The sequence below is a fragment of the Bos mutus genome, chromosome 6 (assembly GCF_027580195.1).
Source record: "Bos mutus isolate GX-2022 chromosome 6, NWIPB_WYAK_1.1, whole genome shotgun sequence".
Classification (NCBI taxonomy): Eukaryota; Metazoa; Chordata; class Mammalia; order Artiodactyla; family Bovidae; genus Bos; species Bos mutus.
Window position 1 is genome coordinate 85,886,901 of NC_091622.1, and position 238,110 is coordinate 86,125,010.

Genomic DNA, 238,110 nt, shown 5'->3' on the forward strand with positions numbered 1-238,110 from the left:
TCGCTGACCACAAGCTTTAGTTTCTGAAAAATTCCCTCAGTTGATGATGCGTTTATATCTTTTAAATGTCAGTACTACCTCAACCATCTACAGATTCAGTGTAACCCCTATCAAAAATCCCAATATCTTTTGCAGAAATAGAAGCATTTATATGGAACCTCAAGAGGTGCCTCAACAGCCAAAACAATCTTGAAAAAATGTTAAAATGTCTCACACTTCCTGATTTCAAAACTTACAGAGCTACAGTGCTGAAGGCAGTATGGTAATGGCATACAGACATAATGAGCCATCAGAGTAGAGGGCACAGGAATAGACCTTCACATCTACACTCAAATGATTTCTGACAAGGGTGCCAAGACTATTCAATGGAAAAAGGATAGAATTTTCAAACCTGATACTGGGAAAACTAGATATGCACATGCCAAAAAAACTAAGATGGACTTTTATACCATATACAAAAGTAACTTGAAATGGATCAAAGATCTGAACATAGACCTAGAACTATTAAATTCTTAGAACAAAGAGGAGGAAGATTCATAACACTGGGTCTGGCAGTGACTTTTTGGATAAGACCAAAAACGCAAGCAACATAAGAAAATAGGTTAGCTTCGTCAAAATAAAACTTATACCCACGTTCATAGCAGCATCATTCACAATAGCCAGAAGGTGAAGCCACCCAAGTGTTCATTTATCAGTGAATGGATAAACAAAATATGGTAGATACATTCAGCCTTAAAAAGCAAGGAAATTCTGACACATACTACAACAGGGATGGACCCTGACATGAGATAAGCCAGTCACAAAAGAACAAATAGGATTCCACCTATGTGAAGTATCTAGTTAAATTCACCAACAGTAGAAAGACAGACAAACACAAGTTACCAAGGACTTGGGGAAGTGGGAAATGGATAGAGTTTCAATTGGTTGGGAGGTGGGGCAGGGATGAAAAGTTCTGGTGATGGATGGTGGTGGTGGTGGTGTTCGTACAATATGAATGTACTTAATGCCACAGAAATGTACACTTAAAAATGATTAAAATGGTAAAATGTTTGTATATTTTACAACTTTTAAAATACCACGCTTTCCAATTGGATACAGAAAATAGATATGTATGTGTATATGGGTGGGTACACAAACATATATCCCCATGTGCTCTGAGGGTCTGGAAGCTGACACCCCAGTAACAATGGGCACATCCAATGCCCGGTCTTTAATCAGAAACCAAAGCTTGGTTTATAATACCATTCTTCAATAAAAGGAACCAGGATTCGTTGGAGAAATGGCTGATTCTAGGTCTGGGGCATCTTGCAACATCAAAAATTAAGGAAGTGCTATTGAAAAAAAAAAAAAAGGAAGGCATAGCAAAGGTATACAGGAGAAAACTAGAAGCTTCCAGTGGGTAAAGCTGAAAAAATGCGAGCAAAATAATGCAGAAGTATTACCCAGAGAATAAATGAGTCCATATTAATATGAGATTACATAAATGACAGAGAAGTATCATGTCTCCTACAAAGAAAAATTCCAAGAAATTTATGTAGCTACTATTCCTTCAAGAAGTGGAGCTTACCTCCCCACCTTTTGAATATGGGCTGTGCTTAGTAATTTGCTTCAAAAAAGTAGAATATAGAAAGAGAAATAAAGCGGTTTTATAGTAACCAAGGAAACACTGTTTCAAAATTCACATGGTCAGTGATGTCATGTTGATAACAAGAATCCTTGATAAGGTGAAAGCAGTGAGAATAATTCCTTTGTATTCTTCCTCCCAAAACCAATAAACCTAGTCTAACCATGAGAAAACCTTAGAAAACTCTGAAGGACATTCAACGAAATATCTGACCAGTACTCTAAAAGTATCAGGTCATTCAAAACAAGACTGAGGTTAAGGAGACACAAAGACTAACATAATGTGGGATCCTGGAATGAAAGATACTAGGGAAAAGCTAATAAAATCTGAACAAAGTGTGGAATTCAGTCAATGGTTATGTATTAACATTAACCGTGACAAATGTAGCAATATAAAATGTAAACAGGGAAATCAGGCCAGTGTTTACAAGAATTCTATTGCTTTTGCAACGTTTTTGTGTATCTTAAACTATTCCAAAATAAAGTTTATTTAAATTTAAAAATTTGTGCTTTCATATTCCAAGCAACTATAGGTCAGACTTTACAGAACTTGATTGAACTCCCTTAAATGCAGTTTATTTACAAATAGAATCTGAGGATTTTCCTCAGCATGAGAATTTTAAATTAGATCTGTAGTTCAGCACATGGCTCTTTCATTGTTTACAGTCAAGTTATAAAAATGATAATTTGAAAAGATACATGCACCCCTATATTCACTGCAGCACTATTTACAATGACCAAGACATGGAAGTAACCTAAATGTTCCATTGACAGATGCAAGGATAAAGAAGATGTGGTATATATACACAATGAAAAATTACTCAGCTATAAAAAAGAATGAAATAATGCCATTTTGCAGCCATGTGGATGGACCTAGAGATCATCATACTCAGGAAGTAAGCTAGACAGATACAAGACAAATACATGATACCGCTTATTTGTGGAATCTAAAAAAAAAAAGGATAAAAATTAATTTACAGGGACTTAGCTGGTGGCACAGGGGTTAAGAATCTACCTTGCAATGCAAGGGGCTATAAACGAGATCCCACATGCCACAGAGCAACTAAGCCTGCACTCCACAGCTGGAGATCCCACATGGAGCAACAAAGACCCCGAGGGCCACAACCAAGACCTGATGCAGCCAAATAAATACTTTAAAAAATATATACAAAATAGAATACAAATAGACCCACAGACATAGAAAACAATGATTATCAAAGGGGAAAGCAGCGGGGAGAGAGAAATTAGGAGTTTGGGATTAACATATATATACTACTACATATACAATAGATAACCAACAAGGGCCTACTGTATAGCACAGGGAACTATCCTCAATACCTGGTGATAATCTATAAGGAAAAAAAGGATATATGTCTATAATATTTATCCATACAGATATACATGCATAACTGAATCACTTTACTGTATACCTGAAACAAGCACTTTTAAATCAAGTACACTTTTATAAAAACTTAATGAAAAAAAACTGCAAACTTGTTAATAAAAAAGTGAAAGTTGGAAAAAAATGTATGAAACTCTTAAAGGGAATTTTAACCATTCTGTGAAAGGACTCCAGGTATAGCCTACTGATTTTGAAGTAACTCTCAGGGCTACTGTCTATATTACAGCCTCATTTCAGCTTTGCCCAGCAGAAAATGTAGGCCTTTCTAAAGAACTGTATTTCAGAAGTAGCACGTTTTGATTTAAAGTAAAGCATCTTGCTAATAACTTAGCCTGCTGCTGCTAAGTCGCTTCAGTCGTGTCTGACTCTGTGCAACCCCATAGACAGCAGCCCACCAGGCTCCCCTGTCCTTGGGATTCTCCAGGCAAGAACACTGGAGTGGGTTGCCATTTCCTTCTCCAATGCATGAAAGTGAAAAGTGAAAGTGAAGTCGCTCAGTCGTCCTAATAACCCCCAAATGTTCTCCTGGGTCAAATCTTAATGAGTCTTAGACTTTTGTTAGCTTGGGGATTGTCCATTATTAAGGTCTTCTATTTTATTCTCACCATTCCTGAGGACAGCTGATTTTGTTAACACATTAATTACTTTTGTATATAAGATTTGTGCAAGCATGTCAATCTACCAAATCAAAAATTAAGTATCTGATAAGGAGTTCTACACCTATAATACAAGACAAACTTTATTCAAAGAGTGTATCACCTTGAAATGTAAACTTAGTTAAAAACAGAACCAGTGACCAGCTGTAAGCATTGCTGAGCATGTAAGCAAGCTTGGTAAAGATAACTCGGGCCTCCAATGGGCAGGTAGAGTGGAAAAACCTGCTCAAGTCTCCAGATAGCCATAGTGCCATGCCATCCTGGGATGCTACTTCTCAGCACAATGCTGCTGTGCTGCTAAGTCGCTTCAGTCGTGTCCGACTCTGTGCGACCCTATGGACAGCAGCCCACCAGGCTCTTCTGTCCATGAAATTCTCTAGCAAGAATACTGGAGTGGGTTGCCATTTCCTTCTCCATCTCAGCACAATAGTATCATTCATATTCAGTTGTAAGGTCTGTCACCAATAGGTTTGTTCTTGTAAATTAGAGGTTAAAAATTAGCCAATATTACCACCTGTATTCCCCTATTTGCTCTCTTGAGGGGGCAAGAAACGGATGGAATTATAGCCAGCCTACTAGAAATTCCAAGTAACTCAGCTTCTTATTAGTTCTGGTCTACATTTCCAAACGTCATCAAGTGACAGAAAGGTTGAGGGCCTCTCTGTTTCAGTTAGAACGAAGTGAGTTTTCAAATCACAAGTCTTTGAATATATTTGTGAAATTTCACAGGCTTCAGATTTAGTCTGGAACATTTGAAAAGCTTATTCTTAAATGTACTATAGTGATGTTTCTTGAGTTTCTTGGAGTAGTCCATATCCTAGAGTCAATTTGGCTACACACCTTCATGCTTTATCACCAGGTGCTTTCAAAATCACTTCACTGGAACCTCCTAGTTCTGACACAGAACCCAGAGGCCATAAAAAAGGGAGATTTAAAAACCTACCACGTAATTTCTGCCACGAAAAGCCAATAAAGTGACAAACTGGGGGGCGGGGGAGGGTGTGTTTAAAGCCAGCTCATTGTGAGAAGGGCTCTTGCCACTTAACTAAGAAAAAGACCACACACAGTAGAAAAGTGGTCACTTGACATCACTGAAAGGCGATCAGTGAAACTCAAACTCAGCCTGTAGAAACCACTAAAGGTTCACAGCATTTCTCCAATAAATAAAATGGAAGGGGAAACATAAAAGAAACAAAAAACAGAAACTTCAATTTCACTTAAGATATTTGGTCAATAAGCTTACAAAAATATGCTTAACATCACTGATTGGGACAGTAAATTAAAACCTTTTGTGTGTCTTATTTTACACAGAGAATGGCTAAAATTACAGGCTGGAAATATCAAATAGTGAGGATGTGGACCAACTGGAACTGTCATATTGTTTGGGATATCTAAAATAGAATGATCACTTTGGAAAAGGGTACGTCAATTTCTAGTAAAATTAAATATATATCAACCTTGGGACTTCCTCAGAAGTCCAGTGGTTAGGATTCCACACTTCCACTATAGGAGGCACAGGTTGAATCCCTTACTGAGGAACTAAGACTCCATATGCTGTGTGGCATGGCTAGGAAAAAAAAAAAAAAAAAAAAAAAAATATATATATATATCTATCTCCTTGCAATTCAGGATATTCCACTATGTACTTACCCAAAAGAAATTAAAACGTAGGTCCACAAGAAGCCTTGCACATGATATTCATAGCAACTTTATTCATGATAGCCAAAAAATAAACAGCCCTTCACCAGACCAGTGAAAAATTAAACTATAGCATATTCATACAGTGAAATACTACTCAGCAATGAAAAGGAACAAAGGGCTGACACACAAAGATGAATGTCAACAAATGCAGAGTGGGAGAAATTTACATAAGAATATATAATGATTCTATTTACAGACGAAACTATGGTGAAAACAAAATCCTAACCTTAAAGGACGGAGGAGGAACAGGAACCGACTGCAGAAATATTCTGATGTGATGGAAATGCTCCACAGCTTGTAAGGGGTTTGGGTTACAGCGTCATGTATCAACACTCATCAAAGTAACATTTGTTCACATCACTGTACATTTTACCCCAAGAATAAGAAGTCTACTTAATAATACGGATGCTACAAAGCTTAAGATTCAAGTATAGATGTCTACAACTTGGACACACATAAACAAAATGCATTGATGGAAGCATAAATACATGAAGAAAATATGGTAAAATGTTACTTCCAAAATCTAGGTGGTAGTATGTATAGGCATTCAATTTTTCCAAATATTTGAAGTTTTTATTAAAATGTTATTAAAACATGTTGCAGAGGAAAAAGAGACATAATAACCACTGCAGGGTATGGACTGTTGCTTAGATCCTGATTCAAATGTACTTTTTGAGAAATTATTTGATAAGAAATTAGTATTTTTAGGAGTAATGGTTATTTTTAAATTTGGGGGGGTTGAGCAGCATGTGGGATCTTAGTTCCCTGACCAGAGCTTGAACCCACCCCCCCTGAATTGGAAGCACAAGTCTTAAGCCAAGAAAGTCCCTAAAGTCCTATTTTTAAAAAGAAATATAGGATATACATATATTCAGAAAAAATGATGGTTATCTTGAATCTGTTTTAAAATTAATGAGGATAAGTAGATGGGGATTATAAGAGAAAAAGAAATATGGGGACAGGCTATGAAGACAAGTTCATACAAAAGAAAATCCAAAAGCCTTTAAATATGAAGAAATTGTGTATTTTTAACCTTGGCAGATTGGCAAGGGTAGATTGCTAATACACTGTTTGAGGGGGTTGTGGAGAAATGGGGACTTGCATTGCTGGTGCAAACTAAGAAAAAACAAGCTACAGATAGAAACTGAATTTTAGATATAAGTTTACAAGTGCACATGCTCTGACCATTTATCCTATAGAGAAATTTATGCAGGTACAAAATGATCTAAATTTATACAAGGTAATTCACTCCAGCATTAAAATAGCAAATGACTATAAACAATTTATATGTTCATCAGTAATGACAGGTTAAATTATAAATTACATCCATACTGTATAACCATTTTAAAAAATGAGAAAGGATTTTATGTACCAATATAAAATATTTAGGATGTATTAAATGGGAAAAAAAGGTAAAGAATAGTATATTTTTAAAATAAATGAAAATGCCAATATTCACCTATTATATAGTAAAATCACTGGAAGTTTACATTAGAAAATATAACCATGATGACATGGTTGCCTGAGAAGAGGAACTAGGTGGCTGAAGTACAGGATGGAAGGAGACTGTTCACTATATACCCTTTCATATCTCTTGAATTTTATTTCCTTCAAAAAGTAAAAACACAAAAACTTTAAATTATCCTGTTTATTCTTGTATTATCAAGGCTTTAGAACCAAATCAAATCTCCCTATCCTCTTCCTAAAATTCAGTAAGGAAACTACCCAACTAAAAAACTGGGCAAAAGATCTGAACAGACAATTCACCAAAGACAACATGCCCATGCAAATGTATATAAGGATGTCAATATCTTATACAATTTATGGACCTTCAAATTAAAACTAAATACCACTACACACCTATTAGAATAGCTAAAATTCAAAACACTGACACCACCAAATGCTGGCAAAGATGAGTTGCTACAGGAATTCTTATTCATTCCTGGTGGAAATGCAAAATGGTACAACCATCTTGGAAGACATTTTGGCAGGTTTTCACAAAACTAAACATAGTGTTACCATATGATCCAGCAATCGCACTCCTTGGTATTTACCCAAATGAGCTGAAATCTCATGTATACACAAAAAACCTACACACAAATGTTTATAGCAGCTTTATTCCCTTAGTACAAACTTCAGAGATTTATTTTTTAATCTGCTGAATTCAGGCAAGGAAAATGTATTCCTACTACATTAGAGCAATTTTTTTTTTCCTAAACTGCTGAAACTTAGGCACTTTACTGCTGAAATATGCCATTCTACTAATTCAGGTCCTATTAATTCAATGTCAACCCTTTCACTTAATTTAGGGAAAATTCTCAAAGTAACAGTATGTTTTAAATTATAAGATAAATAGGATGTAACCCAGAGAAAAATCTCTCAAATGAGAACCTGCTAAGGCAGGGGGTCTCCAACCCCTGGGCCATGGAGCACTCCAGTTAGGAACTGAGCCACAGAGCAGGAGGTGAGCAGAAGGCGGGCAAGCAAAGAAAAGCTTCATCTGCATTTACAGCCATTCCTCATTGCTCACAGTACCACCTGAGCTCCCCCTCCTATCAGATCAGCTGCAGCATAATAAATGCAATGCCCCTGAATCATTATGAAACCATCTGTGGAAAAATTGTTCCACAAAACCAGTCCCTGGTGCCAAAAAGGTTGCAGACCATTGTGCTAAGGGACTGTAGGGCAGAGGATGCCAATAGAGTATGTTAACTAATAATTAGCAGGGTCACTTCCTCAGAATGTCACATAATAGCAGTGGCTTTCTCCTGGTTCTTCCTGGCCACACTGCAGAAATACTGAGGAGGATTCAGAGCCTTTCGCTCCATAGTGGGTTCAGTCTCCCCCCGCACCTGGCAGAAGCCTCTCACCCAGACACAGAGGGACAAACAAAACGGTTCTGCTTCACTCTCTGCTAACAGTATGTCAGATCAGAACACAGTCTTCAGCAATTTTCCCCTTGGTATCTATATGCTCCTTATCAGTATCCCTTCCTTGTAATTCTTTTGAGCAGCCCAAAGGAGGATACAGGTAAACTTTGACACATCCAATCCCACTATTTTTGACAGCTTTACCACAGAGGAGATTATAAAGACACAAAGGACCCAAAGACAAGAGCAAATTCACTGCCACTATTCTTTCAATAGAAAATGATGATGCACAAACTAGTTTTGTCACATTTTGAGGGGCGGGGGGGAGTATGTCTTTAGATTGGATAAAAATAAAAATTACTTTTATTCTATTATGTGCTGCTTTTCTTCTCTTTCCTGCACTACATTTGCCTTGTCAGCTATTACTAACATAAATTATGAGCAATAACCTATTAAAGGGAGTATTGGAAAGTATTACATGAATTCATAAGATGACTTCCCAAGAATGCACGCCGGGTTTTGTTTTTTTTTTTTAAGAACTTGGCCACTAGTATGGTAAGAAGATATATCCCTTCAAGCTTACCCACCACAGAACATCTTGCTCTCATTCTTTTCTAAGAGTTGTACAGAGAGAGAGAGAGAAAAGATCATATTCTAATAGCTCATACAGCGACAGACACCAGTTTACATAGCTCAGTACACTCAACCACGTATGGAAATACATTTCTATCTAGGTAGTAACATGGAAGATGTTAAGCTGGTTGATTGAATCACATTCTTATAGGATGATAAAAACAAACACAACTAAAAATTAACCATTTCTTCTTATATTAATAGACCAGGACTTGACGTAACAAAAATATATTAGGTTGATTCACACACTCCAAAATAAATACTCTTAGGTAATCTTCAGCCTGAAATAAGTCTTCATTTATTGACTACTTATAGTACAGCGATTTCATCTTAGCTGGTATTCAAAGATGGTTATGATTTAAGTGAGAGAAGGCATAATCTCTCTTTCAGATACCACCTCTCAGAAATCTGGGCTAATTCAACTTTAAGAACTAGAATTGCATCTCCTGGTAACCACGTGACAGTTGTCACCCTGAGAAGGGGAACAAGGCAAAGAAACTATACAGAACTTTGATTCTCCTACACAGGTTCACATAAAGTTAGTTTATTAATGACTACAATTTGAAGCCAGCCATTTTGATCCAGTATTTAAATAACAAGCTGTTTAATATTAAAGCAGAAGATACTGCCACAATGTGACAGAAATACAGCTTTACCCATAAACCTTTCACACAATTATACATTAAATGCTATTTTTATTTAAGCAAGGCACCCCTACTTGTTCTAAAATATGGGATGTGCTACCCCACTGAAAAAAAGCAAATGAGGAGACTAGATTTTTTTCCTACCTAGAGCTGGTTTAAATTCAAGTGAAGCCATTAATGTCCTTACAAGTCAGGACTGTTATGACATGTCACTTCACAGTTCTTAGACTAACACACACCTTAAGGTTTACCCCAAAATCAAAACAAGATGATTGAGCGGGGGGGCGGGAGGGGGGGGCTCACTGGGATGAGGAGGGGATGGGTTAGACAACTTTTAAGTTGAGACTATAATTCCCTCCTTAATTATACAGGCACCAATATTAAATGCCTTTAGCACAAGGCTGAAAAAGGCAAAACATTTCTAAGACATAAAACTGCCAAATTATTGTCATTTACACTCACTAACATGTGGTATTTATTTTGTTTTGTTTTTTTAATTCCTACCCCATCTAAGTAATCAAATACATCTAAAATTAAAATAGCTCTGCAAAACTATAATGGTTCAAGGGCCTGAAACTTTTCCTTGCTTTGGTGAGTATTTGGCTAAAATAAATCAGTATTTTATTCCATGAAAAGTTTTACATTGTATCTCTTAATTTATAGGCAAAATCCAAAACCTCAAATGGATAACTTTTAAAATGGGAGAAATATTTTAAAGGACAGTGCTGAATAAAAATATGTAGCCTTCTGGGTCACAAATCATCTATGAAAACAAACTTTAATTATATAAAATAAAGACCAGATTTTTAAACCAGATCCTGGACAATTTAAACAAAAAAACTAAATTTGAGGTTTGTATCATAATCCTAAACTGAATCTTTTTTTCTGAACAGTCCACTATGGAATTTTTCTTTTAAGCAATTAACCCAAAATCTTGAAATCGCTTCTCTAGCAGTTGCTGCTAAAAAACTGGAACTTTAGATCCCAAGTCCAAGAAAGACGTGCAAATGAAATGCTTCTTGCTTCATCCTGAAAATGAAACAAAAAAGTTGCACATTTTTACTCAAACTAAAAAAGTGCTGCACACATTCCCATATCATTTAAAACTACAAATTCAATACTTTTTTTCTTTCTGATTTACTGCAAGTTATCTAACAAACAACTAAGATAAAGAAAGTTAGTTAGGCATGAGTGTTTGCAGCCTGGTAGAAAGACAGCAGATTTTCAAGGTTGAACACAAAATATATTTTACACAGATTTTAGCTAACATAAATATATTTAAGGCCCACAACTGTGGGATTTTATATCCAAAAATGGCCTGACTACAGTAAAGAAATGCCCCATGTGTTTTCAAGAAATCATTACAGTTAAATGTTTTAAAGTAATGCACCACTACATGTAGAAATACGATCACAATATATTAATTACGGGGAAAAAGATACAACATAGCACTGAGTCAGGGAAGCAACATCAAAATATATCTACTTGATTTGTCACAGATAAAACTCTATGAAATCTATGTACTTCCTAGGAAAACAGTTTTCATGACACCGTTTTCGGAAAAGAAGCAGTAGTATATTAAACGTATATAAATCCATGATACACCCTGGTTTCAAATGTATTGTTTTAAACACCTTAAAAATACCTTCAGTTCAGTTCAGTTGCTCAGTCCTGTCCAACTCTTTGCGATCCCATGGACTGCAGCACGCCAGGCTTCCCTGTCCTTCAACAACTCCCAAAGCTTGCTCAAACACATTCCCATCAAGTTGCTAATACCATCCAATCATCTCATCCTCTGTTGTCCCTTGCTCCTCCTGCCTTCAATCTTTCCCAACATCAAGGTCTATCCCAATGAGTCAGTTCTTCGCATCAGGTGGCCAAAGTATTGGAGTTTCAGCTTCAACATCAGTCCTTCCAATGAATATTCAGTAGTGATTTCCTTTAGGATTGACTGGTTGGATCTCCTTGCAGTCCAAGGGACTCTCAAGTCTTCTCCAACACCACAGCTCAAAAGCACAATCTTCAGTGCTCAGCTTTCTTTATGGTCCAACTCTCACATCCATACAAGACCACTGGAAAAACCACAGCTTTGACTGTATGGACCTTTGTTAGCAAAGTAGTATCTCTGCCTTTGAATACGCTGTCTAGGTTGGTGATAGCTTTTCTTGCAAGGAGCAAGCGTCTTGTAATTTCATAGCTGCAGTCACCATCTGCAGTGATTTTGGAGCCCAAGAAAATAAAGCCTGTCACTGTTTCCACTGTTTCCCCATCTATTTGCCATGAAGTGATGGGACCAGATGCCATGATCTGTTTTCTGAATGTTGAGTTTTAAGCCAGCTTTTTTCACTCTTCTCTTTCACTTTTTATCAAAAGGCTCTTTAGTTCTTCATTTGTTTGCCATAAGGGTGGTGTCATCTGCATATCTGAGGTTATTGATATTTCTTCTAGTAATCCTGATTCCAGCTTGTGCTTCATCCAGCCCAGCATTTCACATGATGTACTCTGTATGTAAGTTAAATAAGCAGGATGACAATATACAGCCTTGACATACTCCTTTTCCTATTTGGAACCAGTCTGTCGTTCCATGTCCAGTTCTAACTGTTGCTTCCTGACCTGCGTAGAGATTTCTCAAGAGGCAGGTAAGGTGGTATGGTATTCCCGTCTCTTAAGAATTTTCCATAGTTTGGTGTGATCCACACAGTCAAAGGCTTTGGTGTAGTCAATAAAGCGGAAGTAGATGTTTTTCTGGAACTCTTACTTTCTTGATGACCCAACGGATGTTGGCAATTTGATCTTTGGTTCCTCTGCCTTTTCTAAATCCAGCTTGGACATGTGCAAGTTCATGGTTCACATACTGTTGAAGCCTTGCTTGAAGAATTTTGAGCTTTACTTTACTAGCATTTGAGTTAAGTGCAATTGTGTGGTAATGAGAACATTCTTTGGGATTGCCTTTCTTAGGGATTTGAATGAAAACTGACTTTGTCCAGTCCTGTGGCTACTGCTAAGTTCTCCACATTTGCTTCCATATTTGACATGGATATGCTGACATATCCCCTTGAGTTCAGCACTTTAACAGCATCATCTTTCAGGATTTGAAATAGCTCAACTGAAATTCCATCACCTCCACTAGTCACCTCCACTAGCTTTCTTTGTAGTGACACTTCCTAAGGCCCACCTGACTTCACATTCTAGGATGTCTGGCTCTAGGTGAGTGATCACACCACCGTGGTTATCTGGGTCATGAAGATATTTTTTGTACAGTTCTTCCATGTATTCTTGCCACCTCTTCTTAATATCTTCTGCTTCTGTTAGGTCCAGCTCGTTTCTGTCCTTTATTGTGCCCTTCTTTGCAGGAAATGTTCCCTTGGTATCTCTAATTTTCTTGAAGCGATCTCTAGTCTTTCCCATTCTGTTGTCTTCCTCTATTTCTTTGCACTGATCACTTAGGAAGGCTTTCTTACCTCTCCTTGCTATTCTGTGGAACTCTGCATTCTAATGGGTATATCTTTCCTTTTCTCCTTTGCCTTTTGCTTCTCTTCTTAGCTATTTGTAAGACCTCCTCAGACAACCATTTTGTCTTTTGGCATTTCTTTTTCTTGGGGATGGTCTTGATCATTGCCTCCTGTGCAACGTTATGAACCTCTGTCCATAGTTCTTCAGGCACTCTGTCTTATCAGATCTAAACCCTTGAATCTATTTGCCTCTTCCCCTGCATAATCATAAGGGATTTAAGTCATACCTGAATGGTCTAGTAGTTTTCCCTTCTTTCTTCAATTTAAGTCTGAATTTGGCAATAAGGAGTTCATGATCTGAGCCACAGTAAGCTTCTGATCTTGTTTTCAATGACTGTATAGAGCTTCTCCATCTTGGCTGCAAAGAATCAATCTGATTTCAGTATTGACCATCTGGTGATGTCCACGTGTAGAGTTTTCTTGTATGTTGTTCAAAGAGGGTGTTTGCTATGACCAATGCGTTCTCTTGGTAAAACTGTTAGCCTTTGTCCTGCTTCATTTTGTACTCCAAGGCCAAATTTGCCTGTTACTCTAGGTATCTCAACTTCCTACTTTTGCATTCCATTCCCCTATGAAAAGAACATCTTTTTTGGGTATTAGTTCCAGAAGGTCTTGTAGGTCTTCACAGAACCATTCAACTTCAGCTTCTTCAGTATTACTGGTTGGGGCACAGACTTGGATTACTGTGATACTGAATGGCTTGCCTTGGAAACAAACAAGAGATCCTTCTGTTGTTTTTGAAATTGCACCCCAGAATTGCATTTCAGACTCTTTTGTTGACTATGAGGGCTAGTCCATTTCTTCTAAGGGATTCTTGCCCACAGTAGTAGATATAATGGTTCAGTTCAGTTCAATTGCTCAGTCGTGCCCGACTCTTTGTCACCCCATGGACCGCAGCACGCCCGGCCTCCCTGTCCATCACCAACTCCCTGTCCATTACCCAAACTCCGGTCCATTGAGTCGGTGATGCCATCCAACCATCTCATCCTCTGTCGTCCCCTTCTCCTCCTGCCTTCAATCTTTCCCAGCATCAGGGTCTTTTCAAATGAGTCAGCTCTTCGCTTCAGGTGGCCAAAGTACTGGAGTTTCAGCTTCCACATCAGTCCTTCCAACGAACACTCAGGACAGATCTCCTTTAGGATGGACTGGTTGGATCTTCTTGCAGTCCAAGGGACCCTCAAGAGTGTTCTCCAACACCACAGTTTAAAAGCATCAATTCTTTGGTGCTCAGCTTTCTTGATAGTCCAGCTCTCACATCCATACATGACTACTAGAGTTAAATTCACCCATCCCAGTCCACTTTTAGCTCACTGATTCCTAAAATGTCGATGTTCACTCTTGCCATCTCCTGTCTGACCACTTCCAATTTACCTAACATTGACCTATCATTGATTCATTGACCTAACATTCCAGGTTCTTATGCTATATAGTTCTTTACAGCATCGGACTTTACTTCCACCACCAGTCACATCAACCACTGGGTGTTGTTTTTACTTTGGGTCTGGTCTCTTCATTCTTTCTCAAGTTATTTCTTCACTCTTCTCCAGCAGCATACCAGGCACCTACAGACCTGGGGAATTCATCTTTCAGTGTTATATCTTTTTGCCTTTTCATACTGTTCATGGGGTTCTCAAGGCAATACTGAAGTGGTTTGCCATTTCCTTCTCCATTAGACCACATTTTGTTAGAACTCTCTACCATGACCTGTCCATTTTGCGTGGCCCTACAAGGCATGGCTCATAGTTTCACTGAGTTAGACAAGGCTGTATCTTAGAACTAAGAAATGTGAGTTAATTTTTTAGGAAGACAAGCTAATATGAGGCACATTTTCAGTGTATTATAATATACAGTTACTAAAGGTGAAAAATTATTTTTAGGCACACAGAATGATGAATGCTGGGAACGATGCAAAGGGATTCTAATAGGAAAATCAAGCCATTGTACGATCATAATGAATTCTATTTCCCAGGAGAATTTCATTTCTTATAGTGAGGCTTCAATCATGATTAGTTTGATCTTTATTAAAAAGAGAATGGTTTTACATATTACAAATTAGTGAGTTAATGATTAATTTATCAACTGAAAATAATTTCCACAATTCTACCTCTTAAATTTACCTTATTATCTGGAATCCTTTGAAGTTTTATTTTCCTTTCGGACATGAATTCAGGAACAATTCAATATACCTATGATCTGAGAATAACATAAAAGGGTCCATTTTTAAAAAGTTACAAAGGCAGAAGTAATACTGTAGCCATTTTTTTGAGTTTAGCCAGTAACTCAAACCCTCTGTCCCATCCTTTCCTTAGTTAAAAACGAAAACAAAACAAAACCTAACTCTGGATAGAAATATTCAGAATAGTAAATAGACAAATAAATGTTTCTCATTATAAGGTAGAGTTTTGTCTTCTTTACATTTATTTAATAGTATTAGCAGAATACAGTTCCCCCATGAAAGACTTCTGGGTAAACTCTACAACAGTAAAAGGGATTTGTTGTCAAGACTGATAACAAAAATCATGGGCAGCACTTACGAACATGGGACCGATCCTTGAGCATAGCTGCAACAGCATCCTCATGGGTATCGAAGTGCACATCAGCTTCTCCAGTGGCCTTCCCACTGGAACTGTATTCCATGGTGATTCTAACAGGCTTCAATGGAGCAAAAAACTAAACAAAGAGAGCCAAAAGGAACATAATGTTACTAGGTCCAATTTCTACAAGTCTGGTGGCCCTGCACTTTTCTTTCAGACTCTAATTCATACATCTAATAAATTTATTTTTAGGAAATCTCTTTAAGCAACTATGTAATTACACATCTACCATTTCATTTGGCTCTTCTGATCTTCTTAGAACTCAAGGTTATATTTCAAATATCTGTTCATAGAGAACTTACACTATAAATACAATAATATACAAATAGTTTTCAAACTTTCCTTTATACCAACAAAGACTACATTTATTATTCCTCCCATATACATCCTTCTGTGTTTCTAAAAAATCACCCAACAAAAATACTTCATTTCTTAATAATCATTCATTTTTACCATGTTTTAATCAGACATGCAGCTAATAATCATTTTCTTACCAGCACCACCTAAACAGAGCTACCACATTGAGTGGTTAATATTCCAAACCAAAGCAACAGAAAGCAATTCTTTAAAGAGACTGTGCAACCTTCATTTGGGTAAAGATATGATTTTTATTAGGCTCTTTGAAATAATGACAATTCTGATGACCCCCTGCTAACTGAAGGCTCCAGCTTTGGATCTACCTTAAGTATACATCCTCAAGTTCAGAAAATCAGTAAGTACTTTGTTGTTTCGTATCTTTTCATTTCACATAATATCTATCATAAAATATTTTTAAAATTTCTTTTCTCAAAAATCAGGGAAGCTGGATGCAAGAAGGTTATATGGTCAACTGAAAGCTCCAGGCATTTAGGATAAGTAGATTCATGTCTATTAGATAATTACAATGTGAGAAAAGCTGAGTCTTTTTTTAAACTCAAAAATTAACTGAACTAATTTAGAGAAAACCAAGCTTTTTTACTTTGAATACTAAACCTATACCATATAATTCTGCATCTGTAAAATCGTTTTATGCCATTATAGATGACTTGAAAATGTAATAAAACCCACACTTCTCAGCTAACAAAAATAAAACAAGCTTCCAGAGTCATGGAGATGCCATCTTGCTCTACCTTCCCCAAATAGAAATTCAAAACTTCAGAACTATTATTCAAAGCTATTGAGATTGGATATCTTACTGCCACACACATTTATAATGTCTTGGGCATTGGCTTGGAAAGGCAATCCTCTCATATGGACAAAATGTAGTGAAGACGTAGTTCCAAAATCAACAGCCTCTGGTATCTTTTCTGACATCTCCTTAGGCAATTCTGAGAAGTGGAACAAAAAGCACTGTCAGGAACATCAAAGCTTCAGAGTTATTCGCAGACTGCAATTATGAATGATTTTAATTTCTTTTTTTTTTTTGATTTTAATTTCAAAATCCTCAATTCCTCTTCAAATAGTAAGGAAGAGGGCTTCCATTTAAAAGCCAATCATCTGAAATTTCCCCCACCTAACAGATATCACCTGAACACTTATAAGGATTTAGTGTCTCAAACCATTACCAGATTATAAAGAACGTATCTTTTTCTAACAACAAAGAGAAGGAAAAACAATTATGAATGAAAAATAAAGGCAAGAAATTTCCTGGGTTACAATCACTTAAAAAAAATTAATATGGTAATGGGATATTTCTAGGGCACAAACTTAGAACGTATTTATCAAACTTTCAAGATTCTAAACACTGTTTTAGGATTAAGAATCAAAGGAATAATTAAACACGGAGGCAGACAACATTCCTTCCTTTGTCAACAATCCTGCTCTCTTACACACATCTTTTCCCAGCTTAAGTTTAAAATGCTGACAAACTTACTTCTTTTTGTTATATATGTGAAAACTGGCTTTTGACACAGAATCTACAAAAAAATAAGTAAAGTTTTTAAAAACCTGTATCTTCGGCCTGTACAGTCAACCCTTCATACCCTGGGAACTCTGGATACAGAGGGCTGACTATCAGACTTGAGCATTCATGGATTCTGGTATCTATGACGAGTCCTGGACCCAATCCCCTGTGAATACTGAGGGAAGACTGTGTATTCACAGTACACACTATACTCAAAGACATGTTAAATATTTACCTCAATACCCTTTATGCTATACTATTACAATGTCATACAACATGGTCATAAAACAGTTTTTTTTTAAACAAATATCAAAACATACAACGCAGACCCAATGAATTTCAATAAGAGGCAAGTCCTTACCTATTTCCTTCTCACTTTCAAAAGCTGTCATGGGTCGGATATCCTCATTTACTTCATGCTCTTCAAAGACCATTTCTGGCTCAGTTATATATTTAGCAGTGGGAGAAGATGCTATTTTTTTTCCCTTATGAGAACCAACATGTGTTCGAACTTCATTCCTTCTGCTTGAAATATCTCTATATATCTGTGTCAAAACAAAAGTGAATATGTGCAAATGGTACAAATTAACTTCATAGTGAACTCTTTTAAAATAAAATATGCATATATATTTCCAAAGGTCAACAAACATGGGTGTCCAAAGATAACAGGTGGGGAGAAAAGTAAGAATGGACACAGACATCAGCCCATGAAAAAGTACTCTCAACAGACCAGGTCAACGATTTAATCCTCCATAAGGTAACAGTTTCCTTTTACCAATGTTTTCACCCCATTTCACTCCACAAGGACAAATATGCAAAGGTCAACTGTATATATAAAAAGAATCTGTTAAGAAAGGTTTTGTTATTTTTTAATACAGTTGATTAATAATCTCTTGAGGCCTTACAAATCATTTCTGTGAAAATTCATCGTATCTGCCAAGACATTAAAAGTCACTGTATACGAGGAGCTAACTTGCCTCAGGTCTTAACTAGAGGCTAAGGAGAATTCATGAACTAAATGTCTGTTCTAACTTGCTTTCTGTATGGCTGTGGAACTATTAAATTCAGGCTTCTGGAACCAGTTTCCTTCTTCTGAACAATGCTTTTCCAAATTAGGTTATCAAGCTCAAATTATAGGAGTCATCTGCATTTACAGACCTAGATGGGCAACATTTCTTAAATTTACTAAGGAGATTTATTGTGCTCGTGCTTCAGTTCAGTTCAGTCGCTCAGTCGTGTCTGACTCTTTGCAACCCCATGAATTGCAGCACGCCAGGCCTCCCTGTCTATCACCAACTCCCAGAGTTCACTCAGACTCACGTCCATCAAGTCAGTGATGCCATCCAGCCATCTCATCCTCTGTCATCCCCTTCTCCTCCTGCCCCCAATCCCGCCCAGCATCAGAGTCTTTTCCAATGAGTCAACTCTGCGTGAGGTGGCCAAAGTACTGGAGTTTCAGCTTTAGCATCATTCTTTCCAAAGAAATCCCAGGGCTGATCTTCAGAATGGACTGATTGGATTTCCTTGCAGTCCAAGGGACTCTCAAGAGTCTTCTCCAACACCACAGTTCTAAAGCATCAATTCTTTGGCGCTCAGCTTTCTTCACAGTCCAACTCTCACATCCATACATGACCACAGGAAAAACCACAGCCTTGACTACATGGACCTTTGTTGGCAAAGTAATGTCTCTGCTTTTCAATATGCTATTTAGGTTGGTCATAACTTTCCTTCCAAGGAGTAAGTGTCTTTTAATTTCATGGCTGCAGTGATTTTGGAGCCCCCAAAAATAAAGTCTGACACTGTTTCCACTGTTTCCCCATCTATTTCCCATGAAGTGATGGGACCGGATGCCATGATCTTCGTTTTCTGAATGTTGAGCTTTAAGCCAACTTTTTCACTCTCCTCTTTCACTTTCATCAAGAGGCTTTTTACTTCTTCTTCACTTTCTGCCATAAGGGTGGTGTCATTTGCATATCTGAGGTTATTGATATTTCTCCTGGCAATCTTGATTCCAGCTTGTGCTTCTTCCAGCCCAGCATTTCGCATGATGTACTCTGCATATAAGTTAAATAAACAGGGTGACAATATACAGCCTTGATGTACTCCTTTTCCTATTTGGAGCCAATCTGTTGTTCCATGTCCAGTTCTAACTCGTGCTTAGTTGTGTCCAACTCTTTGTGACCGCATGGACTCTAGCCCACCAGGTTCCTGTCCATGGAATTTTCCAGGCAAGAATATTGGAGTGGGTTGTCATTTCCTCCTCTAGCATGGATCTTCCCAACCCAGGGATCAAACCCGCATCTCTTGCATTGGTAGGCAGATTCTTTACCACTGAGCACCTGGTAAGCCTCTATAGAGTATTCATATCAAAATGTTAACCTGAATAAATCCAAGATTTTAACATCTAGTTACCAGGAAATAACACAGGATACAAAGGAGTAAGTTAAAGGACACCATGAGGAAGCAAAAATATAAATACAGAATGTGAGACACTATACAGAACCACTGATTCAATTTCTTCAAAAGCCAACTGGATATTAAAAGCGGGGGGCGGTGAATTCCCTGGTGGTCAAGTGGCTAGGACTCAGTGTTTTATTGCTGTAGGCGTGGGTTCAATCCCTAATTGGGGAATGTAGATCCCACAAGCTACATGGCATGGCCTAATGGGGGAAAAAAATAATAAAAAGGAGAAGGGAATAAAAAGGGAAAGGGGATTTGCTCAAACTTAATAGAACTGCAAGCATAATAATCAAATGTAACGTATGGACCATGTCTAGATTTTGGTGGGGAAAAAGAAGGCAACTAGAAAAGGTATAAATAGGTATAACCTATTGGGTTATACCTTTGGGTATAAACAGGAAAATGTGATTATGGACTGGCATTAGATAATAAATATTGAGATGTTAAAAAAAAAGACATAAACTGAAAAAACAGATGCAGCAAATGTAACAAATGTTAACAATTTATTCATCTAAGTGATGGACATCTGACAACTCATGTCTGTACTGAAATAATTTAACAGTCATGTTACACTGTGTTTATGAAAATGACCCAATGTTTGATCTTTTTACATCATTACTATCTGCTTCACTCACCGGTTGCCAATTTCTTCCCTGTGTTTCAAAAGGGCTTGGCTGGCCATTTCTGGTTCTTCAAACTGCACATAGGCTTCTCCTGTTTTTCTTCTCCCTCTATAATCCATGACAAAAGTAATGTCTACTATATTCAGTCCTAGGTGTCCAAAAATTATTACAAATTAGTGCTGCTAACAAGAGCTGTTTTAGTCTTACAACTTAATACATTCAATCACATTCTAAAAATTTCTTTTTTATTAGTAAAACTGAACAGCTAGTTTGCCAGTCTCAAAGTCTATACCCACCTAATGGGAAGAAAATTATTATGCAGTAAAAAGCCAATAACACTCACCTATTCCCAGGATGTTTAGGGTCCAAGCAGTCCATCTAAAACACATAACTCTCTCTCTCTTTGTTTTTTGCCATTAATTACACATTAGGTGAAATAGAAATTTAGACTAACATCACTGCTGATGCATATCTTACTGCTAAGAATTAGATAATAATGCCTTTAAATCATATAAATTGCTGTCTTAGACAAATACAGCCACTTTTATGAAAGAATGTTTTCCTCATAGAAAAAAATAAAAACTTCATGTGAAATCACTTTTAAATGTGACACCCTCAAAGATTAGCATGATAGGTCAAAATACTTATATAATCTACAAATATTGGAACTTCAAATGAAGACTTCTCCTGTAAACAAGTGAGCCTTAGGAAACATCACTATGAACAAAGCCTGTGGAGGTGATGGAATTCCAGTTGAGCTATTTCAAATCCTAAAAGATGATGTTGTGAAAGTGCTGCATTCAATATGCCAGCAAATTTGGAAAACTCAGCAGTGGCCACAGGACTGGTATAGGTCAGTTTTCATTCCAATTCCAAAGAAAGGCAATACCAAAGAAAGCTCAAACCACTGCACAATTGCATTCATCTCAAACACTAGTAAAGTAATACTCAAAATTCTCCAAGCCAGTTTCTACAGTACATGAACTGTGAACTTCCAGATGTTCAAGCTACTTTGAGAAAAGGCAGAGGAAGCAGAGATCAAATTGCCAACATCCACTGGATCATCGAAAAAGCAAGTGTTCCAGAAAAACATCTATTTCTGCTTTATTGACTATGCCAAAGCCTTTGACTGTGTGGATCACAATAAACTGTGGAAAATTCTTAAGAGATGGGAATACCAGACCAGCTGACCTGTCTCTTGAGAAATCTGTATGCAGGTCAGGAAGCAACAGTTAGAACCGGACATGGAAAAATGGACTGGTTCCAAATAGGAAAAGGAGTACGTCAAGGCTGTGTATTGTCACCCTGCTTATTTAACTTATATGCAAAGTGTACATCATGAGAAACACTGGGCTGGATGAAGCACAAGCTGGAATCAAGATTGCCAGGAGAAATATCAATAACCTCAGATATGCAAATGACACCACCCATATGGCATAAAGAGAAGAACTGAAAAGCCTCTTGATAAAAGTGAAAGAGGAGAGTGAAAAAGTTAGCAGCTTAAAACTCAACATTCAGAAAACAGATCTTGGCATCCGGTCCCATCACTTCATGGCAAATAGATGGGGAAACAGAGAAAACAGTGGCAGACTTTATTTTTTTGGGCTCCAAAATCACTGCAGATGGTGACTGCAGCCATGAAATTAAGACGCTTACTCCTTGGAAGAAAAGCTATGACCAACCTAGACAGCATATTCAAAAGCAGAGACATTACTTTGCCAACAAAGGTCCGTCCAGTCAAAGCTATCGTTTTTTCAGTGGTCATGTATGGATGTGAGAATTGGACTGTGAAGAAAGCTGAGCGCCAAAGAATTGATGCTTTTGAACTGTGGTGTTGGAGAAGACTCTTAAGAGTCCCTTGGACTGCAAGGAGATCCAACCAGTCCATTCTAAAGGAAATCAACCCTGAATATTCTTTGGAAGGACTCATGCTGAAGCTCAAACTCCAATACTTTGGCCACCTGATGTGAAGGACTGACTCAATTGAGAAGACTGTGATGCTGAGAAAGACTAAAGGCGGGAGGAGAAGGGAAAGACAGAGGATGAGATGGTTGGATGGCATCACCGACTCAATGGACATGATTTTGAGTAAACTCCAGGAGTTGGCGATGGTCAGAGAGGCCTGGCGTTGCTGCAGTCCATGGCGTTGCAAAGAGTCAGACACGACTTAGCAACTGAATACCACTGAACTGACTGACTAGGAAAATGTTCACCTAAGATAAAAGGAAACAACGGAGGGAGAAGACTGTTGCTGTTCTTTAGTGACTTAGTCGTGTCTGACTCTTTGTGACTCCATGGGCTCTAGCCTGCCAGTCTCCCAATTATGGGATTTCCCAGGCAAGAATAGTGAAGTGGATTGTCACTTCCTTCTCCAAAGCATCTTCCTGACCCAGGGACTGAACTGAAGTCTCCTGCACTGGCAGGCAGATTCTTTACCACTAAGCCACTAGGGGAGCTGGGAGGAAGATGATATGAGGGCCCAAACATGATATAACTGAAAAGCACCTGCAAAAAAATCTACGATGTCTTTCTCGTTGCAACTATAAGGAAGTCCTCTCAAGCGAACCACTCCATCATTTACCATAGGTGCAGATTTGACATGCAGGCTCTTCATTAAGGCATCCACATCTTCATTGTTTATCTCATAGACTAAGCAAAAAAAAAAAGGTATGCAAAATTTATATAACAAAGAATCCATTTAAAAAATAATCACACTGGGTAGATTATATAAGAATCTAAAAACATACGTAATAATACTTCTCTGGTGAAAATAATAAAGGACATTTTCAGATGTTTACCATGAGCCAGCTGTAACATCACAACATCAGAGGTAAACTTTGTCAACATCCTCGTTTTACAGACAAGAAACAGGTTATTTTTAGCTTCATTTTCCCACCTTGGAAAAGGGTTATTCATAGTATCTAACTACTTCACTATTCATAATATTTAACATAGGATCAAATGAAACTGCTTTGTAAAGTACAGTTTAATGTAATGATTCCAAAAAGCAATAATATGACTCCACGTACCTTCCACATACCGCTGCCCCATGTACATGCGGTGTTTTTCTAAGGCTTTTTGCACATCCTGCTCGGACTCCATTTCAATTAAGGCATCACCCCTTCGTTTCCCATCTCTATTTAAGAGGAAGTGAATTCCATTCTCACCATTGCGAATTCTGCAGTCTGAAAGTTTGTGAGTAAAATCAATCAAAACCAGAAATCAAAGTTTTAGCTCAATCATATCAATACAAGTAATCAGAGTTGCAATCTTCCAACAACAAAATGAAGCAGGATCCAAACTGCCTGCCATTTTCCTTACACAAACCCTCAGCACCAAAGGCATCCAAATGCTAATGATGGTAGTGGCCTCTTTAAATGTTTCGTGTGGAAAAGATAAGCAAACTTTAGCACATAAGTTTATGACCTCATGATCAGTAAATGGCAAATCAGGCTAGGCTCAACACAAAATGTGATTAATATGTCCTTCCAAATGTTTCTACGATTGGTTTGACATCATTCAAGGAATTAAAATATGGTTAGGTTTATGCATAAGTGTCTTCTTTGTTATGACCATATCCATAAGAACTCTAAAATATCTATCAGAATAACTCTGCAACATAATTTAACTTTTCCTCTTTTTCATTACCAAAGAAAAGACATCCCCAAACTGTGCACTCCTTATATTGGGAGCAAGTTGAAGATGTAAATACAATGCACATCAGGTACTTAATATAGTATTACATGTTTGTTTAACATGTAACATTTAAGCCAGCATCTTCTAGAAGCCTCTTAAGGAGCAGGAAAATTAAAAATCAGAGGAAGATACAAAAGCTTAAAATCAACCATAAATACATAAACCTTCAAACATGTTATTAAGGGAACAACAACAACAATATATGTGTTACAAAGAACTACTGAAGTATATTCTCACTAACATATTTCCACTAACAGGTTATGCACACATTAAAACTTCTGAAAAAACTGGTTTCACACCATATAGTTTTAACATTAAAATTTTTGCTATATTTAAGGTCTTTAAATCTGGTATATATGACAAATAATACATATGATGTCCTCAGAATGAGACAATTTCCATCCATCAAATAAGATGTCTACAGCATAGTCTAACTTGGATTTTATGGGAGTACCTTTTACGCAAATGAAATTACAACTTTTTTTCTGGCCACACCATGTGGCACATGGGATCTTAGTCCCCCCTCCATTAAAGATCAAACCTGTGCCCCTGCAGTGGAAGCAGAGTCAAAACCACTGGATTGCAGTGGAGTCCCAAAGTTACATATTTAAAACATACATAAAATATACCTGAGAAAAAGCTAAGCACATCTTCTACAGTGCAAGACCATGGCAATCCTTGAGCTCGAATGAGATAAACATCATCCACTTCCTCTCCCAACTTGGACGGAGGCAATTCATACTCAGGGAGAGGTGGAAGATCCTCCAGGTAGGTAGTTTTGGATTCCTTCCAAGAGAAATGAAGAATTGCAGAAATATATCTTGAACACGTACTTAGCAAATGTTTATTTCTACAAAAAGACTCTGAATGTTATTCTTTAGGGACAATTAGTTATTTCAGAGGCCAGGAAAATTCACAAATCTAACTCATCCTGTTCTGGCTTACATTGCACATCCTAAAGCAAGAAGCATACACAGCATAATGGCTTGGCAGAATATAAATTTTATTCCAGGCTTGTTTTTAAATTTATCAATCTTAAATTACACCTAATAGTGTTTTAGTTAAGGCGGGACAAGAGAGGTCCCTTCAATTTGACAAATATTTAAACACCTCCTAACCACAGTAGGCCATAACTGGGCCTCCATCTCAAAAAGCTTACCATGTAGCACAGGACAAGGACACGGACAAGATGTTTTAAGTTTATAGTTACGATAAAAGATATTATAGAAATTGAAAACAGAGCACAAACAAAAGAATCAAGACAAGATATGAGATGAACACTGAACGCAGGCTAGAATTCTGAGAGCAATATATAAGGGCTAGACAGTCCAGTCTGAGAAGGGGAACAAACAGTAGGAACAGAAGCCCATTTGCAAAACAGCAATAATTGCATTTAGCTAAACTGCAGGGTGCAATTAGGAGCCAAAGAAGATGAGCTGGCAAAAGGAACTGGGTACCACACAGCAGAGGACTTGAGTGTTAAGCTCAGTGTGTGTCCTTAAACTGGTAGGCAAAGGGGAGCTAATAAAAGACATTTAGGAGTGTATAAATCAACAAGTCAGCAGGATACTTGCAAAGATTAACCTGTCAACTGGTATGTCAGGTCAACTGTCAAGGAAAAGATCATTAATCACAAAAGCAGTAGTGTGAGGTAACTGGAGCTTGAGACACATGCAAAAAACTCTATTTTACGAAACTAAACAAAAAGTGGAACATAACAAGGTTCTAACGAGCACCACAACCATAACCAGGGAAGACAACTCAGGTTTTAAGACTTGCACTCTACTAGGCTAAGGAAACAGATTCCTTTGTACCATCCTACCATTTACATGAAAACTTGTCTAATTTTAAGGAGTCAATGATAAATGTGAACGTGTAGCAAAGGCCTGATACATATTTAATAAGAATGCAACAAGCACTACGATTATCAACACGGGAAGACAGGCTCTAAGTCAAGTGACTTGCACTCTACTGAAGAGAGATACTTCATGCTTTTTTATGTTCCTGTCATTTTCACGAAGATTTACACATAATTTTAAGGAATCAATAATGCAAGCACAGTATAATACTAGTAAAGGCTCAACACATATCATTATATTAGCTAAATTCACAGAAAAAAATATCAGAAAAAAAGAGCAGCCAGGTCACAAAGGCATACTATTTTCTTTTAATCAAAACAACATTCCCCATTTTCCCAGAATTCCATAAGCATCACAAGCTTTTACAAAAAAGGGCAGCAAAAACTATTGGGCCCAGATTCAAATCCATTAGCTCAGCCACTGGCAGACAGCAGCCATGCTGATCAGCTTCCCAGTTTCCCGAAGTTCAAGGAGAAGCAAAAACTGAATTAAGATAAATACGACCCAAGGCATCAGGAACATGTTAGTCAAAAAAAGTGTGCTGACATTTCCCAGACGCCACGTTAACAAGCAGAAGGAAAGCTTCCTATGAGGCACAAAATATTTGCAATCTGTACACACTTACTAAAAAATCAAGTAAATTACTGTAGACTCACTCCTGGGTCCCCAGGTCATCCTCAGCCCCAGACACCTCCTCTCCTCGGCCCCCCTCCCCCCATATCGGTCTCCAAGCTGTCCTTCCCACCGGCGGTGACCCACGGTCCTAAAGGACCTTCCGTCAGAAGAGGCGGAGGTGACCTTCAGTAACTGGGGCAACCCGCCTTTCCCCCGGGACTCGAGAGCGAGGACAGCGCCGGGGACCAGCCTGCTTGTGCCCCCAACCCCCCACCAACCCAGCCCACGCGAGTGCGGGAAGCTTCTCAGCAGCAGACGGCGAGGTGCGCCGAGGGCCGCCCAGGCCTAGTGCTCGTGCGACACATAAAGTCCCGACCCTCCGGGGGTCCAGCCTCCCAACTTCACGACCGGGGGGCGGGGAGCGACAGGGATGCGCGGCGGGGACGGAGACCGCCTCACAAAACCTACCATAGGCCGGCGGGAAACAAGGCCTCAACATTCACCCCCAGTCACACTTACACTGCCCAACCGACCACAGACTCGAGAGGAGAACAAAAACAAGGAGAAAACCCGAGGCCTGGGAAAGCGTCCCTTGTTCTGGGGCCCAATAGGAGGACTGGGCGGGCGGGGGTGGGAGCGGAGGGGGTGCGGCGCGTGCCGCGGAACCCCGCGCGCGCCGGCGAGACGCACGCCGAGGGGCGCGGGCGCGCGGCCGGGGGAGGGTCCGGCGCGCGGCCCTTCTCGGCACCCACGTACCTGGCTGTAACCCCGCGCCGGGCCCGCCGCAGCCGCCGCCAGTGACTGCGGCAGCAAAGGGGCGCGCAGGGCCGGGTACGAGGCAGCGGCCGCGGCGGCGGCGGCGGACGCGGCCGCTGTGGGAGGGCCCGCCAGCCTCCCGGCGGTCACAGGCCCGCTCTGGAAGCCCCGCGTCTGAGAGGCGGCGGCCGCGGCGGCCCCGAGCAGCAGCAGCAGGCGGCGGCGACCCGAGACTCCCGAGGGAAAGGAGCCGGCGGTCGAGTAGAAGGGCAGGCAGGCGGCGCCGGTGCGCCGGCAGCTGCTGCAGTTGCAGCCGCAGCCTCGGAGCAGCGCCCCGAGCACCCAGCGCGTCCCGGCCATGGACTCCGGAGGCGGCGCGGGGCCTGAAGGCGGCTGCGGCGGCAGCGCCAGCGGAGAGGAAGTGGAATCCAGGGCCGGGGAGGGGTGGCCAGGCACATGCGCCGCCGGCACCGGGGGCAGCGGCGAGTCGGGAGGAGGCGGAGGAGAGCTCGCGGCTCCGCCCGGTCTCCGCCCTCGGGGCGTGGCTGCCCGCGAGTAGGGAGGGGCCGGGGACCGGTACGACCCGCCGGCGGTTCTTTCACTTTGTGGAAACTGAGGCGAGAAGAGGACTTCCGGTTCTGAGAGGATTGCCCGCTGGAGACGTCCGACGCCGGGCGGTTTCTCCCGCCTTGTGAGGTGAAGTGCCAAAGCGCCGCTTCTGGAGGAAATTGTGATACTCTGGTTATAATTGAGATGCCGGCGGAGATTTAATAACGCTCCCCCCACCCCCGGCCCAGCTTGGGTTATGTGCGGAAAGCCAACTTTATTAGTTGTAAAATGAAATCTGTAGATAGTTATATGCTAATAACGTATATAGATATTCTTCCGGTGTTGGAAAATTCACTCCAGGTCACTTAGCTTTTATGGAAGACCCACATTAGTACCTATTTTTGTTAGTAGATAGCTGTGATTTTTTTTTATGTGAAAAGACGAAAATTGAAAATAACAGCGTTTTGCAGCAGCCTTGATACAGGCTGAGGTGGCATCACCACGCTTTCTCTTGGGAAACTACTCAACATCTCCCTGCCATAGCTTTGAACTGCGTCTTTGAGCGTCTGTGCTTTATCGCGTTAGCAAGATGTGTGCTGGGGTAATTGTTTGCTCCCTTTATGCCATTTTGGCTTCCAACAGGTTTCATAGGAACGCTCTGCTTTCAAGTGAAACGTGTGTAACAGATCAGAGGGTCCCCTGAGCATTCAGTGTATTCACGAATAGACAAGCAGAGGTTTGCGAAGCACTGCTTGTGCTGTTTTCTTCCTGTGGCCAGAACCCCCTCAGGTTTTGTGTGTTGTTTTTTTTAATCACAAATAATGCTTTTAATTATTTAGCCTCTTACAGTACTCACATAACAGAAACTGACAAGTCCATGATGTTTAGTTGCTAAGGCCTGTCCGACTCTTGACATGGCATGGACTGTAGCCCACCGGGCTCCTCTGTCCATAGGCAAGCATCTCAAGTTTTAGTAGGGGGAAAAAAAAAAAGAGTGAAAAATAGAAAAAAACTAAAATTTTAAAACTTTGTTGTGGAAAATCTCTAAAGGGTGATAAATTTCTAGACTTTCAGAAATTATCAACATTTTTCATTCTTGTTGCATCTGCCTTCACCACCACTCCCAACCTTTTTTTTCATCCTTAATTGGAATATTTTAAAGCAAACTCCAAAGATCATGTCAATCACACTTTCATTATTCATCTTAAACTGATGACTTAGGAAAAAATGACATTCAGATTAGTTGCATTAAAAAACAAAATTCAACAGAGTATAATTTAAAGATCTTCCTGGTTTTAACAATTCATGAATTGGGCAGCATCCCATCTAGCAGGTAAAAAGGAGCTCCCTTTTGTACAGGAGCTGTACAAAATGAAAGACTTTTCTAGGCAGAAGAGGGCAGGACAAAGAAATTATGCTAGCAAAAAGTGGATTGGTTGTGCCAAGGTCTCTTTCCTGTAGGGGGTTGAGGTCTATCAGGGGTTGGTTGGGGTCTATCAGGAAGATTATATCCCTAGTGGGGAAAAGGTAATTCCTGACTGACTCATTGAAGATTCTGTTTCTGGGAAAGCAGAAAATGTGAGGCTTAGCATAACTGACTCCATTTTGGCCCTGTTGTCTTGTTTTTAATAGTAGAGGTAAAGTTTCAAGATTATTGCATTTAAAGTTTGAGTTGTTTACTCTGGCCTACTTTTAGAGGGAAGTTCAGTATTTCCTGGAAAACCTTTCCTCACCAAAAACAAAAGTGAACAGAAAAATGTCTGACTGGCTTGGCTCTATGGACCTGGAGTATCAAAGAGAAGAGAACGTCTTCTACAACATTTAGGAATCCTAGAGATTGTTTTTTCTTAGATCTCCCATTCAAGAAGGAAAATGGGTTAGCTCTTCTTGACAGATTATCACTACTACAAATCACAATATGTGGACATGTTAGGAATTCTGCTCATATTTAGTCTTGCCTTCATCTTTTTATTTATTTTTGGCTGTGCTGAGTCTTCATTGCTTCATGGCTTTATCTCACAGCAAGCAAGGGCACTCTCTAGTTGCAGTGTGCTGGCTTCTCATTGCCATGGCTTCTCTTGTTGCTTAGCCCGGGCTCTAGGGCACGCAGGCTTCAGTAGTTGTGGCACGTGGCCTCAGTAGTTGTGGCTCCCAGGCTCCAGAGCACAGGCTCGATAGTTGTGGTGCATAGGCTTAGTTACTCTGTAGCATGTGGGATCTTCCCAGTTCAGGGATCGAACCTGTGTCCCCTGCATTGGCAGGCAGATTCTTTATTGTTTGAACCACTAGGGAAGCTCAAGGCAGTAAAGGAAATATAGGTCAAAAGTGGGCTATGTTTTGCTTTGTTTGGATTAAGTTGAGTGAGAGTAATATTGAAATATTGGGAAAGGAGTCTGGTGATAAAAATTTAGTTGTGTAACTAGAAGAAAGTAGGCATAATTGGTGTGTGGGGTCCTAGAAAGGTGAAAGAGGAGAGGCATCCAAGCTCAGATACAGAGATTAAATAGGAGAGAGCTCCAGCACCTTGTCTATGATAATTTAATCATAAACCATATAAACGTATTCTTCTAGTATGGTTATTTAGCACTTACTACAGTACTAAATGGGCTTCCCTTGTGGCTCAGCTGGTAAAGAATCTGTCTGCAGTGCGGGAGACCTAGGTTCAATCCCTGGGTTGGGAATATCCCTTGGAGAAGGGAAAGGCTACCCACTCCAGTATTCTGACCTGGAGAATTCCATGGACTATGTAGTCCATGGGGTTGTAAAGAGTCAGACACGACTGAGCGACTTTCACTTTCACTTTTCACTTTGACAGTACTAAATGGGCTTCCCTGGTGGCTCAGATGGTAAAGAATCTGCCTGCAATGCAGGAAACCCAGGTTCTATCCCTGGATCAGGAAGATCCCCTGGAGAAGGGAATGGTCACCCACTCCATTATTCTTGCCTGGAGAATCCCAGGGACAAAGGAGCCTGGTGGGCTATAGTCCATGGGGTTGCAAAGAGTCAGACACAACTGAGTGACTAAGCATGGCACAGCACAGCACTGACAGGGTGTCAGCCTGCTTCTCTGACAAGAATTTCAGAGGTAGAACTAGTCTAAATTGGTAGAAAGATACACTCTGGATTTGGGGGAAAGTAAGGAAAAAGAATGAGAAAAACAACCGCCTCCCATCAGTAGGAATGTCTTCAAAAGAAGCCCTCTTGGCTCTAAAGAGCACATTATTAGGAGCTGGGAAAGGAGCTGGAAGGGGACAATTGTTCTGATTACTAACAAATAAATGAAGGGACTCATTTTATTGTCTGTGCCCTTCAGTTGCAAAAGGTGAACATACCTTTCTTCTGATATGCAATGAAGTTGAGTTAATCTCAAAGGATCCCACCCCACAGCTGCCTTTGCATTTGAAAGAAACAAAAAATCATGAACCATGGATGTCAATAAGCCTAGGGTGGCAAAAGGAAAAGGAACTGAAGTCAAGTACCATAAAGAAACAGTGCCCATTTGTGTAACCTGTGATTAAGGTGCTATTCATCATCCAAGATTAAAGGAAGTTTATTACATTGAGTAGATACAAAAGAACTTCAGGAATTGAAGCTACCAGTTACTTCCAAGGAAAGACAAAGGTGCATTTTATCACCACTATCACTGCTTCATTCTTTTATCTGACAGGAAAAATTGATCCACTAGATCCACAAGTTCAAAGATTTGTTTTTGATGCAATGATATGTTTCTTAGGTTAGCTTTGTCCTTTGGTTTATATTCACATTAATAACACCATCAGTTCAGTTTGGTTGCTCAGTTGTGTCCAACTGTTTGTGACCCCGTGGACTGCAGCATGCCAGGCTTCCCTGTCCATCACCAATAAGACCATGGTAACTGATTTTTATCTTTTCCATAGATTGCATTTGGATAATCATTCTGTGACAGAGTAAAAGTAATAATAATGATTGACACATGACCAACCAATAAACCTCCAAATACTGCAGCTTCTTCACTTATTAAAATTAGTCTGTTAAAATTTAAGTATCTGGGAAAGAGAATAGCTGATTCATTGTTTAAATGAAATATACAGTCAAGAAATATTAATTTTTTTAAAAAAGGATTATTTTATGTTAGTAGTCCATTTTTTCCCATGGCAAATATTCTTAAATTAACAAGCTGGAAGCCAGAATCAGGATGTAGTGAGGACCAGAGTCAGGCCATAGAGAGGAAAAGAGACAGGATGTAGTGAGGTAAAGGGTCAGGCCATAGAGAGGTGAAGAGTCAGGATGTAGTGAGGACCAGAGTCAGGCTCTAGAGAGGAAAAGAATTAGGATGTAGTTCAGTAAAGAGTCAGGACATTTGTGCTCTGAGACAACTGAGGAATAGGGTGAGGAGGGAGGTGGGAGGGGTTTCAGGACACATGTATAACTGTGGCTGATTCATGTTGATGTATGGCAAAAACCATCACAATATTATACGGTAATTATCCTCCAATTAAAATAATTAATTTTTTAAAAGTCAGGACATACAGCACAGTAGAGTTAAAATATAATGTCTACACAGTTATCACAAAGAATTGATTTACTGAAATGCTGGACTGGAAGAAGCACAAGCTGGAATCAAGATTGCTGGGAGAAATATCAATAACCTCAGATATGCAGATGACACCACCCTTATGGCAGAAAGTGAAGAGGAACTAAAAAGCCTCTTGATGAAAGTGAAAGTGGAGAGTGAAAAAGTTGGCTTAAAACTCAACATTCAGAAAACGAAGATCATGGCATCCGGTCCCATCACTTCAAGGGAAATAGATGGGGAAACAGTGGAAACAGTGTCAGACTTTATTTTGGGGGGCTCCAAAATCACTACAGATGGTGACTGCAGCCAGGAAATTAAAAGACGCTTACTCCTTGGAAGGAAAGTTATGACCAACCTAGATAGCATATTCAAAAGCAGAGACATTACTTTGCCAACAAAGTTTCATCTAGTCAAGGCTATGGTTTTTCCTGTGGTCATGTATGGATGTGAGAATTGGACTGTGAAGAAGGCTGAGCGCTGAAGAATTGATGCTTTTGAACTGTGGTGTTGGAGAAGACTCTTGAGAGTCCCTTGGACTGCAAGGAGATCCAACCAGTCCATTCTGAAGGAGATCAGCCCTGGGATTTCTTTGGAAGGAATGATGCTAAAGCTGAAACTCCAGTACTTTGGCCACCTCATGCAAAGAGTTGACTCATTGGAAAAGACTCTGATGCTGGGAGGGATTGAGGGCAGGAGGAGAAGGGGACGACAAAGGATGAGATGGCTGGATGGCGTCACTGACTCGATGGATGTGAGTCTGGGTGAACTCCGGGAGTTGGTAATGGACAGGGAGGCCTGACGTGCTGCGGTGCTGTGATTCATGGGGTCGCAAAGAGTTGGACACGACTGAGTGACTAACTGAACTGAACTGAACTGAAGATATATAAGGGTGTCAAAAAGCTGAATTCTCTATGGATGCTGAGTTGGTGCTACTGTGTAAAATTCACACTGACCAACCTAGACAGCATATTAAAAAGCAGAGACATTACTTTGTCAACAAAGGTCCATGTAGTCAAGGCTATGGTTCTTCCAGTAGTCATGTATGGATGTGAGAGTTGGACTATAAAGAAAGCTGAGCACCGAAGAATTGATGCTTTTGAACTGTGGTGTTGGAGAAGACTCTTCAGAGACTCTTGGACTGCAAGGAGAGCCAACCAGTCCATCCTAAAGCAGATCAGTCCTGAGTGTTCATTGGAAGGACTGATGTTGAAGCTGAAACTCCAAATACTTTGGCCACCTGATGCAGAGCTGACTCATTTGAAAAGACCCTGATGTTGGGAAAGATTGAAGGCAGGAGGAGAAGGGGACGACAGAGGATGAGATGATTGGATGGCATCACTAACTCAATGGACATGAGTTTGGGTAAACTCTGGGAGTTGGTGATATACGGGGAGGCCTGGCGTGCTGCAGTTCATGGGGTCGCAAAGAGTTGGACAAGCTGAGCGACTGAACTGAACTGAACTGAGGATATTTAGAAAGTGGAATGATGGGCTATGGCATCCTCTGGCCATATTTACAAAGATCAGGTGGTAGTGCTTTGGATTGGTCAGGAACTGCGTAGTAGTTACATCAACCAGCTTTTCCTAGGAGGGCAAAAGCTAGGGTGCAAACAGGGTCAAAGCTCTGAACATCAACCACAGGATGCAAAATACCTGAGAAGCATTTGTTAATAGCTCTCATTCTGAATAATCATCTCTTTAAAATAGGTAATTAAGGAACTTAGCGTTTAAATAAAATTCAAGCCATACAAGATGATATAAACACACATATACAAGCATGTTTATAGAACCCACACACACACATACACACACACAAACACACAGAAAGTAAGGTTTGCCTCTAACCACTATCCTCCAGTCATCCAGTTCTCCTCAAATGTGTTCGCAATTTCTTGTGTACCCTTGCTGTGATGGTCTATGCAGTGTTTCATCACTTTTAAATTTGGTAATTCTGCTATACTTGGGATTTTTGACAAGTTTTCCACCTGCTGTGAAATGATGTCTGAAGACTGTGTTTCTAAACTGAGAGCAAAAGGAAAAGGAAGCACAATAGACAAATGAGCTCTAGTGTCACAAGGATCAAAGGACACTGGGGAAAAGAGGCATGAAAGAAAGGTGAATCTACTATGCTATTTGGAAGAATAATGTTTTTCCCTCTTTAACAATAATTTAATTAGGAAAAACAAGACTAAGAGTCAGAGAGTCTGATAAAGTTCTGGCTATATCACTGTCTAGCAGTGTAACGTTGGTCATTACTTAATCTCTCTGAGCTTTGTTTTCCTAAATTAAAAGATGCTGCTGCTAAGCTGCTAAGTCACTTCAATCATGTCCAACTCTGTGCAACCCCATAGACGGCAGCCCACCAGGCTCCCCCGTCCCTGGGATTCTCCAGGCAAGAACACTGGAGTGGATTGCCATTTCCTTCTCCAATGCATGAAAGTGAAAAAAACTGATGTCGCTCAGTCGTGTCTGACTCTTCGAGACCCCATGGACTGCAGCCTACCAGGCTCCTCCGTCCGTGGGATTTTCCAGGCAAGGGTACTGGAGTGGGGTGCCAAAGATGCAGATAATGTTAACTAACTCCTGCACAGAGTTGTGAGTTACTTGGCACTTTAGAAAAAAATAAGTGGCAACTATTATTATTTTCTTAGATGTTATTTAAAGGAAATGTATTTTAATTCTGCTTCTTTCCTCTGATCCCACCTCAGTATTTACTTATAGGTTAACTGACGTATAATTGGCATATAGTCACCTCAATATTTGTTAATAATGTATCTAAGGATTTAAAACAGCTTCCTTCCCAGGAAAATAAAATTTTCTTCTAGATAAATTCTATTGAATTAGAAAATACCAAGCTGAAGGCTAAGCTCTAAGATAACTACTGCCCAAGCATATTCTAGGGTCTGTGGCATATATATATATATACCCTGCTGGTCTGAAGGACATCAGAGGATTGAGACTCATCACTGTAAAGAGGTCTTTTTTCATCAGTCGCTCAGTCGTGTCCAACTCTGTGACCTGATGGACTGCAGGACACCAGCTTCACTGTCTTTCACCATCTCCCGGTGTTTGCTCAAACTCATGTCTGTTGAGTTGGTGATGCCATCCAACCATCTCATTCCCTGTTGTCCCTTCTCCTCCTGCCTTCTATCTTTACCAGCATCAGGGTCTTTTCCAGTGAGTCAGCTCTTCACATCAGGTGGCCAAAGTATTGGAGCTTCAGCTTCAGCATCAGTCTTTCCAATGAATATTCAGGATTGACTTCCTTTAGGATTGACTGGTTTGATCTCCTCCAGTCCAGGGGACTTGGAAGTACCTATTTCTTTTTTTTTCCTTTTGACCGCACCACGGAGATTATGGAATCTGAGTTCCTCGACCAGGGATCAAACACAGGCCCTTGACAGTGAAAGTGCGGAGTCCTAACCACTGGACCTCCAGAGAATTCCATAAGTATGGGTTTCTTATATGTTACATTTAGTCTGCTTTCCCCTCTACACTTAAAACAAAAGTCTGTGTCATAAAATCCTGATAGTCTATCTCTCTACCTACATGCCCACCTGTATCTGTATGATATATGTGTGTGTATGTGTATGTGTGTATACGTTTGTGGGTTAAGAGATATAATGCTGCTTTTATAAGTAACATTTATATTTGACAAAAAAGTAACAAAAATGAAAAAGTCAACAGTAAATTGGACATTGGATAGGGTATTTTTCTATTAAAAATATAAACCTGTACTTTAATCTTTAAGCCAAGATATGTGCAGAAATATTCACTGAAGCATTGTCTATCATAAAAATGGGAGAATAAAAGTTAACCATCAATTTAAATAAATGATTTAGGAAATTAGGTCTAGTCATTAAAATGGAATACTATACAACCATTAAAGAGAATGAAGTGGATCTATATGTGCTGATATGGCATGATCTCTAACATATACTGAAGAATAAAAACCATGTTCAGAAGAGTATATTACCATTTCTACTTAGAATATGTATATTTATATTTATATGCACTCACATATATTTGTAAACAAACACACACATGTCTGAGCTTGTACTTGGAAAGAAAATCTTGAGTGCATTTCTGGAAATTGTTAACAATAGCAACATCTGGAGAGAAATTGTGGGTCTAGGATGAGAGGAAGAAGTTTTTTATTGTATATATGTGATTAACTTGTTTACCATATGTATATATTTTTCCATTTAAAAACCAAAGTACTGAAAGGATATTTTTAGAAGTTGTATATCTTTATCTGAAGCATTATTTACTATTACAAATAAAATATTCCAAAATCTAAAAAATAAAATAATCTTCATATATATTTCAAATTTAATTCTACTTGTAGGCTCCATTTATAACAAACACTAGAGTCTGCCATACTAACTTATATTGTATATAATAGTATACATAGTGTAATAGTGCAATAGTGTATAATAGTACTAATTTATATTGAAGTCATTTGAGCAAATACACTACTGTTATTTGCAAGGTTGCATGTGAAATAATTCACCTGGCATATAATTATATAATGATCACTTGTTATACTTCATTTACACAAAATTATTCCATTTAACATAATCAAATTAATCTCAAGATTTCAAGGAGGAAAAAGGATTAACTAATCCATGGCACCTGCTTTCTGTGTATTTTTCTTCAAATAAAACTTGGGATAGAAGTCTAAGCTATCACAAGAACTATCCCTGGAAAAACTCAATAAAGTAGTTTTACTTCCACCAACTCCATTCTTGTTCCATTCTTACAACTTCCAGACATCTTTGTGAGCTCCTAGGCCTACTCTCCATTCAGAATTTATACATTGGACTGTATTTTCTTCTTTTTTTTTTAGTTGGTGGAAAATTTATTTATGATTTTATATTGGTTTCTGCTATACAACAATGCGAATCAGTCATAATTCAGTCAGTCATACATATATATGTATGTCCCTTTCCTCTTGAGCCTCCCTCCCCTGCCTGAACCATATTTCAATAGCACCCCCCACAATCTTTTCTACTCGTTACAATTTCTATTGGTGACAGTTATCTTGAATTTTGACCATGAATCTGACCTCATATCTTAGTAAGGAGTGAGTGATCTGTTCTGACAGTCATTAATTTCAGAGATATTTATTAATGCACTTTTTGTACTAGACCTGAGAAATGTATAATGAAAGTAGTTCCTTCTTTCCAGGTTCTCACAATCTGGTAGGAAGATGGATAAGAAATTAATCGCAGCATATTATATCTACTGTGATAATGAGGTATTAATATTAACATATCATGATACCATTGGACTTGAAAAGAGGGACACTTTCACGCTCTTATGGGGTTAAAGACCATGTCAAGAGAGTTGACAACAAAGTTGGATCTTGAAGGAACCAATAAACATTAGCAAAATGAAGGGAATACTGTCCTTGGTCGAGGAAGGAATTTTTACACAATCTCAGAAACATGAGATTTAGAGAATTTAAGGAATTGCAATGGTTTGTGGCAAGAATGCTAATAGTGGGGATGATGAAAAGTCCAGATCATTAAAAAGGCTTATACGTGCATTGTGAGGAACTTGAACTTATCTGAAAGATATGAGGGTGCCCATTTAAAGTGATATAAGCAGATTTACATTTTGAAACTGGGCTCTGGCAGTGGTTTGGAAGATGAATTATAGGAGGACAAATAATTTACAGGAGAAATAGGAGTGTCTAGACTGTGAGAGTAACTTCAAGAGCTGTTTAGACTGTCTATAGAAATCTTGCTATTTTGAAATCATCTTCTGAGCCTTATGGCAGCCCTGGGCAGAGGCATCTAGGGAAAGGTCAAACTAAAGGAGCTGAAAGACATATATCAAAAGTAAAGGCTTGACTTCCCTGGTGTTCAAGTGGATAAGGATCCGCCTGCCAATGCAGGGGACACAAGTTCAATCCCTCGTCCGGGAAGATGCTAACCCCAGTATCACAACTACTGAGCCCTCACTCTAGGGTTCTTGAGCCACAACTACTGAGCCCACACCTAGAGCCTGTGCTCCACAACAAGAGAAGCCACCACAATGAGAAGCCAGTGCAGTGCGACAAAGAATAGCCCTCACTTGCTGCAACTAGAGAAAGCCTGTGTGCAGCAATGAAGACCTAGTGCAACCAAAAACTTGAAAAAGTAAAAGCTTTAGAGACTTCCCTGGGGATCCAGTGGTTAAGACTCTGAGCTTCCAGTGCAGAGGGCTCAGGTTCAATCCTTGGTGGTAAGGGAAACTAAGATCCTGCATGTAGCAGAGCAGCCAAAAAAAAAAAAAAAAACAGTAAAGGCTTTAATCCTACTTGTCACTAACTGGGGAAATACCAAACCAAAAGAGTAATTGTTGCTATGTTATTGAGAGATTCTAACCTAATGTTTGAATACCCTTACAACATCCTTGCTCAGTATGGATCCAGCCCATGTTAAGTAACTCCAATGAGAACAATTCACTAGTCCGTAAGAAAGGTCATATACATTCACTTTCATTTAAAAAAAAAAAAAAACCAGCAAGCTTTGTAGGGACTTCCTAGTCAATATTCCAGGAGTTCTCCAGATTTTCCATGGATTTTGCCTACATTTTCTTTTCCTGAAATTCAACTCTGTTTAGTGATGCATAATTTATATGTAGGGCTGATTTTATGGGAAGGTAATAAAAGGAAGCTTTCCCTAGGTAATGTCATTTGGGGGAGCCAGGAAGCACAGTTTCTCCTCCATCAACCACCCCCACCCCAAGCTATAATAGAGGCCCAAATTCCACCATTAGCATTTCTGAAGAAATGGCACATTAAATTAAGTCACACTAGGATGTTTATTCGGAGAAGGCAATGGCACCCCACTCCAGTACTCTTGCCTGGAAAATCCCATGGAAAATCCCATGGATGGAGGAGTCTGGTGGGCTACAATCCATGGGGTCGCTAAGAGTCGGACACGACTGAGAGACTTCACTTTCACTTTTCACTTTCATGCATTGGAGAAGGAAATGGCAACCCACTCCAGTGTTCTTGCCTGGAGAATCCCAGGGACGGGGAAGCCTGGTGGGCTTCGGTCTATGGGGTCGCACAGAGTCGGACATGATTGAAGCGACAGCAGCAGCAACAGCAGCAGCAGGATATTTATGACATATCAGATAGATTTCGTCCTGACACTGAGAACCCTGAGAAGTACAGAACCACTAGCAAAGGGAAGAGCACTAAAAGTGGAAAGTTTGTTCAAAATACTGTTTCTAGGACTCACAATTTTGTCACAATAGATCTGGGGTGGATTTCTTGGTGATTCTGATATGCAGCTAAATTTAGGAACTATTAGCTGTGAACCCACATTAAAAACCCCAAATAACAGACTCACCTCATAAACACACAAAGTCAATGTTCCTATAAAGCTCATGTCCTAAATTTCTAAGGTAAAGGCTAATAGAGTCAATGGCACATTCGGTGCCTGATGAAATATGCCACTGACTTTTTTAAGTTTCTACGTTTTCTTCAATTTCTGCTTTCAGTGAGCAGAACTATGGTGAGAATAGAACAATTCATAACACTTTGCCTTTAAAACTTCTTTTGGCTATTTCAATATCTATGTCTCTTGCTGCTGCTACTGCTAAGTTGCTTCAGTCGTGTCCGACTCTGGGCAACCCCATAGACGGCAGCCCACCAGGCTCCCTGGTCCCTGGGATTCTCCAGGCAAGAACACTGGAGTGGGTTGCCATTTCCTTCTCCAATGCATGAAAGTGAAAAGTGAAAGTGAAGTCGCTCAGTCCTGTCCGACTCTTAGCGATCCCATGGACTGCAGCCCACCAAGCTCCTCTGTCCGTGGGATTTTCCAGACAAGAGTACTGGAGTGGGGTGCCATTGCCTTCTCCGTTCTATGTCTCTTAGGATGAGAATTTTATGAATCTGTAGCAAATATTAGGCCACTGGGCTCATGATATCTTTTTAAGTAAGTGGCAAGTTTTAGCTTTGATTTTTCTTAAGAAAAGAGACAAATTTCTCCAAGGACATAAAAATGCATTTTTAAATCATGCAATGACAAAAAAAAGTAAAAATGATAGCCGAAGCACTTAGATGGAAGATATAAAAATAAAAATTAGCAATTTGTTTAACATTTCCAGTTTACAACCTTCACTTGTATATTAGATTCATCTAAGAATTCTGTAACATGGGTAGGATACATGTTGCTGCTAAGTCACTTCTGTTGTGTCCAACTCTGTGCGACTGCATAGACGGAAGCCCACCAGACTCCCCCGTCCCTGGGATTCTCCAGGCAAGAACACTGGAGTGGGTTGCCATTTCCTTCTCCAACTTGTGAAAGTGAAAAGTGAAAGGGAAGTCTCTCAGTCGTATCCGACTCGTAGCGACCCCATGGACTGCAGCCCACCAGGCTCCTCTGTCCATGGGATTTTCCAGGCAAGAGTACTGGAGTGGGGTGCCATTGCCTTCTCCGAGGTACGTGTTGGGGTACCAATTTTATCTTATTTGTTTTTTGGCTGTGCTGGATCTTTGAGCTCACACAACTAGAGAAAGTGGTAAAGACCCTGTAAAGGGAGAATGTCATACATTGTTTTCTGTTTTCTGAATAGTTCTAGTAAACTCAATATGTTAATTCAGAAATTTTAATGATTTATACAAAGACTTGTTTAATTACTCCTGGACATATACAGTAAATAATAATAGAACTACCTTTTATTGGGAACCTACTCTGAGCTAAACGCTGTGTCAGGTGTGTAAATTATTGATAAGAATAAGCTACATTCCTGAGTACAGTCCTGACTGCAGTAGAAGCCGTGAGTCATTGCCACATCAGTAAGCCACTGGAGAGCTTTATCTAGTCTGCTAAGAGCTAGCACTACCAAAGGAAGAAGCACACTGTACTTCCAATCTGGGATTCCGAACGAACCTGTGTTGTTAGGTTGCTGGCAGCGCTTCCATCCATAAAGTTTGGGGCACAGCTACGACAAGGACTCCCTTTTGGGACTCTGGTCCTGTACGGAAGAAGCCAAGAGAGATGCTGCTGAAGCTAGAGTTCCACCTCATTCCCAAATGTGCTCCTAGCAAGTCTAGGTTCCCTGTGACTACCAAGCTAGGGGTCTAAGTAAAAGTACACAGTAACGGCATGGATTACAAGTCCCCTGAAAGTCTATAATATGACAGATTAGGTTCAGTTCAGTTTAGTTCACTTCAGTCACTCAGTCATGTCCGACTCTTTGCAACCCCATGAATCGCAGCACGCCAGGCCTCCCTGTCCATCACCGACTCCCGGAGTTCACTCAAACTCACGTCCATCAAGTCAGTGATGCCATCCAGCCATCTCATCCTCTGTCGTCCCCTTCTCCTCCTGCCCCCAATCCCTCCCAGCATCAGAGTCTTTTCCAATGAGTCAACTCTTCGCATGAGGTGGCCAAAGTACTGGAGTTTCAGCTTTAGCATCATTCCTTCCAAAGAAATCCCAGGGCTGATCTCCTTCAGAATGGACTGGTTGGATCTCCTTGCAATCCAAGGGACTCTCAAGAGTCTTCTCCAACACCACAGTTCAAAAGCATCAATTCTTCGGCGCTCAGCCTTCTTCACAGTCCAACTCTCACATCCATGCATGACCACAGGAAAAACCATAGCCTTGACCAGACGAACCTTTGTTGGCAAAGTAATGTCTCTGCTTTTGAATATGCTATCTAGGTTGGTCATAACTTTCCTTCCAAGGAGTAAGCCTCTTTCATGGCTGCAGTCACCATCTGCAGTGATTTTGGAGCCCAAAAAAATAAAGTCTGCCAGTTTTCACTGTTTCCCCATCTATTTCCCATGAAGTGATGGGACGGGATGCCATGATCTGTTTTCTGAATGTTGAGCTTTAAGCCAACTTTTTCACTCTCTACGTTCACTTTCATCAAGAGGCTTTTTAGTTCTTCTTCACTTTCTGCCATAAGGGTGGTGTCATCTGCATATCTGAGGTTACTGATATTTCTCCCAGCAATCTTGATTCCAGCTTGTGCTTCTTCTAGCCCAGCGTTTCTCATGATATACTCTGCATAGAAGTTAAATAAGCAGGGTGACAATATACAGCCTTGATGTACTCCTTTTCCTATTTGGAACCAGTCTGTTGTTCCATGTCCAGTTCTAACTGTTGCTTCCTGACCTGCATACAGATTTCTCAAGAGGCAGGTCAGGTGGTCTGGAATTCCCATCTCTTTCAGAATTTTCCACAGTTTATTGTGATCCACACAGTCAAAGGCTTTGTCATAGTCAATAAAGCAGAAATAGATGTTTTTCTGGAACTCTCTTGCTTTTTCCATGATCCAGCGGATGTTGGCAATTTGATCTCTGGTTCCTCTGCCTTTTCTAAAACCAGCTTGAACATCAGGAAGTTCATGGTTCACGTATTGCTGAAGCCTGGCTTGGAGAATTTTGAACATTACTTTACTAGCATGTGAGATGAATGCAATTGTGCGGTAGTTTGAGCATTCTTTGGCATTGCCTTTCTTTGGGATTGGAATGAAAACTGACCTTTTCCAGTCCTGTGGCCACTGCTGAGTTTTCCAAATTTGCTGGCCTACTGAGTGCAGCACTTTCACAGCATCATCTTTCAGGATTTGAAATAGCTCAACTGGAATTCCATCACCTCCACTAGCTTTGTTCATAGTGATGCTTCCTAAGGCCCACTTGACTTCACATTCCAGGATGTCTGGCTCTAGGTCAGTGATCACACCATCGTGATTATCTGGATCGTGAAGATATTTTTTGTACAGTTCTTCTGTGTATTCTTGCCACCTCTTCTTAATATCTTCTGCTTCTGTTAGGTCCATACCATTTCTATCCATTCTCGAGCCCATCTTTGCATGAAATATTCACTTGGTATCTCTAATTTTCTTGAAGAGATCTCTAGTCTTTCCCATTCTGTTGTTTTCCTCTATTTCTTTGCATTGATCGTTGAGGAAGGCTTTCTTATCTCTTCTTGCTATTCTTTGGAACTCTGCATTCAGATGCTTATAACTTTCCTTTTCTCCTTTGCTTTTCATTTCTCTTCTTTTCACAGCTATTTGTAAGGCCTCCTCAGATAGCCATTTTGCTTTTTTGCATTTCTTTTCCATGGGGAGAGTCTTGATCCCTGTCTCCTGTACAATGTCACGAACTTCATTCCATAGTTCCTCAGGTACTCTATCTATCAGATCTAGGCCCTTAAATCTATTTCTCACTTCCACTGTATAATCATAAGGGATTTGATTTAGGTCATACCTGAATGGTCTAGTAGTTTTCCCTACTTTCTTCAATTTAAGTCTGAATTTGGCAATAAGGAGTTCATGGTCTCAGCCACAGTCAGCTCCCGGTCTTGTTTTTGTTGATGGTATAGAGCTTCTCCATCTTTGGCTGCAAAGAACATAATCAATCTGATTTCGGTGCTGACCATCTGATGATCTCCATGTGTAGAGTCTTCTCTTCTGTTGTTGGAAGAGGGTGTTTGCTATGACCAGTGCATTTTCTTGGCAAAACTCTATTAGTCTTTGCCCTGCTTCATTCCGTATTCCAAGGCCAAATTTGCCTGTTACTCCAGGTGTTTTTCGACTTCCTACTTTGCATTCCAGTCCCCTATAATGAAAAGGACATCTTTTTTGGGTGTTAGATCTAAAAGGTCTTGTAGGTCTTCATAGAACAGTTCAACTTCAGCTTCTTCAGCGTTACTGGTTGGGGCATAGACTTGGATTACTGTGATATTGAATGGTTTGCCTTGGAAACAAACAGAGATAATTCTGTCATTTTTGAGATTGCATCCAAGTACTGCATTAGGTTAGTAGTTCTAATTCTCCAGGCATTTATGGAATGATCAAAGAGACCGGGAAAAGCGACCAAGAAACCAAAGTTCGGTCCACACGTTTCGCCCATAGGCTTTCAATCACTCACACACACAGGTACACCATAGAGTTAGTAAAATAAAGCAGAAAACCTGTATACTGAGAAAGCAGAGAGGCTACAACTCTGAGTGTTCTTACCTTGTCCTGAAGATCCTGGATGAGCTCCCAAGATGATAATTTACGGTGAATGATGTCGAATTTGTAATCTCCGAAGATTTAGCTTCGGGACCAGGGACCAGGCTCGATCATTCAAGAGGTTTTGTGTAGCAAAAAAGGGACAGGGAAAGCTTCTGACACACACATCAGAAAGGGGATGGAGTGTGCCCCCCTTACTAGTCTTATCAAGGCCTTATATACTTTTACCAGACCCACTGCCACAACAGACTTCTGAAATTAACAAGAATAGAACAGTAGAAAGGTCTTACCAGACACACTCCTACAAGATACATCTTAAGATAACAAGGTCAGTCAAAAGGTTCTTGTTAAGGAGAAACATGTCCTTGAGCAAGATACATTGTTATAGTGTATCTTGACAAAGCCATGCAGGAAAAAAAAAATTTGTCCTTTTCTCCTCCTTGAGGGCCCTGGACTCCTACCTAAGACTTAGCTCTCTCATGACAATGCTGCAAGATGTTAAGACGTTATCTCATTTTGCAAAAGAGGAAACTGAGACTCAGGTTAAATGCTGTGCTTAATAATTAACATGTTGCAAAGTTGGCAAACTCCCATCTTTCTGATCCCAAACTTCTTTTCATTACGTCTTTCTTAAATGATTATAAGGATGTTTATTAACAGTCATTAATTTTTAGTCACTTAAAAATTACTAATTTCCACACATGCCATGTTCACTCTCATTTGAACAGCCACATATACATATTTTCCCAGGTAAAGTATTTCTAGGACCTGGACATTAGCTGGGCACTGGACATACAAACAAAAAATAAAATGCTTGTATAGAGATTGTAGGCTAGCCTGGGAACTGTATCAGTGAATAAATACCTAGAGTATAAAGTATGAATACCGCTTAGGAATATCCACAAAGCACCTTAGTGACTAATAGTAAGCTGACACTGCCTCTGCTGTGATTTAGTGTGCTAATTTTGAAGATGGTAAACTATTAAATCAAACCTTCAGTGGAAAACATTTAGTTGGTTTATTTAATATTATGGTGTGATCACTCATCTAGAGCCAGACATCCTGGAATGTGAAGTCAAGTGGGCCTTAGGAAGCATCACTATGAACAAAGCTAATGGAGGTGATGGAATTCCAGTTGAGCTATTTCAAATCCTGAAGGATGATGCTGTGAAAGTGCTGCACTCAATATGCCAGCAAATTTGGAAAACTCAGCAGTGGCCACAGGACTGGAAAAGGTCAGTTTTCATTCCAATCCCAAAGAAAGGCAATGCCAAAGAATGCTCAAACCACCACACAATTGCACTCATCTCACACGTTAGTAAAGTAATGTTCAAAATTCTCCAAGCCAGGCTTTAGCAATACGTGAACCCTGAACTTCCAGATGTTTTAGAAAAGGCAGAGGAAAAAAAAAAAAAAAAAAAAAGAAAAGGCAGAGGAACCAGAGATCAAATTGCCAACATCCGCTGGATCATGGAAAAAGCAAGAGAGTTCCAGAAAAACATCTATTTCTGCTTTATTGACTATGACAAAGCCTTTGACTGTGTGGATCACAATAAACTGTGGAAAATTCTGAAAGAGATGGGAATACCAGATTACCTGACCTGCCTCTTGAGAAACCTATATGCAGGTCAGGAAGCAACAGTTAGAACTGGACATGGAACAACAGACTGGTTCCAAAGAGGAAAAGGAGTACATCAAGGCTGTATATTGTCACCCTGCTTATTTAACTTCTATGCAGAGTACATCATGAGAAATGCTGGGCTAGAAGAAGCACAAGCTGGAATCAAGATTGCTGGGAGAAATATCAATAACTTCAGATATGCAGATGACACCACCCTTATGGCAGAAAGTGAAGAGGAACTAAAGAGCCTTTTGATGAAAGTGAACATGGAGAGTGAAAAAGTTGGCTTAAAGCTTAACATTCAGAAAATGAAGATCATGGCATCCGGTCCCATCACTTCATGGGAAATAGATGGGGAAACAGTGAAAACAGTGTCAGGCTTTATTTTTCTGGGCTCCAAAATCACTGCAGATGGTGATTGCAGCCAGGAAGTTAAAAGACGTTTACTCCTTGGAAGGAAAGTTATGACCAACCTAGATAGCATATTCAAAAGCAGAGACATTACTTTGCCAACAAAGGTTCGTCTAGTCAAGGCTATGGTTTTTCCTGTGGTCATGTATGGATGTGAGAGTTGGACTGTGAAGAAAGCTGAGCACTGAAGAATTGATGCTTTTGAACTGTGGTGCTGGAGAAGACTCTTGAGAATCACTTGGACTGCAAGGTGATCCAATCAGTCCATCCTAAAGGAAATCAGTCCTGGATGTTCATTGGAAGGACTGATGCTGAAACTGAAACTCCAGTACTTTGGCCACCTCATGTGAAGAGTTGACTCATTGGAAAAGCCTCTGATGCTGGGAGGGGTTGGGGGCAGGAGGAGAAGGGGACAACAGAGGATGAGATGGCTGAATGGCATCACCGACTCAGAGTGAACTCTGGGAGTTGGTGATGGACAGGAAGGCCTGGCGTGCTGTGATTCATGGGGTCACAAAGAGTCGGACATGACTGAGCGACTGAACTGAACTGACCTGAATGTGCTTAAGGTTAACTTTAAAAAGTTCTTTTCATTCTGAAATGGAAATTCCAGAATAGACTCAAATAGATGCTGAATACTCTGAAGCATTGGGGAGGTTTATGTAATCACTGATGTGGCTAGAGCAGTTGTCTCAGTTTCACGCTTGTAACTGTTACACACCTCACTTTTACTCCTGGTCACATGGTTGTAGCTGATATTTATAATTAGCATTAATTCCAGAGTCCCGCTACCCTGGTTCCTTTTCTGGTAGGGTGACCCAAGCCTTCATTTCTGCTGCCCACTCTGAGTGGTAGGTTTTTCCTTGCCATAAATCTCAGGACATGGGAGTTGTAAGAGCACTTTGGGAGACCTCCCACAATTCAGACATATTCTCCCTTATCCCCATTATGCAGTAGAAATCTGATTTCCCCTTGGTAGTCAGGATCGATCACCACAATAGGTACAGTAATCACCTGTTTTGCCTGTTGATTCTTTGATATGAGGAGCCCAAGGTGGCCAGATGGCAGTCCCAATTTCCAGCTTCACAGAACCATGGTTGTGACCTCTAGTGGAAGCAAGCATTCCTTCCTTTGGAACTAAGACCTCTGTGCGCTAAGTTGCTTCAGTTGTGTCCGACTGTGCAACCCTATGGACTGTGGTCTGCCAGGCTTCTCTGTCCAAGGGATTCTCCAGGTAGGAATACTGGAGTGGGTTGCCATTTCCTACTCCAAGGCCTCTATACTAAACCTAAAGTCACAGGGACAGAAAGAAAAGTTTGCTAGTGAATCATGAAGGATAATAATGAAAAAAGCAACTCCCATTTTCACCTCCTAAATCCCCAGACCTGTAAATCCTGGCTATAGGAGAAAGACCACCACCTACATTATTATCTAATTTAGGGCATATACACTGCACCCAGGGAGAAGGCAATGGCACCCCGCTCCAGTACTCCTGCCTGGGAAATCCCATGGATGGAGGAGCCTGGAAGGCTGCAGTCCATGGGGTCGCTGAGGGTCAGACATGACTGAGCGACTTCACTTTCACTTTTCACTTTCACGCATTGGAGAAGGAAATGGCAACTCACTCCAGTGTTCTGGCCTGGAGAATCCCAGGGACGGGGCATCCTGGTGGGCTGCCATCTATGGGGTTGCACAGAGTCGGACACTACTGACGCAACTCAGCAGCAGCAACAGCATACTGCACCTTGGAGGACACTGCCTCGGCTGCACAAACTATGCCATATGCCACTTGACTAGTGCCATACGTGATTTTTCAAAAAGACAGTCCACCATTCTGTCAAACCAGTGGTTTTAGGAAGGGAGCAGGGCAGGGTAAGACGGGTGAATTTGATGAGTATAGTCCCAGCGCCACACTTCATTTCTACACAAAGACCTCCTTCATCAGAAGTGACGGTGTATGGAATACCGTGAAAGAGGATAAGCCCCTCCATGAATCCATAGATGGTTGTTTGGGCATAAACTTGATGTACAGAGAAGGACGATCTACATACTATATAGAGGGCCTATCCCATTGAGAACAAAGTGCTGCTCTTCCCATGATGGAAGTGATCCAACAAAAGAAACCTGCACATGGTAGCTGACAAGCCCTGCTCAGGGAATGGCTCTCTAAAAATGGCTCAGTTTTGATTTGGCTCCAGCAACAGAACCACACGCATACAGCAGCTGTAATAGGAATCATGATCTGATTCAGTTCATCATAATTCACAGTTATCCTCCCAAATTCATCTGTCTTCCACAGGCTCTCCCTAACCCTTATTTTACTGCCCAACAGATAACGCTTTTACAGATGGACTTTTTCTTCCTAATGTTGATACAGGCAACTTTTTAGATGTAAACACATCAAGACCAGAAGGAAAATGGAAAAAAAAAATGGAGATCATTTTTCTTTAAAGCACTACACTGGGAACCTCAGCCATAAAGGAGAAAAAAAAAACAAGCACTTCTATGTTTTTATAATGACAGTTACATTTCTACTGTGCATTTATCCTCACAATCTACAAGATACATAGTAATCTCATTTATTAAACTGGGAAACTAAGATATAGTGAAATTAAGTGATATGACCCAGTCCCATAGCTAGTAGCGTAGAGCAAGATCTTAAGTCCAAGGGTCTGGGGTGGATTTCTCACCCCAAAGCTAATTCTCTTTACACTATACCACATTCTAACAAACAAGATTATTATGTTCTTCATTTTCTTCCCAGAAGATAAGTTACTCTAGTATTGCACTATATAATTTTATTCTTAAAAGAGATATAAGTAGGAGGGTAATGAAAACAGTTAAAATATGTTTGCTGGGACTTTGGTGGCAGTCCGGTGGTTAAGACTGTGTTTCCACTGCTGGGGGCACAAGTTCGATCCCTGGTTGCGGAGCTATGATCGCACATGCTTCTCTGCCAAAAAACCAAAACATAAAACAGAAGCAATATTGTAAAAAAAAAAAAAAAGTCAATAAAAACTTAAAAAACTCCACATTGAAAAAATATTTTTTAAAAAAGCAGGGAATAGGGCCGTGGGGGAAGGCAAGGGTACCCCTGATTGGGAGGGAGGGGTACAAGAATTCTGGATGAAGGATGTTGTCCAGGTAGTTCCTGGGTATGTCTGTAGAGGGAGGTTTTCGGTGATACTCTGTAAAAGAAACTAGAAGAAAAGGAGATCAAAGAAAAATAAAGATGAATTTCATGTACTCACTAGTTCAGCCCCTTCTAAGTTGTTTGAATACTTTTAGCTTTGATAGAAAACTTAGATCATAGTCATAAAACTTGCAAATAGAAATAGTAATTTCTGATTTTTAGAATTAAATTCAAATAGCACTGTCTTAGATCAGTGTTTTTCAATTCATTTTTTCCCACTCCATACTTAGATATTTGTTATATCTAAGTCTGGTTTTCACCTAATATTTTATCTTAAATCAGTGATTCTCAACCAGGGGTGATTTTGCCCCCCGGGGAACACTTGGCAATGTCTGGAGACATCTTTGTTTGTCCTAACTGGGTGCTACTGGCACCTAGTGGCTAGAGGGCAGGGGTACTACTAAACACTTCACAAAACACAGCACAGCCTCTCACCAGGTCAGCAGTACCAAAGATGAGAAATCCTGATTTAAATCAGCTCATGTTTGTTTAAACTCCATCATAACTAACATTTATTGAGCAACAGGATAGATTTTTTATTGAAGTATAGTTGATTTACAATGTTGTGCGAGTTGCTGCTGCTGCTGCTAAGCTGATAAGTCACTTCAGTCGTGTCCGACTCTCTGTGACCCCAGAGACGGCAGCCCACCAGGCTCCCCCGTCCCTGGGATTCTCCAGGCAAGAACACTGGAGTGGGTTGCCATTTCCTTCTCCAATGCATGAAAGTGAAAAAGTGAAAGTGAAGTCGCTCAGTTGTGTCCGACTCTTAGCGACCCCATGGACTGCAGCGCACCAGGCTCCTCCGTCTATGGGATTTTCCAGGCAAGAGGACTGGAGTAGGGTGTCATCGCCTTCTCTGTGCTCGTTGCAGGTGTACAGCAAAGTGATTCAGTTATACATAAATATATCTATTTTTTCAGGCTCTTTTCCCTTATAGGTTTTTATGAAATACTGAGTATTATTCCCTGTGCTATACAGTAGGATATTTTAAATACTGTTCAAGTGAATGACATGCAATACTTCTTTGAATTCACAATCTTATGTGGTAGATGACACCATTAAACTTATTTTACAAGTAAGGAAACTGAGGGCTAATTAATTTGTCCAAAGTCAAACAGCCAGAAAGTAGCTGAATCTGGATGGCATGATGCTAGGGATCCTCAGCTTAACCAATATGCCCTATTTTATATCACTACTATAAATGAAAATGAGTATCACATGTCATGTACTAGAAAAACATATAAATAAATCTAATTAGAGCAAAATATTATTAAGCTCTAGCTAGATATTGTTGCCTGCTGAAGCCTCTGGGTCTAAAGAGTGGGGTCTTCTCATGGAAAGGGAGACTTCAGTGTTAGAGAAGTGTTAAAGACATGCTAGAATCAAACCATCGGAGAAGTTGGAGGCACCCACTCCACTGCTCTTCCCTGGAAAATCCCATGGATGGAGGGGCTTGGTAGGCTGCAGTCCATGGGGTCATGAAGAGTCGGACACGACTGAGCGACTTCACTTTCACTTTTCACTTTCCTGCATTGGAGAAGGAAATGGCAACCCACTCCAGTGTTCTTGCCTGGAGAATCCCAGGGACGGGGAAGCCTGGTAGGCTGCCGTCTATGGGGTCACACAGAGTCGGACACGACTGAAGTGACTTAGCAGCAGCAGCATCAAACCATGCTAGCATCAAATTCAGCTGACTGCTCCAATACTTTGGCCACCTGATGCAAAGAGCCAACTCATTGGAAAAGACCATGATGCTGGGAAAGACTGAAGGCAAAAGGAGAAGGGGATGGCAGAGGATGAGATGGTTAGATAGCATCATGGACTCAATGGACATGAATTCAAGCAAACTCCAGGAGATAGTGGAGGACAGAGGGGCCCAGTGTGCTGCAGTCCATGGGGTTGCAGAGTCAGACGTGACTCAGTGACTGAACAACAAACAACAAGCATCAAACCAAGATTTCCTTCTTGACATAATCAGAAGAAATGAAAATGAATTTAAATGGGACAATTTTCCTATTACATAATTCAATATTACACAACACTGTGTGTCTGACTCTGTGCAATCCTATGGACTGTAGCTTCCCAGGCTCCTTTGTACACAGGATTCTCCAGGCAAGAATAATGGAGTGGGTTGCCATTTAATTAAATGAGTTATAAAAAATCTTGCAAGAAACTGGCAGAGAATTACACAACAGAATTTGTGTAAATTTCATTTCCTGAAGCTCCTGTGGTCTCTTTCCGGCACCAACTTAGATTCTTATATACTTCTGTGATTTGTTATTCAGTTGCTCAGTTGTGTCCAACTCTTTTGCAGCCCCACAGACTGTGGGCTCCTCTGTCCATGGGATTTTCCTGGCAAGAATAATGGAGTGGGTTGCCATTTCCTCCTCCAGGGGATCTTCCATATATAAGCTCTCTAAGAGCCAAGGAAGGACAGGCAGCCACAGTTGGCTCCAGAGTGCCACAGGGAACAAAGAGCTGCTCTATCCAGGGTAACCACTGCGCCCTCCTGGGAGGAAGTGGCCTTTTGAGCCGTGCTGTGTACCACCTCCCTTCTCCTCAATACATCCTGTGAGGGTTGTTGATCGTCCAGGGACAACTTACGGGATTTGCAAGCATGACCCTGAGACAGTAACTCTGCTAGATGACACAGGTCCCTGGAGGTTACCAGAGGGAGGAAAGAGGAAGGAGAGAAAGGGGAGGTTTTCATCTTAGGAACAGAGTAGTGGGTCCATCTTAATTTCTAAACACACACACATTGAATCCAATTTTAGGTCTGCCATATGACCACACAATCATTGAGTTTATGGCAAAAATTTGTACTTTAAATATTCACAGCACCTCCTAGAGGATTGTATTAGTGGTTCTGTGGTATCAGCTGAAGCCAAGTTCAAATAAGCATCGGAAATACTGTTGGCTTTTTAAAAACTTTTTATTTTGTATTGGGGTGTAGCCAATTAACAATGTTGTGATAGTTTCAGATGAACAGAAAAGGGACTCAGCCATACATATACATGTATCCATTCTCCCCCAACCTCCCTTCCTAGCCAGGCTGCCACATAACATTGAGCAGAGTTCCATGAGCTATACACTAGGTAATATTGTTTGCTTTTGTCTTTAGAATTTTGATTCTAGAATCTCTTCCTTACTTGATTATGGATATCTTTCTTCTCTTAAAATATTCCTTTAATAAGTCTTGAGATTTCATGCCATAATCATGGATAATTAAAATTCAAATACACCTAGAGAGTAAAAACACTGACAAATTCAGAATATCTCTTGCCCACTAGAATGTAAACTTCTTGGGGGTAGGGACTTAAGTTTTGTACCCTACTAAATCCCCAAAGCCTACATAAGTAACTAGCATATAGTTAGTGCTTAATAAATATTGTCAAATGAACAAGAGCTCATGCTAAGGTGTAAATGGTTATAGCAGTCAACATTTCTTTTGCTGTACATGTATTTTTTCATGCCTCTTGGCTTTACATGTGCTGCGTCACCTTTCTGCAGTGCTTTTGTCTGCCTTTTACTCCTCTATCACCTGCCCCTCTTCCTTACTGGGAGAAAGTCTACCAACCCTTTAAGACTTGCTTTTTGGGTAAAACTCTCTTTGACCCCATCTTCTTCCTCACGTTAACACTCTTTCACTAGCTGGGCTCCTGTAGTCCTTGGTATATAATCCTGTTATGAGGGATGGCTTTGTGCTGTAATTACTTGTTTACAAGTTAGTCTCTGCCACTAGAAATGAGCCCCTTGACAGTTGTAATGTGGTACATTTCTTTTGTATCCTCACCCTTAACAGTGGTAACTGGTTTACCCTTAACATGGGTAACCGATCTTCAAAAAATTTTATTGACTGACTGAATCTTGTAAGTGGTCCTTTATCCTTCAGGACTCCAGGAAGATCTCAGATCCCTTTTAAGGAGTGTACTATCAGATTACTTCCTTTAAAAGCTCTATTTTGGAGAGGAAATCTTCCTGCCCACTATGGCTTTATTTTACTAAATCTCTTTGTCCTGTACTCAAATAGAATGATTGGTGTGGAAACACAGAGACAGCCTATAAATAAGGGATTTGGATATACTTGTTCAAATTTCAAGGTAGGACTGATTATCTTGGTTGTCTTCTCTATAGATGCTTCCTGGTTGCCCTGATGCCATACAGACCTTAAGGACAGTAATATTCTGGGAGGGTTGGGATACTTCTGCCAAGGAAAAAAACAACACTTCGATTATCTGGGACACGATTATTGTTGGTGCAGGACAGGAGAATTATATCTTGTTTTAAAGTAGTAGCTCATGTCTCCAGCTATAAGAGGATTGTGGCCTGCTCAGGTTGCTGTGGTTGTAACTATGGCAACTATGGAAAATATGAGAGAGATGCCAAGAAGATAGTGTGGTAGCAACCAAGGGCAGGAGAGAACAAACAGCCAAGACTAGGGACTGCCCAGGGTCCCTGGAGTCCAGTGGTTGTCTATGTAGGAATTCAAGATCTGATTCCACATTTCATTATTTATTTGTATTGATGCAAATCCCGAACTGCTCATGGTCGATCCCTTTCATTCATCCATTCTGCTTGAAGTTACCCTGAGGAAGGGAATGGAGAGGCAACATGAGTCCTTAGGACAAAACCCAAAGGGCTGCAGAACTTGAGAACAGGCACAATTTAATTACGCCAACTGTGAATTTGTGTGGGTGAAATAACAGCTGCTGATCCTTAGGATATTTTAAGTTGCAGCTAGTTGGGATACTCTTTATGTCTATATATGGTCCTTCATGCTACAGGACCTCATGGAGATGAGTGGGCTAAAAACACAGACTCCTTGAAACTACAGCATCATCTTGTTCTTTGACAGCATGTCAGCAGCCTGCTCTCTGGGAAACTTCAGTGAGGTTAAAAGTTAAGCCTCTCATCTGACATACTCAGCAGGGACTCCTCCATCCCCCACCCCACCCTCCATCGTTGTCCCTAGGTTGTTTTTTTTTTTAATTAAAGGAGAGACTTATTTGTCAGTCTCCATATATTTTCAAGCTGTTCAGTTACCACCTCTTGTGCACAACATGCACGCCAGGCAAACAAACTTTAAGAGCACAGCAGATTGAAGCAGCAAGCAAGCCCAGCAGATTGAGCCCCCTGAGCCCGTGTGCTATATGAAGCAAACCAAAACACAGCTGGTGGAGTTAATTTTAGGCTTACCGACCTTGGCAATGTTCTATCAACTGGGGAAAAGCAGCTCTGAATAGGTTCAAAAGGAACCTTCCTCTGCCTTCTCCCCAGGCAGCTAACTAGAAAAGAGGCTGTGTGGTTTAATAGGAAAAACAATTAATTATAAACCATGGTAAATTGGACAGATTAAGAAATTCAGTATTTATTAAGCAAGTCCAAGGCCCATGCAAGAAATCTTTTAAGATGTCTGTCCTATGACTAAGATCCTCAATATAACACTCAAAGTAGCACTTTCAGACAAGTTTTGGGCTTCCTTGGTAGCTTAGTTGATAAAGAATTCACCTGCAATGCAGGAGACCCCGGTTCGATTCCTGAGTTGGAAAGATCCACTGAAAAAGGGATAGGCTACCCACTTCAGTATTCTTAGGCGTCCCTAGTGGCTCAGATGGTAAAGAATCCACCTGCAATGTGGAAGACCTGGGTTCAATCCCTGCATAGGGAAGATCCCCTGGAGAAGGGGAAGGATACCCACTCCAGTATTCTGGCCTGGAGAATTCCATGGACTGTATAGTCCATGGGTTGTAAAGAGTCGGGCACAACTGAGCGACTTCCTTAAAGATTGGCTACTCAAAAACAAAGATAAATTTCTATATCATGGTGCTTTAAGACATCAAAATGGTTTGGCAATGATGAGTGCAGAGGTAAAAGTTTTATTAAATTATGCTGTTTATATAAAATATATCAAGAATTTAAATGCAAGGAGTCAGTTCAGTTCAGTTGCTCAGTCATGTCTGACTCTTTGTAACCCCAAGGACTGCAGCACGCCAGGCCTCCCTGTCCATCACCAGCTCCTGGAGCCTACCCAAACTCATGTCCATCGAGTTGGTGATGCCATCCAATCATCTCATCCTCTGTCATCCCTTTCTTCTTCTGCCTTCAATCTTTCCCAGCAAAAGGGTCTTTTCCAGTGAGTCAGTTCTTCGCATCAGATGGCCAAAGTATTGGAGTTTCAGCTTCAGTCCTCCCAATGAATATTCAGGACAGATTTCCTTTAGGATTGACTGGTTAGATCTCCTTGTAGTCCAAGAGACTCTCAATGCAAGGAGTAAACATATATTATTTACTTCTGAATGCACAGGATCCAATTCTCTGACCACCAAAATAGGTGAGGTCCCTGTAACAGACTCACATACAAAATGAACCTTTCCTTCCTGACACTTACACCGACTTCTAATTTTTATTTGACTGCCTGAATTTACCAATGGTCTATAAAATTCATGATGAAGGTAGTGACTATATCCTTGTTTTTTTGCTCATAGAGGCCCATTATAGACAAGAAATACTTGTCATGTTGATAGATGAATGATTTGTACCTCATCATTTCCCTAAACCTGACATTTTATTGCACAAAATTCACCTTCAAAGGAATGAACAGCTTGAAGAGGAAGGTACTGTATGAGGTTTGGGATCAATGGAAGACCTTTCTTCTATTGTAATACCTTATGTGTTTTGATGCTTTACAGTTTTGCGTGATAAGTGAATGCACTGAGAGACACCAAGCTTCACCAATCAATCTTTAATACTTCCATTCAAATAATATGTCCTTGAGAAGCATTTATAACCATTCTCAAGTCTGTCTTTAATGAAGATATAGAATTAAAATCTAAAGGCCATTGATAAGGATCAGGTTGAATTGTTAGTTATGTTAAATGAGATCATGTAGCATGCCAAAATTCACTTAGAATTTATTCATTCATTTTAAACTGAGGTCATTGTGGGAAGGGGGAAAAGAAATGAACTTTACTGAATTCAGATTGTACTTACAAGCTATGTGATTTTGAGAAAATTACATACATAACCTCTCAAAATTAGTTTCCTTATTTATAAAAGAGGGAATATAACACCTAATATCAACCTGATGGGGAAAACAAGAAACATAGAGATAAAATGTATGAAAAGCTTAGCAGAATTGGCCTATCAGAAATACTCAGGCTTCCCCTGTGGCTCAGCTGATAAAGAATCCACCTGCAATGCGGGAGACCTGGGTTCTATCCCTGGGTTGGGAAGATCCCCTGGAGAAGGGAAAGGTTACCCACTCCAGTATTCTGGCCTGGAAAGAGTAGGACACAACTGAGCAACTTTCACTTTCAGAAATACTCAATAAATGGCATGGCAACCCACTCTAGTGTTCTTGCCTGGGGAATCCCCAAGGACAGAGGGGCCTGGAGGGCTACAGTCCATAGGGTCGCAAAGAGTCGGACATGACTGAGCGACTTAGCACACGTTAATATAAAAGCAAAAATAATATTATGTAATAAACTAATTAGATGGAATAATTACTATTTCAACCTAGATATTATGTAACCAAAACACTCCTGCACAAATGAATGCATTTTATCAGGTTACTAAGAATTTGTTGCCCTGGTATACTTTAGCTCAGGTTTGTTTGTCAGGTATCTATTCTTTCAGAAGCAGATCACATTTCTGAATCAGAAGACAAAAGGTACTCAAGAAATACTGAGGCTCAGGGTTAGCCATAGGGTTTGGATTTTGTGTTTCTTCTCTCTGGCATTAGGAACATTTGCTTTTAGTTTTACAGGTAAAAATACCTTTATATATATATATATGAGTAGAAGAAGCTGGCTAATGTGAGGGCAAGGAAAGAACTCTCTAATCCAAAAATTCATCTTCTATATCAACAATTACAATTTTAAATCCCCGTTAATAGTAATGCTTTTTCTAAATGAGACCTGCTACTTGTTCATTTTCTTTTAATTATGGGAAATTCCAAAACTAAATAAAAAGACACCACAGCATAATCCTTCTCATGTACTTGTCACCTGGCTTTAACAATTCATCTGTATTTCTACTTTCATTCCTCCTCCCATACTATTCTGAAGCACGTTCCAGGCATATTATTTCATCTGCAATTATTTCAGTACGCATTTCTAAAAAAATAAAGGCTCTTAAAAATATAGACACAACATCATCACTGCAATTAATAGTTATTAGTAACATCAAATATCCAATGTTTAAATTTTTTGATTCTCTATAAATGACGCAGACATTTGCTATCGTTCTTTTTGAGACTGCATGTTTGAATCGAGATGCAAATGAACGTATACATTACCACTAGTTGATATGCCTTTTATGTTTCTTTCAACCTCTAAGTTTCTTCAGCTCTATTTTTTCCTTGCGATTCATTTGTTGAAGAAATTAGGTCCTGCATATTTTCCCCACAGTCTGGACTTGCTGCTTCCCTCTATGTTGTGTAATTTAACATGTTCTTTACCATATTCTTCTGTTCCCTGTATTTCCTACAGTTCAGTATATCTCATCGTAGAGACTTGACTAGGTTCAGCTTCTAGTTTGTTGGCAAGACTTCTTAACAGGTGATGATATATTCTTCTGTTAGGATACGCATAAAGTATGGTTTTCTCTCTTGTAATACCAGCAAGCCATTGGTGATCAATTTCTAGATCCATTTGGGGTTGCAAAATGGTGACATTCTAATAATAAGTCAACCATTCTTATTTCATTTTTTAAAACTGAAATACTTCTATAAGGAGAAATTTCCCCGGATCTACTGTTTGGGAACTTGGCTTTAAAATAACTTGGTGTTATTTTCTTTGGGAAAGGTAACATACTGACATGCTGGCAGTGACCAACTTATCCTATAAAAAGGTATAATGAATCATTTTCTTTAAGACTGTAGAAGCCCTCACCTTGAGAAAAAAGGAGAATATAACTACAACTGAGAGAGAGGAAGTAAATGTTGATAAAAAACCTGAGATTTAAAAAAAAAAAAAACAGATATTTGGGAAGAGATGAAAGGAGAAATTTTAGTGCTTACAGGTAGCGCTTTGCTAAGTCTATTCTTATCCAGCATAAAATTCCTATTTGGAAGCTTACCGTAAGGTTTTGAATAATATTTGCTTACTGAGGAGTCCTATATTCTTACCTCCTGTTCAGATCTCTCCCCAGGTTTTGCACAGCACTCAAAGCTCTACCTGACATAGCTACTTTGATGTCTAAAAGACATTTCAGAGCTAACATATCTAACGTGAAACTTTTAGTTTCATCTCAAAATTGTGATTCAGATCTTCCCTATTTCAATAAATGGCAGCACCACCTGCCAGTTACTAAAGACAAAAAAATGAGTAGTCTCTGACTCCTTTCCTCTAATCCCTAGAGTCAATCAATCAATCACCAAGTGCTGTTCATTTTCAGATTATTAACTTCTTTCTCTTATCAATGTCGCTACCCTAAACCATGTCACAACTGCTGAGAAATAACTGGACTATTACAATAGTCTTCTGGCATCCATGCTGACATGCTGGCCTCCTCTAGAACATTCTCCACAAGAAGAGAGAGTGACCCTAAAAATGTCAATCAAGGATCATGAGCTGATAACTGTTGAAGCTGTGTGATGGATTCATTACATCAATTTCTTGCCCTGTTTATATGTTTGAACTTTTCCAAATTAAAAAAAATAAAATGATGGGAATTCTCTGGCAGTCCAGTGATTAGGACTCTGTGCTCTCACTGCTGAGGGCCAGGTCAGGGAACTAAAATCCCGTAAGATGTGCTTTACAGCCAAAAATAATAAATTTAAAAAATAAAACAAAATGTTATTCAGTTTATTTACCTTATTATTATTGTACTTCTTGGATGACTCTTTTATGTTCTTGGAATAAAACTGAAATGTCTTACCTAAGCCTGTGAGCCCCATGTTTACATGTCCTGTGAGCCATGCCTGTGAGCTGTGTTTACATGTCCAGCTTTATCTGATGCCACTCTTCCTGCTCAGGGTGACCCAGCCATAACCAGTCAGTTCTGAGAAACCTTTAAGCTCTTTCTTATCTTAGAGCATGTGTACTTATTATTCCCTCTACTAGAAAATGATCATTCCCTAGCTCTTTGCAAGGTTGGCTCCTTCTCTTCCTTCAAGTTTCAACAAAACTACCCAATCTAAATTAGATCATCCTCCTTTACCATTAATCTCTATCACATTATTCTGTTTATTTTATACCTTACCACAGTTTATAAGTACCTTGTTTGTTTATATATAAGGTGAATGGCTACCCACTCCAATATTCTTGCCTGGAGAATTCCATGGACAGAGGAGTCTGGCAGGCTTCAGTTATGGGGTTGCTAAGAGTTAGACATGACTGAGCCTTATGCAGATGACACCACCCTTATGGCAGAAAGTGAAGAGGAACTAAAAAGCCTCTTGATGAAAGTGAAAGAGGAGAGTGAAAAAGTTGGCTTAAAGCTCAACATTCAGAAAACAAAGATCATGGCATTTGGTCCCATCACTTCATGGGAAATAGATGGGGAAACAGTGTCAGACTTTATTTTTTTGGGCTCCAAAGTCATTGCAGATGGTGATTGCAGCCATGAAATTAAAAGACGCTTACTCCTTGGAAGAAAAGTTATGACCAACCTAGATAGCATATTAAAAAGTGGAGACATTACTTTGCCAACAAAAGTCCATCTAGTCAAGTTTTTCCAGAAGTCATGTATGGATGTGAGAGTTGGACAGTGAAGAAAGCGGAGTGCCAAAGAATTGATGCTTTTGAACTGTGGTGTTGGAGAAGACTCTTGAGAGTCCCTTGGACTGTAAGGAGATCCAACCAGTCCATTATAAAGGAGATCAGCCCTGGGTGTTCTTTGGAAGGACTGATGCTAAAACTGAAAATCCAATACTTTGGCCACCTCATGCGAAGGGTTGACTCATTGGAAAAGACTCTGATGCTGGGAGGGATTGGGGGCAGGAGGAGAAGGGGACGACAGAGGATGAGATGGCTGGATGGCATCACCAACTCGAAGGACCAGAGTTTGGGTGAACTCCAGGAGTTGGTAATGGATAAGGAGGCCTGCAATTCATGGGGTCGCAAAGAGTTGGACACGACTGAACGACTGAACTGAACTAAGCCACTAACATACACATTGGACGCACACTTGTTTATTACAATAAGAAATTAACTTAAATGAATAGTTAAAGATATCTGAAGGTACAGGACTTCCTTGGTGGTCCAGTGGCTAAGACTCTGTAGGCCCAACACAGGGGGCTGGGGTTCAATTCCTAGTCAGGGAACTAGATCCCACGTGCCACAACTAAGAGTTCGCATGCTGCAACTAAGGATCCCGCATGCCACAACAAAGATCGAGGATCCCAAGTGCTGCAACTAAGACTTGGTGCAGCTAAGCAAATAAATACCTTTTAAAAAAGATATTTTAAGGCATATACCCACATTCTATTCTACTCATATTAAAACTCCAATTCTGTGAGAAACTGGTGGATAGAATACAAATTTTAATCATCTTGCTTCATAAACACGGATTTATAAGCAAAGTAAGATTCTGATCAGGAGAGTTACTTCTTGAAATTGAAATTTTAGGAAGATAGTAGTATGCAATATCACCAATATGGATTGGTGAAGGAGAAAGCAGAATTAGAAATCTCTGAATATACCCTCTCTTTGGTTCTAAATTGCCAAATATTTTCAAGTGCTGAATAATTTTAAGTCACAGTCACTGTTTAATTTAAATGCCCAACCTCTGAAATTATATTTTTTATCACTAACATGACACCTCTCTCATTTTTACCACCAATACATCATGTAAGTTTTATCAACTCTTCAGTTCAGGCAATTCTCCTAGTGGGATGATAAAGAAAAACTCAGCAAGTATTTTTGCAGATTCTGTCCTCTGCCAATCATTGTACTTATTCAGAGTCATAGGATTCATTTATATTTAGTTACACCAAAAACAGGCTACATAAGCCAGTCTACCAAACCAATGAGCAGACAGAAACTGTCTGCCAGTCATCTAAAGGATGTCCCTGGCATGACAGAATTTTAGAACTGGAAGATACCTTAGAGATTATGTAATAATCCAAAACCTCATTTTAAAGGGGGTGAGATTGTTCTAATAGATTTACAAACTTACTCTTCCCAAAGTAAAAGATAATATCCTAATCTGGTAATGCAAGTCTTATTTTCAGAAGACACTTAAGGAATTGAATAGTAAATCTGTATCATATTAAAATCTAGAACACAGGGCTTTTATGTCATAAATCCATTATTTTTGTTATAGTAAGATAATGCCTCCTTTTCCCTCTTTTCCAGCATTTTTCCTTTAATCTTTTCAAATTATTCCAGTGACCTCTGCTGTTCCTCAGATAGTACTGAGACTAATATTTTCTTGTTTTTTTTTTAAAATGGTTTGCTTTATCAACATGCCAAACTTATAGTACATAAAGTCAACAGAACACATTTCAACAAAACACGTTTCATACTGGCATCTCCTTCAAGTCTTCCTAAGAGCCCAAGGTGGGTTACAAGCTATATAAAATTAAGTTTTGTTCAAATTCTTTGAAAAGTTACTTGTAGATTTGATGGATCTCATAAGGAAAGAAGATGGACATCTTTCAGTAAAATAAATGGATACCCAAATTCATCATGCTGTGGAAGGCTGGTTATCAGTCCGCAACGTCCATTAAGCATTTATTCGGCTCAAGCGTATTATTGCCATTAGGCACTCTGATGCACAAAACATTCTAGAAGCTAGAAGGAATTCAGTGCCCCTTACAGAGGAACTTGCATTTCACATAGTTAAGGGACCCAGGTCAAAGCTTTATAACCTACAATATCTGCTCAACATACCTTGAGTATGTCACCACAGCAGTTTTCCCGGCTGCTGATGACAGCCCCAGTCTCCTGCAGAGGCAGTGTTGGACCCTGGCTATCTCCTAGTTCTGGCTTTTAAATAAGCCCATAAAACAACCCACTTAGATCCTTTCCTCTTTTCGGGCGGAACCACACCCAAACCATTCCTACCAGATGAAATTCACTCCTCTTTTTACATACTTAGCAGAGAGACTCCACAGCCTTTCATCTGGGCATTCACAGTGGGCAGAACTCTGCTGGCAATTCCATCCCTCAGCGCAGGACCCTGACATCCCAGAGTTGAAGCCAACTTCCTTCCAGATCGCTGACACCCAGCTAAGTAGCTTGAGCGCTCTGCCACCGCCCACAACCTCCAACGGGGTGGACTGGGCTCGACAGGCCGGGCAGCCACCCGGCACTGGCGGGGCGTGGTCCGCGGCTGCCTAGGTGTCCAGAACGTTGGGGACCAGGGGATCGCAGCGGGAGGGGCGGGGTGGGCGCCCTCCGCTCTCGCGAGAGCTCACGAGGTGGGGGCTGCGAGGGGCTGGGGACCGGGAGGTGCGGGAGCGCGCGGCGGCCCTTCTCCGGGGAGCAGGCGAACGGCCCTTTCCCCGCCTTCTTTTCCTTCTCCTCCCATTGAGTGATTCAAGCCGTGCGCTTCCCACTTCCGCCCCCTCTGCGAGCCATTGGAACTAGCGAAGCCAAACAAGTTGCGGCCGCCGAGCAGCTGGCGCTCCCCGCCTCCTCCTCTTCTCCTCCTCCTTGCTCTCCAGGCCTAGCCACTGCCGTCCCGAGGCCCCGCGACCGCCGAGCCCGCAGCCCAAGCCGCGGCCAACATGAGCTTCTTGTTGTGAGTAGCCAGGCCCCGCGCGCGCGCCGGCTTTGTTCAGGCAACCTGGGCCGCGGCCCCTTGCCCGCCCGCCTGGCCCCGCGCCGGGCAGGTCTCCGGGAACCTGTCCCGAGAGCTCGCGCTGCCTCACCGCTGCCGCCTCCCGGGCCGGCTTCGAGCACGCGGGGAATCTCCAGCCCCCAAGGAAGCTCTTTATCCCCGGACCCCGAGTCCCGACAACCTCGATGGATGCCTGCGGCCGCGTTTCTCTACCACCCCATACCCTCCTCTCTTCTGCGTTTGTTTGTTTGCACGCTCTACAGGGATACCTCCCACTCTTCCGCGTGACCAGTACCCGAGGCGTGCAGGGTCGCCTGTTTCCCTCTCCCCTGGCCATTGCTTTTTCCTGGATCCCAGCCACAGAAAATAGAGCTTTAACCTGTCCCCCTAGCATCCTTTACACTCCCCTCTTAGGTTTTAGGAGTGGGTAGTTGGGGCGACAAGTCTCGTGGCTGTAACACACTTAACGCGGCTGCTGGCTGGTCGGGATCCCTTGGTGACAGCCAGGGGTCTTGGGGATGGAGCTCCTGGCTTTCCCGAGGTGCCCCTCCTCCCTGCGTGCTCCCCTGAAGAGCACGGGCTTTTATCTTTCTAGACAATCACCATATAGGGTCTGGTCGTGTGCCCTGGGTTGATTAGGTCCGCTGGGGAGTTAATGATTTGTAAATGCCAACTCCGCGTCACTTTTAGTGCTGGTCATTATTTCCCTTACTTATCTTCAATTGCAGACGAATTGAGGGGGATGGGCAGAAAGATGGGGTGGCTGGAAGGGAGTATGGTGGCAGCAAACAAGCCTCAGGTCCTCTGAAAACAGACCTTAATGCTTTGGGGGACTGCTTTTTTGAAGGCTTGGTTGTGATTCACCTCTGTTTAATCTGTGGTTAGAAAGCTAGTAAAAATTAGGAGATTGAAACCCACCCCATATGCTCTTTTACTGTTGTGGAGAAAATTAGCATTTAAAGATTTATTTTTTTGTCCCAACTTTCTTTTCCTGCCTCCCATGATTTTTCATCATCACACTGGCACCTGAATCCTGAGAACTGAATTCACCCTTATTTCCACAAGCTTATATCTAGAATGTTAATCCTTTTTAGGATGTTTAAGCAAAACTGAGATATCACAGAGGCTAACAGGCAGGTTAGACTTGCTAGTATTTCTGATATGCACAGGGTAGTGAGAGGCCTGGCTTGTCAACCTGCCTTAACACGTTTGAGCTTGTGAAACGTCTTTCTTAGGCTCATCCTGGAAGTTGATTCTGAGTTTGTCAGCTAGGTAGTACTAGATGAGAGGACTGAGTGACTTCATAAAAATCTTCATTTCTTATTTTAGTTTCAGTCAACAAATAAAACATCTCAGCTTGAAACTTTTCATCTTGAGTATTTTTTTTACGTTGCTGATGTTTGATTTCTTCAAGAATTTAAAAGCCATCTTTGAGATAGCAGTGTAGATGGTGTCCTTGACTGCTTCTGATGGGCCTTTGTCTCTGAGAACTCATAGCTAACATTGGCTGAAGCAGGGAAGAACCATATTTGGCTGAAACCAGGAGATAGAGAAAGTTTTGGTGGTATTTTCTGAGTATAAATACAATATTATCCTACTCTTCTGTGGCTCAGTATTTGATAATTACAGAAATGCTGTGGATAAATTCATTTTCCTGAAACATATTAGCTACATAAATCATAAAAAAGAATCTTGTCATAGTTAATGTATATAGTACATGGGCTTTTCAAGGGGCACAGTGGTGAAGAATCCACCTGCCAAGCAGGAAACATGGGTTTGATCCCTGGGTCTAGAAGGTTCCCTGGAGAAGGAAATGGCCACCCACTCCAGTATTACTGCCTGGGAAATCCCATGAACATAAGAGATTGACGGGCTACAGTCCATGTGGTCACAAAGAGTCTGACACAACTTAGCTTCTAAACAACAATAATTTGGAACACAGTTTTTCAGTCAAGTCACATGTAGCCATTAATTAATTCTCAAAGTATTTTGTCCACGTGCTTGACTGTCCAAAAAAGTTAATCTAATATTTTTGGTTTTGATTTTCGTCCACTAGTAGTTTTAAAATATGGAGTAGAGAAATATTGATAATTATCAGAAGTATAGGAACAAAGTTTTGGTTATTATCTATTCATTATTTGGTATAGTTTCCTGGATATTATTTCTGTTCCAACGTATAAGCAGAGAAAGTAAAGTAAAAGCTGCACTTCAGGAGTTAAATACAAATATTTTCCCCAGTTCTTGGAAGCTTGCTTGTAAGGCTGCCATAAGTGGATGAAGGTGAGGGAATAGGGCAATGTGAGATACACATATAAAGGTAATGACTCATAACTTTTGCAGGCTGTAAGATAGAAGGAAAGAATTATTGGTTTTTAAAAATCATTCATATGCAGGCACTGGTGTAGGCACTGGGAATCATTTCTGAACAAAACAGATGAAAATTCCCGCTTTAGTGGAGCTTATTTTCTGGTACATGACCATAAACACTGAACATCAGTACCTTTTATAGTATGGTAGGAGGTTGTCAGTGGACCAAAGTCCCTGATAAAGATGTTTTAGATAGTAAGTGAAGTAATTTTAGGTAATCCTCGGGGGAGGTGTTTAGATAATCTGCAGCAGTGATACCTTCGTGTAGCTTTTATACAAATGGCTCAGAGTAAATTTGCACTTCATATATGAATCTGACTGGGACAAAGCCTTGGTTGTGCTCCATATTGGCCTGTGTATGTCTTCAAATTTAGCTGAACTCCCAGATGGTGCATACAAAATCTTTACAGGAACCTAATTTAACTTTGTAGACTCAAATCTTTAAACACATCCTTAGCACCTGCTGTGTGCTAGGCATTGTGCAAGATGTGAGACTCCAGAAATGGTAGACAGTGTATAAATAGTCATCTGTAAGAGATGCTATGCAAGCCCAGGGATCCAGAGAATACAGAGCATTTTGTCCTGTCCTTTCATGGAAGAAATGATGAATGGAAGGTATAACAGGAGTTATCTAAAAGGGGAAATGGGAGCTTTCAGTCAGAGGAAGCATCGGGAGGCATGAAGTTGCCCGTGAATTCTCCATTTTGTTCAGGTTTGTTCAAGAGGCTGTAGAATTGGGGACTTGGATAGGATCTTTCAGTAACACAGCCTACTCCCCACATCTTGCTCAAGTGGCAAAATCCCAACTTCAGGTTACTCACCTAATTATTAGCCTGGGTAGAATCGGAACACAGTTTTCTTGATTTAGGGCTTTTCCTATCCTGATGTTTAATGAGTATAAAATTCAGGGAGATGTAGGATTAGAGTGAGTTCTTAACAGTATCATTCAACAAATATTAATATATAGTGTGTTCTCTTTGTTTCTAGCATTTTTAGATTGTAGATCTCTTTCGACATATAATTCCACAGAAACATTTGACTAGGAAAAATGAAGTGAAAGTCACTCAGTTGTATCTGACTCTTTGTGACCCCTTGGACTGTAACCCACCAGACTCCTCTGTCCATGGAGTTCTTCAGGCAAGAATACTGGAGTGGGTTGCCATTTCCTTCTCTAGGGGATCTTTCAGACCCAGGGATTGAACTCGGGTCTCCTGCATAGCAGGCAGTTTCTTTACAGATTGAGCCACCAGGAAAGCCCCCCAAGGTGTAATTTCCTAATGTAAGACTACTCAGTTGGAACAGAGTTTAAATATAGTTAACTTTAAAATGGAAATTCATAGGAAAGGTGGTTTAGGAATGTGAATGAATATAAGCCAAACCTGTTTCTGTATAGGAAGAAACAAAGAGTTTGGGCAAGGAAGGAAGAAAGAAAAGAAATATTTATTAAGCATTATGGTGGACCACTGCCATTTGTGTTTTCAAAAAAATAGCAGTTTAGGAAAGGGGACCCAGGTTTTCAGCTGTGTTAATATCTGTCCCTCCGTCTGTCTCTTCTGCTTCTCCCTTCTCCTTTCTTTCAAAGACCCCTCCATCCCACCCATCCCAGCATCTTTGTTTTCATTCAGACGATTTAACTGATTTTAGTACCTGAACATCGTCACCTATAAAAGAAACTCATAGTAAAATAACCTAAGTGCTATGTACCAGGCACTAAATGCTTTAAATAAGTAGTTTAATAACAAATAGGAACTCCATTTTTACAGATGAAGAAACTGACAAAGAGGAGTTAAATAATTCGCTCGAAATTCTGTGGCCAGTCCGTGGGGTAGCTGGATTTTAAATCCTGGCAGTCTCAATCCAGAGAACCTGCCTCATATTACCTTTATCTATAATTGATAAAATTATATAAAAAGGTAGTGTTCAAACGGGCCTTGTTTTTCAGAGAAGTCTTCCATTACCAGGTATTAATATCTCGTACTGTTAGGACTGTTTTCTAAGGTTCATCAAGAATGTAATGGTGGAAGAGAAAATCAGATCAGATCAGTCGCTCAGCCGTGTCCGACTCTTTGCGACCTCATGAATCGCAGCACGCCAGGCCTCCCTGTCCATCACCAACTCCCGGAGTTCACTCAAACTCACATCCATCGAGTCAGTGATGCCATCCAGCCATCTCATCCTCTGTCGTCCCCTTCTCCTCCTGCCCCCAATCCCTCCCAGCATCAGAGTCTTTTCCAATGAGTCAACTCTTTGCATGAGGTGGCCAAAGTACTGGAGTTTCAGCTTTAGCATCATTCCTTCCAAAGAAATCCCAGGGCTGATCTCCTTCAGAATGGACTGGTTGGATCTCTTTGCAGTCCAAGGGACTCTCAAGAGGCTTCTCTAACACCACAGTTCAAAAGCATCAATTCTTTGGCACTCAGCTTTCTTCACAGTCCAACTCTCACATCCATACATGACCATGGAAAAACCATGGCCTTGACTAGACAGACCTTTGTTGGCAAAGTAACGTCTCCACTTTTTAATATGCTATCTAGGTTGGTCATAACTTTTCTTCCAAGGAGTAAGAGTCTTTTAATTTCATGGCTGCAGTCACCATCTGTAGAAACCTTTAAATTTAAATAATACTTTAACATTATTTTTAACTTTTAGTGGATGAATAATACACATTTTGGTGAAATCACAAAATACTGATAAGAAAAGGAAGAAAATAAAAATCTCTCATAATTGCACCTTCAGAGATAGCTATTGTATTTTGTGATGTTACTTCCTAATCTTTTCCATCATGTTTTGTTTGTATATATTTAAAAATATACAAATGGATCTCTACTGTGCATAGATCAAGTTTTTCACCTGTGAATTTTTTATGTCAGTATACTACTGCAGCATCACTTTGAGTGTCTATTGACCAAGTATTATCTTAACAGTTTTGTTGTTTGTTAACCCGATTAATATGGTATGTTTGTTTTGCAGAGGGAATTGAAGTCAGTTTGGTCATGTTTTCAGAACTGTAGTTTTGGGAATTGTGACTACTTGGCTGGCCTTGGTTTACTTTTACCATCTGATACAGAGTTGCATTTGTTTTACATTACTGAGTGCAAAATAATCCCTGTTTGATTACTTTTACCATTAATGATTTTTTTTCTTGATATAAAGAGTTCTTGTACCTTTAGAGTTTTGGATATATGAAAACACATGTAATACTTCTCTTTAGTTGTATATTTGATTAGGAGATATTGAAGTGGGGCTTTCCTGATGGCTCTATGTGTAAAGAATCTGCCTGCAATTCAGGAGCCACAAGAGACTCTGGTTTAATCCCCCGGTTGGGAAGATCCCCTGGAGAAGGAAATGGCAAACCCCTGCAGAATTCTTGCCTGAAAAATCCCATGGACAGAGGAGCCTGACAGGCTATAATCCAAAGGGTTATAATTAATATTTATTTTTTAGGAGCTGTTTTGGGACTATATACCTATCCCCTTCCTCATTCCATTTTCACCTATGAGTTCTGATGTCTGTTGAAATTTCTTTTCTGTATTATTATTATGATGCTTGACAATGTTCTCATCCTATCACTGCTTTTATATTTATTATGTGACATTTTTACTGTAAGGGAGCCTTTATCCATTCCATTAATTAATTTTTTAATATCAGCATGGGCTCATGGGTTTCTGTTTTATTTAATGAGTTAATTTTGACCATCATAGCTTATTTTGGTGCTCACATTGTCTCAGTTTTGGCTAGTGGAAGTCCTCTTGAGGCTGTCTTCTGGGTCCCTTTGATTCGTTCCTGTCTTTCTCTGAGCACTCCATTCCTTTCAGCACCATCAGACATTCCCGGTTTATCGTATACTTTCCATGCCTCAACCCTGGGGTGGACCACTTCCCTGAGGGCCTTGGTTCTAGCCAGCAGTGGATAGTATTTGGGAACCAGAATTTAGGTGATAGGTGTCCTCATTACTGCAGATGTTTTGCTGCTCCCGGCCATCTCATTGGCCAATGCTAGAAAAATCCATACCCACACGAATTTAAATCCAAATACTTTTTCTATGTCTGTTCATCTGTATTGAATGAATTCACACTAATACTTGTAGTTCTGAGCACAAGGTTCCTCAGAGTCTCATCTCTTTACATATTTTTCACTTCCTTCTTTGTCAGTGAGAAACCTGGCTCTTATACTCAGTATACTTAGTTGTTCAGACCTCTCTGAAGCAATTCTCCTAACTCTGCCTGACCACCTCTCTTGTGGCTTGGCCTCCAGCTGTCATCCAGCCACCATTACTCCTCTCCTGAGCACGTGTGGACCCCCACTTCGGCTGTAATAAGGATGAAAGCAGTCTGATACTCCATTGTGTGCGGTATGAGTGTGATAGTAATCTAATTTATTTCCCCATGGATCCTGTGTTTAAGACTGATACCTCAGACATGTTGGGAGGATAGTTTATCCTGAATGTAAAAGTTCTAGCTCAATAAATTGTAGTTCCATGTAGCAGTGATATCTAGTTTGTTGTCAACATCTCAACAGTGTGATGGTTGCTTGTAGCTGTTCTTGTTTTTTATAAACATAGTCATCATTTCTGATGACCAAATCAGAGCCAATTTCTATAGGTTTATTATCATATGTATTAGTGCTACTTTGATTTTCTGAAATTAGAACTTAAAAGCAGGAGTTTGAAGGTAAATAAACATATTTGGGTAATAGTCTAAGAACCTCATAGCCAGGTGGCCTTATTCTTATTATTTGCAGTGGAAAGACTGGGTCTTATTTTATTGCTACTATTGTTTTTATCTTTTTGCCTAAGTTCTCCTGTTCTCAAACTGAAATTTGATGAGAACAGTTTAGTAGTTGTAGTATTGGGTATTGATTTTTGTGAGTTTCTTTGTGGGGATAGTTAATGGTTTAACTTAAATACTTTTTATTATTCAGTATAAACATAGAATAAAGTGGAAGCAGTAGGAGTCAAAGTCTTTTATGACAACTTTTCTGGAGTCTTGATGCCCAGGTGGGCAGCAGCATGATCCCCTCTTTAGAGAATCTGTTTGCTGGTGGCCTGTATCATTAGATTTAACTACTAAAGTAGCTCTTTGTTTAAAAACTCCCCATTGGTTATAGGTTTTACTCACATATGCCTGGCTCCATTCTCCCTAGCCCTTCCTCAAACCCTACCAAATGTTCAGCTGGTTCTCTTAGTTTCAACTCTTAGAAATTGCACTTTTGAGCCAGTGAACAACAAACCATTTTGTCAAAACTGAAGTCTCTCAACTGGAGCACGGCATTGTTTGGAGTACTGATGCTTGTGTCTCCACCCTATTTGTTAAGGACTCCCAAAGGAGTCTTTATCTGTCAGACTGTTCAACCTTTAAATTAATCCTTTCTTAAACTTTTCAAGCTTTTAATTTAAGAAATGGCAATTTATCAAGAACTGCAATTTAAAAAAAAATTTTTTTTTTTTTTTTTCAGATTATAGTGAGAGCCAAACTACCAAAAAATACAATTCTAAGTGGCTAGACATTGGGAAGGTGTTCCTCAGTTGAACTGTACTAATTTTAGCTTTTGCTGAAGTGGGAGCATCTTTGTAAGGTGTTGGGACTGTATTGTCAGATGACGACTAGGTTCTAGAGATACCTTTACCCTTTTTTGTCATTGAATATTTAAAAGAAAGTATCACTGTCATTTCATTTAGCACCATTGGGACGAAAGGTTACTCTTGACCCTCTGGTGACAGAAGGTCATCTCCTGGGCTGAGGAGATCAATATCTATATATAACTCTTGAGAAGTCTACTTTAGACAAAGCTGGAGCTTTGGCATCACTTAGGAGATGGGAATACAAGACCACCTGACCTGCCTCTTGAGAAACCTATATGCAGGTCAGGAAGCAACAGTTAGAACTGGACATGGAACAACAGACTGGTTCCAAATAGGAAAAAGAGTACGTCAAGGCTGTATATTGTCACTGTGCTTATTTAACTTATATGCAGAGTACATAATGAGAAATGCTGGGCTGGAAGAAGCACAAGCTGGAATCAAGATTGCCAGGAGAAATATCAATAACCTCAGATATGCAGATGACACCACCCTTATGGCAGAAAGTGAAGAGGAGCTAAAAAGCCTCTTGATGAAAGTGAAAGTGGAGAGTGAAAAAGTTGGCTTAAAGCTCCACATTCAGAAAATGAAGATCATGGCATCTGGTCCTATCACTTCATGGGAAATAGATGGGGAAACAGTGTCAGACTTTATTTTTGGGGGCTCCAGAATCACTGCAGATGGTGGCTGCAGCCATGAAATTAAAAGACTCTTACTCCTTGGAAGAAAAGTTATGACCAACCTAGATAGCATATTAAAAAGTGGAGACGTTACTTTGCCAACAAAGGTCCGTCTAGTCAAGGCCATGGTTTTTCCAGTGGTCATGTATGGATGTGAGAGTTGGACTGTGAAGAAAGCTGAGTGCTGAAGAATTGATGCTTTTGAACTGTGGTGTTAGAGAAGCCTCTTGAGAGTCCCTTGGACTGCAAAGAGATCCAACCAGTCCATTCTGAAGGAGATCAGCCCTGGGATTTCTTTGGAAGGAATGATGTTAAAGCTGAAACTCCAGTACTTTGGCCACCTCATGCAAAGAGTTGACTCATTGGAAAAGACTCTGATGCTGGGAGGGATTGGGGGCAGGAGAGAAGGGGACAACAGAGGATGAGATGGCTGGATGGCATCACTGACTCGATGGATGTGAGTATGAGTGAACTTCGGGAGTTGGTGATGGACAGGGAGGCCTGGCGTGCTGCGATTCATGGGGTGGCAAAGAGACACGACTAAGTGATTTAACTGAACTGAACTGACTGAGGAGTGATTTTAAAAAGCACCTTCAAGTTTGAGAAGTTTTAGACAATAGTAAGTGGAGTTTGTCTGTATATTGAGTTAAATGATTCAAAATAAAGAAGAAAATTCTTTGGTGTTCAGCATAACACTACCTCTGTCCTTGAGAGACTCTGCGAGGCCCTGACAAAGATTCTTTACTTGACCACACTTTGGTCAGGTCTTGAACCTTCTCCTAGGCCTATCTGCGCACTTCCTTATAAAAAGTCTAGCTTTAGTAAGAACCCTGCTGGTCGGTTTAACTAGAATCCCCTGCCACCCTCAGGATCTGATCTGCTTCCTCATCCACCACCATCCCTCAGGTGATGTCTGATCACCTCGGCCTGTGTTCAACAAGAATCCTGTTCAGTTCAGTTCAGTCGCTTAGTCATGTCCGACTCTTTGCGACCCCATGGACTATTAAGAATCCTGTTAAGTCAGTTTAACCAGGACTGCCCCCCGACCCAGCCCCGTTCCCCTGATAGATTGTCTTGGTAATTTTTTCATTCACCCCTGCACCTTGCTCCTTGGTTATAAGTTCCCACTTGCCTTACCAATGCTGTATTTGGAGTGGAACTCAATCTGTCTATCCTACTGTAAAATCCCACTGCAGTAGCCCCTATAGCTGCCTGATTGTTCCTGAATAAAGTCTGCCTTAACCATTTTTAACAAATGTCAGTGAGTATTATTTTTTCTTTAACAGTCCTCAAGGTTAAATTCTCTGGTTGTCTTTACACACATATAATTATTTATAATTATTATTTAAGGTCTTATCCTCTTTCCTAGACTGTAAGTTTCATGAGGTTTGTTCACTGTTTTATTTCCCAGCATGTTAGTACATGTTTGGCATGTACTTGCTTGGCAAGTATGTCCTCAGTAGATAGATATTTTTGATTAACTGAAGGTTGTCATAGAACAGTGGCTTGTGAGTGAGGAGACCTGGGTTTTAAGAGTCTTTGGTCTGTCACTGGCCATGTGACTTTGGACACATCAGTTAATTTTTTCTGTTTTCTCTGTTTACTGGGGCTAAAGAAATGCCTGTGCCATTGGGTAAATGTGAGAATTAAATGAGAGAATGTATATGGAGGTTTTCAACAACCAGAGAATCCTGTACATGAAATTCCCAAGCCAGTATGTAAACTCTTTCTGAATTCAGATTTTTTTTTTAGCTATCTTGGCATGGTATTGCTGAATATTACAATACGTATTTATTGGCATCGCCTATGTATAATAAGCAGAGTGTTATTAGCTGCTAGTGGCAGGAGAAGAAAGGTAGCAGTTCAGAAATAAAATGTGGTCTGTGTTTTCAGGAATCTTAAAATTGGAGACTGGAATGTTAATATGGATGTGCTCTTCAGTAATTTTTTTTAATTCATTGGTTTCAAGTCCAGTGGTTAATGAAGGTTAAAGATTATTGAGATTATTATTAATGTCCCATGGAGTGTACAAACATCTTTGTATGAAATAGAGAAGCATTTATAAAAGTTGTAAGATGGGACTTCCTGGCCGTCCAGTGGTTAAGACTCAGCACTTCCAGTGAAGGGAGTGAGGGTTCTGTCCCTGTTTGGGGAACTAAGATCCTGCATGCTGCATGGTGGCTAAGAAAAAAAATTTTTTTTTTCGATGGGTCTGGTATGTATGTGCTGCAGAAGTTTTGCAGATACTTGCTTCTCTATTTTTAAGCAGAGGCTGTTTCTATGAGGATGGGTTTGAGGGACCATTTTGCTTAGTTTAGGCACTGCTGCTTCTATTGCTCCATTCTAGCATCACATTTTTTGTTTTTGTTTTGGCTGTACTGCAAGGATTGAGCCCAGGCCACGGCAAGGAAAGCGAGCCTAACCACTGGACCTCCAGGGAATTCCATGGCATGGTGGGGAGGATGGGTGTGTGTGTGTCTGTGTGTTCTTTTCTGGTTTTTTGGCTTTGCAACGTGTGGGATCTTAGTTCCCCACCAGGGATTGAACCCACACCTCGCTGCCTTTGAAGCACGTTATCTTAACCACTGGACTACCAGGGAAGTCCCACGTTGTGTTTTTTTAATACTGAAATGAGGTGGCTGGAATCCTTTGACCCAGTTTTTTCTGCAGTTCACTTGGGTATCTCAAGTAGAGATTGGAATGGGCTGGAAGGGGTTGGCAAATCCCAAGATGTAGAGGGCCCTCGTGATAATGATGTTTGCTTACCAGTTCAGCCTCCTCTGCTCCTTCCTTCCTTGTCTACCCCTCCACCCGCTTCCCACTCCATTCCCTCCCCGTGTCCCTACCCCCCAACCCGTTTAACCCCTTTATTCCCACTTCTTTCAACAGACATTTCTCCCAAGCCAGCCTACCTTTGTAAAATGTCGTTCCTGTTGTTCTGGCTAGACTGCCCTTCTCCATCCCATCCCCATTTCTTTAGTTCAGGCATTCGTGCATGCTCATGCATGTCCAACTCTTTGCGACTCCATGGACTGTACTTACTAGGCAAAAATACTAGAGTGGCCTACCATTTCCACCTCCAGGGGATCTTACCCACCCAGGGATTGAGCTGTGTCTCCTGTCTGCTGCATTGGCAGGCTGATTCTTTCTGGAGCCAACTACTTTTCTCTGACTTATGCTTCCTTCCCAATCTGTTAGATATCATGTCAGTGTCCTCCTCCACAGTCCTTATTATAGCTCCTATCAAAAAGATGTTATACTTGTCGGTTTTCAGGCCTTTCTCCTCATCAGAGTATGTGACCTCTTTGAGGATGCAGCAGTTTCAAAAGTCATTTTTAAATCTCTTATCATTTAGCATAGTACTACATATTTGATACTTGGTCACGATTTTTTACATTTGTTATCAATGTAACATGTGGAATCTAAAAAATGATACAAGTAAACTTATGTACAAAACAGACTCACAGACTTAGAAAACAAACTTACGGTTACCTAAGGGGATGGGATGGGGGAGGTGGAGGGAAAGATAAATTAGAAGTAAAAAAATTTTTCAAGTATTGTCATAGTGGTAGGTGAAAGTATGAGTGATTTCTCCTTTATTCTGCTCTAATTTTCCCCTCCCAGAGACTTTTACTCATTGGAAAAGACCCTGCTACTGGGAAAGATTGAGGGCAGGAGGAGAAGGGGGCGACAGAGGATGAGATGGTTGGATGGCATCACTGACTTGATGGACGTGGGTTTGGGTGGACTCCAGGAATTGATGATGGACAGGGAGGCCTGGCGTGCTGCGGTTCATGGGGTTGCAAAGAGTCGGACATGACTGAGCGACTGAACTGAACAGAGACTTTTGGAGAAATGGAAATAGGTGACTATCATATACAGAAAAATCTGAAACACTCATTTATTGAATCTTTATTTTATAATTTTGTATAGAGACGTGGTTGTCTTATCCTTTCAAAGACTTAACGTATGCCAGGCACATTCTCTGCCTGCCACTGTAGACTGTGTTCCAACAGCAGTGAGTGCGAGTGCTCACATCCCTGCATCCCCTACCACCATCACACCACTGAGAATCCTAATCATAAGAACTTCTTGGCCTTCATATATGTATATATCCAGTAGTCACGTACATATGTGAGTTGGGCCATAAAGAAGGCTGAGCGCAGAATTGATGCTTTTGAATTGTGGTGCTAGGGAAGACTCTTGAGAGTCCTTGGGACAGCAAGGGAATCAAACCAGTCAATCCTAAAGGAAATGAACCCTGAACATTCATTGGAAGGACTGATGCTGAAGCTGAAGCTCCAATACTTTGGCCATCTGATGTGAAGAACCGACTCATTGGAAAAGACCCTGATGCTGGGACCCAGGTTGAAGGCAGGAGGAGAAGATGACAAAAGAGGATGAGATGGTTGGATGGCACTACTGACTCAATGGACATGAGTTTGAGCAAGCTCTGGGAGTTGGTGATGGACAGGGAAGTCTGGCATGCTGCAGTCCATGGGGTCACAAAGTGTTGGACACGACTGAGCAACTGAACTCAACTGAATAATTAGTGATGTTGGGTATCTTTTCATGTGCTTAATCAGCCATCTGTATGTATTCTTTGGGTAACTGTCTTTAGGTCTTTGCCCATTTTTGACTGGGTTATTTTTTTTGTTATTGATTTGCTTGTCTTCTTTATTTCTAATGGCATACTTAGGCTGCTTGCTTTTATTGTCATCAACCTTTTTACTCTTCATCTTAAAAGGTGAAATTAACATCTTTTATGTTGAAATTTAGAATGCAGTTTTTTAACAAGTGAAATTTAAAAATTAATAGTCATGTGAAAAGTAACAGTAGAATGTAATTATTCCCATATGGCTCAGTGGTAAAGAACCCGCCTGCCAACACAGGAGATGCAGGTTCAATCCCTGGGTCAAGAAGATCCTCTGGAGGAGGAAATGGCAACCCATTCTAGTGTGCTTGCCAGGAGAATTCCATAGACCAAGGATCCTGGAGGGTTACAGTCCTGGGGTGGTAAGGAGTCGTTCATGCCTGAGCATGTTGCATACAGGAAAATACTACTTTTCTCCAAGATAAGCACGAATTATCCATAGAGGTGGATTTAATTACAGAATGAGATATTTAACTCCAATTGAATTACCTGTTTCTTAGTTATCTTTATGATATTTTAATGCAGATAGGCAACTGATAATTTAATGCAAGTAATCAACATGTTCGGGAAACAGGTGACATACTGTAAAAATGACCTATAGATTCTGGAGGTAGATGTAAAACTGCTTTTCACTTATTACTCTCAATGCATTTATTGCCTTTCTTATGAAATCTGATAGAGAGCTCTGCCAGGGTTTTTCTCTCTGGATTATTTCAAAGTGGAGAGTCTTTTCCCCAAACTATGAAGAAGTAGTTGTGTCTAATTGCTAGTGACTGAAGAATATGCCTTTCTGATATGCTTATTGTTTTTGAGTACTTACTAGTCAAACTGTGGTAAGCAAAAGTAAGTTATATGTTATGAAAATTCAGAACACCTTCATTTTATCAATAAATACTTTGCATAATTTTATGTGTGAGAAACCATGCTAGTTTTGATTAATTTGTTCTTTTTTTTTCATGGCAGTTCTGATATTCACATTTCACTTAGTTCATAAGAAACTGGGAAGAAAGGAAGAGAATCTTGCATTAGTTTTATGTGTTTTTTCTCTTTGATGGTTTTCACTCATTTGTGTTACTCTTTCTCAGTTTTGGGCTTCCCTGGTGGCTCAGTGGTGAAGAATCTGACTGAAGTTCAGGAAACACAGGTTCAATCCCTGGGTTGGAAAGATTGCCTGGAGGAGGGCATGGCAACCCCTTCCAGTATTCTTCCCTGCAGAATCCCATGGACAGAGGAGTCTGGCAGGCTGCCATCCATAGGGTTGCAAAGAGTCATACACAACTGAAAAGACTTAGCATGCATGCATGCTCTTAGCTTTAAATGGCCATAGTTGAAGCCCTTTCCAGGTACTGGGGAGTATAGCTGAATCTCAGATAATATGAAATGTAACTTTTGTAGTTGACAATATTAGGATTAAAGGGGCTTTTTTTTTTTTAATTGTACCTTTCTTGTACAATACAGTTCTTGTTCTGCCTTTGGTTCCCAGGTTTGCCTGCATCTATGTATTATTTTCCATAGGGACTTTCCTGACATACTACTATCTATCCATGAGTCCTTTCTTGTTTTTTGTTGTTGTTCAGTCTCTCAGTCATGTCTGACTTTTTGCAACCCCATGGACTGCAGCATGCCAGGCTTCCCTGTCCTGCATCTCCTGGAGCTTGCTCAAACTCATGTCCATTGAGTCGGTGATGCCATCCAACCATCTCATCCTCTGTCGTCCCCTTCTCCTCCTGCCTTCAATCTTTCCAAGCATCAGGGTCCTATCTAATGAGTCAGCTCTTTGCATCAGATGGCCTTATCTAATGAATCAGCTCTTTTGCATCAAAGTTTTGAAGCTTCAGCTTCAGTCCTTCTGATGAATATTCAGGGTTGATTTCCTTTAGGATTGACTGGTTTGCTCTCCTTGCAGTCTAAGGGACTCTCAAGAGTCTTCTCCAACACTGCAGTTCAAAAACATCAATTCTTCGGCGCCCAGCCTTCTTCTTTTGTTTTTAGTCTTCATTTAGAGGAATTGTGATTGTTCTATGTTTGGGTACCATAAGCTTATGCTTAAACCATTGGTGATCTGAAAGATGGAAATCCTTGCTTTTGAGCAGAAGGGGAGAATGAAACAGTCTTGAATGAAAGAAATATTTTATCCAAGTTCCTTTATGGAAGAATTCAGTTATGCTTGTGATCTGGAGTATGTAAGTTGGGCAAAATAACTACTTTTGTGCCTATGTCCTTAGTTGTAAAAGAACAGTTTTATATTTGACAGCATTCAGTGTTTCTTCTTAATGGTGTTTGAAAAGATTTATGGTGACTTGTGAAATTCTTTAGAATGAGATCAAATCTCTGGAGAAGTAATTTACATTTAGTGATTTTTAGAAATGGGAAGGATTTTGTTCCTACATCTTATTTTTAGAAAAATCAGTTGAGACTAATCTCTTGTGATTTCCAAGGCTACACTTAGTCAATTATATAAACAAATTCTCAATGATACCAAGAATTCCAAGTGTCTTACTGTTTTACTGGTATTTTTTGATGTTACTAATTTCCCTTTTTTTGCTGTTGCTTATTGTAAAAGGATAATATGTAGCCATAACTCAGCTTATGTCTATGATGGACCTTCACTGCAAAAGTTAAAGGGATGGTACACATATATTTAACTGCCATCAATTGTTGAGCCCTGACTATACACCAGCTTGTGCTCTGTATTTCTTTTTTTTTTAATTAATCTATTTATAATTGAAGGATAATTGCTTTAAATATTATGCTGGTTTCTGCGGTATATCAATATGAATCAGCCATAGGTATACATATGTCCCCTTCCTCTTGACTCTCCTATGTTTTGTATTTCTGTGCATATAGTTTGGTTTTCAGATACCATCCTTCATGGTAGGTGATATGATTTCTTCTTTTTTGCAGTCAGAATGATTAAGTAACTTTCTCAAAGTCACCTAACCAATACAAGGCAAATTAGGGATTACAGCCCAGAGTACCCAGCAGTAAAATCAAGGTTTCTCCTATGCCATATGAAGTAGATAATGCTCAAGGTAAATATTAAAGGTAGATGGCCTTAAAAAATATTTTTAAATATATATTTTTTGATGTCTTTGAATTTATTACAACATTGAATCTGTTCTGTGTTTTGGTTTTTCGGCTGTGAGGAATGTGGGATCCTAGCTCCCCAACCAAGGATCAAGCTGGGATCAAGCTGCACCCCTGCATTGAAAGGAGGACTTTTAACCACTGGACCACCAGGGAAGTCCCTTGATGGCTTTTATTGATGCTTGTGCCAGGCATTGCATTAGTATTTGCTTACTGATTTCTAATCCTCAAAACAACTCTGCAACATAATGCTTCCTTCATTTTCAGATGAGGTAGAGAAGGCTCCTGAGAGGCTCAGTAATAAGTAACTAAGTCAAGGTCTCTCACTAAGTAGTACAGGTACTCTGATTCCAGGGCCATAGGTCAGTCAGCTGGCAGTATTTTTATACTACCCTGTGCTGCATGCTGCTTTTACAAATCACATCTTGATATATATTTAACTAATGACTTTGGGTTTCCTCAGGGGCCATTGGCATATCAAACTGATTGAGTCTGACAGTTTCTAAGGTGAATGTTTTTGAAACAATTTTGATAATAGAGCTAAGGATGGTAGCAGTAGCAGCCACCAGGTAATAAAGCATTAGGGGTAAAAGTCTGCATGTATATATAGGTGATTTTGGTTTCCTTGTCTATTTGTTGTCAGTTGCAAAGTCATTTCCAACTCTTTGTGACCACATGGACTGCAGCACACCAGGCTCCTCTGTCTTCTACTATATCCTGGAATTTGCTCAAATTCATGTCCGTTGAGTCAGTGATGCCATCCAACCATCTCATCCTCTGTCATCCCCTACTCTTCCTCCCCTCAGTCTTCCTTAGCATTAAGGTCTTTTCCATTGAGTGGCCTCTTCGTATCAGGTGGCCAAAGTATTGGAGCTTCAGCTTCAGCATCAGTCCTTCCAATAAATATTCAGGATTGATTTCCTTTAGGATTGACTGATTTGATCTCCTTGCAGTTCAAGGGACTCCTAAGAGTCATCCAGCACCATAAATTTGAAAGCATCAGTTCTTTTGGTGCTCAGTCTTTATGGTTCTACTCTCACATCCCTACTCTCACATCCGTACATGGCTACCAGAAAAACCATAGCTTTGACTGTCTGGACCTTTGTCAGCCAAGTGATGTCTGCTTTTTAATACGCTGTCTAATAAGTTTGTGATAGCTTTCCTTCCAAGGAGCAAGCATCTTTTAATTTCATGGCTGTGGTCACTGTCTGCAATGATTTTGGAGCCCAAGAAATTAAAATCTGCCATTGTTTCCATTTTTTCTCCTTCTAATTGCCACGATGTGATAGGACCAGATGCCATGATCTTAGTGTTTTGAATGTTGAATTTTAAGCCAGCTTTTTTACTCTCTTTTTTCACCACCATCAAGAGGCTTTTTGGTTCCTCTTCAGTTCAGTTCAGTCGTTCAGTCGTGTCTGACTCTTTGTGACCCCAGTACCTTTTCACTTTTTGTCATTAGAGTTGCATCATCTGCATATCTGAGGTTGTTGATATTTCTCCTGGCAGTCTTGTTCCCGCTTGTGATTCTTCCAGCCTGGCATTTCACATGATATACTCTGCATATAAGTTACATAAGCAGGGTGACAATATACAGCCTTGTCATACTCCTTTCCCTGTTTGGAACCAGTCTGTTGTTCCATGTCTGGTTCTAACTTTTGCTTCTTGACCCTCAAACAGGCTTCTCAGGAGACAAGTAAGGTGGTCTGGTGTTCTTTGGGCTTCCTTGTCTATAGTGTACTGTAAATAGTGCTGGAGTCAGAGATATATTGCACATGATGTGTAGATTTTAAAGATGCTTTATTAATATTTCTATACGTGACTCATTTTATTGCCATGTTTTAGCAAGCATTAGAACTATTTTTTTATTAGGCTTTTAAACTTCTTAAAATTTAATTTTGATTTTTGTCAGTATTATGCATGTACATGACAATTTAATTCAGTAGAATCAAAATTCTATAAGACTTGTCAGAAAAACCATTCCTCTTTTCCTGTTTTTGGATACACCCATTTGAACTCTTTTACCTGATTGTCTTAATTTTTAATTTCTTATCTCAAACTAGTTTATATTGTTACATACTGAATTTTTTTTTTCACTTTAGGCATTAACTATTCTTATTATGGAAGAAGAGGGTATCACTCCCATGGTATCCCCATGTATATCTATATTTATATCTGTATACATCCCATCTTATATTTACATCGTTCCATCCTACCAGCTTCTCAATATAGTTAACCTTATATAAATAAACACTGTTGATAGTTGAGCCATGTATATACTGTAATTTTGTTTTCTTTCCTGAACAGCTTCTTACTGTATCTGGAAATTTTTTGTTATTTTCTATGTACTCAATACCTTTTTTTAACCACCAAACACTTCCTGGTTAACCTTGAAATACATTTCAGATTCTGTCACTTTATGTTCTTGAATACTGTCTGTTGGAGCTTTCTTATCTGCTCTAGTCCGTTGGCTGATGTTACATAAGTCTTGCTGTATAGCTGTTATTTGGGATCTCCCTTTGCCTTCATTCGGGGGATTCCCCTTGCATGGCTTTTGGGTTGGATTTCCTCTTTCTGGATCTCATGTCCTCTCTCTTGATTTACTCCCTTCTTTTTGGTGCAGCTAGAGAAGGGAAAGGCTACCCACTCCAGTGTTCTGGCTGGGAGAATTCCATGGACTGTATAGTCCATGGGATCGCAAAGAGTCGAACATGACTGAGCGACTTTCACTTCACTTCAGTTTTTGTGCGGCAGATTGTCTAAAAGCTCACTAAAAACAGTAAGTGGACTGTTAATATTTTGAGACTTTATATATCTAGAAATATACCTTCATACTTGATTGATATCATGTCAGAGTATCAAGTTCTAGGTTGTAGATTTTCTCACAGAATTTTAATTTTTATGGATGAGGTGCTCCACTTGTTACTGAGAGGTCCAAATGCCTTTCTGACTTCTGATGCTGTGTATCTTGTTTTTTTCCCTCTGGACTGTTGTAAGGTCTCCTCTTTGTTCTGAAATTTCTTAGTTTCTTCTTCTGTTGTGGGTTTATCCACCAAGTTGGTGTTCTCTCAGTCTAAAAAGGCATTTTCAATTCTGGGAAAATTTATTAGTTTATTTCCTTAATAAAGTATTTCTTGACAAAATATTCCCTTCTTTTTCTGTTATGTGTTTCTGGAATTCTTGTTACTTAGAATTTGGGCCTCCTGAACAGATCCTTGATATTTTTCTCCTTTTCCATATCTTTCTTTGTTTTTCAGGCTTTGTGTTCTAAGAGATTACTTTGGTTTTATTTTCTATTCTTTTTATTGTGGTTTTAATTTCTGCTACCATTTTTAAAAAATTTAACAGTCCTTTTTTTTTCTTTTTTTTAATATAGTATTCCTTTCTTATTTCATGAAGCGGTAACTGTTTTTCTATCACTGAGGATATTAATAGTTTTGGGGGGGCTCGTTTTTATTCTCCCCTGTTTATCCTTTAATTGCCTGTTTGTTTTTTGGGGTTGTTTTTTTTTTTTTGGTATTTTGATGTCTTCTTGCATATTAGAGGCTTCCCTCAAGTCCTGATAACTCTTTTTCTTTCTGTTTTTATTTATAAGTTGTTGTTTAGTTGGTAGGTTGTGTCCGACTCTTTTGTGACCCGATGGGCTGTAGCCTGCCAGACTCCTCTGTCCATAGGATTTCCTAGACAAGAATACTGGAGTGGGTTGCCTTTTCTGACCCAGGGATCAAACCTGTGTCTCTTGCATTGCAGGCGGATTTTCTACCACTGAGCCACCTGGAAAGCCTTTTATTTACAAGTAGGACAACTGAAAAGCAAATTGGAATCTCTGTGTGTAGGGGGCATGTCAGTTATGGGATTTGCTGAAGGGTGATATGGCTAGGCTGTTACCTTGAAGAATCCCTGATGTAAATTTCTTTCTATATCTTTATATGGTGTGGTTAGATTTACCCAAAAAAAAAGCACAGTTGGTTTTTGGTTGGAGATTATTATCTGGACTGTAAGGTTTTAGAGATCTTGCTGTGGGAAAAGGCAAGGGGTCTCAACATTGATTTTTTTCAAACTCATCTAATCATCTAGTGTTACATATGGTGCATCTGCCTACAACTGTGCCTGTAATCATATCTCTTAAGCCAGACACCCTCTCTGTTTTGCCCTCTTTTTATAGAATACACCTTTAGTTTCTAGTCTTTTCTCAGGATGAGGGTGTGATACAAAAGCCTACTGTGTAGATTGCAGAGGGGATCTGGGTGTGTACCTCTTCTTAAACAGACTGGGGAAGTCTTGTTCCATCTCTACCCCTATTTCCAGAGTATCCTACTGATAGTAATTCCTGAACATTCTATGGAATCTGTAGTGTAAATTGGGTAGCTTGTAAGTTCAGGGTTAGGTTTCCTTAGGTATATTAATTCAGTTATTTATTCATCTACTTGCTAATTCCTAAAATTATTGTTTCCTCGTCTTTTATTCTCCTTTTCCTTATGGGATTGATTTTTTTTTTTTTAATTCACATTATTGCTTTGAGTAAGGAGTGGAAGGTAATGTCTGTTTTTAGCCCTCAATCTTTGACTGTCACTCTTCAAAACAGTCTTCTTATAGGTACTGACTTATTGTATTGCTGTGTTCTGTTAAGCAACCATAGTTTTGTGGTGTCACTAAGTAAAAGGAAATTGAAAGAGATATATCACTGAGTTAAACTACTTAATATTTTTTGAGTTCTTTGTTACGGCAATGTATTAGTAAGTAGTGAGTCTAAGAGTCCTTTTTCTACCTGACACAGTTCAATAACTAATTTTTATAACAATACAGATTAATCTAAATTTGAGTGCAAGGAACTACTTTATTTCTTTATTATTATTCCTCACTTATATTCTAGATTATTCAGGTTATGCTTTAAAGTATGCTTTGACAAATCTCATTTAAACTTTAATGTCTTTGATGTTAATTATTCATTGGTTAAAATTTATCTCCAAACTAGGGATTATCTGTTTTACATTAAGATAAAAAAAAGTCAGCTACACTTGAAATTAGATTTATAGGAGAAAAATGATATCTTTTGTGTTCATGTTACCAATATCTTCCTTCGAATAATAAAAGAAATAAACGTTTTTCCCATTTCCCATTACACTTGATCAGTTTTACAGGCATCAGTTCAGTTCAGTTCAGTTGCTTAGTCGTGTCCAATTCTTTGCAACTCTATGAACCGCAGCACGCCAGGCCTCCCTGTCCATCACCAACTCCCGGAGTTTACCCAAACTCATGTCCATTGAGTCGGTGATGCCATCAAACCATCTCATCCTCTGTCGTCCCCTTCTCCTCCTGCCTTCAGTCTTTCCCAGCATCAGGGTCTTTTCAAATGAGTCGGCTCTTCTCATCAGGTGGCCAAAGTATTGGAGCTTCAGCTTCAACATCAGTCCTTCCAAAGAACATCCAGGACTGATTTCCTTTAGGATGGACTGATTGGATCTCCTTGCAGTCCAAGGGACTCTCAAGAGTCTTCTTCAACACCACCGTTCAAAAACATCAATTCTTCAGTGCTCAGCTTTCTTTACAGTCCAACTCTCACATCCATACATGACCACTGGAAAAACCATAGCCTTGACTAGACGGACCTTTGTTGACAAAGTAATGTCTCTGCTTTTTAATATGCTGTCTAGGTTGGTCATAACTTTCCTTCCAAGGAGTAAGCGTCTTTTAATTTCCTGGCTTCAATCACCATCTGCAGTGATCTTGGAGCCCCCCAAAATGTGGGCTTTTTATTTTCTTAAGAATATTAGTTTAATGCATTGACTTTCTTATAAATGTCATAGTTTTGAACTTCAATATACAAATATGGTGAAAGCTTTGTGTTAGAGTTACTATTTTATAGACAAAGAATAAACCATAGACTATAAACTGTAGATTATTTTTCATCCAATAAAAGACCTATACTTATCCTGAACGTCTGTGTGGCTTTATCCAAAAGCATATCTCTAAAGGATTAGAAAATAAATGTGGTGCTCTTAGATTTTAGGAGAAAATGAATGTTCTCATAATAGATAGCCTGAGAGAAAGGAGACAGACTAGGGCAGGAGTTCTTTTTCCAGGTTTATGAACAGGTTTTACATGTCCCTGAATTCCTTTATGCAAAATATATCTCTAGAGAGAAGGTTCATAGTGTCTTTCAGATTACCAGAGGCTTAAAACAGGTTAAGAACCAGTGGTGAAAGGTAGGTAAAGAAAAAATTGTATAAAATTTTAAGAATATTACAGGAGATATTTCCATATACATACTGTGTTTATATAGCTGTTATGACTGGGCCTATTTGTATAAGCGGGGAATATAAATTTAGCAAATGCTGTCAGAATGTTTACTTTTATGTTACCATTCCTGACCTGATGTCCTTTATCAGTTTAACTCAACAGACTGCTATTGAGGAGCTGTTCTGACCTATGCCCTCTCCTAGGCTCTAGAGAAGCAGATGACTTGAAGCACTCCTTGCCTTTGAGAAGCTCATGGTGCATTGTGAAATAGAGACATTTTAGTGTTCTGTGTAAACAGAGAGGAGTCTTCTTTAATGTGGTTTAGGACATCAGTGACGCTTCCTGGAAAAATAAACCCCTGAATTCATTTCCTAGGGATGACTAGACATCCTATGGAAAAAGAAAGTTCATTTACAAGTATATGAGATGAGGAGTAGACACCAGCTGATTTTAACTTTGTAAGTTTTTTTTCCTTGTCAGGCTGTCTTTATTGTAAGAATTTAAATTTCAAAGCATTTCCAGGTGGCACTGGTGGAGAAGAATCTGCTTGTCAGTGCAGGAGATAAGAGAGTGGGTTCCATCCTTGAATCAGGAAGATTCCCTGGAGAAGGGAATGGCAACCCACTCCAGTATTCTTGCTTAGAGAATCTCATGGATAGAGGAGCCTGGTGGGTTAGAGTCCACAGGGTCGCAAAGAGTAGGACACAACTGAGCATTTGAGCAGTAGTAAACCATTAAAACTTCTGTGTCACTGATTAAATGTATTCCTGTTGTGTTACTGCTTCTTATTTGCACACAGATGATGAATTGTAGGAATTGTGGGTGAATCTTTGCTCTGGTATTAACTTGAGAGGTGTATCTGATGTAAAGATTGTTCCATTACTGCCAAAACTGCAGACTTGATCTTTAGTGGCACCCTTTATAATGAACTGTGGTTTTGAATTGGATGCCAGGGGAAATTGTGCTTTTCTACTTTGTTGGAAAAAAATGCTCTTACAACAAGAAATTGCATACTAGTTTTTAGAATATAGCTAAATTACTATACTATGGGAAGTAGCTGCAATCTATTTAGTTGTTTAAAATAACTAAATAAAATGAGTATAAATAATAAATAAAATAATAAGAGCTACCTCCTTCTTCCCTTTCCCCTCCCCCAGTGTAAGGAGTAGACTTGTTAGACTGAGATGTCTTGCTTTGATTGATTGACCCATTTTTTTTAGCCAAGGTTTAAGTAGGGAAGGACTCTAAAGGGCCTAAGATTGAAAATGAAATTTTAGTGTCAGGATGAGCAAACCTCACCAGTACATCTGTTACTTCTCTTGCTGCGGTTAAAATCTTTTAGATTTGTTGCACCAAATAAAGACGATGAGTCAGTCCCTTTCTCTAAAACTGGGAACAGCTGTTCCTTGCGATAATAACAAGATTTTTCTCTATTTTCGATATCATTATTTAAGTTAATAAACTTCTATTAGTAAACCTATTATGTCCCAATTCGTGTGTTAGATTCTAGGCATTCACGGATGACCAAGACATGATCCATATAGTAACTCGCAGTCTAGTGAGAAAGAGAAAGAAAAATGTAAACAAATAAGTATGCAGAGGTCATGTTTTAAAACTGGATTAGTAGAAGTGTGACGGAGAGATCGGTGTGGTCTGAATACATCTGCCCAGATTCATGAGTTGGAATCTTAAGGCCCAGTCTGATGGCCTTAGGAGGTGAGGCCTTTAAACCTTTGAGAGGTGATTAGGTCATGAGGTCTCTACCCTCATTATTGGGGTTAGTGCTCTTATGAAAAACATCCCACAGAGCTCCCTAACCCCTTCCACCATATGAAGATGCAGAGAGAAGTGGGCAATCAGAAACCTGGAACAGGGCCCAACAATGCTGGTACCTTGATCTTGGTACTTTTCACCACCAAAACTCGGAGAATAAATTTTTGTTGTTCATAAGCCACCCGGTCTGTGGTATTTTGTTATAGCAGACTGAATAAGGTGATGACTATCTATCTATATGTGTGTATGTACATATGTGTATATGCATGTACATATTGTCACTCCCTGAGTATTTTTAAGCTATCATTTCCCATATTGCCCATTTGCTGTGTGACAGCTACCTCAAAACTAAGCTGTTTTAAATACATTCATTTAATTGTCATAATGGTTCTACAAAATTGGTAAAATCATTTCCAGTGTTTTAGTTGTAAGCTTAGAGAAGTTATATGATTTATCTGAGATCACAAAGTTATCTAAGTTACAAAGACAGGATCTGAAACTGGGTGTTTACTTCAAATCCTTTGCCCTTTGATCTTCTGTATGCCAGATATCACATTACAAAAATGAAGAGGACACAACCTCTCTTTTTAAGAGCTATTTGAAGGAGAACAAACACATAAATATGTTACAGGTGCTTTAAGCTGCAGTGAGACACCAAGAGGATGGAGAGATTTTCATGAAAGGTTAGGAAAGGTTTTTTATAAAAGAAGTGATGTTCAGGCTCCCTAGGTGTTTCTTGGATGAAATGTCAGTATATTTGGAATTACTGCCTGCTCTGTTGCAATTTGATGCTCATTCTGAATTCTGCATCTGCAGGTTTTGTTTTCTTCCTTCTTGCGGTCCAACACATTGTAGGGGATTCTGTTACTACTGTTGCATGGAAATCACCTAGACATTTGACAATAGTCATTTCCTAAAATCTCTTGTGATTTTAGTACCTGTTTACTGATTGCAATGAATTTAGTGCTAGGCAAAGAAAACTGCAGTCTTTATAAAACTCAGAGCTCAGAGGGTGATCAGAGATGAGTGATTAAACTTTAGTGTCTTCATCTATAGCGGAAATTACACCTCAATAACTTCACAGTTGTAGAAACTAATTGGCCTTTGTTGTGAAGTGCTTTTTATTTTCTAAGGATTAGATTATAAAAGTTTATGGGATATAAATAGTGACTTGACCAACCCTCTACCTGTTCTTGTATGAAATCATGGAGTTATACTTCATAAAATTGAAGTATTACGGATATGTTGAAAACTGAGAGGTAATCCAGTTAGCAGTTTAATATAATAGTGTGTCAGTTCAGTTCAGTTGCACAATCGTGTCCGACTCTTTGCAACCCCATGGACTGCAGCATGCCAGGCCTCTCTGTCCATCACCAACTCCTGGAGTTTACCCAAACTCATGTCCATTGAGTTGGTGATATATCCAACGATCTCATCCTTTTGTCATCTCCTTCTCCTCCTGCCTTCAGTCTTTCCCAGCATCAGGGTCTTTTCAAATGAGTCAGCTCTTCACATCAGGTGGCCAAAGTATTGGAGTTTCAGCTTCAACATCAGTCCTTCCAATGAATACTCAGGACTGATCTCCTTTAGGATGGACTGGTTGGATCTCCTTGCAGTCCAAGGGACTCTCTCTTCTCCAACACTTCAGTTCAGAAGCATCATTCTTCGGTGCTCAGCTTTCTTTATAGTGCAACTCTCACATCCATACATGATACTGAAAAAACCATAGCCTTGACTAGATGGACCTTTGTTGGCAAAGTAACATCTCTGCTTTTTAATATGCTGTCTAGGTTAGTCATAAGTTTCCTGCCAAGGAGTAAACGTCTTTTAATTTCATAGCTGCAGTCACCATTTACAGTGATTTTGGAGCCCCAAAAAATAAAGTCTGCCACTGTTTCCCCATCTATTTGCCATGAAGTGATGGGACTGGATGCCATGAACTTAGTTTTCTGAAAATTGAGCTTTAAGCCAACTTTTTCACTCTCCTCTTTCACTTTCATCAAGAGGCTCTTTAGTTCTTCGCTTTCTGCCATAAGGGTAGTGTCATCTGCACATCTGAGGTTATTGATATTTCTCCCGTCAATCTTAATTCCAGCTTGTGCTTCATCCAGCCCAGCGTTTCTCATGATGTACTCTGCATATAAGTTAAATAAGCAGGGTGACAATATGCAGCCTTGACGTACTCCTTTTCCTATTTGGAACCAGTCTGTTGTTCCATGTCCAGTTCTAACTGTTGCTTCCTGACCTGCATACTGATTTCTCAAGAGACAGGTCAGGTGGTCTGATATTCCCATCTCTTTCAGAATTTTCCACAGTTTATTGTGATTCACACAGTCAAAGGCTTTGGCATAGTCAATAATGCAGAAATAGATGTTTTTTCTGGAACTCTCTTGCTTTTTTGATGATCCAGTGGATGTTGGCAATTTGATCTCTGGTTCCTCTCCCTTTTCTGAAACCAGCTTTAACATCTGGAAATTCATGGCTAACATACTGTTGAAGCCTGGCTTGGAGAATTTTGAGCATTACTTTACTAGTGTGTGAGATGAGTGCAATTGTATGGTAGTTTGAGCATTCTTTGGCATTGCCTTTTTTAAGGATTGGAATGAAAACTGACCTTTTCCAGTCCTATGGCCACTGCTGAGTTTTCCAAATTTGCTGGCCTATTGAGTGCAGCACTTTCACAACATCATCTTTTAGCATTTGAAACAGCTCAACTGGGATTCCATCACCTCCACTAGCTTTGTTCATAGTGATGCTTCTTGGTGTGTGTGTGTGCATGCAAAATCACTTCAGTCATGTCTGATTCTTTGCAACCCTATAGATTGTAGCCTGCCAGGCTCCTCTGTCCAAGGTATTCTCTAGGCCAGAATAATGGAGTGGGTTGCTGTGCCCTCCTCCAGGGAATGTATGTTAAAGAGCAAGATTTTAAATGTGGAAGTAAAATTTCCATGACTAAAGATCTTTGGGAAACCTTGAAATAAACCATAAATGATTTTTTTAATAAATTTTCTTTACTATAGGACTTCTGATAGCTTTTAAAATACTCGTTTTAATAACATACTAGTGCATCTTTTGACAGTGTGCTAACCAGTGAAGATGTCAAGAATATTAGTTACCTTCAGTCTGATCATTCATCTTAGCATGACATGTATAGGTTCAACTGCATATTAACTTACCATTTGGGTGTTTAATAGGTATCTTAAGTTAATACGGGCAAAATCCATCTCCCCAAACCTATCTTAATAAATGACCTATTATCTACCTACTTGAGCCTAAAAACCTAGCAGTCTTCTTTGATTGTCTCGTCCTTACCACTCGACAAATTCTGAAATCCAAAGTGAATCCCATTGGTTCTACCTACAAATATTGGAACCTGGCTTCATCTTTCTGTCCCCATTAGACCAGGCCATCTTTCTGCTTTATACTAGTTTCTTAACTGGTTTCTCTGTTTTCACTTTTACCCTCCTGCCAGTCCATGCTCTACATGGAAACTAGAATAGTCTTTTTTAGATCATTAAATTAAGTCATATTATACTTCCTTTAAAAAAAAAAAAAAAGATTCTGCCATGGCTTCCCATTTATACTTAAAATAGTAATATAAATCCCATACTTTGGACTCTAAAATCTTAGCTAGTGTGGGTCTACAAGCTTTTTCTGATTTCATATACTGTATTCTTGCCTGGAAAATCCCATGGACAGAGAAGCTTGGTTGGCTACTGTCTATGGGGTCGTAAAGAGTCGGACACGACTGAGCGACTTCACTATATCACTATATACTGTCATTCATGATGCCCTTATCACAGTTACCTTTTTACCCCTCTTTCTGAAAAAGTCACCTTTGTGCAAACACCTAGTTTGTCCTGTAAGCCTGGAATGCTCTTCCCTCTTTGCTAGTTGTCACGTGGCTGATTCCTTCTTCTTGTCTTTCTGGCCTCATGGAGACCCGCTCTAACCACCTAATCTAATAAAGTGCCTTGTCGTATCACATTATTTGTCACGTCATTCTGTTATTTTCACCATAGCACTTAGCACTAACCAATACTGTATTGTTAGTTTTATTTATTTTTTTTCTGCCTCCTCTCCCTATCATGAGAATAGAGATTCTCTTGTTCAGTGCTGTGTCCCAGGGTTAGAACTGTGCTACTTAGAATATAGTAGGAGGGTGGTCAGAATATTCTAGTTGGATGAAGGAATGCAAGAGTGAAATAAATGGAAGAAACTGATGTTGGAGGTGGTGAGGAACATTACTGTCAGGCTACTTAGTTTTTTAATAGTAAAGATTTTTCTTTAAACATTAAAAAAATTATGCTATAATTAACACACTATAAAATTCATCTTTTAAAGTGTTCAGTGGATTTAGTGTATTCACAAAATTGTACAACCATCACAGCTGTAGAAGATAAAGATAAGTATCATGTAGTATTGGGTAGTGGATAAAAGAATGGACTTTGAATATTTAAATCCTAGGCTTAAATTTTGGTTCCTTACTTTACCAATTTTAAAAGCTTGAGCAAATTAAGTACTTTAAGCCTCAGTTTTGTTACTCATAAAATAAAGTATAGCATACCTACCCCCTGAGACATCTGTATGAAGGTCAAGAAACAACAGTTAGAACCATACATGGAACAATGGACTGGTTCTAAGTTGGGAAAGGAGTACATCAAGGCTGTGTATTGTCACCTGGCTTATTTAACTTACATGCAGAGTACATCATGCGAAATGCTGGGCTGGATGAAGCACAAGCTGGAATCAAGATTGCCGGGAGAAATATCAGTAACCTCAGATACGCAGATGACAACACCCTTATGGCAGAAAGTGAAGAGGAACTAAAGAGCCTCTTGATGAAAGTGAAAGAGCAGAGTGAAAAAGCTGGTTTAAAACTCAACATTCAAAAAATGAAGATCATGGCATCCAGTCTCATCACTTCATGGCAAATAGGTCCCATCACTTCATGGCAAACAGATAGGGAAACAGTGGAAACTGTATTTTCTTGGGTTCCAAAATCTCTGCAGATGGTGACTGCAGCCATGAAATTACACAACTCTTGCTCCTTGGAAGAAAAGCTGTGACTAACCTAGACAGCATATTCAAAAGCAGAGACATTACTTTGCCGACAAAGGTCTGTACAGTCAAAGCTGTGGTTTTTCCAATAGTCATGTATGGACATGAGAGTTGGAAAAAGAAAGCTGAGCGCCAAAGAATTGATGCTTTTGAACTGTGGTGTGGAGAAGGCAATGGCAACCCACTCCAGTACTCTTGCCTGGAAAATCCCATGGACGGAGGAGCCTGGTGGGCTGCAGTCCATGGGGTCTCTAAGAGTCGGACACGACTGAGCGACTTCACTTTCACTTTTCACTTTCATGCATTGGAGAAGAAAATGGCAACCCACTCCAGTGTTCTTGCCTGGAGAATCCCAGGGATGGGGGAGCCTGGTGGGCTGCCGTCTATGGGGTCGCACAGAGTCGGACACAACTGAAGTGACTTAGCAGCAGCAACTGTGGTATTGGAGAAGGACCTTAGAGTCCCTTGGACTGCAAGGAGATCAAGCCAATCCATCCTAAAGGAAATCAGTCCTGAATGTTCATTGGAAGGTCTAATGCTGAAGCTCTAATACTTTGGCCACCTGATGTGAAGAACTGAATCATTAGGAAAGACCCTGATGCTGGGAAAGATTGAAGGCAGGAGGAGAAAGGGACAACAGAGGATGAGATGGTTGGATGGCATCATCAACTTGATGGGTATGAGTTTGAGCAAGCTCCAGGAGTTGGTGATGGACAGGGAGACCTGGCATGCTTCATTCAATGGGGTTGCAAAGAGTTGGACATGACTGAGCAACTGAACTGAACCGAACTGATAAGACATCATAGAGTTATGAAGATTAAATGAGATACTGTATGTAAAATACTTAAAGAGTACAAGGTCTGCAGTAAATGTTAGTTAATATTAATCATCATCAATTCAGTTCAGTCGCTCAGTTGTGTCCAGCTCTTTGCAACCCCATGAATCGCAGCACTCCAGGCCTCCCCGTCCATCACCAACTCCCAGAATTCACTCAAACTCATGTCCATCGTGTCCGTGATGCCATCCAGCCATCTCATCCTGCCCCCAATCCCTCCCAGCATCAGAGTCTTTTCCAATGAGTCATCTCTTCTCATGAGGTGGCCAAAGTATTGGCGTTTCAGCTTTAGCGTCAGTCATCATCATTACTATTGTAATCCACGAGTTTCCAGTCTGAAGTTGACTGAAAAGTGTTTATCAAGTCCCTGATCTCTAGTGTTGGACTTAGACCTATAGAAGGAGCTACTGATGTGAATGACAGGTTGGTACCAATTGTGGATCAAAGAGAGCTAATATTAATGGAGTTCTTACTACAGGGTTCAATAGTAAGGTAGGTATCATTATTACAAACTGAAGCTTGGTAATGTAAAATGAAGATAATGGACTGTTGTTTTTTAACTGTTTATTTTGTATTGGAGTACAGGTGATTAACACGTTGCGGTAGTTGCAGGTGGACAGCAAAGGAACTCATATACATGTATCCATTCTCCCCCATACTCCTCTGCCATCCAGTCTGCCACATAACATTGAAGAGTTCTGTGTTCTATACAGTAGGTCCTTGTTGATCATCTGTTTTGAATATAGCCTTATTTACATGTCAATCCCAAACTTTATCCCTTACTCCCAGCCTTCCTCCTGGCAACCATAAGTTCATTCTTTAAGTCTTTGAGTCTGTTTTGTAAATAAGTTCATTTATATCATTTCTTTTTAGATTCTGCATTTAAACGGATGTCATATGCTGTTTCTCCTCTGTCTGACTTTACTCAGTATGACAATCTCTAGGTCCACTCCTATTGCTGCAGATGGCTTTGTTTCCTTCTTTTGAGTGGCCAAGTAATATTTTATTGTATATATGCACCACATTTTCTTTATCTGTTTCTCTGTTGATGGGCATTTAGGTTGCTTGCATGTCTTGGCTATTGTGCATAGTGCCGCAGTGAAGTGAACACCCGTGCATTTATCCTTTCGGACCATGTTTTTTTCTGGATGTATGCCTAAGAATGGGATTGCAGGGTCATATGATAGCTCTATTTTTAGTGTTTTAAGGAGCCTCCATACTCTTCTTCCTAGTGGCTGTACCAGTTTATGTTCCGAACAGTATAGGAGGGTTCCCTTCTCTCCATACCTTCTCCAGCATTTATTGTTTATGGATTTTATGATGATAGTTGTTTTCACTGGTGTGAGATGATATCTCATTGTAATTTTGAGTTGCATTTCTTTAATAATTAGCAGTGTTGACCATCTTTCATGTGCCTCTTGGCCATTTGTATGTCCTTTACTGAGAAATGTTTATTTAGGTCTTCTGCCCATTTTTTGATTGGGTTGTTTGTTTTGATGATGTTAAGGCTCATTAGCTGCTTGCAGGTTTTGGAGACTAATCTGTTGTTGGTCACTTCATTTGCAAATATTTTCTCCCAATCTGTGTGTTAGTTGTTTTCTTGTTGAATCCCACTTCTGCCATTTAATTAGCTGGGTGATCAGAGTAAGTTGCGTAACTTTGAAGATATGGAGTTATTGATGCAAATAAGTTGATGTAAATTTGTTTCTAATTTTGAATATATTGACGTGTTTTTCACTGTCTAAATTGTATACAGATATATATTCTTCTAACCCTTCCTAGTGGGGTTTCCCAAGTGGCTCCGATGATAAAGAATCTGCCTGCAATGCAGGAGACCTGGATTATGGTCCCTGGGTAGGGAAGATACCCTGGAGAAGGGAATGGCTAACCAGTTCATTTCTTGCCTGGGAAATCCCATGGACACAGGAGCCTGGAGGGCTACAAAGAGTTGCAAAGAGTCGCGAAGAGTCAGACACCACTGAGTGACTAACACTTTTACTTTTCAGTCCTTCCTAGTACCCCTGTTTTGAGTTCTCTGTAAAACCCCCTCCCCAATTCCTTCAGCCTTAAGATTCTCCAACCCAATTTAGAAAATATCAATTTTGTTGATAGTTGGATTGAACAGTAAATAGTTAAAATTGAGGGTAATGATGGGTGTAACTGTGTTGAGATGGTAACAGATGGTTTATGAGAATAAATGTAGACGTCACAATGGGGACCAGTCTATTCTTTAGGGTCTTAAGGAGGAAGTACACAATGCTTCTGAAATTTACTAAAAGTAGATCAAATTGAATGACTAATTATAAGGGGTTTGTGGTCAGAGTTTTCCCTTAAGGCTCAGTTATTTACTTGTCAAGCCATTCTGTCTTTCTCTAGAAATTGATTGACCTTCAAATATGAGTAAAAGGACTGGGATAAACAAACCTGACTGCTGGGTATTTATTTTAAAAGAAAAGACCTCAGGGTAATGCTGTGACTTTTCAATCACATTTACGTTCTAATCAGAAAGCTCTAAGTTGTCATACAGTTATGATGTCCTGTTGGGAGCTATACAAGAGAAACTAGCTGAATTCTTGTCCTCTAAGACCAAAAATGTATACAGCTACTCTCATACATTGTTAATGAGTTTTAAAAGAATCCAACTTATTTTGGGGGAAAAAATAGACCTTATATAAACATAAAAAATGTATATGCCCTTTAGCAGGGCAATTTTCCTTTTTTTTTTTTTAAATTCTAAGAATTTATCTTTTATAATATGAGGAGACTTACTGCAGCATTGTTTAAAGTGATAAATGACTAGACACAACCTCAATGTTTATCAGTAGGTGACTGGTTGAAAATATCTGTCTATATAAGGAAATATTATTCAGTCTTTAAAAAGAATAAAGTAGATCTACTTCTATTTTAAAGTACAACAATCTTCTGGACATATTAAAGTGGAAAACATTGTTTAGAATACTGTAGTACGCAGCGGGTGTATAAAACAAGCACAAGCATTTTTTGCTTGTATAGACAGACTCTGAAAAGGGTGGGGTGGGGGGCTACATACTTTCTGTTATTGAAAATGTTTTTTAATATTTGCATCAAATATCTTAAAATGCCATGTGAGATACTGGGTTAGCTGAAAAGTTCCTTTGGGTTTTTTCATAGACCTTATATATTTATCCCCATTAGTGTAAGAGCTTGCACTGATTAGTGTAAGAGCTTGCACTCACTGATGAGGAATTTTGTGTACATTTTGGTATTTGTGCTTTTGAACTTAAGTGCTCTTCAGTTGGTCTTCTTTTGACATGGGAATAAGGAGCAGTACTGATCACCCCTTCCAGAGTAGGGTGCATCCTTGTTGAAGTTTCAGGTAGCAGTCAAAAAAGTTGAATATAATTTTTAAAAAGAACATTTAAAAAATCAAAATACTGAGATGATTAATTATTTTGCCTGAATAAAGCAGAAGGGTCAGAAAGAAGGGGGAATCAGTGGAGGACTTCAAAGCATTTTGGAAGTATGACTGTGCATGGATATGAGGAACTGAGAAGGGAGAGAACTCAGGGAACTGAAAGGATTTTATAAACATCATCCCATCTCTAAATTATACCCTCTGTAAAAAGTTATTTTCCAGACTTTCAAAAAAGCAAAATAAAGAGATCGAAGCCCAGACGATAATTTGTAGTTTCCTAAGTAACATAAGAAGAAAACAGCAAAATGAGGACTGGCACCTTGTTTTCTTGATTTCCTGTCTATCCCCACCATTATTCTGAGATCACTTGAGCCTGATATAGGAAAAGCACCAAAAAAACCAAACCAAAACAATTTTTTTTTTTTTAATTCTATTTGTAACTTAATGTGTAAGAGCATTTGTTTCCAAAGTAAAAATTTCCCCATCCAGTCTTAGGAAATTCGAGTGGGAGTAGGGGTTGAGTCCAGCTTTGGACATTGGACTATTTCATTTTTTACTGTGAGTCATTCTGGTTCAGGAAGAGGAAGGATACTAACATTTGCACAGCATTTTACAGTTTTAAGAGCTTTTTTTCTCATTTATTATTTTCTCATTTTGCAGCTCTTGCATGATACAGGTAATGGTAATGTTTTATTATTGTTAGGCTTTCACTATTAAAGAAAAAATAGGCTCAAGGAAGTTGGGTAATTTGCCTTAAATAACATAGCTGATTAGTGTCAGAACTGACCTTCATAAAACCAAACTCAGATTTTTTTTTTTTCTTTTTACCCAAGTGTAAGGTCTTTGAGGAGAATGTGTTTAGTTTTGTGGCAGACCAATTCTGAATGGGTCATCAATCAAGAAAACATTTAGAAGCCTAACATTTGAAGGGACAGTGGTTCAGTAAATAGATATTTGTGGGGACCCTCCTGGGTGCAGGCACAGCTGATGTGCTTGTTGTTCTCATGTTCTCTGCCAGCCGTTTTCAGAGCAGCTTTGTTACATCATCACTTGCGGCACCAGTCTGATCAGTGGGCTAATTTAAAGGGAGAGTGCTTAACACTTGGTCTGAATACATACACCAGACTGGTGTTAGGAGAGCTATTTTTGTACTTAATCATACAAAAATTAGTAAAAATGTCTTTTGTCAAAAAATTTATTGGTCAAGTTTATTTTTCACACTAAATTTTGAAAAGGGAGAAGGAGGAGGAGGGAAATGAAATAAGTGTCAATATCATGCAGAGGCATGATAATCTTTTCTATGTTTTCGTACTTCAGAGATGGTGGGAGAGAATTTGACTTTTAATACATTATCTGATTAAACTGAAGAAGAGTTTCCATACTCTAATGTGGGTCCAGAGCCTTACTATGTTTAATATTTGACTTTGGGGTTTACTTTGAAGTGCACTGGGAAGCCACTGAGTGTGGTTTTAAGCAGAGGAGTAACGTCGCCTGATTGGTGTTTGTAAAGAGATTCTTGGCTATTGAGTAGAGACTGAAGTGATTTAGCACGTGCACATGTGCACACACACACCCACACCTGGCAGGGAGACAGACAGACAGACATACACATACCACACCCCTGGCACGAAGAGGGGTCAGTGTTAAGAGTTGAGCCTGGGCTGGGAAGATACTCTAGAGGCGGGACATGGCAACCCATTCCAGTATTCTTGCCTGGAGACTCCCCATGGACAGAGGAGCCTGGTGGGCTACAGTGCTTCTTGTACAAAGGAAATTATTTATCTTAGAATGAGAGCCTTAGAATAGGGGTAAAAAAGAATACAATGACTAAAGATTATCACAGACTCCTTTTTATTTTTATGTATTACAACCTATAATCCTGAATCATTAATTTACTGTTGGATTTGTTAGCTGGGTTATAGCTAAAAATTCTTTTCTCTCCTTCGTAGTTCTAGTAGGGCTGATGTCTATGGGGTCACACAGAGTCGGACACGACTGAAGTGACTTAGCAGCAGAGAATATAGAGAAGGTTTGTGGGAGTAGTTACAAACTACTCCTACAAACAGTAGTTACAGCAATGATATTTCCAAGATTTAATGTAGCCAGTACAATTTCAAGCTATATATTGGTGGACTTTTAGGATCACTTCTGTGTTATTTTATCCAGTAGTATAGTATGGTAGACTCTGTAGAAGGTCAAGCCTTAAACACTTTTTTTTCTTTTCTATTCATAGTGGGAGTCGCTCATCTAAAACGTTTAAACCAAAGAAGAACATTCCAGAGGGTTCTCACCAGTATGAGCTCTTAAAGCATGCAGAGGCCACTCTTGGCAGTGGCAACCTCCGGATGGCTGTCATGCTTCCTGAGGGGGAAGATCTAAATGAGTGGGTTGCAGTGAACAGTAAGTAGCCTTTCTATTTCTCAATGGACTCTCAATTAGGTTAGTAGACTCATTATAGGTGAGTGTTGGGTACTGTGTTTTCTAGCATTTAGTTAGCAACCTAATACCACAATATAATGGTACCTCAATCCACTTTAACCTTTATGATACTTTATTTCTGAATATGGAATTACATGAAATTATCTCCTGTTATCATATAATACAAAGCATAGATTTACCATCTTCTTGAAAAAAATAATAATACAGCAATTGATGTCTATAGCACATTCTGTGTCTGGCACTCTGCTATTCTTTCTACATGAATTATTTTTATTTTATTGAAGTTTAATTGATTTATAATATATTGTTTTCACATGTATAACATAGTGATTCAGTATTTTTATAGACTATACTGCATCTAAAGTTATTGCAGTATAACGGCTTTATTTCCCTGCGCTGTACAATATACCCTTGTAGCTTACTAATTTGATACTTGCTGGTTTGTACCTCTTAATCCCCTGTCTCTATCTGGCTCTTCTTCCTTTTTCTCTCCCTACTGATAACCAATAGTTTGTTCTCTATATCTGTGAGTCTGTTTCTGTTTTGTTATATTCATTCATTTTATTTTTTAGATCTACATTTAAGTGATATCATATAGAATTTGTTTTTCTGTGTTTGACTTAACTCCACTAAGCAAAATACCTTCCAGGTCCATCCATGTTGTTGTAAATGATAAATTTCATTCTTTTTTATGCTCAGTAATGTACCATTGTATGTTTGTATGTATGAAAGGGAGATATATATATATGTATATATATAAATACACACACACACCGTTATCCATTTATCAGTTGATGGATGTGTTAGGTTGCTTCTGCATCTTGGCTATTAACTTCCATATGCTGCTTTGACATTGGTGTGCATGTATCTTTTCAAATTATTGTTTTTATTTTCTTCTACATGTATTACTTTATTTCATCTTTACAACCTCATGATGTAGGTATTATTATTATCCGAGTATATTGATAAGAAATCTGAGACAGAAAATTGTCGTAATTAGACTAGGTTATATAGCTAGTAGTGGTAGAGGCTGGGCTCAAATATAGTTATAAAATTTCAGAGACTGATTTGACCACTATGCCAAATTACCTCTTTCAGTAGCATACTCAGTTATTTGCCTTAATTATGTTTTTTTTTTTAATTCAGTAGTGATCTTATGAAATTAGTGAAATATATTTATGATATATTCTTAACCTCTAGGAAGAAAAAAATATAAGTAAAAAGTAAATATATTCCTGGGATTTAAGCAGAGAAAGTGGGGAAATAAAAGTGGTACTTTTAGTATTCAAGGTTCATCAGCCTCGGTGAGGAAATTAATAAAGTTTTATAATTGGAGGAAAGTTATATGACTCTAGTAAAAATAAAATTAAATTTAATTGAAAATATATACTAAATGTCTAGGCTTTGATTAAGGAAAAGCAGAACCATATTTTTATTATAATATTTGATGGTATTTTATTGTGGTTTGAAACATATCATGGGATTTATAAATTGAGCTGCCACCCACTGATAACTTTTAGGAACCTAAAGGATTTTACTGAGATGTCTTAAAACCTCACTGTGACAGCAGTTCCTTAAGAGCAGTATTTATTATACTACAGTTATCCTCCTGACCCCAGAGAGTTTATTTACTGAAGAGATAAAAGTAATTTGTTTGCTTTATTGTTGAGACTCATCTAACTTATTAGATAGTTCTGTGATACTTTAAGGACAATATTCAGAATAAATTTCCAACATATGTGCATATTCTTTTTTTTTGATACTTTTTTGTGCCTTTTCTTGTACCATTTATTTGAGAGCTCATTTTCTAATTTGAAAAACCGAGGAAGTAGGTTGCTAATGGGAACTTGTGGTATAGCACAGGGAGCTCAGTTTGATGATCTGTGATTGACCCTAGATGTTGGGATGGGGGAGTGGGATGGACGTCCAAGAGGGAGGGGATATTTGTATACATATAGCTGGAATCACTTCATTTTTAGAGCAGAGACTAACACAGCAGTGTAACATAGAGCTTCTGTCCTACTTGAGTTTCTGACTTTTAAGTATAAAAGCAGATCATTGTTATCTGTCTGTATTCTGCCTTCATAACCAGAACTGTCTGTACTATTGAAATGTCTAGAACTTCAGGAACTTCTAAAATTTCACAGACATTTTGCAGTTATAGCTGGAGGAAAATTACTTTGAACTGACGTGTTAGAACATCCCCATAGAACATGGAATTCTGCTTTTAAAATATAGCAATTGACTGAAATATTGGATTACAGTTTTTTATTATATGTATATATAGTAATCTTTCCAAATGACACTTGATAAAGTGAAGAGGATTTGAGACTAAACAGATAATTTCCATTCACTGACAGTGATTAAGTAATCATATTGGGTACATAAAAAGCTGAAGGGAATTTGTTGATAAGATTGATATCTTAATGGCCTTTTGGCTTCAATTTTACTTGCCAGATGAAGATAAATCATAGAAGATGGGACATTTTACAAATTCAATAACTAATCTCATAGCCAGAAACCAGAGGCTGTTTTTGAACATTCTACTGCTATAAAGAGTGATAGCTTAAAGAAGATAGAAAATTCAGAGTTTTGGAAAAAGCAGATGGATTGAGGCCATGTCTTTGTGGAAGAAAACTAACAATGACTAAATGTCTCCTTTATGATAGACAAGTATTTTTTTTTTTAGCACTCTGCAATAAACCAAATTTTAGAGGTAGGAAACTGAGATCCAGGGAGGTTAAGTAACAACTGGTAAGTATAGAGTTGGGATTCAAAGCCACAGGTTACCCTTTGTTCACATGGAGGACAACTCAATTAAAAATGGGCCAAAGAACTAAATAGACATTTTCCCAAAGAAAACATACAGATGGCTAATAAGCACATGAAAAGATGCTCAGCGTCACTAATTATCCGAGAAATACAAATAAAAACCACAATAAGTACTTGGGTGCAATCTCATAAACGACAGAATGATCTCTGTTCGTTTCCAAGGCAAACCATTCAATATCACAGTAATCCAAGTCTATGCCCCAACCAATAATGCTGAGGAAGCTGAAGTTGAACAGTTCTATGAAGACCTACATGACCTTCTAGAACTAACACCCAAAAAAAGATATCCTTTTCATTATAGGGGATTGGAATGCAAAAGTAGGAAGTCAGGACATATATGGAGTAACAGGAAAGTTTGGCCTTGGAATACAAAACAAAGCAGGGCAAAGGCTAACAGAGAGTTTGGCCAAGAAAGCACACTGGTCATAACAAACACCCTCTTCCAACAACACAAGAGACTACTCTACACATGGACATCACCAGATGGCCAATACTGAAATCAGATTCATTATATTCTTTGTAGCCAAAGATGGAGAAGCTCTATACAGTCAGCAAAAACAAGACCAGGAGCTGACTGTGGCTCAGATCATGAACTCCTTATTGCCAAATTCAGACTTAAATTGAAGAAAGTAGGGAAAACCACTAGACCATTCAGGTATGACCTAAATCAGATTCCTTACAAATATACAGTGGAAGTGACAAATAGATTCAAGGGCGTAGATCCGATAGAGTGCCTGAAGAACTATGGATGGAGTTTCCTGATATTGTATAGGAGGTGGTGATCAAAACCATCCCCAAGAAAAAGAAATGCAAAAAGGCAAAATGGTTGTCTGAGGAGCCTTACAAATAATTGAGAAAAGAAGAGGAGCGAAAGGCAAAGGAGAAAAAGAAAGATATATCCATCCTAATGCAGAGTTCCAAAGACTCCTAAGAGAGATAAGAAAGCCTTCCTAAGTGATCAATGCAAATAAATAGAGGAAAACAATAGAATGGGAAAGACTAGAGATCTCTTCAAAAAATTAGAGATACCAAGGGAACATTTCATGCGAAGATGGGCACAATAAAGGACAGAATCGGTCTGGACCTAACAGAAGCATATTAAGAAGAGGTGGCAAGAATACACAGAAGAACTATGCAAAAAAGATCTTGATGACCCAGATAACCATGATGGTGTGATCACTCACCTAGAGCCAGACATCCTGGAGTGTGAAGTCAAATGGGCCTTAGATAGCATCACAATGAACAAAGCTAGTGGAAGTGATGGAATTCCAGCTGAACGATTTCAAATCCTAAGAGATAATGCTGTTAAGGTGCTACACTCAATATGACAGCAAATTTGCAAAACTCAGCAATGGCCACAGGACTGGAAAAGGTCAGTTTTCAATCCAATCTCAGTCTCTTGGATCATAGAAGAAGCAAGAGAATTCCAGAAAAACATCTGCTTCACTGACTGCACTAAAACCTTTGACTATGTGGATCACAGCAAACTGTGGAAAATTCTCTCTCTCTCTCTTTTTTTTTTTTAATATTCTTAAAGAGATGGAAATACTGGACCACCTTACCTGCCTTCTGAGAAATCTGTATGTAGGTCAAGAAGCAATGGTTTGAACTGGACATGGAACAATGGACTGGTTCCAAATTGGGAAAGGAGTACATCAAGGCTGTGAATTGTCACCCTGCTTATTTAACTTATATGCAGAGTACATCATTTGAAATGCCAGACTGGATGAAGCACAAGCTAGAATGAAGATTGCCAGGAGAAATATCAATAACCTCAGATACGCAGATGATACCACCCTTATGGCAGAAAACAAAGAGGTTCGAACTAAAGACCCTCTTGATGAAAGTGAAAGAGGAGAATGGACAAGCTGGCTTAAAACTCAACATTCAGAAAACTAGGGTCATGGCATGTGGTCCCATCACTTCATGGAAAATAGATGGGGAAACAATGGAAACAGTGAGAGATTTTATTTTCTGGGCTCCAGAATCACTGCAGATGGTGACTGCAGCTATGAAATTAAAAGACATTTGCTCCTTGGAAGAAAAGTTATGACCAAGCTAGACAGTATATTAAAAAGCAGAGACATTACTTTGTGACAGAGGTCTGTCTAGTCAAAGCTATGGTTTTTCCAGTAGTCGTGCATGTGAGAGTTGGACCATCAAGAAAGCTGAGCACTGAAGAACTGATGCTTTTGAACTGTGGTGTTGGAGAAGACTCTTGAGAGTCCCTTGGACTGCAAGGAGATCAAACTTGTCTATCCTAAAGGAAATCAGTCCTGAATATTCATTAGAAGGACTGATGCTGAAGCTAAAGCACCAATACTTTGGCCACCTGATGGGAAGAACTGACTCATTAGAAAAGACCCTGATGCTGGAAAAGATTGAAGGCAGGAGGAGATGGGGGCGACAGAGGATGAGATGGTTGGATGGCATCACTGACTCAATGGGCATGAGTTTGAGCAAGCTCCAGGAGTTGGTGATGGACAGGAAAGCCTGGCATGCTGCAGTCCACGGGGTCACAAAAAGAGTCAGACACAACTGAGTGACTGAACTGTACTGAACTAAGTGAAAAGTCGAGTTTTATTCTTTTCCGTAGAGATAGCCAAAAGACTCAGAAACTCTCACTCTTAGTGATCTATGGAAGTTCTTTATATATTCTGAATACAGGATTTTTATTGATTATATGTTGCAAATAATTTTTCCCACTCTGTGCTTGCCTTGTTTAAAATTTATTTATTTTTTATTGAAGGGTAATTATAATATTGTGTTGGTTTCTGCCATATATCAACATGGTGTGCTTGCTTTTTTATTCCCTTAAGGGAGTCACCTAACCAGAAGCTCCTAAACTCAGTGAGTTAAGTATTGTTTCTTGTATACTTATTATCTGTTCTTTGTTGAGGAAAGAATGTGGATAGAGCTCATATTTTGCTGAAATAAAAGGTTCTCTTTGAGTAAAATTAAAATTTAACATTTTACCTATAAATGATATTTGCTTTGCAGCTGTAGATTTCTTCAATCAGATCAACATGCTTTATGGAACAATCACAGATTTTTGTACAGAAGAAAGTTGTCCGGTGATGTCAGCTGGCCCAAAGTAAGATATGATTTATGATCAGCTCTCAATTTTACTATATCATACAGTTCTTAGATAAGAAGGAAATTTCTGACCTTACAATTTCTATATTTACCATCTCCTTCAGTGATTCACCAATGACTAGTATCTTGAGTCGAGAGTTCCTTAACCTAAGCTTTATGGTCCTCCCTATTGTATTGTCCTCCATCCTTTTTTCTGTTTGCTTCTGCTTCTCTATCCAAACTAGATTATTAAAAATGCTTCCATTACATTTTAAAAAATAATAATTGTTGATATACAGTGTTATGTTTCAGATGTAATGCATAATGATTTGACATTTACATACACTATGAAATGATCGTCATGTTAAGTCTAGTAGTCTTCTGTTCCCATACAAAGTTATTAGTGTCATTGACCATACTCCTTATGAACTGACTTATAACTGGAGGTTTGTATCTTTAAATAAATATACATATATACACATCCTGCATATTCTTTATTTATTCATCTGTTGATAGACACTTAAGTTACTTTCATATTTTAGGTATTGAAAATAATGTTGCAATGAAAAATAGTTTGCATATATCTTTTCAAATTAGTGTTTGTGTTTTCTTTGCATAAATACCCAGAAATGAAACTGCCGGCTCTTATGGCAGTTCTATTTTTAATATTCTGAAGATATTCTGAAGCACCTCTATACATTTTTCCATAGTGGCTGCACCAATTCACAGTTCCATCAACAGTGCATAAAAATTTCCTTTTTGTTACATGCTTGCCAATACTTATTATTTGTTGTCTTTTTGATAATAGCCATTTTAACAGATGTGAAACAGTATCTCATTATGGTTTTAGGTTGCATTTCCCTCATGACTGATGAAATTGAGCATCTTTTAATTTGTTTGTTGGCCATCTGTATGTCTTTGTAAAAATGTCTATTCAGGTCTTCTGTCCATCTTTTAATTGGGTTGTTTACTTTTTTTTTATTTTGAGTTATATGAGTTCTTTGGTAGAATTCACCTATGAAGCTATTTGGTCTTTCACTTTTGTTTGTTGGGAGTTTTTTTTTGTTTGTTTGTGTTTTAAAATTACTGATTCAGTTTCACTACTGGTAATCCATCTGTTCATAGTTCCTATTTTTTCCAGATTCAGTTTTGGGAGATTGTATGTTTCTAGGAGTTTATCACTTTCCTCTAAGTTATCCATTTGGCTGTAATTTTTTGTAGTAATCTCTTAATGTCATTTGTACTTCTGTGCTATTGTTTTTAACTTCTTTCGTTTCTGATTTTATTTCTTTGGGTTTATCAATTTTGTTTATTTTTTCAGAGAGCCAGCTCTCAGTTTCATTGATCTTTTCTATTTTTTTTTTCTTAGTTTCTATCTCATTTAATTATGCTCTGTTTCTCATGATTTCTTTCTTTCCACTAACTTTGGGTTTTATTTGTTCCATTTTCCCAGGTAATTAAAGCTTAGATTGTTTATTTGAGATTTTTCTTATTTCCTGAGGTAGGCTTGTATTACTATAAAATTCCCTCTTAGAACTGCTTTTGCTGCAGCCCATATATTTTGGATCACTGTGTTTTTGTTTTCATTTGTCTCTAGGTATTTTTTTATTTCTTCTTTGATCTCTTCAGTGACCCATTGGTTTTTGGGTACTCTGTTGTTTAGACTCCACCTGTGTTAGTACTTTTTGCAGTTTTTTTCTCGGAAGTGGTTTCTCTGTTATTATTTATTATTGTTGTTAACCAAGAAATGAATATTTGAGAATTTGCAGTTTAAAAGTTCATACCATGATGACAGAAATAAATTTCATACAAGTATCTGTCAAAGGTGAAATAAAAAAATCATTGGGGACAAAATAGAGTCAGAAGATGAAGTCATCTTAAGTATAGTGAAAGTGAAAGTTGCTCAGTTGTGTCCGACTCTTTGTGACACCATGGACTATACAGTCCGTGGAATTCTCCAGGCCAGAATACTGGAGCGGGTAGCCTTTTCCTTCTCCAGAGGATCTTCCCAACCCAGGGATCAAACCCAGGTCTCCCACATTGCAGGCAGATTCTTTACCAACTGAGCCACAAGGGAAGCCCAAGAATACTGGAGTGTATAGCCTATCCTTTCTCCAGCCGATCTTCCCGACCCAGGAATTAAACCGGGGTCTCCTGCATTGCAGGCGGATTCTTACCAACTGAGCTATCAGGGAATCCCCATCTTAAGTATAAACATGACAAAAGAAGAAGATTCAGGGGATCATAGTTATAAACCCTAGAAGTATAAGCAATATACAGTTTTGTTTTTCAGAATGCTTAGGGCATTGAAAATTAGTTTTTTTTTTTATAAAGCTTCAGGATGTTGAAAATGATTTTTGGTTTACTGTGTTTACTTTTGACTTTCGCATTTAAAAATGAATATAGGGGACTTCCCTGGTGGTCCAGTGGCTAAGATTCCAAGCTCCCAATGTAGGGGGTGCAGGTTCTATTCCTGGTCAGAGCACTAGATCCCACATGCCACAACTAAATCCTGCATACTGCAACTAAGACTCCGTGCAGCCAAATAAATAAATAAAATACAGATTTAAAAAAATGATTATGGAACACCTGGAAATCATTAACAGAATGAAAAACATGATTATAAGAGAAATGCAAAAACATTAAGGGTTCATAACATAAGGGAGAAAGCGTGGGTAAATTCCTGTGTTTTTAAGCAAAGACTAAGCTGTTGCTGTTGTTCAGTCACTCAGTCTTGTCTGACTCTTTTTGTCCCCATGGACTGTAACTCACCAGGCTTCTCTGTTCGTGGACTTTCCCAGGCAAGAATACTGGAGTGGGTTGCCATTTCCTTCTCCAGGAAGACTAAGTAATGATGGTTTAAAGTCCTACCATTCATATTCTCTATCTCCAGAGAGAATCAAACAAGCTTAAGTCACACTTGAGACTTTGTTTTGTATTAGGAAGAATCTCTTGACTGTGACAGTGATTAAATAGTGAAACAGGATGCCAGGAAGTGTTGGGAAATTGCCTATTGGAAACCTTCAAAGTTAACTTGACATTTCATCCCTGTTTCTCAGGGTTGGCAATAAGACATGGTGTCACAGTATTTATTTGAGTGTATCCTATTTAACATTTACTGTTCAAGTGTGAGTAGCTATGACTAAACAGAAAGCATCCTTATTTATCCTGTCTCAAGATGGTTTTCATTGTTTGAAATACCCTGCAGTATTTTTCCATTATATTTTCTTTCAGCTCCTTTTCTAGCCTTACTCATCTGTTGTTCTGTCAGTCCAAATTCTGGGGCAAGGTTAGAAAAACACAGCTGGTTCAAAGGGAGAGGCAGAGGTAACCTTTCAGAAACTAAACTAAATGCTAGTTCAGTTTAGACATTTTTGTTCTTTGGAGTTTCAACTGCATGCTTATTGTCTTAAAAATCAGGTTGTGGTTGTAAGTGTGTGTTTGTGTAGTTAGCTCCATGAGCATTCTGTCGCACTGTTTTTACATACTCATTTACAGGTTTGTCTTCTCTACCAGTCTTTTCTCTGTGAAAATAGAGAAAACATCTTTCATTTCAGTGTCCCTTGTTCAAGAGGCATTCCTTGACTCATCATTTCTCATATTGTAGGTGCACATTAAAAGTTTATTGTACCAAAGGATAGTGTCTGGTTAATACACAAATACTATAGGCATCTTTATTGGGAGTCCCAGCCTTCCTCAAAGGCTTGTGTAGCTCCTGAACCAAGTATACTCAAATATTGAATCATTCTCTTTTTCATTCATTTTACTTTGGCACTTCTGTTTCATTCTCTATCCTTAACCCAAATTTTAACGCCCCAAATTAAAGAGAATCGTACTGTGTAAGGAGAAATGTTTTTTGAGGAAAAAGACAACAATTATAAAGATTAAAGATGATCATCATAGAAGTAAGAAATAAACTTAGGGTTTCTACTATGGCAATTTATACTGTATGTGATTCTAAAATATAAAAGTTATATATGAAGGAAGGTTCACAAAAAATGAGTTTGGTGGAATCTTAGTTTGTATCCTGATAAATGCAAAATAGTCTAATAGCAATTTTAAAATGCCAAATACAAAAAAAAATTAATTTGGAGGAAGAGATTAAAATATATCCTGAATATATTCAAAATAAACATATGTGTAATACAAAAAATACAGACATTATTTATAGATTATATTGATATTCTGTGTGCTTTTTATCTTTCCAATACAGATATGAATATCATTGGGCAGATGGAACAAACATAAAGAAGCCTATTAAGTGCTCTGCACCAAAGTATATTGATTACCTGATGACTTGGGTTCAGGACCAGTTGGATGATGAGACATTATTTCCATCAAAAATTGGTATAATGGTTTTGGTTAACTGGGATCCCTCATGATTTATCTACCTTCATACTTCTCTAGGACTTACAATAGAATTGCCTGTGTATTCAAGGAACCATGCTGGATTAATTGCCACTTCAAAATATTTCTAATATTTCTAATCTTATATGCTTGAAAAGTGTCTTTTTTTTTTTTTCATACCAAGTTTATCATGCATTAATTAGGTAAACGTCCCTATAATTTTAAACAATAAGAAGATCAGTATATCTTGGATTGTAACAAATCTGGCCTGTTTTAAGGGAAGAAAAGAGACTGGACATTGGGTAGACAGCCAGTTAGACATATGCTATAGTCATATCCATTTCATATTTAGAAAGGGAGTTTGTATGACATAAGGGACTTCCTTCATGGCTCAGCTGATAAAGAATCTGCCTGCAATGCAGGAGACCTGAGTTCCTGCATTGGGAGTCCCTGGGTTGGGAAGATCCCCTGGAGAAGGAACCAGCTACGCACTCCAGGATTCTGGCCTGTAGAATTCCATGGACTGTATAGTCCATGGGGTCGCAAAGAGTCGGACATGACAGTCACTTTCACTTTCTTTCACTTTCATATGACATAAACCCAGTCTTACATTATATTTTTGTCAGAGCATTTGTATTCATGACCCATAGCATGAACCTTGCAGACTGTGAAATCAACTAGGTGAGAAGAAAACAAGAAGATCTGATGAGTTGACCTGTTAGCACCTAAGTGACTCTTACTTTTTTTTATATTCACTGGCCTTTTAAAGGGCTAAACTTTCAAGCAGAAATTATTTACATTTAGACAGTTCATATGATTTTACTGTGTCAAATTGCTTACAGCTGTGTTTTCTAAAAAAAAATTAGAATTTGCTTTTTCAACGTCTTGACTGTATTTTATGCTTTTTTACTTTTGGGGAGAAAGATGTGGTGGAGGAGACAGCAATGTAAATAGTTGCTGTTATGACACATTCATTGAATGCTTTAACTACTTCAAAGCCTTTGTAATGAAAGGTCTATTTTTCAAAACTGCATTCCTTATATAGATAGTATGGTATGGGATAAGTGCCCTCATCTTTGATCTTCCATATTTTTAAACTTTTTATTTTAACCCAATTTCAGACTTTTGTTAGTAGAAAATTTGTAAGAATCATGCAAAGAACCCTTATATATCCTTCCAGATTCTTTAGTTGCCAGCATTTTAACTTATTTGCTTTCCCTCTCTCTCCCTCCTTCCCTCCCTGCTTCGCTCCTTCCCTACTTTTTCTTCCTTCCTGACCCCACATTCTTTCTTTTTCCTGAAGATTTGAGAGTAAGTTGCATATATGATGACCTTTATCTCCATGTGCTTCAATGTGTATTTTCTTAGACAATCACAAAGTAACTTTCAAAATCAGGAAATTAATACCAGTATAATATTATTGTCTAATTTACAGATCTTATTCCAATTTTTTAGTCTTTTTTGGTCTTTCATGGCATTGACATTTTTGAAGAGTGTAACATACTATTTAGTATAATGTCCCTTCATTTGGGAGACACTTATGTCCCCCCAAATGTCTTATGTTGTCTTATGTTTTCTTGTGACCTATAACTTTTTTGTTTTAAACTTTTAATTTTATATTGAAGTATAGCCGTTTAACAATGTTGTGATAGTTTCTGGTAGGCTGCAAAGGGACTCAGCCATACATATACATGTATCCTTTCTCCCCAAAACTCCCCTCCCATCCAGGCTGCCAGATAACATTGAGCAGAGTTCCCTACTGTGCCATACAGTAGGACCTTGTTGTGACTTTTAATATTTTTGAGTGGGCAGTAGGCAATATGATCACATTGAAGCCAGTAGTACCATAAAAGTATTTGGCTTGTGTTTTGCCAGTCTGGATCATTTAGCCAGTTTAACAAGGGATGTGGATTTTTGTATTTTTCTAGTTTTATATTTGTTTAATGCTATAAAAGTGCTCTAATTCAGAAAGCCAGTCTCTCTAATTGAGCAGAGACTACAGCTAATTTCAAGATAAATGTAGTCCTGGTGTAGTAATGCGATAACTTCCGTAGGAAAAAAATATAAAAATGTATTGCCAGCATTTCAGACAAAACTAAACGTGGTAATACATTATTTGTGTTCAGCATAAGAAATCTGAGGGTCTAAGTGTGCATTTTAGCACCATTACCATCTCAGACATTTATTTGTGGTATTTTTGGTAAACTGGTGTTATATTACAGGCCTAAGGGGCCATACTGAAGACAGATTCTTATTCCATAGAAGCATTGAAGTTTGTTTTCATTCATGATGTATTGAGAACATTTGACATGTACAATGGGTATATTAAGTGGTAATAAAAATATTTCTTATTTTCAGCCTTGTTTTGGTAATTTATGTTGTCACTTGCTGACAAACTCATACTGCTGTGTTCTCTTCTTGTTAATAGAGGGAGTTGTTTATCTCTTTACTAGGTGTCCCATTTCCGAAGAATTTCATGTCTGTGGCAAAAACTATACTCAAACGCCTCTTTAGGGTTTATGCTCACATTTATCATCAGCATTTCGACCCTGTGATCCAGCTTCAAGAGGAAGCACATCTCAATACATCTTTCAAGCACTTTATTTTTTTTGTCCAGGTAAGTTTGATTAGGGATTTCCCTGATAGCTCAATATTTTGTAAAGAATTTGGTAAATTCTCAAATTCTCAGAATTTGGTAAAGAATCTGCCTGTGATGCGGGAGACCTGGGTTCGACCCGTGGGTTGGGAAGATCTCCTGGAGAAGGGAAAGGCTACCCACTCCAGTATTCTGGCATGGAGAAATCCATGAACTGTTTAGTCCATCGGGTCTCAAAGAGTCAGACACTGCTGAGCCACTTTCACTTTCAAGTTGGAGTAAGAGATATTTTTTGCTCAGTAAAAGCAGTTATCTACAGAGTTATGAGGTGAATACTACATCCATACTGTCAGAATAAAATTTGCTCTATTTCTTTAGTCTTTATCCTCTTGAATACTTGCCATGATGATAAAGACTTGCCTTCAGTTTCTGAATTCCATCGCAAGTCTACAGTGAATCTGAGCGATCTTACTTCAGCTGTCTGTCTGTAATGGAGCAGCTGAATAGGGAACTTGGCTGGTGGACATGGAGTTGAACTTGTCTCTGAGCACTCCTGCTACTCCCTTTTCCTGTCTACTCTAGATCTTTTTTTGAAGATCTGGCATGGAAATGAACTTTAAATAGCATATCTTTTCCCTCCTTTTAAAACCATATTCTGAATAAGTTCTGAATTTGATAACTGTCCATTATTCCAAAGTGGGGGAGAAATGTCCCAAAGAGCGTTGATATTCCAGACATCCATTAATCTTTGATCCAACTCCTTAAGTTGACCTCCTCTTCCTTCACTGTTTAGTTCTCAGACATCTGGCTTTAGAGATTTAGACTAAAAGAAATGAGGTTATTCTTGCCCTGCTATAGTAATTAGAGAACCAACAGGTAGGAGTGAAAAAGGGAGAAATGCATAAACTGAGCAGATATTTTTCAGTGGAGGTTGGAGAAGGAAAGTGGTAGGTAGGAGATGTCCATGACTTAGAGCTCTGTTGTTGTTTTTTTAATCTGTTTTTGTATATAAACTTATAAATGCCTTTATCACACTCATCTCCACAAAGAAAAATTTGTTTATTTTCCTTCTATTAACACTCCTCACACTGAGGGCACACGTTTTGTATCTTAATTTCACCTATATAAACAAAAGAAATTTAGGAGATAGTAACTTGCCAAAACCATTGCTCTGAGCAATTATTTTACTGTGGTGTCCTTATCTATAGATACCAATAGAAACAAAGAAAATGTTATACTAAATGTCTGCCTCTGTGCCTTGGTTTATGCAGAACATGATTACTTGAGGTTTCAGTAGTTTGGGAGAGGATTTCTCTCACCAGAAAGTTTAGTTTTACCTTACTGTATGATGTTAAAGTACCCTGTATCTCCCAACTCCTAGCAAATAGTAAGAAATTGGTATGTGGCATTTACCACATCTGAGCCTCATTACATGTGAGGACACTGTGATGGTTTTAAAGATGGGTCCGTTGGTTATATAGGATCACCTCTTTGAGTGAGAGTGGCCCCTGCCCTGGGCCTCACAGTTTAGAAGTTTGACCCTGGCCCTTCTCCAGCTTACTCCTCCCCACAGAGTGAGAAATCCGCATGGCCAAGAACATACCTGCATGGGTCCCTTTGGGTATATAGTTGGGTACGTGAGATTCAGAATTCCCTGCCCACGTGGTCCCAAGTGTATTTCCAGGATCTGCATGGATCTTTTCTGTTGGTCCATTGTTTTAAGGGAAGGTCATGTCTCTTATATGTATATCTCTAAACCTAGGGAATACCCATATTGCAGCTGTTCATGAGTGTGTGTGGACATTGCCTTTATAAGCCAGTCAGGGTGTCCACACTCCTGCATGTGAGACCCTTTCAAGTACAGGATAGATCTGGGGTTTGGTAGATCAGGGAGGTTTCCTGAGGGCCAAGGACTGGCTCTCCTCGTGTGTAGACTCTTGAGGAGTCTTTTAAAAATTCTAAATTTGAATCTGCCTTCCTGGCTACTATGAAGGTGTATTTGTCAAGGCAGGAGAATCAAACATATATAAAAATATATTAGCTTAATATAAAATATAATAACTTAGTCATGTGATATAATATCCATTTGTGTTCTTGGTTCACACCCCACAAATCTTAGTGGTAGACTTGCTGTTAAATGCCCCTAATGTTTCTTCTCAGTTCTTACTTTTGGCACATGGTGAGTGCTAATAAACGAGTGAAATTGAGAGCTCAGAATGCCCCATTGTGGCAGAAGATCAGAAATACTGACAACCTTTATGTTTTAACCTTATAATTTATAAACTATTTTTATAGAGGAAAGCTATTCAGAATTGAATTTCAGAATGACAGTGATAGAACTTCTAAAGAACCACAAATTGAATCCAGGCTTTCTTATTTGTTCTTTATAGGATTTTATTACTTATCATTTGTGGACTCCACATTATTCATGTCATTCTCATACCATATCCTATGTAGCTTGCAGATATGTTAGTTAATAACATAAACTAAATCTTTTATTCTTCATATAATGCTGTAATTTTCCTGAGAATTTTTTTGGTCCCTGCTTGATTGGATGTATCTAGATGGTGTCCCAGTTATTCATCCTAACAGGGAGCAGCAAGTCTCATTTATTGTTTACTTTCTGCCAGGGATTACATGAAGTGGTTCACACACAGTATCACATTTAGTCCCCATAGTAATCTTATGAGATATGTGTTTGTGTGTGTGTGTGTGTCTGTGTGTGTGTGTGTTAGTCGCTCAGTCGTGTCCAACTCTTTGCAACTCCACGAACTGTAGCCGGCCAGGCTTCTCTGTCCATGGAGTTCTCCAGGCAAGAATACTGGAGTGCATTACCATTCTCTTCTCCAGAATCTTGAGATAATTTATCCTAATATTAGTAGAAATGTAAAATCCCAGAAGTGGTTAAGTGATTTGCTCAAGATGCAAGAGGTAGAGAATGGGGGGGGGGAAACTTTTTTTTTTTTTAAGATTTGACTTGCATTTACTTTAAAAGCTAATTTCCAACAAATGTTAATGGAAATCTATTTTGGAATGAGATGTAAATAATATGTTCTTGCTGTTTCTTCTGCCTTTCTCGGCACATAGGAATTCAACCTTATTGATAGAAGAGAACTTGCACCACTCCAGGAACTGATTGAAAAACTCACCTCGAAGGACAGATAAAAGGATGGGGACCTATGCAAATTATTCCTCAAATCAAGCTGTGTGGCGTGTATTTGAATTTTGTTGTATTTTATTTTTATCTTGGTGGTTTTTATCTACTCTTGGAGGGCTTGTTTGGGTTCCTTTTTCTTTAATCTGAATAAATGAAACCATATACTATTGCTAGAGGAAGCCAAGAACCACTGTCTATACATTTGATAGGGGTAAATTTTGTCTTAGTGGAATATAGTATTTTTTTTAACTTGGAGAATTTTTAATAATATTATATGTTGAAAGAAAATGCTTACTGATTAGACTGCTCATGGATGGCTGTTCTCCCTGTGTAAATTATGGCTAATTTTTGAAGTCCCCAAAAGACGTTTTTAAGTGCCTTGGCAGGCTCACTTCTGAGGTGCAAAGCACAGACATAGAATTGAACAGGGCTTGAAACAATATTAGGATTTCTACCCAGGGCACTTACTGATGCATGTTTTAAAATATTGATAAAAGCCATAGTTTACCTAAATTGATGATCTCCAACTTTTACTACATTAGAGAAACACAATTTGTAAAGGTGTGCGTGTAGGGCATAAAAAATTAGTATTTCTTAATTATTTTTGATATTGATAGTAATTCTGTTCAATGGATACTTAGAGTTCTATAAGCAAGTCTTTTCCATCTCTTGATATCTGTGATATTGAAACTTGAAGATGTTGAAATGTAATAGCTGTTACATTTTGGCTTCTTTCTACACTTTAACTGCACTGTAGATGTAAAAATTCAGATTATATATAGGTTTGCGATCTTCAGAGGTGATGCTGAACTGTGAGGTTTCTTAGCAATTGCCAAATGAGCCATAAGTCTGCAAAATCCCCTTCTGCTTTGAAGAGGACTGGAGTGTGTGGTTGTGGGGGACGAGGGTGGGGTTAGTTTGAATGGGGCGTTATAGATGGGATTGAGTATGGGAAGTCAAGTTCAAGAAAGACCTTTCTCAGAACGCTTGACTAGAATGGCATGAAGATTTTAATCAATATCTTGTAAACAAAGTCTTAGAGACTTCCTTTTAGGAATCAACTTCCATGTGAAGTTAAAAATAAATAACTAACTTTAGATGTAGGCATGCACATGGAATTTAAGGACTCTGTGGGAAAATTGATCACTTTACAGCATTTCCATTCAGTGAATGGAGCTGGTGTTTTATCATTTTAAAATGATACAGTACCTTCTTTGCTTGTTGTAGGCCCAAGCGTTCTGACTTCTGATTTTTCCACTGTGAAAGGAAGTCTTTCTTTGCAGTGATATCAGATAATGAAAGTGTTAAATGAGTACTTACTAACTTTTACCTTTTTTTGCCATGACTTTCTAGTGAACTATTCCCATAAGTAAAAAATTCAGAAACTTAGTTTTTGAAGTAAATATTAACATTTTTCACTTCAGTTTTATTCTTGCAAATTATCCTCTTAGACTTTCAGTTTTAATTTTGTCAGTTCTGGTAAAACTGTTTCCTTCAGTTCGAAATATATACCTTTTCCCTTGTAGACTAGAAATCTTGCTCTGAAATTATATAGACTAAAAACACTTAATAGAAAAGAATGTAAAATGAAATCAGTTTGGTTTTGCCATTAACAAATCGAATAGTGATACAATTTAATGCCATTGCAATATGATCACTAGGAACTTTTTCTCCCATTTCATTTCTAGCAATCATTCTCCACGTACCAACATGGAATTAACAGGAGAAACTGACAGAGGCAAATACATTGGACATTCATTGGTAACACCTATTTGTAAACTGCAGTGAGAACTGCTGACGTCCTTAAAACAAATATTTTAGTATCCGAATATACAACATCAGCCACTATGGGTTGATTCAGAAGTAAAATTTGACATCCAGTGATTTGGGCCCTATCCATTTAGGAAAATGAAGCACATGATTATTCAAATTGTCTTCCATACTGCATTTGACTTCGTATCAACCTAATAATAAAGGGGTTGCGGTAGCCAGGTGTGGAGAGAAAAGTGAAACATTCATTTTTCTCATTTAAGCCTTACATAGTACTGTACAAATGTTATTATAAATTAATGTTTAGTAGCAGGACTGACTTTTCCACTCTAGGTAGATAGGAGTTTCTTGTCACTGTGCCAGAATCTCAGGTGCCTGCTTCTGAGTATTCCTTGAAAAAAAGGTATTGGGAAGTAAGGACATATGTATGTGTATATATGGTAACAAAGTAGAGACATTCTCCCAGGGAGAGGCCTGGCAGTGTACATGGTGTTAACATGGCTGCATGTAGGGAAACACCAGAGCGTGTGCGAAATAACTGATTTCTTAAAAAGTTGCTTTGATTCAGTTGGTTCCCATGAGCATTAGTAAGTTGCCCTTTATAAAATAAGGATCACATCTTGTTTTGCAACAGAGTTTGCTTACAAATGTCTATTGGATTCTTTCCAAGTCTCTTAATTTACAAATAACCAGGATAATGATTCCCCCCACTCTGTCCCACCTTTTTTACAGACATACAAAGCAGAAGTTGGTTTTCTCATATGCGGATGAAAGCATGAAATATAAAGTAATAAGTTTACATAGTGTTACTGTCGCAATGCTTTGGTTAAATGTTGATATAAAGCAAGTTTTAGGAATTCTTTTAAATGATGAAGTAATGGTGGTGGAAAGAAATTAGTAACGGAAAGAGTGAAAATCTTTTCATTAGCTGTAGGTGGTGCTACTGGCTTTTATTTGCTGGCTTGATTATTCTGTTTCCCACAAAAACCATGGCATTAGTAAAACAGTAAGTATGTGTTAGGTGGTAGAGGCTTTGGAGGTCAGTTTACCTTAAATTGAAAGATTTTAGATAGCTGTTTCTTCCTACCTTTGCTTGTTATTTGTAAATGCTAAATGGTCAGCATAAAACTAGATGGGAGAAGAAATGTTTAGAGTATAATAAATATGTCTCAGACTGAGTTACTGCCTGGCTTATCAGGAAAGAAAGCACTACAATCTCTTCAGGAATTACAGATAATGTGCATATTTATATTTTACATGTAATCACCATACTCCATTTTATGTATAGTATTTTCCTTGCTTAGGGGAAAATAGCACAGTAACAGATTTCTTTTATACCTTTGTCTTCACCCTCTCTGAGAGAGGTTTTGATAACCACTGAAATAGTAAGATATGGGAGATATAATTGTTAGTCTGTAGGACTTCCTTTTAAAATAAATATGCCACACCTTAAACAGCCAAGTGAGAGTTGATCTTCAGGGTGGTTTCTTGGGAGCACTACTTATTCCAGCTACACTGTAGAGGTATAATCACTTTCAGAGATGCCTTGAGAGTTGTTGTGTGACTATACAAGAAAATCCATTTCATCATTTTAGTTGCACCAAAAACTTTTCTGGAAGCCTAATATGACCTATCTCATTTACCAAAATGACTCTGCTTTGGCTCTTTTCTTAGAACTAAACTATTAAGGAAGTTCAAAAGAATATGCAAAAAAAAAAAAATATGCCATAGGATCTGAATTGCAGAAGAGAATGTTTTGAGTATTGATTTGTAACATCATTTAATAAAAAACATAATTTCTTCATGTCACTACTTTGAGGTAGGCAATATCATTTGGATGTATACATTTTATTTTATTTTTTAAAAATTTAGTTTAATTATCTTACACTTAAATATAATAACTTTAAAAAAAAGGATCCAATATTTAAGATAGAAGTAACTTAAGAAAATAACAACCTTTACCTCTATCCTTTTTTAAAAAAAACTTACTTTCATGCAAATGAACAATTTAAATTTCAAGGCTGGAGAAATTGGAACACATTTTATATATTAATTATGCTGAATTTAAGTCTGTGTATCGTAGTAAAAAATTTCAAACTGTATAATCATTTCATGTCGTTTATAACTTTAACATTTTATTGTCTTTTTAAAAGATACAATCAAGAAGTATATTTGAAAATATCACTGCATACCAAGAGGAAAGCTTATTTTCAAACATATCAGGGACATTAAAAAATACACCAATTCCTAGAAACACTATTTTAGATCTATACTTTAAGAACCACTCCTAAAATGATTTAAATATCAGCATATTGTCGTAGTATTCAGTTTCACATAGGAATTATTGTTGTTCAGCTATCAGTGTAATGGTGTATGAGAAAACTGTTTAGAGGTAAAGTTATTTCATGATTTAATGGAAAATGATTTTAATCTATAGTAACAATTCTGATTGCAGACAGTTTGAATTTTTGAGGCTCTCCTAATGGGCTAATCATAGAGAAAAAATCATTTTGAAGCTATAAAACTGTGTTTCTGTGTCTGCCATACTTAAATTTTGACAAAAGAGAAAATACAGATTAAAATACTGAATACTCTCAGTTTTGCAAGTGTGACACATTTTCTGCATATAATACTACACAATAGAAAAATTTGGATTAAATCCTCAAAGATAGTGAAAACACTGGCCTTTCCAAACTGTGTGTTTACTTGTCATCTCCTCTTTGGAGGTAAATTCTTTCCTTATGGCTGTTGACTTTCCCTATCTTCTTCCCTCCCCATCTTGCAACACACACTCACATGGACAAAAAACAAAACAGATTGATTATATAGGTCCTCACTATTGGTGATTCTAAAGTGATTGCTGTCACCAGATAGGTTGTGGCTGAAGTGTTGGACAATAAAACTTAAAGGAGCATTTTTGGTTTGTTTTGGTTGACAACTTTCTTTAAACTATGTCACTGAAACTGATATTATTAGTGATATACATTTAAAATTGTATTAATATTTAGTGTCTGTTATAAATCTTTTATTTGTGGTTGTTTCTTACAGGTTTGCACGTTTTAATTTTTGTTTACTTAATTGTGCAAGGTGTAAAATAGATTCGCACATTTTCATTTTAGGAACACTTGTCTCCCTGAATTGTTCTGCAGAGATAACTATTTTTAGGGGAAATAGTTTTTTACAGCCACTAAATTGTATTTGTTATTTTTGTACATGCATTGCTAGGGTGGTAAGAGCACTAATCTTGTAGGGAAAAACTTTTGTTTTATTTGAATGTTTCCTATACATTATTACTTACAATTACCTAGGAACAGCATCATGAAATACAATAAATATAAGAACACTTAAAGTTTTAATAAAATCATTTCTATCAAACAGGACAAAACCAGAAAAATACTACCAGAGCCATAAATGGAAGCGGTAGCATACACACTATGCAAGTGTTGTCGAGAATGAGTAAGGCGGGAGCCCGCTCTCATGGAGATGGACAGTTTCTCTATATTAAAGGAGCTGTCTAAAACATGAAATGCAATATGGGCGCGTATTATAAATTGTGCCAAGATTACTCAAATTGTAGTTACTGTGGATCAAACTTTAAACTGTTTCATCATTTTTGTTTTAAGAGGGGATACTGAGGGAATTCTCTGGCAGTCAAGTGGTTAAGCCTTGGCGCTTTCACTGCCTGGGCCTGGGTTCGATCCCTGGGTTGGGGGAACTAAGATCCTGCAAGCCACATGATGTGGCAAAAAAAAATAAGAGGGTACTGAATGTCAGAAAGTCTACAATATGTTTTGAGATATGTAAATAAAGTATACAGACTTGTATGTGATGGGATTGGAACTATTTAATTTCTAGGTTTTTTTGTTTGTTTTAAGGAAGAAAATGTTTATTTAAAAAATAATAAATAGTTATGTTTGGTCATGAATCCTGACTTTGCATTAGTGTTCATTTTTGCTATAGGTATTCCCACATTGCGTACATTCCCAGAGAAATATTGAAGGTCTATGAAATATGTTGAACAGTTTTAGGCCTTATTTTTTGTAATGTTCACAACAACCCTGGAAATTAGTATCTCAATATTTTTTATACTAGAAAGCTAAAGCTTAGAAACTGTAAAGTCACTGATGAGAACTAGGGTTAAAAAACCTGAATATGCTTGACCTTGAGACCAGTGCTTTTATTTTGTTTAAATATACTATTACTATGAGAATAGTTAGCAAAATAATTGTTGACTTTTCCATTAAGCCAAGATTTTATCTTAATATTTTGTCTTCATTGTAGACCATTAAAGGGCTTCCCTGGTAGCTCAGCTAGTAAAGAATCCCCCTGCAATGCAGGAGACTCCAGTTCAATTCCTGGATCGGGAAGATCCCCTGGAGAAGGGATAGGTTATCCACTCCCGTATTTTTGGGCTTCCCTTGTGGCTCAGATGGTAAAGAATCTGCCTACAATGTGAGAGATTTGGGTTGTGGATAGGAGAAATTTATAAGCAAGTTTACTGTGTTGATAAACATCCTTTTACAGAAGTTGTTGGGTGGGTATACACAAATGCATGGGTTGTGTAACCACTTAATATTTTCTGCCTAAGTTATTCTCATTTTCTCAGTTGGTTAAAGAGTTTTCTTAATAAACCTGTATGCTATCAGGAGACCCTGTCTCATTCTTTAGTTATACCAGCATTCCTGCAGGAGAAAAGGAATTCCTACATTGAAGGAGTAGAAAAATTTCTGGCAGGAGTTAAGATGGTAGCATACTTGTTCCTGGTTGAGTATTCTAATACCCTGTATTTTATCTGTAATTCCCAAGTCTGAAAAGCTCAGAAAAAGTACTTTCTTCAGTTCACTGCAAACTGAACCTGATAAGAGGTTAACAGTCTTTATTTCACTGTGCAAATTGATGTTTCACTGCAAAATGTTAGTGTATTTAACACTTCTGCAGGAGGGTGAGGAATGGTTACATAATATACATAATATGTGACTATTTTTCTTTCCTAAATTCCAAAACTGGAAAAATCCCGAAACTGAATTGACTACAAGAGTTTCACGTAAGACATTGTGGACAAAAATCAGGGAGTACATTCGAGAGTTTTTTTTTAGTCTCTTCCTTATGTTAGCCATTGGTTATGGAGGATATAATGAACTTAATGTCAGAGTTTCCCGTGTTTAATATTTCAGTCACTGCACTATAGTGGTTTTGGTTTTTGTTTTATATATATATATTTTAGTTTCATCTTGTTTTGGTGGAGGAAGAAACACATTTAAAGATTTCTTCAGTTCAGCCGCCCAGTCGTGTCTGCGACCCCATGGACTGCAGCATGCCAGGCCTCCCTGTCCATCACCAGCTCCCAGAGTTTACTCAAACTCAGGTCCATTGAGCCGGTGATGCCATCCAACCATCTCATCCTCTGTCGTCCCCTTCTCCTCCCACCCTCAATCTTTCCCAGCATCAGGGTCTTTTCAAATGAGTCAGCTCTTGCGTCAGGTGGCCAAAGTATTGGAGTTTCACCTTCAACATTAGTCCTTCCAATGAACATTCAGGACTGATTTCCTTTAGGATGAACTGGTTGGATCTCCTTGCAGTCCAAGGGACTCTGAAGAGTCTTCTCCATCTGCTCAACCCCAAATATCTTTATCTGATCCATATGGGACTGAGCTCTACTTTCCTCCTGGAAGTTCTCAGAGAATCACCTTGCTTTATTCTCTCCAGTAGCTGCCAAAACCCTTACCATTTCATGATTTTCCCCTCAAGTTTGGATGTAGGATATATAATACCTATCAGTGGGACAGACAGAGTCAGACACGACTGAAGCAACTTAGCAGCAGCAGCAGTGGGACGGAGAAGGCAATGGCACCCCACTCCAGTACTCTTGCCTGGAAAATCCCATGGATGGAGGAGCCTGGTGGGTTGCCGTCTATGGGGTCGCACAGAGTCGGACCAGACTGAAGTGACTTAGCAGTAGCAGCAGTGGGAATTCCCTGGCTTCCGCTGCTGGGGGCCTGGGCTTCGTCTCTGGTCAGGGAACTAAGATCCTGCAAGCAGCAGGATGCAACCAGAACAAAAGCAGAACAAAAACCTAGAAGCTTCCCTGACTTCCTTGCTATACCAGTGACAAATATTCAGGCCTTTCTCATTTCTAGAATCCTGCTATTTATTACTATGGGGATAAACAAAAGTAATATACATAAAGTACTACAATTATGAAATAACATAGGGAATTTACAAAAAATGATTTTTGTTTCCATCCTAGAGTTCACTATGGAATCACATTTTGATTCTGCCCACCTCCCCCCTCCCTTTTGTTTTGAGAATGGATTCACCATTCCATTTATGGTTTCTGTGAACAGTTTCAACTTGGGAACTTCTAGACTGGGGAGTAGCCTGTTTATTAGGTCTTTATCATGATTAAAAATAAATTCTGGGCGTTTCTACACTGCATTTGTCCCCAGCTAGTCAGTGACTAAACAACAGACATGAGTCATCTATAAGAGGACATGGAACCTATGTAGGCATTCAAAAATTCAATATGCGTTTGTTATTTGTGCTTTGTTGTATAGTGACTAAGTCATGATTGACTCTTTTGCAACCCCATGGACTGTAGCCTATGAGGCTCCTTCTGTGCATAGGATTTTCCAGGCAAGAATACTGGAGTGGATTGCCATTTCCTTCTCCCAGTGATCTTCCTGACCCAGGGATGGAACCTCATCTCCTGCATTGGCAGGAAGGTTCTTTACTACAGAACCCCCAGGGTGTAGGCAGGCAAGGTTAATTAACCTTATTGTTATGCTGAACAGAAACCTAACAGGTATGGTAAATTTATAGCACTGTAGGGTGGAGAAATTTTCCCTCTCAGTCAGTCAGTCAGTTCAGTCCTTCAATCCTGTCCTACTCTTTGCGACTCTTTGCGACCATGAATCTCAGCACACCAGGCCTCCTTGTACATCACCAACTCCCTGAGTTTACTCAAACTCACGTCCATCGAGTCACTGATGCCATCCAGCCATCTGATCCTCTGTCGTCTCCTTCTCCTCCTGCCCCCAATCCCTCCCAGCATCACGGTCTTTTCCAATGAGTCAACTCTTCGCATGAGGTGGCCAAGTACTGGAGTTTCAGCATCAGACCTTCTAATGAACACCCAGGACTGATCTTTAGGATGGACTGGTTGGATCTCCTTGCAGTCCAAGGGACCCTGAAGAGTCTTCTCCAGCACCACAGTTCAAAAGCAGCAATTCTTCGGTGCTCAGCTTTCTTCACAGTCCAACTCTCACGTCCATATGACCATGGAAAAACCATAGCCTTGACTAGACGAAACTTTGTTGGCACAGTGATGTCTCTGCTTTTGAATATGCTATCTAGGTTGGTCATAACTTTCCTTCCAAGGAGTGAGCATCTTTTAATTTCATGGCTGTAATCATCATCTGCAGTAATGTTGGAGCCCCAAAAAATAAAGTCAGCCACTGTTTCCTATGTTTCCCCATCTATATGCCATGAAGTGATGGGACCAGATGCCATGATCTTACTTCTCTGAATGTTGAGTTTTAGGCCAACTTTTTCACTCTCATCTTTCACTTTCATCAAGAGGCTCTTTAGTTCCTCTTCACTTTCTGCCATAAGGGTGGTGTCATCTGCATATCTAGGATTATTGATATTTCTCCTGGCAATCTTGATTCCAGCTTGTGCTTCTTCCAGTCCAGCGTTTCTCATGATGTACTCTGCATATAAGTTAAATAAGCAGGGTAACAATATGCAGCCTTGAGATACTCCTTTTCCTATTTGGAACCAGTCTGTTGTTCCATTTCCAGTTCTAACTGTAGCTTCCTGACCTGCATATAGGTTTCTCAAGAGGCAGGTCAGGTGGTCTGGTATTCCCATCTCTTTCAGAATTTCCCACAGTTTATTGTGATCCAAACAGTCAAAGGCTTTGTCATAGTCAATAAAGCAGAAATAGATGTTTTTCTGGAACTCTCTTGCTTTTTCCATGATCCAGCAGATGTTGGCAATTTGATCTTTGGTTCCTCTGCCTTTTCTAAAACCAGCTTGAGCATCAGAAAGTTCACGGTTCACATATTGCTGAAGCCTGGCTTGGAGAATTTTGAGCATTACTTTACTAGCATGTGAGATGAGTGCAATTGTGCAGCAGTTTGAGCATTCTTTGGCATTGCCTTTCTTTGGGATTGGAATGAAAACTGACCATTTCCAGTCCTGTGGCCACTGCTGAGTTTTCCAAATTTGCTGGCATATTGCTTGCAGCACTTTCACAGCATCATCTTTCAGGATTTCAAATAGCTCAACTGGAGCTATTTCACCTCAAATAGCTTTGTTCGTAGTGATGCTTTCTAAGGCCCACTTGACTTCACATTCCAGGATGTCTGACTCTAGGTGAGTGATCACACCATCGTGATTATCTGGGTCGTGAAGATCTTTTATGTACAGTTCTTCTGTGTATTCTCACCACCTCTTCTTAATATCTTCTGCTTCTGTTAGGTCCATACCATTTCTGTCCTTTATCGAGCCCATCTTTGCATGAAATGTTCCCTTGGTATCTCTGATTTTCTTGAAGAGATCTCTAGCCTTTCCCATTCTGTTGTTTCCCTCCAGTTCCTTGCATTGATTGCTGAGGAAGGCTTTCTTATCTCTCCTTGCTATTCTTTGGAACTCTGCATTCAGATGCTTATATCTTTCCTTTTCTCCTTTGCTTTTCACTTCTTTTCACAGCTATTTGTAAGGCCTCCTCAGACAGCCATTTTGCTTTTTTGCATTTCTTTTTCTTGGGCATGGTCTTGATCCCTGTCTCCTGTACAATGTCATGAACCTCCGTCCATAGCTCATCAGGTACTCTGATCAGATCTAGTCCCTTAAATCTATTTCTCACTTCCACTGTATAATCATAAGGGATTTGATTTAGGTCATACCTGAATTGTCTAGTGGTTTTCCTTACTTTCTTCAATTTAAGTCTAAATTTGGCAATAAGGAATTCATGATCTGAGCTACAGTCAGCTCCTGGTCTTGTTTTTGCTGACTGTATAGAGCTTCTCCATCTTTGGCTGCAAAGAATATAATCAATCTGATTTCAGTGTTGACCATCTGGTGATGTCCATGTGTAGAGTCTTCTCTTGTTGGAAGAGGGTGTTTGTTATGACCAGTGCGTTCTCTTGGCAAAACTCTATTAGCCTTTGCCCTGCTTCATTCCGTACTCCAAGGCCAAATTTGCCTGTTACTCCAAGTGTTTCTTGACTTCCTACTTTTGCATTCCAGTCCCCTGGCTCAGACCATGAACTCCTCATTGCCAAATTCAGACTTAAATTGAAGCAAGTAGGGAAAACCACTAGACCATTCAGGTATGACCTAAATCAAATCCCTTATGATTATACAGTGGAAGTGAGAAATAGATTTAAGGGCCTAGATCTGATAGATAGAGTGCCTGATGAACTATGAAATGAGGTTTGTGACATTGTACAGGAGACAGGGATCAAGACCATCTCCATGGAAAAGAAATGTAAAAAAGCAAAATGGCTGTCTGGGGAGGCCTTACAAATAGCTGTGAAAAGAAGAGAAGCGAAAAACAAAGGAGATAAGGAAAGATATAAGCATCTGAATGCAGAGTTCCGAAGAATAGCAAAAAGAGATAAGAAAGTCTTCTTCAGTGGTTACTGCAAGGAAATAGAGGAAAAACAACAGAATGGGAAAGACTAGGGATCTCTTCAAGAAAATCAGAGATACCAAAGGAACATTTCATGCAAAGATGGGCTCGATAAAGGACAGAAATGGTATGGACCTAACAGAAGCAGAAGATATTAAGAAGAGATGGCAAGAATACACAGAAGAACTGTACAAAAAAGATCTTCACGACCCAGATAATCACGATAGTGTGATCACTCACCTAGAGTCAGACATCCTGGAATGTGAAGTCAAGTGGGCCTTAGAAAGCATCACTACGAACAAAGCTAGTGGAGGTGACGGAATTCCAGTTGAGCTCTTTGAAATCCTGAAAGATGATGCTGTGAAAGTGCTGCAAGCAATATGCCAGCAAGTTTGGAAAACTCAGCAGTGGCCACAGGACTGGAAATGGTCAGTTTTCATTCCAATCCCAAAGAAAGGCAATGCCAAAGAATGCTCAAACTACCACACAATTGCACTCATCTCACACGCTAGTAAAGTAATGCTCAAAATTCTCCAAGCCAGGCTTCAGCAATATGTGAACCGTGAACTTTCTGATGCTCAAGCTGGTTTTAGAAAAGGCAGAGGAACCAAAGATCAAATTGCCAACATCCACTGGATCATGGAAAAAGCAAGAGAGTTCCAGAAAAACATCTATTTCTGCTTTATTTACTATGCCAAAGCCTTTGACTGTGTGGATCACAGTAAACTGGAAAATTCTGAAAGAGATGGGAATACCAGACCACCTGATCTGCCTCTTGAGAAATTTGTATTCAGGTCAGGAAGCTACAGTTAGAACTGGAAATGGAACAACAGACTGGTTCCAAATAGGAAAAGGAGTTCGTCAAGGCTGTATATTGTCACCCTGCTTATTTAACTTATATGCAGAGTACATCATGAGAAACGCTGGACTGGAAGAAACACAAGCTGGAATCAAGATTGCCGGGAGAAATATCAATAACCCTAGATATGCAGATAACACCACCCTTATGGCAGAAAGTGAAGAGGAACTAAAAAGCCTCTTGATGAAAGTGAAAGTGGAGAGTGAAAAGTTGGCTTAAAGCTCAACATTCAGAAAACGAAGATCATGGCATCCGGTCCCATCACTTCATGGGAAATAGATGGGGAAACATAGGAAACAGTGTCAGACTTTATTTTTCTGGGCTCCAAAATCACTACAGATGGTGACTGCAGCCATGAAATTAAAAGACGCTTACTCCTTGGAAGGAAAGTTATGACAAACCTGGATAGCATATTCAAAAGCAAGACATTACTTTGCTAACAAAGGTTTGTCTAGTCAAGGCTATGGTTTTTCCATGGTCATGTATGGATGTGAGAGTTGGACTGTGAAGAAGGCTGAGCACCAAAGAATTAATGCTTTTGAACTGTGGTGTTGGAGAAGGCTCTTGAGAGTCCCTTGGACTGCAAGGAGATCCAACAAGTCCATTCTGAAGGAGATCAGCCCTGGGATTTCTTTGGAAGGAATGATGCTAAAGCTGAAACTCCAGTACTTTGGCCACCTCATGCGAAGAGTTGACTCATTGGAAAAGACTCTGATGCTGGGAGGGATTGGGGGCAAGAGGAGCAGGTGACGACAGAGGATGAGATGGCTGGATGGCATCAGTGACTCGATGGAATGAGTCTCAGTGAACTCCGGGAGTTGGTGATGGACAGGGAGGCCTGGCGTGCTGTGATTCATGGGGTCCCAAACAGTCGGACATGACTGAGCGACTGATCTGATCTGATCTGATAATGAAAAGGATATCTTTTTTGGGTGTTAGTTCTAAAAGGTCCTGTAGGTCTTCATAGAACTGTTCAGTTTCTTCAGCGTTACTGGTTGGGCCATAGTCTTGGATTACTGTGATAATGAATGGTTTGCCTTGGAAACTAACAGAGATCATTCTGTCATTTTTGAGATTGCATCCAAGTACTGCATTTCGGACTCTTTTGTTGACCATGATGGCTACTCCATTTCTTCTAACGGATTCCTGCCCACAGTAGTAGATATAATAGTCATCTGAGTTAAATTCACCCATTGCTGTCCATTTTAGTTCGCTGATTCCTAGAATGTTGATGTTCACTCTTGCCATCTCCTGTTTGACCACTTCCAATTTGCCTTGATTCATGAACCTAACATTCCAGGTTCCTATGCAATATTGTTCTTTGCAGCATCGGACCTTGCTTCTATCACCAGTCACATCCACAACTGGGTATTGTTTTTGCTTTGGCTCCATCCCTTCATTCTTTCTGGAGTTATTTCTCCACTGATCTCCAGTAGCAATTTGGGCACTTAGCAACCTGGGGAGTTCCTCTTTTAGTATCCTATCATTTTGCCTTTTCATACTGTTCATGGGGTTCTCAAGGCAAGACTACTGAAGTGGCTTGCCATTCCCTTCTCCAGTGGAGCACATTCTGTCAGATCTCTCCACCATGACCCGTCCGTCTTGGGTGGCCCCACACAGCATGGCTTAGATTCATTGTTAGACAAGGCTGTGGTCCGTGTGTTCAGATTGGCTAGTTTTCTGTGATTAGCCTAATAAATTGACATTAGACAGATTAACAGGAGAAAAACAATTACATAGGGGAGCCCCATAAACGGAGAAGGAACAGGCAACCCACTCCAGTATTCTTGCCTAGAGAATCCTGTGGACAGAGGAGCCTGGTGGCCTCTGTCTATGGGGTTGCAGAGTCAGACACAACGGAAGCGACTTAGCATGCATGCATGCCCCATAAAAACATGAGTAAATGAAATAACTAAAGCAAGAAGCTTTACTACCTTGTTCAGTTCAGTTGCTCAGTCGTGTCCAACTCTTTGCAACCCCATGTATCATAGCACGCCAGGCCTCCCTGTCCAGCACCAACTCCCGGAGTTCACTCAAACTCCTGTTAATTGATTCAGTGATGCCATCCAGCCATCTCATCCTATGTCATCCCCTTCTCCTCCTGCCCCCAATCCCTCCCAGAATCACGGTCTTTTCCAATGAGTCAACTATTCACATGAGGTGGCCAAAGTATTGGAGTTTCAGCTTTAGCATCAGTCCTTCTATTGAACACCCAGGACTGATTTCCTTTACAATGGACTGGTTGGACGTCTTTGCAGTCCAAGGGACTCTCAAGAGTCTTCTCCAACACCACAGTTCAAAAGCATCAATTCTTTGGCACTCAGCTTTCTTCACAGTCCAACTCTCACATCCATACATGACCACTGGAAAAACAAAGCCTTGCCTAGACAGACCTTTGTTGGCAAAGTAATGTCTCTGGTTTTTAATATGCTATCTAGGTTTGTCATAACTTTCCTTCCAAGGAGTAAGCGTCTTTTAATGTCATGGCTGTAATCACCATCTGCAGTGATTTTGGAGCCCAGAAAAATAAACACTGTTTATTTATTAAATTAAAAAAAAAATGACACTGTTTCCACTGTTTCCCCGTCTATTTCCCATGAAGTGATGGGACCAGATGCCATGATCTTACTTTTCTGAATGTTGAGCTTTAGGCCAACTTTTTCCACTCTCCTCTTCCACTTTCATCAAGAAGCTTTTGAGTTCCTCTTCACTTTCTGCCATAAGGGTGGTGTCATCTGCATATCTGAGGTTATTGATATTTTTCCCGGCAATCTTGATTCCAGCTTGTGTTTCTTCCAGCTCAGCGTTTCTCATGATGTACTCTGCTTATAAGTTAAATAAGCAGGGTGACAATATGCAGCCTTGATGTACTCCTTTTCCTATTTGGAACCAGTCTGTTGTTCCATGTCCAGTTCTAACTGTTGTTTCCTGATGTGCATATAATTCTCAAGAGGCAAGTCAGTTGGTCTGGTATTCTCATCTCTTTCAGAATCTTCAAACAATAAATTTGTGAAGAATTCTCAAGATGAAGGGGTATTGGCCTTGTGTAATAAGTTGATGAAGCAGTAATAAGTTTTATTTATCCAGCCTTCTCTGCCCTTAATTCCCAATCTCTGGGGAAAAGTGTGCTTTCTACCCTCCTGGTACACGGAGGGTACTGTTCACATCAGAGGTTTAGCTCCTGCTTCCAGGAGGAACAAAGGACAGTCAGAGTGTCCTTAATTCAAAGTAATATGCCAATGTAACCAACTTGGGGGTGGCATATCTGCTCCCGTTCAGCGTAAACCAGGCATCCAAACCAAGATATGAGAGATAAAGAAAGGCTTCTTCTAGTGTGGCATCTAAATAGCTAAATTCCCATCCCAGTTCCACTCACTGACTCTGAGATTTTCAACAAGTCGGGAGGGATTGGGGGCAGGAGGAGAAGGGGACGACAGAGGATGAGATGGCTGGATGGCATCACTGACTCGATGGACGTGAGTCTGAGTGAACTCCGGGAGTTGGTGATGGACAGGGAGGCCTGGCGTGCTGCGATTCATGGGGTTGCAAAGAGTGGACACGACTGAGCGACTGAACTGAACTGACTGAGCCCCTCAGTGCCTGTTTACTCGCTGATAAACAGTAAGACCTCTCGCACTTGATGCTAGTTAATCCACGAAAAACCTTCTGGCGTGCAATAAGACTGCAATACATTCCCTGAGGACTGGATCGCCCAGCGCCACCTGGCCTGATAACCGGCTTCCCCTAGAAGGCTGAGAACAAGGATAATACGTTTAATTTTTGTACTATGCACCTCTCCCCTGACGAGTTCAAAGCTTCAAGCTCAACCAGTTCAGTCCAGAAGTTCAGAAACCACAAGCCCCACGGAACAAGCGAGTTCCCCAAAGTCCGGCCGCTCTCGATAACGAGGAGAGACGCAGCCCTTCAACCTCCAGTGCCCTTCTAACCTTAGGCGCCCTCCCTGAGTTCTCGTAAGATTCAGGGAACGCCTTCCTCGCCTGCGCGCGCGCGGCCCCGCCCTCTGTTTCCCCTTGACCTGACGTGCCGGGTGCGCACGCAAGAGTCCCTCTTATGGCGGGTGCAGGCCGAGGGGCCCTTGGTGGAATCGCTGATTTAGGGGAGGGCGGGGGCGTGGCTTCCCCACTGGGCGGGCGGCCACCTCGCGGTCCCTCCCCCATCGGCTGCTGTCTCCGCGCGCCAAAATCAAACCCGCCGATCCGCCGGCCGGAGAGTCTGGGACGGGAGAGAGTTCAGTCTGCAGGTCAAGGCGAGTTCCGGGGTGGCGTGAACCCCGGCGCGCGCACCTGCGGCCACCTCCAAGCCCTCCTTGCCTGAAGCGCTCGGGGCTCCCAACCGGAGAAGGCATGGCCACCCCACCCAAGAGGAGCTGCCCGTCTCCCGCAGCCAGCTCTGAGGGGACCCGCATCAAGAAAATTTCCATCGAAGGGAACATCGGTAAGGGGCCTCGTGAGATGTTGGTCCCAAAGCAGGGGTAGTCGCGGCTGCGGGGGGCTGAAGCGCCCCTTTGCCGCATCCCTACTATTCTTCCGGGGATACTTTTCCCAGTCTGGTCCTGCGCTTGGGGACGCGACCCCGAATCCTAAATTGACGCCGAAAGCACCCCACTCTGCTCTCCCCAGCTTCCCTCCCATGCCCCGAGGGTGGTCTCAGCCTCTGGGCGTCTGGCCGCGGGCCTAGGCCTCCGAGCCTTGTGAGACACGCTTGGAGTCCTTTTCAGCCTCTTCGTTGGGATAGTGCAAAGAGAATGGTTTTGTTCTGTTTGTTTTTAATGATGTGTCTGTATGTCAGTGCTTGAGGTGCAATTTACATAAGCTAAATGATCCTTTTTTTAGGTCTAGAGCTCTATGAGGTTTGACAAACATAATAATAATTTACCTCCACCAGAATCACAATTCAGAACATCTCCATCACTGCAAGAAGTTTCCCGGTACTTCTTTGTGGTCATCCCTCTCTCCATTTCTATCACCTGACAAGCACTGATGTGATTTCAATTCCTGACAGTTTTGCCTTTTTCAGAATGTCATGTAAAGGAAATCATAGTGTGTAGCCTTTTGTGTCTTCTCTAATTTAGCGAATGCTTTTAGATTTATTCATGCTACTTGTATCTGTGCGTTTGTGTGTGTGTGTGTGTGTGTTTTGTTTTGGTTAGTTCCTAGTATTCCATTGCATGGGTATACCACAGTTTATCTCTCCCACTTGTGGACATTTGGATTTTTTTCCAGTGTTTAGATTATGAATAAAGTTGCTGTAAACATTCAAGTACAAGGAAAGAGTCTTTAAATGATCTTGGCAACATGGATCACTCACTCCCCAGCCAACATCCAAGTGAACATTGGGTTATGATTCAAAGACCACTACTATTTCTGTTCTTAATCCAGATGTCATTTTACAAGATACGAGAGAACTTCCGATTCTTCTCTCTTTCTTACCTCCGGAAACCTATGCTTGATGCTTCCTGTTTTGATAGGATTCTTTTTTTTTTTTTTTGGTTCCAAGTTAGGTACTGGCCATTCATGCATACAACAATTTTTAAAAATTCTTACCATGTTCAAAGCACTTGTACTTTAACAAGGCAAGGTAGACAGGTGCTTTAGCAGCATTGCAAGCAATAAAAAAAAGCTGAATACAGCCTCAAGGAGGGCATTTTGTTTCTTTGCTCCAGTGTTGAGACAACAGTTGGAAAAGTCCATGTAACAGTCTCTCATTTCTTCTTAGCTAGGATACTTCTTTGAAGATGAATGTTTACTAGTGTGATTTTACACAGCTACTTATTGATACAGAATACCATATATAAAAACAGGAGGAAGTAGTTGAACAAAGCCATTCCAAAAGTAAATTTGAATGAACAACCTCTTACGTCTACACCACAATTCCTTCCCTTTCCTAAATCCAGCTAAGCAATGTGTGATACCTAGAAATTTACTTCCTTCCTAGCATCTTTTAATCTTCTCAGCACCTGAAATAATTTCCTAATTTGTCACCCCATCTCCAGTTTCTTTAAATTCTTCCAGAGTTTTCCTTCTGTATACAAATATGATTGTGTTAACCCCTGCTTAAATCTCTCACCTCCCTGATACTTAACACTGGAAGAAGTTGCAAACTCATGGCCTGCATTTACACAATATTGGCCTGCCCAAATTTGAAAAAAAATTTTTAATTAGTTACTGGCATTTACAGATGTTGAGATTTCCCATTAACATCTAGATTTTTGGCTTCTCTTGAAAAATCTGAAGATCTGGTAACACTGCATTTCTGTAAAACAACTGTTTGCTATTTGGATGGCATATGTCCCTCACCACTTAACAGTTTTTCCTGATACTGTGGCTTTGTCAGTTCCTATTTATTAATGCTCTTGTATTGTGGTTCATGTGCCTCTCTGCCATATTTGCTAGACCCAAGTAAGCTGTAAGTGGTAAAGAATCTGCCTGCCAGTGCAGGAGACTTGATTCAGTTTGAGGGTTGGGAAGATCCCCTGGAGGAGGAAATGGCTACCCACTCAAATTTTCTTCCTTTCCTCCATCTAACTCAGTGAGTGAATGAATGGTGAGCGTTTTACATGCTTCCATTCACCATTCTTCTAAATGCCTTGAGTTTCTGTGTTTACACTCTTCACGTGAAATCTGTGGTCCACCTTGTTTTTCCTATGATTAAACCTGATGATCATCTAGTTTATTCTTAAAAGATTTTCTGTCTGTTCTATGGTGATAATATGACTTTCATGTTTTGCTTCTCAACTATTCTGTGTGTTACTTTCTGATTGACCATCCCCTTTTTTTGGATCCAATTTATAAGGAAGAGGAAGCTTTGCTGCTGTTGCTTTTTTTAATAGATTTATCTATGTGTGTGTGCATTTGTCATATATATAGAAAGAGGGAAAACATGCTGACCAAAGATGACTAATATAATCGCATTTGGTGACTTCAGATAGGAAGGGTGTGGTGTCATTAAGAGTATTGCTACACTCTGTCAAATTCTTGGTCAAGAATCTCTTTACTGTTAAATTGAATGAATTTCCAGATAATTTTAAAATAGAGAATATATGTTTTGGTTACATCTGAACTGTTTTCTTTTTTTCCTCCTAGATATTTGAGAAACTAGTCAACGATCAGGGAGAAGTAAAGTACATACAACTCTTTTTTTTAAGGAGTTGGATAGAGTGCACAGGACTGTGAAAGGGAAACAGCAGAAACATGGCTATTGCTAGTAGGAAGTACTTTGCAAAAATATTTTTATAATTTCTGTTAGCCAGAGTGTCATATGATAATTAGGATCATACAGTAGTAATCATATTATTTCCCATCCTGAAACTCTGTGGATTGGATGCATCTTTATATTAATTTTTTGGTTTATTTGGTTGTTTCTAGATTGGTTTTAGATCAGAAAGACCCAAGTTTGTTTGTATGTTGAATGAATAGAGCCAATAGAGAGGAAAATTTTGAAAACGCTGGAGACTGGAATGACTGTCACTGTAGTGATAGTTTATCACAACAGTTTCTATGAAGAGGGTGTTATTATTACAGTCTCCATTATATTATGAGGAAACAGGCTCTTAGAGATTCAGTGACTTGGTCCCAAATTGCAAACTTAATTAAGTGGGAGAATACCCTTAACTACTTCCCACAAAGTTATTTCTAATTGTTTTTTCAAGGAAAGTAAATCTAGGTCTTGGATTTTTAAAATTCTGTTCCATGGCTTTGGTAAACTTAAAACATTAACAAACAGATGTGCTTATTAATACAGGTGGTCAGGGACTCTACCTTTTCATTAAAAAAAAAATCTGAGAGAGTTTAGAAAATTGAATGTTTGTTTTTCTTTTTTGTATTGTTTGCTATTATAAATTTTGTAAAAGCTGATGACTAGGCATTTTTGTTTCCTTCCTCAATTTCACTTTTCCTCTCACAACAGCTGCTGGGAAGTCAACATTTGTGAATATCCTTAAACAAGTCTGTGAGGACTGGGAAGTGGTGCCTGAACCTGTTGCCAGGTGGTGCAATGTTCAGAGTACTCAGGATGAATTTGAGGTATGAAAATAAACTTTATTTAATAAATAGAGAATTTTGGTTTAGACAAACAGTTATAACCTTGGGGTTTGTTTGTTTGTTTGTTTGTTTTTTCCTTTTCCAATAAAGCTTTTAAATATAGCTTTAAGTCTGTATCTTCATTTGGGCAGTCATTGTGTAGAAGTGTGTACACACACACACACACACACACACACACACACGGGCTTCCCTTGTGGCTTAGCTGGTAAAGAAGTGTGTACACACACACACACACACACACACGGGCTTCCCTTGTGGCTTAGCTGGTAAAGAATCCGCCTGCAGTACAGGAGACCTGGTTTCAATCCCTGGATTGGGAAGATCCCCTGGAGAAGGGAAAGGCTACTCACTCCAGTATTCTGGCCTGGAGAATTCCATGGACTATAGTCCATGGGATTGCAAAGAGCCAGACATGACTCATCGAGTTTCACTGATGTATATATGTCTAGACATTCATTGAACTATGTGCTTAAGATTATGCACTGCATTGCAGCTAAGTAGAATTTTTAAAGTTTTTAAAAAATTAAAACGTTTTAAAAAAATACAAATTCCTTGAGTGTCTTTTTACATTTTTGTTTATAAACAAGAAAAGCAAAAACAGCTACTCCATAGCTGAATTTTGTTAGTTTATATTTTAAGACTTTTATCTTTGACAGCCATTTATTTTTATACTTTCATTCTTGTCAGACTTTTACCTGGACACAAGTTTCAGTTTCCCAGCACTAGCCATCCTACACTGGAAATGAGGAAGAGGAAATAATGGTTACATTCCATTTTTTACAGAAAACTTTTTTTTATTGTATACATATATATGTGTGTGTGTATATATATATATATATGAAGAAGCATTGAGATCTGATTATTAAGATTTTCATTTCTGGAGAAATGAGAATTGAAACTGAAAGCAGCATAGCAGAAATGGAAAAATGGAAATGTGTGCTAGAAACTTACTTTGTTAGTTTGAGGAGGACAGAGATATTGAACAAAAAGTTTAGTTTAAAAGTGTAGCTGTTGTTATGAGAACTCTAGGAATAATAATTGAATGTTTAAAATGTAAATCATATATATAGGGAGGAATCACTAACCAAGATAACTGTGCAGACTTTGAGGATACTGGTTTTGTATAACTGAAAGTGTTTTCTCACATACCTGTTTACTAAGCATGGTTAGCAGCTCACTACATTGCAATTCATTGAATAATCCAGGACTAAATCTTGAAGGGACTTCCTTTCGATGTGGACTCCATGTTCTTAAGAAATGATATTTCATTCTGGTCCTTGAGGAAAGGCAGAATTAGCCTTAAGTAGAGTTTTAAGTGGGTAAATTTATTTGCTTCTTTCAGCATTTTTTTGGACGTACAATACAACTAATAGAAAAGTATGTGAAACCTATGTACGGTTTGAAGAACAGTTTGAAGGCTAACATCTTTGTAATCGTCATTCAGGTCAAGAAATAGACCATTACCTTCTTGTTCAAAAAGTCCCTGTTCTTCTCAGGTCACATTATCTCCTTCCCAAGGATAATAACTCCTAGGGGTAGTCACTCACATAAAATACCTCTCGTAATTCTTGTGATAATTTTTCTTCTTTCTAAAAAGAATTTAAAGTACATGAACATATCTCTAAGAAATACAATTAGTTTTGTCTGTTTTTTAATCTTATATAAAGACATCCATTTGCATTCCTTTTCTTCTTTTGCTTAATAAGTTTGTGAAATTTGTCTATATTTTTGCATGCAGCTATAGCTTGTTCATTTGCATTGCCATATGGTATTCAGTTGTATTCATATATTACTATTTGTCCATTCTATACCTTTGATTGTTTTTTGAGTGGTTCCTAGTTTCAGTTCAGTTCAGTTGCTGAGTCGTGTCTGACTCTTTGTAACCCCATGAATCACAGCACGCCAGGCCTCTCTGTCCATCACCAACTCCTGGAGTTCACCCAAACTCATGTCCATCGAGTTGGTGATGCCATCCAGCCATCTCATCCTCTGTTGTCCCCTTCTCCTCCTGCCCCCAATCCCTTCCAGCATCAGAGTCTTTTCCAATGAGTCAGCTCTTCACATCAGGTGGCCAAAGTATTGGAGTTCAGGTTCCTAGTGTAGTTGCTGTGAAAACAGCCATGTTATGAATATGGATCCTGGCGTACACATGCAAGAGTTTCTTTTGAAATAAGAAGTTAAATTACTGTGTGTTGGGTATGTGTATGATGCCTATTTTCTGAAGTGGTTTTACTGGTTTACATTCCCCACAGTGTACTCAAGCTGTCATTAGTCCATTCCTTTGCCAATATTTAGTGTTGTCCAGCTTCCTAAATTTTGTCATTCTGATGAACATTTAATATCTTTTATGTTTTTAATTTGTATTTCCCTGATTGCTAATGAAATTGTGCTCCTTTAATTAATGTATTTGCTATTTGGATTTCTTTTGTGAAGTCCCTTTTCAGATCCTTTTGCCCATTTTCTTTTGGATATTTGGTCTTCGCTCACTCTACATTTTTACCTCGTAAAGTATGTATTGTTGCCTCTTTGATAGTGCCCTACTCAAGGGTGCTTTTATTTAGGAGTGAGAGACCTGTGTTCTAAAAGTAATCTTTCTCCTTCTCATTTCTGGGGTCAACTGTCAGTGCAGTAATTCTCAGGGGTTAGGTAGAAACTAGCCAAATTAAACCAGTGTGAGAAATACAGAAAGCATTCTTTCATTGGGAGAATGTTAGACTAGATTGGATTAAGTGACCTTCATTGAAGTTCCGTTCCCTGATGGCTCAGACAGTAAAGAATCCGCCTGCAGTGCCGGGGACCCAGGTTTGATCCCTGGGTTGGGAACATCCCCTGGAGAAGGGAAAGGCAACCCACTCCAGTATTCTTGCCTGGAGACTTCCATGGACAGAGGAGCCTGGCGGGCTACAGTCCATGAGGTCACAAAGAGTTGGACACAACTGAGTGACTAACACTTCCACTTCTAATTTTAATATCATAGCTTCTAACTCATACTAAATACATGTAACTGGTTTGTTGGCATAGTAAATGTTTCTGCCTTTCAGCGTACCTTACTTGTTTTTCTGGAGGGGGGGCGGCTGTGCCTTGCAGCTTGCAGGATCTTAGTTCCCCAGCCAATTACCAAGAATTGAACCCATGCCCACAGCAATGGAAGTGCAGAGTCCTAAGCACCAGTGAATTCCCAGTATACCTTATGTTAACCAAACACACAGGAGCGTATACAAAAACCAAAATGTCGAAAATTTTGATTTGCAGACAGAAATGTAATTATTAGATTCATTGAAGTAGGTCAGTTCATTTTCTATGTAGGCCCAGTAGACAGAACTCTGGATCTCAGAGACTTGGGGTGCTTTTTCAAACAGCAAACAATCCTTTGAGAATTTTAATATGTGGGATGCCTCCTGGTTAATAGTGAGAACCCTAGTGAATCACTGTTAGTGTTAGGAGTGTATTGAACCCTTTAGTTGTGTTGGAGAGGAGAGGTTGAAAATTTTGCGTTAATGTACATGGGGAGACAATTTATAATAAGAAGGTTGTCTCTTAAGCTTAGAATCAGTGCTCGGGGAAATTAGTTATATTTATCTTAGTGACTGATATCATCAGACTATGATGCATTGATGCATCTGTCTCCATTCACATTGGTTTCATGGATCTGATATTCATGTTTATGGGCTGGAGCATTTTCTTCCTGTGAGCACAGTCAAAATTTCAAACTTTCTTTTTAACTGCCATGTAGACGATCCAACACAGTTAATGTTAACATAGGCCTTTTTAAATACATACTTTCATCAGTTTCCTGTAATCCAGTCATGTCTCTACTATGTTACAATTTGATTATCTACATTGGATTTTGGTGTACATTCTTGGAGGATAATGTTATTTTTGTGTGTGTGTACTTAAGGATATTATGTTGTTAATCCTGTGTATTTCTAGATGAAGTTTCAGACTGGAGGGTAGTATTTTGGGGATAAGATAGTGGAATATGAGGGTAGTAATGGGTGGATGTGTTCCCAGTATCTTATTTTTTCCTGCACCTCAAGAAATGGAGTTTCTGCCTTCATCCTGGGGCCCTTCTTTCCGAGACCCATCCCTGACTCTTCCTTGGGATTTTGATATGAACCACTGTCCAAATTGCAGCTTCCTTAGCATGCTGCCAGTGGTGAGAAGTAGACTGTCTTCAGACATGACTCTGGTAAGGCCAGTCCCCCTTTGGATGTTCTCCTTTTAATCACACTTCTGGGCAGTAGCTGTAGCCTGGGAAATGTTGGGTTATCAGTACCTCTGATCTCTTCCCCTAGACAGTAGTTTAATTTGCACCTGCATGTTTAGCTGGTTTTGTTTTTTCACCTGCCACCTAGTGGCTGAAGTGTTGCTATACTGCTGATGTGCTGCCACCAATTTTAGCAAAATAGAGTCAAAAAGTACCTAAAAAGATTATGTAACCTCCCCACCTTCCCCCTCCCGTGGTAAATTATCTTTAAATCATATGGCTCAGATGACTATCAGTCTTTGTGTTAAAGGTTTATTTCAAATAGCAGTGTGGTTTATTTGGTGATTTATGTTACTATTTAGGCCCCAAAGCTTTGACTGAGTTGCTTTCTTTTAGCTTATTTTTGAGATATACAGACTGTTAGGAAGATGTTTTTGCTGTTTTTCTTAGTGAGCTGAATTCTTTTGAGAGATCTTTGTTGTTTATTGTGAAATGCTATTTTACTTTCATCTAACACTTCTTACCACTGAGAAGTCACTGAAAAATGAGTAACTCTGAGAAAGAAAGGATAAAATATAGTTATCTGTGAAACAGTAGCATATTTTTTGATAAATCATTCTTGAAAATTAATTAAGAATGCTTAATAAAATACCACTCATACCCTTTGAAATCGCCTAACTTTTGTCAACCCTTTTATGATTATCTTGTCTAATAGACTCTGATTCTTTTGACCAAACTTAACTTGATTGAACTTGCAATGTCTCAAAGGTTAGACTAGAAGTAAAAGATAAATGATTTTGAATCTCTACTTGATAATTCTCATTTTTACTCATCTTGGCAATAATCTATGCTTTCTGTAAAGTCATGAAGTGTTCTGTCATGAAGTGAATTATAGATATAAATACAAAAACAGATTAAAGTTACCTGTAATCCACCACCCCATATGTAACTTTTATATAGTTGAGATGATGATTTATTATATCCAACTTTGACAGGTGAGTGGAGAATATGAAGTAATATGTGCTTATTGTTCAAAATTAAGATAATATCATGGACTACCAAGGAGGGAAGTAAAACTTTCTTAGATCTTACTTGAACCAACAATACATAATTTTTTACTTTGCTTTTCTTTCCTATAATGTTTATGTCAAAGGAAATTGAAAATGTTATTAAAAGTTTACTATAAATAATTTATAAAGTCAGCCTAATTTATTGTGTGCATGTACCATTATTTACTTAATTAAGTGCCTAATAAATAGAATGATAGCCTATTTCCTTAGCACTGTGATAACCATCTTTGTGGTTAAATCTGTGTTTTGGATTATTTCTTTAAGACAAATTTTCAAAAGTGTAATTAAGTTGGCCTGGGGATACAGAATTTTTAAAGTGAATGTAGCTAAACTGCTTTCTAGAGATGTTCTATTAGTTTTTATTTAATGTAGTTTGACCCTGAGGCATTCATATTTTTTATCTAAATACTTTTCGGAGGGAAAAAACAATAAAATTACACTCAGTTTGGTAAAGATGATACACAGTATTTTTTTGATAGAACTTCTAATATTTTATTCTTAATTGCATTCAGAAAACCGGCAGTTTCAAAACTTTCATGCATAAGATCAGAAGAAAATATTTTTGTATGGGCTCTTTGATTATCCTGAAGAACTAGAAAATGGTATCCTGGCTTACTGTTAATTTTCTAATTCAGTACCATGTTAAACTAAGAGCCAAAAAGTATCATCTTCAAAGCTGTAAATTTGTGTTACGGGTTTTTTATTTAGTTTTAATTTAAGCATCTGTATTTTTAGAACAACTAGCTGATTATTATTTTTTTGATTAGGTGATGAATCAAGATTGATCCTCTAAATTATTTTCATATAGCAGATTTTGGACTTGCTTTGGGCAAGAGAGATGACATTTATTAGAAATCCAAGTAAAAGAAGACCTGTAGTCTTTGTGTGATTTTTGTTTTTTTGTGGTAAAAAATATGTATAAATTTTACCATCTTAACGATTTTTAAACATACAGCTCCGTAGTAGTAGTAAGGATATTTACATTGCTATGGAACAGATCTCTAGAAATTTTCATCTTGCAGAACTAAAACTCTATATTCATTAAACAACTCTTCTTTGCCCCCTTCCCCCAGCTCCTGGTAACCACCATTCTACTTTCTGTCTCTATGAATCTGATTACTTTAGAGACCTTGTATAAGTGAATCATGCAGTATTTGCCATTTTGTGACTGGCTTATTTCACCTAGCATATTGTCCTCATGTCTCTTCAGAAAAGCCTTCAAACTTCTGTTCACTATCTGTTTTGTAACAAACCTACTTAATTTTGCATTTATACCCTATTTTATCTCACTATTATTCACAGTGCCTAGCAAATTGATCCTGTTTTTCAAATGAACCAAGTTCACTTTTTTTTTTTTCTAAGTTCACTTCTGATAGATTTTATTAAATATATCAGATAAATTTAAGGTAACACTTGCTGCTGTGTTATTGTTATTCAGTCACTAAGTCGTGTCCGACTCTTTGTGACCCCATGGAGTGAAGCATCAGGCTTCCTGTCCTTCATTGTCTCCCAGAGTTTGCTCAGACTCATGTCCATTGAGTCGGTGATGCCTTCCAACTATCTCATCCTCTGTGGCCTGCTTCTCCTCCTGCCTTCAGTCTTCCCCAGCGTCAGAGTCTTTTCCAGTGAGTTGGCTCTTTGCATCAGCAGGCCAAAGTATTGGTGCTTCAGCTTCAGCATCAGTCTTTCCAATGAGTATTCAGGGTTGATTTTCTTTAGGACTGACTGGTTTGATCTCCTTGCTGTCCAAGGGACTTTACAGAGTCTTCTCCAGCATCACAATTCGAAAGCATCGATTCTTCGGCACTCAGACTTCTTTATGGTCCAGTCCCACATCCATGCATGACTACTAGAAAGATGATATTGAGTGAATGGCATACTGTGCTGTGACTCAGAGACCCATGAGTGTGGCTCATCTAACCTCTCAGACAGTACTTCAACCTTTAGTGTTCATTAGAGTCACCTGGAGGACTTGGTAAAGCGAAAATTTGGGCCTCATCCCCAGTTTCTGGAAGTCTTTTGTCTCCAGCTGATGAATAAACAGTCGTCACCTTTGAGAGGTTTTTATGGGCCTTGCCTGGACATGATATACATTGCTTCTGCCCTGTTTGCACTGAGTGGAACTGAGTCTCAAGCCTACAGTTAATTACAAGGAAGACTGGGGAATAAAGCCTAGCTGTGTGTCCAGGAGGAAAACAGCCTGGTTTTATGGAACATGTAGTAGTTTCTGCCACCACAGTTTCCAAATAGAAGTACCTTAAATTTATTTGTTATTGTAACTTAAACTCAAATGTGCCGTGTTTAGTTAAATTACGTGGAAGTTGTTGAAGTTTATTTTAAAGTTAACGGTTATTTTAGGAAATTCCCTGGTGGTGAAGCCTTTAGGACTAGGCTTCCATTGCAGGGGAATCCCGGTCAGGGAGCTAAGATCCCACAAGCCATGTGATGTGGTGAAAAACAAAACAAAATAAAGTTAATGGTTATTTTGGTAACAGATATTTGTGCACTGAAGATAATTTGAAATAGGCTAGACAGTGATAAAGACAAAAAAATTGTCATGGTTAGTTTTATTTATAAAAATAACTCACATGTATTTTCACTAGTGAATTTTTATTTATGCCTTTGGTGAATTCTCTCTTGTTTAACTATGTAAAGCTATCCATGTCTGAGATAAAATTATTAAAATACAAAATACCAGCACCAGGTAAATTACCCAGATAGTATCTGAATATCTCCCTTCAAGAAATCAAATGTAAGTATTGTTTATAGATAAGGATATAGGCTGTCCTGGTGGCTTAGAGGTAAAGATTCTGCCCGCAATGCAGGAGACCTGGGTTTGATCCCTGGGTCGGGAAGATCCCCTGGAGAAGGTAATGGCAACACACTCCAGTATTCTTGCCTAGAAAATTCCATGGACAGAGGAGCCTGGCAGGCTACAGCCCATGTGGTTGCAAAGAGTAGGACACGACTGAGCATCGAACACTTTGTTTATAGATGTAACTTCAATATGTAATAGCAGAGCAATGTTTTGGAAAAAATATGGCTTTAGAATAAGTCTTAGGCTTGAATCCTAGTTTTGCTGCTTACTAGATTTATTGATATTAATCAGTTATTCAACCTTTTTGAACCCTGTTTCTTAAACCTATAAAATAGTGTCAGTAATGACTGTTTCATAGAGTTGAGATAATGTATACTTTTTATATAGTCTCTGGTATAAAATAGGTAATAAATGATAGGTATTATTGTAATTATCATTAAAATTGAAGTGTATTTTCTTATAAAGGGATATTTTGAGTAATGAACTTATTAGTTCTTCAACAGATGGTCTCTATTTTCAAATTTAACAAAATAAAAAAATAAACTTTTAGGAAAACTTAGATATGCCCTTTGTGTTCACATTTCTAAGCATATTCTTTCTAAAAAATATGCCATGAAAGCCAAGATAATGCAACCAGGAATAGAGCAGACTAAATCAAGAGTTAAATTTTGTGTTTTGAATTAACATTTGTACTGCAGAGAATTTCATAATACATGAATACCACTACTATTCTGCCCCCTTTTTTAGTATCAAATACATCTAATCCTTTAACGAAGTGAAAAACCTGTTTAACCTGTATTTTTTATTATTTGAAAATTAATAATTTAACATTTGTATATTTAATATTTAAGTATATCTTTCAGATGTAATTCACATAATATTGTTAGTTTCATATGCTCAATATGTAGTGATTCAACATTTGTATACATTGTGAGATGATCATCGTAAGTCTAGTTACCATCTGTTACCATACAAAGTTAACACCCTGTCATTTCCTTTATTCTCCTTTCTCTATTCCTTTCATCCCCATGACTTATTTATTTTATAACTGAAATGTGCACCTCTTGATCCTTTTTCCCAATTCAACCCCTACCCACTACCTCCCTTTCACCTATCTGTCCTCTGTATCTGTGAGTCTGGGTTTTTGTTTGTTTGATTCCTCCTGTAAATGAAATCATATGGTATTTGTTTTTGTCTGACTGGTTTCACTTAGCATAATACCCTTAAGGTCCATTAATGTTACAAATGGCAAGATTTTGTTTTCTGTCATGGCCAAGTTGTAGTCCACTATATGCATATACTATATCTTTATCCGTTCTTCCATCGACAGACACTTAGGTTGTTCCATGTTTTGGTTATTGTAAATAATGCTGCAACAAGCATAGGGTACATGTATCTTTTCATATTGGTGTTTTTGTGCCTGATACTTATTTATTTATTCTGGATATTTCATGTGTGTTAATGGCAGCTTGTGTTTAGCTAACTTCTCTCATAAATCCACCAGCAGTGTTCATAAAGTTGTCTCTGTTACTGAGCCATGCTTACCAGGGAAGGAAAATAAAATATACACTAGTGTCCTCTTTATTTTATTTTATTTTTTTTTTTAGTGTCCTCTTTATAAAACCAACTAAACAAAAGTTTTGGTTGAGTTGATAAACTTCATTTAGCTGGAAACATTCACTTGTATGAAAGATTTTCTCCCTGGAGGATGGTGAATTAGACAATCCGTTTATAACTAAATTAACAAAAGTCCTTGAAACTCTAATAAAATTACATTTATTTTTTAAGCAGTTTGAGAAGGCAGCTGTTACACCTTTATTTCAGTTCATCATCTGCTCAGTATTTCTAAATAGACCTATTGTTGACTGTTGGCCTCTTGCCATTTTATGCTTTTCTTTTCCTTCCAATTTTGAGAAGTTTCACTTAATTATGTGGTTTGTGGTATGAAATGTAAATTCTGCCTCAGAGCAGCACGTGTTTGTGTGGTTTTTAGTTCTTAACTGAAACTTTAAGATCCGTTGTAGTATTTACATTTCTGAATTTTTTTTTTTTTCCTCCCTCAGAGGAAAAACACCTACTTTGAGCATGAACTTTCAGAAAGTGTTCAGGGGCATTTATTTGAACTAAGATTGAGAATAGGAATTAAGCAGTCATATTTTATTCTTTAAAAGTTAGTAAACAAGTTTTAAGGATGTACAGCTTTGGGGAGAACCTTTATATAGCTTGATATAGAAAAGGCTGATGAACCCTGGGTCCTCAGTTTTGTTTTTTCTTTTTTAGTCTGACAACTCTAATATCAAAAGTTTTCTAATATATTGTTACCATGCAACCTATTTTGATCGATTTTAATCTATTTTAATAGATTTAATCTATTTAATAGAGCTATCACTCTGAGGAAGAAATTTCAGTGGCTTCTTTCTGTTTACCCCCCTTTGTTTTGATTTGTAAGCCTGAAATGTTAGCATTTGCTGACTTTGACCTGTAGTAGTGAAATGGCAATGGATAGATGCTCAAAATTACTTTCTATATCTTTTGCAAATTAGAGATTCATTTAGTGTACCATTTAGGGTGTATATTGTCACCCTGCTTATTTAACTTATATGCGAAGTACATCATGAGAAATGCTGGGCTGGAGGAAGTACAAACTGAAATCAAGATTGCTGGGAGAAATATAAATAACCTCAGATATGCAGATGACACCACCGTTATGGCAGAAAGTGAAGAATTAAAGGGCCTCTTGATGGAAGTGAAAGAGGAGAATGAAAAAGTTGACTTAAAGCTCAACATTCAGAAAACTAAGATCATGGCATCCGGTCCCATCACTTCATGGCAAATAGATGGGGAAACAGTGCAAACAGTGGCTGACTTTATTTTAGGGGGCTCCAAAATCACTGCAGATGGTGGCTGCAGCCATGAAATTAAAAGATGCATACTCCTTGGAAGGAAAGTTATGACCAACCTAAACAGCATATTAAAAAGCAGAGACATCACTTTGTCAACAAAGGTCCGTCTAGTCAAGGCTATGGTTTTTCCCGTGGTCATGTATGGATGTGAGAATTGGACTGTGAAGAAAGCTGAGCGCCAAAGAATTGATGCTTTTGAACTGTGGTGTTGGAGAAGACTCTTGAGAGTCCCTTGGACTGCAAGGAGATCCAACCAGTCCATCTTAAAGGAGATCAGTCCTGGGTGTTCATTGGAAGGGCTAATGTTGAAGCTGAAACTCCAGTACTCTGGCCACCTGGTGTGAAGAGCTGACTCATTTGAAAAGACCCTGATGCTGGGAAGGATTGAAGGCAGAGGAGAAGGGGACGACAGAGGATGAGATGGTTGGATGGCATCACCAACTCAATGGGCATGGGTTTGGGTGGACTCCGGAAGTTGGTGATGGACAGGGAGGCCTGGTGTGCTGCAGTTCATGGGGTTGCAAAGAGCTGGACATGACTGAGTGACTGAACTGAACTGAACTAGGGTGCAAGCCTCTTTTAAAAAAAAAAAAATTAACGGATTAAATCAGATCTTCCCTAGCGAAACTACTTTAATTCAGACTATATAAAAATCTAATAACAAGAAATTGGCCATATAGAGTAGTCAAGTGGATGCTGTGGTTGAAGAGAGATTAGCAAATAGATACTGCGTAGGTATCACAGGAGTTTTTCAGTGTGAAAGGAATACTGGAAGGGACCTAAGATGACCTTGCCTGTTTAATTACTTAAACACATAGTACTCTGTCCAGAGGAGGTGCTAGGCTAGAAATCTGAACAAATCTGTGAAACATGTTACTAGTAAACTTTTGTGATGTTTTGTAAGAACAATAAGTGATTTCACTGTTTCCAGAGGCAGGTGTTAATATCATTGTTTTGATTTGCATTTTTCCAAATTAGCCACTTTGAGCATATTTTCATGTGACTATTACCCATCTGTATATCTTCTTTGTAAGAATGTATATTCAGGTCTTCTACCCATTTTTTGATTGGATTGTTTGTTTGTTTTTTATTTATCCAACTATTTTTTTAACTTAAAAATAGTAAAATAGCCCTATTGATCATTACTTTGCTTTTTGTCTCTTTTTTCAAATTCAAAATAGGAACTGACAACATCTCAGAAAAGTGGCGGGAATGTTCTTCAGATGATGTATGAGAAACCTGAACGATGGTCTTTTACCTTCCAGTCATATGCCTGCCTCAGTCGAATACGAGCTCAGCTTGCCGCTCTCAATGGAAAACTCAAAGATGCAGAGAAACCAGTATTATTTTTTGAACGATCTGTGTATAGTGACAGGTATATAAAAATGACCTTACTTGTCAATTTGGAATCTTGGCTTAGAACTGGACTTTTTCCCCTGTTTCCTGGGGATAAAGGAACAACAGACTCAGAGTAATAGAGATTTGAGATGGAAAATGACATTTAATACCTTCAGCAGTTTGATATTAATGGCATTAGGGAAGTTCTAGAATAATTTCTGGGCTTCCCTGGTAACTTAGTGGTAAAGAATCTGCCTGCCAGTGCAGGAAACATGAGTTCAATCTTTGGGTTAGGACAATCCCCTGGAGAAGGGAATGACAACCCAGTCCTGTATTCTTGCCTGGGAAATCCCATGGACAGGGGAATCTGGCAGACTGTGGTCCATGGGGTTGCAAAGAGTTGGAAATGACTTATTGACTAAACAGCAACAACAACAGAATAATTTCTAGCTGCCATGGAAACTGGTGGGGTGTGGTGGCCATCTCGTCTCTTTCACATTTGCAGAGTTTTTATTTCTTCCAATCCTCTTAACATTCTTATCAGCTCTGGTTAAATCTGGATCCCTATTCTAGACTTGCATCTGGAACTAGGAGGTCATATATCTCTGAGGGGGGCTTAGAATTAACCCACTCCTGTACTCTTGCCTGGCAAATCCCATGGACGGAGGAGCCTGGTAGGCTGCAGTCCATGGGGTTGCTAGGAGTCAGACACGACTGAGCGACTTCACTTTCACTTTTCACTTTCATGCATTGGAGAAGGAAATGGCAAGCCACTCCAGTGTTCTTGCCTGGAGAATCCCAGGGATGGGGGAGCCTGGTGGGCTGCCATCTATGGGGTCACACGGAGTTGGACACGACTGAATCGACTTAGCAGCATCAGAATTACCCTGCTTATTATGTAAGGATTCTTTTACTAGAGTTAGCTCAGAACTGAGGTTCTCAAACTTTGGGACCCCTTCTCGTTCTTAATAATTATTAAGGAGCCCAAAAAGCTTAGTGTCCTATTGATATTTATGTTATTAGAAATTAAAATTGAGAAATACAGAAACATTTATTAATGTATTTTAAATTAGTAATAGTAAATCCATTACATATGAACATGAAAAAGATACTTGTGAAATTAGATTTTTCAAAAAAAAATTGAGAAAAGCAGCATGCAAATCTCTTTAGTGTCTAACTTGAAGTCAGATGGATTCTCATTTGTGCTTCTGTTTTTAAGCTATTTAAGCTTTTGGTTGAAGTACAGTATATAAAGTAATTTGGCCTCTCACAGAACCCCTGGAAGGGTCTTGGGGACTACCAGGGGTTCTCACACCACACTTTTGGGAACCACTGGCAAGAACATACGTTCTATAGTTCAAAATACTCTGTGTTTTGTTTTTTTTTTTTCTCTTGCTAACCAAGGCATTATTTGCTGTAGGATTTAGGAGAATGTTTCATGTCCATTTAGTAGATCAATTTTGTCTCTGTGCTTTTTGGAAAGAATTTGTGTTGATACAGATTCTCTTGCAGGTATATTTTTGCATCTAATTTGTATGAATCTGACTGCATGAATGAAACAGAGTGGACCATTTATCAAGACTGGCATGACTGGATGAATAACCAGTTTGGCCAAAGCCTTGAACTGGATGGAATCATTTATCTTAGAGCCACTCCAGAGGTGAGACAATAAAAATTTGTTGGATCCATTATAGATTTATTAATAGAAATCCTCAGGTGTGTAGAGAAGGCAATTCAGTTTAGAATTGCCCCACCTCCAGAAAACTACAAGACCACATTTTCTCCTCAGTTCTCTTTTTTTTTTTTTTCTTTTTTTTCTCAGTTCTAATCATTATTCTTCCTGACTTTTTCAGGGCCTCTTATCTATTACAGCTACATTAAGAACTTTGCTCAAGCAACTCCTGGAATATAGGTTTCATGAGTTGGGACTTTGGATATTTTAATTACTGTTGAATTTCCAGGGCCTAGAACTGGGTCTGGGTACATAGTAGGAGCTTAGTAAATATTTACTGCATAAGTGGCAAAGTTGATGAAGATCCATGTCAAGAATCCTTTATGATTGTGGCTTGGAATGGGTAGATAGAAGTGACTGTAGTTGAGAGGAGACTTAGAGGACCCTTGCCCTTTTGAGTTAAGGGAGCTCACTCGAAAACATGCCTTTTGTGATAGATTATAAAGAGCTATTCTTACTTACTTATGAAATTATGTAATGAATTCAGAAAGACCCAGTAGATAGATGCCTTTCATAAAACCAACCTAAATAAAAGCTTACATTGGTTAAGAAACTTCTGGTTTTAGTGCTTGCATGCCTGCTTTTTCTGTTTTTTATTCCTCTTTCTTTCCCTGAGTCACAAAGTAGGCTCTGGATGTAAATGTCATGACTTCTCGTCTGAAAGAATACTGTATTGCTATTGAAGCTGAATTTTCAAAGAAACTAAACTAGGTTTCTGATAACAAGGGATGATTTTGTTCCTCTTTTAGTATCAAGTAAGCCACGACTGAGCGATTTCACTTTCACTTTTCACTTTCATGCATTGGAGAAGGAGATGGCAACCCACTCCAGTGTTCTTGCCTGGAGAATCCCAGGGATGGGGGAGCCGGGTGGGCTTCCGACTACGGGGTCGCACAGAGTCGGACACGACTGAAGTGACTTAGCAGCAGCAGCAGCAGCAAGCCAGAATTTAACCATACCAATTTCGAAATTCACTTTTATTTTTGAGAATAATTTTTGTTTTTAATTTATGAAAATAGTAAATACAAATATAGAAGAAAAAACATAAAGAATCATAATAGTTTCGTTCTGCTAGAAACATTCATAGTATACATCTAACACAAGTCTAACACAAAACTTTATTTCATCAGTATTGTTTATGATATCTTTTGGTTAGAGGACCATTTACTTATTTGAAAAGAGAGGATTTATAATAGACTTTGAAGCACATTTTGTATGCCAAAGTTAAAAATTTTTTTTTAATTTTATTGAAGTATAGTTGATTTATAGTGTTGTGTTTAATTTTTGCCATATAGCAAAGTGGCTCAGTTATACAGATATATACACTTTTTCATATTTTTTTCCATCATGGTTTATCACAGGTGCATATTTTTGTTTTTTAACCAAACTTATTTTATACTTTATATTTCAAGTATGGATACCAAAAGTTTATAGAAGTATTTGATTTATTTTTGAGAGTAATTCTTGGTTTAGAACCACCAAATGGGTGAAAAACCCAAGGAGGGAAAGATGAACTACTCCGTTTTCTAGGAAAAACAGAGATTTTAGCTAGCATAAATAAAGAGACACTAAAGAAGAAAAGTTTAATGGCAGCTGACAAGAAACTTATTTAAATGTTTCTTGCCCCACCACTCCTCCTACCCCTTTCTTATTGCTTTTGCTTTTAGAAATGCTTGAATAGAATATATTTACGGGGAAGAAATGAAGAACAAGGCATTCCTCTTGAATACTTGGAGAAACTTCACTATAAGCATGAAAGCTGGCTCCTGCATAGAACACTAAAGTAAGATTTCCTTATTTACTATTGATTTTAAATTTATTTATCAAATTTTAATCCAAAACATGTACAATTTTTTAATTTTCAGTCATTTATATTAGTACTGTAGGATCTCTTAGAATTAAGTGTGAATTTTGACTCTTTGTGGAGAAGGCAATGGCACCCCACTCCAGTACTCTTGCCTGGAAAATCCCATGGACAGAGGAGCCTGGTGCGCTGCAGTCCAGGGGGTCGCTAAGAGTCGGACACGACTGAGCGACTTCACTTTCACTTTCACTTTTGACTCTCTGTATTGCAATGAGATCCTAATTTCTTGAAGTTTTTATAGCTAATCTCCTCCGGTTGTATTTACAGCATAGTATATGGAGTTCACATTAAGGAATAAAGTAAGAGATACATCTGTATGTATTATTTAGGTACAAGCATACCTTGTTGTGTGCTTCCGTGGTGGCTCAAACAGTAAAGAATCTGCCTGCAATGCAGGTGACCTGGGTTCAGTCTCTTGGTTGGGAAGATCCCCTGGAGAAGGAAATGGCTACCCACTCCAGTATTCTTGCCTGGTGATTTACATGGACAGAGGAGCCTGGTGGGATAGAGTCCCTGGGGTTGCAAAGAGTTGGACACACCTGAGCAAATAACACACACACTCACACACTCATACCTTGTTCTGTAGCACTTCGCTTTATTGTGTGTCACAGATATTACATTTCTTACAAATGGAAGGTTTCTGACAACCCTGTGTCAAGCAAGTCTGTTGGCACCATTTTTCCAACAGCGTTTGCTAATGTTGTGTCTCTATGTCACACTTTGTAAATTCTTGAAATATTTCAAACCCTCCAATAGCAAAAAGATTGTGACTCACTAAAGCATCAGATGATAGCAATTTTTAACAATAAAGTATGTTTATTTACATTTTTTTAGACATAATGATATTGCACATTTGCTGTACTGCAATATAGTGAAAATGTAACTTTTGTAACCATGGGGAAACCAAAAAAATATGTGTGACTTGCTTTATTGTGGTATTTGCTTTGTTGTGATATTCATTTAATTGTAGTTATCTGGAACCATACCTGCAGTATCTCTGAGTTATGCTTATACTCTCTTTCAGATAGAATCTAAGATATTTCAGATTTGTTTCTTAGATCACTGTACTTTATCATTAGTCAAATCTTAGTTCAAATCCATCTCACTTATTGGTTTGCAACCTTAGACAATCTCTGAGCCCCAGAATGGTCTCCCTGATCTTTAGTTTTCTCATTTTTAAACATCCCTACTTTCTGGTGTGATTTTGGTTTTTGAGGAGAATTACATTTCACAAACTAAGATCATGGCATCCAGTCCCATCACTTCATGGCAAATAGATGGGGAAACAGTGGCTGACTTTATTTTTCTGGGCTCCAAAATCACTGCAGATGGTGATTGCAACCATGAAATTAAAAGACACTTACTCCTTGGAAGGAAAGTTATGACCAATCTAGATAGCATATTAAAAAGCAGAGACATCACTTTGTCAACAAAGGTCTGTCTAGTCAAGGCTGTGGTTTTTCCAGTGGTCAGGTATGGATGTGAGAGTTGGACTATAAAGAAAGCTGAGTTGCCAAAGAATTGATCCTTTTGAACTGTGGTGTTGGAGAAGATTCTTGAGAGTCCCTTGGATTGCAAGGAGATCCAACTAGTCCATCCTAAAGGAGATCAGTCCTGGGTGTTTACTGGAAGGACTGATGTTGAAGCTGAAATTCCAATACTTTGGCCACCTGATGTGAAGAGCTGACTCATTTGAAAAGACCCTGATGATAGGAAAGATTGAGGGCAGGAGGGGAAGAGAACGACAGAGGATGAGATTGGTCGTATAGCATTACTGACTCAATGGCCATGAGTTTGGGTAAACTCCAGGAGTTGGTGATGGACAGGGAGGCCTGGCGTGCTGCGGTTCATGGGGTTGCAAAGAGTTGGACATGACTGAGCAACTTAACTGACATTTCACAGTGCCTGGCTTTATACATTTTATATCTGAGATTTTTAGATAATGCATAGTAAATTTAGGTGAGAAAGAAGGCATTGCCAGATGAAGTACTTGCAGGATAATTTTAATGTAAAACAATGGATAACATTTTGATTTTCAAATGAAGATATAAGAATATGTTTTTAGTGTTTCTCTTTTATTTATTGCTTTTTCTAAATATTTTATTCATCTCTTTTTGAACAGAACCAACTTTGATTATCTACAAGAAGTGCCTATCTTAACACTGGATGTTAATGAAGACTTTAAAGACAAACATGACAGTCTAATTGAAAAGGTAGATTTATGTTGAATACAGTGATTATAAAGAATGTTGTTTTGTCTTGTCTAAAGTGTTCTAACTTCTGAGAAAATTATCTTCTAATGAAAGATGACAGAGTTAATTAAGAGACAGTTAAGAGCTTTAGAGGGATTTAGCCTATTTAGATTTTCATCTTAACTTTAACTTCTAGATTTGTAGCCTTAAATAAAATAAGACCTTCTTTATCCTTTTGTTTCTTTGTCTGTATTTTAGGAGTAACATTAACAAAAGTTCTTGCTTACTCCCCTCTAAAATTATAGGATATGGATCTCATCTATTTTTATATTATCTGGAGTCTTGTTATTAAAGATTTATAGTTTATAGTTTTGTTTGGTGCCTTGTCTGTGACTTAGCATTGCCTAATCATTGAGTCATTATCTTAGTCAGAGTTAATCTTCCATATATTTAGAGTTGACTATATTCTGTTAAGTAAGTGGTGCTTATATTGATAAAGGGACTGGAAGAGAACATATCGATGAATACTTGAGAGAGACTAGTAATGGGATTTGTATAATAAATATCCCTATAGTGAAGTCGCCGCTCAGTTGTGTCCGACTCTTTGCGACCCCGTGGACTGTAGCTCCTCGGTCCATGGGATTTTCCAGGCAAGAGTAAACCCGGGTTTCTCACATTGAAGGCAGACACTTTACTGTCTGAGCCACCAGGGAAGCTATCCATGTTAATTAACTTAATGATCTAAGATCTAAAGAAAAAGCTCCCCTTTTTTTGTTGTTTGTTTAGTTTTGAGAGAAATTTTATTTTTTTTTTCCTGTCATAAAATGTCTGCTGTTTAGTATAATAGGTGTTTAACATTTATAAAGTATATCAAGAATTTTGAAAAATCTCAGCATTATATATTACTATAGCACATAGTTGTTTTTCCCGTGGTGTTTCCTGGTGACTCAGTGGTAAAGAGTCTGCCTGCAATGCATGAGACCTGGGTTCAATCCCTGGGTCAGGAAGATCCCCTGGAGAAGGGTATGGAGACCCACTCTAGTATTCTTGCCTGGAGAATTACGTGGACAGAGGAGCCTGGAGGGCTACAGTCTATGCAGTCCCAAAGAGTCAGGCACAACTGAGCGACTAATACTTTGATTTTCAAAGAAGAGCATATCTGGAAAATTTAAGTGACCTCTTCACTAATTTAGTTTAAGGACTTCTTTTGTGGCTTAGCTGGTAAAGAATCTGCCTGCAATGCATGAGACCTGGGTTTAATCCCTGGCTGGGGAATATCCCCTGAAGAAGGGAATGGCTACCCACTCCAATAATCTGGCCTGGAGAATTCCAAGGACTGTATAGTCCATGGGGTGGCAAAAAGTCAGACACAACTGAACAACTTTCACTTTCACTAATTTAATGATGTTAAAAATATAGGATAGAATTCACTTGTGATACTGTTAAAATAAATAAAATTAAGTCAACCATTGCAGTACTAAAAGCCAACCATTATTTTAGCTATATGAATCTATAAAGTCACTTTTTCATTTTAGCTAGCACTTCATAGTTTTGATTAATGATCATCATCTCATAGTATTATTTATTTTTACTTTAGTAGTGTTAGAGTTTGGCAACTTTTTTCATGTATTTTTGCAAGGCAATAATCTTTTGTCTATTCATTAGAATTACTGTATAGTCTAAAATATAGAGAGAGCAATATCTTGTATTGTGACATTGGTCACTTGGTTAGGTTCATTCACTACTTACATGACCTTTCATCACATTTTAATATTTATAGTCTGTATGGTTCACATTTGTGCTTCAGAAAAATTGTAAATCTATTACATAGATTACATACACAATCAAGACCTTTAGAGTTGTTTAAACCATTGCAATTACTCATGTTATCAGTGCTAAAGCTGCACATGTCAGGGTCTGTGGTATTATAAAGAGAAAATTAGTGTTATGAGTTATAGAACTGTATCAATCTGAGATGTAAATTTAATAACTTCTGTAATGACTTTTGGATCATTCATCTTTTATTACTCAAGTATTTGTTAATATTTCTTTTGAAAGTAAATGCTGTAGCTTTGTGATAGAGTTTACTTATACAGTTGAGGTCTTCAACTGTTCTATACTTCTAATTGAAAATGAATATTAGATATCTGAAATTAGCCAAGGAATTACATTAATATTTTTTTCCTTCCCTCAGGTAAAAGACTTTTTGAGCACTTTGTGATCTTGCGGATGACTACACGCAACCAAATGATTCCACCTTCTTCAGCTTTGTGTATCTGCAGGGGTCCATTTTCATATGTCTCTCGTCTAAACCCAAGTTTTTAACTACTTTTATTCCCCCCCCCAAAAAAAAATTTTTTAATGAATCCTGTACAAAAGTTTATTACTAGCTTTTTTTTTTTTTTTCTCTTTTGTGGGTTTAAAGAAACAAGGACATATAAGTATCCCTTACAAGGATTCTGGCATTAGGTGGTTCCAGAATCGTTACAGTAGTTAAGCTACATCATAAAGGATCCAGCCTCCTTTTGTCTTTCCTATATTATCCTCCTCAGCTGTTTGACTTTTTTTTTTTCCTGGTGCTTCTCATCTCAATGACCAGTTTCTTAGCTGGAAACTTTAATGTCACATAAATGGTAGTATGTCCTGTGTAAGTAAATTAGTGTATCTATTAAAAATTGAAAAGTGGAATTTAAGAAATCCATCAAAAAAGGATTATGAGGTTTCATTGGAAATACTTTTGATCAGGTGCTTTCCCTTCCACCTTAATAGATGTGGAAGTTAAGATTGGGTTTAATATTTAATCACTTCACTGATATTTATTAAGGTGTCTATAACACATTTGTAGAGTAGTAGGTTAGACTTTGTTCCCAGTTTGACATAACTTACAAGTCATTTAGTCTTTTTCCTGCCTTTGTTTCTACATGTGTGGTATGAGTGAGGCTTTATCTTTTGCATGGAATTTTAGAGGATTAAAGAGGAAATGTTGCTACACTTAAAATGATAACTGAAGATTATTACATTGAGTATAAAGATTGAATTTAGTTGTAACTTCAAATAACTGCCTGCTTTTTTCCGTCACAGACCATTCTTTTAGAATGGAGTATTACTATTCTAGTTAAAGAGTTGGCTTAAATTCTGATTGTCTTTAAATCATTTGAGGTGGAATTACAGTTTTCCTTAAATTTCTTACCATTTTTATAGGTAAAACATTAGTGGGACACAGTGAGGGATACATTTTTCCATTATAGTTTTTACTGATGCTGTACTGGAAATGAATAGTTTTTCTTTACCTTTATACTTGGTGAGAAGCATAAAAGGAAACTGAAAACAAGGTAGATTATCTTCTTAGCAGTAAAGACTGCTTAGTTAGTCACAGCTCTTATTTCCTGCCACTGTTCTACTTTCCCTGCTGTCTGGATTAATAGGCAACCTGCTATTTTAAAGTTTTATTTAAAAGTGAAAAGAAGTCACACATTTCTACTTTGAGAACATCATCACTCTTCACTTCATAGTTTTGCTGCTCTGTCGGATTATATCTTAAGTATTTTTTTCCTCTCCTTTTAGAGAAATTACTGATAAAAATGATCTTGCTTTATGTTATATATCTTGAAAGCATTATCATGTTTTGTGGATTAGAAATTACACATATTAATAAAGAGGGCAGGGTACAGAATAGTTGTAATTTTTAAAAATCTGCATGGATTTATTTTAGGTCTATATATATAGGTTTAGATCTGTATGTATAGATTTTTTTCAGCTTTGTTTAAGATGTGCAGTGTGTTTTATTTGTATTTAACCTTTCTACTTGACATTTTAGAAAAACTCTGATTTTTTAAAATGAGAGGAAAGTTACTTTGAAACTATCATTTTCCTTTTTAAAATATCTTGTGTTTAGTTTCTTGATATTCAAAGATAATAATTTAGTGAATTAAATAGTTTAGATGCACTGATCTTTGAATGAGAGACTTGTTTCAGACCTATAGTTGCCATAAATATTTGTCTCATGATATTGTATGAATTTGTTTTTGTTTGATATGAATGAATTTATTAAATTAAATATTTGCTTAATAAATAAATATAAATCTCTTGAATTCTAATGAGCTACACTCATTGAAATGATTGCATCTTTCTTAGAATTAAAATTTATTCTACTTTTGAAGAAAATTATGAATATAAAAAGGTTGACAGTGGTTTATGTAAATTAACATTGATTTTAAATGGAGACATGTTTCAGAGATGTTCCATGACCTTTAAAAATGATTAGCTTAATGACTTTTTAAATCTGTAAAATTGAAAAGAAGCTTAAAAAATTACTATTTGTCATGACTCAAAAGCTGTACCACTGGATGGGCAAAAGAGTATTGAGCCTAGCTGTCTGCATTATCTGTTGGATCCTATCTCCCATATCAAATCATCTTTCTTCAAAGTATATGTACTACTTTTTATAGTTTACTCATCTAAGAAGGTAATCAGTTGTACAAGAGTTACACAATGAGTTATCCCCTCATTCAGAGTTTTCTCATTTTCTGTGCCTGAAATTTAGAGCAGTGTTTACCAAGGCCCGAGTAGTTAAGTCTGTTATATTTTAAAGGACAAGGAGTCCCAAAATATTTTTTTACATAGAGATATATATTTCATTACCTCCAGAAAAATGCTAAATAATTTACATCCTGGTAGACAATAGCCTTCCTCATTTGAAAATCTTACTTCTTTTCTTAAAAAAAAAAGAAAGGTTTTTTGGAAATAATTTTAGACTCACAGAAGTTACAAAATGATCAGAGCTCCTGTGTGCCCTCATGGTAACGTTTTACTTAACCATAGTATATTATCATGCCCAAGAAATTGACTCTGGTACACTGGTGTTAAACTAAAGAACTTATTTTTAAGTCTTTATTTTTATTTTTCAGAAATGTTTTAGGTTCACAGCAAAACTGACTGAAAAGTACAGAGCTTCCATATACCTTCTGCCCTGACACTTGCACAGCTTCCTCCAATATCACCATCCCCCAACAGAGTGGTCCATTAATTATAATCAACGAAGCTACATTGACACATCATTATTGTTCAAAGTTCATAGTTTGCATTAGAGTTTACTCACTGTTGTATCTTCTGTGGGTTTTGACAAATGAAAAATGACATGTAACCACCATCGTAGTATACAAAATAATTTGGCTGCCCTGAAGATCCTCTGTGTTCCGTTCGTCCCTCCCACCCTCCTAACCTCTGGCAGTTGTCTTTTTGTTGTCTCCATAGTTTTGCCTTCTTCCAGAATATCACAGAGTTGGAATCATGAATCAGTAGAGAGCTTTATCAGTGGCTTCTTTCACTTAGTAACTTGCATTTAATTCCATGTCTTTCATGGCTTGATAGTTCATTTTTAGCACTGAAAAATATTCTGTGGTCTGGATGTACCACAGTTTATACTCTCACCTACTAAGATATATCTTGATTGCTTCCAGGTTGGGTAATTATAAGTAGTATAAGTGTTGGTGTACAGGTTTTTATGTGGACATAACTTTTCAGTTCATTTGAGTTAATACCAAAGAGTGCAGTTGCTGGACCATCTAGTAAGAGTATGCTTAGGTTTCTGAGAAATTGCCAAACTGTCTTCCAGAATGGTTGTATTATTTTGCCTTTCTGCCAGCAATGATGAGAGTTGTTGTTACTCCACCTCCCTGTCAGCATTTGTTGTTGTCAGTGATTTGGATTTTGCCCATGAAGGTAGTTGTATTTTATTTTAATTTGCAATTCCCTAGTACATATGAGGGCTTCCCTGGTAGCTCAGCTGGTAAATAATACACTTGCAAGCCAGGAGACCCCGGTTCAATTTCTGGGTCGGGAAGATCCCCTGGAGAAGGGATAGGCAACCCAGTCCAGTATTCTTGGGCTACCCTGATGACTCAGATGGTAAAGAATCTGCCTGCAATGTTGGAGACCTGGGTTCAATCCCTGGGTTGGGAAGATCCCCGGGAGGAGGGCATGGCAACCCACTCCAGTATTACTGCCTAGAGAATCCCATGGACAGAGGAGCCTGGCTGGCTACAGCCCATGGGGTCACAAAGACTCAGACGTGACTGAGTGACTAAGCACAGCACAGAACATATGATGTTAATTGTCTTTCTATCTGTATATCTTCTTTGGTGAGGTATCCATTACGATCTTTTGTCTATTTTTTTGAGTTCGTTTTCTTACTACTGAGTCTTAAGTGTTTTTTTAATATATTTTAGGTAATTGTCCTTTATCAGATGTGTCTTCTGCAACTATTTCTCCTATCTGTGGTTTGTCATTTTCTCTTGACATTATCTTTTGCAGAGCAGGAGTTTTTTAATTTTACTGAAGCCCAGTGTATCAGTTATTTCTTTCACGGGTCATACTTTGTGTTGTTATCTAAAATGACATCACCATACCAAGGTCATTTAGGTTTTCTTGTATGTTATCCTCTAAGGGGGTTATAATTTTGCATTTTATATTTAGATCTATGATCCATTTTGATTTAATTTTTGTGAAGATCTTAATTTTTGTGTAAGATCTGGGTTTAGATTCTTTTTTTTTTTTTTTGCTTGTTGAGGTCCACTTGTTCACTGTTTGTTGAAAGACTAGCTTTAATTGAATTACCTTCTCTTCTTTGTTGAAAATCAATTGACTAATTATGTGGGTATATATCTAGGCTCTCTCTTCTGTTCCATTGATTTATTTGTTTCTTCTTTTACCCATGCCACACTGTCTTGATTACTGTAGCTTAAATTAAGTCTTGGAGTTGGCTAATCTTGCATTTGCTAGAGGCATGAGCTACCTAGGTTTAGTAATATTTTGGGGTGTTTATTGAGGTGATCCTAATAAGGTTTTTCTTCTTCAAAGAATTTATTTGTATAAGAAAATTACTTTTTCTCATCTTCAGTTCGATAGTTGAATATAATCAGTTCTAATGAGGTGGATGAAACTGGAGCCGATTATACAGAGTGAAGTAAGCCAGAAGGAAAAACACCAATACAGTATACTAACGCATATATATGGAATTTAGAAAGATGATAACAATAACCCTGTGTACGAGACAGCAAAAGAGACACTGATGTATAGAACAGTCTTATGGACTCTGTGGGAGAGGGAGAGGGTGGGAAGATTTGGGAGAATGGCATTGAAACATGTAAAATATCATGTATGAAACGAGATGCCAGTCCAGGTTCAATGCACGATACTGGATGCTTGGGGCTAGTGCACTGGGACGACCCAGAGGGATGGTATGGGGAGGCAGGAGGGAGGAGCGTTCAGGATGGGGAGCACATGTATACCTGTGATGGATTCATTTTGATATTTGGCAAAACTAATACAATTATATAAAGTTTAAAAACAAAATAAAATTAAAAAAAAAAAGAAAGAAAAATGAAGGCAGGTTTAATGTATTTCATTTTTTCACTTAGTCTATGTAGTGCTTTGAAATGTCATTAATTAACTATTAATTATAAAGTGTATTAGTACTGAGATTAATAATGCCAAAATGTTTAAATACAGTCTTCTCCCATAAGAACTGTTCAGTAGTAACTTTCTGCTGTAACATCTATCATTGTTCAGATAGTCACCTTTTTTTCTCTCCTTAGGTATAAAGATTCTTCCTACTCTAAAAATATACTAAAGTATGCAGTAAAGAGGCTTTTGAGTTCCTCTTCACTTTCTGCCATAAGGGTGGTGTCATCTGCATATCTGAGGTTATTGATATTTCTCCCAGCAATCTTGATTCCAGCTTGTGTTTCTTCCAGTCCAGTGTTTCTCATGATGTACTCTGCATATAAGTTAAATAAACAGGGTGACAATATACAGCCTTGACGAACTCCTTTTCCTATTTGGAACCAGTCTGTTGTTCCATGTCCAGTTCTAACTGTTGCTTCCTGACCTGCATACAGATTTCTCAAGAGGCAGATCAGGTGGTCTGGTAGTCCCATCTCTTTCAGAAATTTCCACAGTTTGTTGTGATCCACACAGTCAAAAGCTTTGGCATAGTCAATTCACGGTTCACATATTGCTGAAGCCTGGCTTGGAGAATTTTGGGCATTACTTTACTAGCGTGTGAGATGAGTGCAATTGTGTGGTAGTTTAAGCATTCTTTGGCATTGCCTTTCTTTGGGATTGGAATGAATCCCTTTGAAAATGACCTTTTCAGTGCTGTGGCCACTGCTGAGTTTTCCAAACTTGCTGGCATATTGAGTGCAGCACTTTCACAGCATCATCTTTCAGGATTTGGAATAGTTCAACTGGAATTCCATCACCTCCACTAGTTTTGTTCATAGTGATGCTTTCTAAGGCCCACTTGACTTCACATTCCAGGATGTCTGGCTCTAGGTCAGTGATCACACCATTGTGATTATCTGGGTCGTGAAGATCTTTTTTGTACAGTTCTTCTGTGTATTCTTGCCATCTCTTCTTAATATCTTCTGCATCTGTTAGGTCCATACCATTTCTGTCCTTTATCGAGCTCATCTTTGCATGAAATGTTCCTTTGGTATCTCTGATTTTCTTGAAGAGATCCCTAGTCTTTCCCATTCTGTTGTTTTCCTCTATTTCTTTGCATTGATTGCTGAAGAAGGCTTTCCTATCTCTTCTTGCTATTCTTTGGAACTCTGCATTCAGATGTTTATATCTTTCCTTTTCTCCTTTGCTTTTTGCTTCTCTTCTTTTCACAGCTATTTGTAAGGCCTCCCCAGACAGCCATTTTGCTTTTTTGCATTTCTTTTCTATGAGAATTGTCTGGATCCCTGTCTCCTGTACAGTGTCACGAACCTCATTCCATAGTTCATCAGGCACTCTATCAGATCTAGGCCCTTAAATCTATTTTTCACTTCCACTGTATAGTCATAAGGGATTTGATTTAGGTCATACCTGAAGTGAAAGTGGAGAGTGAAAAAGTTGGCTTAAAGCTCAACATTCAGAAAACGAAGATCATGGCATCCGGTCCCACCACTTCATGGGAAATAGATGGGGAAACAGTGGAAACAGTGTCAGACTTTATTTTTCTGGGCTCCAAAATCACTACAGATGGTGGCTGCAGCCATGAAATTAAAAGACGCTTACTCCTTGGAAGGAATATTATGACCAACCTAGATAGCATATTCAAAAGCAGAGACATTACTTTGCCAACAAAGGTTCATCTAGTCAAGGCTATGGTTTTTCCTGTGGTCATGTATGGATGTGAGAGTTGGACTGTGAAGAAGGCTGAGCGCCGAAGAATTAATGCTTTTGAACTGTGGTGTTGGAGAAGACTCTTGAGAGTCCCTTGGACTGCAGGGAGATCCAACCAGTCCATTCTGAAGGAGCTCAGCCCTGGGATTTCTTTGGAAGGAATGATGCTAAAGCTGAAACTCCAGTACTTTAGCCACCTCATGCGAAGAGTTGACTCATTGGAAAAGACTCTGATGCTGGAAGGGACTGGGGGCAGGAGGAGAAGGGGACGACAGAGGATGAGATGGCTGGATGGCATCACTGACTCGATGCACGTGAGTCTGGGTGAATTCATGGAGTTGGTGATGGACAGGGAGGCCTGGCGTGCTGCGATTCATAGGGTCACAAAGAGTCAGACACGACTGAGCGACTGATCTGATCTGATGCAGTAAAGAACAATATCTATACATTTCCATCTCTGATAAAAGCATAATAATTTACTATATATGTAGCGATTATTAGAACACATTTGAATTGTACATCAGGTAAATTTACTTTGCATAAGTATGAAATGAGAGGAATGAAATAGTTATATCTTCTAGGACTCTTGTCTATTATGTATAGATGCCATTTCCATGTGTTTTGAATTTTCTGTGTTATTTTGTATTGTAACTTAATTTTAAGTGGAGTTTGAACACAAGATAACCATTGGTTCCCAAAAAGGGTGGAAAGTTGGAGGGGATAAATGGTACAGAAAGCAGAATTCACCTGAATGATTTCTTTATCCTTCTCCACCAACCATCACCAACTATCAAATTTTCTTCTTTGGCAAGTACAGTAAACCTTGTTTACAATGTATTTTATGCACAAACTATATTGTATATTTTTTGTAAACTTGTTATTGCTCATGCATGCATGCTAAGTCGCTTCAGTCGTGACCGACTCTGTGCGACCCCATGGACAACAGCCCACCAGACTCCTCTGCCCACCAGATACTCCAGGCAAGAATACTGGAGTGGGTTCCCATTTCTTCTCTGATTTAATCGCTAAGTCATGTCTAACTCTTTGGAACCCCATGGACCATAGCCCACCAGGCCCCTCTGTCCATGGGATTTCCCAGGCAAGAAAACCAGAGTTGGTTGCCACTTCCTTCTCCCCTTATTGCTCAATCAATGCATTTTTGGAATCTTGGGATATATAATCCATTGCCCTATTATAAAATTAACAGAAAAGATTTCATTTAAAGAATAAAAGACATTAAGTGAGAAATAGATATGTCATTTGAATTTGATTCAGTTTTACCTGCTCCTTTCCCCATCTTTTTAAAGATTATTGTGACTGCAGCTCTAATTGTATGTTTCATGCTTGTGCTGAGTCAGGTCACTCACCAGGCTTCTCTGACCATGGGATCTCCAAGGAAAGAATACTGGAGTGGGTTGCCATATCCTCTCCAGGGGATCTCCCTGACCCAGGAATTGAACCTGCATGTCTCCTGCATTGGCAGGCAGATTTTTTACCACTGAGCTGCCACCTGAGAAGCACTAATTGTACATTTAATGGATATAAGTTCTTCATGCAATATTGATGTCCTCAAGAGTATTTTATATCAATGAAGATTTGGATTTGGTTCAAAATTTCACACTAAGTTCTGTTTTGGCAGATTTTGAATTGATAAATATCAAATTGTTTCTTTTAAGTGTTAAGACTACCCCCAAAGAAGATTATCAGTAATATGAGTACCCTTTGAATTCATTTAATTTTAGTTCTATGCCTAGAATAAAATAAGTTCTGTATCAACCAATGTTCATCAATGTACTAGAATGTAAAAGATAACAATTAGAAGTCAAATTAGGTAATAGTACTTTAGTTGTTGGTTTATGTTTTTATGATGACCTTAAAAATATTTTAGATATATAAAGTAGCAAATACCATAAGTAGAATAAAAGAACCATTAAATATCAGATATTAAAATCATTTCTTAATCATTGTAACTTAGAGTTTGTGGTAGACAAAATTTATCACTATTTTATAGATGTGAGAGGCTAAGGGGTTCTCAAGGTTCTGCAAAAATTAAAGCTGAAACAGCCCAGATATTTTGACTTTGTAGTATGGGGGTTCATTTTATTTTAGTGAGTAGTGATTCTGTTTTTGCCTGTGCTCTTTATATCCAAGGTCATTTTCCTTTCCTTCTCTAACCTTGTCTAGTTATTTAATGCCCATTTAAAGTAGTGATTTGAAAATAAAAATCCACTAACAAAAGTAGTTTAAGCCCGTGATTATGTTATAGTTAATTCAGTAATTGTAGCCCTTTGCCACATGAGGTCATTATATACTTGGTTCTTTCCTTGGCTCTGGCTCTAATCCAAGCATCATAATCTTGGTGATGAATGGTTGGGGAAAGATAAGAGCTGATGAGAGATCTTTTGCATCGCCAGAGCAAAAGCATTAATTGATTAATAAATACTTTATTGAGTGGGATTTTATGTGTATTGATGCAGGAGGAGAAATGAGCTGTCAGATAAAGGCAATCCAAAAGGTAGTGCTTTGAGAATTATTTTACTGTAAGAATGGTATATAACTCACAGGGGATTCTCTAGGTTGTAGATTGAATAATACCTATTCTTTTATTTATGGGATAATACTCAGATAATTATGCCTAACAGGTTGCCAAGAAATTTAATTTTTTAATGTTCACTCATTAGACTTTTTGTTAAGGACTGACTTGCAAGACTGTTTACCATTTATTTAGCAATTATGTATACAAAGAAACTGCCAGTTATTTTTATTATTCTGTGGAAATACATGGAGCTCAGCCAGATGCTTGTTTTTTCAAGAAGGAAGTTTTACTTAAGGAAATCATGATCTAGAAAGTGATTCAGTATCAAGCGTAGGTGAAACCTGATCTTCGATTAACACATCATCTGAAACATAGCCCCTTTAATGTTAGTTGGCATCACTTCGAAATGTTGGTGGTATTTTGGTGATACTGAATAGATGTATATGTGTGTGGATGCACCGCTTTTACTGCTATCCCTCGTTCAAACTAATAAGATGCAGTCAAAGATAAGGCATCTTCTAAAGCTGCCTTTTTTCCTTGCTGTTACTGTCAGTGGAATCACTCTGTTAGAAGAGTAAATTAGGAAATTGGCTAATGTTATAAGACAATTTATGCTTCACTTGGCTCAGCAACACTATTTTGATATGTTGTACAGTGCTTAGAACTTAGGATACTAGCTATCAAATCACTAGCTTGGAGACAGTAGACAATATGGACATAAGTTATGTCACTGATGGTTGACATGAACTGGTTGCTAAATTAGTAAATGAAAGAGACCTGTTAAGTGTGGTAACTTTTAACAGACTGTCCTTACACAGATAATTGAATATTGTTCTCTTCAGAATAGCTACCTTGAAAGACAATACGTTTATTCCAAAGATTCTGCCATTATTCAAAACACTCTTGGATCTGAGTTTAGTCTGAGTTGTATATTTTTTTAATGTGGTTCAGGTTCTTTTTGTGTGTGTGACTGGATATAGTATTTTGTTTTTGTTTTAATGACCATAAATCATTTAGTGACAAATCTAATGAACAAAATGGGTAGTAAAGCTTATATAAAAGCTGCTTTTGGCCATTAAGAAGGTAATATTAAGGCATTTAGATCTCTTTTCTTGTTCAGTTTATGAAATATATGTGAAGGAAATTTGTGTATTTTTCCTAATTCAAATGTTTCTGACTTAGGACAGACTCTGAACATATAACCTATTGCTGGGATTCCTTTGAAGGCACTACTTGGTGTAAGGTTATGATATAATTAAAAACAAACAAACCCGGACATTGTCTCCTATTATGTTTACATCTGGTATATACTAACAGTCAGCTGTTGTTGTAAGAATTTACCTTTATTATTTTTAACATCACAGAGGCAGTAATGACTAAGAACACAGGCTCCCAAGACAGACTGCTGGCTTTACATCCTTCCTCTGCCACTTACTGTCTAACTTTAGGCAAGTCATTATAATCTTTGGAAAGTAATATTTTAAAATTTCTTTATAAGAGGTCCATAAGTAATACTACCTACATATAAAGTTGTGCAGTTCTAATGTGTTCAGTTCAGTTTGGTATATATTAATATAAAGCATTTAGAACAATGCTCAATGCATGTTAGTCATTACTATTAGTATTTTTATTTCCTTTCATTCCGTATCTTGGTTGCTGAAAGCATCTGGAAAACTGGTAAGTTCATGTAGTTATTAAAATGAATAAAATGGAACTATAGTAGGATAATCTCTATATTTTTTGAATGGAAATAGTTATGGTGTGTGGAGAGATTCAGCAAACTTCATTGTGGTTACCTCCAGTGAATGGGATTGGAGTGATTATTGAGATTCTTGGGAGAATGTTTTCATTTAATATTAGATTTATTCATTCAGCAAATACTTATTGATCTCCTACTGCATGCCAGGGACTGATAAAAGAACATCTCAGTTGTTAGAAATTACTCTTTCCCTTAAGGAATTTTGGAGCGATATAGCAGATTAGTTTCTACCCAAGTTCTTAGCATTTTCCTTTTTTGAAATTTTCTGTTCTTTTACTTTATGAGTGGTACTGAATAAAAACATTTTGATATCTCCATTAATGTTTCAAAAATTATGATTTTTCATTTCTGAATGTAAGCATCCTGCTAATTTTGAAGTAAGTAGCTTTATTTTCAGATGTTATATAAAACTCTCCAAAGAATTTGATGCTTGATACTTATAACACCAAGAGACTTTCCTTCTCTTGGGAAGTATATGAGATTAATAGACTCTGGTTTTTCAATCCAATCAAAGAATGGGTAGAAGATCTAAACACACTTCTCCAAAGAGCTACAGATGGCCAACAAGCACAAGAAAAGGTGAACATTGCTAATTAGAGAAATGCAAATGAAAACTACAACAAGGTACCACCTCACACTGGTCAGAATGGCCATCATTAGAAAGTCTACAAATAACAAATGCTAGAAAATAACAAATGCTGCAGAGGGTGTGGAGAAATTACACTGTTGGTGGGAATATCAATTGGTGCAACCTCTACGGGAAACACTAGGAAGGTTCCTTAAAAAACTAAAAGTCATATGATCCAGTACTGGAACTATATCCCTAAAAATCTATAATTCAAAAAGACACAGGCACTCCAATATTCATTGGAGCGCTGTTTATAATAGCCAAGACATGGAAACAGTTTAAGTGTCCACTGAAAGAAGAACAGATAAAGATGTGCACATATATACATAGAATACTACTCAGCTACAGCTTTGCAAATGGTGCTGTGAAGTGAAAGTCGCTCAGTCCTGTCTGACTCTTTGCAACCCCATGGACTATATAGTCCATGGAATTCTCCAGGCCAAAATACAGGAGTTGGTAGCTGTTCTTTTCTCCAGGGAATCTTCCCAACCTAGGGATTGAACCCAGGTCTCCCATATTGCAGGAGGATTCTTTTCCAGGTGAGCCACCAGGGAAGCCCAAGAACACTGGAGTGGGTAACCTATCCTTTCTCCAGTGGATCTTCAGAACCAGGAATCAAACTGGGTCTCCTTCGTTGCAGGCAGACTTTTTACCAGCTGAGCTACCAGGGAAGTGAGTGGTAAAGAATCCACCTTCCAATGCAGTTTAGAAGTAAGAGACGTGGGTTCGATCCCTGGGTCAGGAAGATCCCCTGGAGGAGGGCACAGCAACCTACTCAAGTATTCTTGCCTGGAGAATCCCATGGACAGCAGAGCCTGATGGGCTGCAGTCCATCAGGTCGCAATGTCAGACACGACTGAAGCGACTTAGCACTCACACGCTGCTGCTGCTGCTGCTGCTAAGTCGCTTCAGTCGTGTCCGACTCTGTGTGACCCCATAGACGGCAGCCCACCAGGCTCCCCCGTCCCTGGGATTCTCCAGGCAAAAACACGAGTGGGTTGCCATTTCCTTCTCCAATGCATGAAAGTGAAAAGTGAAAGTGAAGTCCCTCAGTCGTGTCCGACTCTTAGCGACCCCATGGACTGCGGCCCACCAGGGTCCTCCGTCCATGGGATATTCCAGGCAAGAGTACTGGAGTGGGATGCCATTGCCTTCTCCTCACACACGCTACTCAGCTATAAAAAGGCAGAAATGCAGCAACATAGATAAACCTAGAGATTATATTTATGAAATAGATTAGAAAGAGACAAATACCATATTATATCACATATATGGAATCTAAAATATGACACAAACGAACTTTTCTATGAAACAAACTCACAGAACAGACTTGTAGTTGCCAAGGGGGAGATGAAGTGGGGAGGGAGGAATTGGGTGTTTGGGATTAATAGAGGCAATGGCACCCCACTCCAGTACTCTTGCCTGGAAGATCCCATGGATGGAGGAGCCTGGTAGGCTGCAGTCCATAGGGTCGCTGAGGGTCGGACACGACTGAGCGACTTCACTTTCACTTTTCACTTTCATACATTGGAGAAGGAAATGGCAACCCACTCCAGTGTTCTTGCCTGGAGAATCCCAGGGACGGGGGAGCCTGGTGGGCTGCCGTCTATGGGGTCGCACAGAGTTGGACACGACAAGGGACTTAGCAGCAGCAGCAGCAGCAGCAACAGAGGCAAACTATTATATATAGAATGGATAAACAACAAAGTCCTACTCTATAGCACAGGGAAATATCCTGTAATAAAACACAATGGAAAAGAATATGAAAAAGAATGTGTGTATATGTATCATGTACATATATGTAATATATATATTGCTGAATCACTTTGTTGTACAATAGAAATCAACACAACATTGTAAATCAACTATAATAAAATTTAAATAGCTGAGAAAAGAGAAGCCAAAGGCAAAGGAGAAAATGAAAGATTTACCTAACAATGCAGAGTTCCAGAGACTAGCAAGAAGAGATAAGAAAGGCTTCTTAAGTGAATGATGCAAAAAATAGAGGAAAACAATAGAATAAGAAAGACTAGATATCTCTTGAAGAAAATTGGAGATACTAAGGGAACATTTCTTGCAAAGATGGGCACGATAAAGGACAGAAATGGCAAGGACTTAACAGAAGCAGAAGAGGTTAACAAGAGATGGCAAGGATACACAGAAGAACTATTATAAGAAGGTCTTAACGACCCAGATAGCCACGTTGGTGTGATCATTCATCTAGAGCCAGATGTCCTGGAGTGTGAAGTCAAGTGGGCCTTAGGAGATATCATTAGGAACAAAGTTAGTGGAGATGATGAAGCTATTTCATCAACAGCGGAGCTATTCCAAATCTTAAAGGATGATGCTGTTGGAGTACTACGCTCAAGATGCCAGCAAATTTGGAAAACTCAGCAATGGCCACAGTACTGTAAAAGGACAGTTTTCATTCTAGTTCCAGAGAAGGGCAATGCCAAAGAATGTCCATACACAGTTGCGCTCATTTCAAATGCTATTGAGGTAATTCTCAAAATCCTTCAAGCTAGGCTTGAATAGTTTGTAAACTGAGAACTTCCATATGTACAAGCTGGATTTAGAAAAGGCAGAGGAACCAGAGATCAAATTGCCAAAATCCAATGAATCATAGAGAAAGCAAAGGAATTCCAGAAAAACATCTACTTCTGCTTCACTGACTAAGCTAAAGCCTTTGTATGGATCACAACACACTGGAAAATTCTTTAAGAGGTGGGAATACACGACCACCTTACCTGCCTCTTGAGAAACCTATATGCTTGTAAAGAAGCAACAGTTAGAGCTCAACATAGAACAATGGACTGGTTCAAAATTGGGAAAGGAGTAAGTCAAAGCTGTATGACAGTCAAGCTGTCACCTTGCTTATTTAACTTATATGCAGAGTACATCCTGCAAAATGCTGGGCTGGAATCAAGATTGCTAGGAGAAATATCACCAACCCCAGATATGCAGATGATACCAATTAATGGCAGAAAGCAAAGAGGAACTAAAGAGCCTCTTGATGAAGATGAAAGAGGAGAGTGAAAAAGCTGGCTTAAAACTCAGCATTCAAAAAACTAGGATTGTGGTATCTGGTTCCATCACTTCATGGCATATAGATGGGGAAACAATGGAAAAAATGGCAGATTTTTTATTTTAGGGCTCCCAAATCAATGTGGACAGTGACTGCAGCCATGAAATTAAAAGATGCTTGCTCCTTGGAAGAAAAGTTATGACAAACCTAGACAGCATATTAAAAAGTAGAGACATTACTTTGCTGACAAATGTCTGTACAGTCAAAGCTATGGCTTTTCCAGTAGTCATGTACAGATGTGAGAGTTTGACCATAAAGAAGACTGAGCACCGAAGAACTGATGCTTTTGAATTGTGGTGCTGGAGAAGACTCTTGAGAGTCCCTTGGACAGCAAGGAGATCAAGCCAGTCCATCCCAGAGGAACAACCCTGAATATTCATTGGAAGGACTGATGCTGAAGCTCCAATACTTTGGCCACCTGATGCAGAGAGCTGACTCATTGGAAAAGACCTCGATGCTGGGAAGATTGCGGGCAGGAGGAGAAGGGGATGACAGAGGATGAGATGGTTGGATGGCATCACCAACTCAATGGACATGAGTTTGAGCAAAGACCAGGAGATGGTGAAGGACAGGGAAGCCTGGCATGATGCAGCCCATGTGGTCGCAAAAATTTGGACACAACTTAGCAACTGAACAATAGCAATAGAAACCAACAGGGAAGTGAACGAAATCCTTGACTGGTCTCTATTCCTTTGGTGTTCTGCAATGTCTATTTTATTGCAAACAAGGTAAAGGAGAGAGGTAATAAGGTAAAGGGAGGTATTCTAAATTTATGGGTCCTTAAGCAATATTTAATACAGAAAATTAAAAATCTAGAAAATTATAAAGAAAGTATAATCTACTGGAAATCCTACCACATCCTTGCATATCCATTCAATGTCTATACATCCTCATGGGTTGCATCTATGCACATACATAGACCTAGTTTCCACATCTGTGTATATTTGTAATCTTTATAGGGCTTTCATTCATTTTCAAAAACCAAAATTTTGAATATCATAATGAAAGTGTAATAATACAGGGAGCCCCCTGTCAATCCAGTGGACTCCACACTTTCACTGCCAAGGGCATGGGTTCATTCCCTGGTTGGGAAACTAAGATCCTACAAGCTGTGTGCAAGGCAAGAAAATTAAAAAAAAAAAAAAAAAAAACCGGTTTAAAAAAAGAAAATGTAATCATACAGAATTTTTTAAACTAAGATTGGATTATTAGCAAAATTTATTGACTTATGTTTAGTGATAGATATGCTCATTGCATAAATTGAAAGTTTTACTATTTAGAATTTGGGTATATTGTTTTCCATTGATTTATAATTTTAAATGATTTTCTTTACTTGATTTCCAGTTGGCAGTGACAATAAACCTAAATATTTTTCTTTTCTTTAAAAAAGTACAACATGCCCATGAAAACAATTTGGACTTTACAGAAATGTCAAATAAAGCAATCCCTGGATCCTATCACTCAGAGGTACTATCCTGGCAGACCATCACCTTCCAGCTTTATGTCTACAAAGAAACATTTTTCTTTTTTACTACGTTGAGATCATGCTGTATATTTAACTTTGTGTCCTGCCTTTTCCCCCTTAAAGTATATTGTAAAACTTTTTTTTCTTGCATCAAAGTTAAACCCATAATTTCTTGACTCTGTAAAGTTTGAAATGTGCAGAAAATATGAGAAGAAAAAAATATTTGTAATCTTTCCACTAAGAGATAACTACTTACACATTAGTATTTCCTGCTAAGCTGTGAGTTTCTTTGTTCCCACTTTCAGAAAAACAAAACCTAAATCTTAACAATCCATGGCAATTCCCTATTTTATTTCTTTTGCTAAAAGAATAATAATTTTGAAAAATGAACTTCTTGGATTTATCATTATATAATTGATATGATTAGTAAATTTATATTTTCACATTTTATAGAACTTTTGTATTTGTGAAGGACCTCTAATTCAAATTTATTGTAACCTTTTTCTCTATAGAGTATATTTGTATGTGCTTACATGTATGTATAAAACTAAAAATTTAATCTTTAAATGCCATTTTATGTTGGAACCTTTAGGGAGAGAATATGTTCGTGTGTGTGTGTGTGTGTGTGTGAGGCAAATGTGAAATTGGAAGATACTCTCTTTTTTAATCTGGATGACCTTGGGCAAACTTCAACCTCTCTGTGAGCCTCAGTTTTCTCATTTTTCAAATTGTAATGCTAGGAGCTTTCCAAGGAATAGACTTGTTGTAAGGAGCCAGAAAAGTCTGTAAAAGGACCTCTTAAACTATAAAATATAACAAATATTAGTAGTTATTGTTTAAGGAGCTCCAGGAAAGAAAAATAAAAAGCAAAGGCAGTTCTTGATTCCCGCAAGTTTATGGTCAGATTTCCTTTCAGTGCAAGTGGAAACTGAGTAAGGGAATCATGATGTATGAAATGCAGAATGTAGCTTTACATTGAATTTCACATCAATTTACCTAACTGACCATGCATCTAGATCTTAGGATAAGAGAGAATACAATTCTTTCTGTACTATTTTAATTTTGAACAAGTCATGTGTATGGTACCTGGCTCTTAGAAAAAAATAAAAGAACAAGGGAGAAATGGTATAATATCTGTCCACCACCACCTGCTATTTTTAGATTGGCTAGGAAGCCCTATCTGGCTGCCTTTGTCCATCTCATTTGGCAACTCTTGAGCCTGCATCACTCAGAGATAAAAGAAGCCAGAAAGCTTAGAAGGCAGAAAACTGAATTTCTTTGATTTTCCCATCACCATTGATGAAAAAATATATCACCACAAGCAATTTGAAGGACACTGGCTGTAAGTAAAACAGTAAGTGTTTTTATTTAGCAAGGTGGGCTTATGCAATGTGAAAGACATAATATATATTTTCACCTTTCTACCTTAATAAGAGACGAGGAAGGTATGAACCTTCGGTCCTGATCTGGTTTCTATTTATTAACAAGAGAAATAATAGTCTAGAAAAAGATGCAAATACTGTGCATACAAACACATGCGCGCACACACACATACAAATATGGCCTTTTAGAATAAAATATTTTTATGACCTTTTAGAATAAAATCCTTAGGAAAAAAAGGGAAGCAATATAAAGTCAAGCAAAGAAGGACAGAAACAATTTGAGAAATGACAGATTTTAAGATTAATGTACTCTGATGAATTTGAAAGCTAAAGAAACAGTATTTAAAGAAATTAACTTTCCATTTACCTGGATAAAGGGAGATAATATACCCATGGATCAGTTTTAAATGAGTATGCATTTGGGCATCTTATAGATAATAAAATTTAACCTATTTTATCTGTAGTTTCTATGAAGTGTTCTGAAACATTTCTATTGTTGGATACAGTAACATACCAAAGGCTCTGGTAAAAGTCAGGTTATATATTCTAGGTAGTTTTCCTTTGCCTGTAATATTATTTTATTAGCTTGCTACACTAACTTTCCTGTTGACTTTCCTTTCATTGTTAAATTATCATTTTCCTATAATTGAGAAATTTTATTAAATGAGTTACCAGGTGTCAAGTGCTCAATAAATGTTTATTCTAATTGCATTGATATTTTTAATATGTGCACAAATTCTAATGAAATTATATAAGAAAATTCATTTAAAATCCCTCCATATTAATCATAGCTGCACATTAACAAGATAAAATTCACGTTCACATAGCTGTTCCAAAGTTGATATTTTCCTCCATCTCTAAAAGTGTTTGAAAAAAACTTACACTGTAATCTTAGTCTTATGTCTAGTAGTAACATTAACATAAAGTAATTTGCCTACTAGGAAAAGTTGTGGATATGTTTCTCTCTTTAAATCTGTGATTATGAAGTCAGAGATATATTAAGGAGAATTCATTTATAATGACTTAAATTCAAAGATAAAAAAATTTGTTTTATAAGTCTAACTTACTTGTAAGGAAAATTTAGGGAACATTTATAAAGTGCTTTATTGTTTGCAAAGGACTTTTACATATTTTATCATTTAATCCTCACAATAACCTTGTGAGACACTTAAAAGTATTGCCTTTAATAGATGAGAAAACTGAGATTCACAGTGATAAGCCAATATTTCTACAAGAGACTGGATCACTGGAAAAGGATACTTTTGAAATGGCACCTGCACAGGAAAGGATCTTGTAAAGGATCCTAGGGGGTCCTTTCAAATTTCACATTTGTGTGATTTCTACATTTTTAGGTGGGAGGCAGCAGGGTATAGTAGAAATCACCTGGGAAGACCCAAATTTACTATATCCAGATCTTGAGCAAGTAGTTCAGCCTCTCTGAATCTCAATTCCTTGTCTGTAAAACACAAACATTTTTTAAATAACTTGCAGTGCTATTGAAAAGATAAAATGAGATAATGCAGAGAATATCTAGATACTTCACTGCTTAATCATAGAGCTATTGTTAATATACGGGCTTCCCTTGTGGCTCAGCTGGTAAAGAATCCACCTGCAGTGAGGGAGACCTGGGTTGGGAAGATCCCCTGAAGAAGGAAAAGGCTACCCACTCCAGTATTCTGGCCTGGAGAACTCCATGTACTGTACAGTCCATGGGGTCGCAAAGAGTCGGACACGACTAAGCAACTTTCACAAATTGTTAATATATATAAATCCAAATACAGTAACATATAGGACTGTATAGCCCAGCTGGCATACTTGGGCTTCCCTGATGACTTAGACAGTAAAGAACCTGCCTGTAATGCAAGAGACCCAGGTTTGATCCATGGGTTGGGAAGATCCTCTGGAGAAGGAAATGGCTACCTACTCCAGTATTCTTGCCTGGAAAATTCCATGGACAGAGGAGTCTGGTGGGCTACAGTCCATGAGGTCACAATGAGTCAGACATGAACAACTGAGCGACTAGCACTTTTCACATAGTACTACTAATTAGCAACTGTTTTGGGGGAATGAGGAAAATGAATGGAGAATTTATTGAAGATGTTAAAGCAGAGAAAAGTGTGTGTGTTAGTTGCTATTTGTTAGTGTGTGTTAGTATACGTTTGAGATGAGAACTAAAATTTCAATGAACATCAATACAGATGGAAGAAAGAAATGTGCAGGACAAGAAAGAGCCTGTGACCTAGCTCAGTGGAAGCAAAAAGCATGGGAATCTCTTGGCAAATCCTGGACAAACTGTTTCAGAACCGACCAGGTATCAGAGGCCTCCAGCAACCTCTATCATTTAGGGAAATAAGTTTCAACACTGAAGTGGCGTAGCTGATGTTGGACTTGGGCTTTATAATCCAGGTAACCTAAGTTAAAATTTTGGCTGTGACGTAAGAGAGATATGTAAAGTATCTATTTGTTTTCTGTTTGTTGCTTCCTTTGCCAACAAAAATATAAAATCTGTCTGTATGGACAGGACCTTTGTTTTGTCCCTGTACCTGTTATATACATGTAATAGAAGACCCTTAAACATTTGTTGAGTAACCAAGTGAACCTGTCAAAAGTATGTGTGTGTGTATAATAAGCCAATTTGAATGATGTGAGGAAAATACTCCCAAGCTGCAGTGGCATTAATAAGATTTTTATCATGATCCACCCTTGTCTAAATTTCTATTTCATTTATTGTCCAATCATTCAAGTAATATTTAATCACATACTTGTTGATGCTCTAATTTATTGTATATTTTACTTGCCCGAGTGAACTGTTAAGCTTAAGGAGAGTAGAAAGTGGTTCTTATCCATCATCATCTAGTTTGATACTATGCTTGTGGTTCTCCAAGTTGTCATAAAAATGTATGCTGTGAATTATTGGGCCACATAACCAGGAATTTATACTTATTTTTTAAGAAATTTATACTTGATAATGGTGGTTGATCATCGTAAGATTTTGGCTGAAGATGAAAGTTATGTTTTCTTCTGTTATCGCCCGTGGATATTTGTCAGATGAAAGGCTGAAAAACATGAGGTCAGTGGACAAGGAAAGGACAGAAAGATCTATATGAGAGTATTTATGTTCTAATCCCAGAACAGAGTGTATGTGCTGGTAGATATTTTGAGGTTTCTCTGACAAATATCTCTCTTGCACATGTCTTTGCCTAGAAAATTTCCCTTACTCCCTCTCCTCCATTTGCTAATTCCTACTTAGCTTTCAACTTTCAGCTCAAAATCACTTTCTCGAAGAAGCTTCTGCAGTACTGACTTAAGTCTGGCCAAAGTGTCTCTCATCTGTGTTCCCATCGCACTCTATACTTTCCCTACATGGAAAATTATATTGTATTATCTGTTTGTTTCCCAGCTAGGCAATCACTCCACGAAGTCAGGAATTGTATTTGTCTTGCTTACCATTATACCCTAGGGCAGTGCCTATTAGTAGTAAACTTTTGTTGAATAAACAAATGAAAAGCGACTAAAGGGGAAAATTTGTAAAATAATAGCTGTCATTTATTGGTGTCTGTTAAGTGACTAGAACTTTATAAAAGTTAATATTTAATCCTTGCAGGCATCTAGATGGAGCAATTGAGTTCAGGGAACTTAACTTCAAAGACATACTGCTGAGATTTGAAACAATATCTTTCTTGATCCAAAGCCTGTGTTCTCTCCACTTTAATATTGCCCCTCCTGTGTCTTACATTTGTGTAAGTTGTTACAGGCTACAGACACCCTTCTTATGACGCCCTTGTGAAACTAGATCTTATCTTTCATTTATACCTAGTAAGTGGCAAAGCCATGGCTTTCAAATCAAATAGTCTAGATCCAGGTTCATTTTCTTTCCATTATAATACACCTGTCTTATTCTGGGGACTCAGAGGTGTAAGGCCTTCGCAGAAATGGTGAGAAAATAAAAGTTTTAAAAATGTCAAGATGTTTTTGATTCATAAATAGTAGAAACAATTCCAAGCAGATGTATTTTAGCAGGGCTGGAATAAATTCTATATTTTCTTTGTCATTTTTCTCAAGAAGCGGGGAAATGAATACAGTTGGGAATGATTGCTATTAACACGATCAAATGCTTTCTTCTCTTTTATATCTGATTGTTTCCTGGCCTCATATTGTTATGAGCTCAAAATTCATAGGATTTCTACAGAAGGAACTATTGCTGTTGGGACAAAATGATGCTGTTGGGTGAATTTAATGCAGCTTCTTCCTACCATTAGCCCTTATTCTTGTAGCAATTTGTTTTACAGTTACTCTGCTTATCCCACACCCCTCAAATCGTGGCTTCTGTTAGGAGCGAGCTCAGCTGGGTTTGCCCTGGAGGTCATTGACTTGGGCCACCCTCGGCCTATGGCTTAACTTTGCTCTTTACCCTTCGGCCAAAAATTGCTTCGGTTGAGAAGTAAGAGGGGGAGGTAGGAATAGGATATTAGGGAGTGTTTATTTTCTAGTGAAACAAGCAGAGGCTCAGAACCAAGGAAAGGAAATCTCCACAACCCCTTCCTGAAAGTAGAGAAGTCTCCCATATGTGCAGATAAAAGAAAATGCAGTGTGAAAAGGGTTTCAAATTTTTCTTAGTCTTGCTAAAATTCTGGTAGCTGCTTTGACACATGTAAATTGCTGGACTGTAGGGCAATGCAATAGCACCCCACTCCAGTACTCTTACCTGGAAAATCCCATGGACGGAGGAGCTTGGTGGGCTGCCGTCTATGGGGTCGCACAGAGTCAGACACGACTGAAGTGACTTAGCAGCAGGGCAATGCAAATGCAAAATATTTCAAAAAGGAAAGAGTATTTTTTTAATTTCAAAAAGTATTTGTGAAAGCACTAAAATTTATAGCCACAATTAAAGCTACAATTAACCAAAATTTTATTATAATCTTTTAATAAAATGTTAGATTTAAATGACTTAAAAGCCAATCACAAATTTGAAAATAAATTGTTCTAAAACAAATATAATCCCAACGTATTTCCTGATTATTGGCTGCTTTGTTCTGCCCTGTACTGTTGTGTAAATGTTTGATGAAGCCACAGTTCATTTATTTACTTCTCTTTGATCTCTACACCAGCTCAATATGTTTGTGTTTCTGTTTTCCTTCTGACTTAGCATTTGTACTACTTGGCCCTAGAATTTTGCTGAACAGGTGAGTTTGACCCTTTATGGCGGGGAAAGAGAAATGTGGGTGACCCAGGCCCAAGTACGTTGTGACTGAATAGAAGGAAATCCCAGGGTTGTTTTTAAAAACTGAGGTATAATTTATATACAGTGGTTTGTAACTTTTAAGCAAACATTTAAAAGTATGTAGACATGCATTTAACTACCTCCTGTCAAAATACAGAATGTTTACAGGACCCCAGAAGGCTCTTAGATGTGCCTGTCCTGACATGACTGACTCAAAAGGATGACCACTATTCTCATTTACTTCGTCATAAATTAGCTGTGACAGGAGAGCCATTTTTCAGTGTTTTTCACAGAAGGCATCATGAATGGGAATGATTGACAAAGCTTGGGCATTGAGAGTTTTCAAATTCCTTGGGATGACGTGCGAAACAGTTGTGGTGCATCCATCGTTTCCTAAAGACAGAGACATTCCCAACTGGTTCTGCTCAGGTCCACACTGGTCAGGGGGCAGAGCTTTCCCTTCGGTATCCATAGGATGTGCAGATTGCCCACCTCAAGTCCCACACATCTTAAGAGTGTCCAGGCTGTTTAGATGGTTAATGTTCAGAGGCAAAGTGTCAGTGTGGGGTACACATTAAGGATAACTCATCTTGGAGTCTTTTTCTCTCTGATCCAGACCTCAAAGTTCCTACTCCCCCTTTGAAAGCTTCCCCAGTCCTGGACCGCATCCAGGTCTGTTCTCCATCTCTACTTGTCTCTGTCTCCTCTCCATGACTGCTAACTCTTTGGGGAGAGAAAAAGCTAAGCTAGATGCATGCATCCATACTTCTTCTGTCTCGCACTTAATCCAAGGGGTGTTGGGTCTCTGTTTCTGCTCCTGCTCTAAGGGAAGATAATAGTGATCCCAGAGATCATTTCGTACTAGTAAGTACAATTTACCTTACTCTGAGAAAATTGTGTATGATTCCATTATATAGATGTATTCCAATTGGTACAATATTTTAATATTTTAAATAATGCTGCATAAATATCTTTGTATATGTCTTTCCTCTGACGTATCAATAAATATTCAAGATAAATTCCTAGAAGAAATTTCTGGATTAAAGATGTATATACTTAGAATTTAATTTTGATGGTGCCAAATTTCTCTCAATAGAGCTGCTACCAATTTATGCACTCCTACCAGCAATGTGTGGACATTCCTTTTTATACTTGCTGAAATAAAAAATTATTTTTGCTTATAATATTTTTGCTATGTGAAAATTAAAAAATTTTATATACTTGAATTTATCAGTTTTTAGTGATTTCCAGATTGTATGTTATTATTGGTAAGGCCCTCCCTAGTCTGAGTCTATTCTTTGTAGTTTTTTAACGTTTAAAACTTTTATGAACATTTATAGTGGTATAAATCATATGACCTAATTTTAATAGATAGCTATCCCACTTGTTCTAAAACCATTTACTTGACAATACATCTCCCCCTGGTGTTATACGCCACCTTCACACTAAACGCCCTCAGATACTTCCGTCTGTTTCTAGACCTTCTAGTCTGTTTTATTCATCTGTCTGTCACTCACTCAGTGGCGCCACACTATTTTAATTGGTAAAGTTTCAAAATAAATATAATTTTAGTAGGCTTGTTCACCTCTTATTATTACTTTTAAATTTCTTAGAGTTTCCCAGGCTTTTAGCTTTTTTCTTTTCCATATGCACTTTTTAAATACACCTCACTATTTTTCCAACAAAAATTCTGATGGTATTTTTATTGGAATCATATTAAATTATAGATTTAAATTAGGAAGAATTGCTGTCTTCATGATGTTGAGTCTTCCTAATTAAGAACTTGATATTCAGTTTCATGTATTCAAGGTTATTTTTTGTATTCCTTAGTAGTGTTTCAAAATTTTCTTCAAAGTTCTTGCACACTTCTTGTCAAGTTTGTTCTTAAGTATTTTGCAATATTCTGTTATTATTGTAAATAGAATTTAATCTTCCTTTATATTTTAAAACTGATTGGTGTTTGTATTAATACTTATGGAGGCAATTAATACTTATATATTAATTTTGTAACCATTCAAATTGCTGATTTCTCTTTTAGTTTTAGTTAATTTTTGTTCCTCCTTTAAGCTGAAATAATTGTTAGATGATCTACAAATTATAATGTTTACCTCCTGCTTTATATTTTGATACCTAATTTCTTCTGTTGGCTAATTTCATTAGCTATTGTCTCCTCCAGAATAATATTAGATACTAATGATAGGGATGGTCATCTTTGAGCTAACATATTTAAATCTGTATAAAGTGATCAAAAAGGCTATAAAATATGCTTCCTTAAAACCACCACAGAGAGTATGTTTTTAGAAAGGAAATGACATGAAGTAAAATTGCTTCCTTAAAGGATACCTTATATGTTTGAATCTTTCATGTATTTGTTCAAATGAATCTTCTCAGGGATATCTTCCCTGACTACCTATTTTAAATTGCACCTGCCCCACTCCACTCCTAGTCCTTTTCATTCCCTTCCTTCATCCTGTTATCACAGTCCCCAGCTACTGCACGTTTCCTTCCACTGGAAACAGTAGAAGGGACCTTCAACCTTCCTTGCATTTACCTATCTTTAGCACTCGATCTCTAGCACCTAGAGCAATACCTGGCACATAGTAATGTCTAATAAATACTTGATGGATGACACTTTCTAAGACAATCCAGGAAAGGTGCTAAATAGCTTTGCTTGCCTCCAGTTAGATGTCAGTATAGAATAGGAATTACCCAAAGATCTAGGTGAGATTTACATTTTCTTGTGACATCCTCATGATTTGAATTTCTGTTATATTTCTTCTTCTCCATAGCAGTGAACAATAAATGAGCGTCTTCATATACCAGTGGGTGCAGGAAGAAAAGGACCAGGTGATGGTAGCTGTAAAGAGAAGAATAGGCAGGAATTCCCATAGAGCTCTCTGACTGGCATCTGTTTTGAAGAACAAAATTATTTTTCATCTTTTTGTAGCAATAATTACAAAAATATTTCACTAGAAAGTGTTCACCAGGAGGACTTGAACTTCACAGGCCAATCCTAATATTGTTCAGAACAGATGTTCTTTTCTTTGAACCTAATTTACCATTAAAATTAAACACAGAAAAGTTCTGTTACTAAAGCAGGGAGAGACTTCACCTCTAAAGGAGACAAGTCACACCCAGAATGTAACTATGATTACTAAGAAAAAGAAAGGGAGGGAGGAAGAAGGAAGGGATAGAAAGAAAGCTTGTGAGGCTTAAACAAATTAGCTGGCAATATTCTGTGCAAGTTCTGTTGGAAAATTATTCTAGTAGCCTCAATGTGGGAAAATGAGTTGCTCAGCATGACTGCTAAAAATACCGCAAGCAGAAATACGAGGTTACTGCATGCTGGCACATTTGCTGGGCTAGTGCTTGGCCGTTTGTTCTGAGGTCTAGCTTTGGCGGACGGTCGACGCCTCTCCTTTGAGTTTGCTCACCACAGGATGAGGATTAACCTGGACCTAGAGGAAGTGGAACGAGGCTTAATTCAGAAGTAGAAATTGGGGATCTCCAGTTCAGAGGCGCTTTTCATTTTTGTGCTATTATTGACACCATAGCTAAGCTACATTTAGACTAGCATTCTATCTCACCTGAGGAAAATAGGTTACTGCATTTAGACGAAAGGAAATCATGAGTGTCAGTATGCTATTAAGAATGTTTCAGATAAAAATGGCAAGAGCCACATGTTATGATCTTAAGTGGATTTCAGATCAGTCTCTTGTTCATTGGGACTAATCTCTTCCCTCCTTGGTACTGTGATTCCTGTTAATATATTCCTTTCCTTCCTTCCATTCCATCCCAGATGGAAATGAAGGGCTGACCTCATCAGTAGGGTAAAGGAAACTGAATCCCATCTTTTGTCTTTCATTTCAATCAGAGGCAAGACAAAAGACCTTCCTATTCTTCTGTTTTTAAAAAATATTTTATTTAACTTTTTTGCTGCACCATGCAGCATATGGGATCTTAGTTCCCCAACAAGGGATTGAACTAAGTTCCCCAACAAGGGATTGAACTTGTACCTCCTGCAGGGGAAGCACAGAGTCTTAACCACTGGGTCATCAGGGAAATCCCTAATATTCTTTATAAGGTATTTCATGATCTTCACATCTTACTGCTCTCCTCCTTGCTTATTTCACAGAAGACTGGCCTCTGCTGTGCCTTCAATATGCCAAGCACACTTGTTCCAGGGACCTTACCCTGATGGTTGCCCTACCTGGGGCTCTTTCCCCTAGATCTTCTCATGGCTCATTCCAGCACTTCCTCAAGTTTCTTCTCAAATGTCACCTTATTAAATAAACATGCCTTAGCTGACTACCCTAACCACCTGCCTCTCTGCTCCACTATTCCCTTCACTCTGTGTTTATTGTATAAATTATGACAAAGTATGTATTTGTTTGTAGTCTGTCTTCCTACACTAGACTGTAAACGCCACCAGAGCAGAGACTTGTTTTGCTTGCCACTGTGTTCTCAGTGCCTAGAATGGTTTCTGGAAAATGAAGCAGATGCTTGAAAAACACTGATTGAATGAATAAAAGAATTTTTAAACCTTGGCACTTTAATGTTCAGATTTGGTTTTGTTTTCTGTAATATACTTGATTCTTCTGTGGCATATGGGAATGTATTTGTCATTTAGCATTAGCAATCATTTATGTTTGTGAAATGTTTTATAAATGTGAACAAAATATATCAGGATATTTGCGAAGGTTCTGCAGGAAGTTGGTTAGCAAAAAATGATCCTGAAGTTCTTAGAGTATATACTTCTAATTTTGGTTTCTGTCTTTTTCTACCCATCACTCTCAACATTAGGTAGACAAAGATAGACAGAAATAAGATCCTCAGTTCTTCATTATGCATGCTAATGAGCAAACTGTAACTAGTTTGCTTGCATTTGTTTCTATACTTTTCCTCAGTTAAAGAAGATCAGTATTTTGGTTGACAAGGTTTGGTTATAGACTATAAAAGGGAAAAAATAAATATGAAATAATAAGCATTGTAGCAAATGGGTTTGTTATGTATTATACTTAATGATGCCCAAGAATTTGAAAGCAAGATTTTGTATGGATGACACTTCCCCTGTTTTTTCTCCTATTTCCAATAAAAATAGATAATTAAGTTTTTTCTGTACATTAACAAAATAATTATCTTGCAAGTATACTGAATGCTTATGCATTATTGAGAAAAATCAGTGCAAATGTAAATATTTATGTTAATCAAGCGTGAGTTTCAGGAAAATGCTTGTTTAGATAGAATGGGCCTCTTTTTGTCTCATTGCTTAGAAAAACCTTGATAAGGAAAAGCAAGATTTTAGAAGCTCTAAGAAAAAAAGGATGCATTCTATGCAGAAAAGATAGCATGAGGAATGATTTGAATATAATAGTACTGTGTTTCCGTGAATGGGTTCTGGAAGTTAGCCAACACATTATGGGCCCTCAAAATGCATGAAATCCTTGTTAAATGTACAGTTGGCATTAATGAATTAATTAATTCATTCATTCTTAATTTACTTATCAGACACTATTGAATGTCCACTGTGCTCCAGATTTTTTTTTTTTTAACTGAAGTATAGTTGATTTGCAATGTTTTGTTAGTTTCTGGTGTACCACAGACACAGTGATTCCCTGGTTGAGGAAGAGCCTCTTGGGATCCAACTGTTTTTATGAAGACTTCATTTCAGCCACACTGAAGGACAGATTCATTATTTTTGGAGCATAAGTCTTATGTAATTTAGAGGTTCCGCTTTAAGAAAAAGAATACAAAATGAGTTACTTGGCTTTGGTAGAGCCTATATAAGAGAGTAAACCTTGATTGACTTCCATCCCTTCATCGGTACTAGTGCCTTCAATTTCAGTGGTTCCAGTGTTGAATGGTCCATATACTTTCTACTTTTGTTTATTTTGTTAACTTATATATGTATGCAAACTCATTCATGTCCTACTCTTTGTGACCTTATGGACTGTAGCCGCCAGGCTCCTCTGTCCATGGGATTTCCCAGGCAAGAATACTAGAATGGATTGCCATTTCCTACTCCAGAAGATCTTCCTTTACTCATTTTTAATTATTTTTCTGGTTGGTATCATTTTCTTGTAAGTTTTTAGGAGGGAGCAGAGCAAAACAAGATTGTTTAGTCTGACATGTTTAACCAGATCGTCCCTAAACTCATTTTGGAGTTGGAAGAAATCTCAGAAATCATCTAGTTCAGGGATTCTTAACCTAAATCTTAAGATTTGTGAAACTTACCTCCTAAAATTATGTGCAGAATTTTGTATGGAAGTGTTTGTGTTTGTTTTTCTGGTGAGAAGATCTGTACCTCTTATCAGAGTCTCATAAGTTAACATCCCTTGATATTCATAGTTGAGGAAGCAATGGTTAAGAGAGACAGATGTCAGATATCTCCTTGATTCTATGTATCTGACAATAGAACAGCCTTGATTCTTAAAAAGGTCAGTCAAAGGAGGAATGTTTCAAGCTGTGAGATTTCTTACTCCAGTTTTCCTAAACACATCCTTGTCTTCTCTCTTGGGTGTGTAAATATGGACCTAGGCAGAATCTTTGTTCTTGCTTAGTTGAAGCCCTTTTCTCTTATTTAATGAGAGTTTTGTCTTCCTTTGTGAAGAAGTCATATTCCTTAAGAAAATAATGTACATGGTCATAAATCAAGTCACCTTAACTGTATTTATCCCAGGTTTGGTCATTCTGGGAGGCCTGTGTCTCCCAGGCCTGTGTCTTCCTTAAATTTGCAAGATTTCTAGAAATCTATCTACAAAAAGGTCTGAGCAGCCTGCTCAGCAATAATTCATCCTAAAGAAATAAGGGCTGGAGGTGGCTGGGGGCTGGTGGGGGTGGATACACTGGGGACACATTGAGGATGCTCTCTTCATCTCATACTCTGTCCAGGCCCCACACATCCTTGTCTGAATGCTAGGGAGGGCCTGTGGAACATTGGAAGAAGCTGTTTTGAGATCTATGTAATAATTTATGAACAAAGTTGTGGAGAACTATCCCCTATTCTGGGCTTCCCTGGTGGCTCAGCGGTAAAGAATCTGCCTGCAGTGCAGGAGCTGCAGGAGATGCGGGTTTGATCCCTGAGTTGGGAAGGGCAACTTCCCAACCTTCTTCCCTGCTCCTCCTGCCCTTGGAGGAGGGCATGACAACCCACTGTAGTATTCTTGCCTGGAAAATCCCATGGACAGAGAAGCCTGGCAGGCTACAGTCCATAGGATCGCAAAGAGTCAGACACGGCTGAAGCAACTTAGCCCATAGGCACATCCCCTACTTTGGTGGAATTGTGACGTAATTTTTGTTCTTCATCAGCTTTCAGGTGTTTCTATGGCAGAGCTGAAGCTCTCAGTGGCCTTGGCAGTCATCTCAGGGAGCCAGGACTGCAGGAAGGTGGTGTCAGTTGTTCACTGTTGAGAAATTTGGTATTTAGAGACACTTCCTGGGGAGAGAAGGGGGCTTTTGGGGTCTTGTAATTGCTAGGCATTCCTGTTCCAAACCTATGAATTGGTCAAGGCAGGGGAAACCCAAGTACATATGCAATATGTTAGGACACCTAGGGCTGTAGAAGAGATATGTCCTTTTGTACTTTGAATTTCAGGCATGCTGACCTAAATCAAATCCCTTATGATTATACAGTGGAAGTGAGAAATAGATTTAAGGGCCTAGATCTGATAGATACAGTGCCTGATGAACTATGGACTGAGGTTCGTGACATTATACAGGAGACAGGGATCAAGACCATCCCCATGGAAAAGAAATGCAAAAAAGTAAAATGGCTATTTGGGGAGGCCTTACAAATAGCTGTGAAAAGAAGAGAAGCAAAAAGCAAAGGAGAAAAGGAAAGATATAAGCATCTGAATGCAGAGTTCCAAAGAATAGCAAGGAGAGATAAGAAAGCCTTCCTCAGCGATCAATGCAAAGAAATAGAGGAAAACAACAGAATGGGAAAGACTAGAGATCTCTTCAAGAAATTAGAGATACCAAGGGGACATTTCATGCAAAGATGGGCTTGAAAAAGGACAGAAATGGTATGGACCTAACAGAAGCAGAAGATATTAAGAAGAGGTGGCAAGAATACACAGAAGAACTGTACAAAAAAGATCTTCACGACCCAGATAATCATGATGGTGTGATCACTGACCTAGAGCCAGACATCCTGGAATGTGAAGTCAAGTGGGCCTTAGAAAGCATCACTATGAACAAAGCTAGTGGAGGCGATGGAATTCCAGTTGAGCTATTCCAAATCCTGAAAGATGATGCTGTGAAAGTGCTGCACTCAATATGCCAGCAAATTTGGAAACTCAGCAGTGGCCACAGGACTGGAAAAGGTCAGTTTTCATTCCAATCCCAAAGAAAGGCAATGCCAAAGAATGCTCAAACTACCACACAATTGCACTCATCTCACATGCTAGTAAAGTAATGCTCAAAATTCTCCAAGCCAGGCTTCAGCAATATGTGAACCGTGAACTTCCTGATGTTCAAGCTGGTTTTAGAAAAGGCAGAGGAACCAGAGATCAAATTGCCAACATCCGCTGGATCATGGAAAAAGCAAGAGAGTTCCAGAAAAACATCTATTTCTGCTTTATTGACTATGACAAAGCCTTTGACTGTGTGGATCACAATAAACTGTGGGAAATTCTGAAAGAGATGGGAATACCAGACCACCTGACCTGCCTCTTGAGAAATTTGTATGCAGGTCAGGAAGCAACAGTTAGAACTGGACATGGAACAACAGACTGGTTCCAAACAGGAAAAGGAGTTCGTCAAGGCTGTATATTGTCACTCTGCTTATTTAACTTATATGTAGAGTACATCATGAGAAACGCTGGACTGGAAGAAACACAAGCTGAAATCAAGATTGCCGGGAGAAATATCAATAACCTCAGATATGCAGATGACACCACCCTTATGGCAGAAAGTGAAGAGGAACTAAAGAGCCTCTTGATGAAAGTGAAAGATCAGAGTGAAAAAGTTGGCTTAAAGCTCAACATTCAGAAAATGAAGATCATGGCATCCAGTCCCACCACTTTATGGGAAATAAATGGGGAAACAGTGTCAGACTTTATTTTTTTGGGCTCCAAAATCACTGCAGATGGTGATTGCAGCCATGAAATTAAAAGATGCTTACTCCTTGGAAGGAAAGTTATGACCAACCTGGATAGCATATTCAAAAGCAGAGACATTACTTTGCCAAAAAGGTTCGTCTAGTCAAGGCTATGGTTTTTCCTGTGGTCATGTGTGTATGTGAGAGTTGGACTGTGAAGAAGGCTGAGCGCCGAAGAATTGATGCTTTTGAACTGTGGTGTTGGAGAAGACTCTTGAGAGTCCCTTGGACTGCAGGGAGATCCAACCAGTCCATTCTGAAGGAGCTCAGCCCTGGGATTTCTTTGGAAGGAATGATGCTAAAGCTGAAACTCCAGTACTTTGGCTACCTCATGTGAAGAGTTGACTCATTGGAAAAGACTCTGATGCTGGGAGGGATTGGGGGCAGGAGGAGAAGGAGACGACAGAGGATGAGATGGCTGGATGGCATCACTGACTCGATGGATGTGAGTCTGGGTGAACTCCTGGAGTTGGTGATGGACAGGGAGGCCTGGCGTGCTGCGATCATGGGATCGCAGAGTCAGACACGACTGAGCGACTGAACTGAACTGAACGGATTCCTTTAAAAAGTCTGTAGGCAGGATGGTGTCCAGGTATCATCAAACCCTCCGGTCCCATGATGACAGGATTTGAATTTCACTAAAAGTAAGTACTGACATTTCATGAGGGACCATTTTTCCACAGAAGCCAGGCTGCCCACAAGTCATCTCCAGGCTGCCTGGAGACAGCCTGCTGCTATGTGGATACTGCCTTTATCGGAAGACATGAAGTTCAAGGGCTATGGCTGTCCCCACAGCTGAGTGATGCTGACAGTCTTCTCTGGTGGGATTGATATATTGATCTGCTCTCTGGAGGGCAGTGACCTCCTAGTGGGAGAAGTCTGGCTAATCCCTCAGCTTCTCTGACAGCAGGTCCGGAAGGATCCTGTTGCCAGGAATCGAAGCTAGCTGTTACCTTGGCAGCAGGAGTGCAGCATGCGTGCGTCTCTCCTGGTCCCCTTGTGATCTTTGCCATAACACTTGTGTGTTTATACCTGGGCAGGGCTCAGGAAGGCAGAGACAGCCCACATGTGTGCCACCTGCCCTCTTCAGGAGGCCGGGCCAGGCCCACTGGGGTCAGTATGCAATCTCTCTTCGCCGCCCTCTCAGACAGCAACTGATGGGACTGTGGAAGCCAGAGGGGCATCTCTCATTGAAGCCAGCATGATTCCTGATACGGACAAAGTGCTGGGTGAGTAAAGGCACCTGCACTTTCAACTAACCGATCAGCTAAGATGCTTCTCCACAGAGGACATGTGAGCGGATGACTAGCTTCCCTTTCCACCTTATTTCCGGACATTACTGCATCAGAATTATCTCCACTGTTTCTGCTGCTCCTGCCTTTCCCACTTTCATTATTTTTCTTTATTCACATATTCACATACTTTGTAAATTGAGGACCGCTTGTATTATGGGCTTTTAAGTGTCTGGGAGCGATTTCGGGGGCTTTTTAGATTTGGGGCCAGCTCTGACGTCACTGTTATGGCTCAGCTTCTCCTCATCTCACCTGGATTTATATCCACTGTCATCCCTGCTTCAGGGGTGCTGTCACCTCTCCCCTTAGACCATCAGGCTTCAGGCTAAAATTCTAGTTATTACATGAAGTTTCATTTAAAACAGGCTCAAGTCTCACATGTTTCTCATTGTTTGCAATTGAAGCAATTGTCATCATGATGTATCATGAGTGGATATATTTGGTCATTTGCAGTTTCTACTTTCTTTTCCTCTTCCCTTCCCATTCCCCCTTTTAACCAAAAAAAATTTCTCTTATAAGACTCCCTATCTTAGAAGTATACAAAAACATTGGGAAGAATGATCTAATTCAGATGTGTGTTTTATTTTATCATGATTTTCTTCCTCTGAAGCATAAACTTCCCTTGTAGCTCAGATGGTAAAATCTGCCTGCAATGCAGGAGACCAAGGTTCGATCCCTGGGTCGGGAAAGTCCCCTGAAGAAGGGAATGGCAGCCCATTCCAGTATTCTGGCCTGGGAAATCCCATGAACAGAGGAGCCTGACAGGCTACAGTCCATAGGGTCGCCAAGAGTTGGATACAATTGAGCGAATGCACATGTCCTTTGAAGCACAGAGTCTTTCATAAACATGCTGTCTTTCACAGTAGCAAGTGATGGTGACTTGAACATCTCAGCTTTTCCCACCCTGGGAGCACAGAAGCATTCATGTCTCAATTCCTCTACGCCTCATCTACCCATCACAGTTAGTGTGGAGTTCCCCTCCTCCATGCACTTGTGGAAACTCCCTCACAAGATGCTTTTCCTTTATCCATGCTGAGCCCAGCTAGGGCTCACTTCTGAGCCTTCCTAAACTGAAAACCACTGCTGCCAAAACTGGGACTCTGCCGTTGCTACTGCAGTCGAGCTGCAGATCCCAGCGAAAGGCTTGGTGCTGCTGCCTCATTGGTGCCAGCTTGTCACAACGCTGCCATCACTGCCTTGGTGTGGTTCTCATCTCAGAGGCTGCAGCCAATGGAGCATCATTTGCAACGGTGAAGACAAAGGGTTCTAGAATAGGCTTGGTTAGCCTTAAAGCACGGTGAGTTAGATAAACAGTGCTGTCCCCTGTCTTGAATGGCATTGCTCCTGCTGCAGCCAGAACTTCCACCTGGAACTAATCTGGTTGGAACTCTGATGTTGCAGCTGCCTTTGAGCCTGGTAAGTTGGGACTTTGTGGCCGCCAATACCTTCTCGTTTGGGATCCTTGCTAATAGCTTCACCAATTTTGTTTTGCAGGGTGAAAAACTGATTTTTTTCTTCAGTTTGGGGAATGGTGCAGAGGCTTGTGCCCTAAAGTTTCTCAGTTGTGAGCCAGATGTTAATTCATATGAACAGGGCTCCAACATGTTGCTAGAACACCTGGGTGCTCTTAGGTTCTGCTGTAAGCTGCTAAATTCTCTGCCCTCCACTCGGGTCCTTGGCTGAATTTACTGCACCAGGCACTTAGCTCCCTTTGGTAAATATTCTGTTGTCTCTTGTTGTTTCTGATTTTACTTGCTGCTTCTGCTGCTGCTGCCAAGTCGCTTCAGTCATGTCCGACTCTGTGCGACCCCATAGACAGCAGCCCACCAGGCTTCCCTGTCCCTGGGATTCTCCAGGCAAGAACACTAGAGTGGGTTGCCATTTCCTTCTCCAATGCATGAAAGTGAAAAGTGAAAGTGAAGTTGCTCAGTCGTGTCCAACTCTTTGCGACCCCATGGACTGCAGCTTTCTAGGCTCCTCCGTCCATGGGATTTTCCAGGCAAGAGTACTGGAGTGGGGTGCCATTGCCTTCTCCGGATTTTACTTGAATTTCCCTCAATTAAACAGACACAGCTGTATGTGTGTGAAACGTAACTGGGGTCAGGATTTAACTATTTGCCCAGGAGGATCACAGTCTCAGGTAATTGAGTTTATTCCAATAAAGTCTGTGTCTGAAGGAGGGAATAAGGGTGGTAAATGTCTTCTTATTCTCCCTAACTGGGATGTGTCTGAGTCTTGGCTCCGGCCCAGCATCTGCATTCAGTTATCGTTCAGGTTTCAAACATTTCATTTACATATGGTTCCCCCTGCAATAGGACACTATATCCTCTCAGCCCCCTCTCTCCTCCCATGTTCTATCTAACCATGACTTTGACATCTTCTCCCTCCCCAAACTGTCTGCTCAGAATAGCCACCAAACTGCTCCATGTTCCTTGCATTTACCAATGGCCAGTCAATCTCTCCCATGGCCTTATTTCTCTTTCCTCAGAAAAGAGTATACATTGTCTATCAATACTTTCCCTACCTCACAATGTGTAATTGTCTATTTCTCACAACTTTTCCCACCTCAGTGGTGCAGTTAAAATGATAAACTATTTCAAACATTCAGAAAACTACATTGAAATAAAAAACTTTCAAATATTTGGGAACTTATAGAAATGAATATAACAGGTACCATGTAACTATCTCTTAACACTTAACAAATATTTACATTTTGCCATCTTTGTTTCAGACATTTTGAAATAAAAGCAGCAAAGCAGGTATAAAGTCTTCTACTTACTCCCTAGCCCACAACTCCCTAAGTTGCCCAGAAGTAACTATTCCCAAGGTAATTTTTTCTGCTTCCCATCAAAGTTTTATGCATTTCATTTACATGTATGTGTCCATATCAATACATAATGTTATATTATGGGTTTAAAAATTCAATGTATAGTATTCTTCAGTACATAATACATTCCAACTTGATTTCCTCATTCAAGCTTAAATTTTTCAGATGTTTTTCCCCATGTTGCTACATTAGATATAATTGTTTTAACTACTATAAAGATTACATTTGAGAATATACCACAACTGGATATATCCATTTCTTAGTTGATAGGACACTGAGCTACTTTGAAAAAAGAAGCTCCTTTCTTTCCCACTCTTCCACATTTTGTCTTCAGTTCGGTCACTCAGTCATGTCCAACTCTGCAACCCCATGGACTGCAGCACGCCAGGCTTCCCTGTCCATCACCAACTCCCAGAGCTTACTCAAACTCATGTCCATCAAGTCAGTGATGTCATCCAAACATCTCATCCTCTATTGTCCCCTTCTCCTGCCTTCAATCTTTCCCAGCATCAGGGTCTTTTCCAATGAGTCGGTTCTTCACATCAGGTGGCCAGAGTATTGGAGTTTCAGCTTCAGCATCAGTCCTTCCAATGAATATCCAAGACTGATTTCCTTTAGGATTGACTGTTTTGATCTCCTTGGGGTCCAAGGGACTCTCAAGAATCTTCTCCAACACTGCAGTTCAAAAGCATCAGTTCTTCGGTGCTCAGCTTTCTCTATAGTACAACTCTCACATCCATACATAACTACTGGAAAAACCATTGCTTTGACTGCACGGACCTTTGTCTTACTACCACTTAAAATTTCATTATTACTTTCTAAGTCTAATCATTGTAGTTGTTGTTCAGTCACTAACAGGCCATCTGGACAGGCTATCTGGACAGGCCATCAAGATTAAGGAGAATACCTTGCAGGTTGCATCTGCCTTCAATGTAGGAGACCCCGGTTCAATTCCTGGGTTGGGAAGATCCATTGGAGAAGGGATAGGCTACTCATTCCAGTATTCTTGGGCTTCCCTTGGTGGCTCAGCTGGTAAAAGAATCCTCCTACAATATGGGAGACCTGGGTTCGATCCCTGGATTGGGAAGATCCCCTGGAGAAGGGAAAGGCTACCCACTCCAGTATTCTGGCCTGGAGAATTCCATGGACTGGATAGTCCATGGACTCACAAAGAGTCGGACATGACTGAGCAACTTTAATTTGTGGCTTAAGGGATTTTAGTGACTGTCTTCATTCTCGTAACTCCTGTGTTGTATCACTGCTCCTTGGGGTATCATTCAGTCAAATACACACAGATGCTATTGAAAAAGACATGGTTTATTCTTTTCTGGGAAAAATACTAAGGCTAAAGATAGAATGGGAACCTCTTCAGAGAGGTTCTTTTTTCCCAAGTCTCAAATGATTTGTAGAGGTTACTCAGAGATTGGTTATTTCAAGTGGCTCTGGGTGTGTTAAGTCATTTTGGTCATGTTCTACTCCACGAAGCTATGGACTATACCCACCAGGCTCCTCTGTCCATGGGATTCTCCAGGCAAGAATACTGGAGTGGGTTGCCATTTCCTTCTCCTGGGGATCCTCCCAACCCAGGAATTGAACCCACATCTGTTGTCTCCTGCGTTGGCAGTCAGGTTCTTTATCACTAGCACCACCTAGGAAGCTCTACTAAGACAAAACAGTGACTGTAGTGATTATAGCCAGAGACAGTGGAGGATATAATGCTAGACACTTGTACACAAGGAAGGCTGTTCATTGTGGATATACTTTAAACAACGATGCACTAACCCTGAGGATGAGCTGAGAGTACATGTATTGGTTATGTCCCCAAATCTCAAGTAATCAGCAATGGGTCATGGTCCTTTCACAGTCAGTCTGGGTTCATATTTTCTTTACTCTGTGGGAACTTAATTTCTTTTGCAGGGACAGAAAATAAAGAGCTATGAGCTTTGGGAAATACTGCATGTCTATGGCTCATAACATTAGTTTTGCACCTACTTTCCAAAACTGCATGCATTACGCAAAGACTTTGCCAAGTGTGAGAACACCTATTATAACATCTAAAATAACACGAAAAAATTTTATTGCATTTGTACAATAACTATTAAATCTTTGAGAACCATATGTAGACCTTATGTAGAACTACACAGTGAAGCAATATAAAGATTTCCATTAAGGGACAAGATAGGAGATCATGTATGTAAACAGGAACTGGCAGTCTGCTAAGTAAGGAAAATCTGGTCACAAATTCTATGTTAAAATTCATTTTAAGTATGAAACAATTTTTTAAGAGAATCAAATCCTATGGTTAATTAATTCCAATAGATTTCTACTCTTCTGTACCTTAATACGATTCTATTTTTGTACATCTTCTTATAGGGACTTTTTGATTTTGACAAGCATTTAAAAATAAATATTTGTATTTATGTGTTTTAAATCTTAGTAAGAGATTAGGAATAGATAACCTTATAGAAGTTCTTATAGAGATTTATTGTAGTAAATTTTCTATATATTTTCTAGGAATAAATCTTTGATTTTTCAGTATTTGCCAGTTAATGGAAATTTGCACATCATATTACCTCAGCAATGAGTGTAGAAATCTAAAAATAGAATGCCAAAAACAGAACCTGAAAGGGGGGCAAAAATAGAAGAAATGAAGAAGAGATTCTTATATGGATTTAGGTGTCATGAGGTATCATACTCTCAAAGAAAAATTTATATCATTTAAGATTTATAAAGTAATTGTTATTTTTCTTTTTACAGATACCTGCACCTGTTTCATAACCTCTCCTGGCTATAAACCTGAGCACTGATGCTGGACCTATTGTAAGTCAGAAAGTTATATATGAAAAAAAAAAAAAACAGCTTTGCATTTTAACCTCTTTTTTGTCTTTACTTTAAAAAAAATTTAAATAAAAAATGGTTAGGAAGAGAAAACCCTTTTTGTTTCTGTAAGCAAATGTCTGACCTTGTTCTGAATTGATAAACTGCATAGGTCTCGCTTTACTAAATTAAACTCCCAGAGTTCCTCATGTGATACTGGTGGGTACTCAATAAATCATTGCTATTGTTGTTGATAATGAATATAGGTAATAAGGAGGGTGGAGATGCATTTTTCCCTTTTGTGACTTGGTATAAAAAATTCCTTTTCAAACTATTGTAGGAGGATATCTGTAAGGACTTTATGGTGGGTCATTTATGCATCCTCGTATAATTTGTTCTAGATACAACAGTTTTTATCTTCCCATGGAAACAAATTGGAAAGAAATAATGAGACACCATTTGGAATTGTTGGCAACTTTAAATGTTCAAAAAAAAAAAAAAAATGAAGTCACAAAAGCAGGGGAACAAAAGGCCTCATCCTGGCTGATTAGATGATTTAACCAGCAGTTTTTGTTGGCACCAAAATGTCAGCTAGAATTTTAAAAAAAAATCTCAGAGGCCTGGTAACTCTGTCCTCTGTGGGGAAAAGATCTAAAATGTATTCCTCAGTATATCTCTTGGTATACAGATTTCCCTTATGAATTTCTAATTGGAAGAAAAATATGAGGATATGGCATTGCAAGAAAAGCCAGGAGTGAGGCAAATAGTAGTAAAAAGCAGGACTCTGCTGTAAAGGAGCTTTATCCTTTGCTGTTTGGGAAGCAGTCAGACTATCGTGGTGTCTCCTCCTGCTGGCATCAAAATTCCTGTGGCTTACATATTGATGCTCAGAGGGAAAGACCCCAGGAAAAATAGACTGGCAATGTACTCATATGTATTGTAAAGAGCCTCTGCTGTGGAGTAGCACATATAAGATCTTTTTCCAAACATTAAGCAGTGTCTATTTTGGACATCACCTTAAAAAATAGGGCTCATGTTGTTGTGATATAGAAAAAAGTGCTTTCAAGGAGAATTCACATTCAACTGTATGTACCACTTTAAAACATTTAAGGCTGCAGTGCTTTTATAGATGATGCTCATTTGTTAGTGAAGTTATTAGCTGTATGAGTCTCAGCCCTTAGTGTACATATAAGGATATGTGGTCAGAGGGAGCTCTGAGTGTCTTCTGACAAATCTCTGCATGTTAATAGGGAATATTAACCACACACAGTGAAGTTAATGAAGCTCTTTATTCTGTGTTTTTTGTTATTTATTTAGCCCTTTTTCGGGAGTTATAAGAAGCTGGATATCTTGTGTTTATGTCCAGCTCATGTGACAGTTGTCATTCTCCCAGGATAAGAAAAGTTTCTTTCTTCTCCTATACAGTCTTCAGTGAAGTTCCCCCCAAAGCCAAGTTCTACATTTCTAGATTGCCTCTGTTGACTTTTGTTTTAGCTATACTCTTTATCGGTTTTCAATGAACAGGCTAAAAGGTAAGCAATTGAATTTTTTTTTAATCTATACAGTTGGACTTGTTTCAAATTGTTGATCAGTAAAATCATATGTGTCAGTTTCACACATCGTATAATATGAGCACACTGTATATAATCTCTTTGGGAGAGCATTATAAACCTAACCATGTTAAGAAGCAGTTCTAAGCTTCACAGTGAGCTTTTGTGAACTATCCAGCTTGAATCTCTTCCTTACTGCTGTGTGAAGCCATTCTGTACTACTCTCCAGTGAGATGCAAGAGCCAGCAAACAGCAAGTAAAACCCTACATCGTGGAAAAGATCAATGGACAGGGCATTTGATCACAGAAGAGCAGAAGCGAGTTTCAGGGGGGATTCTAAAGGCCAGATGGTCATGCAGAGGTCTGCCAAGATTTCAGAGGTCCCAGGTCAGCCAAGTCAACAAATGGATTGCACTGTGCCTATTATACAGGTAGTACTAGGGTAAGGGGGCTTTCCTTGTGGCTCAGACGGTAAAGTGTCTGCCTGCAATGCAGGAGACAGGGTTCGATCCCTGGGTTGGGAAGATCCCCTGGAGAAGGAAATAGCACCCCACTCCAGTACTCTTGCCTGGAAAATCCCATGGACAGAGGAGCCTGATGGACTACAGTCCATGGGGTTGCAAAGAGTCGGACACGATTGAGCGACTTCACTTTCTTTCACTAGGGTAAGGAGTCCTGGCTATTTAGCAGAAAAGATGTGTACAGGATTAGAAAAAAAAAAAAATGGGGAGTTTCTACTTAGCTTTTTCTTAATAGTGGCTGGATTCTGTGATCTTTGTGTCTACTGCCTTTTGCTGATTTGCTCTGTTGCTTATTGATTGCCCTGGTTCTGCTTAGATGCTGTGTGATTCTCTCTGACTACCCTCCTTTCCTTGTATAATTACTTACTGAAGTTGCTGATAAATCCTGAGCAGTGTGCTAAAGCTGTATATACAGTGAACAAGATGATTGTAGCTTTCGCCTTTATGGAGTTTATGGTCTAGTGAGGAACAAAGGAAATGGGATGAGTAGTTAGGATAATACATAGAAAGGAATAAGAAAGAGAAGGTAGAGAGCCCCTGCACACGTAGCAGGGGAACTAATGTAATCTAGAGGGCAGAGGTCTCTCTGGAAGGGATATGCAGGATGAGGCTTGAAGGAAAGGTGTAAGTTTACTAGCAAGTAAGGGAATATGCCAGATAGAAAAAACAATGTGCATGAAGTTGTAAAGCTGAGAGAGACTTTGGCAGAGCTGAGCAGTTGGAGGGTGAAGTGGAGGGAAGGATAAAATGGAGGGTTCTGGAGGGTTTCTATTTCTTTCTCTTCTGTCCTGTATACTAGGATATGAGGTAGGCATGGTGGAGGTGGGGAGAGGGTTTTGATGGGCACAGAAATTTAAATTTTGGCAAGAGGAAGTACTTCATTGGAAGTGGAAGTATGTCTCCAGAAATGCATCATGGGAGCAGAAATTGAATGATCTACAAGAGCAGAGGATTGGGGTTAGATTAAGATTACATTATTGATACAGTGTGGCTCCTAGTAGGCTGGAGGGTAAAGTGAAGGGGAAATAGTTTGACAAGCAATAGAATGTAGAAGTAACTGAGATAACCCAGACAATATGTGTAGAGAAAAGAAAGAAAACTTTAGAATCCTGAAGAACATTGGCCTTCAAGTGACAGACAGAGGAAGAGCTGCAAAAAAAGACTGAGCAGGAGAGGCCAGAAAGCAAGGGGAAAAACTAGTAAACAGTGGTATTACAGAAGTGACAGGAAGAGTCCTTTCAAGGCTGGGACTTACCTCAGGACACAAAATTTAAGAGGGTGACAAAAATCCCAGTGATTATGATAGGTAATGTTTTAATGCAGTGTTTGGAAAAAACCAAGTTAATGTAAAAAGCCATGATAAAACATCAAACTTTTAAATAAAGACAAGATCAGAATTATTGAATTTTCCTTTTTGCCTCAGGCTTCAATAGGCTCCTCAGGATACTATTACACAATTAGATTTAGAAATATTTTATATTTAGATATCTAATATTTTGATCACATAGAAAGAGAAAGTGATAAGCTGTATCAAATGTAGCTGAGAAGTCAGTCAGGAAATGTGTTGAAAAGAGCTCATTGGATATGGAGACAAGCATGCTATTACTATTAGATCTTTCCTTTACTGTGTTTTAATAAATCATAATGAGGGTTATCTTATGTCTCTGCAAACATGATTACCATGTGACCTTTTCTGTATTAGGAGATTATATCAATACAAGCATTCATTTTTTTCCCCTTAAAATTGTTTTTGATTCTGCTAAAATACATGTAATATATAATTTGTTATCATAAGCATTTTTAAGTGTACAGTTCAGTGTTATTAAATACCTACATATTGTTGTACAACCATCACCACCATCCACTTTCAAAACTCCCTTCATCTTACAAAACTGAAACTCTATACCCATTAAAAACTTATTTTGATATAAAGCCTACTTTGTCTGATATAAACTAGTATAGCCATATTCTGCTCTCTTTGGTTACTAGTTGCATGGAGTATCTTTTTCCATCCTTTTACTTTCCATCTGTTACTATCTTTGAATATAAAGTGAGTCTCTTGTAGAAAGCGTGAAGTTGGATCATGGTATTTTTCCCCATACTGTCAATCTCTGTCTTTTGATGGGAGAATTTAATCCATTTACATTAAAGCAATTACTGAGATAAGGAAGGACTACCATCATTCTGTTGTTTTCTGTATATACTTTATAGTTCTCTTGTCTTTCATTTCCTGTGGTAAGAGCTGAAATTGACCAAAGCAATAGGACTGCAATTTACTGCCCAAGACTTCTCCTGAAATTTGCAAGCCTTCAGTAGACTCTGGAGTTTCAAATAGTTAAATCGGACAGATTCTGCTAGTGTGATTGTTGTCTGTGAGAAGGCAGATTCCTGGCACTTCCTTTTCCATCATATTCCCAGGACCCAGGACCCAGGGAGAAACTCTGCTGCTGCTGCTGCTAAGTCGCTTCAGTCGTGTCCAACTCTGTGCGACCTCATAGACGGAAGCCCACTAGGCTCCCCTGTGCCTGGGATTCTCTAGGCAAAAACACTGGAGTGGGCCGCCATTTCCTTCTCCAATGCGTGAAAGGGAAAAGTGAAAGTGAAGTCACTCAGTCGTGTCTGACTCTTAGCGACCCCATGGACTGCAGCCTACCAGGCTCTGCCATCCATGGGATTTTCCAGACAAGAGTACCGGAGTGGGGTGCCATTGCCTTCTCCAGAAACACACATTTTTAACCTCATGGAGTTTTTGTATCAACTCTAGGACAAAATGAAATAATTCCTTAATGTTAAGAATCCATCTCTTTATAAATTCTCTGGATGAATCCTTATTCTTGCCTAAATACATGGAGCTTGCCTAAATCTATGACCCTGTATATCTGAGGGTCAGAAATACAGGCTAGGAAGTCAGGTAAATAGGTACAATTGCTAAGCACATACCCCTGTGAGAAGTCAATTGCTGTTTCATTTGTAGGCTTTTGTAACTGGGAGGCACTAGATTCCTACTAAATAATTCACTTCCTGATGGCCTCCCCAATTTGAAGTGCCATGTATAAATCAGGGCTAAGTTCAATACAATCCCCACACCCCTCTCTGATAAAGGTGTTACCCACATTCCTTCCCAAGTGTTCTGTTGCTTTTTATTCAGATCATACCTTGGGTCCTTTTATGCTCAAATGCTATTTTTATTTCAATTATGGTTGGGACACCTCAGATGATTAAAAATAACTTGTCATATCCCAGCCACCTGTCCAAAATCTGGGAAAGTCCATTTTCACTTCTCAATGTGTCAAAAGCTTAATTACATTTACAAGGTAAACATTTTTTATTTATATCTCATGAATTCAATCTTTGGCTCTAGAATGACCAACTATTGTGGTTTGGCTATGACTGTCCAGGTTTTAGCACTAAAAATCCTGTGTTGTGGTTAATCTCTCAGTACTGAGTAATCCTGGACTATAGGCCACCCTATTTGGCCTAAAAATATTTCCTGGGTTCCTCTACTAAAGCCACCTCTTTCTTCCAGGTCTGAGAGTAACAGATGACTTTGGTAATTTTACATGTTCATTTTCTTGTTAAATTTCTAAGGATGTCATTCAAGGATTATGAACATTCATGGACTGCTGACAGTTTAGAGTGAGAAGGGAGTTAAGAGATCCTGCACGACAAACCATCTCATTTTACAGATGAATAAAATTTCAATTGCATTGGGAAGTTTTTGCTATCTTTGTTCCACTCTGGCTGCCATGGTACCAGTTTTCTGCAATGTCTTCAAACATCTCCTTTCCCACTAATTAAAAACAAACAATTATGTTGGAACATCAGCTACAGTAACGGGGAAAAGTAGTATTCCGTTAGTTTTAAATTGTCCAATAATCTTTTTCTAATGCCTCTATTTGCGTCATAGGCATTTTAACTTCCCTCGTGTCTAAAGTTCAGTGTCTCTCATGGATTACTCATATTATCTGAGTGTGAAAATAAATATGGTTGGGTTAATTAGCATCAACTTTAATAAGATCCCAAAGTAATTTTATACAATGCTTCCTGAGAAAAAAGAAATGAAGCTTGATAACTGAAATGATGGGATCTAAAATAGAAGCAATACAAGGGGTTTGAAAGAAAGAAAATAAGCACAGAAAAGGGAGAAAGATGTTGTGAGTACTGTGTGTGATGGAGGAAGAAGGTTTTCTTTGCAAATTCACACAGTCAGTCAGTTTAGTCGCTCAGTCGTGTCTGACTTTGCCACCCCATGGACTGCAGCACACCAGGCTTCCCTGTCCATCACCAACACCCAGAGCTTACTCAAATTCATATCTATCGAGTTGATGATGCCATCCAACCATCTCATCCTCTGTCATCCCCTTCTCCTCCCACCTTCAATCTTTACCAGTATCAGGGTCTTTTCCAGTGAGTCAATTCTTCACATCAGGTAGCCAAACTATTGGAGTTTCAGCTTCAACATCAGTCCTTCCAATGAATATTCAGGACTGATTTCTTTTAGGATAGGCTGGTTGGATCTCCTTGCAGTCCAAGGGACTCTCAAGAGTATTCTCCAAAAAAAAAAAGTATTCTCCAACACCGCAGTTCAAAAGCATCAATTCTTTGGTGCTCAGCTTTCTTTATGGTCCAACTCTTACATCCATACATGACTACTGGAAAAACCATAGCTTTGACTATATGGACCTTTGACGGCCAAGTAATGTCTCTGCTTTTTAATATGCTGTTTAGGTTGGTCATAGCTTTTCTACCAAGGAGCAAGCGTCTTTTAAATTTCATGGACGCAGTCATCATCTGCAGGGATTTTGTAGCCAAGAAAAAAACAAGTCTGTTTCCATTGTTTTCCCATCTGTTTGCCATGAAGTGATGGGACCAGATGCCATGATCTTAGTTTTCTGAATGTTGAGTTTTAAGCCAACTTTTCATTCTCTTCTTTCACTCAATGGACTTTGTTATTTTGCCTCCAAAGAAAGTCAGAGTCCAGTGATTTTCAATAAGTAGATTGATCTTACCAGCTGGTTGAAAACTCAAGTACCTGGCTTCCATGGTTGGTCAGTCTGATTCAGTGACTCTGGAGTGGGACTTTGAAATCTCTAGTTTTAGTAAATTTCAAAAGTGACTCAGAGGTGCAACTGGTCAATGGACGATGTCTGGAACCACTGGGCTAGGTTATTTGAAGAGGCTTTCCTAATTTCAACTTGAGAAAAATATTCCTGACTTCACTTTTTTGCGATGGTAGGTATCTTTATGCTTCCTTCAAAGAGAGGAAATTTGAGAAAGTTAGAGTTACATTTTAATGTATGAGTAAGAGAATTTTTACCCTCCACTTTCACTTTTAAGAATATATTAATGTCCTGAAATGAGACCTGCTATAAAGAATGAGAGTACATACCTCCAGAGGGCATGTAGGGCTATTCAAGGCAATTTGTACATTCTAGACTTGACCATAATGAAGAGATAGGGTTGGCTCCTGGGAACTGCCAAAGAGTCCAGCATCTTCAATCTTGTCTGACTTGTGCTATACAGATTACACAGTCCTAATAGGGTGGAGAAGAAATGTCTGAAGTCTCTCCTGTTCACTGTCTATGATAGAGGTATCTCTTACCGAGTATATGTTTACATGGCCATGTACACATACCCTGAAAAGTCATCTGGGAAACTAACAGGAGGCCCTAAGTTCTTAGTTAGCAGAGTGGATCCCGCCCTGTCACCTAATGGTATAGCAGAAGATGTGCTTGGCAATTAATTGGATGAGCTGTAAGACTGAAATCCTGACCACTTTGGTCATTAAAGATCCCAGGATACTCTCCTTATGGCAGGTGGAGTCCTGGAATAATTTCAGCCTTGATAATTAAGTTAGATTCTGCCCAGCTTCCCTTTATACTTTCAGTTGGACTGTCTTCCCTTTTTTTCTTTGATTGCAGTGAACTGGTACATTGAGAGCCACTAGATTCCACAGATGATTAAAATAAGTAACAATGTCTCTTAATTTATGGAGTGAGGTTCCCTGAGTTATTGGTAGATAGGTAGCACAATTTACACAAAGAGAAATTGTTGGGTCGGCATCTAAAGAGACAGTGAGTGGAAGTCACTCAGTTGTGTCCGACTCTTTGCAGCCCCATGGACTGTCCATGGAATTCTGTCCATGACTATCTGTGGAATTCTCCAGAGCAGAATATTGGAGTGGGTTGTCACTCCCTTCTCCAGGGAATCTTCCCAACTCAGGGATTGAACCCAAAGAGACATAGTACTACTTTGGAAAAATTAAACCTGTTAAATATTTCAGTGTATAATTAAAAGTGCATGCCCTGTTAGCTTTGAGAGATCATTTGAAAGTTTTTTTCATTTATTTTTTTATGATATTCTAGATAGAAATATCATTGGAGAAGGAAATGGGAACCCACTCCAGTATTCTTGCCTGGAGAATCCCAGGGACGGGGGAGCCTGGTGGGGCTGCCGTCTATGGGGTTGCACAGAGTTGGACACGACTGAAGTTACTTAGCAGCAGCAGATAGAAATATCATAAAAGATATTCTATATCTTTCTAAAAACAAAATAGTTAATAAGCATACTTTATTAGCAGACCAAATCCATGTGTTTAACTGAAAAAAAAAAAAAGCAACCAAAATATAAAAAGGTTGATCTGAGTGTCTAAGATAAGAACAGCAAGACATACTGAAAGTGAAAGTTGCTCAGTTGTGTCCAACTCTTTGCGACCCTTGGAATTCTCCAGGCCAGAATACTGGAGTGGATAGCCATTCCCTTCTCCAAGGTATCTTTCCAACCCACCAACCCAGGGATTGAACCCAAGTCTTCCACACTGCAAGTGGATTATTTACCAGCTGAACCACCAGGGAAACCCAAGAATGCTGGAGTAGATAGCCTACCCCTTCTCCAGTGGATCTTCCCAACCCAGGAATCAAACCAGGGTCTCCAGCATTGCAGATGGATTCTTTACCAACTGAGCTACCAGTGAAGCCCGCAAGGCATACCGCTAGCTTGAAATTTGTTGATGCAGAATCTGCCCTCATATTTCTTCACTATAAACAGTTTAGTCTGATTCTAATCTTCTACTACATTCTTTCAAAGTGAGGAGGTTTGTAGTGTAGCATGCTTTCTCTTAACAGTTGTTTTTTATTACCACAAACTGTTCTATTAATAAAGATTTTAAAGCAGATTATTTATTTATTTTTGGTCTCACTGGGTCTTTGTTGCTGCACAGACTTTCTAGTGTTGCAGTGAGCTGGGGCTACTCTCCAGTTGCAGTGCGTGGATTTCTAATTGCAGTGCTTTTTCTTGCTGCAGAGCACAGGATCTAGGGTGAATGGGCCTCACTAGCTGAAGCTTTTGGACTCAGTAGTTGCGGTCTCAAGCTCTGGAGCCTGGGCTCAGCAGTTGTGGTGCGCTGGCTTAGTTGCCCGCTGGACCACCAGGGCAGTGTAGGACAGATTATTTTTCAAGCAAATAAAAATTTAGTGAACTGAGTTGCTGAAAATAGAGTGCTATTATTAATATGCAAGGTGAGCAAACTCCTACAAATCATTGTTTAGCAGGTTGTCTGCGTCTGGGAATTAAATTTTTCTCTGAAATATTTTTAAAGATATGAACAAAATATTATTTTCTCACTGTGGATAATAATTTTCCATTTGAAAAGTATTTAAGCCAGACTCTGTTAATGGACCAAACTAGTCCTTTATTTGGTATGCAGATTAACTCATACATATTCGGGAAAGCAAAATATACTCTTCGGTTTCTATGGTTTGTCACTATGTTTGAGATGATATTCAGTGGTAGTTTGTTTTTGTCTGTTTTGTTATTATTGTTAAGATTATTTTATGTTTCAGATAATATGCCTGGCTCAAAATTTCCTCCCTTGAACACAAAATGGGTCAACACACACACACACACACACACACACACAAATACATAGGATGTTAAAAATTTGAGAATTTTGTGACCATTTTCTGTGCATCTCTTCTCTAACCCATGATAAATGTTGCTTCACTTCAATTGGATAAGAGAAAAAAAATCAGGAGGTGGACACCTGCTGGTTTTCATTCAGTTCAGTTCAGTCCCTCAGTTGTGTCTGACTCTTTGCGACCCCATAAATTGCAGCACACCAGGCCTCCCTGTCCATCACCAACTCCCGGACATCACTCAAACTCATGTCCATTGAGTCCGTGATGCCATCCAGCCATCTCATCCTCTGTCGTCCCCTTCTCCTCCTGCTGGTTTTCATTACCCGAGTTAATAGGAAGAAGTTTTTTTTGAAAGTGCATTAAGGGTGCTTATAAAAATGTTTTAAGTATAAATATATTCTTTTAATGAAAATAAGTGGAATTTTATCCTTAGAAGTTTCTTTCAAAATAGTGAAAATTCTCAGAAATATATACAGCTTGTGAATGAACCTGTCCTGTACTTGAAAATAAAAAGGTAGCTAGAACTGATGTTTTGGAGAAGGCGATGGCACCCCACTCCAGTACTCTTGCCTGGAAAATCCCATGGACGGAGGAGCCTGGTAGGCTGCAGTCCACGGGGTCGCTAAGAGTCGGACACAACTGAGCGACTTCACTTTCCCTTTTCACTTTCATGCATTGGAGAAGGAAATGGCAATCCACTCCAGTGTTCTTGCCTGGAGAATCCCAGGGACAGGGGAGCCTGGTGGGCTGCCGTCTATGGGGTCGCACAGAGTCGGACATGACTGAAGTGACTTAGCAGCAGCAGCAGCAGAATTGATGTTTAAACAGGAAAATTTTTAAAGCTTAAGGAGAGAAAAAGAGGGAGAAATAGTACATCATATTGTGTTATACCTGTTTAAACAACTTAGTGGGATTTTGGCTGCAAGTGGCTGACTGAAACATGTGTTCATCCCCTCTTCCTCTAAAGACTTCTCTAAAATGAAAGTAAGCAATAAAAATTCTTATACGTGCAATGTCAAAAAGAGTGAGATAGAGGCCATTATCTAGTGGGAGAATTCCTACATTATTAATTTGATATAGGGATCTACCCTTCTGTGGATAAACAGCTAGCCCTTCCAAGAGCAAAGGGTCTGATGTTGTACTATCTTATAATTCTAGTTTCTAGTATGATTTCTTCTTTGACAAATGCAAAATTCAGAAGTTTATTTCTTAACTTTTAAACATATTTTCTAGTTACTTCTGTTATTGATTTCTACCTTAATTGCATTTGGAAATCCTACACTCTGTTTCTTTTGTGGTTTCCTTAGAAATTACAACATGAATCTTTAATTCATCAGAGTCTAAAGTTAACCAATATCTTTATCCTTTTTTCGGACAATACAAGGTCCTTAGGATGCCTTCACCTCACATACCTCGCTTCTGTGTTACATGGCACTGTCCTCAAAAACTAATTAACCCACAGGATACTGCTATTATTGTATCATAGAGAAAATGTTCATTTAGCTTTATCTGCATACTTACTGTTTACTGTGCTCTTCGTTTCTTTTGTCTTATTTAGCCTTCTATCTAGGAGTATTTTCCTTATGCTCAAACCACACCCTTTACAGGGTGTTTTTTTTAATTGAAGATCTATTTGTGGTGAAGTATCTCTGTTTTTGTTTTTCTGGCAGTATCTTTATTATGCCTATATTCTTGAACAGTTACTAGCAGACCTCAAGTTGGCAAATATTTCTTTTAGCATGTTAAAGATATTACTCCACTATCTCCTGGTTTCCATTGTTGCTTTTGTGAAGATAACTGTCCGTCTACTGCTCATTTTAGTCTCCTTCTTATCTCTGGATTCTTTAATGATTTTTAAAGTTTATTATTGTCTTTGAGGTTCTGCTATTTCACTATGGAATATATTGGTTTGAGTTTCTTTTTATTTATCCCATTTGCTACCTTCAGAAAAGCTTTGCATTGTTTCTGTCAGGCAGCAACAAATACCAGTCTGGGATTGGCTCAGCCATGTGCATGGCTCTGGGTTCCTTGATTCATCCAGATGATAATACTTCACTATTTTCTGAAGTTGCAGTCCTTTGGAACCCTAGTTTACTGAGGAGAGCTTCTTTATTAGAAACTTCACAGTGTGTGGGCCCTGGGACTTGAGTTTATTCCCTTTGGTAGTCAATACCATCGCGGCAATTCCGCTTCTGTGCTGTTATATCTCTGGAGTCTCTGCATTCCTTTGAATTTGGCCTGAAAATTGCTTAATAACTTGTGATTTCTTTGCTGCTCTAAATAATACTGAACAAATATTTGATCCGGTAATTTTAGTCATTTTCAGTAGGAGGATGGCCTGAACATTTTCTGCCATTGCTGGAAACCAGGAAGATTTTAATGTAATTCTGGAATCAGAAAGTGGATGGAATAGAAATAATCAATAAAACTAAGAGGTGGAATTTTACTATTGAGTGTTTTCAGAAGACAGGATCATAGAAATTTGATTTGCCCCCATAGAATTTCACAAAGGCTTTAGACTCAGCGATGCCAGATAAAGAGGGGAGTGGAGGTGTAATGGAGAGCTTAAAAGAGATTGACTGCACAACACTGACCAAATGTGCCTTTCCCCTGTAGGAAGTTTCTTTGAAGAAATTCAGCTGTCATAGACTTCCACATGCTGATCTTGGAATTTCCCCCAGAGTATTCTCTTGGACATCTTCTTGTACATAGTTACCTACTGCAAAGCGAAATCCATTGATTAAAACACTGTTAACATACACAGAACTCCCAACCGTTTTTAATGTATTTGTGCCTCATGTCAGTATGAACAGCAACCAAAGAATAGCAAAAAACTGTATAAAATTTAATTTGTGAAAGAAGAGACAGAGATAAACGAATAACATAAAGTCAGAGAAAACAGCTGCCTACAGTGCAGGAGACCCAGGTTCAATTCCTGGGTTGGGACAATCCCCTGGAGAAGGGATAGGCTACCCACTCCAGTATTCTTGGGCTTCCCTTGTGGCTCAGCTGATAAAGAATCCGCCTGCAATGCAGGAGACCTGGGTTCGATCCCTGGGTTGAGACAATCCCCTGGAGAAGGGAAAGGCTACCCATTCCAGTATTCTGGCCTGGAGAATTCCATGAACTGTATAGTCCATGGGGTGGCAAGAGCCGGACAAGACTGAGTGACTTTCAGAGAAAACATCAGCAGCGCAGAAAACCTCAAAAGAGTGAAAAACTAATGCCTTATAGAGATAAGAAAGATACTACTTTCATAAAACAAGAAAAGGGTAAAATAAAAAGATAGAAGAGAACAATGAAAGTCTTTTGAAAAGCAAAAATTTAATGGCTGGAAAAATATCAGCAGAAGAGTATCTCTCAGACAGGATAGCAAAAAGTCAAAGATATGGAAAGTAGAGAAGAAGAGACTTAAAGGAGCAATAAACTAATCGGTGGTCTAGGAAGAGATAACAGAGAAAATGAGGGGGAATATATCAAATATGTAAGATAAGAGCTAAAGTAAGCAGGTTTCTGGATCAAAAGGCCATATTGAATACCTTATAAAATAAATCCCAAAGACCCATATCAAGGAACATAAGTTTACATTGCAATATCCTAGGGAAAAAGAGTCAGTAATGTCCCAGGATAACTCTTGTCCCATAAGCCTAGAAAATAATCAAATTGCAGTCAAGTGCCAGAGGGCTGTAAGAGGGAGTTACTTCTCCCCATACCTGTAAAAGACTCCATAGCATTACTGATAGAGCTTTCAGAAAGAAAAAAGGAGAATTATTATAAAAAAAAATTCTAAAAGAAAAAATAAGCTTCCAGAAAAACTCTTCTCCAAGAAAGAAAACATATCTAGCTCTTTGGTGAACTTTATGTTACCATATTATGTAAATATTGCTTATAAACATAAAAATAGTTATGTAACCAATAATGTGCTGCTGCTGCTGCTGCTGCTGCTAAGTCGCTTCAGTTGTGTCTGACTCTGTGTGACCCCATGGACTGCAGCCTACCAGGCTTCTCCATCCATGGGATTCTGCAGGCAAGAACACTGGAGTGGGTTGCCATTTCCTTCTTCAATACATGAAAGTGGAAAGTGAAAGTGAAGTTGCTCAGTTGTGTCCAACTCTTAGTGACCCAATGGACTGCAGCCTACCAGGCTCCTCCATCCACGGGATTTTTCAGGCAACAGTACTGGAGTGGGGTGCCATTGCCTTCTCCCATAAACATTTAACAAACGGCTCTCAGAAATGCATGTATTTATATACATACATTTATTATAAATTTTACTTAAATCCAAAATTATATAAAGGATATATGGGGCTTCACCAGTGGCTCAGACAGTAAAGAATCTGCCTGCAATGCAGGAGGCCTGGGTTTGATCCCTGGGTTGAGAAGACCCCCTGGAGACATGAGAGAGGTGGGTTAGATCCCTGGGTTGGGAAGATCCCCTGGAGGAGGACACCACAACCCACTCCATTATTCTGGCCTGGAAATCCAATGAGCAGTGGAGCCTGGTGGGCTACAGTCCATAGGGTCGCAAAAAGTAGGACACACCTCTCAAAGAGGCAGACACCACCGAGCGATTAAGCACAGAGGATACGTAGCCCACAATATACAAATAATGATAAAATATAAAAACTCTATTGTGTAAATTACATAAAGGGATTGATTCTCATAATGTTTTGTTGATTTTTGCTGAATTCTTGAACTATGGCAAACCCATGGTTGCAACTGACAAAGGAATATACTTTTAATTGTATAAAAGTATAGGTAGTTGAGTTTTCCTTTACCCTAACAAGTAAGAGAAAAATGAAACAGTAAAGATGTATGTCAGAACTTCACTTATTTACCAATGACATGAACAACTTCTTTGCTGAAATGAATAATATTCTTGAATAATGGAAAAATATTCCCTCATTTTTGTTTATTCACAACATAATGGGTGCAAATATAACACACTTCTACATTTTATCTAAATTATAAATTTTTTCTCCATTATTTTCCTGACTCTAAACAAGTCTAGACAATCATCAAGCCAATAAATCAAACCTGAGATTATGGCATTTGCTGATTTATGTGGTAAAATACTCCCACCATGAGTATTTTGTGATTTATGTGGTGAAATACTCCCACCATGATCAATATCAAGCTACTACTGTGACCTCACTAAGCAGAGTTGGGAAGGTATGTGTAGTAATATGCCATTATGTAGTATTTCTACCATACAGATACAATAAATATGAGTAACCTCAGAAACATATAATAGTAAAATTAAGTAACATAATTCAGTTCAGTTCAGTCGCTCAGTCGTGTCCGACTCTTTGTGACCTCATGAACTGCAGCACCCCAGGCCTCCCTGTCCATCGTCAACCCCCGGAGTTTACCCAAACTCATGTCCATTGAGTCGGTGATGCCATCCAACCTTCTCATCTTCTGTTGTCCTCTTCTCCTCCTGCCCTCAATCTTTCCCAGCATCGGGGTCTTTTCCAATGAGTCAGCTCTTTGCATCAGGTGGCCAAAGTATTGGAGCTTCAGCTTGAACATCAGTCCTTCCAATGAACACCCAGGACAGATCTCCTTTAGGATGGACTGGTTGGATCTCCTTGCAGTCCAAGAGACTTATGTAAAGCTTAAAAATAAAATAAAATTTAAAAAAAAATAGAGTCTTCTCTAACACTACAGTTCAAAAGCATCAATTCTTCGGTGCTCAGCTTTTTTTATAGTCCAACTCTCAATTCCATATGTGACTACTGGAAAAACCATAGCCTTGACTAGACGAACCTTTGTTGGCAAAGTAATTTCTCTGCTTTTTAATATGCTGTCTAGGTTGGTCATAACTTTCCTTCCAAGGAGTAGGCTTCTTTTAATTTCATGGCTGCAGTAACCATCTGCAGTAATTTTGGAGCCCCCCAAAATAAAGTCAGCCACTGTTTCCACTGTTTCCCCATCTATTTGGCATGAAGTGATGGGACTGGATGCCATGATCTTAGTTTTCTGAATGTTGAGCTTTAATCCAACTTCTTCACTCTCCTCTTTCACTTTCATCAAGAGGCTCTTTAGTTCTTCACTTTCTGCCAAAAGGGTGGTGTCATCTGTGTATCTGTCATTGAAATTTCTCCCGGCAATCTTGATTCCAGCTTGTGCTTCTTCCAGCCTAGCGTTTCTCATGATGTACTCTGCATATAAGTTAAATAAGCAGGGTGACAGAAGTGTAAATTAAGTATTTATTGCCTTTGTTTTAAATATAATTTATTTAACTTTCAGTTCAGTTAAGTCGCTCAGTCGTGTCTGACTCTTTGCGACCCCATAAACTGCAGCATGCCAAGCCTCCCTGTCCATCACCAACTCCCGGAGTTCACTCAAATTCACTTCCATCGAGTCAGTGATGCCATCCAGCCATCTCATCCTCTGTCGTCTCCTTCTCCTCCTGCCCTCAATCTTTCCCAGCATCAGAGTCTTTTCCAATGAGTCAACTGTTCACATGAGGTGGCCAAAGTACTGGAGTTTGAGCTTTAGCATCATTCCTTTCAAAGAACACCCAGGGCTGATCTCCTTTAGAATGGACTGGTTGGATCTCCTTGCAGTCCAAGGGACTCTCAAGAGGCTTCTCCAACACCACAGTTCAAAAGCATCAATTCTTTGGCCCTCAGCTTTCTTCACAGTCCAACTCTCACATCCATACATGACTACTGGAAAAACCATAGCCTTGACTAGACAAACCTTTGTTGGCAAAGTAATGTCTCTGCTTTTGAACATGGTATCTAGGTTGGTCATAACTTTCCTTTCAAGGAGTAAGCGTCTTTTAATTTAATGGCTGCAATCACCATCTGCAGTGATTTTGTAACCCCCCAAAATAAAGTCTGACACTGTTTCCACTGTTTCCCCATGTATTTCCCATGAAGTGATGGGACCAGATGCCATGATCTTAGTTTTCTGAATGTTGAGCTTTAACTTTAAGTTTGTGTAATTTAATTTTTAATAGTGGTTGTGTTTAATAGTTGGCTTGTGAAATTCCTAAAACAATGGGCTCTTGCAATCTGGCACAAGTTGTTTCCACCATATCACCAGATATAGTGCTGTTGGGTGAACTGGGAATGGAACAAATAGATAAATCTTCATTTATCATAGCATAAAGCAAAAATATCATGACTAAAGATGTTAAGTAAAAAAAATAACAGTTTTCTAAAGATTTTTATATAATCACTGAATTATTTAAATATGTTTATAGGGAGAAGGATTGGGAGGCAAACTGGTTGTGGGGCAGGACAAAGCTGTTATTAGAAGCCTTTCATTTAATATTTAACCCTGAATATTTACTGAGTTGAAAATAATTAATCAAAATAAAATAACTAAAGTAAAAATAAGGTTTAATGATATAGACATTTTGAAATAATGTGAGATGGTATTCTTGCTCCTTCTGTCCTGTCTTATTCAATGCTCCAGTCTATCAATAAAGAAAAAGGTCTGGTTTACTGTTTGAGAATCTTCTACATCAAATCACTCTGAAGATCTAAAATTTGATATAGCCTTTGGATATTCCTAGTTGAGCTGGTTTTAACTGGTGTTTTGAAATTTGCTAATTTTTGATAAGAAGTGTCAACTGGAACAAATCTGAGATGTTGCCATTGTGAGTGTCTAATTTGCTGTTTTCTTCAGGCAGTCACTGAACTCACAGTTTTAGGCTGTTGCTGGCTCACTGGGATTTTAATTAGGTAGCTGAATCCCATATGTTTATGTGTACTGCTGTAATTTCTCTAGTATATGATTGTAGCACTTTAACACTTTGCTTTCCCAGAGGACATGTAGTCTGCGGTCTGGTAATTTGATATATGATGTAATCACAGGAAATATTGCAGTTAATCAAATGTCCTAAACCCACCCACACCTTCAAATCCTGTCTGATAAATGAGTGTATTGTAAATTCTGTTCATTCTTCTTTTATCAAGTCAGTTTGTTGTTTCTTCTTTCTTATTTTCCTTTTCACATTACTAATTTTCATTCATGTTACCTCATTTTTATCTCTTTTTTTAAATTAATTTTTAAGTTGTTGGCCATGCCATGTGGGATGTTTATTCCTCAACCAGGGATTGAACCCATACTGCCGGCAGTGGAAGCATAGAATATTAACCACTGGACCACCAGGGAAGTCCCTCACCTCATTTTTAGATTATTGTTCTGGCCTCCTAACTCATCTGTCTACCTCCAAACTCAAGCATTCAATCCTTGATAGATAGAATAATTATCATAGGAAAAATTAATTTTCCAAAAATACTGCTCTAATGTCTCTCAAAAATCTTCAGTGGTTCCTTTGTTTTCAAAATAAGTTTACACCCATTCACTAGTCCAGTAATCTCCAGAGTCAAGTTGGGTATGCTTAGAGGATGTGAAAGACAATCCCCTGGAGTAGGAGAATGTGACAGAACTTTTTACTCCTGTTTCCACATTATATAAACAATTGTAAATGATTTTAGTAAAAAAGAAATTAGGCTTTCCTAACATGTCATAGGGCTTCCCTTGTGGGTAAGCTGGTAAAGAATCCAACAACAATGCAGGAGACCTGGGTTCGATTCCTGGGTTGGGAAGATCCCCTGGAGAAAGAAAAGGCTACCCACTCCAGTATTCTGGCCTGGAGAATTCCATGGACTATATAGTCCATGGGGTCTCAAAGAGTCGGACAAAACTGAGCAACTTTCACTCACTCACTCAACATGTCATATACAGATTGATGCAGGGACTGTCTTTCAGATTCTGTGACAGGTGACCATGTCACTCATGGTATCTGAAATGATATCTTGAAGTAATAGTTGAAGTTACAAAGTGCTTAGAGGATAGTAGTTTATCTTGGGATTAGCTTCCAGCATCCTGTGGTATTTTTCTACTTAAATGTATCTAGTTCTGATTTATTGATTGTATGGTTTAATGAATGAGCAAGTGGCTTACAAAGATTTCAGGAGGAAATTTCACAAAATAAACTGGCTTCCATTTTCTGTTAGAAGAAAATAAAAAACAAAACATCTGGAAAAAAAAAACACAGATTAAAGAGAAGAATAACTGTAAGTATGAGAGAACAATAAAAATGGCCAAGTGTTAACCTGTCTTCTTCATGTAAACACTTTGTAAGCCATGTTATGCAGTAAAAATAATGCAGTTAATCAGGTCTGAAAAGAATTTGGTCAGTTCAGGTCGGTTCAGTTCAGTCTCAGTCATGTCCAACTCTTTGCGACCCCATGAATTGCAGCACGCCAGGCCTCCCTGTCCATCACCAACTCCAGGAGTTCACTCAAACTCACGTCCATCAAGTCGATGATGCCATCCAGCCATCTCATCCTCTGTTGTCCACTTCTCCTCCTGCCCCCAATCCCTCCCAGCATCAGAGTCTTTTCCAATGAGTCAACTGTTCACATGAGGTGGCCAAAGTACTAGAGTTTCAGCTTTAGCATCATTCCTTTCAAAGAACACCCAGGGCTGATCTCCTTTAGAATGGACTGGTTGGATCTCCTTGCAGTCCAAGGGACTCTCAAGAGTCTTCTCCAACACCACAGTTCAAAAGCATCAATTCTTTGGCACTCAGCCTTCTTCACAGTCCAACTCTCACATCCACCCATGACCACTGGAAAAACCATAGCCTTGACTAGATAGTGAAGTCGCTCAGTCGTGTCTGACTCTTTGCGACCCCATGGACAGCAGCCAAACCAGGCTCCTCTGTTCATGGGATTTTCCAGGCAAGAAAACTGGAGTGGGTTGCCATTTCCTTCTCCAGGGGATCTTCCCGACCCAGGGATCGAACCCGGGTCTCCCGAATTGTAGGCAGATGCTTTACCATCTGAGCCACGAGGGAAGTCCTTATCCTTGACAAGAGGGACCTTTGTTGGCAGAGTAATGTCTCTGCTTTTAAATATGCTATATAGGTTGGTCATAACTTTCCTTCCAAGGAGTAAGCGTCTTTTAATTCCATGGCTGCAATCACCATCTGCAGTGATTTTGGAGCCCAAAAAATAAAGTCTGACAAAGCAGAAATAGATGTTTTTCTGGAACTCTCTTGCTTTTTCGATGATCCAGCGGATGTCGGCAATTTGATCTCTGGTTCCTCTGCCTTTTCTAAAACCAGCTTGAACATCTGGAAGTTCACGGTTCACGTGTTGCTGAAGCCTGGCTTGGAGAATTTTGAGCATTACTTTACTAGCATGTGAGATGAGTGCAATTGTGCGGTAGTTTGAGCATTCTTTGGCATTGCCTTTCTTTGGGATTGGAATGAAAACTGACCTTTTCCAGATGATTCAAAATTACTGAACAATTTGAAATATGAATTCTTACATTTAATAATATGTCTTACTTTAAGTGTACATTGTAGTTGGTTGTTAGTAATAGTATGTGTGTATGCATGCTCAATCACTCAGTCGTGTGTGATTCTTTGTGACCCCATGGTTTGTAGCCCGCCGGGCTCCTCTGTCCATGGAATTTTCCAGGCAAGAATATTGAAGTATGTTGCCCTTTCCTGCTCCAGGGGATTTTCCTGACCCAGAGACGAACCTGCATCTCTTGCGTCTCCTGTATTTGATTAGCAGGCAGATTCTTTACCACTGTGCCACGTGGGAAGCCCCTAGCAATAGTATAAAGCCATTAAATAAGCAAGATACTTGTAAACTGAGCATGAAAAAAGAGAAGATTCAGGTTTTGTGGAGCTTGAACCTGAGTTAGTTTTGGAGGCCTCTTTAAGAGTAAAAAGACAAAATTGCATATGCAAAATCAAGTGTGAAAATGACATTTATTTAGAATGAGAAAAGAAATCACAACAGATTACTCATTTAAAAAAAAGCTAGAAATGCCAAAATAACACAAGATCCAGAAAAATAACATAATGTTTTTTGTAAGTGAACTGCTAACATGCCTCTACAATGCTTTTTTCATGTGTGTTTTTAGCTGCATCTTCTTTGAAAACCCCTTAGAACAACAATCACTTTGTAACATTTTCTAAAGAGAAAATAGAAAGATAACTCATGCTTTCCTTTAGCATGACTGACCAAAATTTGTTTTTTATTGTTGATAATAGTTGCTATTAATAACGTTTCAGGATGGGGAACACATGTATAATTTTTTTAATTAAATTAAATTAAATTTAATTTAATTAAAATTAAATTAAAATTGAATAAAAAATTTTTTAAAAAAAAAAAAGAAAAGAAAAAAAAAAAATAACGTTTCACAGATTTTTGAGTAGTAGTAAATTTGAGGAACTCTCTATCAGGTTTATATTTGAGCTGTAAGATTTGGGGGAGTTTCATATTTTATCATTGGTATGGGTTCCCATTTCCTTGCATGATATTTTATCATGCAAGACTAAATGCTCTTTGAATTAACAATACTAATTTATTAGGGCAAATTCAAGTGCATTTAAAAATTGCCCTTATGTTGTAGTGAGCTATATAATTGTATAATCAAATTATTCTTATGCTGTATGTCCTGACTTACTGATAAATATGTGTTGGAGTTCTTTCATAGGAAAACTAGTTTGTGGCAGTTTTGTGTGCCACTTTATCCAGAACTGCCAGATTTCACCAGAACAAGATACATGAGACATGATAAAAAGTGCTTTGATAGCCCAGATACACAAAATATGTGAGTCCACATGCAGACATACTCACTGATTGCAATATTGCTATAGGTTTGTGTCTTGAAAACACCGGAATTATGAAAATTTTGTTTCACATTATTAGGGGAAGCACATTGACTAAAACTGCCCACCCTGGCCAGGCACCATAGTAACCATTTGCATGAGTTGTTTTATGACAGGAGGTCCTGGTAAGGAACATGGAACTAATAAGCCACCACCAACGGGAATAATTCAGGAAAGGTCAAAAGGAGACACCACGTGTCCATCCACCTCCCAGAATCCTTCTCTCTGGCATCCACCTTGGTTGAACAAGGCATGCACCACCAGGAGGGACTCAATGATTGGCTAAGGACAACCCGGAAACTAATCCCATCACCGTAAAACCTGAGACTGCAAGCCAAGTGTCAGAGCTGTTCTCCTGGGTTCCCTTACCCTCCTGCTCTCCACCCAGGTGCTCTTTCCCAATAAAATTTCTTGCTTTGTCAACACATGTGTCTCCTTGGACAATTCATTTCTGAATGTTAGACAAGAGCCCAGTTTTGGGCCCTGGAAGGGGTCCCCCTTCCTGCAACAACATGAATACGATAAAAAACAAATCTATGATTTATTTAAAGTTGAATATGTTGACAGAGATAATTCCTATGGAAAACCAAACCCTTTACTTATCATCTTACCCATCTGGTGACTGGAAGAATTTTTCACACACTCGCTTCTGGTTCCATAATTTCAGACCTTGTTTCTCTTCCACTTTCAAATATTTTTGGCCCTGCACGTCACAGAACACACTGATATTGCATCTTCATGTCACAATCACACATCAGTACAGTGGGCAGGAACATTCCTGAAAGGCATCTTCTATTGGGATGGCTAGTGTTGACCTGAGTTCATGGAAGAGCCAGCTTGCTGCTGCTGCTGCTAAGCTGCTTCAGTCATGTCCGACTCTGTGTGACCCCATAGACGGCAGCCCATCCGTCTCCCAGGCTCTCCCATCCCTGGGATTCTGCAGGCAAGAACACTGGAGTGGGTTGCCATTTCCTTCTCCAATGCAGGAAAGTGAAAAGTAAAAGTGAAGTCGCTCAGTCGTGTCTGACTCTTAGCGACGTCATGGACTGCAGCCTACCAGGCTCCTCCGTCCATGGGATTTTCCAGGCAAGAGTACTGGAGTGGGTTGCCATTGCCTTCTCCTATGGAAGAGCCTAGGAACCATATAAATATATCCTATTAAACCTGAGCTATGGGCTTCCCTAATAGCTCATGTGGCAAAGCATCTTCCTGCAATGCAGGAGACCCAGGTTTGATCCCTGAGTTGGGAAGACCCCCTGGAGAAGGAAATGGCAATCCACTCCAGTATTCTTGCCTGGAGAATTTCATGGACAGAGAAGTCTGGTGGGCTACAGTCCATGGGGTCACAATGAGTCAGACATGACTGAACAACTAACACACACACACAAACCTGAGCTAGGACTTCCCTGGTGGCCCATTGGTTGAGAATCTGTCTTGCCATGTGGGGTTCATGGGTTCAATCCATGGTGTGGGAAGATTCCACATGCTGCAGAGTGGCTTAGTCTGTGTGTCCTAAGTACTGAACCTGTGCTCTAGAGCCTGGGAGCTGCAAGTATTGAACCCATGCCTAGAGCCTATGCTTCACAACAAGAGAGGCTACCACAATGAGAAGCCCACGCACCGCAACTAGAGAGCAACCCCTGATGGCCACACCTAGAGAGGGCACGTGTAGCAAAAAAGACCCAGCACAGCTAAAAATAAATAAAAATTAAAAAAACAAAATAAAACTTGAGCTAAATATGCTCCCAACTCTATTTCCCCTTATTCAGATCTAAAAAGTGCTTACAGCCACTTATGCCTCATCCAACAAAAAGGAAGTGGCACAGAGGCCGTCAGAGTGGAAAGAAAGTCTTAATTGTGGTCAAAATGCTCTAACTTTATCTCACCTCTGCAACCACATGGCTACATTCCAGTGGAGATGCTCAGTCAGGTGAGGGCTCTTAAACTCAAGCTTCAGTAGTTTCATAGTAAATTTGGCTCTGTCTTCAGAAAACAAAAATATTTTAATGGTGACCCTGATGCTGGGAAGGATTGAAGGCAGGAGAAGGGGACGACAGAGGATGAGATGGTTGGATGGCATCACTGACTCAATGGGCATGAGTTTGAGCAAGCTCCAGGAGTTGATGAAGAACAGGGAAGCCTGGTGTGCTTCTGTGAGGTTGCAAAGAGTCAGACACAACTGAGTGACTGAGCAACACCAAAAAGGAAGTGAAACCATAAAACATAGAATGTTGCTGAACTTAATGATAAATTCTATTGAGAGTCCTTTCTTATTTAAAAGTGAAAAAAAAACAATACCCACTTACATATCTTTTGCCACTTACATCAGCCACTAAAACCAACTATCAAAATACGATAAATGTAGAGCCAGATTTTTGATCACTATGTCACCAAACATTATTAAAAGATTAACAAAGTGTATTAAATCATACTGTTCTCATTAAAAATATTGAGTTTTCACTAGTGACAAAAAGAATTTTTGTACCACAATTACAAAATTTAAAGAAATATAATTTTATTTCATTCTTTCAACTCCATGGACTAGAGCCTACCAGACTCCTCTGTCCTTGGAATTCTCCAGGCAAGACTACTGGAGCGGGTTACCATTGCTTTCTCCAGGGGATATTCCTGACCTAGGAATTGAGCCCAGGTCTCTTGCATTTCAGGCAAATTCTTTACCGTCTGAGCCACCAGGGAAGCCCTCTATAAAGTACATGATATATCAGTTGGTTACACATGTATTATGTGTATACATATAATTGGAGATGTGCAAATTAGCAAAATATTTGCTAATTAAGATGAGCAATCCAAACTATTTGAGTATCATTGAATTAAGCATTATATCTGAGTATCATTGAATTAAGCATTAAAGAACCTCTCTAGTCTGAATTACTCCCAGTCTCTAAAAAAAGTCTTTATATTCTTGTTCTAGTGTCATTATACGAGTGAATCCTACCTACCCCAACTTCCAACTTGGAATATCCCCTTTTCTTCTGGCTAACTCAAATTTTGTCTATCTGCAATGACCTGTTCTTCAAACACTCCCTTGGGTTCTTCAGTTTTTAGAGTTCTCTCATTTTGATATATGAATAGTACTTACTATTTTTAACCTGCTCGTAGCACCAGGTGATAGCATACCTGGTATAAAAGGAACCTCTTTTATTATCTTATTTTTTAATGCATGTATGTCTTATTTTGCAGCTTCTCAAAGGTAAAACCTCTTGCTCAGACTTTTGTATCTCCCCAGCACGTTATACAAGACTATGCAAATAATAGATCCTCTCTGAAGATTTGTGGAATCAATACCATTTTTGGTAAAAATCAAGTTAAGGGGAGATATCTTTGGTGTTCACAAAACCCTTGTGGGGGGGGTGTGTGTGTCATAATGACAGATGTTTTTCATCCCAATGACACAGTGGAAGAAAGTTCTCCCCTTTACACATTTATCCCATGCTGAGAGTACACTCATCATGAAGAATATCAAGTAAGTAGTATACACTCAAATTTCAGACTATGACACTAAAGGGAAAGAATGGCTTTATTTAGAGTCATAATGCCATTAATATATTCTCATTACCAAATGAGATAATTTTATCTTCTCAGCAATTTAGTTTTCTGCCTTATTCATTGTAAGATCATGTTCACTAACAGGAGCAGATGGGAGGTAGGGGTGTGTCTGTCCACCTCATGCTGGTTTGGCAATTCGGCAGAGAGGAAACAAATTGATAAAAAAGAAATCCTGTTTCCTTTCTGAGATTTTTGTGATGACTCCTTTCGGTTTTGCCTTCTTGGAATTGAATTTCACTGTCCCTCTGAAGATGTTGGTTCTTTTTTAACAGCAGAGGTCCTCCTAACTCAGCAGTGCTCCAGGATCAAGTAACTACTCATCCTAAAAGCGTCAGCTAGTTGGGAACTGTGTGACTTAAATGGATTATTAAAAAGTCATTGTCTGTGCTGTAACTGGGTTTATGATGTCTTTTCATCTCAACACCTGCCGACATCTCAAGGTTCTAATTAGCTGCCAATCAGGGTAAAAAAGCTCAGAATAGGCAGCATTGTGCCTAGAATTACTATGTGGAAGTATATGCAAATTACGTGGGTTAAAGAAGAAAGACTCTGTACTTTAGAGAAGGAAAAGCTATATTAATCTAGGATTATCAAACACTGGTAAATGTGTTATTGACCTTGTCATGATGCCAGACAGAATAATACCATGATCCAGAGCCCAGATTTCCTGGACACCGGTAAAACATGCTGGCTGTGTCCTGGCTGGTTCCATCTGAATCACCGGGAGTGGAAAGAACTGAGCTGGTACTAATCTGAGTGTGTCTGAGGCCCCAAGCCCATGAGATCAGGACAGGCTCTACCCTGTGCCACCCACCTTTTCCCATCTGTATCCATCTCCTACTGTGTTATCAGACACTCCAGATGGAGCTTCCTGTGCAATTGTTAATTATTATTATTATTTTTATCTCTTTACCCATAATGTCTCTAAATCTCCTGGCACTGCAACTGTTGTCTTTGTTGGAATGAGATGATAGCCTTCTGAGATGGAGATGGCGGCATTTCTTTGTGAGCTCTCAGAAGCAATGTGGATACTATTTAAGTTTTTAAAAAATAATAATTATGTCCTGACACTTTAAAAAAGTGAATTTCTTTGTAATTAGTTCTCCTGTTCAGGATTGCTTTGAAATTCACTAGGGCTTTTCCTTTATACAAGGAGATGAGATTCAGCTTGTTTCCCTTGTTTGGGATCCTTTGGGATGAAAAGCACTATAGAAATGTAAGCTATTATTAATCCGCCCCTTCTCAAGACACATGTTGACGGTGGCTTTAAAATGTATATCAGCTGACAGTATGTTTCGGCTCAAAGGAAGCTGCACAATTATTTTTAAGCATGTACTTTGAAATTGCCCAAAGTCTGTCTATTGCCATGGAAATAGAAGTGGCATGCTGTGGCTAAGCATCCTTGTTGGTTTTAGAAATTATTGCAAGTTCAGTCGGACCAGTGCTACCTCTTGGATAATACCTAATGCTACGCTATGCTAAGTCACTTCAGTCGTGTCCAACTCTGTGCGACCCCATAAATGGCAGCCCACCAGGCTCCCTGGTCCCTGGGATTCTCCAAGCAGGAACACTGGAGTGGGTTGCCATTTCCTTCTCCAATGCATGAAAGTGAAAATTGAAAGTGAAGTCGCTCAGTCGTGTCCGACTCTTAGCGACCCCATGGATTGCAGCCTAACAGGCTCCTCCGTCCACGGGATTTTCCAAGCAAGAGTACTGGAGTGGGGTGCCATTGCCTTCTCCGATAATACCTAATGCTTGTCTCTAAATGGGCTGTATAGCAAGAAGGGAGGATCGGGTTGGGCTCTGTCCGGATGCAGAGCAGTAGATGGATCTTTCGAATTTCCTCCAAAGCTTTGCATACAATAATAGGGCCTTGATAACTGTTATCTCTTTTGTGATCGCTTACAGGTATTGCAGAGAAAGTCATCATGGCTTGCCCCATGTAGCTTCACCAACTGTGTACCTACTTGGAATTTTTAAGTCCCACTTCCTGTTGCAGTCTTACTTCACAACTAGTGTTGACTGACCCCAAAACCATCCAGAAATCATGATCTTTGTTACCTTTGTCCTCTGTGGGATTTTAAGTGCCTGCACATGTGTGCCACTCTGTTGGGCACTGTAAAGGCCAGAGAGCTCAAGACCACCCCATGCTAATGGAGATGTGGAGAATGTGGTGGGAAGCAAGCTAGCAAGCTCTGAGCACCAGAGGAATAGACAAGGTTGTATGTTTGCATCGCTTATTGATTACTGCGCACTACATTTGGTGATTTCCATGTTTATCAGGGTGAGATTTGTGGAAATTTGGGATATTGTCATCCTAGTTTGGAAATGGTGAGAGCACTTGAGCTGTACAGTTCCTTGTCCCTGTACTTCCCAGGGAAAATTTTAGGAGCCTTAGCTTAGTTGCATGGAAGTGTCCAGCCATCTTTTCAAGGTCCTTGTTCAGTTGCTAAGTCGTGTCCGACTCTTTGCAACCCCAGGGACTGAAGCACGCCAGGCTTCCTTGTCCTTCACTGTACCTGGAGTTTGCTCAAACTCATGTTCATTGATTTGGTGATGCCATCCTAACATCTCATCCTCTGCCACCTCCTTCTCCTGCCCTCAATCTTCTCTAGCTTCAGGGTCTTTTCCAAAGAGTAGGCTCTTTGCATCAAGAGGCCAAAGTGTTGGAGCTTCAGCATGAGTCCTTCCAATGAATACTCAGAGTTGATTTCCTTTAGGATGGACTGGTTTGATCTCCTTGCAGTCCAAGGGACTCTCAAGAGTCTTCTCCAGACTTTTAGGTTAGTAGCATGGAAGCATACATTCATCTTTTCAAGGTTCCACTTGGACTTTATTTCCTGCGTAGCTCTTTAAGGCTAATGTTTCACCTGGTGTTCCAGGTATCTATTCTCCCCCAAACTCAATGGTTTAAACAACAATCATTTATTTGCTTCTGATTCTTCAGTCTTTGTTCTCTTGCTTTTAAGTTTTCAGGGATTCTATCAATATATATTCAACTCAGAGATTCTTTCCTCAGCCATGGCTATGGTCAACTCATAAGTCCATCAAAGGCATTCTCTGTTTTTGTTATGGCATTTTTTATCTCCAGCATTTCCTTTGGTTCTTTCTTAAAACTTCTATCTCTTTGTTTACATTGCCCATCTGTTTTTGCTTGCAGTTTATTTTATCTATTTGAGCCCTTAGCATGTTAATCATAGTTGTTGTAAATTCCTGATCTGATAATTCCAGCATCCTTGGCATGTCTAGTTATGATGCTTGCTCTGTTTCTTCAAGATGTGTTTTTTGTCTTTTGGTATGCCTTGTAATTTTTTTCTTGACCATAGAGCATGTTGTACTGAGTAAAAAGAGCTGTTACAAGTCAGCCTTAATAAAATGGTGGGGACGTAGAGGGAGGGAAGTGTTCTGTAGTTTGATGATTAGGTCCAGTCTTTTAGAGAGCCTTTGTCTTTGGAATGTGAACTTCACAAACACTCTTCAGGGTTCTTTCTCTCTTTTTTTTAATTCCCCTTCCCTGATATCTCAGTTAGTAAGAATCCTTCTGCAATGCAGGAGACCCCGGTTTGATTCCTTAATCAGGAAGATCTGCTAGAGGAGGGATAGGCTACCCACTCCAGTATTCCTGGGCTTCCCTTGTGGCTCAGCTGGTAAAGAATTTGCCCACAATGCGGGAGACCTGGGTTCAATCGCTGGGTTGGGAAGATCCCCTGGAGAAGGGAAAGGCTACCCACTCCAGTATTCTGGCCTGGAGAGTCAGAGACGACTAAGTGACTTTCACTTTCACTTTCACTTTAGGTGAAACCGGCTAGAGCTTCCCAGGTGGCTCAGCAGTAAAGAATCCGTCTGCATTGTAGGAGCTGCGGGAAATGGGGGTTTGATTCCTGGGTGGGAAGATTCCCTTGGAGGTGGGCACTGCAATCCACTCCAGTATTCTTGCCTGGAGAATCCCATGGACAGAGGATCCTGGTAAGCTACAGTCCATAGCGTTGCAAAGAGTCAGATATGACTGAAGCAACTTAGCATGCATACACTCAGGGTGGACTGGAGTTGAGTATTTCCCTTCTCCCGAATGGAAGGCCTTAACTGTTGGATTTGCAGTATTTCCCTGGGCAGTATTTCCATGCCCCCAAATCAGTTAGGCTCTGCTAATACCCCAGCAGCCTGGACTCTCTTTAACTTGTTTCCCCTGAGGGTAGGCCTTATTAAGAAGAACAGAATGAGGATATTTCAGAATGGTTCCTTTTTCTCTTCTCCTGCAGGAGACAAGAGATTTTCTCCTGTATTTACTATGGGAATCTGTTTTGAGCTCTTGGTGGTAAATCTCACAATGTTGTGGGAGCCCCTCCCAGACTGGGTCCCCTTGGAGTCTTTAGCTCTCAGAGTTGTCTGCCCTGAGCCTCCAGCAATTCCTTGCTTACAGTTCAGGTCTTCCTACCCAGGTACAGGTTCCCATGCTGGTATCTGCCAGGAATCTCTGCTCTGGTAAACTCTTATCTTCTGAATTCTCCTTTTGGGTCTCTAATTTGAGGGGAAGTGGTTTGCCTTGTGCCCTTTCCTGTTCTATGGATCCAAGAAGAGTTGTTGATTTTCAGTCTTTTAGTTTATTGTTAGGACAGAGTGACAGCTTCCAAGTCTCTTACATGCTGAACTGGAAAACCTGCTTATGATTCTTTATTTTGACCACTTCTTGACAAGGACAGTGTGATTCTGCCCCATGTGGTGTTATCTTCCAAGATGGCTCACTCACATGGCTGGCAAATTGGTACTTAGCTGGCGATGCCAGCCGATGGCACCTCATTTACCAGGTTTCCTGGTTTCCTCTCCATGTGGTCAGTCTGAACTTCCTGAGAGCAAGGTGGTCCAGGATTGTCAGATTTCATGCATTTTGACTATCTCCCCCCCTTCTTTTTTTATATTTGTGTGGACCATTTTTTAAGTCTTTCTTGAATTTGTTACAGTATTGCCTCTGTTTTATGTTATGGTTTTTTGGCCATGAGGCATGTAGGATCTTAGTTCCTCAACCAGGGATCAGTCCCACACCCCCTGCGCTGGAAGGTGGATTCTTAGCCACTGTCACCAGGGAAGTCCTCTGCTTTCCTCTGTCAGAACTTCCAAAGACTGAAGCCCTTCTCTTCCAACTTTGTCCTCATACTTCTTTGATACTTGATGTGTGCTCAATCACATCCAATTCTTTATGACCCTATGGACTGTAGCCCACCAGGCTCCTCTGCCCATGGGGTTTTCCAGGAATGAATATTGGAGTGGGTTGCCATTTCCTTCTCCAGAGGATATTACAGGCCCAGGGATTGAACCCTCATCTCTTGCATCTCCTACCTTGGCAGGTGGATTCTTTACCACCGGCACCACTGCCTGGTGGACACAACCATTGATTTTTCCCTATGAAGTTTTCTGGAGGCTGTCTACCAGATTGCCTGGGCCTTCACAGTGTTCCTGACTCCGAGAGGCCTAAATATAGGCATATGGAACAGTGTGCCAAGGATGTGTGGGAATTGCACAAGAAAAACATGAATCATTTTCCCTGAAAGTTGATTTTACTCAAAAATAAAGATTTAAAAAAATTCTCATTTCAATCATTACTTTTTACATAAAAGCACATGTGAATATGGAAGAAAATGTGGTTCTATTGAATATTTAAGGTGGAAGACAAGGCTTCAAGGACATTCAAAGTATAGTGTGGCTGCTGGGGTCACGGGTATATTCTTTTATGTCACTGTAGGTCTGTTGAGGTTTGTTTTTTTTTTTTTTTAAGTATTTATTTGCTTATTTATTTGGCAGTGCCAGGTCTTAGTTGGGGCCCATGGGCCTTTTGATCTTCGCTGTGGCTCTCAAGATCTTTAGCTGTGCTTCAGCTGTGACACTCAAACTCTTAGTTGCGGCATGGGGGATCTAGTTTCCTGACCAGGAATTGAACCCAGGCCCCATGCATTTAAAGACAAAGTCTTAGTCACTGGACCACCAGGGAAGTCTTGCTAAGTTTTTATTACTAGAGATTCTGCCTGTCTTGCTTATCCTGCCATCCATCCAGGTCCTGGTTAAACTTTGTTATGCTCTGGGCCCTGACTGTGGTGCTTGCCATGCTTGTCTACAGCAGCCTCCCTATACAGGGAGAAAGTCGTCCCATGAAGGAGGAGGAGCAGTATATTGTTTCCATACCCTCTTTCTGGAGCCCAAATCCTGTTCTAAACATCACTCTATTAAAAGCAGACCCTACCATCTGCTCTGCATACCGCCCTTGACACTTGCTTTCTCAGCCTCTCAACACCACTGATTAAGGATACTCATTCAATACAATGCTGAATTGTATCACTTTGAGTGGGAGCCCCGGAGGCCAGGGATTTTGTTCTCCATTACTGTCCTGAGCTTGACTAAGAGGCTTCAGTTGGACTACTGGGAACTTCCACAGCGCCTTCTGTCTGGTTCCCAGGTGTTCTATGAAGTCTCTGAAGGCTCTGCTGCCCCATAGGCTGAGTCAGTTACCATGGACCCCAGTCCTGTTTCCCCAGTGGGGGAACAGTGGATCCTAGTGAGATTAGTGGTGAATATTAGACAGGCCTCAGGAAGGCCAACAAGCTTTCTCCTCTGTGTGTGGCAGAGGCTGGGGTCTTCTACCTCAAAGAGATCCAGGATGATGGTGCCTCTACTGAAGAGGGAGACAGGAGGCGGTGGACTGTGGTCGGTGCTCCCTGGGGATCGTGGTTGCTGTGAGTCCATTGCTGAGCTCATTTGAGGCTGCTCTTTAACATAGCTCAGAGATCTTCATAGAACCCAGAAGTGACTACTTGTCTTCTTTGAGCTGTTGAGTGGTTGAAGCCCAGCCCAGTGACCAAGCCCTGAATGAGATGGCTCAATATATTGGACTCAGCTGAGACCCTCAGCACTTTTAATGCTGTTCTGATTAAAATTTCAAACCTTCAGAGCTTCTTTCCTTGCGGTTCATAGTGCTGCAGGGCTAGGCATGATGGGCACCACAGACCTTGTACCTCCTTTTCTTGTCCGTACCTTGTCCTGTTGCTTTGGATGGCTTGCTTGAGAGTCCAGTGTAGCCAAGCTGTTTGTGAGCACCGGCTCAGGTGTTCATCACAGACCCTGTGTTAATCCTTCTGGATTCAGTTAGTCTCATCCCAGGGCCTTTAGCTGAGTACTCTGGGGCTTAGGAACTCAATGCTAAGCATGTCCTTGATAACCTGGATGCCAATAGAATTGGCTACAAGCCCAATGTAGTTAGGGAAGAGCCCTCATGCATAGCCGAATGTTCTTCTCACAAATCTTGCACAGGAATATATGTCTTGAGTTCTCTTGAGCAAGAGCCAGAAGTTCACCTGTCACTTGGAACACCTTAAAGCAGAGCTAATTATTGCCCTTTCGTAACTGAAGAGTTAGTATTAGGGTGGAGTTGCCTATAAACTTCATATGTTTTGTGTACCATCCTCTGAGAAGCCATCTGGGAAGGGCCATTTGAGATTCTAAAGTGGACTCAAGACTCTATTATCATGTAATACTTTCAAAGATTAGTATATTATAAGAGCAAAGGTTCTGGGGTTAGACAAGCTGGTTTGAAATACCAGTTCCTCCGGTACTAATTGTGTAATCATGGACAAGTTACATAATCTCTTGGGGGTCTCACTTTCCTGTTCATAGACATGTGGCAACAAGAGCACCTACTTCGAGGGATACTGGGTGGGCTGAATGAGATGGGGTCCGGTATGTCATAAACCCTCTGAAATAATAATAATAATAACATTTTTTTGGTATAACTTAGTGTAAGTCTGGCTTTACATACAAAGAGTCTTGATATGACCAGGGTCTTGATATTAACAGCAAACAGATGAGAAAGCTGAAACTTTTGCCTAACTCCAAAGCCTATGCTCTTACTCTTGGCCAAACAGGCAACATCTCTGGTAGTCTGGTAGCTCCTTCCCATAAAACTAGCTATAGGAATCCTTGAGAGGAAGATAGTGTAATGACCAATCTGCTTTCCTTGGCATTTTAACTACCATTTCCCAGAGTTGGAGCAAATCTCACACTTAAATCTAGATCTGGCTCAGACTCTGCCTCAGACTTTAATCAGGGAGAATGTTAGCTCTAGGCCAAGAGGCATCTTACTGCTGATTCTGCTCTGACTCTATACCATGTACCAAGCTTGTGATAGAAGCTTCCATCTTGGACCCAAGTTCTGGTAACTGTTGTATTTCCTTCTGGCCACACCTTATATTTCACCCTGCACCTTACTTCCTGGAGAGTCACCCTCCACTGATTGCTAATCCATGAAACTTCTTATCCTGATCCTTTTTCTATCTAGACATCAAGCTGTTCTTTGGACAAGATACCTGAAGAGTTTGCTCAGCATTCCTTCTATGGTCTAGAAAGTGATGCTTCCTGGATTAGCTTCTTACTTGAAGAGACCTTTTCATTCATTCAGTAATTCAATAATATTTAGTGAACATGACTATAAGTTTCCTGACCTCAAAATACCCACAAATTCTTTTAACTACCCTCTCTTTTAGAGCCTCCTCATTGCTTGAACCAGAGAAGAAAATGGCACCCCACTCCAGTACTCTTGCCTGGAAAATCCCATGGATGGAGGAGCTTGGTGGGCTGCAGTCCATGGGGTCGCTAGAGTCGGACACGACTGAGTGACTTCACTTTCACTTTTCACTTTCATGCATTGGAGAAGGAAATGGCAACCCACTCCAGTGTTCTTGCCTGGAGAATCCCAGGGATGGGGAAGCCTGGTGGGCTGCCGTCTATGGGGTCACACAGAGTCGGACACGACTGAAGCGACCTAGCAGCAGCAGCAGCATTGCTTGAACAAACCCTCACTTCTCCTGAGAAATAACTCCTGGTCACAACTTCATTCTTACTTGCTTTTCACCTGTCTTCTGAACATTCAACAATCTTAGGATAGAAAATTCTCAAGTCATTCCTACCTGTCCCCTTTGACCTCTGAGAGTAAGGCTCACCACTGGGCCCACCTAAGAGAAGAAGTGGAGATGAATAAAGATGCTGTGTTAATATGAGAGTCCCGTGGACAGCAAGGAGATCAAACTGGTCAATCCTGAAGGAAATCAACCCTGAATATTTATTGGAAGGATTTATGCTGAAGCTGAAGCTCCAATACTTGGGCCACCTGATGGGAAGAGCCAACTCTTTGAAAAAGACTCTGATGCTGGGCAAGATTGATGGCAGGAGGAGAAGGGGACAACAGAGGAGATGGTTGGATGGCATCATTGACTCAATGGATATGAGTTTGAAAAAACTCAGGGAGATAGTGAAGGACAGGGAAGCCTGGTATGCTGCTGCAGTCCATGGCTTCACAAAGAGTTATACATGACTTAGTTACAGAACAACAACAAATGTTAGTACAGAGAAAGACTCTCTTGTTTCTGGTTTGTTTGGCTCACCAGCTTAAAGGCAAAGGGTCTACTTTACTAGGAAGTTTTATCTGCCAAGTAATTTCATGAAATAGGTCCCAACACTTCGGCAAGAGCGGCTCCTAGCACATTAGGGAAAATGCCCTGGGGACTTTTTCTTTGTGCTGATACTGGACTCTAATTAAAAGATCTTGTTAGTTTTTCAGTATAAGAATGCTCCATGGATGTATTTGCCAAATTTGTTTCCATTTTTAACAAAGTCAGAGCAGAGTTCCAAAAGACAGACTTTGTGCATGATGTCAGTGTGGCCTCGGAATGACAGAGCAGGTAGTTAAGTTGATTAATGAAGGGAATGTTTAGTCACCACTTCGAATAAAAGGAAGTCAGAGGGGTCAATAAACGAACACTTTCTGGAGGCTGGTGTTATCACTTCTATGAAAATATTAACACTATCCATTCCCTAGCCTCACTAATCAATTCTTTTTTTATTTATTAATTTAGTTTTTAGGCTAAACTCTTTCCCAAAGCTTGCCCAGGCAAGCAAGACAAACCACAGGTGGCAATCACATCAATAATGGTCATGGCTAGTGTTGACTCTTGCAAAACTCTAACTATGGTCCGTGGGAAAGAACTGTCCTTAGGAGGAAAGAAAGGGAAACCAAGGGCACACCAACACCTTCCACCTTTTCAGTTTGAGAAATCAGTTTATTATTAAATCTCACTCAATTCATATTATCTCCAAGGATCTGTACAGTCAATGAGCAAAGTTCTCTTGAACAAGCATATCTCAAGGTTCACAGATTATCCAAACATTGCTTCTTCCTCAAGGATACTGATTGTACCCTTGTCACAGTGATTCTCACTTCCCTGCCTGTGAAACTGGATTTTCTGTTTTGCAGGGTTGGGGGTGGGTGGGCGGGAAGGAGACTGGTGAGGTGCTTTGGGGCTAGAAAAAAGAGTATAGGTTAAAAAAAAATATGTCAATAAGTCAGTGATTGATCCGTTTTTCTATATTCAACACAAGGTATTATCCAGTTTAAAGGAAAGTGGTGATTAATCTAATTCATCAAGCACAGCTGCTTCTTTTGGGGATAGTAGAGGTGCTTGATTTTCTGTTTCCCTTTTCTTGGATTTTCTAGTAAAACTTTTATAAAATAGGTTGTTTTTTAATTCATCGTAGCATCTAATGGTAATAAATAAAACCTGTTAATGATCTCCAAACTTATTTTCCAAGTTTGACTTCTCTTTGATCTCCAGACGTCTGTATTTAATTGCCTTGGGTTTCCACTTGGATTCGTAACAGACATCATAACACATTGTTTTGATTTTCCCTCCAAAGCTCCCTCCTCACCTCTAACTGCCTCATCTCATTAGACGATTTCATTTATCTACCACTAAATTGCTCAAGTTCCAAATCTAAGACTCCTTCTTGTTTCCTTTCTCCCTCACTTCCCCACAACATGGCCATCCATGGGTGGTTTACTTTCAGAATGTGTATTAAAAACGATCAGCCCTTATCATCTTATATGCTCACTTTCTGCTCTTTTTATCCCTCATTCCTGCTGCTCTAGCCACATGTCCTCAAACATTTGAAGATTTTCCTGTCTCAGAACCTGGTTGGATTCTACATACCTGGTGAAGCACAACTCTGGCCTTGGGTCCTGAGGGCATTCATATCTTCTTTTGGACATTCTTCCCTCACACCTTCACTTAACTTGTGCTCTCACTTCACTTGGGTCTCAGCTCAAATATCTTCCTTTCAGAAACATCTTCTACAGCCCCTTTTCATAAATAAGTTTTAAAACTTTGTTTATAATTTGTTTTCCCCACTGGGAATTCTAAGAAGTCTGCTTTGGGAGGACCTTGTCTACCTTCTTCATTGGTGCTGCCAGCACTTAGAACAGTGCCTGGGACGTATGAGTGCTTAATACATGCTAAATGAATGGGTGGATCCCTTTGTATACATGCTATACTGAGAACTCAGCTAGAGAGAATCAAATGTGTTGGAGATCAGCAAAGCTCTCAAGTCAGGGTTCAATGTTTATAGACTAATAGGAGAGTGAATAAGGAAGAAAAAAATCCTGCTTGATTAGGTAATACCTTTCTAACCTTACCTATCTTTTAATCAGAAGGCTTAAACTAAACTAAGATAACGTTTATTGATAATTTATTATATCCAAAGCATGGAAGAAGGGAATTCAAATTTGCATAATACATGGCCCCGCATGTTTGTAGGAGGCATGTGTTTGTGTAAGAGGGACAAATCTTATTCAAAAAGAAGTAAAGAAACTTCCCCAAACTACAGATAGTCTTTGAGAGTTTAGCTCCAGGATGGAACTTCCCTGTGAATTTGCCAGTTATAAGTGTGCCTCACTAGTAGCCTCTTCCTTTTGTGCTAAAACCAAAATAAACATATTAAGAGTAAAACTAAACACTTCATCAAAAAAAGTGGAAAGCATTTAAGCATGAAACAATGGAGAAAGAGACAGGATTTGGAACCTGCTGGGGTAACTTTACTGGGAACTCATGGGGCCATTTCTGGACATCTATGACATTTGAACTTAATTGTGGTTCTTGCTGTCTCTCTGTTTTAGAAGAAAATAGTTCTCAGTGATGTTCCCATTGTCAACTATCCACCTATGTCATTGAAAGCAGTGGTCTCATCCTATTATAAGGAATTCACCAACCTGGCCTGAGTCCCAGCCTCATTCCAGCACCTTCCCATGTTCTGCTTGGAGATAATATCCCGTAGTTGGAAATACAGTAGAGTAAACTCAACTCTCTGCAGTCGTTCCAAAGGAGTGATTCTATATTTATTTATTTTTAAAGAGCATTGTATAGTGGGGAGCTGGGATTAGTGTGTGTGTTGTTGTTAACAAAAAGCTTTTTTCTTCCTCTCCTTTCAAATTGCTCCACTGAAATTTCTTTTATTCTTCTTCCTCTCCTTTATCTTTGCTCTCTCTCTCCTTCCTCTGCTCTTCCTGTCCTCACCTCTGTCTGCCATCTCCTGAATTCTCCCAGGAGTTGGTGGTCAATGACAATCAATGAGTAATAAGCAGCCGGAGAGGTGGATTCCAAAGTCAACTGTGAGAAACCAAACCACACACCACAGTGATGTTTTCCTTCATCTCTCCTTGCACTTCTCTCCTGTACAAGCCAAGGGCTTGGGTTTTTCTGCTAGTGCCCTGTGATGGAGTGAAGCAGGAGAAAGAGGAAATAGGAAACAAATGGGGCTTGACTTCATCACACCAGGAGTTCATTGTCAGAATACCAAGTTAATTTATAGCCCTGTGACACGGAACGTCATATTTCAGGATGTGGAATTAAATCAAGGAGGATCTTGTGGTTTTTCAGGTGCGGTCTTTCTGAAGAGGGGTCCTGAAAAGGCTCCGCAGCCATCTGTCTGCATGGTGGCCAGAAAAATAGCTGTTTTCCACAGCCCAAAGGCAGGGTTTGTTTTGGCTAGATTCCGTGTGCCTGATAAAGCACTGGTCTGGCCCAGTTGTCCTGAGGGAGGGTAGAGTTCTTTCAATAAGCCGTGACTCAAGAGGGAACAAGGCTGATCTCTAGAAAGCCGTGGGCCTGACTCTTTTGAGATTCTCGTTCTTCCGTTTTCCTCCTTACTTTCTGCGGTTCAGATAGGAGATTTGTTTCAGAAGGCCGGGAGGGGAGGCTCATGGAATCACAGAAACTTAGGAGTGGAAATGACTTTAGAAACCCTCACTCCCACTGCTAAGCAATGCTTCTTCCTTCGTCTCTGCTTCAGCCCTCTATCTGAACAGTGACAGAAAGCTGAGATAGCACCTCTGGTATTTATAATTTTATAGACAATTCTTCTTCCTATTGAGTCAACCTCTCTCTTCTGCCTAAAGTTTTCCCACTGACCCTTCTTAATGCTCTTATGGGACCCTGTGAAATGAGTCTCAGGTCAGTCTAAAAGGAAATAGGGTCTTGAGACCCTCTTGAGGAATAAATCTCCTGAGGTCCTCGGTAGAAATAGCCTCAACTCAAAGCTGGGATAGAAGAAAGTGATTGAAGCAAGATGTACCATAAGCTCAGTGAGTGTAATCAGAATGGTAACACTTTTGTTGTTGACTTTTCTCACTATTAATTCTTTAGAAGATGGCATGGAGGCACTCTTTACTATTACTATTATGAGTTTAAAACTAAAGGACTAAAAATGGACTAATTCCACACTAAGAAAAAAGTTACATGCAAGTTCTGTCCTCCAAATGATAGTCTTTTTCTGGGCTCTCTTCTGATATGACTTCAGGGCATTGGTTCAGAAAGGACATGTTAATAAGACATAGCTTTTTTTTTTTTTTTCCTAGCAAGGAAAGCAGCGGCTGTGAGAGCATTAAATTCCTTCAGCTACTGGATCACACTAGAGAGGAGACCTCTAAACTTCTTTAAGGTGTGAGTCTGAAGTTCTGTAACTACTCGTAGGCACATGCGTGCATGCTAAGTCACCTCAGTCATGTTTGACTCTTTGCGACCCCACGGACTCTAGCCCTCCAGGCTCCTCTGTCCATGGGGATTCTCCAGGCAAGAATAGTGGAGTGGGTTGCCATGCCTTCCTTCAGGGGATCTTCCCAGCCCAGGGATTGAACCCAAATCTCATGTCTTTCTGGTATTGACAGGCAGGTTCTTTACCACTAGTGCCATCTGGGAAGCCCACTCATAGGTATGGAGAGTTTCTATTCTGTTTCTCATTATTTATTTGTTCAACAAATGTTTATTAAGCCCCAATCACCTGTCAGGTTCTGTGATCCAAATGGATGGGGGTGGGAGACGGGCAGTGTTCTCATTAACCTTCTGAAGCTTAACTTGGAAGTTGTTTTGTCAATTCTGCTGATAGGTTTGGATGAGATTTGCTGTTAACTAATGGCTTTTCTCTTCCTATCACTATGAAAATGCAGAGGGGGCCAGCGCTTTCCTGGCCTGCTTTCAAAGATGGCATTATTTTTTGATTCATCAAATGGAGCCCATAAATCCAATTAGCCATCTGGCTTAATTTAATTGTTCATAAATTGAAGTGTGAAATATATTACATTTTTATATTACCTGCTTATAAACAGTTACATATAGTATATGTTCATAAGACCGTTTTTTTATGCTTCAGTATCCCTTCAATTTTGTGCTTGAAAAAGAAAATGCGTCGTTAGTTTTGAGTATCATTATAGAAATAAACGCTGAGCCCTGACAATCCTAGAAGCGTCCAAGCACTGAGTTTCTGTACACAGTGATGTTGCCTAGGGAAACAGAGAGTGTCTGGGAACTGAGAAACCAAACTTGGGTTTGGCTGAGAGCGGAGGGGGAAGTAGCCACTAGGTTCTGGGGAGAACCAAGAGCCACATGTAAGATGTGGCTGAGAAAACAGATGCCCTTCTCATAAATGGAGATGCTCTGCAAATTGCCTTCCTCTGGGAACCAAGGTTTAGTTTTAGCTAGAAATAGTGGTATATAAACACCCCGATTCCCTCATGTGCAGGCAGAGGACTGAGCCAGTAAATACATAGGACTTTTTTTAGTCCACAAAAGGCAAAGGAAAATTCAGTTACATGTGTTACCTAAATGGAAAGGTAAATTCAATTTGCAAAATGCTGTGAAAGTCCTGCCATCCAGCAGGACTAGCAGAAAAGATGATTTAAAAAATAAAATCCTTTGCCTTATCACATCAACTGCTTTCCACTAGTGACTCTTTAAATAAGTGCAGAGATGGGAATAGCAGGAGGGCAGGCAGGGATGCTTTGTCGGGGGGGAGGGGCAATCTGAACACCCCCTTCGGCAGCTTGTTTTGCCCTTCAGGCTGGCAAGGACTCTGGGACCACACTTTGGCTTTAGTTGACCACGCCTTTTCCATCAGCTCTTCTCATTTTTCTTCTTATGTTTTTCTTCTGTCTTCTCCTAAGTCTAAAGGAATGTAGGGGGTGACGGTAGAAGAAGAGCAATGCTGTGGTTCAGGTGTGGTGGAGAAGTATTTTGCTGCTTGGCAATGGAGAAACAGACATAGAGGAGAGACTTATGGACATGGAGAGGGGGAGGAGAGGGTGACATGTATGGAAAGAGTAACGTGGAAACTTACATTACCATATGTAAAATAGATGGCCAACGGGAATTTGCTGTATGGCTCAGGAAACTCAAATAGGGGCTCTGTATCAACCTAGAGGAGTGAGATGGGGAGAGAGATGGGAGGGAGGTTCAAAAGGGAGGGGATATATGTATACCTATGGCTGATTCATGCTGAGGTTTGACAGAAAACAACAGAATTCTGTAAAGCAATTATCCTTCAATTAAAAAATAATTTTGCTGCTTGAATGTCCATGCCTCAAATTGTTCTCACATGATTTTATTTCATTCCTAGTTGTGGGGAGATGGGGATACCCTGCTCTGTCCAATACAGTAGACACTAGCCACATGTAGACTTCGATCTGGCTATTAGACACTTAAAATATGAAACTAAAATGCTGAAATTTTAAAAAGAAATTAGAAAGCCTAAAAAGTGAAAAAGTAAAGAAGTAAAATAGCCTGAACTTTTAATTTATTGACACATTTTAGAGGAATGAAGAAAAGATGTTTGTACAAGAGAGGGTATAGGAAAGAATTCTCCTATTGAAAGGCCAGTGTACAATCCACAAAGAGTGGGTGAGTGTTCAGAGTTGGGGTTCATAGAATTAGAAAAGCATTATGAAAATGTATATCGGACTTGGTTAAAGGGAAAACAGCAAGAGAATAATAAATATTGTAAGCACTGACACTCTGAGGTAAAGTAAAAATGCTAAGATACGTTAGAGAACACAGGAGGACAAAAGTCATATTGGTACATATTATAGATTAAGAAGAAACTAGGGGAAAAAAAAGAAAATCTATGCCAATTAAAGGAAGAGTAGTTAGAAATAATCAATCATTTATTATTTCTTATATTTGTGAAGGAAAATTGGATGATCCATACTATGGAAAAGATTGATATATAAGTCCATTTTTGTATCATTTTTAAAATGAAAACAATTGAATTTCATCTATAATTTATCTCATTCATATAAACTGCCAAAGGCTGGAGTATGGCCAAAATTTTTAAACTATGGGTTGAAACCCACTGCTGCTAAGTCACTTCAGTCGTGTCTGACTCTGTGCGACCCATAGACGGCAGCCCACCAGGCTCCCCCATCCCTGGGATTCTCCAGGCAAGAACACTGCAGTAGGTTGCCATTTCCTTCTCTAATGCATGAAAGTGAAAAGTGAAAGTGAAGTCGCTCAGTCGCCGACTCTTAGCGACCCCATGGACTGCAGCCCACCAGGCTCCTCCATCCATGGGATTTTCCAGGCAAGAGTACTGGAGTGAGGTGCCATCGCCTTCTCCGTGAAACCCACTAATGGGTCACAAAATCAATTTATTCGGTGACAATGAACATTTGAAAATAGAATAGAAATTCTGAGTGCCTTTCATAGGGTCGGGGTACTTATTATTTTGTGACACTGTTCTGTGTGTGTATGGTTGAAAAAGTTTGAAAGCCACCAACCCACATGACATCTCATAAATCCTTCCAGTTCTGATGCACAGCAACTCTATATTTGAGTTTGGTAGACGGGAATCCTTTTGCAGGATTTCAGGTACTTCTATCTGGGAATAACACTAGTTTCTGCTGAATGGAATTTGACTTAAAGTATCTCTCCACTTTGGACTGAACAAAGAGAGAATTTAATTATTAAAGAACCAAGGAAAGAATAAACATCATTGTCCCCATCTTGAAGCCAGTCCAAAGCTATGAAGCTGGCAGCTGTAATTAAGGGGAAGCTCCATCACATGAAAATATTTCTGCTATGTTTCTCTGTATGAGTTTACCAGAATTATCCATTTAATTGGAGGCATTCTAAATACATAAATTAAGGTAAAAATAAGTGATTTTTTTAAGTGCATTTGGTGTTGCAGGTATTGGAAACATTTATTTGCATTTCTTGGTTATATATATGCATAAACTTTGCACGTCATGATTCTTTATAGAGCAGTTGGTACAGAATTTACAAGAATACACATGAGCTCTGCTGGCTTTTCACACACTAATTTAATAAAAAGGAGCTCGGTCTATCCTTCCTTATTATATTTT

The 238,110-nt window shown here is 39.1% G+C and overlaps 3 protein-coding genes across 4 annotated transcripts; 2 read left to right on the forward strand and 1 right to left on the reverse strand.

Moving 5' to 3' along the window:
- Positions 1-8,769: 8,769 nt before the first annotated feature.
- On the reverse strand, positions 8,770-28,174 carry GRSF1 (G-rich RNA sequence binding factor 1). Its single transcript, XM_070372493.1, is given in 11 exon segments — positions 8,770-10,558; positions 15,159-15,234; positions 15,576-15,711; positions 16,821-16,942; positions 17,879-18,046; positions 18,049-18,062; positions 20,613-20,748; positions 23,106-23,249; positions 23,630-23,785; positions 24,926-25,082; positions 27,527-28,174. Coding segments are annotated over 10 exon segments (1,443 nt in total). The 5' UTR covers positions 27,887-28,174; the 3' UTR covers positions 8,770-10,558; positions 15,159-15,184.
- On the forward strand, positions 28,089-121,362 carry MOB1B (MOB kinase activator 1B). 2 transcript variants are annotated; one of them, XM_070372494.1, is made up of 6 exons: positions 28,089-28,222; positions 99,455-99,621; positions 105,493-105,586; positions 109,781-109,914; positions 112,368-112,531; positions 115,598-121,362. In XM_070372494.1, exons 2-6 carry the CDS (start codon positions 99,567-99,569, stop codon positions 115,673-115,675), a joined length of 525 nt encoding a protein of 174 aa, XP_070228595.1. In that variant the 5' UTR covers positions 28,089-28,222; positions 99,455-99,566; the 3' UTR covers positions 115,676-121,362. The 2 variants fall into 2 exon arrangements, with proteins under 2 accessions (XP_070228595.1, XP_005897115.2); XM_005897053.3 differs by lacking the exon at positions 28,089-28,222 and adding an exon at positions 63,252-63,516.
- Positions 121,363-131,984: 10,622 nt separating this feature from the next.
- DCK (deoxycytidine kinase) lies at positions 131,985-158,187 on the forward strand. Its single transcript, XM_005897055.3, has 7 exons — positions 131,985-132,388; positions 135,860-135,975; positions 148,173-148,366; positions 149,842-149,989; positions 151,729-151,844; positions 154,048-154,138; positions 156,312-158,187. Exons 1-7 carry the CDS (start codon positions 132,298-132,300, stop codon positions 156,336-156,338), a joined length of 783 nt encoding a protein of 260 aa, XP_005897117.1. The 5' UTR covers positions 131,985-132,297; the 3' UTR covers positions 156,339-158,187.
- The last annotated feature ends 79,923 nt before the right edge of the window (positions 158,188-238,110 follow it).

What these genes read in the sequence shown, in the direction of transcription:
- MOB1B (XM_005897053.3), top strand. An exon ending in ATTATTTCCATCAAAAATTG is followed by an intron (nt 109,915 to 112,367) that starts GTATAATGGTTT and finishes TCTCTTTACTAG; the next exon opens with GTGTCCCATTTCCGAAGAAT. An exon ending in ACTTTATTTTTTTTGTCCAG is followed by an intron (nt 112,532 to 115,597) that starts GTAAGTTTGATT and finishes CTCGGCACATAG; the next exon opens with GAATTCAACCTTATTGATAG.
- DCK (XM_005897055.3), top strand. Translation starts at nt 132,298, where the DNA reads ATGGCCACCCCACCCAAGAGGAGCTGCCCGTCTCCCGCAGCCAGCTCT. An exon ending in GTACTCAGGATGAATTTGAG is followed by an intron (nt 135,976 to 148,172) that starts GTATGAAAATAA and finishes AATTCAAAATAG; the next exon opens with GAACTGACAACATCTCAGAA. An exon ending in ATCTTAGAGCCACTCCAGAG is followed by an intron (nt 149,990 to 151,728) that starts GTGAGACAATAA and finishes TTTTGCTTTTAG; the next exon opens with AAATGCTTGAATAGAATATA.